Source organism: Oncorhynchus clarkii, chromosome 5, assembly GCF_045791955.1.
Source record: "Oncorhynchus clarkii lewisi isolate Uvic-CL-2024 chromosome 5, UVic_Ocla_1.0, whole genome shotgun sequence".
Taxonomy (NCBI): domain Eukaryota; kingdom Metazoa; phylum Chordata; class Actinopteri; order Salmoniformes; family Salmonidae; genus Oncorhynchus; species Oncorhynchus clarkii.
The window spans coordinates 69,826,533-70,114,890 of NC_092151.1; the positions used below are offsets into that span (position 1 = coordinate 69,826,533).

General features: G+C 42.0%; 14 protein-coding genes across 34 annotated transcripts in view; 6 read left to right on the forward strand and 8 right to left on the reverse strand.

The window, feature by feature from the left end:
* The first annotated feature begins 17,983 nt into the window (after positions 1-17,983).
* On the forward strand, positions 17,984-45,023 carry LOC139409296 (S100 calcium binding protein P). Of its 3 annotated transcripts, none has more exons than XM_071154223.1 (5): positions 17,984-18,118; positions 38,990-39,109; positions 39,751-39,921; positions 42,848-43,043; positions 43,595-45,023. In XM_071154223.1, exons 1-5 carry the CDS (start codon positions 18,075-18,077, stop codon positions 43,877-43,879), a joined length of 816 nt encoding a protein of 271 aa, XP_071010324.1. In that variant the 5' UTR covers positions 17,984-18,074; the 3' UTR covers positions 43,880-45,023. The 3 variants fall into 3 exon arrangements, with proteins under 3 accessions (XP_071010324.1, XP_071010325.1, XP_071010326.1); XM_071154224.1 differs by lacking the exon at positions 17,984-18,118 and adding an exon at positions 18,938-19,244; XM_071154225.1 differs by lacking the exon at positions 17,984-18,118 and adding an exon at positions 18,938-19,045.
* Positions 45,024-52,261: 7,238 nt separating this feature from the next.
* Positions 52,262-65,856, reverse strand: LOC139409297 (zinc finger matrin-type protein 3-like). 3 transcript variants are annotated; one of them, XM_071154228.1, is made up of 6 exons: positions 65,484-65,649; positions 61,526-62,064; positions 59,467-59,607; positions 58,990-59,159; positions 56,975-57,056; positions 52,262-55,096 (listed from the first exon to the last, which is right to left on the reverse strand). In XM_071154228.1, exons 1-6 carry the CDS (start codon positions 65,596-65,598, stop codon positions 55,037-55,039), a joined length of 1,107 nt encoding a protein of 368 aa, XP_071010329.1. In that variant the 5' UTR covers positions 65,599-65,649; the 3' UTR covers positions 52,262-55,036. The 3 variants fall into 3 exon arrangements, with proteins under 3 accessions (XP_071010329.1, XP_071010327.1, XP_071010328.1); XM_071154226.1 differs by having other exon boundaries at positions 56,956-57,056; positions 65,484-65,642; XM_071154227.1 differs by having other exon boundaries at positions 54,194-55,096; positions 56,956-57,056; positions 65,644-65,856.
* Positions 65,857-65,971: 115 nt separating this feature from the next.
* On the forward strand, positions 65,972-78,378 carry LOC139409298 (phosphatidylinositol 4,5-bisphosphate 3-kinase catalytic subunit alpha isoform). 6 transcript variants are annotated; one of them, XM_071154229.1, is made up of 21 exons: positions 66,464-66,867; positions 67,626-67,743; positions 68,715-69,114; positions 69,213-69,422; positions 69,653-69,903; positions 70,023-70,268; positions 70,472-70,557; positions 70,735-70,840; positions 71,376-71,528; positions 71,625-71,759; positions 71,892-72,016; positions 72,103-72,184; positions 72,320-72,484; positions 72,592-72,695; positions 72,806-72,977; positions 73,198-73,304; positions 73,703-73,824; positions 73,965-74,214; positions 74,305-74,422; positions 74,519-74,670; positions 75,042-78,378. In XM_071154229.1, the coding sequence occupies exons 3-21, from the start codon at positions 68,763-68,765 to the stop codon at positions 75,310-75,312; spliced, it is 3,207 nt and encodes a 1,068-aa protein (XP_071010330.1). In that variant the 5' UTR covers positions 66,464-66,867; positions 67,626-67,743; positions 68,715-68,762; the 3' UTR covers positions 75,313-78,378. The 6 variants fall into 6 exon arrangements, with proteins under 6 accessions (XP_071010335.1, XP_071010330.1, XP_071010331.1 ...); XM_071154233.1 differs by having other exon boundaries at positions 66,647-66,867; positions 69,748-69,903; XM_071154231.1 differs by having other exon boundaries at positions 66,647-66,867; positions 67,626-67,704.
* On the reverse strand, positions 78,367-97,038 carry LOC139409300 (kininogen-like). Its single transcript, XM_071154236.1, has 8 exons — positions 96,733-97,038; positions 80,931-81,255; positions 80,661-80,777; positions 80,487-80,565; positions 80,105-80,277; positions 79,407-79,517; positions 79,095-79,193; positions 78,367-78,945 (listed from the first exon to the last, which is right to left on the reverse strand). The coding sequence occupies exons 2-8, from the start codon at positions 81,138-81,140 to the stop codon at positions 78,613-78,615; spliced, it is 1,122 nt and encodes a 373-aa protein (XP_071010337.1). The 5' UTR covers positions 81,141-81,255; positions 96,733-97,038; the 3' UTR covers positions 78,367-78,612.
* On the forward strand, positions 81,974-85,607 carry LOC139409301 (lysosome-associated membrane glycoprotein 3-like). 2 transcript variants are annotated; one of them, XM_071154238.1, is made up of 8 exons: positions 81,974-82,087; positions 82,259-82,312; positions 82,408-82,583; positions 82,948-83,171; positions 83,449-83,574; positions 83,885-83,939; positions 84,060-84,233; positions 85,119-85,607. In XM_071154238.1, exons 3-8 carry the CDS (start codon positions 82,514-82,516, stop codon positions 85,259-85,261), a joined length of 792 nt encoding a protein of 263 aa, XP_071010339.1. In that variant the 5' UTR covers positions 81,974-82,087; positions 82,259-82,312; positions 82,408-82,513; the 3' UTR covers positions 85,262-85,607. The 2 variants fall into 2 exon arrangements, with proteins under 2 accessions (XP_071010339.1, XP_071010338.1); XM_071154237.1 differs by lacking the exon at positions 81,974-82,087 and having other exon boundaries at positions 82,259-82,583.
* On the forward strand, positions 96,105-104,725 carry LOC139409299 (methylcrotonoyl-CoA carboxylase subunit alpha, mitochondrial-like). The gene is made up of 19 exons (XM_071154235.1): positions 96,105-96,449; positions 97,094-97,137; positions 97,280-97,419; positions 97,512-97,607; positions 97,737-97,858; positions 98,294-98,441; positions 98,538-98,659; positions 98,751-98,862; positions 99,052-99,133; positions 99,343-99,470; positions 99,685-99,868; positions 101,352-101,461; positions 101,554-101,770; positions 101,892-101,978; positions 102,468-102,517; positions 102,615-102,752; positions 102,850-102,954; positions 103,327-103,398; positions 103,546-104,725. Exons 1-19 carry the CDS (start codon positions 96,397-96,399, stop codon positions 103,657-103,659), a joined length of 2,124 nt encoding a protein of 707 aa, XP_071010336.1. The 5' UTR covers positions 96,105-96,396; the 3' UTR covers positions 103,660-104,725.
* A 2,621-nt stretch (positions 104,726-107,346) lies between these two features.
* Positions 107,347-151,023, reverse strand: LOC139409302 (phospholipid-transporting ATPase IF-like). Of its 6 annotated transcripts, XR_011634389.1 has the most exons (32): positions 150,634-150,941; positions 144,981-145,097; positions 144,742-144,831; positions 144,291-144,371; positions 144,036-144,143; positions 143,109-143,237; positions 142,332-142,435; positions 142,071-142,118; positions 141,869-141,933; positions 141,656-141,737; positions 141,383-141,533; positions 140,833-141,030; positions 140,577-140,735; positions 140,169-140,347; positions 139,808-139,876; positions 139,628-139,701; positions 139,186-139,289; positions 138,489-138,670; positions 129,463-129,666; positions 128,563-128,716; positions 121,773-121,875; positions 120,728-120,873; positions 120,561-120,620; positions 120,080-120,207; positions 119,802-119,940; positions 118,151-118,216; positions 117,867-117,970; positions 117,408-117,573; positions 116,617-116,702; positions 113,211-113,347; positions 109,805-110,759; positions 107,347-108,768 (listed from the first exon to the last, which is right to left on the reverse strand). XR_011634389.1 is itself a non-coding variant. In XM_071154240.1 (30 exons), the coding sequence occupies exons 1-30, from the start codon at positions 150,658-150,660 to the stop codon at positions 110,678-110,680; spliced, it is 3,456 nt and encodes a 1,151-aa protein (XP_071010341.1). In that variant the 5' UTR covers positions 150,661-151,023; the 3' UTR covers positions 107,350-110,677. The 6 variants fall into 6 exon arrangements, 5 of the variants coding, with proteins under 5 accessions (XP_071010341.1, XP_071010340.1, XP_071010342.1 ...); XM_071154240.1 differs by lacking the exon at positions 116,617-116,702 and having other exon boundaries at positions 107,350-110,759; positions 150,634-151,023; XM_071154241.1 differs by lacking the exons at positions 107,347-108,768; positions 109,805-110,759 and having other exon boundaries at positions 113,025-113,347; positions 150,634-150,939.
* A 929-nt stretch (positions 151,024-151,952) lies between these two features.
* On the forward strand, positions 151,953-176,150 carry LOC139409333 (impact RWD domain protein). Its single transcript, XM_071154311.1, has 11 exons — positions 151,953-152,170; positions 152,383-152,511; positions 152,601-152,653; positions 152,785-152,847; positions 153,078-153,163; positions 157,660-157,788; positions 157,981-158,075; positions 158,880-158,953; positions 159,220-159,310; positions 168,779-168,913; positions 173,296-176,150. The coding sequence occupies exons 1-11, from the start codon at positions 152,126-152,128 to the stop codon at positions 173,353-173,355; spliced, it is 960 nt and encodes a 319-aa protein (XP_071010412.1). The 5' UTR covers positions 151,953-152,125; the 3' UTR covers positions 173,356-176,150.
* Positions 176,151-183,731: 7,581 nt separating this feature from the next.
* On the forward strand, positions 183,732-197,135 carry LOC139410191 (histamine H3 receptor). Its single transcript, XM_071155650.1, has 3 exons — positions 183,732-183,984; positions 186,706-186,872; positions 196,278-197,135. Exons 1-3 carry the CDS (start codon positions 183,732-183,734, stop codon positions 197,133-197,135), a joined length of 1,278 nt encoding a protein of 425 aa, XP_071011751.1.
* Positions 197,136-209,268: 12,133 nt separating this feature from the next.
* Positions 209,269-225,796, reverse strand: LOC139410192 (zinc finger protein 93-like). Of its 3 annotated transcripts, XM_071155653.1 has the most exons (8): positions 225,724-225,796; positions 225,071-225,129; positions 215,263-215,351; positions 214,922-215,125; positions 214,620-214,844; positions 214,254-214,368; positions 210,924-211,656; positions 209,269-210,735 (listed from the first exon to the last, which is right to left on the reverse strand). In XM_071155653.1, exons 3-7 carry the CDS (start codon positions 215,320-215,322, stop codon positions 210,938-210,940), a joined length of 1,323 nt encoding a protein of 440 aa, XP_071011754.1. In that variant the 5' UTR covers positions 215,323-215,351; positions 225,071-225,129; positions 225,724-225,796; the 3' UTR covers positions 209,269-210,735; positions 210,924-210,937. The 3 variants fall into 3 exon arrangements, with proteins under 3 accessions (XP_071011754.1, XP_071011755.1, XP_071011756.1); XM_071155654.1 differs by lacking the exon at positions 225,071-225,129 and having other exon boundaries at positions 209,510-210,735; XM_071155655.1 differs by lacking the exons at positions 225,071-225,129; positions 225,724-225,796 and having other exon boundaries at positions 209,607-210,735; positions 214,928-215,125; positions 215,263-215,347.
* A 16,234-nt stretch (positions 225,797-242,030) lies between these two features.
* Positions 242,031-246,718, reverse strand: LOC139409305 (oocyte zinc finger protein XlCOF6-like). The gene is made up of 6 exons (XM_071154246.1): positions 246,683-246,718; positions 245,245-245,324; positions 244,899-245,102; positions 244,566-244,802; positions 244,020-244,140; positions 242,031-243,869 (listed from the first exon to the last, which is right to left on the reverse strand). The coding sequence occupies exons 2-6, from the start codon at positions 245,293-245,295 to the stop codon at positions 242,605-242,607; spliced, it is 1,878 nt and encodes a 625-aa protein (XP_071010347.1). The 5' UTR covers positions 245,296-245,324; positions 246,683-246,718; the 3' UTR covers positions 242,031-242,604.
* On the reverse strand, positions 246,632-257,858 carry LOC139409306 (zinc finger protein 37 homolog). Of its 3 annotated transcripts, XM_071154250.1 has the most exons (7): positions 257,833-257,858; positions 257,273-257,363; positions 254,175-254,245; positions 253,841-254,038; positions 252,154-252,390; positions 247,778-247,898; positions 246,632-247,519 (listed from the first exon to the last, which is right to left on the reverse strand). In XM_071154250.1, the coding sequence occupies exons 3-7, from the start codon at positions 254,217-254,219 to the stop codon at positions 247,176-247,178; spliced, it is 945 nt and encodes a 314-aa protein (XP_071010351.1). In that variant the 5' UTR covers positions 254,220-254,245; positions 257,273-257,363; positions 257,833-257,858; the 3' UTR covers positions 246,632-247,175. The 3 variants fall into 3 exon arrangements, with proteins under 3 accessions (XP_071010351.1, XP_071010350.1, XP_071010348.1); XM_071154249.1 differs by lacking the exon at positions 257,833-257,858 and having other exon boundaries at positions 257,273-257,465; XM_071154247.1 differs by lacking the exon at positions 257,833-257,858 and having other exon boundaries at positions 257,161-257,445.
* A 3,629-nt stretch (positions 257,859-261,487) lies between these two features.
* Positions 261,488-266,318, reverse strand: LOC139409303 (piggyBac transposable element-derived protein 2-like). Of its 2 annotated transcripts, none has more exons than XM_071154244.1 (6): positions 266,206-266,318; positions 265,498-265,660; positions 264,551-264,630; positions 264,192-264,410; positions 263,881-264,093; positions 261,488-263,716 (listed from the first exon to the last, which is right to left on the reverse strand). In XM_071154244.1, exons 2-6 carry the CDS (start codon positions 265,649-265,651, stop codon positions 261,848-261,850), a joined length of 2,535 nt encoding a protein of 844 aa, XP_071010345.1. In that variant the 5' UTR covers positions 265,652-265,660; positions 266,206-266,318; the 3' UTR covers positions 261,488-261,847. The 2 variants fall into 2 exon arrangements, with proteins under 2 accessions (XP_071010345.1, XP_071010346.1); XM_071154245.1 differs by having other exon boundaries at positions 265,516-265,660; positions 266,206-266,289.
* An 8,283-nt stretch (positions 266,319-274,601) lies between these two features.
* Positions 274,602-288,358, reverse strand: part of LOC139410193 (protein-glutamine gamma-glutamyltransferase K-like) — a 19,878-nt gene continuing 6,121 nt past the window's right edge. Inside the window, exons 4-14 of the mRNA XM_071155656.1 lie at positions 279,633-279,884; positions 279,168-279,286; positions 278,929-279,036; positions 278,596-278,773; positions 278,128-278,266; positions 277,804-277,996; positions 277,424-277,577; positions 277,008-277,292; positions 276,718-276,878; positions 276,427-276,563; positions 274,602-276,264 (exon numbers count right to left, since the gene is read on the reverse strand). Of these exons, the coding sequence (XP_071011757.1) occupies positions 276,120-276,264; positions 276,427-276,563; positions 276,718-276,878; positions 277,008-277,292; positions 277,424-277,577; positions 277,804-277,996; positions 278,128-278,266; positions 278,596-278,773; positions 278,929-279,036; positions 279,168-279,286; positions 279,633-279,884 (1,871 nt within the window). The 3' untranslated portion in view covers positions 274,602-276,119. The remainder of the gene's footprint in view (positions 276,265-276,426; positions 276,564-276,717; positions 276,879-277,007; positions 277,293-277,423; positions 277,578-277,803; positions 277,997-278,127; positions 278,267-278,595; positions 278,774-278,928; positions 279,037-279,167; positions 279,287-279,632; positions 279,885-288,358) is intronic.

The window sequence follows — 288,358 nt, forward strand, 5'->3', positions numbered from 1 at the left end:
CTATGTCGACATAACCTGAAAGACCCCTCAGCAAGGAAGAAGCCACTACTCCACAACCGCCATAAAAAAAACAGACTACGGTTTGCAACTGCACATGGGGACAAAGATTGTACTTTTTCGAGAAATGGCCTCTGGTGTGATGAAACAAATATAGAACTGTTTGGCCATAATGTCCATCGTTACCTTTGGAGGAAAAAGGGGGATGCTTGCAAGCCGAAGAACACCATCCCAACCGTGAAGCACGGGGGTGGCAGCATCATGTTGTGGGGGTGCTTTGCTGCAGGAGGGACTGGTGCACTTCACAAAATAGATGGCATCATGAGGAGAGACAATTATGTGGATATATTGAAGCAGCATCTCAAGACTTCAGTCAGAAAGCTAAAGCTTGGTCGCAAATGGGTCTTCCAAATGGACAATGACTCCGAGCATACTTCCAAAGTTGTTGCAAAATGGCTTAAGGACAACAAAGTCAAGGTATTGGAGTGGCCATCACAAAGCCCTGATCTCAACAACAAAAAAAAAAGCGTGTGCGAGCAAGGAGGCCTACAAACCTGACAGTTACACCAGCTCTGTCAGGAGGAATGGGCCAAAATTCACCCAACTTGTTGTGGGAAGTTTGTGGAAGGCTACCCGAAAACATTTGACCCAGTTTAACAATTTAAAGGCAATGCTACTAAATACTAATTGAGTGTATGCAAACTTCTGACCCACTGGGAATGTGATGAAAGAAATAAAACTTGAAATAAATCATTCTCTCTACTATTATTCTGACATTTCACATTCTTAAAATAAAGTGGTGATCCTTACAGACCTAAAACAGGGATTTTTTACTAGGATTAAATGTCAGGAATTGTGAAAAACTGAGTTTAAATGTATTTGGCTCAGGTGTATGTAAACTTCCGACTTCAACTGTATATTAAGATCAATGCACTGTCTCTCTGGATAAGAGCTAATTTAAATGTAAATGTTTTGCATACATATTTCATTTTACTGTACTGATTCATTTAATATATATATATATTAAATAGGAAAGCAGAATTTAAAAAAAAAGTGAAATATCACATTTACATAAGTATTCAGACCCTTTATTTAGTACCTTGTTGAAGCACCTTTGGCAGCGATTACAGCATTGAGTCTTCTTGGGAATGACACTACAAGCTTGGCACACCTGTATTTGGGGAGTTCTTCTCCGCAGATCCTCTCAAGCTCTGTCAGGTTGGATGGGGAGTGTTGCTGCACAGCTATTTTCAGGTCTCTCCAGAGATGTTCGATCGGGCTCAAGTCCGGGCTCTGGCTGGGACACTCAAGGACATTCAGAGACTTGTCCCGAAGCCACTCCTGCGTTGTCTTGGCTGTGTGCTTAGGGTCGTTGTCCTGCTGGAAGGTGAACCTTCGTCCCAGTCTGAGGTCCTGAGTGCTCTGGAGCAGGTTTTCATCAAGGATCTCTCTGTACTTTGCTCTCTTCATCTTTGCCTCGATCCTGACTAGTCTCCCAGTCCTTGCCGCTGAAAAACATCCCCACAGCATGATGCTGCAACCACCATGCTTCACCGTAGGGATGGGGCCAGTTATCCTCCAGACGTGACACTTGGCATTCAGTCCTAAGAGTTTAATCATGGTTTCATCAGACCAGATAATCTTGTTTCTCATGGTCTGAGAGTCTTTAGGTGCCTTTTGGCAAACTCCAAGCGGGCTGTCATGTGCCTTTTACTGAGGAGTGGCTTCCGTCTGGCCACTCTACCATAAAGGCCTGATTGGTGGAGTGCTGCGGAGATGGTTGTCTTTCTGGAAGGTTCTCCCATCTCCACAGTGGAACTAGAGCTCTGTCAGAGTAACCATCGGGTTCTTGGTCACCTCCCTGACCAAGGCCTTTCTCCCTCGATTTCTCAGTTTGGCCTGGCGGTCAGCTCTAGGAAGAGTCTTGGTGGTTCCAAACTTCTTCCATTTAAAAATGATGGAGGTCACTGTGTTTTTGGGGACCTTCAAATGCTGCAGAAATGTTTTGGTACCCTTCCCCAGATCTGTGCCTCGACACAATCCTGTCTTGGAGCTCTACGGACAATTCCTTTGACCTCAGGGCTCTGACATGCACTGTCAACTGTGGGACCTTATATAGACAGGTGTGTGCCTTTCCAAATAATGTTCAATCAATTGAATTTACCACAAGTGGACTCCAATCAAGTTGTAGAAACATCTCAAGGATGATCAATGGAAACATGATGCACCTGAACTTAATTTCGAGTCGCATAGTAAATGGTCTGAACACTTATGCAAATAGGGTATTCATGTTTTTTTATATACATTTGAAAACATTAAAAAACAACTGTTTTTGCTTTTTCATTATGGGGTACTGTGTTTTTAGATTGAGGAGAAAAAAAATCATCATGTTTAGGATAAGGCTGTAACGTAAAAACAAATGTGGAAAAAGTCAAGGAATGCACTGTATATTGATGTCACAAATGTATCATTTGTACATTTCTTTACAAAAAATGTAGTTAGGCTATTTGTTATATTTGACTGTGTAAAACCTTGGAGTATTGCTTATCTTTCTGAGAATGAGGCAGATATATAGTGTTTTGCTTAAAAAAAAGTTTTCTTTCAAATGACAACATCAAGTGATAGATTTCAAACAAATACATGTCTGTCATTTAACAACCCCATTTATTTATTTAACCTTTATTTAACTAGGCAAGTCAGTTAAGATCAAATTGTTATTTACAATGACGGCCTACCCCAGCCAAACCCTAACCCGGACCACTTGTGTGCAGGCCATCGGACTCCCAATCATGGCCAGTTGTGATACAGCCTGGAATCTAACCAGGGTCTTAGAACCAAGGTCTATCACTGAGATGCAGTGCCTTAGGCCGCTGCGCCACTTGGGAGCCCATGCCATGATTAGATAGTGGAAAAACACACCAATCTCAGTCATAAGTTCTTTAAAACAATAAAAGCTAATTTACCAACATTTCTGAAAATGAATAGATAGCGTTTTGTGATTGTCCTGTCTTTCAAGAATCCCTGAGCTAAAGATGTCTCCAGTATCCTGGTCTTGAGCTGAGCTCAACAACAAGACTCTCATGTAGACCAATAAAAATATATATTAAAAAAATAAATAAATTGCACCTGTAGTCGACATTCAGTAAGCTCAACCTACCCAGCCATGATACCTGTGCTGTGGGCATAGAGAGCAGAGCGAGAGGAGAGGACTGCTACATGGTGCTCCAGTCTAGTTAATCCTCTGGAGCCTTTGGCCATGGGAGGTGTCACTGGTCCTTTGTAACAAGGACTCTGTATGGGGTGGTGTGGAGGTGGAGGGGAGTAACACGACACAGCACTCCCAACATGGTGACATCCCATTGTGGCATCTCTCCACGGCCAGGGTGTCCCTGAGGGTGATAGCTACCTCACATTACCACCCCTTTTTTCTCTTTCCCCATTTTCCCTCCTTCCCCCTTTTTACAACTTGTCCGGCTTGGCACAGTACAGCATCAAACTGCGGTGCCGACACATAGCCGGAGAACATTCTAGGTCATTAGGGCTTAAATGAAAGAGGTCTGAGACTAGCACCCACACTGGCACAGTACATTGTGTTCCAGCCAGAAAGGTTGGTTTTGGAACAAAGAGTCATGATGGCACATTCATCATTCTGCACACAGCCTCTACGTCAAGCGACCCCTAAGCTATGGCCTTGTTCCCAAAACATTTTATATTTATGCAGAGTGTACGTGCGTTGAGACTACTTAATCTCATCAGATCCAGAGTCAAAACAGAGGACAGTTTTGGCGTGTGCCCTGACAAAATAGGTTTATTTACAGCGTTTTCAAAATCGGTAACAGGTGTGTTACAAAAATGCATAATTATCTGACTATATTACAGAGATGGGAAAGAGCTCATTTACATTGCTCTATGTCTCTTGTGTTGGAAATATCAGACAACTTTATATCCTCATCACAATCAAACCTGATGATAGAACATCCTGCTATTAAACATGCCCCAACCCCATTTGTCACAACCAACGTTCATTATGTCCTTTACCAAATGGCCCTACCCAGTAGTACATGCATTCCCATACTGTTTATAGAGTGGGTTTGGAGGTTTTGGTTTGTTTTGTCAGATGTTCCTGGCATGGTGCAGAATCTGCAGATGTATTCCCACAGCACTGCGAGGCGAGGGTGTTGTTCCACCTGAGGTGACCACTCTGTATCTCGATACTAGCGCTACACCAGCCATCTACAGCAGACCCAGTGTGGTTGTGAGGAGCATTGTTAGCCTGTCCCTGATGCCAACAATGAGAAGGCTGAAGCCAACTGCTACTAGAGAACAGACTCCTTGTGTAGGTGCCAGATGCACAAATGGTTCTTGGGGAGTTACTATGCTACGTAAAACAAAACTGAATAACAGTGTTACTGTTAGTCTGCCAGGGAACGATCACTGTTTAGCCTCTTGGATTCAAACCTAACTTACAATGGAAATATATACTCTAACGCTACATAATTCACAATGGGCTTGTGAAATATTTTAACTTAGTAGGCATTAACATCAATGACTAGCCAATTTACTTTACATTTGGGGATGTAATGATTTCTTCTGAGCATTACATAAGTGCCTTCATTGTGTTCAAACGTTCTCCTGTTATTACACATGTATGCCTCTACGCTATTTTATGGCCTGTCGCTGTGGATAAGAGTATCAACTAAATCAGAGAATATTCCCCGGCAGGTTTTTCAGATTCAGGGAGGAGGCAATTTGATTTGCATCTTAGTTCCTATTTCCAGGTGTCCCACTTATAATTCATTGGACTTTCTCTCACCTCCAATATTCATAAAACAACACACCAAGATGGTCACATTTAACATTATACTGCTAACAACTGCTTATCAGACAAAGGTTCTCCAATTATATTTAATATGATAACTCTTCTGCTGTTGATTAAGAAGTAAATTGGGGTAGGCATTATTTGTGGTCGGCTTCTCAAAAGAACACATCTCTGTTAAGAATTTCTGAGTAATTTATAATAATATATAATAATTAGGTTTCTATTATTGCTGCTCTTTTCCTTTTCTGAACACAGAACAAGTTAGGCAATCATTCAGGGAAAATAGGTCATTCACAGCAGACCCAAATATGCAATGTACAAAAAAAATCCACCCTTTGGTTGGAGTAGCACAGAGCTCCAAGAGGAAAATGTCTGGGCCTCCAAAGCACTTCACTTTTCACAGAGATTTGAGGGAGAGGGGCACAGGGCAAGCAAACGTTTGAGAGGACTAACAGCACAATGACAACAGTGTGTGTTTATACAAAGAGAAAACAAAATCCTGTGTGGCTACCCCTTCAGGGAGTTATCCAGTCCTACTCTCCTTAGTCACTGATCACCCAAACAAAACATTTGAAGATTATTGTTTTTTTTGGAGCAAGTGACGGAAAAAGGGAGAAGTCTGGCATGAAATATAACCTCTTGTCTCAGGGGTGACTGTCATTCTGGACCCAAGATTGCAACAGAACAATCAATGACGGGTGAAGTGGGTTTCTATGCACCATTCCCATGGCAACCAGTCACATGGCTTCTGGGAAATGGCAGCATGGTCTCTTATTTCATTATGGTGAGACAGACGGCCCCTCCTCCACAGCTCCTCTCTACACTCTCCTTAGCTCTCATTCAATTCTCATATTGATTCACCAACACAAAAAGAGCTACACACGTAAAATGCTCCTTTAATGCAGGAGATCAATTGTAAAGCTCCGTTACTTGAATTCTCTGAAATATACATAAAGATTCTAGACACCTTCCATTCATTATTTACATGAGGTAACCCAGGGACATAGTGGTGAAAGAGACCACTATTGATCATACTAGTACGTTGTTAATGTAAAAGACCTGAAGAGTGGATTCAAAACAACATGCCTGGTTCACCTGTGGCCAGTCCAACAAAATAAACACTCAATTAATTAATCATTAACGTAATGTGCTCTACTGAAAACCACTGTCTCGGGGGGCCAGAGCTGGAGACCACTGGGGTGGGAGAGGAAATTGTATAATTGCCTCTGACCTAATAACACATGATATGATTGTTGGTGGAGATGATGGGTGTGTATGTGATGAATGGAAAAGATGATCTCCTCTATAAAGACTATGGTTTTCAGATGTCAAAGCACCCTCATCCCCCAACAACCAACCCCCCCCCTTCTGTGAAGCAATCCCCATTTCTCTGTATGGCATAACAACTGGTACTATGACAAAATATTGGAGTCCACAGCTGTGTACTACTTACTGTTCATTATACAACGCGTGGGTCTGATCCTGAATGCTGATTGGTTAAACTACATTCCAGCCAGTGTCTATTCTACAAGTTACCACCGGCTAAATCTATGAGGTTAAAATAGCTTTTTTTATCTGTTCCATCTGGCTATGCAATTCACTGTCTCACCAGCCCAGCGAGGCTACTTATAAACTTGATCTCCACTATAAAAAGCATCTAGACATTATCTCACATTTCTTTTAGACTAACATTTAGTTTTCAACAGTGGAGATTTGTGTTAACCTTGCTGTCTCTCCGAAATTTGCAACATTGTTTCAATTTTCAAATTCGATCTCCAGCTGTCCAATAGTAATAAGTCGGGACGAGACAGACAGGCAGGCAGCGTTTCTTAGCCAGTCGAAATCATGAATCAACTGACATCATTTTTATTGACATAAACAAAGAAATGTCAATTGAAAAAAGGTTAAACCAAACAAAGTGCAGCTAGTTTTCAGTCTTTCCAGCTTCAGTTTGAAGTGATTGTGTTAGCTGTGTTGTTGGTCAGCTCCTCTGAACAACAGTGTCCAGTGAGCACATTTTCTATGTCAGGTGAAATCACGCCTCATTACCTCATTGTTATGGATGCATCCAAATAAATGTCACGAGAAAACAACTTGAACAAATGCAAATGCACATACTTTGCTGTTATTTTGGCTGCACTTTTGACATGACTGTAAGTTAGCCGTAGTTGGCTAGCTAGCAAGCAAGAGATAAGAACGTTGCCAGCCAGTATGGCAATGGAACATTTAGAATGAACGACTGGGTCGCGTCCATAGATACTGGGCCGCGTCTCTGGCAACCGAACCAATAGAACGAATGACCAGCCGGCTTGGGTAGCAACACTAGATTTGTTTCGGAATATATCTTGTGGAAGGATGAAATAGTATTAATAAATTCATCAAAATGTTTTTTAATGAAAATATGTCAATCATTATCTCAATATGTTGGTAACCCGTTGTATAAAAGTGATAATGCCCCCAAAGCCGGTGTTTGGATGATAAACACAGGCTTCTCGGGCATTATCACTTAATTATAAAACTGTTTTTTTGGATCTTGGATGCTGATTGGACAAGCAGCGTTCCAAGCTGTGCTATACTCACAGGTACACTATGCCTGTTAATGACAGTTCACTGTGCCACCATAAGAATATCATGTTCATGTTGCTGTCCGAATCATCTCTTGTATTTATCTCAACTTGCATATTATTGCCCCTTGCTTCCAGAATAGCATTTAGTTTGGTACAGAGGGGGTTAATTTAAGCCTCGCTGTCTGCCTGTCCGACCTCAGAAACAATGTTTCACTTTTGAATGTCGATCTAGAGATTGAACGGTGACCAGATGAAACGAGACAACTTTTTCTGAACTAGGAAAAATCACCCAATAACGTCAATATCATGGACAAATCAAAATAAATGCCAATAGAAAAAAACTCAAATGAAAATACAGCTAATGTACTGTCTATCCAGGTTCAATGTTTGAAGTGACCGAGGTAGCTGAAGTTGGATAGCTAGCTAGCAAGTGACAAGCCTGTATAGCAACCATTTTGTTTAGAATGGACGAGCAGTCATTTTGCATAGAAACTATGCAAAGAGAATTAAAGACTTGTGTCTGTAGAAACATGACCAAAAGAACAAACAACCAGATTTTAGTCCAGATCAGTGGCGTGTATTCATGAATGCCGAGGGAAGCCAGGCTTCTCCAAACAATTGACCAAGAAAAAAAGAAAAAACATACATATGTTATCTTTCATCTCTCTGTGTTTTCATAATATTCCTTAAATTCGCAAGAGGCTGAATGTTTTCACTGGAGAAAGCATCCGAGCAAGCAAAATAGCTTTGTATGTGTAGGCCATCTATCTTTGTATGTGTAGGCCTCCCTTGATAATTAAAAAATATGTAATAATAGCCTATCAGTATTAAGCTAAACTGAGTGAGCTCAACTGTGAATGGTCCTGGTGCACCAAAAAAAAGTGTCAAGGGAAGTCAGTTTGGATTTGGCTTCACTCCTATCACAGAGAAATACGTCATGATAGAAACATCTTGAATTGTTGCGTCTAGTTGTGTTGTTGTCCTCCGGGGGTTAGCTAGCTAGCTAAAATTGTCTCTTTCCTAAATTAGCCATGGATGCAGATATGGATTTGGACTTGTGGTTTCCCTTAATTCTCCGTACTGGCCAATGATTATAACGGCAATTCTGATCCAACCATAAAATACATTGTGCCACTGGGCTGAGAGGAAGGAAAATCAATATGTTGCTAAATGTAGAGGGATAATGTTAACTAGCTAACATTGCCCATGAAAGGAAGTTAGGATAGGGAGCAAGTATTTCAGCCAGGTGGACTAGGACAACACAAAATAAAAGCATGCACTGTATGACGAGTCATAGACATTTTTGTCAACATGACGATGGCATTGGCGATTCTCCACGAGTAGGGTGAGTCAACATATTTTTTCTAGGCTACTTACACCAACTCACACATTCACACACACATAAATCAGAATGATGGACAGCCACATCATATTGAGCTTACTTTGATTGGACTAAATTGTTTTTGCTATTTTTTAGTTGTCATTGTATTAGACCAAGTATAGGTGATTGAAATGGTGCTGAATATTGGAGGCAGCTCCTGTTTTCTTAGCGAATTGCAGTAACTCTTTATGGTTCTAAATCAATAGTTGTTAAGTAGTCCAAAAATGTTGGAAACATTCTTTTATTTTTTTACCCCTTTTTCTCCCCAATTTCATGGTATCCGATTGGTAGTTACAGTATTGTCCCATTGCTGCAACTCCCATACAGACTTGGGAGATGGGAAGGTTGAGAGCCGTGCGTCCTCCGAAACACAACACAGCCAAGCTGCTTCTTGACACAAAGCCAACTTAACCTGGAAGCCAGCCGCACCAATGTGTCGGAGGAAACACTGTACACCTGGTGACCGTGTCAGCGCCCGGCCCGCCACAGGAGTCACTAGTGCTTGATGGGACAAGAACATCCCTGCCGGCCAAACCCTCCCCTAACACAGATGACGCGAGGTCAATTGTGCACCACCCCATGGGTCTCCTGGTCACGGCTGGCTGTGACAGAGCCTGGACTCTAACCAGGATCTCTAGTGGCACAGCTAGCACTGTGATGCAGTGCCTTAAACCAATGCGCCACTTGGGAGGCCAACATGAACATTCTTGACCATGCTGTAGGTCATGTAAGTGTTTGTCACTTGCAATATGCTTTGGGGCGGCAGGTAGCCTAGTGGTTAGAGCTTTGGGCCAGTAACCGAAAGGTTGCTGTATAGAATTCTAGAGCTGACAAGGTAAAAATCTGTCATCCTGCCCCTGAACAAGGCAGTTAACCCACTGTTCCCCGGTAAGCAGTCATTGTAAATAATAATTTGTTCTTAACTGTCTTGCCTAGTTAAATACAGGTTACTTTTTTTTTCATTGTGGGCTTCACCGGACAGAGGTTGCTCTCCGGTTTCTGTGATGAAACAAAGGTGTGGTTGAATTCATTCTGCCTCTGTGTCTTCTTATTGTCTCGGCCTTAGGCATATATCATGGTTGCGAGGCATGAACTAACAGATTATAGAGCAAACAAAGTAATTATCAGAACACATATGCTGTAATATGTTTGTTTTTTCTATCTTGGCTACCCCAATGATTTTTTTTACTCATGCACTGCTACTGGTCCGGACTATCTTCTGGTGGAAGAATTAAATCGTATGAATTTACTTATCAAAATAACGTTTAAATTAAAATTAAATAAAAAGCAATAAGGCACACAAGGTAGTGCTTTATCGTGAATACAGTCACGGGTAAATGGGTTGACTAGCCCTCAGCTATTGCGTCGGACTGAACAACGTCATGTACCTTACTTTCGTTTACACACACACACACACACACACACACACACACACACACACACACACACACACACACACACACACACACACACACACACACACACACACACACACACACACACATCTTTGATAATAGAGCAGGCTTGACTGTGTTGCCATGCCGACAGGGTAGAACAAAGACTGGAGACATAATGCCAGCATTCATGCGGGACGTAACAACTATCGCTGTAGCCACCAGAAATAGAAAAGCAATTCAACCTTTCAATTAGTCTCTTTGCTTCTTAATCTATATTATGTATTTGCTTTGCATAGCCTAGATTGATTTCTCTAATATGTGTATTCTGTATTCGACTGTGACTTGAATGAGACGTCTTCTAATTAGTGAGAAAACCATTAATATGGTGGAGCTGTGAAACACCAAGAGCACGCAAAGAGGAATCGCCAAAGGCCTCGTCTTCCCCCATGCTGTTTTGAACTGGCAAATCCTAACAGGTTTTCCTTTCTTGCCTGATTAGTATTTAGGTCACTCCATTTGGAAGGCGGGGGAAGTGGAAGGGAGCATCGCCCTGCCACCCTCGCTGACGATTCGTTTTTCAGATGCCATTCACATCTCCCTGTGGGATAAGCCTTGTGTCCTCTGTTCTGTTCTGACTGCAGCAGCATCTCATCAATTATCACACGATACCACAGTTAAAGACCAACCCCCATTCAACAGCAACTAACCACTACTTATATATCAAACAATGACGACATGCTCATTACTATCTGAGCATGGCAAGCATGACCATAAAAACATACAGTGGGACCCTTTTAATGCCATACGCTGCAATGAGCACATGCAATGAGCAAAGTCCTAGCTATTTTTATTTCTTAGTCTCAGCTAGTTTTTTCCGTCCGGGGGGGATTTGCTGTTGTGATTTTTTCTTTTACGCTAAGGCTGTCAGCTGGAAGCGCAGTGCCAATGCTAAACAGTTTGAAGTACAATGAAGTGGCATGTTTATATAGATGCGGATGCATGTTGTGTGTGTTTGTCATGGGTTAACAATGCAGCATATTATGTTTGGGTTTCATCGTCATCCATATCCAATCATATTATTTGATGTCCTGTAAATAATATAGTGTCATGAGATTTACTTCAAGCTGATGTGTAACAGTGGTACCAGTTATGCATTGGGCATACCCTCACCAGCTCTAACACAATGGGCCAAACCACACCATAGCAGAGCATGTTGAGTCAGCCACATGCAACCAAGGGAGGGAAGAGGAAGGGAGGGGCCTCTGAAGGGTGTCAGAGTATGCCACACCTCCCCATAGGCATCACTGCCACAGTTTCCCTCCCGCTAGACACTCCTTTACCTGAAAACAGACCCCGGGCCACATATGGTGTAGACAAAGCACTGCCAAGAAGAAAGTTTAAAACCCACATTGCAGCTCTCTGTACTCCCGCTCTCTTACACCCCCCCACCCCCGTCTCACACACACACTCTCTCCCTCCTCTGCCTCTCTTGCCCTCTTTCACTCCCTTTTCAGTCATGAGATTCCCCTTAGATGGTGGAGCCACTTGGTTGGTAGGTCGGCTTGCATTAATAAGCAATTGACTTTCCCTAGGCATGATCGTGGCTGGCCTATCTCTAGATTCCAGGCATTTTGGACAGAGGGCTGAGGGCAGGCATGTAAAAATCAGCCTTATGGGTGGCTGAGAGGGGCCTGGCACTCCCTGCTCTAAGACTCCAAGTCTGAGTCCCTGGCCACGTGGCTCTCCCTCCACACTGCTGCTCCACTCCAACAATCTGACCTACATTCTCTGTATAACAGTACCTCTCGCTCCCTCCAAACTGAGCTCTGTAATACAGTACCTCTCGCTCTCTCCAAACTGAGCTCTGTAATACAGTACCTCTCGCTACCTCCAAACTGAGCTCTGTAATACAGTACCTCTCCCTCCAAACTGAGCTCTGTAATACAGTACCTCTCCCTCCAAACTGAGCTCTGTAATACAGTACCTCTCCCTCCAAACTGAGCTCTGTAATACAGTACCTCTCCCACCAAACTGAGCTCTGTAATACAGTACCTCTCCCTCCAAACTGAGCTCTGTAATACAGTACCTCTCCCTCCCTCCAAACTGAGCTCTGTAATACAGTACCTCTCGCTCCCTCCAAACTGAGCTCTGCAATACAGTACCTCTCGCTCCCTCCAAACTGAGCTCTGTAATACAGTACCTCTCCCTCCAAACTGAGCTCTGTAATACAGTACCTCTCGTTCCCTCCAAACTGAGTCCCTCCAAACTGAGCTCTGTAATACAGTACCTCTCCCTCCAAACTGAGCTCTGTAATACAGTACCTCTCCCTCCAAACTGAGCTCTGTAATACAGTACCTCTCCTTCCAAACTGAGCTCTGTAATACAGTACCTCTCCCACCCTCCAAACTGAGCTCTGTAATACAGTACCTCTCCCTCCAAACTGAGCTTTGTAATACAGTACCTCTCCCTCCAAACTGATCTCTGTAATACAGTACCTCTCCCTCCAAACTGAGCTCAGCACAACATAACCCAAATGGATCCCCCACAACTACCTCTCATTACTGGTCATGGCATTTGTTTGCTTACACACGCATTACACTGGTTAGTGCTCTTAAAATGGTCTCCATAATGGGGAATGAATGGATATCTGTTGGGAGTTATCCATTACGGAGTCATTAAAACATGTGATTCCACTATTCTTATCCTTGTGTTCATTCCTCCAGTGCCAATGTTTGGAGACTTTTATGTGAGTATGACAGCAAAATAAGCCATTCTCATTTTGCGGTCCAGCTTTAGTGGCCTTGTTTTGATGAAAACAAAAAAACACCTTGAAATCAATGTTCATGGTGTTGTTTTTGAAAATAGAAGGACACAATCAAGGGAACATTATTCCAAAGAAAAGAAGAGAAAGAGCACTTGAAGAAAACATCAGGCCACTGCTGGAGTTTTTATGTAAAACATCAGGCCACTGCTGGAGTTTTTATGGAAAACATCAGGCCACTGCTGGAGTTGTTATGGAAAACATCAGGCCACTGCTGGAGTTTTTATGGGAAACATCAGGCCACTGCTGGAGTTTATATGGAAACATCAGGCCACTGCTGGAGTTTTTATGTAAAACATCAGGCCACTGCTGGAGTTTTTATGTCAAACATCAGGCCTCTGCTGGAGTTTTATGGGAAACATCAGGCCACTGCTGGAGTTTTTATGGAAATCATCAGGCCACTGCTGGAGTTTTTATGTAAAACATCAGCCCACTGCTGGAGTTTTTATGTAAATCATCAGGCCACTGCTGGAGTTTGTATGTAAAACATCAGGCCACTGCTGGAGTTTTTATGTAAAACATCAGGCCACTGCTGGAGTTTTTATGTAAAACATCAGGCCACTGCTGGAGTTTTTATGTAAAACATCAGGCCACTGCTGGAGTTTTTATGGAAACATCAGGCCACTGCTGGAGTTTTTATGTAAATCATCAGGCCACTGCTGGAGTTTTTATGTAAAACATCAGGCCACTGCTGGAGTTTTTATGTCAAACATCAGGACTCTGCTGGAGTTTTATGGGAAACATCAGGCCACTGCTGGAGTTTTTATGTAAATCATCAGGCCACTGCTGGAGTTTTTATGTAAAACATCAGGCCACTGCTGGAGTTTTTATGTAAAACATCAGGCCACTGCTGGAGTTTTTATGGAAACATCAGGCCACTGCTGGAGTTTTTATGTAAAACATCAGGCCACTGCTGGAGTTTTTATGTCAAACATCAGGCCTCTGCTGGAGTTTTATGGGAAACATCAGGCCACTGCTGGAGTTTTTATGGAAATCATCAGGCCACTGCTGGAGTTTTTATGGAAACATCAGGCCACTGCTGGAGTTTGTATGTAAAACATCAGGCCACTGCTGGAGTTTTTATGTAAAACATCAGGCCACTGCTGGAGTTTTTATGGAAACATCAGGCCACTGCTGGAGTTTTTATGTAAAGCATCAGGCCACTGCTGGAGTTTGTATGTAAAACATCAGGCCACTGCTGGAGTTTTTATGTAAATCATCAGGCCACTGCTGGAGTTTTTATGTAAAGCATCAGGCCACTGCTGGAGTTTGTATGTAAAACATCAGGCCACTGCTGGAGTTTTTATGTAAATCATCAGGCCTCTGCTGGAGTTTTATGGGAAACATCAGGCCACTGCTGGAGTTTTTATGGAAATCATCAGGCCACTGCTGGAGTTTTTATGTAAAACATCAGGCCACTGCTGGAGTTTTTATGTCAAACATCAGGCCTCTGCTGGAGTTTTATGGGAAACATCAGGCCACTGCTGGAGTTTTTATGGAAATCATCAGGCCACTGCTGGAGTTTTTATGGAAACATCAGGCCACTGCTGGAGTTTGTATGTAAAACATCAGGCCACTGCTGGAGTTTTTATGTAAAACATCAGGCCACTGCTGGAGTTTTTATGGAAACATCAGGCCACTGCTGGAGTTTTTATGTAAAGCATCAGGCCACTGCTGGAGTTTGTATGTAAAACATCAGGCCACTGCTGGAGTTTTTATGTAAATCATCAGGCCACTGCTGGAGTTTTTATGTAAAGCATCAGGCCACTGCTGGAGTTTGTATGTAAAACATCAGGCCACTGCTGGAGTTTTTATGTAAATCATCAGGCCACTGCTGGAGTTTTTATGTAAAGCATCAGGCCACTGCTGGAGTTTGTATGTAAAACATCAGGCCACTGCTGGAGTTTTTATGGAAACATCAGGCCACTGCTGGAGTTTTTATGGAAACATCAGGCCACTGCTGGAGTTTGTATGTAAAACATCAGGCCACTGCTGTAGTTTTTATGGAAATCATCAGGCCACTGCTGGAGTTTTTATGTAAATCATCAGGCCACTGCTGGAGTTTTTATGTAAATCATCAGGCCACTGCTGGAGTTTTTATGTACAACATCAGGCCACTGCTGTAGTTTTTATGTAAAACATCAGGCCACTGCTGGAGTTTTTATGTAAAACATCAGGCCACTGCTGGAGTTTTTATGTAAAACATCAGGCCACTGCTGTAGTTTTTATGGAAATCATCAGGCCACTGCTGGAGTTTTTATGTAAATCATCAGGCCACTGCTGGAGTTTTTATGTAAAACATCAGGCCACTGCTGGAGTTTTTATGTAAAACATCAGGCCACTGCTGTAGTTTTTATGGAAATCATCAGGCCACTGCTGGAGTTTTTATGTAAAACATCAGGCCACTGCTGGAGTTTTTATGTAAATCATCAGGCCACTGCTGGAGTTTTTATGTAAATCATCAGGCCACTGCTGGAGTTTTTATGTAAAACATCAGGCCACTGCTGTAGTTTTTATGTAAAACATCAGGCCACTGCTGGAGTTTTTATGTAAAACATCAGGCCACTGCTGTAGTTTTTATGGAAATCATCAGGCCACTGCTGGAGTTTTTATGTAAAACATCAGGCCACTGCTGGAGTTTTTATGGAAACATCAGGCCACTGCTGGAGTTTGTATGTAAAACATCAGGCCTCTGCTGTAGTTTTTATGGAAACATCAGGCCACTGCTGGAGTTTTTATGTAAAACATCAGGCCACTGCTGGAGTTTTTATGTAAAACATCAGGCCACTGCTGGAGTTTTCATGTAAACAGAGACACCAAATTAAGTCAGCTGAAGCATAAACTGTTCAGAAGGTAGGACAGTAGGTTGTGCTGGAAGAGACAACACTGTAAATAAAGAGAACATATATCAACATACACCGTGAAATGTGCCATGTCAATTGAAGATATAACTGTTATTATGGCAGTGGAAAGAATGCTTCTAATGTAGCTATGTATCATGTGATACAATACAGCAAATTGTATCTAAAAGCCTGACTTTGCCTTACTTATAAATGTATTAAACTTCAAATTGTATTTTGTTGTGTGCTACTTACTTGATTTTTCAAGATAAGTTGCTGGTGAAACAGTCACTGGAAGAACAGGTAACCCTCCTGACCTGTATGAATCCATACATCCCCCTAGTGGACAACAATAAAATAACTATACAAAACGTTTTCATTCCTTTCTTATCAGGTGTCTAACTGCTCCTCCTACTGATGAAAACAGGGCATTGAAGTGTGGTTCTTCGTTTCCTGTAGCTCTTACAGGATTTACAGCAGTGGAGGCTGCTGAGGGGTGGACACCTCATAATAATGGCTTTGAATGGAGTCAATGGAGTGGTATCAACCACATGGGAACCACATGATTGATGTGTTTGATACCATTCCATTGACTCCATTCCATCCATTATTATGAGCCGTCCTCCCCTCAGCAGCCTCCACTGAATCACAAATGTGTAAAACAATAGGCCACCACTATATACACTATATATACAAAAGAACGTGGACAACCCTTCAAATGACTGGATTTGGCTATTTCCGCCACACCCGTTGCTGACCGGGTATAAAATCAAACACAAGGCCATGCAATCTCCATAGACAAACATTGGCAGTAGAATGGCCTTACTGAAGAGGTCAGTGACTTTCAACGTGGCACCGTCATAGGATAACACCTTTCCAACAAGTCAGGTAGTCAAATTTCTGCCTTGCTAGAGCTGCCCCGGTCAACTGTAAGTGCTGTTATTGTGATGTGGAAATATCTAGGAGCATCAACAGCTTAGCCACTAAATGGTAGGCCACACAAGCTCACAGAACGAAGCTCACAGAATGGGACCACCCAGTACTGAAGTGCGTAAAAATCGTCTGTCCTCAGTTGCAACACTCACTACTACCAACTTCCAAACTGCCTCTGAAGCAATGTCAGCACATGAACCATTCGTTGGGAGCTTCATTAAATGGGTTTCCATGGCTGAGCAGCAGCACACAAGCCTAAGATCACCATGTGCAATGCCATGCGTTGGCTGGAGTGATGTAAAGCTCACCGTCATTGGACTCTGGAGCTGTGGAAACGCGTTCTCTGGTGTGATGAATCACGCTCCACCATCTGGCAGTCCGACGGACGAATCTGGGTTTGGCAGATGCCAGGAGAACACTACCTGCCCCATGGCATGGTGCCAACTGTAAAGTTTGGTGGGTGACGAATAATGGTCTGGGTCTGTTTTTCATGGTTCAGGTTAGGCCCCTTAGTTCCAGTAGAAGGGAAATCTTAACACTACAGCATACAATGACATTCTATACAATTCTGTGCTTCCAACTTTGTAATAACAGTTTAGGAAAAGCCCTTTCTTGTGTCAGCATGACAATGCCCCTGTGCACAAAGCGAGGTCCATACAGAAATTGTTTGTCGAGATCAGTGTGGAAGAACTTGACTGACTTGCACAGAGCCCTGACCTGAACCTCAATGAACACCTTTGGGATGAATTGGAACACCGACTGCGAGACAGGCCTAATTTCCCAACATCAGTGCCTGACCTTACTAATGCTCTTATGGGAATGGAAGCAAGACCCTGCAGCAATGTTCCAACATCTAGTGGAAAGCCTTTCCAGAAGAGTGGAGGCTGTTATAGCAGAAAAGGGGGGACAATACTAATGCCCATGATTTTGGAATTAGATGTTGTCAGGTGTCCACATACGTTTGGTCATGTAGTGTATTTATCGGTATGATCAGTGAATGATTCATGTCAATAAAACAGTCCCAAAGAAACATAATATACTCCGTTTTAACATGAAAACTGCATCGCTCACGCCTGAATGTAATCATTGAGTTGACATGGGAGGTAACAGACAGTAAAAAATACAGTAAAAGTTGATGCTGTACCAACAATGACAGACAATGGTCAAAGTCCACTGACAAATGCCCACTGGCAAATTTGGCTTGGAATAAAATGTGTTACCATGGCTCTTACTAGCGACCTTCCTGCATTAACGTAAGAACTTCCTCTATTTCTTCCCTCTTGGAAAAAACACTGGAGGCCCTGCCAGAGTACAACGCCATGAAACAAGACAGTTACGCCAGACGACATCAAGGGAGAGTGGGGTGAGCTTATGTCTTTCTTTCTCTATTTAGCCTTTCAGCTTTTGAAGAAATGACTACCCATAGACTTTATCTGTGATTGTGGCTCCTGTTCATTAACTTTTGTTCAGTCTAGCTGTCCTATGTTATTACTCTAGATCAGTGCTTAACAAGAGGGTACTAATAGATTAACAACGAGGACAAACATGATGAGGGATGTAGAAGTTACACTGTAACTTCCATTGTGTAATCACAATTTAATTTAGGATTTTTTTATATGTTTTATTTCACCTTTATTTTAGCAGATCATCAATAAGACTGATTTTAGGTGTGTAGACAAAAAACAAGTCGTTTTGAGACTCCAATCATATATACCTGACATATAGCCACTTATGAATCTGGGTTCATGTTTATGTTCAGTTCCAGAACAGTGTCCTTCCTGGAGCACAATTGTACTGTCTCCTGTAACGATTGCATTGGTGTACTTCTAACACTAGGTGGCAGTAGAGGAATGAGTGTCGGCATCCTCACATCATATACATGGCACTGTATTTATGCACCTCACAGTATACCCCGTTCAGTGAGTACAGTAGGAAGTTAGAATATTTGGGATTGCTTAAATACGCTTGTAATTAGATATATTTTCTAAGCTCTCTCTCTCTTTTATAATCTATGACTAAATCTAAATTTCTGCAGTGAAAAAGTGTTTATTAATATTAAACAGATTCCTGACATAAGATCCAAACTAGAAGTCCAAAATATAAACTTGAAGAGACAATATTCAGACGACATTCCTTCCGCCAGATATCCACTCTAAAGACACAGACTCTCTCTCTCTTTCTCACACACACATTATTATGAGGTGTCCACCCCTCAGCAGCCTCCACTGCTGTAAATCCTGTAAGAGCTAGGGGTAGTCCATTGTGCCCGTCACTCGTATGGCTCTGTAAGGTATGTCAAATATTTTGAGCACACAGGCTTACAACAGGGGTTAGCAGGGCTATGTCACTAATAGCCTACTCCAAAAACTGGCTTCACCAATAGGACATCTGCAGAAAAGTTAAAACAACTGCTGACAGTCTCTCCTGTCCTCAACTTGGTATGGGATTATCAATAAAAGAAATTTGCGGGAAAATCTGGACGCCTGAAGGTAGGACCTGAAAAAGTCTGAGCACCAAAACAAAACACTGTTTCAACTGCCGTCTCCAACTGCTTTGGGGGACTAGATAGATAGATGAAAATTCTCTTAAACTGTTAATTGAATCACTGATAGATATGTAACTGATTTTCCTTCCATCAGCCCAGTGTTGTATGATGTATTCTTGTTGTTGCTGCTTTTCAATGAATTGGCAATGCCATATTTCATTGTCATTCGAGTTTGTTTGATTGCTTGAAAGGAGGCAGAGAGAGAGCAAGTATTAATGCTGTTATGTGCATCCATGCAAAATGTTAACAGCCTGGAGATATGAAAGAGCGACTATTTTCCACTTTTTCCCCTCACATTTAGGATTCCTATTCACCGTTAATTAGACTTAAAGAATACTTTGAAGGTCCCTCCTCTCCTCTGGTCTGCCATTGTCAAACGCTGACTCGACCTCCTGACCCAGAGTGAAGTCACTCGCTGACCTTTAGAATGACAGCGATCCGCCAGGTGCAGCTGTGGCTCTATTTTCAGTCCTCTTATGGTGCTTTCAAGACAACTGGGAACTCGGGAAAAAACTAGATCTAATCATGACGTCAGTGATCTTCAGGTCGGAGAATTCTAGAAAGATGACTGAGTTTCCGACTTAGAATTCTAAGTTGGATGACCATTCAAAACAATTTTCCCAGTCGGCTCTCTTTTTTTCTGAGTTCACAGTTGTCTTGAATGCACTGAAGTTGGATATTTCTGAGTTCCCAGTTGTTTTAAACATGGTATTACTGCACAGTCTGCCCAGATATCCAAAGCGGCACAGCCCATTAGTTCTTAGTACGTGGGGGAGACGCCAGCACTCTCACCACAGACATCATTAACGCTCCATTCTGTCACTTCAGCCGGGGAAATGAATGCTTCAGGCAAATATAGCCTATAGAGGAGGTAATGCCTCCTGCCTGCCTGCCTCTTACTCTAAACTGATTCTGAATGGATTTGTTCGTCTGGGGTTGGTACTGTAGCTCAATTATATTCAGTCATGTGAAGAGTAAATTATATAAACATTTAATAAAAGCCTGCTGGTGAATAGATACAGTAATGGTCAAACTATGACCTCTTTTTTTCAAAGCCAAGTTATCCTTCTCTTAAGGGTTCTTGATAAAAATCCAAAGATGTTATCACTTTTAATGAATAATGATAAATAATACATGGAAGAAAAAACATGTGTATGCCTGTACGAGAGCAGTCCAAGGAGCGCAACTACACAGCCGGGCTGCTTCATATGTCCCCGATATGCAATACAGCTGTCTGTACTGTCTTCACAGTTACTATTAGGTACAGTTAACTTATCAAATAGCTTAAAAATGTATGTTATTTAACGTATAACATAAAGGAAAGAAGATTGTCTCAAGGCATTGCTGAGTAAACAGTCAGGTGCCTGTGCCTGTGCCTGTTCCTGTGCCTGTGCCTGTGCCTGTGCCTGTGCCTGTGCCTGTGCCTGTGCCTGTGCCTGTGCCTGTGCCTGTGCCTGTGCCATGTGCCATGTGCCAACTGCACAGCCAGCAGACAGAAATAGCACTCCAGAAACAGTCAATGACATCAATTGAAAATCAAATTTTATTTGTCACATGCGCCAAATACAACAGGTGTAGACTTCACCGTGAAATGCTTACTTAAGAGCCCTTTCCCAACAACGCAGAGTTAAAAAGTAAGAAAAATGTGCTAAATAACAAAAGGAAATAGTAACACAAAATAACAACAACGAGGCTATATACAAGGAGTACTGGTACCAAGTCATTGTGCAGGAGTACGAGGTAGTTGAGGTAATATGTACATGTAGGTAGGGGTAAAAGTGACAAGTCAATCAGGATAGACAATAAACAGAGTAGCGTATGTGAAAAGCAGAAAAGAGTGGGAAAGTTTGTCTGTGTGAGTGTGTGTATGTAGTGTGTGTGTGTGTCACTGTAGTATGTGTGAGTGTGTGGGTAGAGTCCAGTGAGTGTGCATAGAGTCAGTGCAAAAGAGTCAGTGCAAAAAAAAGGGGGTCAATGCAAAGAGTCTGGGTAGCCATCTTATTAACTGTACAGCAGTTTTATGGCTTGTGGGTAGAAGCTGTTCAGGAGCCTTTTGGTCCCAGACTTGGCCCTCCGGTACCGCTTGCAGTGCAGGAGCCGAGAAAACAGTCTGACTTGGGTGGCTGGAGTCTTTAACATTTTTTTGGGACTTCCTCTGACACCGTCTGGTATAGAGGTCCTGGATGGCAGGGAGCTCGGCCCAGTACTACCAAGCAGTTGCCATACCAAGCGGTGATGCAGCCAGTCAAGATGCTCTCAATGGTGCAGCTGTATAACTTTTTGAGGATCTGAGGGCCCATGCCAAATCTTTTCTGCCTCTTGAGGGAGGAACATCATGGGTTTTCTCTGATGGGCATAATGTGGGGGGGGGTGATGAACATGTCCACACACAGTTTTAGCATATGACAACACCTGTCTGTGCAGTGTGCATTCTGTGTGCCACCTGATGCTCAATGTCTTCTCGGAAAGCCCTGGGTTTTATATATCAAAGCGACAAGTGCTGGTGGGTTATTTGTTGTTCTTGTGTTACACAGAGGGGTGTCTTGGTCTCCTGACAGACCTTTTGGCAAAAAAACAAGTGCATTCTCCACAGTATACACCCTGCACTGTTAAGAGTCAGCTGCCGCCCGCCATGCTGTGGTTTGGCTCTGCTATGAGGGGAATTCCTGTCCAACATGCAGACCATTTGAGTATTTGCCCACAGAGTAGTGCCGCCATGGCCCAATGGTATTACAGAAAGGCACATGTTGCCAGTGACCTTTTTAAAAGAGGTGAACATCTATTTAAAATAACATCAATCACCAATGAAACCCGATAATATCACGCTATCTGATATAGCTTTTGTGAAAGGGTATACATAGTATTATTAGATACAATCATTCATTTATGCATTCGTTCACACACTCATTCCACAAACCATTCATTCATGCATTTATTCTGCATTTTTCCTGGAATCTACGGAAGATACTGTGGCATCTTTCCGTAATTCTGATTGCCACTATTTGAGGGATTGGGGTAGTGATTTGAGTGGAACTTTTCTTGGGTAATACAGGGGGAAAAAACGTATTTGTGTAAATAATGAACTATATCAAATAGACCTTGCGACAAAAGACAGAGTGGAGTAGATTACTGCAGTGGAGCTCAGACAGGTTATTAATTGGTGGATGGTGCTTTTAATGATAGAGATTCTGAGAATGGCTGAGTGGGAGGAGAAGTATCTAGGAACAGCAAACCGAAAAAGCAGTTACTTCAAAATAAAAAACTATATACATGGTCATAAAAGAAGAGATGGTGATTAGAAGGTGGAGAGAAGGTGATGGGATGGTTTGTTTGTGTTCTACCTGTGTTTAGTATTTACTATAAGTGTTGTATGACTAATGGGAAATAGAGGATGGTATAATTGGCTAATTCCTGAGAGAGACTCAGGCAAATGACTGTGAATCAGTCATTACGAACTACTGACAAGCAAAACAAAAGAGCTGCAGTTCAGAACTAAATCGACCAAACTTTTCCAAGAGACGTATTATTCATGTTGCTAATTTTCTTTAGGGCGCTATAAAGAATGTCAATCGTTCATTCAACCTTGGCCTCAATAGAAAACCAGTTGACAAGGACAGTTGAGACAGAGGCAATTGTGCTTCAGAATGTAGTGGAAATAGTGAGGGATATGAGGCTTTCAGGATGCATATTATTGTCCCAGTCGTGATATAAGGTAATTGTTGGAGTGTCATTACCTTGTTGCTGCAGCGGGGCCTCTGTAAATGGGCCTGAAATTAGTGTTATTAACAGCCTGCGGACTGAATTCCTGCCTTGAGGCAGTGCCTGAGGAATACCACAACGTTCACCAATTGACGGCTGCTGCCGGGCGCCACCTCTCTCCACTCACAATATTGACAAATACTCAGACTGCATTCACAAGAGTGGTGTGTAAATCTTGTTGCCAGTCGCTGTCAAATAATATCCTGGCAGACACTGCATGGGAAGTCCCAGTGGTAGTGTAGTACGCGGCCATGTTGGATAACTCAACTGACCCCTGACTCTGACTCCCTCTTCCCTCTTCAAATCAAATCAAATCCAATTTTATTTGTCACATACACATGGATAGCAGATGTTAATGCGAGTGTGGCGAAATGCTTGTGCTTCTAGTTCCGACAATGCAGTAATAACCAACGAGTAATCTAACCTAACAATTCCACAACTACTGCCTTATACACACAAGTGTAAAGGGATAAAGAATATGTACATAAAGATATATGAATGAGTGATGGTACGACATAGGCAAGATGCAGTAGATGGTATCGAGTACAGTATATACATATGAGATGAGTAATGTAGGGTATGTAAACATTATATTAAGTGGCATTGTTTAATGTGGCTAGTGATATATTTTGTCATCAATTTCCATTATTAAAGTGAGCTGGAGTTGAGTCAGTATGTTGGCAGCAGCCACTCAATGTTAGTGGTGGCTGTTTAACAGTCTGATGGCCTTGAGATAGAAGCTGTTTTTCAGTCTCTCAGTCCCTGCTTTGATGCACCTGTACTGACCTCGCCTTCTGGATGACAGCGGGGTGAACAGGCAGTGGCTCGGGTGGTTGTTGTCCTTGATGATCTTTTTGGCCTTTCTGTGACATCGGGTTGTGTAGGTGTCCTGGAGGGCAGGTAGTTTGCCCCCGGTGATGCGTTGTGCAGACCTCACTACCCTCTGGAGAGCCGTACGGTTGTGGGCGGAGCAGTTGCCGTACCAGGCGGTGATACAGCCCGACAGGATGCTCTCGATTGTGCATCTGTAGAAGTTTGTGAGTGCTTTTCCTGACACCACACTCCGAGGGCACTCACCTCCTCCCTGTAGGCCGCCTCGTCATTGTTGGTAATCAAGCCTACCACTGTAGTGTCGTCGGCAAACTTGATGATTGAGTTGGAGGCGTGCATGGCCACGCAGTCGTGAGTGAACAGGGAGTACAGGAGAGGGCTCAGAACGCACCCTTGTGGGGCCCCAGTGTTGAGGATCAGTGGGGTGGAGATGTTGTTACCTACCCTCACCACCTGGGGGCGGCCCGTCAGGAAGTCCAGTACCCAGTTGCACAGGGCGGGGTCGAGACCCAGGGTCAGTGGGCAGTGTGCAGTGTGGTTGCGATTGTGTCGTCTGTGGACCTATTGGGGCGGTAAGAAAATTGGAGTGGGTCTAGGGTGTCAGGTAGGGTGGAGGTGATATGGTCCTTGACTAGTCTCTCAAAGCACTTCATGATGACGGAAGTGAGTGCTACGGGGCAGTAGTCGTTTAGAACAGTTGCCTTAGCTTTCTTGGGAACAGGAACAATGGTGGCCCTCTTGAAGCATGTGGGAACAGCAGACTGGGATAAGGATTGATTGAATATGTCCGTAAACACACCAGCCAGCTGGTCTGCACAAGCTCTGAGGACGCGGCTGGGGATGCCGTCTGGGCCTGCAGCCTTGCGAAGGTTAACACGTTTAAATGTTTTACTCACGTCGGCTGCAGTGAAGGAGAGTCCGCAGGTTTTGGTAGCGTGCCGTGTCAGTGGCACTGTATTGTCCTCAAAGCGAGCAAAGAAGTTATTTAGTCTGTCTGGGAGCAAGACATCCTGGTCCGCGACGGGGCTGGTTTTCTTTTTGTAATCCGTGATTGACTGTAGACCCTGCCACATACCTCTTGTGTCTGAGCAGTTGAATTGCAACTCTACTTTGTCTCTATACTGACGCTTAGCTTGTTTGATTGCCTTGCGGAGGGAATAGCTACACTGTTTGTGTTCGGTCATGTTTCCCGTCACCTTGCCCTGGTTAAAAGCAGTGGTTCGGCTTTCAGTTTACGCAAATGCTGCCATCAATCCACGGTTTCTGGTTTGGGAACGTTTTAATAGCTGCTGTGGGTATGACATCACCGATGCACTTTCTAATGAACTTGCTCACCGAATCAGCGTATTCATTAATGTTGTTGTTGGACGCAATGCGGAACAAAGGTGAGGTTCAAGCTGTTTCTATACTCAGGGTAGGGTTAGGGCTACCCTCAGTCTGGCTACACTTCTACTGCATGGTTATAAAAGGCTGAAAGCTTGATGAAACAGAACAGACAGGGCTTTACCACGAAGAGCCCGGGTCACCTGAGTGCACTCACCCTCAGACAAATATTTACAATGACCTTGCTTACATTGACCACACTCATTCTTTCAGCAGGTGTGTCTTTCGTGATGCATTTATTATTGGAGTGATCGTGCTGTTGAACTGTTCAAAGGTTTATTTGTTCAATATTTACTCCAACATGTTGACTCCTGTTCCTATTATAGCCAGGTGCGTACAAATGGTCCCAAAAGACCAACCATGATCAATGGGAACCTACTTGTGTTTTAGTCTCATGATGTCACATGATTGTAAATTGGGAGTGATTGTGTACTTTATTCAACATTGAAACAAACAAGGATATGCACAAAAACAAAAAATTAAGTTAACATTATAGAATATAATCTCTGTGAAGAATCACCAAGCCTTGAGCATGGATGGTCCAGGGTATATGGAGAAGTTGCATGTGTTTGTTGTCTTCTACTTTAACAGTGTCCTGTTTGACCCAAATATTTTAGAAAACTGTCTGGGTTATGACATCCTACAGTATGTGATGCCCCAAAAATGAAATAAAAAATATATGAAGAGTTAATTTGAGCTTTATGTATTCTCCCATTTATGTATTCTCCCATAAAAAGCAGAGTCCTCATCGTCTTAAATTAACAACATCCCTTCTAGATATAAACAGATGCTATGTGATGTTATCTTTATTCACTCTATGTGCCTCATTACAAAAATAGTAGTGTATAAACTTCATTCCAAAAACAACTACATTTCTTACCATGATTTCTTACTATAATAAATGCAAGAAAGCATAAATATTGGCGCCGGAGGGGATGGCTACCGTTTTAAGAGCTCCTAACCAATTGTGTTATTTTGTTTTTTTTCCGCATAGTTTGTAACTTATTTTGTACATAATGTTATTGCTACCGCCTCTTATGACCGAAAAGAGCTTCTGGATATCAGAACAGCGATTACTCACCTGGAACTGGAAGAAGATTTTTTATTTAATGAGTCTGACGCGAAGGATATAATGTTGCTCCCAGACAAGGCCCAAATCCCTGTCATTCACATGAAGAAAATAAGGAAATACGGGGGGCAGAGATATTGGTGCCTTGTGAGAATTAGTTGGCGAGTGGGTAATCTGCTTCTACCATCTGTTCTATTAGCCAACGAACTGGATGAGCGCCATTTGAGACTATCCTACCAACGGGACAATAAAAACTGTAATATCTTACGTTTCACTGAGTCGTGGCATAATGACGACTCGGATAATATATAGTTGGCTGAGTTTTCCATGCATCGGCCGGTCAGAACAGCTACGTCTGGTAAGACGAGGGGTGGAGGTGTGTGTCTATTTGTCAATAACAGCTGGTGCATGATGGCTGGTGCGCAATATTTTCGTAGCCATCTATTTACCACCACAAACCGATTCTTGCACTAAGATCGCACTCAACGAGCTGTATAAGGCCATAAGCAAACAAGAAAATGCTCATCCAGAAGAGGCTTTCCTAGTGGTGGGGGACTTTAATGCAGGCAAACGTAAATCCCTTTACCTAATATCTACCAGCATGTCACATGTGCAGCCAGAGGGAAAACAACTCTTGACCACCTTTCCTCCACACAAAGAGACCGGTACAAAGCTCTCCCTCGCCCTCTATTTGGAAAATCTGACCATAATTCTATCCTCCTGATTCCTGCTTACAAACAAAAGCTAAAGCAGGAAGTACCAGTGACTCGCTCAATATGGAAGTGGTCAGATGGCGTAGATGCTACGCTACAGGAATATTTTTCTAGCACAGACTGGAATATGTTCCGGGATTTATCCGATGGCATTGAGGAGTACACCACCTCAGTCACCGGCTTCATCAATAAGTGCATCGACGACATCGTCCCCACAGTGACCATACGTACATATCCCAACCAGAAGCATGGATTACAGGCAACATTCGCACCGAACTAAAGGCTAGAGCTGCCGCTTTCAAGGAGCAGGCCACTAATTCGGACACTTGTAAGAAATCCCACTATGCCCTCAGACGAACCATCAAACAGGCAAAGCGTCAATACAAGACTAAGATTGAATCCTACTACCCCCCGGCTCTGAAGCTCGTCGGATGTGGTAGGTCTTGCAAACTATTACAGACTACAAAGGGAAACTCAGCTGCAAGCTGCCCAGTGACGCAAGCCTACCAGATGGGCTAAATGCCTTTTATACTCGCTTCAAGGCAAGCAACACTGAACCATGCATGACTCTCTTTTCTGTATACATCAATGATGTTGCTCTTGCTGTTGGTGATTCTCTGATCCACATCTACGCAGACGACACCATTCTGTATACTTCTAGCCCCTCCTTGGACACTGTGTTAACTAACCTCCAGACGAGCTTCAATGCCATACAACTCTCCTTCCGTGGCCTCCAACTGCTCTTAAACGCAAGTAAAACTAAGTGCATGCTATTCAATCGATCACTGCCCGCACCTGCTCGCCCATCCAGCATCACTACTCTGGACGGCTCTGAATACGTGGACAACTATAGATACCTGGGTGTCTGGTTAGACTGTAAACTCTTCTTCCAGACTTACATTAAGCATCTCCAATCCAAAATTAAATCTAGAATTGGCTTCCTATATCGCAACAAAGCATCCTTCACTCATGCTGCCATTATGGAGAGAGGGGAACCAGCCAGGCAGATACAGCAAGGACGGTTCGTCGCTCTAGTGCCTTTCCGTTCACCTTCACACCCCGGGGCCAGACAACACTCAATCATAGGACCTACTGAAGAGATGAATCTTCAATAAAGACTTAAAGGTCAAGACTGAGTCTGCGTCTCTCACATGGATAGGCAGACCATTCCATAAAAATGGAGCTCTATAGGAGAAAGCCCTGCCTCCAGCTGTTTGCTTACAAATTCTAGGGACAGTAAGGAGGCCTGCGTCTTGTGTGTAGGTATGTACAGCAGGACCAAATCAGAAAGAGAGGTAGGAGCAAGCCCATGTAATGCTTTGTAGGTTAGCAGTAAAACCTTGAAATCAACCCTAGCTATAACAGGAAACCAGTGTAGAGAGGTTAGCACTGGAGTAATATGATCACATTTTTTGGTTCTAATCAAGATTCTAGCAGCCGTGTTCAGCACTAACTAAAGTTGATTTAGTTCTTTATCCGGGTAGCCGGAAAGTAGAGCATTGCAGTAGTCTAATCTAGAAGTGACAAAAGCATGGATACATTTTTCTGCATCATTTTTGGACAGAACGTTTCTGATTTTTGCAATGTTACAAAGATGGAAAAAAGCTGTCCTTGAGATATTCTTGATACATTCATCAAAAGAGAGATCCTTCACAGTTGTTTTTTAGATGACTGTACAACCATCAAGATTACTTGTTAGATTTATTTACATTTTTTTTATTTAACTAGGCAAGTCAGTTAAGAACAAATTCTTATTTTTAATGACGGCCTAGGAAAAGTGGGTTAACTGCCTGTTCAGGGGCAGAACAACAGATTTGTACCATTGTCAGCTCGGGGATTTGAACTTGCAACCGTCTGGTTACTAGTCCAACACTCTAACCACTAGCCTACCCTGCCGCCCCATAAGATCTCTTTGTTTCTTGGGACCTAGAACTAGTATCTATTTTATGTCAGAGTTTAAAAATTAAAAAATTGCCGCCATCTACTTCCTTCTGTCTGAAACACAGGCTTCCAGAGAGGGCAATTTTGTGGCTTCACCATGTTTCATCAAAATGTACAGCTGTGTATCGTCCGCATAGCAGTGAAAGTTAACATTATGTTTCCGAATGACATCACCAAGAGGTAAAATATATAGTGAAAACAATAATGGTGATAAAACGGAACCTTGAGGAACCTGTGGATGGTCAGAAGACAAACCATCCACAGAGACAAACTGATATTTTTACGACAGATAAGATCTAAACCAGGCCAGAACTTGTCAGTGTAGACCAATCTGGATTTCCGATTTCTCCAAAAGAATGTGGTGATCGATGGTATCAAAAGCAGCACTAAGGTCTAGGAGCAAGAGGACAGATGCAGAGCCTCGGTCTGACGCCATTAAAAGGTAATCTACCACCTTCACAAGTGCAGTCTCTATGCTATGATGGGGTCTAAAACTAGACTGAATCATTTCGTATACATTGTTTGTCTTCAGGAAGGGCAACATCTTTTTAAAAAATTTTTGAGAGGAATGGGAGATTCGATATAGGCCGATAGATTTTTATATTTTCTGGGTCAAGGTTTGGCTTTTTCAAGAGAGGCTTTATTACTGCCACTTTTAGTGAGTTTGGTACACATCCAGTGGCTAGAGAGACGTTTATTATGTTCAACATAGGAGGGCCAAGCACAGGAAGTAGCTCTTTCAGTAGTTTAGTTGGAATAGGGTCCAGTATGCAGCTTGAAGGTTTAGAGACCAAGACTATTTTCATCAATGTGTCAAGAGATATAGTATTAAAAAACTTGCGTGTCCCCTTGATCCTAGGTCCTGGCAGTGTTGTGCAGACTCAAGACAACGGAGGTTTGGAGAAATACGCAGATTTAAAGAGGAGTCCTTCATTTGCTTTCTAATGATCATGATCTTTTTCGTCAAGAAGTTCATGAATTTATCACTGCTGAAGTGAAAGCCATCCTCTTTTGGGGAATGATGCTTTTTAGTTAGCTTTGCGACAGTATCAAAAATAAATGTTGGATTGTTCTTATTCTCCTCAATTAAGTTGGAAAAATAGGATGAACGCGCAGTAGTGAGGGCTCTTCGATACTGCATGGTACTGTCTTTCCAAACGAGTTGGAAGACTTCCAGTTTGGTGTAACGCCATTTCCGTTCCAATTCTCTGGAAGCTAGCTTCAGGGCTTGGGTATTTTCTGTATACCAGGGAGCTAGTTTCTCATGACAAATGATATTTGTTTTTTGTGGGTGCGACTGCATCTAGGGTATTACGAAAGGTTTGTCTGAGAATTTATGATGCTTTTGATGATCCTTGGTTGGGGTCTGAGCAGATTATTTGTTGTGATTGCAAACGTAATAAAATTGTGGCCCGATAGTTCAGGATTATGAGGAAAAACATTAAGATCCACAATATTTAATCCACAGGACAAAACTAGGTCCAGGGTATGACTGTGGCAGTGAGTAGATCCGGAGACATGTATGACAAAACCCACTGAGTCGATGATGGCTCCGAAAGCCTTTTGGAGTGGGTGTGTGGACTTTTCCATGTGAATATTAAAGTCACCAAAAATGTGAATATTATCTGCCATGACTACAAGATCCGATAGGAATTCAGGGAACTCAGTAAGGAACGCTGTATACGGCCCAGGAGGCCTGTAAACAGTAGCTATAAAAAGTTATTGAGTAGGCTGCATAGATTTCATGACTAGAGGCTCAAAAGACAAAATCGCAGCTATTTTTTTTGTAAATTGAAATTTGCCATCATAAATGTTAGCAATACCTCTGCCTTTGCGGGATGCGCGGGGGATACAGTCACTAGTGTAACCAGGAGAGGCTTCATTTAACACAGTAAATTCATCAGGCTTAAGCCATGTTTAAATCAGGCCAATCACATCAAGATTATGATCAGTGATTAGTTAATTGACTATAACTGTCTTGGAAGTGAGGGATCTAACATTAAGTAGCCCTATTTTGAGATGTGAGATATTAAAATCTCTTTCAATAATGACAGGAATGGAGGTCTTTATTCCAGTGAGATTGCTAAGGCTAACACCGCCATGTTTAGTTTTGCCCAACCTAGATTGAGGCACAGACACAGTCTCTATGGGGATAGCTGTCACGTTCTGACCATAGTTCTTTTGTGTTTTCCTTGTTTTAGTGTTGGTCAGGACGTGAGCTGGGTGGGCATTCCATGTTTTGTGTGTCTAGGTTGTTTTTCTGTGTTCGGCCTAGTATGGTTCTCAATCAGAGGCAGGTGTCGTTAGTTGTCTCTGATTGAGAATCATACTTAGGTAGGCTGGGTTTCACTGTGTTTTTGTGGGTGATTGTTTCCGTGTCTGTGTTTTACACCACACGGTACTGTTTTCGGTTTTCGTTATTCACGGTACGTTTATTGTTTTGTATGGAGTGTTCAGTTTATGTGTTTAAATAAATACCATGGACACTTACCACGCCGCATATTGGTCCTCCGATCCTTCTCGCCTCTCCTCTTCAGACGAAGAGGAGGAAAACCATTACAATAGCTGAGCTGATTACACTGACTATGCTAGTGGCAGACTCCACTAAGCTGGCAGGGTGGTCCAAACACACCAAGAAAGTCGTCAAGAGGGCACGACAACACCTTATCCCCCTCAGGGTCCCGAGATCCTCAAGAAATTCTACAGCTGCACATTAGAGAGCATCCTGATCGGTTGCATCACCGCCTGGTATGACAACTGCTTGGCATCCGACCGTAAGACGCTACAGAGGGTAGTGCTACTCGCTGTTTATGGTCTATGCATAGTCACTTTACCCCCCCTACACTGTACCCCCCACACATTGACTCGGTACCGGTACCCCCTATATATAGCCTCATTATTGTTATTTAATTGTGTTACTTTTGTACATTTTAGTTTTCATTTCTTACTTAAGTTAATTTAGTAAATATTTTCTTAACTCTATTTTCTTAAAACTGCATTGTTGGTTAAGGGCTTGTAAGTAAGCATTTCACGGTAAGGTCTACTAAACCTGTAGTATTCGACACGTGAGAAATAAAATTCCATTTGATTTGAATTACTTCTTGTCGCATAAGTAAGTCCTCATCTCATGCTATTAGGTTATGTTTAATTAATGTCTTACAGATTTGTCTCTAATGGAGAATGATTGATATCAAAATAACGGAAGGAATAGAAGGATCATTTGAAGATGCAAAAAACACACAATTACAATCATCACAAGAAGTAAAAATATGCCTCAATGTACAGACCACAGATAGTACAGAACCTGCCTCAAACACACCCCCTCACACAATACTTTGAACTTGACAAACTGGTTATCTGAGAGGGAAAATCCCATACTGGATTCAAGCCATTAGTGTAAGAAAAATGTCAACATTGAGAGAGTAATCTTTTAGTCCAAACTGGCCCCTCGTGTAATAACAGGCAAGCAGACCTACTGTAGTTTAGGTGGACCCAGGGTAATGCTTATTAATATTTAAGCATTGTGGATTTATTTTTATTCGTGTGCACATTAAAGTCTCTCTTTGGGGAAGTTAATGCTTAATTAGAGGCATTTTGCAGGTGCAATGCCTTGGCCAAGCTGGAAAGAACGGCAAGGTGACATGGGGCTTTTAGAAATGACAAAAAAAAATTCTAAATGCAGAAGGATGAGAGAGAGGGCATGGAGAAACCTCCCTCAATTTCCCAGAAAACAGCTTTATTGAAAGCCATAAAACATTCTCAGGGATCCCCATGTTCGGTTCTTTTGCTTAAATGGTACAAGTCTGGCCGTTGATACACTTTAAATTCACTGCATGACTCATGCACTTTGGAGGCACTTTGAGTTCTGCTGAGGACACTATGGGAGATATGTTTAAGTCTCCAATATTAGCTAAAGGAAAGTAAAGTCCAAAAGGGACATGTGTTGGTGTTGTACAGAAGACATGTCTGGGAGATCTTCTTTCTTGGTAACAATTTAGTACCATACTGTGATTGTTTTTAATTAAAATGGTCAAAAATAAACAAATATTGCTTCTTAGCAAGATAAACTTCTCAAGCAATAATTTTGCTAGGACTGTCTGGGAGTGGTTGAGTGGGAAGGGGGAAATTGAAAACTAGCTGTTATTGGCAGAAAAGTTTAGAACTCTGTTTCTTGTTGGTCTATTAACCGATGTCACTGGGCAGGCCAAAACTCCATCCCACCACAACAGGTATGAAAAAAATATACAGGTATGGAAATATATATAAAATGCAGAAACATCACATTTTTGACTGTACTGTGCCTTTAAGGTGTTAATTTAAGGACAAATCTGAAAGTCACTGTGTGAGGCATAATGGTGTCCAGGGAGTGTTGTTCAGAAAGCTCTGGAGGAGTTTCACCCAGCTGATCTTTCTGAATGAACAACATGGTTTTTCCACATGATCTTAAGGCTTAACAATGGCTAGTATGGCTAGTATGTGCCTGCATATCAGCACCATCCGCTGTCTTAAAGCACTGTCCTGTTTTAGTGTGACACCCCCCTGAGTCATTGATGGTGGGCTCTGGCTGATGCCTCCTGGTAGGCCTCTTAAATCAGGGTTGTAAAAAACACCTTGGTCATGTGTGTAGTGACACCTGTGTTTCCTATGTGTACCAGACAGCAGAGCTGTTGGGTGCTCTTGTTCACTCTGCAGCCATCAGCCTCCCCAGATGACCAGCGGTGGATAAAGTTTCCATAATTAAATTCTAATTAGGGTAATAGACCTGAAAAAATGCTCCCATTAAAATATAATTATAATTGCCTGATGATGACAGTAAATGAATACATGCAGACAGGACTAGGTTTGTTTCATTATTGTGTAAAACTAGTGAAGAGAGCATGACGCACCACAAGCATGTAAATTAAACGTAGTACTAGTGTCACAGCTTCTTTCAATTGATCATTCTCTGTAGAACACATTAAAAAAGCTGCTTCCCATATTGCATACGTGCACAGACATACTATAGTGAGACAGACAAGATAATGAGCAAGCACATTCCAGTGAATCCCCCTAGTGTAATTTATCTGTCATATTACCCAGACTCCTGAATTTTCTGTCACTATTTCATGACACGAGGCACAGACTCAAGATAAAGCAACAGTCTGTGATTTCTCACAATCATCTACAGTGTAATTGGTCTACTGTGAACAGAGATGGAGCTATTTCACAGTAGCCAGAAATACAGTCAGCATCTAAGAAGTGAAAGCACAAATAAATAATAGGTTACAATATCGCTTTATCTCTATGTTTTAATCTCATCAACAATGCTGTCCTATGTTTACCTTCCATGATGTCATTAGTTCTATAATTTCATGCAAGATTAGGCATGTAATTATGTGTTAAATATGAGAGGTGAGCAGATCACAGGGTTAATGAAGTCAGCTTTGCTAATGGGAAACTATGGACACAGCTAATCATGCTGCTGAAATACTAGGAGGCAACAGGTTGCCCCTTTAAAACAGGATGCATTGTTTTCTACATTTGCTCTGACTCAACAGCAGGTATATAACTTGCCTTGTGGGTACACATTGTCAATGTGTATGTTGGTCTCATGTAACTAACCCCTCTTAATGAACAATCCTCCTTTTATAAAGACAGAGGTCATATGCAGGACTGTCCCAAACGCACTGCTAGATCCTCCTATGTGCCACCTCTGTGGGCCTTGGTGACGTCCAGCACGTAGTTAGTTGATGATAGTGCAATAATCTGTTCTCATTTCAATGTGTCAGTGTTCCAGAAGGCAGTATTATCACGTTTCTTGGCTAAAAACACAGTGACACAAAGGTACGCCCCCTGAATCTGCTCCTAGGCATCCCCTGATGAGTGTGTGAAGCCATCTAAAGAAGTGTTATTTAGAGAGAACCCTATTGAATGTAGAGACTGTAAGGTGACATGTACTGCTTGGTTTGAAAGTTAACAAACCAAGGTTTGATAAACATGCAATGTCTCTCGATTTCATATTTATATTGAATTCTCATGAAATAAATTACCTCTATTTAAATTTGTTGAATCATAACAGTCAAAACAATTGATTGATATTGAACATTTGGTCTGGTACAACAAATATGTTTATAATCCACAGTAAAAACTGCACCAATAATCCAGATGTTGCTAGTACTTTGCAGATGGTTAGAATGCAGGGTGAGGCGTTGTATTTTCTACAAGGTGGACTGGAAGGCCAAAGTTCCAGCTTAGCAACCATGCTTTTGTGTAATTGGTATTTCCATTGAAAAGGACTCATGAGCACCAACATGTGAAGTTCATAGGAGCCTATCAAATTGGGTGTCAAATGAAAGCTGAGAATCTATGTGTTGGGGAAATGAATGCATAGATACATGTTTCAACCATTTTCCATCCAAAAAAATGTGACATGAGTAAAGACTTTGATTTGTGGATAAACAGATGGAAAAGAAGTATTATAAACACCTACCAGAAAGTCTTAAACGGTATCAGAAATACATCAAAACACAATAATGTTGACATAAAGACCTTTGCCAACTATTATCAATACTTCTATTTCGTTGTGGATATAAAATGTACCTTCTGTACATTTACGAAAGATTGCCTTGTGCCTTTATCTTTAAGATTGTTTAAAATGTCTCTCTCTCAGGAGGAGGGAGGATAATGAAAGTTCACAGACATAAGAAGCAATGGTAGACCTACCAATTAGTTATAGTGATTTTACTGATATCAAATTTGTTTATAAATTAAGTAATTAAAACTCGTAATTCCGTTACCAACAATTGGTAACGAAATAACCCCAAAATATGTAATGGAATTACTGCAACTGAATTGGCTACAAAACCACAGTTGGGTCGACCGCTAGTGTCCTCCCTTCTACTGGCATACTGTTATGTTTAGCTGATAACTGTTTTCTTTCTGTTTGTTGTCTGGTGGTCAAACCAAGAGTCTGGACAACCCCTCTCTCCCTCTCTCGCTCTGCCTTCCTCTTTCACTTTTCGTTTACTGTAACCAGCATCCTCACCCACTGAGCACTGACCGACACCGGACGTCTATGGACGTTGAAAAGTAGTTCAAATTTGGTCATTCCACCCTGGCCTTGATGTTAACATACCCAGACGGACCAGCCTGGCCCAAATCTGGACCTATCATAGATGCATATTTCACAAGTTTGGATAGCACAGTACAATAGAGTACAGTGAGTAGACGACAGTAGAGTACAATGCAGTATAATACAGCACAATACAGTACAGTGAGTAGAGCACAATAGAGTACAATCTAAGGCAATACAGTAGTAGAGTATAATACAGTACAATACAGCACAGAAAAGTAGAGAATAGTACAGTACTCTACTGTACTGAACTCTACTCTGATGTGCTGTATTGTACTGCACTGTTGTCTGTCATATTATAATAGATACAGTAGATCTAGCTGGTCTGTCATATTATAATAGAGATAATTTGTGAAACATGAAGAGAATAACATTCATATCTATAATTATTCATATCCATGGTGCGGCAGGTAGACTGGGGGTTAGAAGCATTGGGCCAGTAACCGAAAGGTTGCTGGAGCGAATCCCCTAGCCGACAAGCTAAAAATCTGTCATTCTGCCCTTGAGCAAGGCAATTAACCCGAATTGCTCCAGTTTTGTCGTAGATAATGGCTAATCCCATGGCTGTGACCCCACTCTCCGAGGGAGTCTTGAGGGGAGTGGAACATGCAAAAAATACATTTCAATTTCACACCATTTCAGTACAGGTTACCCACTTGTACATACAGTGAAACAAGACTATATAAACACCCCCTAATGATTTATTATGCATTTCTGTGTAGTACAGATCAGAGACCCATTATATAATTCTGCTACCATAATTCCGTTACCCTAATTCCATTACCGGATGTAAATCCACTTCACCTAATGTAATTCAATAACTTTTTTTTTTTTTTTACTCAAGGCGCCATGTCATAGCTGACACCCCATTCTTTCTTCCGACATCTCTGAATCTCACTCAATTCAGAGCAGATATTTAAACAGAGTTTTTGGAATAAGTGTTTGCATAAAAACCTGAGGGAGATTTTACTGTAATTCTGTTACTAAAGTTTGCTTCTGCATGGTTCTTCCATTAAATTCGTTTTTGTAAATTTTCTGTGGAAATTGTTAAGTATTTATTGTGCATAGAGTTCTATGGTTTGTTCAACTTTGAAATCAATAGTTTGTTTGGCATTCATTTTAAAGTGAAAAGTGAAAAAACTGAGTCAAACGTAATTCCTTTACTGTGGATTTGGCCTAATCTGTAATAAAAGCCCCAGCAGTTACAGCCTATATCCTTTTGAGTCCCCATTTGTTAAATGGTTTATCATCATGTATAAATATTGCAGATTGCTTTATAGTTTACACATTCTGTAAATGTAAGAGTTCTGAGCCAGACAGATGAAGGCGAGAGAGACGGTGAAAATCTAGCTGTAAGCTCTACAGGGACTTTAGCCCAACCAGCAGGAATCTACACTGTCAATCACCAGTAAAACCTGTCCACTCTTGACTTAGATCTACCACGTCTGTCTCTGCAGATGTCTGCTCTACTATTTTATAGACATTGGCGATTCCCCCGCAACGTGGCCAAAAAAGGTATCTCAGATTGTTCTGGCAATAGCTTACTTTTAAACATATGCTTTGGAACAATATACTCTTGAAACACGTAAATGTTTCACATTTCATGCACAAAGGGCCCGCATCCTTATCTGTGACATCCACCACATTCTCCAGCAGTCTCAGTCCACACTCATTTAATATGGCTTATTAAAACCCCCCTCTTCATTGTGAAAATTCACACAACATTGAATTCCCCTGACACGGTGTGGAAGCAGGGTCGTCGCACATGTCAACAAATAACCCAGCCACAGGAGCACACCTCTGGCAAATACAATTACACACATCTGAAAACAGAATGCATCACTTTGCACTGGCACATGAACTGTTATCTCTCCTAAAAATGCAGCCAGAGATCCCATGTGTGTGTACATGCGTGCTTTGACAGACCCAGAGGACTATGGAGGGGTTAATGAAATATTTACCACAGAGTCTTATCCCATGCCTTTAAGTTACAAGACACACACACACACACACACACACACACACACACACACACACACACACACACACACACACACACACACACACACACACACACACACACACACACACACACACAAGTATTTTTTAACCTTATCTACATAATGAGTGGATGTTTGTGTATTCTTTTAAATCTCCTAATCTAAGGCAACCAAAAGGGGCTGGGCAATCTTATTACTTTCCTTACTATGCCGAGCAGTTAGAAATTTTCCCTGAAAACACCAGTGCAACTACGTTGCTAGGGGGCTCTCCATCAAGGACAATCAACAGAGGGAAGTTGGGGAGGAGGCACAGGGTAGGGCGGCTTTGAATGCCTCTTGCCTCTTACTGCTGAATAGTCGGAAGGGATCAATGCTGTTGCAGGTCCTCTCTGCCTGGAAACCTCATCATTATTCCACCAGCCTGCCGCTGTAGCTCGGACTATGAATAGTCAATAACAAATGAACAGGCAGGAAATGAAGTGCCAGACGAGTGGGCTTGACGCACACAGGGAGGCGTGTGTGCCATGAACGCTATGCGTGTGCCTCAGGTGCATAAGTGCTGCTGCTGCTCCCGCTCCAACTCTCCACCTCTGTGAACTCCAGCTCTTCAAACAGTCCAAGGATTATTTCTACCTTCACTTATCCCAGTGGGACGGTGATTATCCCAGTGGATGGCGAGTGGCTCTGAACTCTGTGGGAAAGTGGCTTTTCCTTTCTGCAGAAGTTGAATGGAATTGATTTAGTCCTTCAGTGAGAAAACTCTTGTCACTTGGCTGTGGGGTGTCCTGACCAGGCTCTGTGGGGGTGGCACTGTCAGGACAGGCGTGTGGAGACTGAGGGGCATATGGGTCACTGAGTGTGTGTGTGTCTGTCCTTTGGAAGGTGGTCTCAGCAACCCTGTGTGACGCCCTCTGTGAGTGGTGGCGGGCACAGAGAGTCCTCAGGGAGGATGTTTCTCTGGACAGGAAGTAAAGGAGCTCAGGGATCAGGAGGTGAGAGAAGGTACGGTACCCTTAATATTTTACACAACACAAAGCATCATGGGAACAATGTATGATGCACAAGTGAAAAGTGTATATTTTTGGAAGTCAAATAACAGACAAAACTTAACTTGTGCACTCAGCTTTCAGCAACAATAATTGTGTATAAAAGGGAAAAGCTAGTCAGTTTGTATTTGTAAAAACAGAAAGTGTTTTCTCGTACAAAAGATCTAAGGGAAAATAACAACTATTACCATACTAGCCTCCAGACATCTCATTATCTATAGGTCTACCAGTCATCAGTATTATTAGCAATGACATTTAGACTATTCACATTTTTCATGAGGGAAAATGTATCACATGATCAAAGTGAAAAATGTGGAAGATAATTGATTGAAAGCGTTACATGTTCATGCCTAAGAGAAGAGTTAAATACATACCCATAAAGGGATATTGATTATGCATTGATATGGCTAATGCCATTTGATGAAGCCAGATGGCCGCATGACACATTCTCAGTAAATGTTAAAAGAGCTTTTAGGGGTGGAATTACTTGTCACTGTGTGTTTACAATTCTGTAATCACTAACTTGGTGTGGGTGTGTGTGTGTGTGCGTGTGTGTGTGTGTATGTGTGGGCCTGTGTGTGTGTTGTGTTGTGTCAGGACTATTTATCAGAAGGTTCGGGAGTATGACGTGCTAGACAAGAGGAAGACAGTGACAGCACTGAAGGCTGGGGAAGACAGAGCTATTCTCCTCGGACTCAGCATGATCCTTTTCTCTGTGATGATGTACTTTGTGCTGGGCATCACCATGGTGCGCTCCTACTCAGACAGGTAATGTGCGCTCACTCACCTAGTCACTCACAACGTCCTGATGTTTGTTTTTCCTTTTGTATCTTGTGTTAGATGCTCATCATGTGCCATTATGTGTATTATACTTTTGCTATAAGGATAATGGCTCATATGCCATCTGAACTGTTACTGAACCACACCACTTAGCCAAACTGTGTTAATGTCAGTGTTGTAAAGTGCATGGGAATCTTCATAATCCCCCTATATTAGCCCCTCCCCAGGAGCTAAAACTCGGGAGCTAAAACTGTGTATTCCAAATGTTGTTGATATGAGCCATGACCAGCCTTTCAAAGCATTTCATGGCTACAGATGTGAGTTATTTGGGGAGATAGTCATTTAGACAGGTTACCTTGACATTCTTGGGCACAGGGACTATGGTGGTCTGCTTGAAACACGTAGGTATTACAGACTGGGTCAGGGAGAGGTTGATAATGTCAGTGAAGCCACTTGCCAGCTGCTCAGCACATGCTCTGAGTATGCGTCCTGACAATCAATCTGGCCCTGCGGCCTTGTGAATGTTAACCACATCAGCTACGGAGAGCATGATCACACAGTCCTATGGAGCAGCTGGTGCTCTCATGCATGGTTCAGTGTTGCTAACCTTGAAGCGAGCATAGAAGGCATTTAGCTCATCTGGTAGGCTTGCGTCACTGGGCAGCTTGCGGCTGGGTTTCCCTTTGTAATCCGTAATAGTTTGCAAGCCCTGCCACATCCGACGAGCGGCAGATCTATTGTAGTAAAATTTGATCTCAGTCCTGTATTGACGTTTTGCTCCTTTGATGGTTCGTTGGAGGGCATAGCAAGATTTCGTATAAGTGTCCAGATTAGTGTCCCGCTCTCAAGTGAAAATTAAGTCATTCAAAATAGATTACATAGATATTCAAAAGGGACACCCGCTGGTGGATTACTAAGATCCATTTCCAAATATCCGTACATACACTATAAAGCATACTGGGCTATTCAAAAGGTTAAGAGACTTTGGAATTCAGCTAAAGATAATCACTATAATCTGATATCTGCTAGTGTGGTCAATAATTTCTCCCTTTTCTACTATTCAACTGATTCACAGTCTGCTTCACATCATGCAGTCCCAACTTCCTACAAAATTCCCCCCTTTTCATTAAATCCGATGTTATTCATTGTGTTGTTGGATACAGTTGTTGTTGATGTTGAACTAATCTTGTGTGGCATCCAAACACCAATATTTGGAAAGGCACCTGGGTAGAGCTACAGTTGAAGTCAGAAGTTTACATACACTTAGGTTGAGTCATTAAAACTCGTTTTTCAACCACTCCACAAATGTCTTGTTAACTAACTATAGTTTTGGTAAGTCGGTTAGGATTTGTGCATGACACAAGTAATTTCTCCAACAATTGTTTACAGACATATTATTTCACTTATAATTCACTGTATCACAATTCCAGTGGGTCAGAAGTTAACATACACTAAGTTGACTGTGCCTTTAAACAGCTTGGTAAATTATGTCATGGCTTTAGAAGTTTCTAATAGGCTAATTGACATAATTTGAGCCAATTGGAGGTGTACCTGTGGATGTATTTCAAGGCCTACCTTCAAACTCAGTGCCTCTTTGATTGACATCATGGGAAAATCAAAACCTAAGACAAAAAAGACATAACCTGAAAGGCCGCTCAGCAAGGAAGAAGCCACTGCTCCAAAACCGCCATAAAAAAGCCAGACTACGGTTTGCAACTGCACATGGGGACAAAGATTGTACCATTTAGAGAAATGTTATCTGGTCTGATGAAACAAAAATAGAACTGTTTGGCCATAATGACCATCGTTACGTTTGGAGGAAAAAAGGGGATGCTTGCAAGCTGAAGAACACCATCCCAACCATGAAGCACGGGGTGGCAGCATCATGTTGTGGGGATGCTTTGCTGCAGGAGGGACTGGTGCACTTCACAAAATAGATGGCATCATGAGGAGAGAAAATTATGTGGATATTTTGAAACAACATCTCAAGACATCCGTCAGGAAGTTAAAGCTTGGTCGCAAGTGGGTCTTCCAAATGGACAATGACCACTAGCATACTTCCAAAGTTGTGGCAAAATGGCTTAAGGACAACAAAGTCCTCAATCCTATAGAAAATGTGTGAGCAGAACTGAAAAAGCGTGGGCGAGCAAGGAGGCCGACAAACCTGTGTCACGACTTCTTCCGAAGTCGGTTCCTCTCCTTATTCAGGCGGTGTTCAGCGGTCGACGTCACCGGTCTTCTAGCCATCGCCAATCCATTTTTCATTTCCATTTGTTTTGTCTTGTTTTCCCACACACCTGGTTTTCATTCCCTCATTATGTGTTGTGTATTTAACCCTCTGTTCCCCCCATGTCTTTGTGCTGAATTGTTTGTTGTAAGTACACATTGTTGTCTGGTTAGCGATGGGTTTTGTACCCATACGTTGTTATTCTGGATGCCGGTGGTTTGGTATATTAAACTGCTTCGGTTTATTACCCAGTCCTGCTCTCCTGCGTCTGACTTCTCTGCCACCAGTTACGCACCCCTTACAATCTGACTCAATTACACCAGCTCTGTCAGGAGTAATAGGCCAAAATTCACCCAACTTATTGTGGGAAGCTTGTGGAAGGCTACCCAAAACGTTAGACCCAAGTTAAACAATTTAAAGACAATGTTACCAAATACTAATTGAGTGTATGTAAAGAAATAACATCTGAAATAAATCATTCTCTGTAGTATTATTCTGACATTTCACATTCTTAAAATAAAGTGGTGATCCTAACTGACCTAAGACAGAGAATTTTGACTAGGATTAAATGTCAGTAAATTTGAAAAACTGAGTTTAATTGTATTTGGCTAAGGTGTATGTAAACTTCCGACTGTATACGCAGGTCAGTAACTATTTAATTCTAACCCCTAACCCCATGTCATGTAGTGTGTGGACAGAGGAATCCAGCTGCGCTGTGCTCAACTCCACCATCGTGGCGGAGATTAACTGTACCTACAGCTGCGGCTCCGAGTGCTGGAAAAGCTCCAAGTACCCGTGTCTACAGGTGTTTGTCAGTCTCAACACATCTGGGAAGGTTGTCCGACTCTCCCACAACGAGGAGGCACAGGACACCAACCCAAAGGTGAGACAGAGGACATGCTTAAACGTAACATTTCTAACAGTAATACAGTAATATATGCCTGGTTTTACAAATTATGTGGTAGCAATGTGCAATCAAATGATTCAACACAAACATTAAGTACATAATCACTGCTATAAAATATGTATCTACCATGTAATTAGTGTAACAATGAGAAAACAATATGGTTTAATCCAACCTAATTCACTACAAATAAATAACTTTATCACAATGCACCACATGAAAATAATTATAATTAAGGTAAATTTTATTTATTTTTTATTTCACCTTTATTTAACCAGGTAGGCTAGTTGAGAACAAGTTCTCATTTGCAACTGTGACCTGGCAATGAATGATTCATTGATGATAAATGATTAGTCCTGTATTTAATTGTGAATCTGCACAACATTAACTTAAGATGACTCCCCCTCAACACATTACACGAGGAGAGGGGAAATGGAGGAAAAATCGTTGCAGCTGAATAACATTTCTAGAAGTAAAATTTCAAGTCAACTCATCCAAGACTTTTAATGAATCTGTCTTTGTTCTCTTAGTGCTTCTATGTGCCCAAATGTCGGAAGGACTACAACGCGATGCACACCGTAATCATGAACATCTCGGAGCGTCTGAAAACACAGCAGCAGGTGTTGTGTTACACGGACCCAGGTGAACAGCAGGAAAGTGCTCTACTGACACGCATCTATGGCCGAGTGGCAGTGTTCCATTCACTCTTCTGGCCCACCTGCACCCTCATTGGTGGAACCATCATCATTGCCATGGTGAAGCTCACCCAGTACCTGTCCATCATGTGTGAACAGGTGGGCAGGATCAAAAGGTGAGCGACAGGGCACATAGGACAGGGGCCAGACTACAGTAGCAGCACAGCACTGGTCTTCATTCGCTCCCTAGGAACTTTATGAAAACTCTTCATGTTCCATTTGCGCTAAAGAGAGCTGAGAGCTGAGTGATAGAGTGACAGGGGATCTGGGGGGTTATATTCCTCACATGATTCCTCTGGTTCTTCTGAGGAAAGCAATATGACTGATGTGTGCTCCCGGCATCTGTGGCAAGGCAAGTGAAACTCAATGACTTTGGGGCACACAGATTTGGTCCTTTTATGCACCTCTACAAGTGGTACAATCATACAAGTTGATTGCTTTAAAGAAGTGGCCAACAATGGACCTGATCTGCCCTTGAACCCAAGTCAGCTTTGGTGATCCATTCACACCGTGACGACAAGGCAGTGACGACAAGAGAGTTTGACCGAGACAACTGTGTCGAAGCCTTCCCCAAAATACATCCAAACTTGGCTCCTCACGGTACTGGTGTTGGGTAGAGGGTTACACAACCCCAGGCGGCTGGGACGAGTCTGGTCCTCTAAGCAAGCTGTTGACTATCTATGTTGTACTCCTGGGTCTGTAGAGACTTCATTCCAAGCTAACAGTTCAAGATCAACACTTTCTTGAAGTATGGTGTAGCAGTAATCACATATCACAATATGTGTTAGTCACTAGGACGCTTAAGTACAATGCAACTTCCCAGGGCAAGTGGTCAATACAAAATGCCTTAATTTCAGGTCCCAACACTGTGGTAGATTGCTCAGAGTTTCAGAAATTAATTCTACAGGACTTTCTCTGAATGGGGTAAACATACTGTGAGGCCAACTACGTTTTCAGGGCCTGGAGCACAAGCCCATAATGGATGTGAGTCATGGTGTGTTTTACCACAAATATTTACAGAATGATGATTGATTGAACACATTCAGAACAAACTAGCAAACTAATATTTCATTATTGGTTCCATAATCGCTATTATTAGTTTGTTATTATTTTGCTGTCACAATCATCTCATGTTGTCATCAGCAGTTTATCCATGTCTATAATGTGCTACGCTATTGACTGTTTGACTTGCTTTCTTATCAATTAATGCAAACCAATGTAAATGCAATTTTGTCTTGCATTAATAAATTAAAAGGCAAACTCAGCAATTATAGTACTTCACTGGTTTGGATTTAGTGATTGGGTTGGTCAGAGTAGTTAAAAGATTCAAGATAGGCATAATAAACTTAGCCTTAGTATAAGAGCAATGTTAATCACCTGTGAAACCAAGAAGAATGTACTTGTATAATGCCTTATTTTATGATTGATAGGTGAACAATTCATGTCTTTCCTCCCTTAACCCTACAGTCTACTTAATAATGCAGGTCAGCTGATGTTCTTTTGAAGCACAGGTCGGTCCTTGGGATTTACTCTCTCCTCAGCTCAGCAGTATTTCCAGACAGACCATTTGATTTGACCATCCCGGAGAGACGGATTTGCTGTGAATGGTCCTGGAAGTGTCTTCAAAGGGCACCTTATTTAAAGTGCAATCAGCTGACTATCTGTGATGAATCTGTAGTTTGGGAGTAATCAGTCACTGGGCCTGTACGTGTCTTCCACGGGGGGTTGGACCCAGCTCTGGTGACAGTAATTCCTCACAAATAGACCCTCTGAAATCTACCTAGATATGTTGGTCAGAGGGACAATTTTCAGTGTAGTGACTTTAATAGGAATGATTAAGAAAGCGAAATGCAGCCTAAGTCTGAGTGCTTGGTGGATTGAGAGGGAGAGAGAATGGTAGTGTGGTATAATGTCTTTGACAGGGGATAAATGCCCTGACTGATGCAGACGGTGATATGTTCCCGCTTCTTCTACGAGACAGAGAATGGTAGTAAGGTATAACGACCATGTCATTTCCTTTTCTTTTCTTGTCACGGGACAGACAGTCCTGCTGAGACCCAGACTGTGCTGTGGGGATTATAGAGTCTGTGAAATGAGACACTATTCAAACCAATTTAGACCACATTTCATACTTTCAATCAAAAAGACCCAAAAAATAACAAGAATACAATGCATTCAAAAAGTATTCAGACAATTTTACTTGTTCCACATATTGTCCACATATTGTTACGTTACAGCCTTATTCTAAAATGTATTAAATGAAACAAATTACTCATCAATCTATACACAATAAATAATGAAAAAGCAAAACATGTTTTTTAGACATTTTCGCAAATGTATATAAAAAAAAATTAAAAAACGTATTTATATAAGTATTCAGACCCTTTGCTAAGAGACTCGAAATTGAGCTCCGGTGCATCCTGTTTCCATGATCCTCCTTGAGATGTTTCTACAACACTTCAACCTGTGCTAAATTCAATTGATTGGACATGATTTGGAAAGGCACACACCTGTCTATATAAGGTCCCACAGTTGACAGTGCATGTCAGAGCAAAAACCAAGCAATGAGGTCGAAGGAATTGTCAGTAGAGCTCAGAGACAGGATTGTGTCGAGGCACAGATCTGGGGAAGGGTACCAAAAAATTTCACAGCATTGAAGGTCCCCAAGAACACTGTTGCCTCCATCATTGTTAAAGACTCTTCCTAGAGCTGCCCGCCCAGCCAAACTGAGCAATCAGGGGAGAAGGGCCTTGGTCAGAGAGGTGACCAAGAACCTGGTGGTCACTCTGACAGAGCTCCAGAGTTCCTCTGTGGAGATGGGAGAACCTTCCAGAAGGACAACCATCTCTGCAGCACTCCACCAATCAGGCCTTTATGGTAGAGTGGCCAGGCGGATGCCCCTCCTCAGTAAAAGGCACATGACAGTACGCTTGGAGTTTGCCAAAAAGCACCTAAAGGACTCTCAGACCATGAGAAACAAGATTTTCTGGTCTGATGAAACCAAGATTGAACTCTATGGCCAGAATGCCAAGCATCACATCTGGAGGAAACCTGGCACCATCCCTACGGTGATGCATGGTGGTGACAGCATCATGCTGTGGGGATGTTTTTCAGCGGCAGGGACTGGGAGACTAGTCAGGATCGAGGCAAAGATGAACAGAGCAATGTACAGAGAGATCATTGATGAGAACATGCTCCAGAGCGCTGACAGGGCTGATGGTTCACCCTCCAACAGGACAACAACCCTAAGCACACAGCCAAGACAATGCAGGAGTGGCTTAGGGATAAGTCTCTGAATGTCCTTGAGTGGTCCAGCCAGAGCCCAGACTGAAAATAGCTGTGCAGCGATGCTTCCCATCCAACCTGACAGAGGTTGAGAGGATCTGTAGAGAAGAATGGGAGAAACTCCCAAGAAGACTCAAGGCTGTAATTGCTCGCAAAGGTGCTTCAACAAAGTACTGAGTAAAGGGTCTGAATACTTAAGTAAATTAAATATTGAAGTTTTTTTTATTTTTAATACATCTGCAAAAATGTCTAAAAACCTGTTTTTGCTTTGTCATTATGGTGTATTGTGTGTAGATTGATGAGGGAAATCATTTGATATTTTTAGAATAAGGCTGTAACGTAACAAAATGTGGTAAAAAGTCAAGGGGGCTGAATATTTCCGAATGCACTGTTTATCTACTGTCCAAATTAGGCTCTTTCTATGTTAATGATCGTAACATGGCTCTGTCAATTACATATTATCTCAGAAGAGTGAGACTCAAAGGATGCGTTTTGATACATCTGGTATTTGGCTATATTGAACATTTCTTATACGTCACTGTGAATATGGAGTAACATAAAAGCCTTCTAGAAGAGGACCAAATGGCTCTTCAGCGCAGTTTGTTTTGTTGCATCGAAACAGATTAAATATCAATACAGATTTTTATGTTATTCCTGCTTGTACACCTATCTTTATTTTCTTACTGTAGCTGAAAACAGTGGTGGATAGAGGAGGCTGAAGGGATATGAGGACATGGTATTGAAATAATCCTCATCAGTGGCCATTGTGTCAACTGCCAAGGCCAATGCAAACAGCACAGCTCTAGGAAGCTGGAGGAAACTCAGCACTTCCTCTCCTCTCTCCCAATCAGCGGAAGAGAAGTTAAGCCAGTGCGAGACTTGCCTGCAAATGTCCACTTCCTCTGTATTGCCATGGGAACACTGTGTTTACTTGAGCTTTTTTCCTTATCTTTAAAGGAACCTGTTTAAAATCCAGAGTGTTAGGCACTTACCGGCCAGGGGGGAATTTAACAGAGGGTAGATAGAGGATAGTGGGGAGGGTTAGCATAACAACAACTCATTTCATATTTCTAATGGTACTTCAGCCTAGAGAACAGAATTATCATGAAAACAAGTCCTCGTCTCTCATCCTAAATTGAACATATGGCACTCTCCAAGCTCAGATACAAACCCCTCCACCCCCCTGCATGTCTCTTGGATACAGAGGCCTTGGAGCCTGTTGGTTCCGGCTCTTAATGACTTAGTGTTTGTTTTACAGGACCCACTTTGCCTCTGTGTCTTTCCCTTCACCTTGGTGATCAAAAGTGCCCACAGTTAAACAGAACTAGCCGAGAGGTCACACGTATCACCGGCAGCTGTTTGCAGGTCCGTGACTATGTATACAAATGCCTGCTGATGTATTGTCCGTTGACCAGTGTAGACTAGTGATGGCCCCCTCCTACAAAGGACTCATCAGGTGCATCATGAGGCCTCCATGGAGCTCAACGTGACCATCGGGCACCCTCTGCTGTCCAGACAAGAGTCAGCTATACTTCTTACATAACAATTCACATAGCTAGTTAGATTGCTTATCCATAACTAAGATAATACTGGAAGTAGTTTGGTTGTGAATCCTGCCCATGCATTTAGGACAGTAGTTCTAATATCTGATAAAGAAATTACATTGATGTATTTCCTTTTTATGTTGCACTCACAATATCTCAATAGGCATCCTTGCTCTTTCACCCTCATTCCCCCAACAATCGATATGGTCATTCCCAAACTGGCAACTTTCAGTTTGGGTAAAATCACAAGTATTTTATCCAGACAGTAGATATGAAACATCTCTTTGTCAGGTTCCTGAGGTCACCCTTTGCTTCAGTAGGAAAATATTCTAAACTCTATCAGGGCTTTAATCTGACCAGCTGGCACCAGGCCCAGTACCCTCATGCTCTGTCATTTACTTTCCCTTTAAGAAAAAGTTAAACTCTCAGGAGACTTCAAAGGCATTTTTCAACAAAAGAGAATCATATACATTACTAGGAGGTTGCCTGGAACATCTGGGTATCTGAAACTTAAGTTATCTATCGTTCAGGAGTGATTCATCAGTGGTTTTCCATTATGAGTAGGCTATTAGCCAAACTAAATCCACAAGCAGATGGTGAAATGATATACACAGCCCATGTAGATCATGACAAAAGCTTGTTCCAACCTGATTTCCTGGGACTGCAGGTCCTGTAGTTTGAGGGTTCTTTAGATGGTTGATGGATGACTCTCTATGTAGACAAACACTGGATGGAGAACGATTACACTTTTGCAGATTTTATGATGAACTGACCACAGCTAGAGCAGCAATGCATTAACACCACTACTTCCTTTTCTCTTTCAACAAGTAACAAATATCTTACCAATCAGAATAGAGCAAAGTAGTTGCTAGGTAAATAATCAATTAGCACTACAATCCCAAAAAAGTGATTCACCACATTATAGAACTAGACAACATTTAGAAAACAATGTATCCCATTTTAAATAGTAATTTCAAACATCCATTCAGAAAACAATATTTGCCATTCTTTATCTGATCAGTAGAGGGGGTAAAAAAACAAGATATTTGAGGCACATATTTTGGCTTCTAACCAAGTTCAACATTTCACCAGAGAGATGCTTTAGTTTTCTCACTGCTGGGCATTAGAACGGTTATCATGCCTGCAGGGCACACTCTTTAAACCACTATATTAACAGGGAACACAAGTTGGTCAGCTGACCCTGTCATACAATGTGCCCATACACACATTCTCTCACACACATGCACTCCCCAATGCAACTCCCAATCCCCCACCAAGTCTCTCAAGTAAATATATCCGGGCAAATAACAAGTATAACATTTTTTATTAAATAGTTAGCCAATATTGTACAGTGACTAAAATAAGTGTTCCAATAGTTTCTAAAACAACTGTTTTCATTCTGTTATTCTTTAAATATACATACATTCAATACGTTATACAATTATTTTCTCTAAAGGGAAGTCAATCCAAATGAATTGGTGCCTTAGGATCACATATTGTCCATATTGCACCAGCAGCGATATTTCTTCCTCCAATGGAAATTAAGTCGATTGTTCTGAAGAATCATGTTTGCGCCCAAGGCAGCCATGATATGAAATTGTGTGGCATTAGAAAGGCACTGCACCTAACACTTATTTTATTCCCTTATCCTTAGATATAGTTTACTATCTCTGACATTTATAAAACCATCTATGTTAGAGAGGTGATATTTCTGAGCAGCAGATAAAGAGCCAAACTCAGAGCCAGCCATACGTAGCTGAGGAGAGGAGGATATCCATAATGGCCTGAATACACAGAGCTCCATTTGGAGAGTGTTTGTTGTGCCTGTGTGGATCTCCCTGGGGTAAGTTCCCATGCCGGGTCACCACTTCCTGATAGAGTGGCAAACAGATGTGCTGCTGCAGCACTACACTACACCCAGCAAGGAATGGCTCCTGACTCACGCCACAGAGGACAGAGCAGAGCCTGCACAGCTACAGCAACTAGCACAGCCAACACAGCCTGCACAGCCTAGCATGGATGGATGTGTAGCAGCAGTCAAACACAACTCCACTTACTATAACAGAAATAGGGCATTGAATGAGATATGACTACTCACATTAGACTAATGAATTGCACTCAGACCCACAATATACACTCTGAGGAACTTCCTTGAAGTTTTAGGAGATACACACTCCCATTTTAAGTGGTATGTTACATCATTGTAAACTAGCATAATATTATGACTTCAAAGGTATCATTATGAAAGTGGTTCATTCAGCTGCTGTGCTAGTTCCAAATAGAAAAGGCTTCCATGCTCTGGGTGGTTAAATTGAGCGATGAACCAGATGAAGTAGATCACTTCATGTGTAACATGATCAATGCAGCCCATTTAATTACATTGGTTTGAACTCCCAAGAAAAACACAGCCCTGGCTGCAGTCCATCACAAAAGTCATGTTCAGAGACACTGAATATGTATTAAAGCAGCATTTGAAAAAAGTGGATTTAAGATGACTGGAAGATTACTCTGCATTGTTGGAAAAGGACCCATAAGTAAGCATTTCACTGTTGTTTACGACGCATGTGAAATTTGATTTGAAGAGTAAGAATAGTAGAATCAGGTGCAATTTAGAAATTTGATTGTGCATCAGATGTTTTTCTCTTGTTATGTCAGTCACTCAATTAGACATGTTAGCTGACAGTTTTTAGATTGGTAGTTAGTCTAGCCAGCTATCATGGCCTAATACCGACTGGGATGCAGGTCACGTGCCCAGGGGCCCTGAACTCCAAGGGGCCCCCATTGATTTTGTTAGTCATTATCACTCAGATATATTAACATGGCACAAGTCATGGCAAAATATGTAGAATTGCAGGAAATTAGCTTTAAAACAGCAAAACATTCTCTCCACCCCATGGCAAAATGAGTAGAATTGCAGTAAACTTGCTTTAAAACTGCAACATTATCTCTACACCCCATGGCAAAATATGTAGAATAGCAGGAAATGAACTTTAACACTTTTTTTCTCCACCCTCAAGAGGGGGGCCACTAAAATTTGTTGGCATGAGATAGGGGGGCCCCCAACCAAATCACGCTTAGGGCCCCTAGACCTGGCCCTGGATGGATCCAACATTAAATGTGATCGACTTCCCTTTAGACCACTCTCTGTAAACATTTGGTATGAATCAGATCGAGACGCATCAATAGAACTTCAACAAATAACATTAATCAAAGCAAATCAGTATACAACTCCACCATCTCCTCTATAACAACAAGTGCAATACTAATGTAACTCATTCCCATTCAGTACTTTGTGTCCAATATATTGGTCCCGTCTCTTTCTCTGGAAAATTGGCCTAGTTCCTACACTCCCACTAGTAGGATATTCTGAATAATTAAATATATTTATATTCTAATAATATCATGCACAAATGTAAATTTCATAATCATTTTTACAGCAAAATATTATAACATAATAATTTGTGTACAAATAAAGTGATGTTGCACATGAAGCTCAACTACATTAGATAACAGTATATTTTTTTATACAGCTAATTGTCTGTAAAAACAGACTCATAAATAGAAAACAATATAAATCATATAAACCATTTTAAAAAAAATTATAATAATAATAAAAATACACTTCTTAAATTAAAACAAAGAAACAAAGAAACTATGGTCAAGAGCAACAAGAGTAAATTATAGTTTCAACAATGTTTTGAGGCTAAAAAGTGTTTGTTAACATTTACATTGTTTACAAACATTGGAGTAAAACAAGTATATATGTTGGATTGTGATGGAGTACGAAAGCTAAATTAAGCTCATGAAGCTAAGTTATATTCTTCAAGAATCAATGGGTACATATAATTATTTGTAAGTCCAAAGATTAATGTAGCAACTGCTGATTGCCCCTTTAAGGGGCAGATATATAGGAATATTAACTCAAGCTTTGGTTGTGGTTCTCATCTGAACAAATTGGGCTTGTATAAAATCCTAAACTCCCTTTGCTCTAAATGAGACAGAATAGAGGCCTTGTGGAAATAACCCGAAGCCACCCAATTAAAAATAGTCCTGCTCTGTATTCTCCTGAGGTACTCTGCTTTTGGAGAGCAGACCTCCCATAGGGAAGTCAGGAGCTTACAGCAGCTGGCTTTTACAGCATCCAAGAATAATATGGGACCAGGACAAAAGTTTACTGGGATGTTCAGGATGCTTGAAATCGTACCAAACCCATGTAAACATGCATAAGGAAGGAGAACAGTCAGTCATATTTTGTAAATAAATAAAAAAGATACATTGTTTGTTTGTGCAAAGCCTGCTGGGGGAAATAATTGTCACCGCAATCACAGTGCATTCACCTGGACCCGGTTTCCCAAAAGCATCTTAAGGCCAAGTTCATCGTTTGAACCATAGGATCCTACTGTAGTCACATCCCTGTAGTTCTCTATAAACTATAGACAACAAGATGTTTTTGGGAAACTGCCTCCTGGTCTGGTAGAAGTCTGGAATATAACTTTTCTTTCCTCTACTACAAATGCACTACATGACCAAAAGTATGTGGACACCTGCTCGTCGAACATCTCATTCCAAAATCATGGGCATCAATATGTTGGACGATTAGGCCTGGCTCGCAGTTGGTGTTCCAATTCATCCCAAAGGTGTTCAATGGAATTGAGGTCAGGGCTCTGTGGAGGCCAGTCAAGTTCTTCCACATTGATCTCAACAAACCATTTCTGTATGGACCTTGCTTTGTGCACAGGGACATTGTCATGCTGAAACAGAAAAGGGCCTTCCCCAAACTATTGCCACAAAGTTGGAAGCACAGAATTGTCTCTAACATCATACTATGCTGTAGCGTTAAGATTTCCCTTCCCTAGAACTAAGGGGACTAGCCCGAAACATGATAAACAGCTCCAGACCATATTTCCTCCTCCCACCAAACTTCACAGTTGGCACTATGCATTGGCATCTGCCAAACCCAGATTTGTCCGTCCCAGATGGTGAAGCGTGATTAATCACTCCAGAGAAAGTGTTTTCACTGCTCCAAAGTCCAATGGAGGCGAGCTTTACGCCACTCCAGCCGACGCTTGGCATTGCGCATGATGATCTTAGGCTTGTGTGCAGGTGATCGGCCATTGAAACCAATTTCATGAAGCTCTCGACAAACAGTTATTGTTCTCGCATTGCAGTTTGAAACTTCATAGTGTGTTGCAACCAAGGACAGACGATTTTACGCACTACGCGCCTCAGCACTTTCCAGTGCCGTTCTGTGAGCTTGTGTGACCTACCACTTCACGGTTGAGTTTTTCTGGCTCCTAGACGTTTCCACTTCACAATAACAGCACTTGCAGATGACCGGGGCAGCTCAAGCAGGGCAGAAACTTGACGAACTGACTTGTTGGAAAGGTGGCATCCTATGAAGTCACTGAGTTCCTCAGTAAGGGCATTCTACTGTCAATGTTTTTCTATGGAGATTGCAGTGTGCTTGATTTTATACACCTGTCAGCAATGGGTGTGGCTGAAATAGCAGAATCCACTAATTTGAAGGGATGTCCATATACTGTAGTGTAGAGATGTCCAGCTACTGAAACTCAGGTAATAACTAGGGCTATGACAAACATGGCAAACATGAAAACATAAAGCAGACCAAACGCTTTGGTCATTTAAAAACCTGCCGTAAATAAAATATTATGTGCTATAGCTTGGAAATAAATAAATGTGACTCTGGTTGACAACATAATGATGTTTGTTTCCAACATTAGGGTTGTTTTCCTAAAGAAGTTTAACCCACTTCATTTTTTGTTTCCTTGCCAAGCTATTAACAAGTATCGCAATACTGGTATTGTCCCTGGCCCTAGTCATAACAAGGTTTAAACCGGGGGAAAGAAAACCGATTGAGAGATAAAATCTTCACCAATATACCCCACAGCATGGTGGGTTCTTCATGTAGGCCTACTATGGGTCAAAATCAGCGTGAAATATGGACAAATCCCTGGTTTCATCTGAGATGCAAAATGTATGGTAATCACACACAGGCTTGGGTCAGTACAGGCAAACAGAATCAAGCAAGAGTGAAACATCCACAAGTGTACCAGCAGGTGGACATTCTGTGCACACCTTAAAAGATTTCTAGAAATGTCATTCAAATATGTACACTACATTAACAAACTAAAACAGGAACAGAAGGTCAATAACTTATACACATTAAGGAAAAGAGTGGAAGAGAGCCTCTAGCGTACAGTGCATGATGAAGATAGTCGTTGTCTCCCCCTCCCTCACCCTCCATCCCCTCTCCACCCCTGTGCTGCGGCACTGCCCTCCTAAGTGTATCCCAGATTCTCCATTTCGCTGCGGTAGCGCTGCTCCGACACCTTGCTCTTGTGCTGTTTGCTCTCCAGGTGAAGGCGGAAGTCGACCTCCTCGCTGGCCCCAGAATTGCACATGGAGCAGTAGAACTGGCCACTGGGCGTCACACACATGGCCAGGTCCCTGGGGATCCTCTGCCTGGGCCGGGGGTTGTAGTAGGGGCCTGGGACACACACCAAGACATACACACCATCAGAGGAGTGAGCTCATTAAAAGAGTGAGCTCCTCATTAAAATGATGGAGAGTGAGTGAGCTGCTGCTCACCAGTGAACACAATTCCAGAAGATTGGAGTGTCAGAAGGATGCCAGGTGCTACAGGGGATGGAAGGCTGGCTGTGCATAAATAGGAGAAGCTTTCCACTGCCATGGTCATATGAATGTTACAAGAAGAAATACAAATGTGTCCCTCAGAGTACCACAGTATGAGTCATAATACCCATAAAATCTAGCGGTCAAACAAGGAAATGGTTCCAATCGTTTTCCACCATTCATTTTTCTCATTTTAGACACACTTATAATAAGGGCTGTGTTTTGTGTAGGCTTACCCTGGCGTGACATTTTGATAACCGTGTAAATCTCTCTAGGACAAGGTGACTTTTATCAATATTTGCCTGTATTTACCCCCCCAAAAAGGAAATTATAATTAGCTGCTAAGATGGCTATCATAAAGAACTACAAATGCCATGATGATGTGGACGAGAATGCCGAATCGAGGCAAAGGTAAGAATCTCTGGATTAACTATCTAAATGTTAGTTAAATGTAGTAATGAATAAATAGGCTACATTTCTTTAATGGACAATTCTGTGAACTGTCTTGTGCAAGTTTTAAATTGACACAATACCTGTTAGCAAAGTATTCAGCTGGAGATGACGTGCAGGAGCTTGCAGGGATTTGTAGTTTTGCATGTCTAATTTGATGCTAATTAGCCATTTCGAATCTGAGAGTAAACAGCCAAATATACTGATAAAAGTCACCTTGTCCGAGAGAGATTTACATGGTTATCAAAACATCATGCCAGGTTAAGCCTACAGAAAACACATTCCTTATTTGAAGTGTTTCTAAAATCCCCCATTGGAAAAATGAATGGTGGAAGAAAAAAAATTGAACTTATTCCCTGTTTGACCACTAGGTTTTTGGGGTATTATGACACCTCCACTGTGGTGCTCTCTTAGGAGAAGGGATGTATGTTGGATAGAGAATAAATGCTCTGCTGTATCTGCGTGTATGTCTGGAGGGAACCTTCACAGGCCTTTGCAGAGTAACTCCAATAGACAAACTACATTTTCTCTTTTAAACAACTATATTTCTGGAATTGTCCATAAAGGACATTTAAATCAGCAAAGTCTCTGAGCCCTGAGGGGAGGCAAGGGAAGGGAGGAGAGGGGGTGCAGTTGTGTCCTATGATTCATCCAGAGGGAGCAGGCCATGGTGGAAGGTATGTGGAGTGGGGGATCGGAAGAGGATACTGGGCTGGACAATAGACAGTGAGGGGTCTGTCTAATGGACTCTCGCCACCTGAGCAGGCTGTGTGACGTCTGTGGGGCAGCAGAGCTGACGTGGGTTGCTGTATCGGTTTACATATCCAAAGCCCTGGTGCCGGGCTTGTGCTTAGTGAGTTCACACTGACTGACCAGCCTCAGCCAACCCCTTAACTTTCTTACAGAGCATTTCGCCTTCAAAAGGTGGTGATGAGAGGCGGCTGTTCACTGCTGCTACGACCATGGAGAAGAAAACAATAGCCTCCACCAGCTGTCAAAAGCTTCATTGGAATCAATAATTAGGAAATGGGCAACCACCTCTGCTCTACAAACATACAGTAAAGTATACATTCTCAAGACTAGGAATATTCCTGAATCATCTGATCTTTATGAGCCGTTCTGGCTCGGTCAAGCCTTACTTACTTTACTTACATCTGATCTTTACAACAAAATTGTAGATTTACAACAAGTTTTCCCCTGTAAAGTAATTTGCTGTTTGGTCAAACTTTATTACCGATATGTCTTTGTTTCAGTGTGCTGTACCTGGCACGGCAATAGGCACCTGTGGGGTCCTACGGTTCTTGATAAACCTGTACTCGCTCCCCTCTTTCCTCGGACGCCTCTGGACACACTCAGTCGACTCTCTGAAAAATTGATGGATCACTGAGAGCAAAGTCTCCCATATTTAGTTTATAAATCAAACGGCCAACCTAACAATAATAGTTACTATGATGGACAAAATAATGGAATGCATCTATCACATGCTATGGCATTTTCTCTTTAAACGGAAACATTAAAACATACAGTTGAAGTCAGAAGTTTACATACACTTAGGTTGGAGTCATTAAAACTTGTTTTTCAACCACTCCACAAATGTCTTGTTAACAAAGTATAGTTTTGGCAAGTCAGTTAGGACATCTACTTTGTGCATGACACAAGTAATTTTTCAAAAAATTGTTTACAGACAGATTATTTCACTGTATCACAATTCCAGTGGGTCAGAAGTGTGCATACAATAAGTTGACTGTGCCTTTAAACAGCTTGGAAAATTCCAGAAAATTATGTCATGGGTTTAGAAGCTTCTGATAGGCTAATTGACATAATTTGAGCCAATTGGAGGTGTACCTATGGATGTATGTCAAAGCCTACCTTCAAACTCAGTGTCTCTTTGCTTGACATCATGGGAAAATCAAAAGAAATCAGCTAAGACCTCAGAAAAAAATTTGTAGACCTTCACAGGTCTGGTTCATCCTTGGGAGCAACTTCCAAACGCCTGAAGGTACCACGTTCATCTGTACAAACAATAGCACGCAAGTATAAACACCATGGGACCACGCAGTCTTCATACTGCTCAGGAAGGAGATGCGTTCTGTCTCCTAGAGATGAATGTGCTTCAATGCAAATCAATTCCAGAACAACAGCAAAGGACCTTGTGAAGATGCTGGAGGAAACAGGTACAAAAGTATCTATATCCACAATAAAACAAGTCCTATATCGACATAACCTGAAAGGCCGCTCAGCAAGGAAGAAGCCACTGCTCCAAAACCGACATAAAAAAGCCAGACTTCGGTTTGCAACTGCACATAGGGACAAAGATCGTACTTTTTGGAGAAATGTCCTCTTGTCTGATGAAGCAAAAATAGAACTGTTAGGCCATAATGACCATTGTTATGTTTGGAGGAAAAGGGGGAGGCTTGCAAGCCAAAGAACACCATCCCAATCGTGAAGCACAGGGGTGGGAGCATCATGTTGTGGGGGTGCTTTGCTGCAGGAGGGACTGGTGCACTTCACAAAATAGATGGCATCATGAGGGAGGAATGGATGGATGGAAAATTGTGGATATATTGAAGCAACATCTCAAGACATCAGTCAGGAAGTTAAAGCTTGGTCGCAAATGGGTCTTCCAAATGAACAATGACCCCAAGCATACTTCCAAAGTTGTGGCAAAATGGTTTAAGGACAACAAAGTCAAGGTATTGGAGTGGCCATCACAAAGCCCTGACCTCAATCTCATAGAAAATGTGTAGGCAGATCTGAAAAAGCGTGTGCGAGCAAGGAGGCCTACAAACCTGACTCAGTTACACCAGCTCTGTCAGGAGGAATGGGCCAACATTCACCCAACTTATTATGGGAAGCTGCTGGAACGCTACCCAAAACGTTTTTGACCCAAGTTAAACAATTAAAGGCAATGCTACCAAATACTAATTGAGTGTATGTAAACTTCTGACCCACTGGGAATGTGATGAAAGAAACAAAAGCTGAAATAAATCATTCTCTCTACTATTATTCTGACATTTCACATTCTGAAAATAAAGTGGTGATCCTAACTGACTTAAGACAGGGAATTTTTACAAGGATTAAACGTCAGGAATTGTGAAAAACTGAGTTTAAATGTAGTTGGCTAAGGTGTACGTAAACTTCCGACTTCAACTGTATCTTGATTAAATTTCATATAACAGGGCTGAAGGGGCAGGATTTCTATGTTTAAGTATGATTTTATTAGCCATGTGCATGTTGCATCTGTTGTTTGTCTTCCTGCTGTTGGGTGGGGAACCAGTAGTGACACCACAGACTCACAGGATGCTACTGCTTTGCTGGGCCTCAGCCAGCCGCAGTCTCTTGGCATGGTTCTTGCCCTGGTAGTGTGCCTGAGCCACGGCAGGGGAGCTGAACGAGGCATCACACAGCTTGCAGTAGTCGTTCTCCGTGGCTAAGATCACCCTGCTGGCACCCATGAATGACACCGGCTGAACAAAGAAAGAAAGAGTGAGTTTTTAAAAAAGGGCTCTTCTTTTCACCAGCCTAAATGATAATCCTGCCAGTTCAAAGCTACATACAGTATCAAAAGAGTTAAAACATACAGTGCTGACAGTTTTCTACAAACCATCATGTTGTTTCTTATGAGCCGATTCTATTTGATTGCAGTTCTCCAGATCAACAACAGAGATCCAAACCGTGAATGTGCTGAAAATTCACAGAACTTGGACTTGTTCATACAGTATTTTAGTTTCCTGAACAATAACACATTCATTGTGTGCCAACGCCAAGCTTTACCTGTTTGGGAGTTGCACTGTCAGTTGGTGGAGTCATGAGGAGCTGCTGGGAAAGTGGCTCTATTACCTCTGGAATCCTGATGGCAGGTGGCTGCTGGCTGCCTGCATAGAAATTTCTCAGCTTCTTACTGTGGTTTTTTCCCTGGAAAAGAGACAACGGATGATTCAATCCCACAGCTCAGTCCACTCATTGCACTGTCATCACCATAGCGTCATATTGCGAATTATGAGCATCATCACCATCATCAGTGAGCACAACTGTTAGGGTTTACATTTTCCACTTACATTCATGAGGGGATATCAGTTTTGGCTGATATGCCAAATAAACAAACATTGACATTTCACGTTTGACACAATGTAGTTGATGCATGATGAGAAGCATTTGCTGCCATCAAAACATACAGTTGAAGTCGGAAGTTTACATACACCTTAGCCAAATACATTTAAACTCAGTTTTTCACCATTCCTGACATTTAATCCTCGTAAAAATTCCCTGTCTTAGGTCAGTTAGGTTCACCACTTTATTTTAAGAATGTGAAATGTCAGAATAATAGTAGAGAGAATGATTTATTTCAGCTTTTGTTTCTTTCATCACATTCCCAGTGGGTCAGAAGTTTACATACACTCAATTAGTATTTAGTAGCATTGCCTTTATTTGTTAACTTGGGTCAAAAAAAATTGTAACTGAGTCAGGTTTGTAGGCCTCCTTGCTTGCACAAACTTTTTCAGATCTGCCTACACATTTTCTATGGAATTGAGGTCAGGGCTTTGTGATGGCCACTCCAATACCTTGACTTTGTTGTCCTTAAGCCATTTTGCAACAACTTTGGAAGTATGCTTGGGGTCATTGTCCATTTGAAAGATCCATTTGCAACCAAGCTTTAACTTCCTGACGGACGTCTTGAGATGCTGCTTCAATATATCCACATCATTTTCCTTCCTCATGACGCCATCCATTATGTGAAGTGCACCAGTCCCTCCTGCAGCAAAGCACCCCCACAACATGATTCTGACACCCCCGTGCTTCACAGTTGGGATGGTGTTCTTCGGCTTGCAAGCATCACCCTTTTTCCTCCAAACATAATGATGGTCATTATGGCAAAACAGTTATATTTTTGTTTCATCAGACCAGAGGACATTTCTCCAACAAGTACGATCTTTGTCCCCATGTGCAGTTGCAAACTGAAGTCTGGCTTTTTTTGGTGGTTTTGTAGCAGTGGCTTCTTCCTTGCTGAGTGACCTTTCAGGTTATATTGATTTTGGACTAGTTTTTACTGTGGATATAGACTTTTGCACCTGTTTCCTCCAGCATCTTCACAAGGTCCTTTGCTGTTGTTCTGGGATTGATTTGCACTTTGCTCACCGAAGTACATTCATCTCTAGGAGACAGAACGCGTCTCCTTCCTGAGCGGTATGACGGCTGCATGGGCCACTGGTGTTTATACTTGCGTACTATTGTTTGTACAGATGAACATGGTACCTTCAGGCTTTTGGAAATTGCTCCCAAGGATGAACCAGACTTGTGGAGGTCTACAATTTTTTTCTGAGGTCTTGGCTGATTTCTTTTGATTTTCCCATGATGTCAAGCAAAGAGGCACTGAGTTTGAAGGTAGGCCTTGAAATACATCCACAGGTACACCTCCAATTGACTCAAATGATGATCAGAAGCTTCTAAAGCCATAACATAATTTACGGTAATTTTCCAAGCTGTTTAAAGTTACAGTCAATTTAGTGTATGTATACTTCTGACCCACTGGAATTGTGGTATAGTGAATTATTAGTGAAATAATATGTCTGTAAACAATTGTTGGAAAAATTACTTGTGTCATGCACAAAGTAGATGTCCTAACCGACTTGCCAAAACGATTGTTTGTTAATAAGAAATTTGTGGAGTGGTTGAAAAACTAGTTTTAATGAATCCAACCTAAGTGTATGTAAACTTCTGACTTCAACTGTATGTGTTGGGGTAGGCCTACAAGTAAACTACCGCATATAGACAGAGACAGCCTGCTGGTGGATGAGATTACGGTACAAGCTACATGTCCAGTACACCAGCTCACCTGGTAGTGGGCCTGTGCCTGCTGAGCAGAGTTGAGGGTGACGTTGCACAGTTTGCAGTACAGAGGCTTACACAGCTCCTCCAAGGTAGCGTCCTGGTCTGTGGCCCCGATCTGAGCATCTTTCTCCTGGGGCATGCTGTTGAGGGTCGCCTGGGCAGTGGGAGGTGGGACAGTGCAGGGGGACCCCTGCACCAGCTGGAGGTGAGTGGGAGGTTTGGCAGACAGAGGACTGGAGAGGGGGAAATGGTGGGGATCCGGGGTCATTACTACTGGTGGAAGGGGTCCGAGGGTCTGTGGAGGGGGTCCAAGGGCCTGTGGAGGGGGCCCGAGGGTCTGTGGAGGGGGTCCAAGGGTCTGTGGAGGGGGTCCAAGGGTCTGTGGAGGGGGTCCGAGGGTCTGTGGAGGGGGTCCAAGGGTCTGTGGAGGGGGTCCGAGGGTCTGTGGAGGGGGTCCAAGGGTATGTGTAGGAGGCATTGGCTGGAACAGTGGCTGCTGCTGGCCAAATAGGCTCAGTGAAGGCTTCAGCATAGACTCTGGTCCTGAGGGCCAATGCAATGATTGCAAAGCATTAGAATCAATCATATACTTTAAAATTTAGGATAGGCATGTAATGGTTATATAACATTTGGAGGATGCAATAACTATAGTAATCAACTGTGTTCATTTCTCCCTGGGGAAACAGACACTAACAAATAAAACAATAGTGCGTTTCACAGCTCTGCTCCTTGCGACAATAAGTTCCTCAAGCATTTCTTGATATGCCGCTGATTCAAACAGACCATTGCCTACTTGACCGGGTACATTTCAGGCACTCATGTGTGGCCAAATTTTTTCTGCATATAAGGGTGGGGGTTGGGTCAGCAGCTGCGCTCATGTCTGATGTTTCCACTGTATCAACTCCGATTGGAGACCCAACAACAGTGATTCATAGACCTAAAATAACAGTGTAGGATGTTTTGGATTCCAGCAGCCATGCAGTGACACCAAGTGAATGGCATGCTTAAAATGGAACTTTCCGATAACAACAAACCAAAGGATGCTCCGGCAATTGTAGGTCTTCAACGTGTACATCAATGTTATTCTGATAAATGTCATAATGTAGCCTTAACACCGAATAATACTTCAATATGAGTGTGAATATAAGAATTCAAGAAAATTGCTCACTTTCTAAATATTTTTTCTGGGTATTGCAATGAAGAAGAAAAAACCCACTAATCTGCTTAGCCTTAAAACGCAGTATGCTGTATAACTGCTATTATTTCCCCTTGCGGAGTAACGAGGAGACAAACCTGAATCACATGTTCACTGGAGAATATAGCCTAATCCCAAAAATAGTCCCAGGAACCTACATTGTCATAGCCCAAGGTCAGAGTCGAAGTCCTCTTTTCTCATCTTGGGTACATAACACTCCTCCTGAGGCTTAACCCTGGGATTTCACATAAAATGTAAGTCCTGGGGATATTAATGAGTAGTCATTGGCCATGTATCAAGGGGGATGGGCTTGGATCTCTCAGTTGGAGAAAAGTATTTTAAGGAAAGGTCTTCTTGGGTCTTAAAGTGGAGGGTTCTAATTCTTTCATTTGGTATGTGTGCAGAAGAAAGAAAGAACCAAAAACCTTCAAAGGTTGAATAGCCCTTCACAAACGTATAGTTATTTCATGCCTTTTACACTGTGTTCCTCTGCCACATCAATTATGGAGCGAAGAGTATATGCCTCATGCACTGGAATGATGTGCATGACTAGTCTTTGAAGGGAGAAAGCTTGAAGGGAACTCATAAAGACTTCCTGTTTAATTCTTATGTTCAATGCCTTGCAGGGACACACGATGGAGACTTGGTTTTAGCATTGAAATCTGTTGAAAAACCCTGAGATTTATGGTATTTTACTAACACTCAGTCATGCAGATAAAACAGATGAATTGAGGCTTAAATATTTACCCATTAGTTAGCCTAGTTAGAAATGGCAACAACGCAGTTAGGCTATTGACAGCTAGCCATCTGAAAGGACTCATTATTGCCAGTTCAAGAAAGGGATGGTTGATAATTAGACTATACGCAGAGTTCCCCAATAGGAGGCCCACAGGCCAAATGTATTTTATTTGGCCTGCCAAGCTTTCTGGGAAAATATATATATACTGTACATACTTGTTCTTGGACATAAAATACTGTAAGATCACCAGGAAATGAGCTCAAAGTGATTTAATTTAGGGAATCTGTTCCCAAGTATTCATACACATAAATAGAGAGGCATATGGGCTGAATGCAATTGGGGACTCTGGTAACAGGCTAAAATTAGGGTGTATCAATAAACAACGCAAAATTATCAATCTATCAATATATATTTTTACCAATAAAGCTACAGCAAATCAGGGTAAAGCACACAATGAGGCTGCTTATCAAACATTTATAACATCACCAAGGATGTAAACCTATTTCAGTGGACAATGCCATTGTATCTCATTACAACAGACAGAGTATGCAATCTATAACTGGTTTAATTACTTAAGACAACATTGCTGGATAACAAGGTTAACTCAAGTCCAAACCCAAGCTGTTATTCATCATAATTATTATCAGCATCATCAACTCCATCATCAAGTTCGCTGACGACATGACAGTAGTAGGCCTGATTACCAACAATGATGAGACGGCCTACAGAGAGGAGGTAGGCCCTCTGACGGTGTGGTGCCAGGTAAACAACCTCTCCACCAATATAAGCAAAACAAAGTAGCTGATTGTGGACTTCAGGAGGAACCCGGCTGGGCACACCCCTATCCTCATCAACAGGGCGGTCATCCGCGTCAATTTTCTCGGTGTACACATCTCAGAGGAGCTGTAATGGTCAAACCACACAGACACTGTGGTAAAGAAGGCACAAAAGTGACTCTTCAACTTCAGGAGGCTGAAGAAATTTGGTCTGTCCCAGAGGGCCCACACAGTGTTCTGCAGGAGCACCATCGAGAGCATACGGTCAGGCTGCATCACAGCCTGGTATGGCAACTCCACCGCCGTTGACTGCAAGGCTCTACAGAGAATTGTACGCTCAGCCGAACGCACCATTGGGTGCACACTGCCTGCCCTCCAGGACACCTACAACACCAAGTGTCACAGGAAGGCCAAGAAGATCATCAAGGACCTCAGCCACCCGAGCCAGGGCCTGTTCTCCCCGCTTTCATCACTCCCCACTTCCCAAACAGACATTCACCCTGCCCCAACCCCCAATGGACATTTATCATTGTTACAGTTGTAAATATGTATACATTATTATATTATTGTTTCATTTATGACCTGCACTGTTGGAGCTCGGAGCTTAAGAATTCCACTGTACCCTGCAATTACATCTGTGACCCTGTGCATTTGATTAATAAACTAATCTAATCATCATCATCATCATCATCATGAGAATAATGTACACACAGCATGTTGTGTCAATGAGCTTGTGCTATGACAAGAGTTGACAGAATTCCATTTCAAGATTTGGGAACAGAGACAGTCAATAAAGACCATGCTCATCCCTCTAAACAAGCAGACCATAATGTACACCCACTGATCTGACCATTATCACTTTAGTTGATTTTTACATGAAACACATGTCCACCGCATCACACCTTCACTGGAAGAAGCACAGAGGGTGCTGTGGATATAACAAATCAACTAACTTAGGTTCGCATATCTTTGGAGTTGAATTGATCAGAAACCTAAAATACCTCTAGTTTCAGATGTCATTTCAACATGGCTGTTCTTGGTCGAATCTCTTCAAATCAACGAGTAGGCTCTACCTCAACTAAATGTATTTATATCTGTATAGCCTACTACAATCTATAATAACAAGATGCCGGTTGGATAAACCCCCTTCAATCAGCACTGGTTGTTGCACTGTAGCTGAGGCTGCAAATATGCATCCATCAATTCGCAGTGTCATGGTCGCTGACAGCAATGAATGAGACCCTTTTCTTACCTGGTAATCGGGAAAAATAATAGCTGGTATCCCCATAGTTCAAAGGCTGCGAATTTCTGTAATAATCGGCACTCTGATAATAAGCATCTCTATTGTTGACATGTAACGCCATCATTGCATACTGGACAACTTCGAACCAGCTGAGAATCCAGCAGCCTACCTTGCTTTCACCAGAGAAGAGGAGGGGTGAGTTTTCAGTGTCACGAGCAGAGAGGTGTGGGGGATATACACTATGCGAAAAAATAAATGGCTACATTTTAGTAGACTAAAGCCTATCATAATCAAACCCCCAGACAATAGTAACAACATATGTAAAACATTTAGGAAAAGGTGGGTCTTTGAAAAACATGTTTGTGAGTGTATTCTTCTCTTGTTGGTACAGTCCATGTACTGCATTCAAGCTATGCGACTCTCGGAAATCCACGGTCAAGCTATCCGCGCCCGAATTGGTATGCGCCACTACACTACATTTACCGATCTGATATCACACGGAACTCATTGGATCTGGAGGATATATTTGAATGACGTTTTGGTGTCATTGGAATGCCATTACTGACAATGCTTTATACTCAGTATAACGGAAGTATGGGCCTTGGTCTTCAATAATCTACAAAGATTGTCAACTCGACTAGTCTAGCCTATTTGATGTGTCCATTTCGCCATTCATGGAGTAGCAGGCGCACAGATTCAGTCGCGGCTAGCTTGATCATTCAATTCCGAGAGTCGGGTAGCTTGACCGCATGGTTTATTGCAATGGCTCATCTTCATAATATCTATACAGTTGAACACTTACAAGCTGCAAAATGCTATCGAAACCAAATGTTCATGCAATAAAACATATATTTTTAAATAACTAACATAGATCATTTTATTAGCTATTTTCTATATTATGGTTTGAGGTTGTAACCTACTCTCGTCAAACTCATCAAAACTCGCGGGACAGCTACTCCTCTAAAACCAATTTGCTACCAAAATCCCCCAGTGCATGATCGTTGCAGCTGGTAACAAATGGCCGTCATATAATTGAAGCTAATGCATTTGAACAAAACATGATTGGTAGGCTTCATGCCTGTGTATCTTATTTTTGATCATGCAATTTCATTGCAACTGATAGCTATGGTAAAATTGTAGACTGTTTAAAAATAAAACACACAATTCATCATGGTTGCTATAGCGAAATCTGCTGTCAAGTCGTAGGTAGCCTAAAGTCTGGCGCTGCATGATCGAATGTACACAGCTTGCGCCGCGGAACACCCGCTGGAACACCCTTGGATCCCCGCTGACACATCCGCTGGAACACCCGCTGGAACCAAGCATGAGAAGGTGTTGGAAGCTAGCTAGCGCGAGCTGTTAGCCAACGAGGTCATATCGTAGACATGTCTTGGTAAGCGTTCTCGCATTTAACTAATAATAGCTACATTCTTAGTAAAATAGCTAGATATATTTAGATTTAAATGATAAATGGCTGACCATAACCAGACCGACAGGAGCCTAGCTAATGTTAGCTAACGTAATGTTGTTGGCTAGTTAATATCAAAACAGATTATGATTTGGAACGTCAGCAAATGTCTTTCTTGTGAATGCCAACTAACGTTAGCTAGAAGCCAGCTATAACGTTACCTAACGAGTGTTTCTTTACATTTTTATATTAGCTATATCTATGACTAAAAATAATAGACGTTTTACAATCGGAGACAATATGGACACTGGACTTAAAATTTAACTAACGTTATTTCTATATGATCTTGCTAGCTATATGGTTAATAGTCATACTGTAATTACAGTCGTGATTATAACGACTATACCAATCACAGTATCTAACTAGCTAACAAAAATGAAATGATGGAAGCTAAACAACTATAGATTGCTACACAGCTTTAAGTAACGGTATGCTATAAATTGATTTGCTACAGAAGTATAACAGTCTCATCATGGACCTAACACCAGGGTAGACGTTAGTGAAATTTGCTACATGAATGATTGAAGCGTTATATATCTCCCCTTTGGCTACACACACCCACTCCTTGCTACATGGTTTTCTTGCTCGAGCTAGCTACATTTGTTGAGAGGTTGTATCACAGAATTTGGTTAACTGTTGGGCTTTTTGTGATAACGAGTCTCATGCTTCCTCTCTGTCTTCAGAGAATGGCACTGTGCTGATAGGTTACCTACCAATCAGCAGAAAACAACACTGGAGATCAGATGATCTGAAACATGAAGGGTGAGGGTTTTAACACAAGATAAGACCAGCTCTTTTAAGGTAGGAAGCAACATTGATTTGTCAATTTTTCAATCAAATATTCATATTTTTCCCCCTTTTGTTAACGAGTCCACATTAGGTAGATAAAGTGTGGTACTGAGTTTCTATATCTTCCGTCTATATCCTCAGCCATACATGTTTCTGTATTCAAATAAACTAGGTTTAGTGTTTCCTTTATCCACATCCTGTTTGAAGAAGCTTCCTCATTTGCCTTACATCCTGATGACAAGACTGGATGCCTTTCATATTGAACAGACCGTGGCTGTTTTCCTAGTTATTGTTAGCTGCATGTTTACTGACATTAATGATGTTAGACAGTGATAGCAGAAAAAGTTAAGTGCCTTGTATAGCATAGCACATGTTGTTGCACTCTCAGGGAAAGGGAAAACTCGGGTATTTGGTCACAAATGTCATTGGCTCTCGCTGTATGTGGAGGAGAAATAACTTGACTCCCGGAGACAGAAATGCTTCTGTCTGTCATGTGACTGACTGAGTAGGCTAGATCATCATGGACATCGATGGAAATAAACATGATTTATCATCACAGTTATCATAACATAGGCTAGTTTGTCATTAGGTGTAGTGTTTTGATGGGTCAGTTTCCACTGGTGAATTGTGGCTAGTTCCTATTCTGTCTAGTAGGGGTGAGGGCAAGAGGGTCTTAGGGTGGCAGGTAGACTAGTGGTTAGAGTGTTGGGCCAGTAAGCTAAAGGTCTCAAGTTCAAATCCCTGAGCTGACAGGGTGTCTTGAGGAGAGTGGGATATGCAAAAATAAATAATTACTATTCACATGTGTATTAATACACACTTGTACATGTGTGAAATAGGACAAATATAAGCGCCCACCAAATTATTATAAATTAAAATGAACTACAGTCACACGACAGCAAGAGGTGGGACTGCATATAGTCTACTGTATGATGTTTTTCTTCCATATAATTCTAATCCACTGTTACTCTTTTCCACTTCAGGAGATAAGGAACTATTTTCTATTAACTTTGTGTGTGAGGACTACAGAAATGCCTCCTAGACCTTCTTCTGGTGAATTATGGGGCATCCATTTGATGCCCCCCCGGATCTTTGTGGACTGCTTGTTGCCAAACGGGATGATCCTGACCCTCGAGTGCCTCCGTGAGGCTACGCTCATCACCATCAAACATGAAGTGTTCAAGGAGGCCAGGAAGTACCCCCTGCATCACCTACTACAGGAGGAGACCTCTTACATATTTGTCAGTGTTACGCAGGAGGCAGAGCGAGAGGAGTTCTATGATGAAACTAGGAGACTATGTGATCTCAGGCTCTTTCAGCCTTTTCTGAAGGTCATCGAACCGGTTGGTAACCGAGAGGAGAAAATTCTGAACAGAGAAATTGGTAAGACTTAATTACTACCCTCTTTTTAGAGAGTAACAACATGCTTACATTTTCCTCCAAAACATACAGTATCAGTAAGGGAGTTTCTTTTGTTTTAGGATTCGCAATTGGTATGCCTGTTTGCGAGTTTGACTTAGTAAAGGACCCTGAGGTGCAGGACTTCAGGAGGAATATTCTTAACGTCTGTAAGGATTCAGTAGAACTCAGAGATGCCAATGGACCCCATAGTCGGGCTTTATATGTCTACCCTCCCAATGTTGAATCAACACAAGAACTTCCAAAGCACATCCATGGCAAACTGGACAAAGGTAATTCAAATCAAGCAATGTAATGTCAAGATGCTGCAAGATGCCTAAGGCAGATTGAGTGGGTGTCAAACAACAACCTTTTCTACTTTGTCAACACATAGGCTGACACTTTAATAAGCAACAAACAAAATTATCCTTATTCCTTTTCATGATAATCTATTTCAAGGCTGTTCTCAGCCTGTGTGGAGTAATATTCTGATTTATTCTCTTTTCTGTGGCTTATTTTATAGGTCAAATCATTGTAGTGATCTGGGTGATTGTCTCACCCAACAATGACAAGCAGAAATACACCCTGAAGATCAACCATGATTGTGTGCCAGAACAGGTGATAGCTGAGGCCATCAGGAAGAAGACCAGGAGCATGCTGTTGTCCCCTGAACAACTCAAGATGTGTGTGCAGGAGTACCAGGGCAAGTACATCCTCAAGGTGTGCGGCTGTGACGAGTACCTCCTGGAGAAATGCCCCCTGAGTCAATATAAGGTTTGTTGGGCCCTAGTGTGCATGTAACCAATGCATACACATTGAAGCCTAACATTAGGTCTGACTCAGGTCTATATTGCTTAATCATGTATCTTAATCCTATTCCTTTTCCCTTTCAGTATGTGAGGAGTTGCATCATGCTTGGCAGGATGCCCAACCTCATGCTGATGGCGAAGGATAGCCTTTATTCTCAGTTACCCATGGACAACTTCACCATGCCCTCGTACGCCCGGCGCATCTCCACCGCCACCCCGTACATGAACGGAGAGTCCTCCACCAAGTCTCTGTGGACCATCAACGGAACCCTGCGGATACGAGTGCTCTGTGCCACCTACGTGAATGTGAACATTCGGGATATAGATAAGGTACTTGACAATGGTTATTGTTTTAGATCAACTTTTTCACATTGGTTTTCTGTTTCTGTGCTTGGCTAGCCCTCAACTCCTCTTATAGCCACTTTTCAGTAATTCATTTTCTGTAAGACTCCTTGGCGTGAATGTCTGTCATGCTGCTACTGCTGGTCGTTTTCAGGGGGTTTTGGTGTCTATACTTCCTGTTGTCCATGTAGATTTATGTGCGAACCGGCATCTACCATGGAGGGGAGCAGATGTGTGACAACGTGAACACGCAGCGTGTGCCATGCTCTAATCCCAGGTATTACAGACACACAACACACATGGTGTCACAAACAGTATCTCGCTCATCAAGAGACATCACCATATTGTGACTATTTATCCCATGGTAATGGGGGAGGAGGGTGTGTATTGATCTGTGATATTAACACTTGTAATGGGTTCAGGGTGATTCATTGTGGCTGTGCTTGTCTCCCAGGTGGAACGAGTGGCTGACCTACGACATGTACATTCCCGACATCCCCCGGGCGGCCCGCCTCTGTCTCTCCATCTGCTCTGTGAAAGGCAGGAAAGGGGCGAAGGAGGTAAGCACTCAATTTAATCAGACACCCCAGACCTTTAATGATATAAATGATACCCACTGGCTAGAACAGTGTTCAAAGGTCTTACCTGAATGGCCTGAGGTGTCCTCTGTGGATGTTGAATTACTTATCGACTTGTGGCATGGAGCGATCGTGGCTGTGTAACGTAGGTATGAAGACTGTAACTGACACCTGGGCTGAGTGATGTCACCTAAAGGTCAGGGAGATGGGTTTTCGTGCCCATGATGAATTAGAGATAAATGCCTCTAAAGCCCGTCCTTTGTGAGCAACCTACTGTACAGCTTGAAGCCAATTAACTGAACTAAAACAAAGTCTGTTTGCTTGCCTACTAATCTTTTCAATTCAATTCAGTACGACTGTTAATCCCCAAGCGGCAATTAGGATGTTTGTGTTAGTTACACAAGTACCCCATATAAAATTCCCTCAAGCCTGTATTCACAGTTGTCTGTGGAAGGATGGCCATTCACAATTTGTGTAAATAACCAATGTCACCCTTTGGCTCTGATCCTCTACTCAGGAGCACTGTCCACTGGCGTGGGGGAACGTCAACCTGTTTGACTACACGCACACCCTGGTCTCTGGTAAAATGGCTCTGAACCTGTGGCCTGTACCCCACGGCCTGGAGGACCTACTCAACCCCATCGGAGTCACAGGCTCCAACCCCAACAGGGTAAACATGTTAGTTAGCATGTTAACATGACCAGTCTGTGTTTCTGTGGTCCTTATCATCAGGGTTTACAGTATAATACCTCTCCTCCACACACAGGAAACTCCTTGTCTAGAGCTGGAGTTTGACTACTTCAGCAGTCCTGTCAAGTTCCCAGACATGACCACCGTGGAGGGACATGCTAACTGGACCATATCCAGGGAGCTAGGTTTCAGCTACTGCCAGTCAGGCCAGGTATTGGCATACATGGAGATAGATAGATATATATAGATATATAGGATATATATATATTAAGACGGTCTAAGGATTCCTTGCTAAATAATGACTCCATATATGGTTGTTGATGTGACGTCTGATCCCCTGCAGAGTAACAGAGTGGCACGAGACCACGCCTTAACGGACAGTGATAACGAGCAGCTGAGACAGGTGTGCAACCGAGACCCCCTGTCTGAGATCACAGAGCAGGAGAAGGACTTCCTCTGGAGGCACAGGTACAGTCATAACTAGCTCAGTCACCATCATACTTAAACTTCTAGAGGCCTTAACTAACATGTCTACTGTCTCTCTTACTCACCAGGCACTACTGTGTAAATATACCTGAGATCCTGCCCAAGATCCTGCTGGCTGTGAAGTGGAACTCCAGAGATGAAGTAGCACAGGTGACTTATTTGTTTTTTAATTACTGAGACATTTTTTTCAAGAGAGCATTTTCTGAAACTCTTGTGGGAATTGTATCATTTTCTGCTGCAGCACTGCTGCAGTGGTGACGTGACTGTTGTTTTTCTTGCTCTTAGATGTATTGCCTTCTGAAGGATTGGCCAGCAATAAAACCAGAGCAAGCCATGGAGCTGCTGGATTGTAACTATCCAGACCCAATGATCCGTGACTTTGCTGTTCGGTGCCTTGAGAAGTACTTGACCGATGATAAACTCTCTCAGTACCTCATTCAGTTGGTCCAGGTAGGATTTATTTTGCTTTGGTGTCCAGAAAGTGACTTCCTCTCACATTTCTTTGATTGTTTGGACTGTTGTCAAATATAAAATGTCATAATTTCCACTCTTGTCAGGTTCTGAAATATGAGCAGTACCTTGATAACCCACTGGTACGATTTCTACTGAAAAAGGCCTTGACTAACCAAAGGATAGGACACTTCTTTTTCTGGCACTTAAAGTGAGTGACTTAGAGTTACTTTGCAGAGTAAATTCTATTCTTTTCACAGAGTTGACTGACTGCAAATGCCTTTTAAGTCATCCACTTTCACTGTCCACTATGTGCCCTAGGTCTGAGATGCACAATAAGACGGTGAGTCAGCGGTTCGGCCTGCTGCTGGAGTCCTACTGCCGGGCGTGTGGCATGTACCTGAAGCACCTGAGCAGACAAGTGGAGGCCATGGAGAAACTCATCAACCTCACCGACATTCTCAAACAGGAGAAGAAGGATGAGACTCAGAAGGTAACCCAGCATTCCCTCTCTCTCCAATACACCCATGCTTATTGTGCAACATGATGATCTGTTAGAGAATCTCTGCTGTTTCAGCTTACTGTTCCACGTTTCTGTTTGACTTACGAAACTGACATCAGTGGCTTCGTTTACCTAATGTAGAGAGAACTAGGCATCACATTTCTATTGGAGGCTTTATCTTCATTACAGCCTGCTCTGTGTGGTCCTGCAGGTGCAGATGAAGTTTCTGGTGGAGCAGATGAGAAGGCCAGACTACATGGACGCCCTGCAGAATTTCACCTCCCCCCTCAACCCTGCACACCAGCTGGGAAACATACGGTGGGCACACCACATTGGAACTCCTATATCTTACTCACCCAATGCCTGAACATGGACACTATTGAAACTGTAGATGGGACACTCTGTTTCAATGGCTGCAAAGGCCAGCAATCGCTCTTTAGTGTCCCTAGTGGTAATTTTACATTCATTTGACCTAAGAGAGTGGAGGTAGAGAGAATGTAAGTATTCTATTTCCCCATCATAACATTCTGCTCATGCATGAACATATGAAATGTTATTGTAACCGATTGTCAACTACTGTGCCAGCCACTGGGCCCCTCAGTGCAGACCACTTGTATTCTAACACTGTTCATACAATTGATCAATGAAACTAATGTAGCTTGCCCCTTGTGATGACTCCCATTGTTGGCATGTTTTCCTCATGGTAAAATGCCCAGGCTTGAGGAGTGCAGAATCATGTCATCTGCCAAAAGACCACTGTGGCTCAACTGGGAAAACCCTGACATCATGTCCGAGCTCCTCTTCCAGAATAATGAGATCATATTCAAAAACGGAGACGGTGAGTCTGAGTCGAGTTATATAATCAAACTGCGTTCTAAACAATAGCTTTACAATGTAAAGTTCTACTTGATCAGTTTGGACAGATGGAATGTATTTAAATCCTGCCATGGACCACTGAATATGACTTGTTTGTTTCAGACCTGCGACAGGACATGCTAACACTTCAGATCATCAGAATCATGGAGAACATTTGGCAGAACCAGGGTCTAGACCTCAGGATGTTGCCGTACGGCTGCATGTCTTTAGGTGACTGTGTGGGGCTGATCGAGGTGGTGCGGAGCTCTCACACCATCATGCAGATCCAGTGTAAAGGTGGCTTGAAGGGGGCGCTACAGTTCAACAGCTCAACACTACACCAGTGGCTCAAAGACAAGAACAAGGGAGAGATGTGAGTAAACTGTATATGTTGTGTGGGTACTTTCCTGGTTTGAAAATTGTATTGTTTCACGGCTCAGATTTGACGTAACTCTGTCTATAGGTATGACCTTGCCGTTGACTTGTTTACGCGATCCTGTGCTGGGTATTGCGTGGCGACTTTCATCCTAGGCATCGGTGACAGACACAACAGTAACATAATGGTGAAGGATGATGGGCAGGTAGGACCTGAGTTATCAACAAGATATTGTCATGATGCATATTTTTTGCAAATGCTATGTGTTATCTTTTCTATGCTAATCTGGGATGTTTTGCAGCTTTTTCACATAGATTTTGGCCATTTCCTGGATCACAAGAAAAAGAAATTTGGCTACAAGCGAGAGCGAGTTCCGTTTGTCCTAACTCAAGACTTCTTGATTGTAATCAGCAAAGGGACCCAGGAGTGCACGAAGACCAGAGAGTTTGAGAGGTAGCCATCTGCCTTTTCCCTTGTGTGAAAGGACACATCTGTGGATGTCTGTCTAGTGTTGAATGTAAAGGTTGTGGAGTTGGCAGACAGCTAGTGTCTACACAGTAGGCAGCTATTATATAACAATGTGTGCTCTGTCTCCCTGGGTGTTTGATAGGCTACTGTCTGCCAATTTTCCAGACCCTCTCCCATACTTCTGCTTTAACAAATGTACTGCTAAATCGACCATGTCCAGCTGAACACTATATATTTCAATGTCCAAATGTATGCTTTCAAAGGCTTATTTTGAGGCTATAGAGAATTCAGAGGGAACAATGGGAATGGTATATACTGATTTTTATGCATTTTGTCCTTCTCCTATTCGGTCTCAGATTTCAGGAGATGTGCTATAAGGCCTACTTGGCCATTCGTCAGCATGCCAATCTCTTCATCAACCTGTTCTCCATGATGCTGGGCTCCGGGATGCCCGAGCTGCAGTCCTTCGATGACATCGCCTACATCCGTAAAACCCTGGCCCTGGACAAGACTGAGCAGGAGGCCCTGGACTACTTCATGAAGCAAATGAACGACGCCCACCATGGCGGCTGGACCACCAAGATGGACTGGATTTTCCACACCATCCGCCAGCACGCGCTTAACTAAGTCCAGGCAGGACATCCGCCAGCCCTGCCCGGCCAGACACACCAGCCAGCTGTGAGTGGAACATCCAAACCTCATGAACTAATGGGTGATGCTTGACTATCCTATCGAGCACTTAACAATCCAGAGTGATTTTCCTTTTTTTTTACTGTATTGGTTTTCCCTGCAGAAACTTACCAACTAACTTGCCTTGTCTAAAACGGTAGTTTTTTTGCCTGTAATATTTTTTTAACCTTTTGTGTGTGCTTTTTTTCTTCGAATATAAATCTTCCCTCGTTCCTTTCCTTTTTGTAAAAGAGAAGAGTTTGCCGTCCCGTTTACAGGGTCACGTGTATAGATGTCTTCCTGTAACGTAAATGCCTTTTGAATATGCACGGAACATCCCAGAAAAAAACGGTATGAATTCAGTCCTTTTTAGATGTGCAGCCTACTCCACCTGTTGTATAAAAAAAAGATACCCCCCTGAAAGGCAGCACCTTGAAGTGTTACATTGTGGCCCAATAGCTCTACTGGCTGGTCATTTCTGGCACCACAGTTTTTAAATCCATTGTCATACTCCTTCCTTTGGCATCATATTTAGCAGTAACAGCAGGTTATATATACAGTATATTTTTTGAAACCTATACATGTATACCTCTGCATGTGTATACACACACACTGTGGGCCCAGCCTGTGATACTATGATAAAGTACAGCAGTACAGGAAGTAATGAATGCACTGTCAAGAAAACCTTGCCGTTTAAAAATGAAGCCTTAATGTAGTTGACGTACAATGAGCAAGGGCTGGATTTCTCCCTCTTGTGTCTTGGAGGTCAATGGTAAAATACCTCTGTTGCTCAGTGAGACGTCATCATAATGAATGTTGAGAAGTGCATTAAGCTAGACAGACATAGTCACCTCGTGTAACTGATGCTTTCATCATGCATGTCAGTAGTGTAGTTGGATTGTGAACTATACGAATGTTACAGTGCTGTGTGTTGACATGGGGAGAATCAGCAGTACAGTATGTGAACATAAGACTATTTGTACATGTTGGAAAGTGGATGAAGGCTGTCCCAAGGCAGCTAGTCAGCGTTGTTTGTGTGGGCACCCCTCCCTCTCTCTGTGTGGAGTGGACCCCTCTGTTTATTCTTTATTATGATACGCCCCTTGTTTACTATTGTGTTCTTGGAGTAAACCTTTTGATAATTGTTGGACCTAGGCAACTCTGAATAGGAGCTGTGGGAAAGGTTTCCCTTCCATAATGGCTTCTCGAAGTCCAAACCCCTTTCAAATGAAGGACATTCATTTTGGGGTAAAAACCCTGTATTCTCATTCTCCAGCATAACTCTGTGATATATGCTGTTGAGAAATAAGGTGGCATTTTAAAGAAGTGTCTCCTTTATGGCAGATTTTCCCCAACCCAAGAAAAAATAAGCACTTTTGTTTTCCCTTTTCAAATATTTTTTGTTGATTCAATGAAAGCCAAAGTTAAGTCTCTAATGTTGTGTGAATCGCTCAATGGTTATCTGCATTACCATAGAAAGCCTAAGGACTAACGCATGCATATATTTGCCTCTATATGTATCAGTTATGTTATGAGGAAAGGGGCATGTAGTGAACAAGTGTTGTGACCAGAGGTTATAGGATTTTGGTGTTTAGATTGTAAACTGTCCTTTTAAACCACCAGAAAAAAATTAGGGACACTTGTGCCTGCTTAGTATTTCAGAATTCTAACTCTCAAATACAACATGTCACAATTAATATTTCTAATACCCTAGAGGTAATATACTTGACATGGCTTCAGACTGCATTATAAATGCCTATGTTTGCAAATGTTGTCTCAAAAGTAGACCTTTCCTCCTAAAGATATAGCCTGGGAATGAGGTTCTCTAAAGTATACTATTGTGGTGGTATTCCAGACTTCATATGCATTCATGATATGGGAGTAGTCTTGTTTTGAAAACATGTTGTTCCCTTATGCAGTAAACCAATCAACTGGTATAGAGATGGACAGTTGCTGATGCAGGTGGATGTTGCACTTTTTTAACGCCTTTGGTCCTACAGTAGTTTGAGTACAGGTCTTTTTTAAGCATAAGCAATAGTATCCCTTTCGATCTGAGATTTGTCAGATGCATTAGACGCTTATCGTAGTCACCAGCCTTTTGTTAGCTCTTCAAATGCCATTAATTGCATGGTTGTATTAACTTTGTGTGTGTGTGTGCATTAATATGGATCTGTACAGGTTATAGATTTTCTTGGGCTGGACCCATTTAAAAGCCCATTCATAATGTCAATGTAATACAGTGAGTGTGGTAAATGCTTTGTAAACCTTTTCCACTTGCTGAACAGCACCAGGGAAGATATTGTGATGCTGTACTTGAAACATCATTTGTTAGAAAAGATAACTTTTCATATTTCAGCTTCAAAAGTTTTACTTGAAATGGAATTGTTCTGAACCATGTTTGTATGTTGAAAACAAAGCTGTCATAGCCATGTGGTATATAGCACTGAGGGTTAGCACAGGCAAATCCATACCGATTGTGAATGTTAACATTTGGTCATCTTACAAGTCTCTCTACAGTTGGAGATTCTAAAATACGTGTTGACTTGGGCCATACGATGATGTAGAAGGAAATAACCAATTTAATGTGTAAATGATGTAAACAATTTGTTATTTAAGAAAAGGTTCAAGTGTCATTTTTTTGTTTTACTGAAACATCTGGAGTGGTTAAATCTCTTCATTTAATACTGGTTTATAGACGTATTGAATTGTATTTTTCATATATTTTGTCATTACTATCAACAAAGCTACTATGATTGTATTATTACACAGCCATCCTGCATGAGTTTGTTAAAATAATATACTTGTATTTATTCTGCTAAGCAGCTATAAAGAAAGTTTGGCACTAGGAACAACTAATAATAATCCAACCTCTAACCCATGACATACTGGACCTGCATTATCAAATACAGTATTCTTTGTTTCTGTTTGCTTCTGAGTTAAATACTTGCATTGTATCCAGACTGACTACAATTATTTGAGTGTTACGTGACAATGTACAAATAAACTTCTCAGTTACAGTAAGTACTTACTTTTGTGGATAGTATGTTGCTTTACAGAATAACACAACACCCAGCACAATTTCGTACATTTATTTATTTTTAGTATCAAATTGCCAAACAGTTAATATGTACTTTGACAAATTTGAGGAAATGCAAAAGTGAGATTTGAACTGCATTGTCAAAAAGAGAATAAAATGATTATTTTTTATTTCAAATCAGCAGGTGTGCTTATGATACAAATGCATTATACAGCATTCACTTATTTTTTCCCCAGCAAGTCTAAATCACTAAAGCACCCTTCTACCACTGTTGGGGGTGTTGTGCTTTTCTCCTGTGCAGGGCTGGGGATTGTTAGAGGGACAAACTGCGTCCAGGGCTTGGAGGGGCAGTGGAAAGGGCTCTCTGCAGTAGTGGTGGGGGGCATGGCTGGCTCTGGGTCTCTGCTAGCTGTGGTGACAGCAGTCAGGCTGAGCTCCTGAGACTCCTCTAAAGACTCCTCTTTGGCTGAAGCAGTTGAGGCTGGAGTTGCTTCGGCAAAATTGTTGAAGTTCCTCAAGGGAGACCATCCAGGAGGCCTTCTTCTAAAGACTTCCTGTGAATGGAAAAATGTTCCTGGTCAAAATCCTCCATTTTAGTACAAATTTCCAAAATATATAGCTACACATCACTACCCTATTAATGTATCATATTTTCTGAGCATCATTGATATGCTATAGTAGTATAGTTTGCAGAATGTCTCACAAAATTCTGAAGGGGACCTGGTGCACATTCCACATTTGCTTCTGCAGTCTCATGTCTCCAAGGTGCCACATCTACTGTAGAATTGCAGTGAGCAAGTTCCTAGAGAGACGGTACACAGGATGGCAGGGATAAGCATTCATGATACATAGCATTACAATGAAATGTTATGATACCACATTGAATGGTATGGGTTTAGTTCTCTCCAAAAAGTATAACTATTTCATTTCCTTTCAGAAGTATTACAACAGCAGAATCATATTATATATACTGTAGCCTATTCAAAAAAATACTATGAGCTCCATTGTGGTTTACCACATCTTCAGCATCTGGATGACATTCATCGTTCAGCTCTTTGTGGTCCGCTTTGGAGCAATTGCTTTTCCTCATATCGAACATCAGTCTATACCTGAAACCAGCAACCACCTAAGAGGAGCATGTGAAAGAAGTTACTCAAAGACATTAGTTTGAGCCGCCCACCCCCCAGTGGATTCTGGAATGACACTCCTAACGCAAACAAGTACAGTGCAGTCCAAGGGTCACACCCATAGAGGTAAATATAGCCACATCACACCCACTAATTCCAGAGCCAAGGAGATGATTTGGAATATTTCCATTGGAAGGGATGAGCAAAGACACTTAACTTAAATTATATTTTTTCAAAAGTAGATAACTTTAAAAGATTTGTGTTGTTGGTAACTGTTGTAGGGCCTAACACCCCTGATCCCAACTGGTCACTCGGTTACCTGATTCACACTTTAGGGCTAGAACTGTACCGTACTGGCTCTGATCTTCTCTTTTCACATGGTCCTTTCCAGTATGGTTCCAGCAGCTATCGTAGATGCGTAACCAGATCAGCCCTGGCCTAGTTCAGCTCAGTTTGGCGCTACAGTGTGAATCAGGTTTGAATTGAACAAGGTATTTAGAGTCTTGCTCAACTTTCCACCAGGTGGCGTAGTCAACTAGCCTTTGTAGCGTTCAATAACTCAGAGTGAGATTTGAAACTGATTTACCTGTCTCGTAGCAAAACCAACACTGTTCAGGACGAAGTGATGGCTGGAGTCCGAATCCGCATTGAACCTGGTGATGGAGTATGTCACAGGAGCCTTTAGGTCCTCACTGTCCACATCAATCTCCCTAGGACACCCCAGACATGTGGAGCGTTCAGCAACAACAAGGGCCTCCACTGGAGAACAGAGAGGGTTGTCAGTATAGAAATTCATTTTAACCACACATTTTTTGGTGATTCTAATCTAAATCAACAAATATAAATATTCCTCTACATGAGTCAATCTTTGGTTGACATTTATCTGGTTGTCTGGTAAAACTCTAAGTATAAATAGACTTGTATGTGGTCTTTGGCTTGTCCTACTTTGTGTGAAGTGAAAAACTAACCAACTGGGTCACAGAAAACTGCCAGGACCTCTTTATCTGTCTCTGACATGTGGACTGTTGCATTACAAGGGCTTGGCACCTGATAAATAAACAGAACAATATATATTTTTATTGTTATTTAAAAATCAGATTGCACAGAGATGTCATCTAATAACAATGTACCAGGTAAGTTACCTGGTTCCCAGTTGAGAGGTAGTCACAGTCTCTCCAGACTTTGTTTCCCCCTGCTGGACAGTCAGTGACCCTGCCATTGAATTCCACAAAGTACTGAGTGCCTGAGTCACTCTGAGCCTACAAGAGAGGAAAGCAATAAATACTGTGACTGTGTAGTACTGTGTAATGTTCGTATTTTCTCTTCATCAATACAATGAACTCAAGATGTATGCAAAAAGGACTGGATAAATAACTCAATATAAATAACAATGTTCTCAATATGTCATCTACCGTTGAGGCCTCCAGAATCTGGTAGAGTGCTAGTTGATTTCCATAAGGAAGCTTCTCATTGTACTTGACAAGGGCCAAGTCCACAGCTGCCTCCACGTCTTTGTCATCACAGAACACAAGGACCTGCTCTGGCTCAAGCTCCTGCCTCTGTCCCAGAGCCCAAAGCTGGAGAGAGATCACCAGCACACATAGCCTCACTCCCAGCTTCATAACAAAGACATGTATGTCCCAGGACCGGAGAGAAGGAAATGTGAGACCAGATCTCGTTCCTTACTGGACTCCTACCTCTGAAATGATTGACTGTAGTCTATTCGCCTACACAGACCTGTTCAAATAAAATGAGACAGTGCACAATCAGAAAGGCATCCAGGCAGTCCCAGTGACAACAGAGTAAATGTTTACTTATCTGCTGTCACCACCATGCCTGCATTCTTTGAAAAATCTATATCTGTCTCTGAGTTGTGGAGAGTTTATGGCATGCAAGAACAATGATGGACATGTTATAAATCATATTATCCTTCTACAGTCACTTGTTGTGACACCAGTTTGTTTTCTTTACCCATCTCAAAATATCTATCAAGGAGTCAAGTGCCTGGGGAGGGTTTATTGTCCTGTCTCCTCTATAATTTATGGAATAAAACCTTGAACGTCTCTGTGAATGTGCTGGTCAAATGAAACATCACAAATTCATTTCCTGTAATAAATAGCCACTTCATGACTTTATCAAAACCTTTTGGTCTAACGAAAACAAATGTTTTATCTCTAAAGTAAACATACATATTACTTTAGTATTAGTGTGTGTCAGAAGGTAATACAATAGTAGAAGTCCGTGTTATTAAGATGTAAATGGAAGGCAATAGGACAACCTCTCTCCCATTATAAAGTACTTGGATGGGTGAACATGACCCTTTCCAAAAATGCTGGTCAGTTTGTCAATCCAAAATGAATTCTGACTTGCATTGACACATTGCTGCAGTAGTGTGTATTTTAGGAGATACTTTGTCCCTCCTTACCTTTGACCCTAAATGCATCCAATGCCTGCTAACACACAGTTTGATTTCCCCAGCAGCGCAGCCATTCCCAGAATCCCACCAGAGCTCCGATGCAATAAACATGAACCAATCATAGAATCAATGTATAAAGGCATCATGGTCCAGGTATGATACAAATACCATCTTTGATAAACCAATAGAAAAAAAATGTTCCTCATATTTTTAATTTAGAGGCTAAAGCCTGTAACTCAGGATTAATTCAAACAAGTAATTGTCATAGAAACTGCTCAATCAACATGTCCTTTGAACCAACCTACTTTAACGCTATCTTTTTAGATAAAGAGTTGAGTAGACACAAATAACAAGATATCTGACCTGCAACAGCACACGGTAAAGTTAGTCACATCATATAGGGTATATCAGCCATTTAAAGATAGCTCATAAATCATTTAAAAAGAAAACCCTCTTTGCCCCTCCCCCTGAAGACACTCATCTCTTGAACAAGGCGTTTTGGTCGTCTGGAGATGAATTCACCATATCACACCTCATTCATTTGGTCACAACACAAAAATTCTCAACTGAACACAGAAGATGACAGACAAAGTCAGAAACAACATGCATCGTGAAACAATACTTTTTCTACTGGTTGCGATCATAATGGGTGAGTTGCATGCACCTCTATCTAATAATGTCTAATAATGTCTAATCTATTCGGTGGTAGTGGTAGTCTGATATAAGTTGATACTGCAGGCCATTTGAATCTGAATTTGATTCTGAGCTAATGTTAGAAAAGAGTGGAAGTGTACTCTTAAAAAGTCTAAATCATTGCAGGTAAAATTGCATGACATTTTACAGACATAATCATGGCTACTTCAACACGTTTTTACAATTATTTATTTAATTTTATTGTAAAAAATAAGATGAACCTAAGGGGGATCTGTAATTGTGCATGTGAATGTTGCCCTGGGTTTATGGTTTCTGTAAACTGTTTCACTTCACACTTCACACACTATACCGCTTCACAGGAAACAGCCTTATGACTGCTGCATTGGACCAGACCATCATCACCACAAATGAGTCTGGCCTAAACAACCCTGAGCCCACCGAGCAATCAAGCCTCCCAAAGAAGCCTGTTCTTCAGCCCAAAGAGACCGCTCCTGTCACCGGAAACTATGTGCTGAATGATACCGCAGGCAAGCCATGCATCAAGGTCTCCATGGGAGTGGAGTACATAGTTATTGAGAAGAAGGTAGGGACAATCACTCAGCACTTTTTGTTTGTGTTTCAGCACTTCTTTATCAGGGGTGAGACATCATGTGGTTTGTCACCTAAGTCGTGAAAAAAAAAAACGGCCATTCTCATACACATTACTATGTTTGGTCATGAGTTCGGCCATACACTCATTATGATACTATATTATTAAGTAGCTCTAAATCTATAACAATAATTACTTGTTCCTACATCATCACTTGTTTGCTATTGCTTTTGTCCTTTTCCAATCCAATGGTATGTTGATCCTTTTTCAGAAAGCTTCCTATTTCAACTTAGACCCTTCCACCACCCTCGCTACGGGTAGATGTGGTCAAAAAGAGGCTGTTCTTTCCCTGGCTATTGTAGGAGAGGGAGGCTATCTGGATCTCACCTTTGAAAAGGTACAAATTCAGAAACTTCCATCTTCTCATGCCACACATGATGTCTAATGCACATGACCACATCACCTTATAACTGGAAGAAAACAAAATCCTCTCCGACTCTGAGATGATAACTAAGAATAATCACAGGTTGACCACAACTGTTCCATATAACGATCATAAGCAGAGCAATACATTATATCTATATATGGCTCTGAGCAGAAGCAAACTCATTCAAATGCATTTGCATGATGATTTGCATGTTTGGCTTTTAATAAAAACAATGATTTATTTATGTATTGCACATCATTAACTATTTTTCCTCCCACAGGAAGGGAACATATCCTATGTGTCAAAGGTCAGAGCTAATTTGGCACCAAGCAAAGGTGAGTTGACCAACATGATCTCACAAGTAGACACATGATTTGAAAAAAAATGCATGGATATTTTTCAACTGATTTTTCATTGTTAGAAAAACAAGGCTGAGCATATTCTTTCCCCATTAGGAAATAAAAACTATCCTGGGGTGATAGAACATGAAAAGCTGTTCCCAACTGCCGCTGACCACAGCCTCAAGTGTAATTCTCAGACCGAGTTTCATCTGGCTGAAAACCTTAGAGTGAAGCTTGGGCCTCTTCAGTTCCAAGCCTTCAAACTCACCAATGGGAAGTTTGGAGAGGGTATGTCGATTTTTACATTTTGCGGACCTTTTCATTCATGATTTACGAAAGCCTTCTGTTTATTATTTTTCTGTAAGCATATTTATGGTATAATGCTCTTTTAAATGTAATAGTGTAAAGGTAATGTTTTACCGTTTTGGCCCCTCAAAAACAATTATCCAAGTGTTAAGATCCAGATTAAATAATATTGTAAAATGTAACAGAATCAGTCAAAACAAAATCAATACTGTGCTTCTATTTTTACATTACATTTACTTTACAAAGTTTTAAAAAACTTGCAAAAAAAGTTAACCACATCTTGGGGTCATTTTGAAGTTCTGGCTCTAAAACATTTTGCTGATATATATTTTTTAAATGATCTAGGAAGGGAAACTCCATAACATATGCAGTAAATCTCCTGTATTTATCTTACATCTAAGACATGTGTCAGTTATCTTATTATCAAGTAAATGCAGTCTATGTGGAGTAAAATATGTGTTGTTCAATATATTGAATTGCATCTGTCTATGTTTGGTTGCCATTAAGTAGCTCTGAAAGATTTCAAGCAAGTCATCCCAGTCTACTGGGTCATAGTTACAGCCTAGGTCTCTTTCTGTCTCATTTGCATGTTAGGTTATTATAAGTAGGTCAGTTATTATTCTGTGTATTATATGTCAGTGAGATCAGACGTCAAGTTGACCAATGTACTATGAATACGATTTTCGGGTAGTGATTCCTTTGGAGTATTAGGGAAATGGTATTTTGTCTTTTCTTTGAACCAGTATTTAAGAAGCTAGTTTCAGGAAGCTCATGCTGGTCTTTGAGTTGTTGAAATTGCAGGATTTTTTTTCCCTTTCAAGTTTCATAAACAATATTTTTTTTTTTGTCCCCCCTATGGCATTTCAGAGGTTGAGTGCTGGGCTGACTTCAACAAGAGGATCTTCCCCATCATTATTGGTGCCACGGTTGTGGGACTACTCCTGATTGCTGTCCTGACCTTCCTGATCATCTGGAACAACCGTAGACAAGCTGGCTATGACAGGATCTGAGAAGACTTCATGCAAACATAACATGAATGCTTTTTATAGACATGTTTTGTGTTTCCTAGATGCTTTTTAGTATTTTTATCCATGACTCAATATGAACCTTTTTATTGTTGTTTTTTAATATTTAATTCTGTTTGCAAAGAAAATATAAATAATATTATTACAGTAAAAAAATATGTGAATGTGGTTAATACTTCTAGGAAAACACTCTGTAAGTTTACAATCATAATCAGCCAATATGGTCAGCAAATTGAATCATGATACATGCTAATTATATTTTTTGGGGGAAATTATATTTTGTTTAAAGAGTGCTCATATTCCCTTATTAAAAGTGTGGCTTTATCCAGCACGATTGAAATTCATTATTTTCAAGTTCACATATCAGTATAGATTTCTTGCATGCTTTATTATAAAAACACACTGTCCAAAAAGAGCTAATTCTGTAACAGTAGCGTAGCCAAAAATTCATTGGAGGGTGGGCCTGCAAAAGAATCATAATTATTATTTAAAAAATAAGCAAACTTCCTGTAATTCTACACATTCTGCCATGGGGCAAAGAGAAAATATTGCAGTTCTAAAGCTGATTTACTGCAATTCTTCAAATTTTGCCATGGGGCAGACAGGAAAATGTGCAGTTGTATAGCTAATCTCTTGCTATTCTACACATTTTGCAATGAGGTCGAGATAAACATTTAGCATTTTTTAAGCTAATTAAAGCTCAAATATACTGACTGAGATAAAGGCACTGGGTTATGAGCTAAATTGTTTGCTAAATGAACAAATTAAGTAGGCAGTAGCATGGTGCATATGTAACCGATGTGAAATGGCTAGCTAGTTAGCGGTGGTGCGCGCTAATAGTGTTTCAATCGGGTGACTTCACTCGCTCTGAGACCTGAAGTAGTTGTTCCCCTTGCTCTGCAAGGGCCGTGGCTTTTGTGGCGTGATGGTTAACGATGCTTCGTGGGTGTCAGTTGTTGATGTGTACAGAGGGTCCCTGGTTCAAGCCCAGGTAGGGGAGAGGAACGGAAGCTATACTGTTAGCCATAGAAGTGTAACAGTTGTTGAAGTACTATGTGAATTTCACCAGGTTCATATATCAATATGTTGTGTTGATTTGTTATGCATGCCTGCATCCTGGGAGAAGGGGAGTGTGTACTTACGTTTTGCCCGGCGTGCTCGTGCTCAAATCATTTTGATGCACTGAGAGAGGTAGGCACGCTTTTTCTGTCTTCAGAAAAGTTTGATTATTTTAAGTACAAAGTCATACACACAATGTTTTGTTCATGAATAATGATGTATATTTAGAGGTTACTCATAAATGGATGGTATTGTTAAGATGCACTTGTAATTGTACTTTTTAGGACGATATCAATATTCTGAATTCAACATGTGGTTAATAGCTAGCTAAGGTATTAGCAGGCTATTGTATGTGTGAACGATGGCTAGCTCCTCGAATGATCCCAGTCCCTCCTATTGTGCATCTGTTGTAGAAAGAGGCGACGATTCTCAGAACAGATGTGCTCCACAAATGTTTTATTTCCTTTTGGATGCAGGTATGTGGTTTTATCAATGTAAAATATGTTATGTATAATAAGGAGAGAGTGTATTAATTTTTGTATTTCAAATCATTTTGATGCACTGAGAGAGAAAGAGGCGACGATTCTCAGAACAGATGTGCTCTACAAATGTTTTATTTCCTTTTGGATGCAGATGCAAGATGCAGAGAGTCAGTTCTGCTTGATTAAAACTACCTGATCTCCAAAGTCCACGTTTATGGTCTCTATCAACCACACACAACGCAGAGTTACAGCGGTGTAGTATAGCACCGGCTACATTGGTGCCTTCTAGACCCGGATTCATCGTTGATCGACGTCAGCTCAATCACCGCGGCGCTGCTGCTCTAGAGACTAAAAATATCATTGAGGTACTCTTGCCGCCTTGTGGCAGAAATCGGAACTACAGTTTTTTTTCTTTTCTTTTTTCTGACAACGATGTATTGAGAGCGCTGTTTATCGTTAACCAACATAGAAGTGTGTTCATCAACAGACATTTTAACGTAACTTTAGTGGCATGGCATCTTATAATGGTGATGAACCCAAATTCACTGCTGGGAGGGGGAGGTTTTTCTCATACTCTGATCAAACCCCGGTAAAGTGTGTAGGTGCAGGAGGTTCCCCCATGTTTTGCTCCACAAAAAAATTGGATGAAAGCCCTTCATCTAGTGTTAATCCAAATGCCCCTGTAGATGGTCTAGCTGAGCTGGTCACTCAGCTAGCCCGGGAAATAGGGAGCTCCATTAGGGAAGAACTACAGAGTGGCAGGTCCAGTACTTATGAGCCACCAGTAAGTACAGAAAAGATAAGTGATCATCATTCAGACTCAGTAGGATATGTAGATCTCAGTCAAATTAAGTTCATCATGCAATCAGACATAAAGGAACCTCCTACATATAGAGGAGATGGTACAGACAAATGCTCCATTCATGAATGGGAGGAGTTGATGAGAATATACTTGAGGAGAAAGGGTTGTCTTGTTGGGGAACAATCAGATGAGTTGATTAGTCGATTATCTGGCAAAGCAAGAGACATGGTAAAGATAAATTTACGCAATGAGACAACAGTTGATCCTACAGAGAAGCCAGAGATTGTATTTGACATTCTGAAACAGAATTTCAGTGAATTGGCCTATTCGTGCATGCCCTTGGCTGATTTTTACAATACTAAACCTGTACCCGGAGAGGCTGTTATGGAGTACTGGGTTCGATTGAACAAGGCTGTAGATGTCGCTGACGAGGGCCTTAAGAGACAAGGTAAGAAGATTGACAGCTCCAACTCTGATGTCGTTAGGATGTTTGTAACATACTGCCCTGACCCCAAACTGGCAGCAGTATTCCAATACAAGTCTGCTGAGAAATGGACTGCGAGTGAAGTACAGGAGAGAATCTATGAACATGAACGCCGCAGGAAGGCCACCATGTGTCAATCTACCGCTGTATCCTCAAAGCAAGTAACAGTACATCCCCAGATAACTCCATGTGAAGGCGGGGTCAATGCTGGTACGTGCAGTGACACTTCTCTCACATCAAGCGCCAAACAAGATGGGCAGAGTGCAAGTATCGAGAGACTCATTCACCTGCTTGAACGTACCTTAGAGAAGAGCATACCACCCGTTATGGTTTCACAGACACAGGCCAAGGCACCATCTTTCCCCACCCAGCCCTTCAGGCGTAGGGAATGCAGGGTTTGTGGCTCAACAGATCACTCCACTGTGATGCACTGTAGACATGAGAACCTGTGCCTCCTGTGCTTTTCCCCAGATCATTGGAAGTCAAATTGTCCTAAACCGGGGGAACGCTATGCCAATCCCGGTGGTGAAAGACGCCCACCACAACAGCAGAGAAACTCACCACCACAGCAGCAACCGTTAAACTGACACGCCCACAGGTGAAGGGGGGAAATGTGGGTGTTCAACTGTCTACCCCCAAGAAAGAATTTGATGATCTTGAGAAAACGTATGAGATTTTGTGCTCTGATGCGAAAGAAGGAGAGAAAATTGTTATGTTAGGTTCACAAGAAGTTGAGGCTTTTTCAGATTTGTTTTACACCTCTGTGTCTGTACATGGGAAAGTGCAGCTTAAGGGCATGCTTGACACTGGGTCTATGGCCTGTACATTAAGTGAACATGCGGAGCAGAGACTTTTGGAAGCAGGTGCCCTTCCTCAGCATTATCAGCCTCCCACAGAGTTAGTATTAGTGGGGTGTGGGGGGAAGAAGACCTCAACAAAGTGTTTCTATGATTTGGAGATGCAAATCTATGGGATTGATGTTAAAGTGCCCACTCTAGTTGTTCCTGGACAGCGTGATGATCTCATCCTGGGATCGAATGTCATTAAGCATCTATTGCATGAGATGAAAGGCACGGATGAATACTGGAAGCTCGTCAACAACATGGATGGCCAGACCCACTCACCAGAGGGTGAGCAGTTTCTGCAGATGATGACAAGTGTCACAAGATGGAAGGGACAGCAAGTCGATGGCAAGATTGGGACAGTGAAGCTCACTCAAGCTGTGACTCTTTCGCCCAAGACTGAACACTTAGTTTGGGGTAAACTTCCTAAAAATGTGGCATTGTCTCCAGGCAGCACTGTAATAGTCGAACCTACCAGGTCAAAGGTCATGCCCAGAAACATACTCGTGGGTAGAGTTATTACACCCATGTGGGGAGATGGCTGGGTGCCTTTAAAGGTAGTAAACTGTTCTGACAAACATCTCACCCTAAGACGTAACATGAAGTTGGCAGATGTGTCTACATGCTTGGCTGTTGAGGATGCAACAATATTTCAGGGCCTTCATGAGGTGAGGAAAACCCCAATGGAACAGAAGCAGGATGACAATGGCTGCCACAATCTGAAACAAAGACTGTCTGATCTAGGATTAGTAGACATTGACATTGATGGATGCCAGGTAGCTGACCAGTGGAAGGAAAAGCTTGTGAATACCATCACAAAATATGAAGACATCTTCTCAAGACATAATCTGGACTGCGGAGAAGCCAGGGGTTATGTTCACCGTATCCACCTGGTTGATGACAGACCCTTCCGGCTACCATACAGAAGAGTTCCGCCTGCTCATTACCTGAAGCTGAGGAAGGTATTGACAGATATGGAAGAAGTAGGTCTTATACGCAAGTCAGTTAGTGAGTATGCCTCCCCTTTAGTCATGGTATGGAAGAAAGACGGGAGTCTGAGGTTATGCACTGACTTCAGGTGGATGAATGCACGAACGGTGAAGGACGCTCATCCCCTTCCTCATCAAGCAGATTGCCTCGCAGCCCTTGGTGGCAGTGCATTTTTCAGCACCATGGACTTGACCTCAGGATTTTATAACATTCCAGTTCACGAAGAGGACAAGAAGTACACAGCCTTTACCACACCAATGGGACTTTATGAGTACAATCGCATGCCACAAGGTCTGTGTAACAGCCCGGCCTCTTTCATGAGAATGATGTTGAGTATATTTGGGGACCTAAACTTCTCAAATCTCCTTTGTTACTTAGATGACTTGTTGGTCTTTGCACCCACCGAGGAACAGGCTCTACAGCGACTTGAAGTTGTGTTTAGCCGTCTGAGAGCCAACAATCTCAAGCTAGCACCCAAAAAATGCCACTTTCTACGAAGAACAGTGAAATTCCTCGGACATATCATTAAAGAGGACGGTGTGTCAGTGGATCCTGAGAAGGTGGAGGCCATTGCCAAGATGAGCCAAGCTCAGCTGATGGAGGCAGATGGATGCACTCCCTCTGCTCGGAGGCTGAAATCCTTCTTGGGTATGGTATTATATTACCAGCACTTCATTCCTGACTGTTCTGCTATAGCCAGACCTTTGTTTGCACTCACTGGGGGTCAAAAGAGAAGAGGAAGAGATGGGAAGAAGGGCAACAGTGGGATTTTCCGGAAGCTGACGCTATCGGATTGGACTGAGGAGTGTGTCGTTGCATTCCAGAAGCTGAAGGATGCTCTTTTGAATTGTGTCATGCTAGCTCACCCTGATTTCGAGAGGCCGTTCATTCTCTTCACTGACGCTTCCTTGGATGGTCTTGGGGCTGTGCTTTGCCAAGTACCTGAAGGTGAAGATAAGGCAAGGCCCATAGCATTTGCGAGCAAGACACTGAGTAAGTCGCAGAGAAGGTACCCGGCACACAGACTTGAATTTCTAGCACTGAAATGGAGTGTGTGTGAGAAATTCAGTCACTGGCTTAAGGGGCACGAGTTCACTGTCTGGACAGATAGTAACCCGTTAACGTACATCATGACAAAACCCAAGCTGGACGCTTGCGAGCAAAGATGGGTTGCCAAGCTGGCACCGTACAACTTTGATTTGAAGCGTATCCCAGGCAGCAAGAACACAGTAGCAGATGCACTGAGCCGCGATCCCTTTGCAGTGACTGTCGCGCAGAGACTGATGAGGGAGTCCTACCTAGCACTTCTGTCTGAGGCTGTTGGGACACTGAATGATGATGTCCAAGATGCCTTCCGTTGGGCTTCTTATCCCCAGGAGATAACCTCTTTGACCACTGCTGAAGTGAAGGCCATATGTCAGCTCCATATTGACTGGGAATGTTCAATGGAGATGCAAGCAATCCAGCTTGGTTCCAACACCCAACGGCTGCTTTCTCCTGGTATTGACACTTTGCCTGAACTCTCGCACGAGGAACTTCGAGATTTCCAGCTGCAAGACTCTGTGACTTCCAAGGTCATCCCTTTCGTCTTCAATAAGAAACGGCCCACCAGACGAGATCGATACAGTGTTTCTTCTAAAGTGTTGTTGCTGATGAAACAGTGGGATCGCTTGATCCTAAGAGAGGGAGTTCTGTATCGTGTCATTAAGGAGAGTCACACAAACCGGAGAAGGTTCCAGTATGTCTTGCCAGAGGTGTTGAGACTCAAAGCGATGACTGGCATTCACGACCTTGCAGGACATCAAGGCCAAGCTAGAACTCTAGCTCTGGCCAGGCAGAGATTTTTCTGGCCGGCAATGGAGAGAGACATCAAGGAGTATGTGCGCTGCTGCCAGAGATGCGTTCTAGCAAAGACACCAGAGCCAGCGGCTAGAGCCCCGTTAGAGAGCATCAAAACTTGCTCTCCCATGGAGTTGGTGTGTTTGGATTTTTGGACAGCGGAAGACAGTAAGAAGAACTCAGTTGATGTTCTGGTGGTGACTGACCACTTCACTAAACTTGCCCATGCATGGCCATGCAGAAACCAGACAGCCAAGCAAGTAGCTCGTAAACTGTGGGATCATGTCTTCTGTGTCTACGGCTTTGCATCAAGGATCCATACTGATCAAGGCGCAAATTTTGAGAGTGAGCTAATAGCAGAACTGCTTAAGCTCTCCGGTGTCCAAAAGTCCAGAACCACAGCATATCACCCAATGGGGAATGGAGAAACTGAACGCTTCAACAGGACTTTAGGTAGCATGCTCAGGAGTCTGCCCTTGAAAACCAAAGAACATTGGCCTGAACAAATCCAGTCATTAACATTTGCCTACAATGCCACTGTTCACGAGACTACGGGCTATGCTCCATTCTTTCTCATGTTTGGTAGAGTCCCTCGGCTACCAGTGGATGTTATGTTCCGCAATGTTTTGGATGACTCCAGTGTTGTGGATTGCAACAAGTATGTCGAGACTCTGATCACTGGGCTGAAGGAAGCTATGAGTGTTGCCCAAAGGCACACTGACAAGCAACAGAGACGACAAGGTCGGGAGTATGACAAGCGGGTTAAAGGCATCGGTTTGTCCATGGGGGATCGTGTCCTCATCGCCAACAAGGGTGAAAGGGGCCGCCGCAAGTTGGCTGACAAGTGGAACCCCGAGATTTTCACAGTGACTTCAGTCAATCCACAAACTCACACGTACATAATCCAAGATCGTTATGGCAGAGAGAAAGTGGTTCACAGGAATCTACTGCTGCAGGTGAATTTCCTGCCATTTGAAATTGATGATTCAGTACACTTCAATGACAGTGATGCTGCAGGGCCTTCAATCAATGTAGATGCAGGAGAGGCCACCCACTCCGGCGATGGACTGGACAGGGAAGACATGGAGGACTCTGGGGAGGAAAGTGCATCCTGGCTGGCGGAGGATTCAAGCGATTACTCCGAACTCTGGACATCGGATGGAAAGTCAGACCCAGAAGAACCTTGTTTTCTTGAGGAAAATGACCGGGGAAGCACCTCTGAGATTCTGGAGCTGATTCCTTCAAACTCACCTCTGATCAATGATCTAAGGCCAGAGCCACCGTTAGTTACTATGGCCCCTAGCCCAGTGGCAGGTCGCACAAGGGCGGGGAGGGTAGTTAAACCAGTAAAGAGACTAATAGAGTCAACCCACCAGAAGGTGTAAGTTTAACATAGTACAGAGATGATTTAGTACAGGATTTTTTTTTAAGGCTAAGAATGTAGATATAGTGTAAGAGGCACTATGCATCTAGGGGCAGTTGAAGGCCTGACCAACTTTCGCTTGCCCTGAACCCTATGGGTAGCTTTGAGCTGAATTCAGAATTAAGCCTTGAGCTTGGTAGGTTATTTTGTTGTTTTACAAGGTTGGTGAAATTCAGGAGGGGTGAATGTAACAGTTGTTGAAGTACTATGTGAATTTCACCAGGTTCATATATCAATATGTTGTGTTGATTTGTTATGCATGCCTGCATCCTGGGAGAAGGGGAGTGTGTACTTACGTTTTGCCCGGCGTGCTCGTGCTCAAATCATTTTGATGCACTGAGAGAGGTAGGCACGCTTTTTCTGTCTTCAGAAAAGTTTGATTATTTTAAGTACAAAGTCATACACACAATGTTTTGTTCATGAATAATGATGTATATTTAGAGGTTACTCATAAATGGATGGTATTGTTAAGATGCACTTGTAATTGTACTTTTTAGGACGATATCAATATTCTGAATTCAACATGTGGTTAATAGCTAGCTAAGGTATTAGCAGGCTATTGTATGTGTGAACGATGGCTAGCTCCTCGAATGATCCCAGTCCCTCCTATTGTGCATCTGTTGTAGAAAGAGGCGACGATTCTCAGAACAGATGTGCTCTACAAATGTTTTATTTCCTTTTGGATGCAGGTATGTGGTTTTATCAATGTAAAATATGTTATGTATAATAAGGAGAGAGTGTATTAATTTTTGTATTTCAAATCATTTTGATGCACTGAGAGAGAAAGAGGCGACGATTCTCAGAACAGATGTGCTCTACAAATGTTTTATTTCCTTTTGGATGCAGATGCAAGATGCAGAGAGTCAGTTCTGCTTGATTAAAACTACCTGATCTCCAAAGTCCACGTTTATGGTCTCTATCAACCACACACAACGCAGAGTTACAGCGGTGTAGTATAGCACCGGCTACAGAAGCACAGTGACATATGCCTCAATGCGCATATGTCACTGATTGGGTGGGCCTGGCTCCCCTGTGGGTAGGCCTGGGCCAACCAAGCCCACCCCTACCTACGTGGCTGTTCTGCAAAATGGTGGAAATTATGTCTGGAACCTCTCAAAAAAATGTACTTCCAAAGTGTCAACACTGTGACCTCTCCTTATTGGATCACCACGCCCCAAGATTAGCTATTATATTGTAACTTTACAATATTCTTTACAATATTGAAAAGATAGCCGATTTACTGCTCTAACAATGGAAAAATACATGTCCTCAAAGATGGAAGTCAGGCGGGATGAGGCTAGATCAGGTGGGATAATTTTAGTCAATGAGAGGGCAGATATGCATGTGACCAACAGACCATAGAGATAGAAGACTCATCTTTGAATCTGTACCATTAAAGGTGTCTGTGACAGCACGGGTAGTGCCATTGAGGCTTTCTCCGTTTTAAATTAGGTCATTTCCTTCATCAACATTAGCTGATTGCCCCCAACTAATAGGAATCCCCACCCAGTTGACTACTTTAAAATGGTGCAAGCCCTAAACGGTAATGTCCATTTTAAAACGGGTTATATCCATGATGAGTTCTCTATCTATGTATAACAACAGGCGCAACTCTGATATAAAGTATAATTGATTAAATGCCCCGTGCGTCCACTTATCAGTATCAGTACATGAGTAACAACCTAACCATTACGAAACTTCTATTATATCAAATAAGCCTCACGTAGTAAATTAGCAATTACTTTTTTTAGTTGACCAAATTCTATCTGTGGCACTACAGTGGTAAACTTGATTACCAACAACGACGAGACGGCCTACAAGGAGGAGGTGAGGGCCCTCGGAGTTTGATGTCAGGAAAATAACCTCAAACTCAATGTCAACAAAATAAAGAAGATGATCGTGGACTTCAGGAAACAGCAGAGGGAGCACCCCACCATCCACGGGACAGTAGTGAAGAAGGTGGAAAGTTTTAAGTTCCTCGGCGTACACATCACGGACAAACTGAAATGGTCCACCCACCCAGACAGCATGGTGAAGAAGGCGCAGCAGCGCCTCTTCAACCTCAGGAGGCTGAAGAAATTCGGCTTGTCACCAAAAACACTAACAAACCTATTACAGATGCACAATCGAAAGCATCCTGTCGGGCTGTATCACCGCCTGGTACGGCAACTGCCCCGCCCATAACCGTAAGGCTCTCCAGAGGGTAGTGAGGTCTGCACAACGCATCACCAGGGGCAAACTACCTGCCCTCCAGGACACCTACACCACCCGATGTCACAGGAAGGCCAAAAAGAGCATCAAGGACAACAACCACCCGAGCCACTGCCTGTTCACTCCGCTATCATCCAGAAGGCGAGGTCAGTACAGGTGCATTAAAGTGGGGACCGAGACTGAAAAACAGCTTCTATCTCAAGGCCATCAAACTGTTAAACAGCCACCACTAACATTGAGTTGCTGCTGCCAACATACTGACTCAAATCTCTAGCCACTTTAATAATTAAAAATTGGATGTAATATATGCATCACTAGCCACTTTAAACAATGCCACTTTATATAATGGTTACATACCCTACATTACTCATCCCATATGTATAAACTGTACTCTATACCATCTACTGCATCTTGCCTATGACATTCGGCCATCGCTCATTCATATATTTTTATGTACTTATTCCTATTAATTCCTTTACACTTGTGTGTATAAGGTAATTGTTGTGAAATTGTTAGATTACTTGTTAAATATTACTGCATGGTCGGAACTAGAAGCACAAGCATTTCGCTACACTCGCATTAACTTCTGCTAATCATGTGCATGTGACCAATAAAATGTTGCTTTGATTTGGTAAAACGTCTTGCTTTGCCTCTTCCTCTCTGCCACGCCTCTGTCTCGGCATTTTCTATTGGTTGATCATCCTACGCGTCCACAAGAGAGAAGCACGCAGCAAATTGAATTTAGTCGTTTACGTCACATTGTAGCGATTTTCACCAAACTAAGCATGTTTCGGCCTTAGTTTCATATAATACCATTTCCACCGATCAACTTTAGTTGATAATACGTATTGTAAAGTGCAGTATCTTAACCAGCTACATATTAAATGGTAAATCGAAATAATATATTTGAAAGGCAAACGCTTATTTTCTTATTCAGCTAACGCGTTAGCCAGCTACTGACTGTTTAGACTGCAAACGTTAACTTCACATGGCTTCTGTCCTGAATGTTCAAACCCTACAGGGTTTAAGAATATTTCAACAGTAAGTCGATAATGCTTGTCATATGTTGTGTTATGTTTACGATAACTGCATGTTAGCTATTTTGAATAAATAAACTGCTAAGATTAGAAGATGTCGATAGTTTTCTGTCAAGACAGTTGGCTAGCTAGCTAGTCAGCAAACCCAACGCGCAAGATTGTAGCTTGTTTGCTTCTTGACGCTAGCTAACGTTAGTGTTAAAATGGTTAAACAACCCTAGCACATGTTAGCCAAAACGATTAAGCCATATGTTGTGTGTGTCAACATGGCTAACTAGACTACTTACCTTTCTTAAAAATTATCCACCGATTCTGGTTAAATAAAGGTAGCTGGCTGGCTAACTTAGCATACCAGCTAGGTAGTTAACCAGTTGAACGGTTAAATGTTTTGTTTCCAAAGCGATGGGCAGTTAATTTAATGCATTTAGCTCTATATCAACTAGTTATCATCTTTGAGCAATGATCATTATGAATACGAGTGTTAGCCAACTGTGGACAAACAAACTGCTCTTTAGTACATGGTACAGTTAGCATGCCCTTGAAAGCCATTCATTGATGTAAACAGCTGTAACAACGTGCTCTCTTTAAATGACCTTTTCAACCATCAAGGTCCGTTTCCTGCAATGTTCTTTTATTATCTCATCTTAGGAAATTGATATGGACCAAAGGATTTGTGCGGTTTGCCTCAATTGGTAAGTAACATGGAGCAATATTGAATATCTCTTTGTGAAGTTATTAATCGCCATGTAGATTGAACTGCAGAGGAAGCATTGGAGTTGTCTCAATTAGTATGCTTTACATCATCACTCTTACCTCAGGTCTCTTTCCCTCTAGGGCAAGGCAGGATAGAAAAAGTCCTCATTGCCAACAGAGGAGAAATCGCCTGCCGTGTGATGCGAACAGCAAAGAAGATGGGTGTGCGCTCTGTGGCAGTATACAGTGATGCAGATCGTCATTCCATGCATGTGGCCATGGTATGTCAAGGCTAAAGGTTGAAACTTTGACCCCTCTGTCAGTATATGTTTGTAGATGCAGCTGTATTTATGGGGCTTCTCATGTTTCTTAGGCAGATGAGGCCTATAACATTGGGCCAGCCGCATCCCAGCAGAGTTACTTGTCCATGGAGAAAGTCATGGAGGTTGCCAAGAGATCTGGATCGCATGTATGTTGTCAAGTGCAGTATTGTATTTACAGTACTCATTCATTATGGCAATCCCCAGTTTCTCAAAGTCGCAATTCAGACTATATCTGACGAATACGTTTATGTTTATGAATGGTGTTTTTGTTATAGGCTGTCCACCCAGGATATGGCTTCCTGTCAGAGAACACAGAGTTTGCTGAGGCATGCAAACAGGAGGGTATCATCTTTATTGGCCCTCCATCATCTGCTATCAGAGACATGGGTATCAAAAGGTATAGTTAAAGGTAGACTCAGGGATATGACATAGATGCAGAAAGTAAACGGCATAGGGGGTTAATTTCCTCAACAACTAAGAGTGTTGAAGCGCGAGGCACAACGTCTCTGCTGTGTTGGTGCCATGGCTACCATGCTGTAACAGTGTGAAGCAAACCTGTGAACATGCACAGATACTGTGTGACTGTGTTGCATCTCAATATCTGCGGGGCTGCTTGTGGGAACTTTATTTTGCTGTATCTACCTTTTAAATGACAGTGTGTCCCCTAGGATATTTTGTAGCAGCAGTTGTGAAGTTAGTGAGGGGGATGTGGTGGGCGTGGCCAATGAATGACTTCTCTTTAAAGTCACTCTTCAGTGTTGTATGTTGTAAGTCTGATTTGAATACTAGTTATTCAAAAGTTACATCTTAGAAATCTATTTATTTTTCCTAGTACATCAAAATACATAATGTCAGCTGCGGGTGTTCCTATCATCGAGGGTTACCACGGAGAGGACCAATCGGATGAGAAGCTCCAAGCTGAGGCTGTCAGGATAGGCTACCCAGTGATGATAAAGGCTGTGCGTGGCGGGGGTGGTAAAGTAAGTAAGATGCACACACAGAAAGGATTGTTTCATGGAATGATAGTGTTGTTGTTTGTGTCTTAAGGCTCCTACGGTTGTGATTGGTTTATATAGGGAATGCGCATTGCACACACCGCTGAAGACTTCCATGAGCAGCTTGAGTCTGCGAGACGAGAGGCTCGCAAGTCCTTCAATGATGATGTCATGCTAGTGGAGAAATTTGTAGAGGACCCCAGGTATGTAGAAGACACTCTGTATCTATTTATGTTTAAGGTTCAGACTACAGCCCTGTTTAGATGTTGTGACCGATCTTCCTTCACTCACCAGACATGTGGAGGTCCAGGTTTTTGGGGACCAGCATGGAAATGCTGTCTACCTGTTTGAGAGGGATTGCAGCGTGCAGAGAAGGCACCAGAAGATCATTGAGGAAGCACCAGGTGTAAGTGCTATGATAAAGCTACCGCCATAATGTTGCTCTCAGCACCACAACATGTCTTGGTTTCCTGTGTGAATGGCTGTCTGCTGGATATGAGGCTTGATGCACTGTGTTTTGCACTTCCTAGTCTGTGTGACTGTATGTGTGTGTTAATGATTTGTAGTGTTTTTGTGTTTGCACCTGTGCTTGCAGCCTGGAATTAGCAAGGACGTGAGGCGGAAACTGGGTGAGGCAGCTGTGAGAGCAGCCAAAGCCGTCAACTATGTGGGAGCAGGTGAACAGAGAATTGACCTCAAACCTTACACAAATAATTAATATTTGCATGCTGGGATGCAGAGTCCTCAATTTCCATTGTCTTTTTTTGGGGCATTGAACACTCACCCACTAGAGGGTGTGAAAAAAAGATTGTTGTAACACCTGTTTGCTTTGCACCATCCTGTGCACTGGTGTAACAACCACATGTATGTCCCTGTCTATATGCAGGCACTGTGGAGTTCATCATGGATGCACAGCACAACTTCTTCTTCATGGAGATGAACACGCGTCTGCAGGTGGAGCACCCTGTGTCTGAGATGATCACTGGTACTGACCTGGTGGAGTGGCAGCTCAGGGTAAGGCAGAAAGAGGGAGAGGAATGCCAACAGAACGGGGGTGTTGGGGACATTGTGTTGTAATATGTTGAGTGTATTTATTATCTCTTTTAGAGGGCCTCATAATCTCACATAATCCCAGAGATGGCAGGATTTCAATCTGAATATAGATTTGGTTAACAATTTGTAAACGCACCACCCTGATGTTTGTGTACTCTTCTCACTTGTCTCTCAGGTGGCTGCAGGCGAGAGGCTGCCCCTCCTGCAGGAGGAGATAGAACTGATGGGCCATTCGTTTGAGGCCAGGATATACGCTGAGGACCCCAACAACGACTTCCTCCCTGGGGCAGGACCCCTCCTTCATCTGTCTACACCCCTGGCAGACGAGTGCACACGCATTGAGACAGGCGTCAGGGAAGGTACAGTACACCCAGTTCACCTGGACCTACTTACACCTATTTAACACAGCTGTCAGACAGTACTGTTGATATTAGAGGTCGACCGATTATGATTTTTCAACACTGATACTGATACCGATTGGAGGACCAAAAAAAGCAGATACCGATTAATCAGACAATATTGTTATTTTTATATATATATTTGTAATAATGACAATTACAACAATACTTAATGGACACTTATTTTAACTTAATAAAATCTATTTAGTCTCAAATAAAAAATGAAACATGCTCAATTTGGTTTAAATAATGCAAAACATAGTGTTGGAGAAGGTAAAAGTGCAATGTGCTATGTAAAAAAGCTACCGTTTAAATTCCTTGCTCAGAACATGAGAACATATGAAAGCAAGTGGTTTAATATTCCCAGCTCTTCAATATTCACAGTTAAGAAGTTTTAGGTTGTAGTTATTATAGGAATTATGACGCGTCGACTATTTCTCTCTATACCATTTGTATTTCATATACCTTTGACTATTGGATGTTCTAATAGGCACTTTAATATTGCCAGCCTAATCTCAGGAGTTGATAGGCTTGAAGTCATAAACAGCGCTGTGAAGAGCTGCTGGCAAACGCTCAGTCAGACGGCTCTATTGAATCATAGACTTAATTATAATATAACAAACACGGAAATACGAGCCGTTGGCCATTTAATATGGTCAAATCCGGAAACTATAATTTCAAAAACAAAACGTTTATTCTTTCAGTGAAATACAGAACCGTCCCGTATTTTATCGAACGGGCGGCCACCCTAAGTCTAAATATTGCTGTTACATTGAACAACCTTCAATGTGATGTCATAATTATGTAAAATTCTGGCAAATTAGTTCGCAACTAGCCAGGCGGCCCAAACTGTTGCATATACCCTGAATCTGCGTGCAATGAACGCAAGAGAAGTGACACAATTTCCCTAGTTAATATTGCCTGCTAATGTTAATTTATTTTAACAAAATATGCAGGTTTTAAAAATATATACTTCTGTGTATTGATTTTAAGAAAGGCATTGATGTTTATGGTTAGGTACAACAATTGTGCTTTTTTCGAGAATGGGCTTAAATCATTCTTCGTTTGGCGAAGTAGGCAGTGATTCGATGATAAATTAACAGGCACCGCATTGATTATATACAACGCAGGACAAGCTAGTTAACCTAGTAATATCATCAACCATGTGTAGTTAACTAGTGATTATGTGAAGATTGATTGTTTTTTATAAGAGAAGTTTAATGCTAGCTAGCACCTTACCTTGGCTCCTTGCTGCACTCGCGTAACAGGTGGTCAGCCTGCCACGCAGTTTCCTCATGGAATGCAATGTAATCGGCGGCCAAAAATGCCAATTACCGATTGTTATGAAAACTTGAAATCAGCCCTAATTAATCGGCCATGCCGGTTAATCGGTCGACCTCTAGTTGATATATCCACATGATTATGTACCTGTCTGTGTTCTCAGGAGATGAAGTGTCAGCCCACTACGACCCCATGATCGCTAAACTGGTGGTGTGGGGAGAGGATCGCTCTGCTGCTCTGAGGAAGCTCAGATACTGCTTACGTCAGTACAACGTAAGAGTATTAATATTATACACATACTGGACACATCCCACTGCGTATTTCTGTTTTGTAACTGTTGATTGATTGACCACTGATCTCGGCAGATTGTAGGCCTCAACACCAATATTGACTTCCTGCTGAGTCTGTCTGGCCACCCAGAGTTTGAGGCGGGGAATGTGACCACCAGCTTCATCCCCCAGCACTATGAGCAGCTGTTCCCCAAGCCCAGCCCTCCCTCCAGGGCCACACTGTGTCAGGCTGCCCTGGGCCTGCTGCTCAGAGAGAGGGCCAGCACTCAAACCTTCAGAGACCAGTCCAACGGTGAGGAATAACAACACAGGCCTGTCTACAGATCGCTGAGAACTATACAACAACTGTCTGAAAAAGTGCTGTTGTCTGTTGGAGGATACCTTAAACTGTCTGTTCTTTTCTCCTGTCGCAGATCCCTTCTCTCCTTTTGCCTCCAGTAATGGCAGGAGGGTGAACATCCTATATAGTAGGAATATGACGCTCCAGCTGGGTGAAACTAGTGAGTCCAAACCTCCTTCAATAGCTCAGAGGAAGCAGCCAGTAGACCTTGGTTTGATTGAATTGCTCTTCATTCAGTCTTATGTTGATGAGGAGCCCAGCCAGGCCTCCTAGACCTCACTAATGACATTGATTAGTGTGTCTGATTCAGTCCAGACTATAAGTGAACCCATCTTAATACCATCTCCTCACTATAATTAAACATTCAGCAGTCCTTATGGCAAAGTTAGTCTCTCTCATCCTCATGTTTCACTGTTGCTGAAAATATTGATTGAATACAGAGAAAAAAAGTACTTTAAGTACTTTTAATCTGCTTTTTGTTTACTTGTGACATGGAATTTGTCGTAAAAGTTATTCATATTTTCTGTCATGCATAAAGTAATTTGAACAGGACCCATCATATGCATTTTTTATGAAGGCAAGTCTTCCATGAATCAAGTGGCAGAGAAAAAAGACTTAAAGTTCTGTGAAATGTTTTTTTTCTGTGCAGAAGTGGAATTAACGGTTACATATAATCCAGATGGGACCTACTCTATGGAGGTACATGTGCTGAGTGTTGTAAAAATGTCTAATGGAAAAGGTTGAACATACCCAAACATGATTTCCTGCGGCTGATGTGTTTTGTCTCCTTCCTCAGATTGAGGGGGAAGTGTTCCAGGTGTCAGGGGAGGTGGAGACAGAGGGACAGACATCATTCCTGCACTGCTCTGTGAACGGGGTGAAGTCCCGGCCCAAACTGGTCATCCTGGATAACACAGTACACCTCTTCTCTATGGTGAGTCCCCTCCTCTGGAACACATGTTCTCCATATCAGGGTACCTTAGGTCCTCTAAGCCACCCTCTCCTCCAACCCACCCTCTCCTCCCCATCAGGAGGGTAGTGCGGAGGTGAGCATTCCAGTGCCCAAGTTCCTGGCTGGTGTGAGCACAGGAGCACAGGGAGGAGCTGTGGCACCCATGACTGGGACCATTGAGAAGGTAATAAATTACAGATTCTCTTCTCATTGCTGTCTCTCTCACCGCCATAATGTATCTGTCTATAAAAGCTGACCCAGCCACTCTGACTGATCTTTAATATGTTGCTGTGGGATGTGATTTCCTGCCAGATGGTCAGGCATGCTGATTCATGGGATATCTCTCATTAGCTCACTTAGCGGCTAATGTCGGAAAATTATTTAATCTATACCTCCTGTTGATGGTATGGTGTGAATCGTTCAGAAGTGCCAATTGATAAATGTCAGTTGCAATGGAAAAACAGAATGTGGCCACACGGACTCTCTGTCCTAACATTAACAGGGCCATTTAGAATTGATAGGGAAGATCCTTAATATGATCTCATCTTTATTCCAGGTGCTGGTGAAGGCAGGAGACACAGTGCAGATGGGAGACTCCTTGATGGTGATGAATGCCATGAAAATGGAGGTGAGCTGACATTTCAGGCACTGGGAGGATTCCACTCCCAATACTACGCACACACATGGACTTATCTAACTCTGTAGCCACCCACTTATCACTCACATTGGGCTCTAAATGAACTATGGGTCCTCAGACTATTCTCTCTTTCTGCAGCACGTCATCCGAGCACCCAAAGCTGGAGTCATCAAGAAGGTGTTTTTCAAGGATGGCTCCCAGGCCAACCGGCACGCAGCCCTGGTAGAGTTTGAGGAGGCCGCTGAGGAATAATCTAAATCTAATCCTCATGTGTGAATATTTATTTGTGAACTTTGAGACTAAGTTACTGTAGAAATCAAATGAGGCATTTTAAAATTAAACCGGAAGGGTTGATGCATTTTCTACAGGAGTAGCAAACTGCTGTACAATCCTAAGGGAACACACTACAGGTCCATGTGGATCACACTGTACAGTTGCCAGAAAATTGCCTTCATGTTTTGTGGCAGAAATGTGTCTATTTAACAATACTGGTATATTTGCTTAGGTTTTTTTTCTAATCCAAATTTTCTGATGGCTGTGTAGAAGTCTGGCTTTTGTACTATTCTCCTCTTGCAGTTCTCTTTGCAGTCGTTTGTGGTGTCAAAATGAAGGGTAATGTAAAAAAAATAATAATAATCATCAGTAATTGGTTCTTCTCTAAGCAATCAGAATTTTCAAAATGCCACTTTATACCATCAGTTTCTGGGACCAATTAGATGGTCTAGAATGGATTTCTATTCGGGGGAGTTATTCAGATCGACTCATTGTGGGGAAGGGCATGGCTTCTCATTTGGCCAAAGCAAGGAATTTGGGTAGCCAGGGAATTTTCTTCTAGCTTCAGTTTTGTACATGCTGCCACATCTTCTATAGCCTGGTCCCAGATCTGTTTGTACTCCTTGTCATGATATCACACTCAGGCTACATTTTAGTCTTGGAAATCCCAGACCTAGGGCAACATTGTGGGAGTCTAGCTACATCTCATATGATTCAGATTAAATCCAGGATGTGAAATTACAGTAAGGGCTATTCACCGATAACTGCCTCCCCTTACAGTACCTTGTATTGGTTACTTTAGTCCATAAAACTAATACCATGGAAGAGATGACCTATCATTAAACAACCAATTTGAGAGAAGGTTGGTGCTGAAATCAGTCAGGGTTATAAAGTGTTGAATCCCGCCAAGCACACACTCCTGACAACTTGTTTGTGGTAAGTTATGTCTGCTAACCTATGTGCTGTCATCCATTCAATAGTGAGCCTAATTGTTATTGATGTGTTGCCAAATTACATTTTTCTAAAAGATCATTTCATAGAGAAACTCAATATCCTGTCTTTTTTTGTAGCTGTATAGAGGTATATTACTATTGTCATGATGTTGGCCTGGGGGATAGATTTATGACAGGGGGGAAGAGGTATTTGATTGTTTCCTCTCTACCCTACATTTAAAAAACCTTTGGTTAACAGAGATTCTGGCAACATCAGTAGGTGGGGCGAAATGAACTATATTCTGGTAATCCGAACAATTGAACATATGCGGTGGTACTTAATGAATATGTCAGTTCGGTTGTCAGCAGACATTCTCATCAATGATAAGATGACAAACGACAGTGGAGAGTCAACACAGAGTTATCAGATTCACATACAATTGTAATGGGATGAAATGTGATTTGGGATTTTCATAAGATAGGGCTGCTCAATCAGTGGCCCGCCTCTGAAGGGACATGGGCTATAAAACACGCCCTCTGCTCCCTTCCTACAGTGCCTTGCGAAAGTATTCGGCCCCCTTGAACTTTGCGACCTTTTGCCACATTTCAGGCTTCAAACATGAAGAATCAACAACAAGTGGGACACAATCATGAAGTGGAACGACATTTATTGGATATTTCAAACTTTTTTAACAAATCAAAAACTGAAAAATTGGGCGTGCAAAATTATTCAGCCCCCTTAACCCCTTAAGTTAATACTTTGTAGCGCCACCTTTTGCTGCGATTACAGCTGTAAGTCGCTTGGGGTATGTCTCTATCAGTTTTGCACATCGAGAGACTGAATTTTTTTCCCATTCCTCCTTGCAAAACAGCTCGAGCTCAGTGAGGTTGGATGGAGAGCATTTGTGAACAGCAGTTTTCAGTTCTTTCCACAGATTCTCGATTGGATTCAGGTCTGGACTTTGACTTGGCCATTCTAACACCTGGATATGTTTATTTTTGAACCATTCCATTGTAGATTTTGCTTTATGTTTTGGATCATTGTCTTGTTGGAAGACAAATCTCCGTCCCAGTCTCAGGTGTTTTGCAGACTCCATCAGGTTTTCTTCCAGAATGGTCCTGTATTTGGCTCCATCCATGTTCCCATCAATTTTAACCATCTTCCCTGTCCCTGCTGATGAAAAGCAGGCCCAAACCATGATGCTGCCACCACCATGTTTGACAGTGGGGATGGTGTGTTCAGCTGTGTTGCTTTTACGCCAAACATAACGTTTTGCATTGTTGGGAAATATTTTTGTATCCAAATCCGGCTTTAAACTTCTTCACAACAGTATCTCGGACCTGCCTGGTGTGTTCCTTGTTCTTCATGATGCTCTCTGCGCTTTTAACGGACCTCTGAGACTATCACAGTGCAGGTGCATTTATACGGAGACTTGATTACACACAGGTGGATTGTATTTATCATCATTAGTCATTTAGGTCAACATTGGATCATTCAGAGATCCTCACTGAACTTCTGGAGAGAGTTTGCTGCACTGAAAGTAAAGGGGCTGAATAATTTTGCACGCCCAATTTTTCAGTTTTTGATTTGTTAAATAAGTTTGAAATATCCAATAAATGTCGTTCCACTTCATGATTGTGTCCCACTTGTTGTTGATTCTTTACAAAAAAAGACAGTTTTATATCTTTATGTTTGAAGCCTGAAATGTGGCAAAAGGTCGCAAAGTTCAAGGGGGCCGAATACTTTCGCAAGGCACTGTATATAAAGCCTTGACGACAACATAACTTCCTGTTCCGAGGACGACAGTCCTATGTCAGAATGGTTCAGATAACTACAGAATGAAGCTAACATCAGCGTGAGCTTTGGTTGCGAATGGTATGAACTTTGAACTCTTATTCACTACAGAAGTGATACCTCCTAGCCGTTGAGTTAGCAAACGCAGGTTAGGAAAGAACAGACAGAGTATCCCGTCTACCACACAACGTTACTACAACATCCAATTGACAACCAGAGACATTCTTCAAAGGACAGAGGACTCGGTTTGGCAACACAGTCTTCCATCTACTACCAACCTACTGAAGCGCAGCTCAGAGTAAATATTTATTGCATTTTCCTTTTTCAAATGGGTGGTAATTTAGAATGCATAAGATACTGTATTTACGATAGCACAGCTTTTTCCCTTTGTTCCTCAGTCTCCCGCTCTTTCACTCAACCCATCCCCTTTTCGTTTGTATAACAAGTTGTCATATCTGTTCCGCCCGCTAGGGACGTTTTCCTTTGACGTAATCAAGTTATGATTAATTGTATGTGAATTGTGTGATTAGTTAGGTATTTAGTAAATAAAAACAATTTTGTATTGCTGATTCAACTTGTTAGCCATGGGTCATGCAGATAAAATAATTTACAACTTTCAGATGAGACTGAATTGAGTTGACGATTGATATCGACTGCTATGGATGTAAAATATTACTAGGTCTTTAAGAGTATTTGGAAGATAACAGCTAACAGCTCTATAAATATTATTTTGTGGTGCCCGACTCTAGCTAATTACATTTACATGATTAGCTCAATCAGGTAATATTAATTACGGAGAAATTATTTTATAGAATAGCAAGTCATATCACATAATCCGGCATAGCCAAAGACACGACACTATGCTAGTGCTATCGAATGGTCAAGTAGTGTGTGTGAACATTTGTTGCATACACATTCTGCTGGAAAGGACAAAAGTTACATGCTTTTTAAAAACATTTATTCCATAAATAGAATTTGCTTTAAACATCAACCATTTCACTGACAGGAGTACAATAACATACCTTTTTTCTTCAATGAACATGATCAAGAGAAACAAACAGCTGACTTTACATCAGTGTCCTTGTAGAGATGTATCCATATTGCCTTCATAAATTGATTGAGATGTGACAATCTGAACAAGATGCTGCATTTATATCAAAACTGAGTAGCAAACAAGTACAATCCATCAGATATGACCAATGCTGACCATGATCAATAGTAGTGCCAGATATAATTACGAATATTGGTACCATGCAAATAAATATCAAGCTCCACTGACTTCTTGGACAAGTGTCTCCCATTTCAAGCTACTGAGAGGTATGTAACGGCTAAAAATAGTAACCATATAAAATCCCATGATTATGTATCTCGGCAATATTCGGATAAATATGTATGCTGATGTGCATAATGTCACTGTCATTGATAGCAAGTTTAAAATGGTTGTCTCAATGACCCTCTTGACTCAGACATTTCCATTATTGTGGGCTAAAAGGCCCCAAAAGCTAAAGAGGATACAGAGCGCAAAAGCAGTTGCATTCAGTCCGTGAGGTTCTCTCGCCTGCCCTATTACCAGTAATATGATGGAAATATATACAAACATTAACAAGTGGTTAGTAAGAGGGGGGAAAAGACTAACAAATTAAATAAAAACATGATTCAAATGATAGGCAATGATTAGTGAAAGGCAAACAAAAACAATTTGTGGCTTTGAAAACAACTAGATGTGAAAGCTATTTCATGTCATCTTGGTAGCTATTTCATATCTGGGTTGTTCCACGAAAAGAGTACCTTTTGTGACCCTTTGATATTCTAAGTAGAAATTGTGCACCAATATTAAATTCTAAAGCCTATAATATTAAATGAAGTGCCCTTTAATATAGACCACATGTAAAATTCAATAAAATCAGATTTTAATAAAGACTTGCACCAAAATTAAGCATTTTGACATGTCCCTCTGCACCCTCTAAGATGATTTTAACCCACTTAACCTGAATATTTCCCCAAGTTTTACCATCATTGTAAAGCCCTACTTATTTAGTTGCTTTGCATTTCTAAAAAAATATTTATTTTACGTTATCAGTGATTCATTCAAATAAAAAATAAAAAAGTTTGAGTGGATTTTCCCTTTAATATGGTGAAACTGTTCCTTTATTTTGGGGGGGCCATTATCTTGTGTTTTGTGGTGAAAACTGAGTGTGTTGAGAATAACACTTCAACCCTGTTATCTGTAGAGGCTATAAATGTTTTTTTATTTTTTATGTATATACAGTGGGGCAAAAAAGTATTTAGTCAGCCACCAATTGTGCAAGTTCTCCCACTTAAAAAGATGAGGCCTGTAATTTTCAACATAGGTCCATTCAACTATGACAGACAAAATTAGAAGAAAAATCCAGAAAATGACATTGTAGGATTTTTAATGAATTTATTTGCAAATTATGGTGGAAAATAAGTATTTGGTCACCAACAAACAAGCAAGATTTCTGGCTCTCACAGACCTGTAACTTATTTAAGAGGCTCCTCTGTCCTCTACTCGTTACCTGTATAAATGGCACCTGTTTGAACTTGTTATCAGTATAAAAGACACCTGTCCACAACCTCAAACAGTCACACTCCAAACTCCACTATGGCCAAGACCAAAGAGCTGTCAAAGGACACCAGAAACAACATTGTAGACCTGTACCAGACTGGGAAGACTGAATCTGCAATAGGTAAGCAGCTTGGTTTGAAGAAATCAACTGTGGGAGCAATTATTAGGAAATGGAAGACATACAAGACCACTGATAATCTCCCTCGATCTGGGGCTCCACGCAAGATCTCACCCCGTGGGGTCAAAATTATCACAAGAACAGTGAGCAAAAATCCCAGAACCACATGGGGGGACCTAGTGAATGATCTGCATAGAGCTGGGACCAAAGTAACAAAGCCTACCATCAGCAAGGGCATTGAAGATGAAACGTGGCTGGGTCGTTCAGTATGACAATGATCCCAAACGCACCGCCCGGGCAATGAAGGAGTGGCTTCATAAGAAGCATTTCAAGGTCCTGGAGTGGCCTAGCCAGTCTCCAGATCTCAACCCCATAGAAAATCTTTGGAGGGAGTTGAAAGTCCATGTTGCCCAGCAACAGCCCCAAAACATCACTGCTCTAGAGGAGATCTGCATGGAGGAATGGGCCAAAATACCAGCAACAGTGTGTGAAAACCTTGTGAAGACTTACAGAAAACGTTTGACCTCTGTCATTGCCAACAAAGGGTATATAACAAAGTATTGAGATAAACTTTTGTTATTGACCAAATACTTATTTTCCACCATCATTTGCAAATAAATTCATAAAAAATCCTACAATGTGATTTTCTGGATTTTTTCTCTCTCATTTTGTCTGTCATAGTTGAATTTTACCTATGATGAAAATTATAGGCCTTATCTTTTTAAGTGGGAGAACTTGCACATACAGTGGGGCAAAAAAGTATTTAGTCAGCCTCCAATTGTGCGTGTGTGAAGCCTGCATTCAATTGCCCTCCCCCGATACTTTATTTGGCACTTACTATAGTAATTTCTTTATTTAACCTCTTGATGGGTAAAAGTGTTTTATTTTATTAAGTTGAACATGTGCTTTTTATAACAAAATGTTAAAATTAGGTGACAATTTTTGGGGGGACCAAGTTACACTTCTCAAAAGGCACTGTATTGGTGGAACAACACATCTCTCGTAGGAAGCTATTATAGGGACATTCTCCTGTCGACATTTCGGAACAAACACAACGCTAACAAATCTGAGCAGAAAAGGCCTTTCAGGGATTTTTTTTTTTTAATGTATTTATTTTTTTAAATACCAGAGACCTGACCAAACTGCTTTCACATTTTCATACCTTGAAAAACAGGTAGTAAAAATGGAAGGTATGGCTTTAAAAAGGTCCACCTAATTTCCTCAGGAAAGGCGGCAGACCTTTCAGATAGTCAGGTGGTGAAGCAGGAGCAGCACTAACCTACAGGCGCAAAGTTGTAGACCATGTTTTTTTTTTCACTTAAGTCTGACAAATCCTTCTTTGGTCTGATTCCCTTTTATTATTTACAGGAACAAAACAGAGGCAAATGCAGCATCTCTGAAAGTGGTGGTGCAGAGCCTCATGGCTTTCAACGTTCTTCTCTTGAGATATAGTCTGACTGTCCACTGAGGTGGTCAGCCCTGGGCCGTGCAGTGAGTAGTCCCTCTGTTTGGCCATGGGGCAGGGCGGGACGGGGCACCTGGCGGGACAACTGCTCTCTGCTACCTTAGCAATGAGTGGCCTCCATGGGGGAGAGCGTCAAGATGCTCCGGTCGTTGGAATAGAAGGGGTCCGAGTTGCTCCTCAATCTAAAAGCATCAACGACAGAGGAGTGAGGGCTGGCGGTGGGAGAGGACTAAGCTGAAAACCTACCTCTGGAGTGCTTGTCTGTCTGTCTCTGACCTGCCTAAAGATCCTTCATTTACTGTTGGATGGACAGCCATCGTGCCATTACATGGTACAGTAAGGGGATGTCATGGCACAGGAGTGGTTGAAGACCTTATCTGTATTGACATGAGGAGGCCCTGCCTTGGATCTGAAGCCCTGTCATCCTGCTCATCTTCCACTGCCTCACAACCCTGTCTCCTACACTACACTTCAACCTACAGAGGGAGCAGCACAAGCAAACAAAGTCAAACTAAAAAGGAGGAGAATAAGGTGCGTACAGTGAGGGTTAGTACAGGATGATTTAACATGGATGACTTGAACACAAACAGTCAACGTCTCCCTTCTCTATCTGCATAATGTCATTGTATGAATAATACATCCTATGCATAACCAGGTATACTAAAAGCTGTTTATTTTTATAATATGAAGCTCATTTCTTGGCTGTACTATATATATATATATATATATATACTCATTTAGACTGAGTATATACTGCTAATACAAAAATAGGCATAATATCTAAAGTAAAAAAAAACACATCATATTTATCTAATATCTAAGAGCCCTTGAAAAGAAAGCTCAACTCTTACCTTCAAGAAAGGCACAAGGCCTCCCCCCATCTTTCATAGCCTGTATAAGCCAACACCACCACCAGGGGACATAGTAGAGACTCACCACTTCTCAACAATATTCCTGTAGAATCTCATTCATCATTAAACTATACCCATTATTTTATCTTTGGATGAAAAGTATCAACAACACCCTATACGTGCTATGTGGATTACGTCTTTCAGACAAAGACAACCGTTTAAGCTCTTATATGTACATGGTGCGGTGTAATTTCAAAAATAAGTATTTCTTGATAAATGTGTATGTTGGTGTGAATTGTCTAGTCTAGTGGCACTCCCTCTTGATATCAAGCTATTAGTCCATTGTCTATGGCCATCTAACAGCACAGAGAACAAGGCAAGCAGCAGAATATTAGATTGAATAGTGACGTCAAGGTGATAACAGCAGCATATAAATAACTTTGATGGGGGAAGTTGAATATTATCTAGATTTTAGACACAGTGGCAATGACGAGAGGTTCAGACAAAGTGCAGCAAAGCAAGAGGAGGAGTGACATTATAGAAAAGATCATGGGACACACACAACAACGTCTGGTTACTCAGCATACAAAATACCAAAGGCAGTCCCATGCAACAAGAGAGTTTTCTTCCTCTCAAAAGCACTTATAAGGCTTCAAGTACTTAACTGTATAAAATATATAGCAAAAACACTCTCCTATTCTCCTTTTGAGACTACAGTTTTCCAGTATCTTTATGTCAGGGAGTGTGGTCCCAGTATTTCAGCTGTGGCACACAGACACCAAACACTGCAGCATGTCAAAAGCATCATCACTCGGTGATAGTACAGGGTACAGTAAAGTAGGGCTGATATATACCTCCCATGGCCCATGGTAGGGTCTCTATCTGCCCCTTTGCAGTGGCAGTATCTTAGCATTAAGGCCGGAACAAGTCTCAGTCTAACTTAGATCCTTTTCTTTCCCAGTGCTCAACTCACCTCACAGTGTTGGGACAGTGAGGGTGTAGAGTACATGTGTGGGCAGACAAGGGAGGGGCTGAGAAAGCGTCACACTGGCATCATGCAGTCATTCTCCATAGATAAACACATACACTATAAACAGACTTTGGCAAGTCCAAGACCAGGAGTACAGGTAAAATGCAGAACGAGAATGCTTTAATAATGATCCAATAAATATACCTCGAGTAGCATTCTCTTGAAAAGATCTTTCAACATAAATACATTGTTGTAGATCAATAGCGACTTGGACTCTGAACCTGGGCTTAGCCTACACTGTGCAACACACTGACTCAGCAGGCTTTGGAAAAGTTAAAAGAAGCACAAAACTTCAGAAGACGACAAGGTCGATCAGCCACAAAGATAGGTTACAAAAAGCCCACGAGTGAAAGAAGATTTAAAAAGAAATCCATAAGAGTACAGACTTGGAAGGACAGATCGGATTACATAGACACATGGCTACATTGGTGAGCACGTTGTCCCACTGAATATGGAAGAAGAATAGACCATAAGAACCCCATGAAGCTGATCATAGCATACAAGATAAACAAGTCTCCATTAAAGGTAATTTTAGATCTAGGATCCTGATACTACTCTCCCTCCATACAAAACCTTTGGCTATCACTGGGGTGCCTGTCCTACCAGTAAGAGCGTAGTCTAGTCTACCTCTCTCTCTACTAGGCTAGGACCTCTCTCTATTCGGCTACTCCTGGGGAGCAGTGGGCTCGTCCTGCTCCAGCTTGTAGGAGATGCGCCTGCAGCAGTAGAGGCTACAGAGCATGGGGTCACACCTGTTAGCGCAGGCAGGGTCGCAGCGGCCCATTACTTGCTCCACCATCTGGCCCAGCCGGGTGCACCCATTCTCCCCCTCCGAGTAGCAGCACATGGAGTCCACGCAGCCGATGCCCTGGTAGTTGGTCTCAATAAGCTGCAGAGAGAGGGAGGGGAGATGACAGGTGGCAGACCACAAGAGAATATTACAATCAGCACATAAAAAAAGGTCAAACCACTATCCAGAAGGAAACAGTCGAGGGAGCAAGGAGGGGGTGTTGGGGATTCTGAGCTCTTCACAACAATAAGGGGTGGGTGATGTACAAGGTGTCAGACACAAATGTACACAGTAAAGCTGGGGAGGTGAAAATCAATCAAATAAAGACTTGAATCAATACATTTAAAAGTGATAAACGATGCAGTATTTGCCAAGGCAAGCCTGTCCATGTAATCAAATCACACAGTAGTTACAGAGTTGTTATGTCAGTGTAACGTGTGCTTAAAAATAAGTCGGCTCAGTTACACATAATGATATATAATGGCGATTCACTCGCAAACAAAAGACAATCCTACGGATGCAAATGAATGGCAAAGGCAGAGAATTTTGCGAATTTAAAATGCATAGCCTTAAGTGTAAGAAAGTCGATTCATAGACGGCTCTGATCTCTTACAGCAAACTCTTCATTTTCCTGAGTAAGCACTCATTGCGCAGAGCAATGCTGCAGAGGCAAACCTGAACACATCCCAAGACTATCGACACTGGTTTGGGGTTACAACGCTCAATTCCCCCCTCTCCCCACCACTCAGAAACTACTGTATATTTGCAACAACAGCAGAAACAGTGGTAAGAAGACTAAACCAAATAGGTATTAGGCTACATTGTCATGAATGTATCATTCTACTGTATCTTACATTACACACTGTCCTCCGAATCATAACTGTTGGAAAAACTGGCAAGCAAGTTCAGGTGATATTGATATTCTTCTCATCAACACTGTACAAGGCCGATTACACAAAAATCCTTCATGTTTCCATCTTGACCTGTCGCTAGGGAATCCCTCTAACATGGTTGGAGGTGGTGATGATTGACAGTTAAAGTAGCTGTCCAGTGATTCCACATTTATGAAATATGACCTATAATTAAATTACAATATTAATCCTTCCAAAAATGGGAATTAAGTGTGTTAAAAAAAGCTGTTTTTCTATATTTGAATGTTGTGGGTGTAACCAACAACAGAATGGTGTGGGCGTATACTGGTCAATACAAATACTCATGACAAGTAAACGCTGATTGGCCAACTTAGCCAATGAGCCATCTTGGCCAAAAACATGACATCATCCACTATGAGGAAATAGCCATACCCTTTGAAACAGTCTGTTTGAGATACAAGTAAAGAGTGTTTTTTTTCTGAAATTCATGCTTTGGCCACAAATATGAGAACAGGACGAGTCAACAACATTATTTGGGTAGAAGATAACAGATGAGCTTTTAAAAGTTAAATTTTCACTTTACAGTTAGTTTAAATCAGCTGCCCCCCCAATCATTTCCTACGTGATTTACCGCCCCTGTAAATTAACACCTTGTGTTAGCACAAACAGGAATATCATACCAGTCACACAGAACTACACAATTGTCAGCTAGCTAGACCCATCAACAGCATAGAAGCCATCAATAACATGTAGAACCCACCAAAAACAGACCAAAAATACTAAAATCAAGAATACATAGGAGTTCGACTAAGGTGATATTGGTAACATTCATGCGAAATACAATGAGATACATTTGATCTATTGACAATCATAATCTTTGTTATTAATGAGGTGAAATAGTAACCTTGCCATTGATTTGATTAAATTAAGTCAGGGATGAGGTATATGAAAGTTAAATGACGGGGAACACCAAAAAAGAACAAACAAAAAAATAAATGTAATCTAAAGAACAAGCCAAAGAAAAAAAATGACAGAACAATCAATTTGCCATATGCTGGTAGGATTATTATATATTGAAATGAAAAATATGGTTTGTTTGAAACAATGAGCTTCAGTCTTTTGCTGCTTTAAAGGCATTTAGGCAAATAAAACATGCATAAACATTATTGCTTACATACACAGACAGAAAGGTGATCAATGACACAAATCATGATTAAATGAGGTTGGGTTTTGTTATCACACAGGGCAGAATGCTGTAGTATCCAGACAGACAGGAGAACAAACGGGGACGACATCGAGAGGACAGTTAAACAAACGTGCCAGCATTCTCCCACCACCCAGGGTGATCATGCCCTGATAGGATCCCAGCTAAAGTCTCTAGGAGGGATGGCTCTGGTCAATGTGGCGGAGGGGGGGGCTATATGGGGATGGGTGGACAATGGTAGTTCAGGGGAGGACCCACACACACAGACGCCTGGCTGGGCCAGGGAAGGAGTAGGACTACTACCTAGGGGAGCATAGGGCTGGGCCTTGGGCGGGGGGAGGAGAAGCAGCTAGCAGTTGCCAATTGTCCTCCCCTCGGCTCCAGCTTTCAGCAGAGTCATATTCTGAGCTGACTGAACTCTTATCCTCTTCCATCTGGAAGCACAAAACAACCCATTAAGTCTCCCGGACAGAAGGAAACAGGAGAGAACAAGATGAATGAGCACAAAAACTACTCCCACATCCATTGGAGGTACGAGGATAGCCACATAGCAGTTACTGATCAATGTGTGTCCAAAACAATGTGTACACAAATCTTTTAATTAGGAGACTGGGCACAAAGATGTTCCAAAGAACCAATGAGCCAGTTTATTCATTTCAGTGTACTTTCAATTATGTAAATTGATCAACTATCTGGATGACTGAGGAATTAATTTAGAATTTGGATGATCAATTATTCCATAAACAAGTCAATCCAATTAGGAAATTGATCACTTGCTTTTGGATGGAGTGGTCGTCATTTTCTCTGCTCATTGTGCATATCTTAAGAAACGAATGCTACTGTTTAAGAGCATGCTGTCCAGAATATGATCTTGAGATAGTGAATAAACTCCTATGGAAATAGCATTCACCAGCCAGAAGCTTTGAAGTTCTTGCTAACTATAATTTTGTGCCTCAGAGTTACTGTATTAGCAGCAGCACACAAACAGACTCAAGCTGTGCTCCACATGCCATTATGGCTGGAGCTTTATATTAGGGCTGCTGCACCATGCTGCAGTGAGGGGCTGCTCTGCCCAATGCAGAGAGCACTGGTCCTTCTATGCTAACCTGAAGTGGCGCGCACTTGATAGAGGCTTTCCTAGGGCCAACATGCAGGGGTGCATAACAAAGTGACTTAGACTTATCCTTTCCTCTTTTTTTAACCCCATTTCCCTTTCCCTAGAATGCTGGTTAGTTAGTTTGTCCTCTGCATGCAGACAAGACTTATTAGGCAGCACGGCCCTCCTACTCTACCTAATTTTGCCCAGCTGATTCTTGGCTCTGGAGAGAGGCTGCAGAGCGATGAAGTCGTCACTTATAGCGACTCGGTTGGAGTACATCTACAGAGCAGAGGGAAGGGCGGAACACACAGACAGTCAGTTAGGAGGGAAGAAGACATACATGGTAGACAGAGTAGTAAGACAGAAACATACACATGTGCACACACACACGAGTACATCAGTCAGAGAAAGGTGCCTTTATCACAGAGACAGGACATGAGACTCAAGCCTGAGAAAGAAAGAGCTTTTATCTTCTAAGAACCGCCGAGCAGCACTTTAGAGTGGGGATGCTAGAATTTCTGACTGAACAACTATTTGATGCAAAAAAGGCCAATACGTATAAACAAACAAAAAAACAGGGCATATCAATGTCAACCTTTTAAGCAAAGAGGAAATTGTGACCACAAAAACAGAACAGTTGAAAAGTCTGTTTGAGGAGGCTGTTTAAAAAAAACAAACAACTGTGTTCATGTTGAGTAACATGCTCCTACCATCTGGCATCTACAGTCTAGCTCTCCCACCTAGCAGACACACAGACACGCTACAGTAGGTTTAGAGCTGGAACAGAGAACCCGTTGTTTTGAGCGTGCCTTTGTCAGTTGCACAGTGAATTGTTGTTCTTGTGTTGTCTGTGAGGTGAAAAGCCATGCTGTGGTGCGAGTGTCATACGTTTCCTGTCAGTGTATAGTCTGTTACCACAAACGTTGCTGTGAGGGTGTCCTGTGGGTTAGCAACAAGCTGCCCACCCCTCCCCCTATGTCCTACCTGAGACTTCTGGGTGCTGGTGGGCTGGAGGTGCCTGTAGAACACCTTCTTGATGATGTCAGGGAAAAGGCAGGTGATGATGATGATGATGATTGCGAACCAGGCAGAGCCGCTGGACAGCAACTGGACGAAGACAAAGTACATGTCCTGGGTGTGGAGGAAAGGCCTGGAGGGGGGCAAAGGTCACAGAGAATCACACTGTTAGTCAGCCAACATTTTTTTTATGCTCAACTAACCCTGTGAGTAGAGCCTGGAATGGAACTTTAAGCTTTTTGACTGTCTGAGATGACAATGGAGATAGTGATGCTAGCCACTGTAAAACAGGTGAAAATCTGAGTAGACTGTATGCCACATGCAGTTCAATTACACTTGTTGGTCTTATCACATACTATATACTGGAGTGCCATGTGTACTAGACAAACACAGGTTGTGTGGGAAAGAGATGGCAGCTCAGCTCACCAGATGATTCCCCCATAAAAAATGGAGAAGATGAAGTAGAAAGCGATGGAGCCCCAGGTAACAAAGTGATTCATCCACGTCCAGAAGTGGGTCTCCAAGGCCAGCTGTTGACAGAGAGGAGAAACGACATGTAGTTTGGTCAGAACAGCATGTGAAACAACATAGGAGAGCAGAGAGGAGTGAGGTGCCAGTGACAACAATATCAAACATAGATAGACTTCATGTGGGATTGCTTTCAGATTTATGAATCAAACAATTGCAAAAACTCAAATAACATGATTTACCTTCAGTGTAACAGTGATGACCATTACTGTGAATACCAAAGTGCCAAATGTCCAGTTTCCAAACATCTACAAGACAAATAAAATAAAACATTTAAGAATTTTCACATAGAAAATACAATGGCATAACATTATCATAGGAATAATGCTTTAATAGGGATGTACACTGAGTATACCTAACACTAGGAGCACCTTCCTAATATTGAGTTGCCCCCCTCCCCCTTTTGCCCTCAGAACAGCCTCAATTAGTCTGGGAATTGACTCTACAAGGTGTCAAAAGCGTTCCACAGGGATGCTGGCCCATGTTGATGCCATTGCTTTCTACAGTTGTGTCAAGTTGGCTGGATGTCCTTGGAGTAGTGGACCTTTCTTGATACAAACTGTTGGGCGTGAAAAAAAACGGCAGCGTTGCAGTTCTTGACACAAACCGGTGCGCCTGGCACTTACGACCATACCTATTCAAAGACACTTAAAATCAAACTCTGAATGGCACACACACAATCCATGTCTTAATTGTCTTAAGGCTTACAAATAATTATTTAACCTGTCTTTTACCCTTCAAATACACTGATTGATGTGGATTTAACAAGTGAATCAATAACGGATCATAGTTTTCAGCTGGATTCACCTGGTCAGTCTAAGTCATGGAAATAGCAGGTGTTCTTAATGTTTTATTCACTCAATGGAGATCGAGTGATGTGTTATTAGACAGCTTTCCAGAAGACTAGGCCTAACCTGTGGAGACAAAGTTACTGACTCTCCGAAAGCTATGGAAGTGAGCGTCTCCAACTAGCCATCACCACTCACACTGAGAAACATAGCACATCATCAAACGCATAACCAAGCAGGATGCTGATATAGAATGGACCAATGATAGTAACAGATGATAGGGTAGTAACTATGACGGGCATGCATCCACGGTAATTCAGTCAACTCTTACCAGTTGTCTGTTAGCTCTCAAAATCTGACGACATGCAGAGCATGAAAAGAGGGAGAAAAGAGGAAAAATAAAGAAAACAAAAAGCAAAAAAGAGCAACATGGTGAGTTCTTTTTCAACAACACGCCACAATCTAGTACAGGTGCGTCAAACTCGTTTTGCCCCGGGGGCTGCAGTAGGTCTTCAACGAGGTCCGGAGGGCGGCACTGAAAATCGGATATATTTCCTCGCTGTCAAGATTGGCAAAAAAAAAATATAGTCCTCTATACATTATTTTGGGAATTGTCGATGCTCCCTGACTGTCTAGCTCCATATGCCGTTATGGCGATTATTAGTGAGCTGGACAAGAAACTGTATGAATGTAGGTCCTTTATCATTTCTTCACCATTTCAATTTGGTTTGAGTCATTTTAAAGTAAATTGAGTCCGTTCCCACCCCTGCTCTAGTAGAAAGACTGACACAGACAACCACAACAACACAGGCAGCCTCCTGGAACCGTCTAGAACTTACTGCCATCACACTGCCTAACAAACTGAAATATCAATATTTCATATTACTGTCTTGGTAAAACACCCAATCAATATTCCCAGAGATCTGCACAGAACATTCACAATCAGGTTCCCTGTCAGGCCAAGCCAGGTGGATCTCTGGCCCTCCCTCCTCCAAGCGGACCACTACCAGAGGTAGAGCAGATGGTACAGTACAGCCACCCTCACCTGTCCATTCCCCATGAGAGACGTGTCCTCCCCCATCAGGATGTAGGAACCGAAGAAGAAGACAAAGGCGTGGCAGAAGCCCAGCAGTGTCCAGTACAAAAAGGTCTTGAAGGAGAGGAGAGAGTTCTTGCTGATGTCTCTGTTGGTGTAGAGGGACAAAAACGGATGGTACTGTCCGTTATCAAATGCTTGTTGTGTTTTCAGGTAAATGCATCTAATGGAGGTACAGCCTCATTCTGTATGGGAAAAAATATGTCAAATAGAACACCATGTCCTACCTGTAGAGCACTGGCTTACTCTGCAGCACATGAGGATGGACCAGTTGCTCAAACAGGCTGTACACCAGTATGGGCAGGGAGGTGAAACAGATGTTGTAGAGTGTCAGGTAGACGCTGTCATACAGAGTCTGGGGAAACAGGGACACAAAAACGAGGTAGGACAAGGTTGCCACATAACCCCGGGCCATGTACAGCACAGCACAGCACATACACCTGCCAAAAAAAATCACTTCCGTTCTTTATCCAGCATCAACTGGTGACGATATTTGGCTAATTTATACTGTATGTTGATGATCCAAAGCTGGACAGTTTGAGTTGTTGATCCCTCAGTGGAGATAAAGCTACACGTGGTACCTTCAGAACAACAGGGATGTTTATCACACAGAACACACTACACTGATACAACACTTACAATGCAACAGTAATAAGGGACCACAAAAAATGAACAAATAGAACTAATGAGACATTGAAAGACACTTACTTGTTGTGAAAACAGACAGAAGAACTGGTATAAAAACTGGGGCGTAATAAAGCACACATTCTAAAAGAAGACAAAAAGGGATTTAGACCTGAGACAATAACATCTATCTCCTGTATTGGTTTTCATTGTATAGGGCACTGCAAAGCATCCTTAAACATCGAACTCACCTTGTAAAAAAAGTACTGTACAAGGGTTGCTATTCTAATGTAGTAGAAGTGGCCATGGACAAGCAGCAATTTGGAAAGGAATTTAAACCTCGCTATTGCATAGTCACTGTTTTGTACTGCTTGTCTTCCCTCCTTGCCCATGATTCCTGGAAAAATGAAAAGGTCTGTTATTAGCCACCTTGTATTGAAACTACAAACAAAATACAATATTGAGTAATTGACTATTGGGACGTTCCATGTCATTTCAGAAAGCCATGACACCCACCATATCAGATTGTTCTGAAATATGTTTCTAACTACAGAAACTAAGCATTCAGGAAACCTTTTGTTGAAATAAAATTTGATCTGAGAAATTAAGCTAATTGATTGCACCCAAATTGTCCATTTTAATTTATAGGATTCAGATAATATTCAATCATTATAGTATTTAAAATCCAATTTGGACCAAATATTTTTCTATTAATAAGTAAGACTTGAGGAATCCAAAGAAGTGGTCAAAAGCCATTAGTTCTCAATGTTTAACAAGTGGTATGAATCTGCGGCTCGGAGTATTGTTTCTTCATCCTATGTAATGTATTCTCAGTGAATTTGAATCCCCACTGAATACATTATATAATATGAAAAAAACAATGCTCTGACCCGCAGCGCCATACTACTTGTCAAACAGAGAACCGATACATTCTCTATACTCTTTGTTGGGGTGATATTTGTTGAGGGATGTAGGTAGGTCTGTGGGTGGCTTTCGACCATTTCTTTGGATTCCTCATGTCTAATTCATTGTAAGAATAAAGTTTGGTCCAAATCAGATTCTTGGTACTATATTTATTGAATATTATATGAATCCTATAAATTAAAATTGCCAATTTGGGTGCAGCTTAATTTGTCAGAGACCAAATTATATTTAAAACAAAATCATTTTGGGGGAATGCTAATCTTAACAGAAACGATTTTAGAACAATCTGAGATGGTGGGCATCGAAATCCTCTTTCTTGTGCTTTTTGAAGTGGAATGACCCTATTGTAATTTGATGGGGTGAAGAATTTACCTATGCCAACATGGGCTTCTTGAATCATGCTGACATCATTGGCTCCATCCCCAATGGCTAAAGTGATGGGTTTCTCTGGGGATGTTTTCAGCAATCTCACCACCTGCCAAGCAGCATAAAATACTCATTAATAAGCAGTCCAAATGAGACCAGGAGCAAGTCCACAGAAATTAACCTTTAATGTAACACTGCAGACAAAAATCACAGCACTGGTCAGATAATCTACCCTCCACAGCACTGATCACTAATACAAAAAGCAGAGAAAACAAAATATAAAACTGAAATAACTTCCTAAGATTAATAGCGAAGACAATTTGTGCATGTCATGCAAGAGCGCACACTGTTGTGAGCAGTGTTGGGGGTAATGCTTTACAAGGTAACGGGTTAGAGTACTCAGATTACTTTTTGTGGTAATGTTAGTTTTTCAATTTAAGTAATCAGTTACTTAGTTACTTTTTCTAATAAGTAAGTTGTAACTAACAATATTATTTAGCTTTTTCCATTGGCACTTTGAAGTGAATCCGGGTTGGCCTTGGTGGGCTAGTTCGAATTGAGTTTCCACCTCCTCCAGAAATTAGAAATGTCACGTTGTTAGGTAACGTAAACTCACCCCATTCCGTACAAATGTGCGCAACTGCAACATTCAAACGAGGCTACAAAGAAAACAAATGGGACTGTAGCGACTGTGTTGACGTCAAAATCTGGGGTGTGAACTAGGTTTCTATTCAAGCGTTGATCTAAATGGTAATGGCTCTATAGTATTGGAGAAAAGTTGAAAAAAACAGACCCTCCGTTACGTCGGGACGTACAGCACGCATAAAGCAACTATTTCTGTCTTACAAACTCATCCCCTACTCTCATCCTTTAAAAACAAGAAATGGACACCAACGATGTTAGGATGAAACAGTCAGAGATCACCAAGCGCAACATAGCTTCTGCGTGTAAATCAGCTAGAAAGATGTGTCGGCATCGAGTAATTGTCTCTGGCCCCCTCCCAGTTAGGGGGAGTGATGAGCTCTACAGCAGAGTCTCACAACTCAATCGCTGGTTGAAAACTGTTTTCTGCCCCTCCCAAAAGATGGGACTCACCCACAAACAGGACCAAGCCTGACCTGCTGAGGAGTGACGGACTCCATCCTAGCTGGAGGGGTGCTCTCCTTTTATCTACCAACATAGACAGGGCTCTAACTCCTCTAGCTCCACAATGAAATAGGGTGCAGGCCAGGCAGCAGGCTGTTAGCCAGCCTGCCAGCATAGTGGAGTCTGCCACTAGCACAGTCAGTGTAGTCAGCTCAGCTATCACCATTGAGACCGTGTCTGTGCCTCGACCTGGGTTGGGCAAAACTAAACATGGCGGTGTTCGCCTTAGCAATCTCACTAGGATAAAGACCACCTCCATTCCTGTCATTATTGAAAGAGATCATGATACCTCACATCTCAAAATAGGGATACTTAATGTTAGATCCCTTACTTCAAAGGCAATTATAGTCAATGAACTAATCACTGATCATAATCTTGATGTGATTGGCCTGACTGAAACATGGCTTAAGCCTGATGAATTTACTGTGTTAAATGAGGCCTCACCTCCTGGCTACACTAGTGACCATATCCCCCGTGCATCCCGCAAAGGCGGAGGTGTTGCTAACATTTACGATAGCAAATTTCAATTTACAAAAAAAAAAATGACGTTTTCGTCTTTTGAGCTTCTAGTCATGAAATCTATGCAGCCTACTCAATCACTTTTTATAGCTACTGTTTACAGGCCTCCTGGGCCATATACAGCGTTCCTCACTGAGTTCCCTGAATTCCTATCGGACCTTGTAGTCATAGCGGATAATATTCTAATCTTTGGTGACTTTAATATTTACATGGAAAAGTCCACAGACCCACTCCAAAAGGCTTTCGGAGCCATCATCGACTCAGTGGGTTTTGTCCAACATGTCTCTGGACCCACTCACTGTCACAGTCATACGCTGGACCTAGTTTTGTCCCATGGAATAAATGTTGTGGATCTTAATGTTTTTCCTCATAATCCTGGACTATCGGACCACCATTTTATTACGTTTGCAATTGCAACAAATAATCTGCTCAGACCCCAACCAAGGATCATCAAAAGTCGTGCTATAAATTCACAGACAACACAAAGATTCCTTGATGTCCTTCCAGATTCCCTCTGTCTACCCAAGGACGCCAGAGGACAAAAATCAGTTAACCACCTAACTGAGGAACTCAACTTAACCTTGCGCAATACCCTTGATGCAGTTGCACCCCTAAAAACTAAAAACATTTCTCATAAGAAACTAGCTCCTTGGTACACAGAAAATACCCGAGCTCTGAAGCAAGCTTCCAGAAAATTGGAACGGAAATGGCGCCACACCAAACTGGAAGTCTTCCGACTAGCTTGGAAAGACAGTACTGTGCAGTACCGAAGAGCCCTTACTGCTGCTCGATCATCCTATTTTTCTAACTTAATTGAGGAAAATAAGAACAATCCGAAATTCCTTTTTGATACTGTCGCAAAGCTAACTAAAAAGCAGCATTCCCCAAGAGAGGATGACTTTCACTTTAGCAGTGATAAATTCATGAACTTCTTTGAGGAAAAGATTTTGATTATTAGAAAGCAAATTACGGACTCCTCCTTAAATCTGCGTATTCCTTCAAAGCTCAGTTGTCCTGAGTCTGCACAACTCTGCCAGGACCTAGGATCAAGAGAGACGCTCAAGTGTTTTAGTACTATATCTCTTGACACAATGATGAAAATAATCATGGCCTCTAAACCTTCAAGCTGCATACTGGACCCTATTCCAACTAAACTACTGAAAGAGCTGCTTCCTGTGCTTGGCCCTCCTATGTTGAACATAATAAACGGCTCTCTATCCACCGGATGTGTACCAAACTCACTAAAAGTGGCAGTAATAAAGCCTCTCTTGAAGAAGCCAAACCTTGACCCAGAAAATATAAAAAACTATCGGCCTATATCGAATCTTCCATTCCTCTCAAAAATTTTAGAAAAGGCTGTTGCGCAACAACTCACTGCCTTCCTGAAGACAAACAATGTATACGAAATGCTTCAGTCTGGTTTTAGACCCCATCATAGCACTGAGACGGCACTTGTGAAGGTGGTAAATGACATTTTAATGGCATCGGACCGAGGCTCTGCATCTGTCCTCGTGCTCCTAGACCTTAGTGCTGCTTTTGATACCATCGATCACCACATTCTTTTGGAGAGATTGGAAACCCAAATTGGTCTACACGGACAAGTTCTGGCCTGGTTTAGATCTTATCTGTCGGAAAGATATCAGTTTGTCTCTGTGAATGGTTTGTCCTCTGACAAATCAACTGTAAATTTCGGTTTTCCTCAAGGTTCCGTTTTAGGACCACTATTGTTTTCACTATATATTTTACCTCTTGGGGATGTCATTCGAAAACATAATGTTAACTTTCACTGCTATGCGGATGACACACAGCTGTACATTTCAATTAAACATGGTGAAGCCCCAAAATTGCCCTTGCTAGAAGAATGTGTTTCAGACATAAGGAAGTGGATGGCTGGAAACATTCTACTTTTAAACTCGGACAAAACAGAGATGCTTGTTCTAGGTCCCAAGAAACAAAGAGATCTTCTGTTGAATCTGACAATTAATCTTAATGGTTGTACAGTCGTCTCAAATAAAACTGTGAAGGACCTCGGCGTTACTCTGGACCCTGATCTCTCTTTTGAAGAACATATCAAGACCATTTCAAGGACAGCTTTTTTCCATCTACGTAACATTGCAAAAATCAGAAACTTTCTGTCCAAAAATGATGCAGAAAAATTAATCCATGCTTTTGTCACTTCCAGGTTAGACTACTGCAATGCTCTACTTTCCGGCTACCCGGATAAAGCACTAAATAAAACTTCAGTTAGTGCTAAATACGGCTGCTAGAATCTTGACTAGAACCAAAAAATTTGATCATATTACTCCAGTGCTAGCCTCTCTACACTGGCTTCCTGTCAAAGCAAGGGCTGATTTCAAGGTTTTACTGCTAACCTACAAAGCATTACATGGGCTTGCTCCTACCTATCTCTCTGATTTGGTCCTGCCGTACATACCTACACGTACGCTACGGTCACAAGACGCAGGCCTCCTAATTGTCCCTAGAATTTTTAAGCAAACAGCTGGAGGCAGGGCTTTCTCCTATAGAGCTCCATTTTTATGGAACGGTCTGCCTACCCATGTCAGAGACGCAAACTCGGTCTCAACCTTTAAGTCTCTACTGAAGACTCATCTCTTCAGTGGGTCATATGATTGAGTGTAGTCTGGCCCAGGAGTGGGAGGGTGAACGGAAAGGCTCTGGAGCAACGAACCGCCCTTGCTGTCTCTGCCTGGCCGGTTCCCCTCTTTCCACTGGGATTCTCTGCCTCTAACCCTATTACAGGGGCTGAGTCACTGGCTTTACTGGGGCTCTCTCATGCCGTCCCTGGAGGGGGTGCGTCACCTGAGTGGGTTGAGTCACTGATGTGGTCATCCTGTCTGGGTTGGCGCCCCCCCCCCTTGGGTTGTGCCGTGGCGGAGGTCTTTGTGGGCTATACTCAGCCTTGTCTCAGGATGGTAAGTTGGTGGTTGAAGATATCCCTCTAGTGTTGTGGGGGCTGTGCTTTGGCAAAGTGGGTGGGGTTATATCCTTCCTGTTTGGCCCTGTCCGGGGGTGTCCTCGGATGGGGCCACAGTGTCTCCTGACCCCTCCTGTCTCAGCCTCCAGTATTTATGCTGCAGTAGTTTATGTGTCGGGGGGCTAGGGTCAGTTTGTTATATCTGGAGTACTTCTCCTGTCCTATTCGGTGTCCTGTGTGAATCTAAGTGTGCGTTCTCTAATTCTCTCCTTCTCTCTTTCTCTCTCTCGGAGGACCTGAGCCCTAGGACCATGCCCCAGGACTACCTGACATGATGACTCCTTGCTGTCCCCAGTCCACCTGGCTGTGCTGCTGCTCCAGTTTGAACTGACCTGAGCCATAGGACCATGCCCCAGGAATACCTGACATGATGACTCCTTGCTGTCCCCAGTCCACCTGACTGTGCTGCTGCTCCAGTTTCAACTATTCTGCCTTATTATAATTCGACCATGCTGGTCATTTATGAACATTTGAACATCTTGACCATGTTTTGTTATAATCTCCACCCGGCACAGCCAGAAGAGGACTGGCCACCCCACATAGCCTGGTTCCTCTCTAGGTTTCTTCCTAGGTTTTGGCCTTTCTAGGGAGTTTTTCCTAGCCACCGTGCTTCTACACCTGCATTGCTTGCTGTTTGGGGTTTTAGGCTGGGTTTCTGTACAGCACTTTGAGATATCAGCTGATGTACGAAGGGCTATATAAATACATTTGATTTGATTTGATTTGACAGTGACGGGGGTAAGGGGGGATACCTAGTAATTTTTTTGAGTCATCATTGCATGCCATCATCCTTCTCAAAGCCGCTGTTTATTTCTAAGATCACTTTAGCACCGCCCTAAAAACCCGATTCAAATTCGACACAAACCTTCAAATAGGTATATAATGACACATTATAAACTCATTATAGTGTTTTATTTACATTTTAGAGGTGATAAGGTGATAAGTTGAACAGATCGAGTGAAAAAAAAGCTATTTTCCCCACACATCTCTCCGTCTCACTATCACGCATTAGTTTCGCTTCCCCACCCGCCCCAACGGGGCTCATTGCCTTATTGAATTATGCAGCAACGGGCAGTGTTTAGGTCATGTAATTGATTATTTTGGAAAGGGGAGAAATTGTGCTTTACAATGGTATTGACATTACAGTTGATCTGGAAGTATTACGTTTTTGGGGGCGCTAAAATAAGGGCAATTGTACGGACCAAGACGAGGTACAAGTTTACACTAGCCAATATGTGACTGTGCAGCTGGCTTCGCTAATGTTGCTAGCTAGCTAGCTAGCAAGATGTTGAATATAATAATAGTGACCATGCTGTAACTGCTGTACACACCTGCCAGGGCAAGCCAGACTGCGATCCATGTATTTAGCTAGATAGCTAAACTGTTATCATCGTCGCTAGCATAACAGGCTAGCTTAATTCCTACCTTCCTTCCTTGCCATGGCATTGGCTATTAGCTAGATAACCAAGTAAACCAGACAACAGGCTTGATATGATGTAGCTAGCTAGCTTACGTTAAAAGGGCACTAAAAGTTCACAATGTAGTCGTACAGGCCTAGTTTTACATATAATTGACATATAACCCAGTTCGTATCAGAACTGATTGGTTGCCAGTTGTCCTTGTTAGCTATTTGAGCTCTCCTTTTACATATGTATTTAAGTATTGTAAAGGAGATATTGCGTCTGTCATTGTTACATGAGTTGGTATAGCACAGAGTGATACAGACGTAGTGTGCTAACGTTACCTCTACTGGGCATAAGAATGATCAACACGTCTTCAGAGGGTTTTCTTTTTGGTTACGCAAAAGAAATGTAACAACTAATTAGTTACTTTCCGTTGCAAGTTACTTTCAATGGTCGTGATGTTGTAAAGTAACAAGTTACTTTTAAAAAGTAACGTTCTCCAACACTGGTTGTGAGTGAGTTGTAAGAGTGCACTGTTTTAATCATACAGTATGTTAATTCTACTAGAATATAAGTTGTAGCCTGTTAGTAGACAATCATCTTTAGACATTTGTTCTTAATTCTTGATAGAGCATGAGAAAAATCTGAATAGCGCCGTTCTCTGGCTCCATTCATAAAGGAGACCCCTAATAGGTTGGTAGTGACATGAAGCAGTGACAGTAAGGGAACTTGCCTTGGCCTTCTGCAGGGGCGCCATCCGGCAGCACAGCACGGCAGAGCAGTTCTTGCACACCTCCATGAAGAGCTTCTCATGCCCCCGCAGTGCCAGAGACAGACTGGCTCCGTCCACCACCAGGCCATGTTGGATCACATGGTCCTCTTTGATCCTACACACACACACAGACAGGAGAGCAGGTATAAATAACTATACAGCCTTAGCATGGATGTCCTCACGACACAGGATGTGTACACACACACACACACATTACATCTCACAAATGGGCCATCACTGGGAGGGTTATGCATCATTTCCAAACATAATCAACCCATTTTAAATGGAATTTAATAAAAACATTAATGGTCTTGATTTCTCATAACCATATCCATCATTTGTCATCCAGCACGGGTGGTATGTGGGAGGATTCGGGTCGTGACTACCTCTACAAAAAATCAATATCTTTCAAATTCAGTTCGAGTGCTATGGCAACTCTTCTCCGCTTTCCAAACTGAGTCACCCGCAGCGCATCGTGTCTAATGATAATCTCCCCCCATGGGACCTGCACCGAGACTCCTCCTTCACCATTAATAAGCCAAGGACCAATGAAAAAGGGACTGTATCAGTGCTGATACAGAACAGAAAGTTCCAGAGCTGCTCTGACAACATTCTGGCATGTAGAGAATCACTGTGTAGTGTGAACATTGGAGCACTGTCCTTAACACTAAATATGACGTTAATCTCTGACTTCTATACTTATTTATTGCACCCAAACTTGTAGATTACCCTGAATACATCAACATGCTGATGAGGGCATGTGGACAAGTCAACCCAGGACACAACATGGATCACAGACATAGTGAGTGACATGAAGATCATGGGGAAACATGGTGGTAGATGTGAGTAAAAGTGTCCTACCTCCTTGCCAGTTGTCGGAGCTGCTCGGCACACTCGTTGTCAGACTTCTGCTGCACCAGCTCCAGGATGTTCATGGTGCGGTGGAAGTGGCCGCAGGAGAGGCTGACACTGACCGCTGTCTCGTGCTTGTCCCCGGTCAGCACCCACACCTTGATCCCAGCCAGGCGCAGCGCCTCAATGGTCTCCTGGACCTTCTCCTGCAGCCTGGGGACACAGACATAACACCAGTCACAGCACGTTAGCCTCTCTGCCATATTAAAGACCGAAAAAGGTAGAAGCAGAGGTGGTTCAATTACGTTAAACAGTTGGGAGGGTTTCTGTGAGTGTACGCGCACTGATTGCAGTACAAGAAACAGAGTTTCTTTTTCTTTCAACCTCAATTTTCATCCTTCCACCACAGGAGGCAAACAATTTACAGCTTATAACTTCTTGGTGACAGGGGGGCAGTATTGAGTAGCTTGGATGAATAAGGTGCCCAGAGTAAACTGCCTGTTACTGTCCCAGATGCTAATATATGCATATTATTAGTACTATTGGATAGAAAACTCTGACGTTTCTAAAACTGTTTGAATGATGTCTGCGAGTATAACAGAACTCATATGGCAGGCGAAAACCTGAGAAAAATCCAACCAGGAAGTGGGAAATCTGAGGTTTGTAGTTTTTCAACTCTTTGCCATTCCAATATAGTGTAAATGGGGTCATATTGCACTTCCTAAGGCTATCACTAGATGCCAACAGTCTTTAGAACCTTGTTTGAGGCTTCTACTGTGAAGTGGGGGCAAATGAGAGCTGATTGAGCCAGGTGTCTGGCAGAGTGCCACAGGCTCTGAGGCACGGTTACGAGAGAGTTAGCTCTCGTTCCATTGCTTTTCTACAGACATAGGAATTCTCCGGTTGGAACATTATTGAACATTTATGATAAAAACATCCTAAAGATTGATTCTATACTTAGTTAGACAAGTTTCTACGGGCTGCAATATCACTTTTTGAACTTTTCGTTCGACGTTCGGCTGGACCTGAACGCGCATTTGGATTGTTTACCAAACACGCTAACAAAAGAAAGAAGCTATTTGGACATAAATGGACATTATCGAACAAATTAAACATTTATCGTGGAACTGGGATTTCTGAGAGTGCATTCTGATGAAGATCAAAGGTAAGTGAATATTTATAATGCTATTTCTGACTAATGTTGACTACACAATATGGCGGATATCTTTTTGGCTGCTGTACTCAGATTATTGCTTGGTTTGCTTTTTCCGTAATTTAAAAAAAAAATCTGACAAAGCGGTTGCATTAAGGAGAAGTATAGCTCTAATTCAATGTATAACACTTGTATTTTCATCAACATTTATGATGAGTATTTCTGTGAATTGATGTGGCGCTCTGCACAATCACTGCATGTTTTAGAACTACTGAATGTAACGCGCCAATGTAAAATGACATTTTTTTATATAAATATGCACTTTATCGAACAAAACATACATGTATTGTGTAACATGAAGTCCTATGAGTGTCATCTGATGAAGATCAAAGATTAGGGATTCATTTTATCTCCATTTGTGCTTTTTGTGACTCCTCTCTTTGGCTGGAAAAATTGCTTTTTCCTGTGAGTTGGTGGTGACCTAACATAATCGTTTGTAGTGCTTTCGCTGTAAAGCATTTTTGAAATCATACACTGGCTGGATTAATGAGAATTGTATCTTTAAAATGGTGTAAAATACTTGTATGCTTGAGGAACTTAAATTATGAGATTATCAGTTTCTTGGCAATTTCTCGCATGGAATAAGCCTTCATTTCTCAGAACAAGAATAGACTGACGAGTTTCAGAAGAAAGTGATTTGTTTCTGGCCATTTCGAGCCTGTAATCAAATCCACAAATGCTGATGCTCCAGATACAACTAGACTAAAGAAGGACAGTTTTATTCCTTCTTTAATGACAACAACAGTTTTCAGCTGTGCTAACATACAGTGGGGCAAAAAAGTATTTAGTCAGCCACCAATTGTGCAAGTTCTCCCACTTAAAAAGATGATGCCTATAATTTATCATAGGAACACTTCAACTATGACAGACAAAATGAGAAAAAAAATCCAGAAAGTCACATTGTAGGATTTTTAATGAATTTATTTGCAAATTATGGTGGAAAATAAGTATTTGGTCACCTACAAACAAGCAAGATTTCTGGCTCTCACAGACCTGTAACTTCTTCTTTAAGAGGCTCCTCTGTCCTCCACTTGTCACCTGTATTAATGGCACCTGTTTGAACTTGTTATCAGTATAAAAGACACCTATCCACAACCTCAAACAGTCACACTCCAAACTCCACTATGGCAAAGACCAAAGAGCTGTCAAAGGACACCAGAAACAAAATTGTAGACCTGCACCAGGCTGGGAAGACTGAATCTGCAATAGGTAAGCAGCTTGGTTTGAAGAAATCAACTGTGGGTGCAATTATTAGGAAATGGAAGACATACAAGACCACTGATAATCTCCCTCAATCTGGGGCTCCACGCAAGATCTCACCCCGTGGGGTCAAAAGGATCACAAGAACGGTGAGCAAAAATCCCAGAACCACACTGGGGGACCTAGTGAATGACCTGCAGAGAGCTGGGACCAAAGTAACAAAGCCTACCATCAGTAACACACTACGCCGCCAGGGACTCAAATCCTGCAGTGCCAGACGTGTCCCCCTGCTTAAGCCAGTACATGTCCGGGCCCGTCTGAAGTTTGCTAGAGAGCATTTGGATGATCCAGAAGAAGATTGGGAGAATGTCATATGGTCAGATGAAACCAAAATATAACTTTTTGGTAAACACTCAACTCGTTGTGTTTGGAGGACAAAGAATGCTGAGTTGCATCCAAAGAACACCATACCTACTGTGAAGCATGGGGGTGGAAACATCATGCTTTGGGGCTGTTTTTCTGCAAAGGGACCAGGACGACTGATCCATGTAAAGGAAAGAATGGGGCCATGTATCGTGAGATTTGAGTGAAAACCTCCTTCCATCACCAAGGGCATTGAAGATGAAACGTGGCTGGGTCTTTCAGCATGACAATGATCCCAAACACACCGCCCGGGCAACGAAGGAGTGGTTTCGTAAGAAGCATTTCAAGGTCCTGGAGTGGCCTAGCCAGTCTCCGGATCTCAACCCCATAGAAAATCTTTGGAGGGAGTTGAAAGTCCGTGTTGTTCAGCAACAGCCCCAAAACATCACTGCTCTAGAGGAGATCTGCATGGAGGAATGGGCCAAAATACCAGCAACAGTGTGTGAAAACCTTGAAGACTTACAGAAAGTGTTTGACCACTGTCATTGCCAACAAAGGGTATATAACAAAGTATTGAGATAAACTTTTGTTATTGACCAAATACTTATTTTCCACCATTATTTGCAAATAAATTCACAAAAAATCCTACAATGTGATTTTCTGGAATTTCTTTTCTAATTGTCTGTCATAGTTGAAGTGTACCTATGATGAAAATTACAGGCCTCTCATCTTTTTAAGTGGGAGAACTTGCACAATTGGTGGCTGACTAAATACTTTTTTGCCCCCCAAACCCCCCAAAAGGGTTTTCTAATGATCAATTAGCCTTTTAAAATGATAAACTTGGATTAGCTAACAACGTGCCATTGGAACACAGGAGTGATGGTTGCTGATAATGGGCCTCTGTACGCCTATGTAGTTATTACATTTTCCAGCTACAATAGTCATTTACAACATAAAAAATGTCGACACTATATTTCTGATAAATTTGATGTCATTTTAAATGGAGAAAAAAAAAGTGTTTTTCTTTGAAAAATAAGGACATTTCTAAGTGACCCCAAACTTTTGAACAGTAGTGTAAACATTTTGCTACACCCGCGATAAGATCTGCAAAATGTGTATGCAACCAATAACATTTTATTTGATTATTCAGCCCTAATGTTGGAAACAAACATCATTATGTTTTCATCCAGTCACATTTATTTATTTATTTCCCAAGCTATAGCATACAATATTTTACATACGGCAGGTTTTTAAAGGACCAAAGAGTTTGCTTTGTATTTTCATTTTTTGCCATGGAAAAAATATTGCTATACTGGTATCGTCACAGCCCTAGCTGAGGCATTCCATGTAAGAAATGTAGTAATCAGCGTAGAGGTGGATAGTCGATACTATCCACGTCTACGATACTGGTGCCGTTACAGCCCTATTAAGCACGTTGTTCACAAGCGGCACTGCAGTATGAATACAGAGATGATGTTGCGATAGAAATGTTAAAGTTAGGTGGTAAAAGCCAGACTGATTAAGAGGCTAAGAGAGGGTGCTTAAGATTGATCATATCCTCAATAATGTAGAGGCTCGTTCCTTTTTTGGGGGTGAGCAGAGCAGCATCCACTGAGCGAGAAGTTCTATAAGCGAACTTTTGTTCGCCGGAGGGGGAATTAATTAGAGGAGAGAGAAAGAGAGAGGAGACTGGGCTGCGTCACAGGCAGATGGTGTGTGGTCTGTCTGGGTCTCACTACAGAGCAAGCACACACTCAAACGTCAACAGAGTCTCTCCTGGATTGCCACTGACCAAACCCAGACTGCATCTGCTTCACCAACAATGATGAGACAGCCTATAGGGAGGAGGTCAGAGACCTGGCAGTGTGGTGCCAGGACAACAACTTCTCCCTCAACGTAAGCAAGACAAAGGAGCTGATCGTGGACTACAGGAAAAGGAGGGCATGCCCCCATTCACATCGACGGGGCTGTAGTGGAGCAGGTCGAGAGTTTCAAGTTCCTTGGTGTCCTCACCACCAACAAACTATCATGGTACAAACACACCAAGTCGTAAAGAGGGACGGCCAACACCTTTCCCCCTCAGGAGACTTGGCATGGGTCCTCGGATCCTCAAAAAGTTCAACAGCTCTACCACCGAGAGCATGGTTGCATCAATTCCTGGTATGGCAACTGCTCGGCATCCGACCATAAGGCGCTACAGAGGGTAGTGTGTACTGCCCAGTACATCACCGGGGCCAAGCTTCCTGTCATCTAGGACCAATATACTAGGTGGTGTCAGAGGAAGGCCCCAAAAATTGTCCAAGACTCTAGTCACCCATGTCATACTGTTCTCTTTGCTACAACATGGCAAACGGTACTGGAGCGCCAAGTCTAGGTCCAAAAGGCTCCTTAACAATTTCTACCCCCAAGCCATAACATTGCTGAACAATTAATCAAATGGCTACTGGATTATTTACACTGCTGCTACTTGCTGTTTATTATCTATGCATAGTCACTTTACCCCTACCTACATTACCTTGATTAACCTGTACCCCCGTACATTAACTTGGTACCGGTACCCCCTGTATATAGCTTCGTTATTGTTATTTTATTGCGTTACTTATTATTTTATTACTTTAGTTTATTTAGTAAATAATTTCTTGAACTGCATTGATGGTTAAGGGTAAGTAAGCACTTCACAGTAAGGTCTATTTTTTTTATTTAACTAGGCAAGTCAGTTAAGAATTTGTTCTTATTTAGTAAATAATTTCTTATTTACAATGACTGCCTACACCGGCCAAACTCGGACGACGCTGGGCCAATTATGCGCCGCCCTATAGGACTCCCAATCACGGCCAGTTGTGATACAGTCTGGATTCTAACCAGGTTGTCTGTAGTGACACCTCTAGCACTGAGATGCAGTGTCTTAGACCACCGCGCCCCTTGGGAGCCCCAAGTCTACACCTGTTGTATTGGGCGCATGTGACAAATAAACTGATTTGATTTTCAGTGTCTCCATGGCCACTGTTCAGCATGTGTGACTGACAGGGAGCTACACCAGTCTGAGGGATTCTATGTAATAAATGTTGTAATCAGCTTAGACATGATTAGTCGCCTTAAGATGTACTCAAAACCAACCCAGATGCAGATGGCAGTTGAGCCTTTGTTACATTATTGTTTTATTGGAGCATGCGTACGCCCAATCACATTTTATTTTGACAGGCCCCTTAACAACACAATCACATAAAAACTAGCTTGAATGTTGGATCCTGATCCTTTCTAGAGATCTGCCTCTAACCAATCTTAACAGAGCCTAGATCCCAAAATTCAGAGCACCATCTCATTCCAGCAGCACGTGTGCAATGTCTTTATGCTAAGCAGCACACTAGGTGACTGACACGTTGCAAGGGCTGCATGCAGAAAGGCATGAGTCATGTTTGATTGGCTAAGTGAATTAGGTTCAGGAGGACTGAGCCCAGCCCCCGGCCCAGGGAGGCTCCTGCTGCACGGAGGTGATGAGTCACAATGATCTGTTAAGGTAAACAATCTGTGGAAAAGGAACAGAGGAGGAAGTGATGTGCCTCTAGTGCCATGTTAAATCATTTTTCGATTCCATTGTATTTCTATTGTGAATTCATGCAGCATATCATTTGACCTCATCAGTGCATTTGTTACAATAATAATCCATATAAAGTACAGTAATGAGTTAAATTAGAGGCACGTATGAAAGAAAAACCATTGTTGAAATACAGCTACTGTGAAATCGAATGAGAGGCTGATTTTGCTCTGTTGGAAGATTTGGCACACGCTGCATTTCGCAGAGAGCGCGTTTTTAGAGACAGATGGGACTTTTTTTGTAGAAAGTACAGATTGGCTCATGAGATATTGTTTCCCCAAACTAATCTTATAGGATCTTTGCGAGGATTTAAGACCTACTTTAAAATGGCAAACATGACATTCCTGTGCACATCCAAGCGCCATCCACCCTCGTGTTTTTGGCAACTAGCACTTTTCACGCGGTGCTGGCCGATTGGCATCTCACAGCCCTCAATGAGCTACTGTTTTGGATGCAATTATCAGCAAAACGAACTGTAACATACAATTTCCATACACCATCGCACAACAAGTTGAAGTCAAGAGGGGTTTCTTTGCCATCAATGGGTTCCCAAATACAAACGGTGCAATAGACAGCACCCACATTGCCATAAAAGCACCATCCCAAAACAAGTGCAACTATGTGAACAGAAACAGCTTCCACTCTTAATGTGCATGTGATAGGTTACAGTGCCTTGCGAAAGTATTCGGCCCCCTTGAACTTTGCGACCTTTTGCCACATTTCAGGCTTCAAACATAAAGATATAAAACTGTATTTTTTGTGAAGAATCAACAACAAGTGGGACACAATCATGAAGTGGAACGACATTTATTGGATATTTCAAACTGTTTTAACAAATCAAAAACTGAAAAATTGGGCGTGCAAAATTATTCAGCCCCCTTAAGTTAATACTTTGTAGCGCCACCTTTTGCTGCGATTACAGCTGTAAGTCGCTTGGGGTATGTCTCTATCAGTTTTGCACATCGAGAGACTGACATTTTTTCCCATTCCTCCTTGCAAAACAGCTCGAGCTCAGTGAGGTTGGATGGAGAGCATTTGTGAACAGCAGTTTTCAGTTCTTTCCACAGATTCTCGATTGGATTCAGGTCTGGACTTTGACTTGGCCATTCTAACACCTGGATATGTTTATTTTTGAACCATTCCATTGTAGATTTTGCTTTATGTTTGGATCATTGTCTTGTTGGAAGACAAATCTCCGTCCCAGTCTCAGGTCTTTTGCAGACTCCATCAGGTTTTCTTCCAGAATGGTCCTGTATTTGGCTCCATCCATCTTCCCATCAATTTTAACCATCTTCCCTGTCCCTGCTGAAGAAAAGCAGGCCCAAACCATGATGCTGCCACCACCATGTTTGACAGTGGGGATGGTGTGTTCAGCTGTGTTGCTTTTACGCCAAACATAACGTTTTGCATTGTTGCCAAAAAGTTCAATTTTGGTTTCATCTGACCAGAGCACCTTCTTCCACATGTTTGGTGTGTCTCCCAGGTGGCTTGTGGCAAACTTTAAACGACACTTTTTATGGATATCTTTAAGAAATGGCTTTCTTCTTGCCACTCTTCCATAAAGGCCAGATTTGTGCAATATACGACTGATTGTTGTCCTATGGACAGAGTCTCCCACCTCAGCTGTAGATCTCTGCAGTTCATCCAGAGTGATCATGGGCCTCTTGGCTGCATCTCTGATCAGTCTTCTCCTTGTATGAGCTGAAAGTTTAGAGGGACGGCCAGGTCTTGGTAGATTTGCAGTGGTCTGATACTCCTTCCATTTCAATAGTATCGCTTGCACAGTGCTCCTTGGGATGTTTAAAGCTTGGGAAATATTTTTGTATCCAAATCCGGCTTTAAACTTCTTCACAACAGTATCTCGGACCTGCCTGGTGTGTTCCTTGTTCTTCATGATGCTACTACTGATGCTATGATGCTACTTATTTGAAGTACACCGACACTAGCACTTCGATTTCAGTCTCGGAGAAGTTCATATTTTTTTTCTTAGCTTTTTTTGCTTGCAATGTATTTCATGGTACAGCGTTGTATATTACACACAGGCTTTAAAGGGATGATTCTAAACCTTATTGGTTAATTAGGGACGTTTAGAAATGCAAATAGCCAAAGACCTGCATGAGCACCGAGGTTAAGAACAATTGGTATTTATATCAAATGGTTCTCTCGTACTGGTGTGCGAATTACTTTTTCTACGCATACGAACATTCTAAATTAGTAAAGTAGTAGTATTTTAGAACAGTTTCTACGCAATATTGATAAATGATGCCTCAGGTGTGCAAAGCCCTTAGAGACTTAAACAGAAAGACTCACAGCTGTAATCACTGCCAAAGGTGATTCTAACATGTATTGACTCAGGGGTGTGAATACTTATGTTAAACAGATATTTCTGCATTTCAAAAATCTAAAAACATGTTTTCACTTTGTCATTATGGGGTATTGTGTGTAGATGGATCAGAAAAAAAATTGATTTAATCCATTTTGAATTCAGGCTGTAACAACAAAATAGGGAATCAGTCAAGGGGTGTGAATACTTTCTGAAGGCACTGTATATGGTAAACTCTACTGATCGATTGTTCAAATAGCCCAACCCTTTCAGATAACATTGCTTGGTTTCACAATTAACTAACCCATGACCAGACATACACCACAGTGTTGTTGACATACTTGTCTTCCACCCCAGTGGCTCCCAGCAGCTCCAGGTCCTTCTCTATGAAGCTAAAGACTTCGGCCAGCCTCTCTTCTCTCTGCTGCAGGGCCGTGCGGGCCTTGTGGAGCCGCTGGTCCACCTCCTCATACTCCTCCACACTGAAGTGTCTGCAGGCCACCACCAAGGTCCGCAGGCCCTTCTGGAGAGGGGGGAAGAAAGAGGGGAAATAGAAAGAAATGAGAAGCTGTCAGGGACGGGCTCTATATCAAATAACCACACACCTGCCAGTTACAAATCAAAAACAATCTCTCAGTAGATCCTGATGTCTGGATAAATTGACCGTTAAGATGCAGGATTTATTGATTTTGGTGGGGGAGTCTGGGGGGAAAGGACCAAAAGTAATCTTTACAGTGCAATATATACATCTTTTTTTTTTTTTTTTTTTTTAAATACGCCATCGAGAGTGACTTTTTTCAGACAAGTGTGAAATGTATCTCCAATCTTGTGGAATGAAAATGTGGTATGTGAGGGTGTCCATGTGTGCGTGAGCAACTAAGTACTCATGTGTTCATTTCAGACAGAAAGTGTCCCAGCTGCACTGGTGCGCTCTTCAGTACAGATATTAAAAGACAGCATTCAGCTTGGCAAAAATCTGCTGCACATAAGGGCTGGAAATAGTTCCTAGTCTAATATGATTTGATGTGGTATACTCACCAAGGCAAATTCATCTACATGTACTCTTGTTTTGTTGATTTCTCCACTTGTAGTAAAAGGAAGAATAGCGGACTCCGCTCCCTTTGTAAATAGTACTTTTTCTCCTACAGCAATAGACCAAATAGATTGCAAATGAGTTGTTATAATCAGGTCTTGGCCGATATGAAATACAGGGAAATTGACTGAAACCACATTACAGGACTAAACCAAAAGGTGGGTAACATCTATCTAATTACATGCCATTTTAGCAGATGCTTTATTCCAAAGCGATTTACAGTCAGTCATAAGTGCATACATTTTTTTTGAGTATGGGTAGTCCCGGGAATCAAATCCACTATCCTGACGTTGCAAGTGTCATGTTCTACCAACTGAGCTACAGAGGACCTCCTGTAATGAAATGCTAATACAACATTTATGAATGAGCCATTCAAGTCTAATATACCTGTGGGTGTCTGTAATATGACACTCATTCTCCTTCTGTTTGCATCAAACTCTAGTACATGGAGTAGTTTAAACCTGTGGGACAAGGAATTACAGGCATTACATCACTTGTTATGCACAGTACAGGTTCATCATCTACACAAATGCCATGGACTCTTCAGTCATACAAAATTATACTTACTTTTCTGGCTTTCCAAACGTTTTTATTTCCATAGTTTCTCCGTGGCTACCAATGAAGGTTACCCCCATCCTGCAATTAAATTTGATCATGTGATATTGCTGACCATAAATACTAACATGCAGACTGTTGCCCATACATGACCCTAACTGTAATGCATGGTCAGCTGGGTCTGGAATGTGGTCTGGAATGTGCTGAACCTTGAAAACAATTTGTCTCAATAAATGTTAATTTGTCTGAGTGCTTGTATGTCCAAAAAGACCTGGGAGACCAGCACTGGCCATATCTATAGATATTAATTTTATTCACCAACAACCTACAAATGGGTTGAACAGCGAAACATGACAGCTATACTCCTGAGTACCTTTTCGTGGCTTCCACCAGTGCTTTCTCATCCGGCGAGGAGGCATAGTACTCCATCTGGGAGGAGAAGCCATTAGCGTGGGAGAAGGGATCCCCCGGGCCGTCGCCTGGCTGCTCGTAGCTGATCTGCACTGTGTGACACAGCGACACTGCCTTTAGGAACAGCAACTCCTCCCGACTCTGAGAGGTGACAGACAGAGAGAGAGTCAAACAGACAGACATGAGTACAGTACCTAGAGTCATCAAACCACTGACGGGCCAAAGCCAGGAGGATAGTCAATGAACACAAGTATAACACATGGGTAGAAATGCAGACATAACGTGTATATTTCATGAATGGACAGACAGTGAATGGATAAATACTGTCACAAGTCACTTGGGCAATATGTTAGGTTTTAATGGTGTTTACCAGAGGAGACACAGATCGGTCAGGCGAGTCATCCGTCATTCCCTCAGGTACAAGCTTCCCATTGATTTCCTGATATTTGATACCGTTGATTGAACATTCACGGAACAGCATCTCGTTCTCCGTCAGGGTGCCGGTTTTATCCGTAAATACGTATTCTACCTAGAACAGAAATAAACAGAGGCTGATCATTACACGCTCACACAAACTCACTCAGCTATGACGTTGAGACCTACAGCGAAGTGCTTGGTGCCCGTACCTGTCCCAGCTCCTCGTTCAGATCGGATGTGTTGACCTGAGCCATCTGGTCACTCTCCTCGTGATAGAGGTCCAAGTCCCAGCCAATGAAAAACGAGCCCAAGAACTTCTGCATCTCCACAGTGACGTAGAGCGAGATGGGGATGATGAAGTTGTAGAGGACCAGAAATGCCAGGAAATCAGAGATGAACTTCAGGATCTGTCAACAAGGAAGTGGGTGGTAGATGAACACACGACAAATGGCTTGAGACCTCATTGGAAAGCAAACAGAGATTTTAGGAGAGCATCTTTCTTATTGACTGTCAGGGTGAGAGGCACTTTCGCTTATATCCTGTCACAATACATTGAGTCATACCCACTGCTACTGTATGGGAAGCCACACCAAGAGATGTTGAAAATGTAATACATCTTCCCACCTCCTTCAACACATTATCCCCCAAAACCACAAACTATTTGCAAATAACAAGTATCCAAAAATCCTATGAAATCTAAGATCCTCTGTTATAGACCATAACGTATCAGCGTGAATAAAGTCTCAGACAGTGACTGACCTGGCTGCTGTTTCTCTCCTGCTCCGTCTTCTGGTTGTAGAAGGGCTCGTCCCATTTGTTCTCAGCCTGCCAGGCGTACTTCAGGATGGTGCTGAGGATCGCCTCAAACAGCAGGATGCCCAGGTATATGAGCAGAAAGGTGTTCATGGACCTGAGGGAAAAACAGCACAGATACACAGTCTGGTGTACATTGAGATGAACCTGAAACCTGAGAAGAGGAAACTCAGAAGTGTTCAGAGTTGTTTTAGAGGTGCAAAATGTCCTAATGCGCACTTCTCCACTGCAGAGCGCTTCTGGGATTTGCACTTGTAGTTCAGGGCCATCTTGGACTCCATCCCAGTGTAAACTGCCACACCTGCAAATCAAGAGTGGAACTCTACTGAACCCTGCATAGACAACAACCAACTGGGCAACTGAGGTCAACAAATGATAACTGAGGACAGACAACAATATGGATGGCAACAATGAGAGCCAGAAGCCACTTACCAAAAATTTCTTTGGTATTTTTTAGTCTTGCTCCTCGAAGCAGTAGGTTTTCTGGTCCAAGGGGTCTAATGAGGCAGAGACGAATAGTGAATGATACAACAGAATAACTTGTTTTTTTTTCAACAGAAAATAGAAACAATTTGTGCCATTCCATCCATGCAACCCAGATAAAAACTAGAATTGGCGAATTTTGCAATCTCACCTTACAATCTCTTCTCCTTGTTGTGTTACTGTTATTCGCCCGACAAACCTGAAAGTAGAAGCATTTCTGCTGAGTGGGGAGAGTAACAGAGAAACTGTAACACCAACAGTCCTGTCATTCAACCCTAAAAAAAGACCTCCATTCCGGCCAGTAGAAATGTGAATGTGAGAAATAATAAATAGTCCTGTTCAGTTCCGGGGTCAGTGAAAGAAGAGCTCAGCGTTCTGACTGGCGATTGAGCGCAGGGTGACTGTACCTTACCTGTACAGATCTGCATCTGGCTGCTGACACTCCAGCACAGCATGTAGGGCCTCCAGCCTGGACACCGACTGAGACACCAACGTCTCTGGCACAGAGTAGTGAGTCTACAGGACCACAGAGAGCGTAGGGATACAATCCAGGAGAGGGACAAATATATCACTTTTTATAGAATAGAAGTATACTTTTTACAGTGAGACAGTAAGCCTTAAAAGCAAAGAAATAGCAGTGTACATTATAATGATTTAAAAAGGAATGCACCCTTACAGCGCCAGCCTTTGTCTACTGGTGAACAGGTTAAAGAGGCCACGAGGCTTGTTAGGTTTACATTTATAATTTAACTGAATCACTCTGACTGCTTGAGAGGCAAAATCCAATCTGGTGCTAAAACCCCCTCAGTGCGAAAGCGATTCCATCCCCCATTGCATTCTAATGTCATTATTGCAAACAGCCATAAAATACAAGTAGCTGGAACTGAAGGCTGATGACAGAGAGGCTGCACCCCTAAGATTGCACAAGAAAAAAAACTGGCAAAAAATAAATTTCACAAAATTAAAAAAAAAGATAAATAAACTTATATGGCAAAAGCATTTTGATTAGAAGCAGATAATTAGTTATATTGCCTCTGGCAAAAACATGAGATGTCTCAGACTGCACAAGTACTATCATGGAAATTAAATAAAAGTTCCCTCCCCTTGTGAAAGGGGGGGAAAGCTAATTAATTTAGGGCTCAGAGAGAGAAAGAAAGCAAGAGTGGGGACAGAAGATTAAAAGCCCAACCTTTAGATTAGTCTCTCCATCCAGGCTGGTGGTGGTGATGTGACATGTCCCCTCAGCTCGGTCTGATGATAAGAGGACCAGGTCCACTGGGAACGTCTCATCTTTGGCCACCCGGACTATGTCCCCCACCTGAGCAGACAGCACAGACAGACATGTCACAACAGATGAATGAGGAGCAAAACTCTCCCATGATATCCACGGCCTCAGAATCCAATATTTTCTGAAGACTAGACAGTCTGGTTCAATAGTGAATGCCACCATGCACTATTTTAAAAAGAGAAAACATTTCCCCATGTGAAAACTGCTACATTGCATCTGCAGAACTGTGAAAGAAAAACAAACTAAGAGCACTTGAAATCACGTATTCTTCTGGCAGTTTAAAGCTAGAATACTTAATGGTGAAACTGCCACGCCCGTTTGCGATATTACAACAAAGAAGTTACTGCAAACAAACAGTTTTTTCCCCTCGGACATCACTGCCCGTGCTATACAAGAGCACAATATGTACTGCAATCATTTTTACCATGGGGGGGGGTTCCCATACTGCGGATTCCATCTTTAATGTAGGATTTATTTTACCTTGTGAATTATTAGAGTACATGAATGAAGAGTGCTGATATTTAACATTGGCTAGCTATCTCTAACATTTGTTCATTGGGAACAAATCATCTTATTCAATAACTACCCGGTGAAGACATTTCACACAGAATAGTGAGTAACAACATTTAAACAAAGAATGTAACGCCTGAGACTGTGGGTGGTACATTGGTTTTACATTCCTGGCTTTCTGACAAATCTTTAACACAGTGGTACAAAGCACCAGGCCAAAAGTGGGAGTTACATGAAATGTAGCCGTTTGTCTGAAATGTGGGTGTAGGGTATGCTAAGTGTTAAGGCAGGACTCATTATGACACCACGGTGACTCACTCGGATGTTCTTTGAGCGGGTCTGCACGAGGCTGCCACTGCGCACCACAAACACAGGCGCCCCGTTCACCTCGTTGTCCGCCTTGTGCCTCAGCCAGTCCTCATAGCCCTGAGTGATGGAGGAAGGGATGAGATTTAACCATCTAGACATTCTGACATCCAGACAAAGTACAGTATGTTTGATAAGTAACCACATTCAATTTCTTGGATCTACTCTTGATAAGAAAAGAGGAATTAAACCTGTTACTGCTCTCACCTGTTTGATGGCAGTTACTGTGATGACAAAGAACAGAGGAAGTCCGCTGGTGACAGGGGAAGTGGGGGTGTCTATCATTAGCTGCAAAATAAAGAGATTATGTCAAAGGAGAAAACAGTTGGCAATAGTGTCATTTCCTAATTTAACATAAAAGCACACTGGCCATTCGTAAGCTGAAGCCATTCTTATTGCAGAAAATGCTTCATGAATATTGACTAAGTATAACGAAACAACAAATTTAGAATTGGACACAAGTGGGGGCCACAGAAAGCAAAGTGTGGCTTCTAAGAGTAGCCCGATGAATACCGAAGGTTAGCTGTTAGGGACCTCCGGGCACAGTATGCTCAAGAGCACACAGCAATATTTTTAGCACAATATTTAGTAATAGTATAGTATTTAGGCTAGTAACAGTTATAAATATGGTAGACTGGGTGCTGAGGCAAGCCCTTACCTGAACCAGGAATATGATGAGAAAATAAAAATTGGCTATTCTTCTGAACTGTTCAAACAGGTTTTTGGGAACAAAATTCCAAACGGTGTACTAAAGCGGGGATTGGGGGTCGGAAGTGGAGGAGAGAACAAGAACATCAACGTGTGAATTGTTTGGCACTGAAATAAAATGGTTGCGTAACTTGAACATTTGTTGTTGCTCTTGACACAAAACCTAGGTGTTCAACACCACTGCCTTACCTTGGATGATATGATTCTGTTGTCTGCAAACCGCTGAGGGACATAATGGCCATGTTGAGGAAAGCGGTTTGCGATGTAAACCGTTCTGGTGTCACTTTGATGGGGAGGGTCAAAGCCCTGGAGGAGAGAGAGAGGAGGGGGTAAGGAACAGGTCAAACTTCTACCACTCACTCAGAACCAATATGGGCAACTTTTATCTAGAGACTGGTCAGAAAAATTATACAATGTTTTTTAATAGTTAGGGTGTTCACACTTTGTCCCTTTCAGACAATCTTTGTGAACTTAGTGCGGTTTGCTTTATTTTTTGTGCAGTGTGAACACTAAAGGAACTCAGACCAGTCAAAAAAGAGCCTCCGAAGCTAACCAAACTGAGACCATCAAGTGGTGGTCTGAGTTTGGTTTGCTTGAATTACGTGGTCCGTTTCCCTTTTTTAGAGCAATGTGAACACAAAGCTCCCCAGGTTCCATTGTCATTCTTCCCATACCACACACTAGACTACTGCAACACTGTTCCCCTGCTTAAAACTCTCTCACATTGGTGCCACAAGACAGAGAAGATGTGCAGTTTCCTGGGGAAAAAGGGTGTGCTGTTTTGGGGTAGGCCTATTGATTAGCAATTGTCAAGGATGCACAGAAATCCTAAAATATGTTTTTAAATTTAGAATATTTGTTTGCAATATGTGATCTATAAGCTAAGAGAGCTTCATAAGCCGTTTTCAATTGTGTGGTTTGAATAGTGTGAGAAGACGCCAACATACTTGGTGAGAATCACAACATAGGGTACAAAATATATTCTAGGTGCAGTAGCCTACATTGGGTGTACAATTTTCAATTACAGTATTATTTCATCTGCAGTTTTCTTCTGCTATTTATTCTGTTAACAATATTTACATGTTAATAGTATCTTCTGATTACAATTATTATGGATCATCTTTTAAAGCTGCAATATATAACTTTTTTGGTGACCTGACCAAATTCACATATAAATGAAAGTTATAGATCTGTCATTCTCATTGAAAACAAGTCTACACGGCAGATATGTTCTATGCGATATTTCTATGCCTCCCAGGCTGAAAATACAATATTTTTGGTTATGGGAAAGATATTTCACAGGGGTTTAGATGGTACAATGATTATCTACACTATACATGCTTGGTCACAAACTGAAATTAGGCAAACTATTAGAATTTTAGCAACCAGGAAATGGCGGTGCGAAAGTTCATCTAACTAAATGCAATCTATTATCTTCCTAAATGTAAGTAGGTACATCTAGCTCTCCAATAACACATTCTGATGGAAAAACCCAGAGTGCATGGAGTGAATATTGGAAAAAGATCTAGAGTCCTTTCTAAACATAGCAATGTGAATGTAAAGAGGACTCGGACCACAAAATAGGTGAAGTGAACTGGCAAAAGAGTTGAGTCCTCATTCAAAGGCAAGGGCAGTGTGCATACAAAGAGAACATAGTTCTTCTGCTTTTTTTTTACCCCATAGTTCACTTTAAAGAAGACGATATGTGAAAACACCCTACTCTATATTTAAATAGCCTAACACATTGATTGCAAACACTATTTTGCACCCAGATTATCTGTCAGAAAAACACTTAGGCTAGATTATTATAGCCTGCAGCCAGAGACCAAGCACTGTACTGAACAGAATATGTTAAACCAAATTAGCCTATTTAAGTCAATGACACTTCTCTAGTGGGCTGGTCAATAACTTCAATAACCCCCTTTTCGTGGTATCAAATTGTTAGTAGTTACTATCTTGTCTCATCGCTACAACTCCCGTACGGGCTCGGGAGAGACGAAGGTCGAAAGCCATGCGTCCTCCGAAACACAACCCAACCAAGCCGCACTGCTTCTTAACACAGCGCGCATCCAACCCGGAAGCCAGCCGCACCAGTGTCGGAGGAAACACCGTGCACCCGGCGACCTGGTTAGCGTGCGCTGCGCCCGGCCCGCCACAGGAGTCGCTAGTGCGCGATGAGACAAGAATATCCCTACCGGCCAAACCCTCCCTAACCCGGACGACGCTAAGCCAATTGTGCATCGCCCCATGGACCTGTCGGTCGCGGCCGGCTGCGATAGAGCCTGGGTGGGAACCCAGAGTCTTTGGTGGCACAGCTAGCACTGCGATATAGTGCCCTAGACCACTGTGCCACCCGGGAGGCCCAAACTCTAGAATACTAATCCTAGAATGCTATAGGCTGGCCCTATCTTAAAATTACATTTCTGTACACAATGTTCAAGAGGGGCGGCAGGTAGCCTAGTGGTTAGAGCATTGGGCCAGTAACTGAAAGGTTGCTAGATCGAATCACCGAGCTAACAAGGTAAAAATCTGTCGTTCTGCCCCTGAACAGGGCAGTTAACCCACTGTTCCTAGGCCGTCATTGTAAATAAGAATTTGTTCTTAACTGACTTGCCTAGTTAAATAAAGGTTAAAAAGAGTAAATCTGGGGCACGATGGGTAATAACAATAAAGACCGTTTGTCTGTCCATTGCATCATATTCATAAGTAGTGGGCCTATAGGCTGGTGCTTACTGACTCCTTGCCTGCACTGTGTGAGAATGAGTTGGCCACGTCACTAAGGCCAGACAGCAACACATGTATTCAATTACTGTCACAGCCTGCCCTCCTCAATGGGTTTTTGTGTTTGCACAACACTCTTACACACACACCATCTTGGTCATGTTCACTGCACCCAGGCAAAAGCTCTCATCTCATGATCTGCCTCTGCTGTTAACCCCCAAGCACATTTAAAAGTACAGTCTTTGTCCTCCTTGGTGAGCAAACATCTGTTATCATAGGTGATGTATACAGTATGTGCTGCTGTCTAGAATTTAAGAGGGAGTGAGCTGACGATGTCACAGAGAGTTATATTTTTCACCAGGCAGGCATGTTGAGAGAGTTTCTGGAAATGATTGTGTGACCACTAAGCAGTATTCTGAGAGACAAGTGTCAATATGGCTGTCTGGGCCAGGGAATTACTAATTCATTGCATACAGTAGTAACTCCTTGTTCTGCGAAAAAATTAAAGTTTGGACACACCTACTCATTCAAGGGTTTTTCTATATTTTTACTATTTTCTACATCGTAGAATAATAGTGAAGACATCAAAACTATGAAATAACACATTTGGAATCATGTAGTAATCAAAACAGTTGTAAACAAAATGTATTTAGTATAGTTAGGTTTGCCTACTACCTGTGACAAGCTACAACTTCGATGAAATGTATTTTGTCACCTGGTCTGACATGACCCTCCTATGCCTAGAAAGAAATATCAAGTTAATTAATGCGCTAACAAAGCCTGAAACTACCAGCATGAAGGAAACCCAGAGCCCAGCTACATGGAGGGGATAATGAATGAGGAGCTGTAATAATTCTAAATAACAAACCACAACATGAAGAAGCTCATTAAAAACTAATGGCAACTTAATAGGATGCCAAATTGCACACTTTCTCTCCCTCTGCAATGCTCAAGGCTGCCTTGAGACGCATGTAAACCACAGGTTGTTTCACACAGTGTTGTAAGATATGGTTTCCTTTGCCCATTTCAGTATGCTCTGAGTTGAGCAGTCAGTAAACCGACACTCCTATGGTAGCATTATCATCATTACTGACTGTTTTACTTCTGTTGACACCAAAACAAAGCGGATAATTGGTTCCTGCATTTGAAAATCTTTCAAATCCGACATAGGTTACAATCTCAATGACATCAATATTTTCTCAAGTAAAAACAAATCCCTCACACAGTTGTACCCCCAGGTAGTCATCATATAATGTAGGTTTCTAGGTCCTGGAAAATATAAAACTTGAAATGGCTACTGTTGCTCTATGCACTACAATTACTCATCAATATACCCTAACTTGTAGGCTCTCATGATGAAAAACAGCCTTCTGATAAAATCAAATTTATTTCACATCCTGGGGCGCAGTCTGATGGCACAGCTGTGAGTGGCACCCCATCAGTGTGAAGCTAATGAAGTGAGGACTGGGATTGAGTATGGTGCAGGTAACAGCAGCTGGGATATGATTGGCCATCCCCCTCCCCATACTATCCAAATCTATAGCTCCAAAAGGTCAGCTCAGGCTGGGCATTCCCTGCCATGTTCCCATTTAGCAAGAATATTACCCCATGTCATATTATTCCGATTTACAGTGGATTAGGCTGGTTGGTGATAGTGACAGTTACTGTGTGTAGCCTGAGCATTCTATGATAACATTCAGCCCATTCTATGAAAAATAATGTTCCTTGGTGTATTAAATCAGCATTTCCAAACCCTGGTCCTCGAGTAAACCCAATAGTATACATTTTTACTGTAACCTTGGACAAGCACATTTGGTTCAACTAGTCATCAAGCCCTTGATGAGTTGAATGAGGAATGTTGTTCCAGGGCTACAAAAAAAGGTGTACTGTTGGATGTTCTAAAGGACTGAAGTTGGAAAACACTTATATCAATGAAATCACTCAGATATCTACTCCCTCAGCTGCTTGTTTTTCCTGAAAGCAAACATTCACATGAGATCAAGGTCACTGCGCAGTCACTTGCATTATAATCTTCTCAAATTCTGTATTCATTAAGAACTGTAAGCTAAGCAGTTGGCTGAATTCCACTTACTGCAGGTGGCAGACAGTATGTTAGTATATGTTAGTCCATAAGTAACTACTAGGGCTAGGTCATCAAGCGGGCTGTTTTTTTAGTTCTGCACCACAACTAAAAAAAGCATTCATTCATTATTCATGACAAAAAGGGGAGAGTTGGTTTTGATTGTTTCTGTACACTAGCTATGTATTTAACAATTGAGTTTAGGGTCAATCCAGGACGTTTAATTGAAATTCAATGAATTAACTGAAAAATGCTAAATGAAGACTCGGTTAGTGCCACATTAATACAAATTTCAATTAATCTCTAGAACTTATTTAAATTCATCTTGAATTGGATCTTCACCCTGATTCATTGAGAGAAAATAGTAGATGTTCTAGCTAGCCGTAGCCTTCTAGAATCTGATTTAGTTAGCTAATGCTGCTGTAGACAATTAGGTAGCTAGGCGTTGAGGCTAAGATTTAGGCAAACTACGTGATACAACGGCAATGCTGGGCTAGTTCTAAACATATACCTGCGTGTCTGGCTTTTCAATGCAGCGGCTAAAATGAATGTCTTCCTAGTTAGTTAGTTAGTTAGTTGGTAGCAACCATTGATAACGGCTCGTTACATATCTGTGGCTAAACTGTCCAATGCCAAATATATAGTGAACTACACTAGCTGGCTGGTTAGTTTTTAGCATAACTATTACTGTCAAAACAGCTTAACTACTACTAGCTAGATCATCAGGCACACCAGCGAACAAACTTGCCAGCCCAAATAAGTTTGAGTAGAATGTATAAGTGGGCCTGGCTGGCGTCATATACCTACTACTAGTTCGCTGCTAGCCACGCCAATGTTTGGTAAACAAACAAGCTAGCTAGCTTGCTAACTAACGTTATCTACTAAGCGAACTTAGGTACTAGCACCCAGTTCTGGTTGGATGTTTAACTCTTCAAAAACAACCACATCATATTGTTTTATGTGCATCAACGTCTTTCTCAATAGCAAAGTAACGTTACACTTACTAGCAAATATAGCAAGTTAGCAAAGAGGCTCACTTACCAGCTGTTGCCTTATCCACCGTAGCATCCTTGCAAAATGTCCTCCGACGAGCCAGCAAAGTTGCTAGCTAGCTACTCCCATAAAACCTTCCCAAACCATAAATAATTCCTTTTACAGGCACGTCTTCTTGTGTCCGTTACACAAAACATCCAGGCTGTGTGATTATTTGATCAAATATGATCTCTCCCATGACGTGAAGTAATATTTCTGATGTGACTGACACACTGAGCTATATTCTGACAGCTACGAAGTATGTCTAGTGAGTGTCCTGTACTGTGCGCTTCCTGCCCAGCTACATCCCTCTCTGCGAAGCACGAGCAATCGGTTTTCAACTCTGTGGCTCTCCTGTCGACGTAGCAGCACCGATTGGCACCACATCGTCCCAGTTGTAATGGGACAAACACACAATCTATATTATTTTCTACAGTCCAAATTTGCGCAATACAACATAAATACAGTTAGTCAATACATTTCCAAACTGCATCCTTCCAAATAGTGATTTCTATTTTTCTATTTTAAATATTTTAATGTTCATTACATTCATATACATAGACTCCAACCATTTCTCAATGTGCTCCAAATAATAATATTATTTATCTTATAAAAAGTAAGACCACTCTTAAGTTTATATTTTCCCCAGATGTAGTTATATGTTTGTATCACAATGCACTATGACTATAATGCACACATTATGGCTGACCCTGTAAAATAACACATTTCACTGCACCTATCCGGTGTATGTGACAATAAAAACTTAAAATCAAGCACGATACAAAATTGCAAACAAATATTGATTCGTATCATACGCATAGCGTTTTACTGCGGGCTTTTATTTTGAAAGCACAAAACTAAAGTCCTAATATTGCCAACTGTGGTGAGGTGTGTATATATAAATCATTGTGTGTGGCCCATATAATTAGGAATTAGAACAACCTATATTAATACTTTAATAGGATCTATATACTGTGACCACGGGTTGCAGACGTGGCGATAATTCCCCAAAGTTTTAAAACGTCTAGCTAGAGGACCTTTCGTAATTCATACCAAGCGTTCATGATTTAAACTACCATTTCCGGGTCAAAAGGTGAATACATTTCATTGTAAAAGTCCTTGTTCAAAAGATGAAACGGTAGGGGGAAAGTTATTGAAATGGAATTTTACATTGATTTACATTTCTTGAATTTAAAATGAGTGATGATTGCTATAATATTTGTTTAGCTAATTAATCCACTTATTGCACCATGTGTTTCAAACAATGATGTATATATCTGGTTTCAAATAAGGACTCTTATTTTGGTAGTACGTGAAAACCTTGACCCGGAGGTGGTTCGTTGTCCTGTCAGAGCAACAGCTGAGTTGGTGATACAGAATGTCAAGCAAGCCTCTTATCGAGCTAATTTTGTGTTGATACTGTACGAATAGACTGCTGTAACACTACTACTTCTAAGAATGAACTGAAGTGTTTGTCTGCTTACTTGCTCTGGATAAATTAATGGCAAACATAGATGTTGGGAATGCAGGGGATCTTCAATCTCAAGTAAGTACCCTACTGTTGAACAGAACTCAGGGCTGGGCATGACTGAAGTTCACATTAGTGGAGAGTATGACCCATTTTGTACTTTGATTCATATTTTTATATATTTGACTCAACTATAAAAACAGACATGAGAGAAAGCTTATAGATCATTTGCTTTTAGATGACTACATTATTATTATTATAACACAATATTACACTATTTTCTTCATCAGATCGAAGAGGTCGAGGCACTTTCCTCCATATACGGTGACGAATGGTGTGTTATTGATGAAGCAGCAAGAATATTTTGCATCAAAATAACGGATGATATAGACTATCCAAAACTGAAAGCATGTTTACAGGTAATTGTTTCATTACATTTTTGTGTGTTTAAAAAGTTTCCGAGCAGTGTATGATAGCAATAACTCAAGAGTTTAATTTCCATAATTAGATCATTCTCCCACATGATTACCCGAGTGCAGCACCACCTGTCTACCAAATAAAGTAAGTCTACATGTTGGGTTTTACAGTACAGTACACTTACACTACCTCGGATAAACATGTATCAGGCATAAAAAAAAGCTAATTATTAAGACTAACATTTGAGACATATTCTGCCTTCTCTCCTCATGCAGTGCAGCATGGCTGCGAGGCCCTGATAGAAAGACCCTGTCCAACAGCCTTGAGGAGCTCTATGTGTGAGTGGATTTCATAATCACTGACTACTGTACATGAAGCACAGAATAGTTATCCCTGAACATGGAGGGGATTCCATCATAATGCTAACCTAAAGATGGATTGCCTGATGGTGAAGCCAAATTTGCTTGCAGTATTGCTGATTACAGTCCATTGCCCTGTCTCACCCATGTCTCTGAGTAGATATGTCTCCACTGACATCAAAACTAACAAGTGGTGTCTTTCCTAACAGGGCGAACACTGGGGAAAGCATCCTCTACCTCTGGGTGGAGAAGGTCCGGGAGTTCCTTCTGGAGAAATCCCAAAGCACAGACACAGGTGAGAATCGCATGTCATGTCTGATTGATAGTATGCTTTATTTTTTCACTAGAGGGCAGTAAATAAATACTTTTTTCCAACTCCAGAAATCCAATTATGAAAGTGTGCACCCATTGCCTTCCTCATAAAGGTATATATTAATGCCAATGAGCTCAGACAGAAAAACTATTGAGAAAGCTTGATTTCAATCTCTTTCCTTTCTTGGAGATGACAGTCAGAATTCTTGGGGTCTTTCATTCAGGTCTTCGATGTGCTCCCATGCATCATTGTGATAAGATGAACACAAGACTTGGTGGGTGGTATATGAAAAGCCCTCTTTCCTGTTTCTGTAATTTAAGATCAGTATCTGAGTAATGGCTTTCAGTGCTGTGAGCCTGTGACGAAACCTTTGTAAAATATTTTTAAAAAGAGGCTGAGGAAAGAGAAGTACATTTGGTTGTTTGTTGTATTGTCTTTGAAAATTGTTTTCTATGAATGGATGAGTTTTAATGCCTTTTATTTCCCTTTTTGAACACTAAGGAAAACAGGATACCATATTATTCTAACTCTTCACTGTTTTCTAAAGCCGTTAAACTTGTTAGCTAATTAAGCACAGTGCTTTAATTTAGTACTATTTCAATTAATAACTATGGAATTCATCTATATGGATGCAGTCCTATCATTGTAATTATGCTATTTCTCTCTGTACAGTTGTTATGATCAACTGAAATGGGAGAAAGCAGAGAATGTGTATGCTGTGAAAATGAGATGCTGGGTATAGATCACAGAGCATTCTTGCTTTAGAGGAAATCATTCAGTTTGGAGCACATTCATAAAAGTATAAAAGGCAAGTTGAAAATTGTATTTTGTATTCAAATTGCAGCTTATGTCCTCTTCCATAACGAGCAACTGATTTGGGAAATGGTTGATGTTAATGCCCTCCGAACCTTCATTTAAATGTATTCTCATTGCAAAGTTTTCCCCCTTTTTAATGAACTCCTACTATTCTAAATGCAATCATTTTACTTGTGGAAGCATCCTTATCTAGATTAAAAACTGTCAGAGAAGTGATTTGGGATTATTTGATGAAAAGGCCTTTACAGTGGGATCTGAAATTATTGACACCCTTGATAAAGATGAGCAAAAATGACTGCTTAAAATAAATAATTCAAATACTGAGCTACATTGTGTCCACCAGCATATTTTACAGTAGGTATGGGGTTCATTTCTGTTCATGCATTCTCATTTCAATGCCAATCCCACCACTGGTGTGCGTGGCCAAAAACCTACATTATTATTTCATCTAACATATGTAAATGTCTGGAGTTTGCTAAACGGCATTGGCACAAGAATTGGAACTGGTACTTTGGTCAGATGACATGAAAGTTGAGCTCTTTGGCCACACACACCAGCGGTGGGTTTGGTGTTGAAATGACAATGCATAAGCAGAAAATAACCCCTTACTGTAAAATATGATGGAGGATCTTTGATGTTATGGCATTATTTTGCTTCCCCTGGTCTTTAGGCCCTTGTTAAGGTCAATGGCAACATGAACTTTACCTAGTATCTGGACATTTTAGCGATAAACCTGGTTGCCTCTGCCAGGGGCTGAAACTTGGCCGCAAGTGGATCTTCCAGTAAAACAATAACCACAAACACATTAATCCACAATGAAATGGGGACTAATCTGAAGGTAACCGGTACCGTTTTAAAACATGATTGTGCCTACCCAAAAAAAGGGGTTAAATATGTGTCAAGTAATATATACAGTATTAGTCAAAGGTTTGGACACACCTACCCATTCCAGGGATTTTCTTAATATTTCATATTTTCTACATGAATGATCCTCAAAAAGTTAGACAGCTGCACCATCGAGAGCATCTTGACTGGCTGCATCACTGTTTGGTATGGCAACTGCTTGGGATCTGACCGCACGCTCACACATACTTACACCCCAACACACACACACACTTTCACACTCACCACATACGCTGCTTCTACTGTCTATTATCTATCCTTATCTAGTCACTTTACCCCTACCTATATATATATAGTACATAGCTACCTCAATAAACTTGTACCCCTGCACATCGACTTGGCTATATACTGGAAGTACCAGTACCATGTTATTTTTACTCTGTTTTTTTTTCATTATTCACTGTGTATTTATTCCTTGTGTCACTATTTCTATTTTTTTATGTTTATCTTTAACTCTGCATTGTTGGAAACTGACCCGTAAGTAACCAGTCGTTAGTCTACATCTGTTGTCTAGAAAGCATGTGAAACCCATTGAAAACCTGTGGTTTGAATTGAAGAGGGCATTCCATAACCGCAGACGTGGAATATCAAGGATCTGGAAGGATTTTGTATGGATTGAATGGTCTAAGATCCCTCCCAATGTGTTATCCAACTCATTAAACATTTTAGAAAAAGGATCAGTGCCATTTTCCTCTCAATGTAAGGTATTAAAAACAAGGGTGTCAGTAATTTTGACCCCTACCTTTTTGAGAAAAAAATATATTAATTGTAAAACAAAATCTCTTTCTCTCAGCAATTGTATTGGTATAAAAAAATATAATTTCCCCAATTTGTTGAGCATACAGTATAGCTCAGTATTTGAATGATTGTTAGTCATATTTGCTCATCTTTATCAAGGGTGTCATTAATTTCAGACCCCACTGTAGATGTTCATGGACTCCATAATCATTATAGCATCATAAAGTTCAACGGCATAATTTGGTTATGCGTTGTATATTTAATATAGTAGTTGTACAGTGCCTTCAAGAAAGTATTAACACCACTGGACTTTTTCCACATTTTTGTTGTTAAAATCTGAATTTAAAATGGATTAAATTGAGATTTTGTGTCACTAGCCTACACACAATCTACACATAATGTCAAAGTGGATTATGTTTTTAGAAATGTTTACAAATTATTAAAAAATTAAAAGCTGAAATATCTTGACTAAATAAGTTCAGGAATAAATATTTGCTTAACAAGTCACATAAATTGCCTGAACTCTTTGTGCAATTTATTTTAAATGACTACCCAATCTCTGTATTCCACACGTAAAATTATCTGTAAGCTCCCTCAGTCGAGCAGTGAATTTCAAACACAGATTCAAAAACAAAGACCAGGGAGGTTTTCCACTAGTTCGCGAAGAAGGGCACGTATTGATAGATAGATAAAAATATATTTAATAATGTTGAATATCCATTTGAGCATGGTGCAGTTATTAATTACACCTTAGATGATGTATTAATACACCCGGTCACTACAAAAATACAGGCGCTCTTCCTAACTCAGTTGCCGGAGAGGAAGGAAACCATTCAGGGATTTCACCATGAGGCCAATGGCGATTTTTTAAAACTGTTACAGAGTTTAATGGCTGTGATAGGAGAAAACTGAGGATGGATCAACAACATTGTAGTTACACCACAATACTAACCTAAATGACAACGTGAGAAGAAGGAAGCTTTCAAAACATGCATCCTGCTTGCAGTAAGGCACTAAAATAATATTGCAAAAAAATTGTACTGAATACTAAGTGTTATGTTTGGGGCAAATACAATACATCACTGAGTACCACTTTTCATATTTTCAAGCATGGTGGTGGCTGCATCATGTTATGGGTATGCTTGTCATCGTTATGGGCTTGGTAGTTTCTTTCTGAAGGCACTGTATGTACTTTTTCATATAGTACACCTGTACCTTTCAGTATAATTTTTCCCAGAAATATCAGTATATTAACATTCAAAGTAACCCTTGTTCTACTTATCCCTCTTAATTGGCTTTATCTGTCTTGTTAGAATGTTTTTAAATATATATTTTTAAATTATTTACCCCTTTTTCTCCCCAATTTCGTGGTATCCAATTGTTTAGTAGCTACTATCATGTCTCATCGCTACAACTCCCGTACGGGCTCAGAAAGAAAGAAACTACCAAGCCCATAAAGATGACAAGTCATGCGTCCTCCGATACACAACCCAACCAAGCCGCACTGCTTCTTAACACAGCGCGCATCCAACCCGGAAGCCAGCCGCACCAATGTGTCGGAGGAAACACCGTGCACCTGGCAACCTTGGTTAGCGCACACTGCGCCAGAAGTCGCTGGTGCGCGATGAGACAAGGATATCCCTACCGGCCAAACCCTCCCTAACCCGAACAGCGCTAGGCCAATTGTGCGTCGCCCCACGGACCCCCCGGTCGCGGCCGGTTACGACAGAGCCTGGGCGTGAACCCAGGCTGGCACAGCTAGCACTGCAGTACAGCGCCCTTAACCACTGTGCCACCCGGGAGGCCCATTGTTAGAACATTTTGTTCATTTTACGGTCATGCAATGGTAATTATCTGAAGATGGGACCTGTGTGGTAGGTGTCCATGTAAATTAGGCATATGGTCAAGGCAGAAAGGACCTTCAAAGTCACTCAAACGCATCATGGGACACAAAGATACACAATCACAAATACACATTGAATTCATTTCACAGCCTGTCCATCTTTCTACTTCTCTCACAGTGGAGCAACCAGAGGTGAGAAATATGGCAACAGAGGAGGAGGAAGTGGCGGAGGATGTAGAAATGCCTGATTACCGCAATCTGAAGCTGAACAAAGAGAATGTACACCTCTTTGAAAATCACTCAAGTGGTATGGCACTGACTGCATATTCTTGAATAGAGAAAGAATAAAAAAACAAGTAATTTCTAAGCCTTAATTATAATCGCATCTGAAAGGAAAGAACAGTTTACATTTTGTATATAAACTGAATTGTGCTTTCTGCCCACGTGTTAATTGGTTCTTACTTGTGCCTTTTATTTTTGTGTTTATAAATCTTTGTAGATGAGGAACTACCTCCTATAAAACTGGGGGAGACGATAACAGAAAGACGCAGCACCTTCCAACCACACTTAGCCCCTGTGGTAACACCTAGACAGGTACTGTGTAGGCCCTCTCCTGTCTCCCTCCTCTTTCTGACTATAAAACATTCATATTCTCACACCCATCACAGAACAAGTTAGGGAAGTAAATCACAAGCCTTAAAATCTTCAAAATCATGCTAGACAATGCTACCCTGTTGGGAGAGAGAAGAAGCTGTGAGTTAAAGCTCATGTGGAGAGGATGTAGTTTCAATGCTAATGTGCTTCCAATATGGAAAACTAAATGTCCTCAGGCTGTGCTCCTGCTGCTAAACATCCTCAGGATGAAAACGGAAAGAGCTGCTTTAAACATATCTAACCTGCCATCAATTGCAATTTAGACAGTGATAATTATGTAATTTCATGGAGAGTACATGAACTGTGTAGATGTAATTACAGTGCACATTGTACCATAAGCATTAACAGTTAACTATTACACAACTGTATGGTTCTCTTTTTACATGCTGTACATTTTCAGTATTACGATTACCCACCCAATATACAAGTAGGCATTTTTTTTATAAGAAAACTGTTTATACAAACTTTTGAAATAAAGTTACCTAATATATTGTCAAGAGTAGGAGTCAACCGAACCTGTTTGGGGTTTTATCTTAGTCTTTCTGTTGGATATGCCATCTGTTTGAAGAGGAATCAATGATTACCCTCATCTACCACACAGGAGTTCTCAGATGAGTGGGCTACTGTTCTGTCTTTAATGCAGAAGTTGTACTTTAGGGATGGACGTACCCACCATACTTCTAATGTTAAGAGTATGATTAGAGGAAAGGAGGCAATTCAAACAGATTTGTTTTTGTGTTTCAGGTTAGAATGGTTCTTGACAAGCTGTTTGAAAACAAGAAGATTGCAAGCGCCACTCACAATATTTATGCATACAGGTAGAGCATCCAGTTTTGAATATACATAACAAGTTGTAATATTCACAGTGGGTTTATATCTCTCTAATCACAGTTAATCAATTGTTATTTGACAATGTGTGTACTGTAAGTATAAGATGCTTGATGCTTTCTGGGTGGTCATTAACCCAACAGGAGATGCTGACATTCAGAGAATTGAAAAGTTTCCTTCAAGGAGACATGCAGTTTAAGTACATTCTCATACTAAAAGTCTCAACCAACTACAACCTATATTCTCTGTATTGTAGGATATACTGTGAAGAAAAGCAGAGTTTCCTGCAGGACTGTGAGGATGATGGAGAGACCGCAGCGGGAGGACGACTGCTTCACTTACTACAGGTGCTTTGCTCTATGTCCACTTTGCTCCGTACCCTCTAGTGCTTCATTCAGTATTCACACGGTTGCCTTATGCCTCAAGGACCCATTTTACGTTTTCAAACCAACCCTCTGTGGTCTTGAGGTTCACTGACCCTCTCCTGTTTATAACTTGAATATAATCTTAAGTCCAAGGTAATGTACAATATATCCTATTTAAGATTCACTTTGATGAGTAGCCATGAACAAGCCTTGGCAGGAGCCTATGTCCTGTTTCTGTAGCGTGAGGCAGCTTGATGTACAAGTACACCCCCTGTACGCTAGTCATATGGAATTGTTTTAAGATGGTCATACTATGGTTAAATAAAGGTGAAATAAAAATAAATGGTCATACTATGACTTTTTGAATGAAAAAAAAGATTTGATCAAATATAGAATTTGGCCTTTACTACTAAAGCCCAGAGAAACGCATTGAATAACATTAATAATTGGCAAAAAAGACAGTCAAAAAATGAATCGTAAGAATCAAGGTTTTGCAGTGTTTGTCTTATATCTTGGAGATAAGAAAGCTGAGGAAACACAGTGCATTCGGAAAGTATTCAGACCCCTTGACTTTTTTCACATTTTGTTGCATTACAGCTTTTTCTAAAATGGATTATTGTTTTTTTGCCCAAATCCATCTACACACAATACCCCATAATGACAAAGCAAAAACAGTTTTTTAGAAGTTTAGGCAAATTTATAAAAAAAAAAAAATACAAAGCCACTCCTGCATTGTCTTGGCTGTGTGCTTAGGGTCGTTGTCCTGTTGGAAGGTGAACCTTCGCCCCAGTTTGAGGTCCTGAGCGCTCTGGATTTTATTTAATTTCATTTGGATCTCTTTTAGTCCCAATTTGGACTAATCTTCCAAGAGTCCTGATCTGGAGCAGGTTTTCATCAAGGATCACTCTGTACTTTGCTCCGTTCATCTTTCCCTTGATCCTGACTAGTTTCCCAGTCTCTGCCTCTGAAAAACATCCCTTAGGAGTGGCTTCTTTCTGGCCAGTCTACCATAAAGGCCTGCTTGGTGGAGTGCTGCAGAGATGGTTGTCCTTCTGGAAGGTTCTCCCATCTCCACAGAGAAACTCTGGAGCGCTGTCAGAGTGAACATCGGATTCTTGGTCACCTCCCTGGCCAAGGCCCTTCTCCCGCAATTGCTCAGTTTGGCCAGGCGGCCAGCTCTAGGAAGAGCCTTGGTGGTTCCAAACGTCTTACATTTAAGAATGATGGAGGCCACTGTTTTCTTGGGGACCTTCAATGCTGCAGAATTATTTTGGTACCTTTCCCCAGATCTCTGCCTCTACACAATCCTGCCTCGGAGCTCTACTGACAATTCCTTCGACCTTATGGCTTGGTTTTGCTCTGACATGCACTGTCAACTGTGGGACCTTTATATAGAGAGGTGTGTGCCTTTTCTAAATCATGTCCAATCAATAGAATTTACCACAGGTTCTCCAATCAAGTTGTAGAAGCATCTCAAGGATGATCAATGGAAACAGGATGCACCTGAGCTTAATTTAGAGTCTCATAGCAAAGGGTCTGAATAATTATGTAAATAAGGTATTTCTGTTTCATTTTTTATAAATTTGAAAAAATACTTACTGTTTTTCCTTTGTCATTAAGGGGTTTTGTGTGTAGATTGATGAGGGGGAGAAACATTATTTAATTCATTTTAGAATAAGGCTGTAACGTAATAAAATGTGTAAAAAGTTAAGGGGTCGAATGCACTGTGTGTGTGTGTATATATATATCTTCTCCTATTTATATATATATATATATACACAGTATCTTTTTTTAACGTACGGGTTACCTTCAGACAAGTTCCATGACACTTGTGGGGGTCATAGAGTTAAACCAGTGGCGTGCCGTGGGCCTGGGGCCTGGGCCTTCAGTGAAGTCCTACACAGTCCTAGCCAAATTAATCCACCTCTTATTACCATCATTATGATGCCATGGCTCTAGACACTATACATTTAGACAGAAACGCAGTATAACCAGGCGTTGCGTCACCTTGAAATTGACATTTTTATTCAGAGAATTGCAGGAGTACAATACCTTTTCATTGTGCAGCTTCGTTGCCCTGCGCGCTTGTTCGTTGAGCTGTAGATCCACTCGGGTGTTCCCAAAAGTTTTCAAAAGCACCATTGCTTGTAAGTGCCCAGCCGTACTTTGGTGTCTCGTTGCTGCCTTGGTTAGACAACTCAAGTTTGCAAAGCCAGTGTGGCTCCAAACACCAAATCGATCACTTGCAAATAATAGGCATTCCCAGCAGTACAGTTTGCAGTGCTTCTCGGAGCCTGTGAGCCATTGATAGCGCTCGTAGTTGGAACTTTGAAAGTGGCGAACAAACCCCTTTCCCGCCTGTGACAGGCTTTGTAGCGTCGGCGTCGACCTCTCCTGACAATGTCTAACTTTCCTTGAAAAGTTTGTCTTGAGAATGGAGTTATAATTATATCCTCGACCAAATCGATATCTTCTCCTTCCGCCATTGTGGGTTGAAAAAACAGCTTAGTAGTACGCAAATTAATTTGTTTATCAAATTCAGTTTCCTAGTTCTGAGGTTCTGCATAGACCTGCCCATATAGGACCTGCCTCTCAATATTGGTAATCCAATCAAAAGACGTGCACGCACTACGCCTGCTAGCTGGCTCCTGTGTAACACTGGAGCCAGCCAGCAGGCGTACAATAACCAACTCTAAAGCTGATTGGTTGACACTACATTTTAATTTCCATTCACTTTAAGCTACAAGCGCCCACACTGTTGATTCTGAAGGCCTGAGGGCAGATTTTAGACCCCTGGCAACACATGATGGCTGAATATGATTGGATAAAAGATCTAACATAAAGACCAGCCCTCCAAATCTCAACCTGGGGCTGGAAGCAGTGCAACCAAGAGGAAAGCTATGAAATGAAGAGTATAACTCTTACTCTGGGGAATCATTTAATACATATGTGGGAAAATATATTTTTAAAAATATATATATTCTGATGATGTTTAGGCCAGCAGAGAAGGCCTTGCTGGCCCTGATGGCCCACCACTGAGTAAAACAGAGAACACCATCGTGAGAGTCTCTTCTTTCCATTATGGTTTTTATGTCAAACCGTAAGGATGCTACAGACGTTTTCGTGAAAAGACCGATTTACTCGATGCTGAGTGGCAAGCGGGATGCTGAGTGGCAAGCAGAGACTCATTTTTACAGTCTTTAAAACAAATGTTTTATTTTTAACTTCTTATGGCTGGGGGCAGTATTGAGTAGCTTGGATGAATAAGGTGCCCAGAGTAAACTGCCTGCTACTCAGTCCCAGTTGCTAATATATGCATATTATATGGGTATTTGGATAGAAAAAACTCTGAAGTTTCTAAAACTGTTTGAATGATGTCTGTGAGTATAACAGAACTCCTATGGCAGGCAAAAACCTGAGAAAAAATCCAACCAGGAAGTGGGAAATCTGAGGTTGGTCATTTTTTAACTCATTCCTTATTGAAGATACAGTGGGATATTCGTCATGTTGCACTTCCTAAGGCTTCCACTAGATGTCAACAGTCTTTAGAACCTTGGTTGATGCTTCTAATGTGAAGTGGGGGCGAATTATAGGGGAATGAGTCAGAGGTCTGCCAGAATGCCTTGAGCTCGTGAAGCTCGTTCACGTAAGAGTGAGCTCTGTTCCATTGCTTTTCTACAAACAAAGGAATTCTCCGGTTGGAACATTATTGAAGATTTATGTTAAAACATCCTAAAGATTGATTCTATACTTCATTTGACATGTTTCTACGGACTGTAACGGAACTTTTTTACTTTTCGTTTGCGCCTAGTGAACGCGCTTCGTGAGTTTGGATTTGTTTACCAAAATGCGCTAACAAAAGGAGCTATTTGGACATAAACGATGGACATTGTCGAACAAAACAAACATTTATTGTGGAACTGGGATTCCTGGGAGTGCATTCTGATGAAGATCATCATAGGTAAGTGAATATTTATAATGTTATTTCTGACTTCTGTTGACTGCACAATATGGCAGACATCTTTTTGGCTTGTTTGGGCTCTGAGCGCCGTACTCAGATTATTGCATGGTTTGCTTTTTCCGTAAAAAAAAATGTAAATCTGACACAGCGGTTGCATTAAGGAGAAGTGTATCCAAAGTTCCATGTATAACGCTTGTATTTTCATCAACATTTATGATGAGTATTTCTGTAAATTGATATGGCTCTCTGCAAAATCACCGGATGTTTTTGGAACTACTGAACATAACGCGCTAATGTATACTGAGATTTTTTTATATAAAAATGAACTTTATCGAACAAAGCATACATGTATTGTGTAACATGAAGTCCTATGAGTGTCATCTGATGAAGATCATCAAAGGTTAGTGAATAATTTTCATCTCTATTTCTGATTTTTGTGGCTGAAAAAATAGCTGTGTTTTTCTGTGACTTGGCTCTGACCTAACATAATCGTTGTGGTGCTATTCCAAAACTGCAGCTTGTTGTGGAACATATTTTCCTACTTCCGTCAACCAGTCCATTTTGAATTTGTGATAAAACTTTTGTCATTTGGTAAGGAATGTAGCTTGTGTATGTCATCGGTAGGGTTGCCAACTTTCTCACTACCAAATAAGGGACAAAGGTGGCGTGCCAGTGCACGGTGCCACGGCTGTGTGGGTATGGTGTTGTGTGAATGAATGAATATACAGTGTATATTCGTATTCAATTGGAAAGACAAAACATTTGTATATTCCATTTAGTCTATAGCTTTACTTAAACTGTATCATTATGTAAACTTATGTGAGTAAACCTCAAAATGAATGATCAAAGAAATCACAATTTGGGCCTTTACAGCAAAAAAAACAACAACATTTAAAATGGAAAAGAGGGGTATGAGTCACACCAAGTCTACTTATTTTTTTGCTGCACTTGACTGATTCAAGCAGTCCTTTGTCCTTTTGCATAGCCAGAGAGAAGTCCTTACATGACAAGTCACAGTTCACAGATATTTGAAGTTCATTTTTGATCAGCTCTGTGCTGCATCTGTTTATTGAGTCTGACCATTTAATGGTCATCAGAGAGAAAATCCTCTACAAAAGCATTTGAGCCTAGCACACTGAGGACAAATGAGACAATCCTGAACATGTTGATCAAGTTGGCTTTCCCTAGGTTTTGGAAAACTGACATCCACTTCTCACTGGTGGATTTTGTGGTATCCTGTCTGGCTTTCTGTATTTCCTCCCGGCTAGCAAAACACTCATCATAGAGTTGGTCCATACTGACTGTCTCTGTCATTTTGAGGGCAACCACCACCTGCTCCAGGTCAGTGAAGGAGAGCTCTTCATAGAGTTGGTCCATACTGACTGTCTCTGTCGTTTTGAGGGCCACCACCACCTGCTCCAGGTCAGTGAAGGAGAGCTCCTCATAGAGTTGGTCCATACTGACTGTGTCATTTTGAGGGCCACCACCACCTGCTCCAGGTCAGTGGAGGAGAGCTCCTCATAGAGTTGGTCCATACTGACTCCAGGTCAGTGAAGGAGAGCTCCTCATAGAGGCCGATCGGTTTCAGTTTCACCATTACATTTTCCGGTGAGAAATCAAACCACTTATCAATGTATGTAATGACAGCGTCATAGAACTTCACAAAGTCCTGTTGCTGCTTGGACCTTTGATGACAATTGTTTGTCCATCAGCTGCTTGGTCTGGTATCCAAAAACGCTGTCCTGTTTCCGCTGAAGCATCTTCATTTTGAACTTTTGGACTTCCTCGTAAACATCTGTGATGCAGAGCGTTTACGAGTTGGTCATAAACACCCCCCACATTGTGGAAAAAGCACAGATACATCTCAGCTACTTCTGTTTTTTCTTCATACTCAAAAATACTCTTCAGTGCCACAGGACAGGTCTCCTCAAGGGACCTAAAGTATGAAGTAAGACCTGGCCAGCTTTGCAGGAGACGATCGAAAGCTGGATGAAGAGCGAGCCATCGTGTGCAAACATGTCGCAGAATTTCACGCCACTCAATGTGAACAAAGGTGAAAAATGCATGCAGTTCCTCACGCAGTTCCTCTCTTCGGGAAGCAGATACTGATACGTGGCTGTAGCTCATTAAAACAATTGTCTCAATATCCACTGACAGCTGAACGCAAGCGTGCTTGCAGGCATTATACGCTATGTAATTAGCTTTCAGAATGCAATTGTTGGCACTGCTCAATAACTGGTAAACGGAGTGGTGCTTTCCAATTCTGTTTCCGCAGTAGACATCAAGAAGAATGCACCGATATTGCTAGCACCTTTAGCTAGGGGGCCTTCTTGTGCATTTCTGTGGATGCATGCTGAGTTAGGTCATTCTCCCCTCCATGGCCAATTGATCATTCCCGACGACATGCAGTACAGAAAGCTTTCGTCGAGTCACCACTGACCGGCTTAACCCACGTCTTTTTTTACTTCCCATTGTTTGTTGTAGCTGCACAGTCTTTTCTTTTTAGCAGGTTTATCCATATTTCCTTGATATGCCAAACCGACCGAACAACAACAGAAATTACTTTGCAGGAATTGGCGCGTTTACACTATACTGTGATTGGATGAATATACAGGACAAGAGGGGTCCCGTATGGGACAAACCAATTTAGCGCAATATAAGGAACATCCCGGCTAATACGGGACAGTTGGCAACCCTAGGACTCATCAGTTACATACTTTTTTATAGCCATTTATTTGTGTAGGCCTACCCGGAGCTTGTGTGCGCAGGGAGTGGCTGGAATGCAATTGAGTGAACGAGACACGGAGGGGAAAGGGAATTTAGGGAGAAGAACGGTGTGATGCTTGGCTTGAAGTTGGTTTCGTTTTTGTTGTGACCCGCTAATGCACATGTACAAATGGAACACTAGAGTCAAAGCAAATTAACATTGACTTTAAGAAAAACATGTACTTGCCCGTTCGGACAGCCCCAAAACACATTCCACCAAATCGTTTTATAGTATTTTATTTTATTTATTTTTTATATCTTGTTAAAGATTGATCTTTGATGTCCATTCGAGTACTCATGACTATACATAATTCAAGCAAGCATTCATTCCTGTTTCAGTCAATATTAGTGGGTACAGACTGAGGCTTTAACAATCAAATCGTTTTCATGCATTCGTATTCATCCACAACATCAGCTTGCAAGAATGCCAAATGTCAGACTACGAGTGCACCACAGTGAAATGTCTCATTGGATTTCTCTGCTGGAGTCCAGAGTCTTGTTTACAAGTTTCTCAGATTAATCTGCCTTTGATGGTAGCCCCTTTTCAAAAACAATAGCAATGCCTGTCTGAGTGGGATAAGACATCTTGAGAGGAATTTGTACTGAGCTGAACGGTTCATCCTGAACCCCACAGGACGTTGTTCTATCTATGCTCTGGACAATCTGATTTTGGATTATAGGTTGCACTGAGTCTGTTCAATGGAGACCGATTTATGACCATAGCACATGTTCCAATCAGAGTGCCAATGCCGTTTATCAAACTCCAGACGGTGCTGGGTTCAGATGACATGAGCTCTTTGGCCACAAACACCAGTGGTGTCGAAAAATGGAAGTATACAGAAAGTACCTCATACCTACTGTAAAATATGGTGGCGGATCTTTGATGTTCTAGGGCTATTTTGCATACCCTGGTGCTTTGGCCCTTGTTAAGGTCAACGACATCATGGACTTTACCAAGTAGCAGGACATTCTAGCCAAGAGGCTGACACTTGGCTGCAAGTGGATCTTCCAGCAAGACAATAACCCCAAGCACAAATCAAAATCCACAAAGAAATGGTTAATTAAGCATTATAAACTGGGTGGTTCGATCCCTGAATGCTGATTGGCTGACAGCCGTGGTATATCAGACTATATATCACAGGTATGACAAAATATTAATTTGTATTGCTCTAATTACATTGGTAACCAGTTTATAATAGCAATAAGACACCTTGGGGGTTTGAGGTATATGACCAATATACCACGGCTAAGGGCTGTATCCAGGCACTCCTTGTTACGTTGTGCATAAGAACAGCCCTTAGCCGTGGTATATTGGCCATATAATATACCACACCTCCTTGTGCCTTATTGCTTAAATGGCATTTAAGGCTTGAACTACCCAATTTATAATTTACATTTTGCAATGGCCATCTCAGTCTTCGGACTTGAACCCCATTGAAAACCTGTGGTTTGAATTGAAGAGGACAGTCCATAACCGCAGACAAAGGATATCAAGGATCTGGAAAGATTCTGTATGGCGGAATGGTCTAGGATCCTTCCCAATATGTTCTCCAACTCATAAAACATTTTAGAAATGTATTAAAAGGTATTGATAAACGGGGTGTCAATCATTTTGGCCCCTACCTTGAGTAAAAAAATATTACTTGTTAAACAAAATCTCTTTCTTTGAGCAATTTTATTAGTATAAAAACAAAAATACCCAATTTATTGAGCATACAATATAACTCAGTATTTTAATTAGTCTTTTTCGCTCATCTTTCTCAAGGGTGCCAATAATTTTGGACCTGACTATGTCATCATTCTTCCATTGTCACTGAATCTGACCTAACAAGTGAAGAGAAGAGCCTTCAGTCTAATGCTCACCCCCACCACTACCACCCAGGTGCTTTTGGGTAAGATTCTGATTAATGTTCTACTTGAACCTCTCAACACTGACAGGCAATTTACTTTGAGGGCTGATTCTTAATCTGTTTTTCTCTCATATATTTTCCTCTCAGACCCCTTCTTCGTTTTGAATTTAGCATTTACTCATTTTGGCAGTACGAATGTGAAGTGCGGAGCAGAGAATAAAGGGAGACGTTTATTATTACAGTAAATAGAAAGATGGCATTGGCGTTGTCTCCCATAGCCAAATTCTCCCCTGCTGCGTAGAGGGCTGTTGATTGACAGCGGAGGGACCGAGGCAGATATTCTCCTGGATAAAGGCTTATTCTTTATGATGCATCCTGTGTCAGCTGCAAAGGTAAAATCAGGCTTCCAGGGGGTGTTCACTAGTCATCCCCTGTCACATGTGGTCTTTCAATCGTCTTGCTAATTGTCACATCCTCTTTGATATGACACATGAGGTGGTGCTTGGGTACATGGACCAGTGACCAGAATGTTGCTCATCCAAATCTCCAAGCACACTTGTTGACATAAATCTGTTAAGGGAAGATACCAGCTATTAAGTCTGTTATATATATATTTTGCCGTGGGAGCAATCCTTGCACAACAATTCTCTGTATGCTGATGTCTTTATCTTGGGAGAGGAAAACATGTCTGTATGCCTCTCTTTATTGCTTAACATCAGTTTTATAATCATTCCCAAACAGCCATTATTTGTGATTCATATCTGTCATGTGATTTGAGTCTATGTCAAACCGATCATCAACATCCACACATACAGTAGCTACCACATCCATCAAGTGCCTCTGTGTCAACACCACTCTGTTGTTCTACCTCAGATCCTGGATGTGCGGAATGTGCTGGTGGTTGTGTCTCGCTGGTATGGAGGGATCCTGCTGGGTCCAGACCGTTTCAAACATATCAACAACTCTGCCAGGAACATCCTGGTCCAGGAGGGATACGCATCCTCTGCGGTGAGACCCTTTCTCCCTATTAGTAATGTGTCCAAGTTTGGCATAAGTCCACTGTTACGAATCCCTTTTGGCCCGACAGTCTAGGGGGGGATGGTAATGAGACCCGTAACATAACTCATGCAAATTATAATAGTGACAAAGTAAAAGTGAGAACGAAATAACTACGACAACTGAAATCTACCGTCAAACTCAAGGTTTATTTGTAAACACACGATAATGGGGGGAGCAGGAAAAGGGGCTGAGCTGGACCCAAGGAAAGAAACAATAAGTATTCAAAACACCCCTAAGCTAGACTAGCCTATTTTAACAACAGCTAACTAACTAACCAAAAATACAGTGGGTGGTCCGCCCAGTTCTAACTAGTGTATTTAACAAAGTCTACCTACGGGTAGTGTATGCCCATGGGCGACTTGTCTTGTTTTCCCCTTTTCCCACCAGCAATCAAACAAACACCATAACCAAAAACAATACTCACAGGTGATGACAAAGTGCTATGGGGGTGCTCAAACAAAAGAGAGGTTAATACACAAAGAGAGCGTGAAACACAGAGATCTACAAACATTGGATTACAGAGAGATTGAGCTCTAGAGCAAACAACTGATGGGGTTTTTAAACCAAGGGAAAGGAACTGTGATTGGGTAGGAAACAGGAGGAGGTGTGTCTTCTGATTGATGATTGGATTGGTGACTGATTGGGGAGTGATGATTTTCACCTGTGAGGGGAGAAGGAGAGAAAAGAAACACACACACACATGATACACACACAGGATACTGGTATCTGTAACATCCACACTAAAGTATATACATTTAGTGACTTTAGTCTGAATGTTGAACAAGACCTTGGATGTAATTCAACATGAATACTGTGTGCAAAATGTATCTTCCATCTATATATAAGTTTAAATGTTTGTTTGTAATATCAAGCTTGATGGGGAATTGTTTTTACGTTCCTCGTTGTTGGACGCTTTTGACATAAGCAGGCATATACATAGAATCTAATCTGAAAGTCTAATGGAAACTTTCTCCTCTACTTATCTGAAACAAATGTTATTTATTTATGGAAAGTGGGACAAGGTCAGAGTGGATTCAGTTAAACTGAATGATGTTTAACTACAAAACACCAGTTTCAACGTCAACAGTGAAGAGGCGACTCCGGGATGCAGTTCCTCTGTCCAGTGTCTGTTCTTTTGCCCATCTTAATCTTTTCTTGTTATTTCTTTGCAACTCTGCCAAGAACGCCAGCATCCCAGAGTTGCCTCTTCACTGTTGATGTTGAGACTGGTGTTTTGCGGGTACTATTTAATGAAGCTGTCAGTTGAGGACTTGTGAGGCGTCTGTTTCTCAAACTAGACACTCTAATGTACTTGTCCTCTTGCTCAGTTGTGCACCGGGGCCTCCCACTCCTCTTTTTATTCTAGTTAGAGCCAGATTGCGCTGTTCTGTGAAGGGAGTAGTACACAGCGTTGTACGAGATTTTCAGTTTCTTGGCAATTTCTCGCATGGAATAGCCTTCATTTCTCAGAACAAGAATAGACTGATGAGTTTCAGAAAAAAGTACTTTGTTTCTTGCCATTTTGAGCCTGTAATCAAACCCACAAATGCTGATGCTCCAGATACTCGACTAGTCTAAAGAAGGCCAGTTTTATTGCTTCTTTAATCAGAACAACAGTTTTTAGCTGTGCTAACAAAATTGCAAAAGGGTTTTCTAATGATCAATTAGCCTATTAAAATTATAAACTTGGATTAGCTAACACAACGTGCCATTGGAACACAGGAGTGATGGTTGCTGATAATGGGCATCTGTACACCTATGTAGATATTCCATAACAAATCTGCCACTTCCAGCTACAATAGTCATTTACAACATTTACAATGTCTACACTGTATTTCTGATCAATTTGATGTTATTTTAATGGATGAAAAATGTGCTTTTCTTTCAAAAACAAGGAAATGTTTAAGTGACCCCAAACCTTTGAACGTGTGTGTGTGTGTGTGTGTGTGTGTGTGTGTGTGTGTGTGTGTGTGTGTGTGTGTGTGTGTGTGTGTGCGCGTGTGTGTGTGTGTGTGTGAGTGACTGAGTGAAAGTATTCAGACCCGTTGACTTTTTCCACATTTTTGATACGTTCCTAAAATTGATTCAATTGTTTTTTTTCCCTCAGTCATCTACACACAATACCCCATATTGACAAAGCAAAAACAGTTTTTTAGAAATGTTTGCTCATTTCTATTTAAAGAAAAAACTGAAATATCACATTTACATAAGTATTCAGACCCTTTACTCAGTACTTTGTTGAAGCACCTTTGGCAGCGATTACAGCCTCGAGTCTTCATGGGTATAACACTACAAGCTTGGCACACCTGATTTGGAAAGTTTCTCCCTTTCTTCTCTGCAGATCCTCTCAAGCTCTGTCAGGTTGGATGGGGAGTGTTGCTGCACAGCTATTTTCAGGTCTCTCTAGAGATGTTCGATTGCGTTCAGGTCTGGACATTCAGAGACTTGTCCCGAAGCCACTCCTGCTTTATCTTGGCTGTGTGCTTAGGGTCGTTGTCCTGTTGGAAGGTGAACCTTTGCCCCATTCTGAGGTCCTGAGCACACTGGAGCAGGTTTTCATCAAGGATCTCTCTGTACTTAGCTCCGTTCATCTTTGTCTCGATCCTGGCAAGTCTCCCAGTCCCTGCCTCTGAAAAACATCCCCACAGCATGATGCTGCTACAACAATGCTTCACCATAGGGATGGTTCCAGGTTTCCTCCAGGCGTGACGCTTGGCATTCAGACCAAAGAGTTTAATCTTGGTTTCATCAGACCAGATAATCTTGTTTCTCATGGTCTGAGAGTCCTTGAGGTGCCTTTTGGCAAACTTCAAGCGGGCTGTCATCCTTTTACTGAGGAGTGGCTTGCGTCTGGCCAGTCTACCATAAAGGCCTGATTGGCGGAGTGCTTCAGAGATGGTTGTCCTTCTGGAAGGTTCTCCCATCTCCACAGAGGAACTCTAGAGCTCTGTCAGAGTGACCATTGGGTTCTTGGTCACCTCCCTGACCAAGGCCCTTCTCCCCTGATTGCTTAGTTTGGCTGGGAGGCCAGTTCTAGGAAGAGTGTTGGTGGTTCCAAACTTATTATATTTAAGAATGATGGAGGCCACTGTGTTCTTGGGGATCTTAAATGCTGCAAAAATTGTTTGGTACCCTGCCCCAGATATGTGCCTCGACAACAATCCTGTCAAAGTGCTCTACGGACAATTCCTTCGACCTCGTTGCTTGGTTTTTGCTCTGACATGCACTGTCAGCTGTGGGAACTTATATAGACAGGTATGTGCCTTTCCAAATCATGTCCAATCAATAGAATTTACCACAGGTGGACTCCAATCAAGTTGTTGAAACATGTCAAGAATAATCAATGGAAACAGGATGAACCTGAGCTCAATTTCGAGTCTCATAGCAAAGGGTCTGAATAGTTATGTAAATAAGGTATTTCTGTGTAAATGTTTTATAAATTTGCAGAAATTTCAAAAAACCTGTTTTCGCGTTGTCATTATGGGGTATTGTGTGTAGATTGCTCATGATTTTATTTATTTAATCCATTTTAGAATAAGGCTGTATTGTAACATAATGTGGAAAAAGTCAAGGGGTCTGAATACTTTCCTAAGGCACTGTATATTTGAATACATTTTTTTACCCCTTTTTCTTCCCGATTTCGTGATATCCAATTGGTAGTTAGTCTTGTCCCATCGCTGCAACTCCCCTATGGACTAGGGAGAGGCAACGGTCAAAAGCCATGCGTCCTCCAAAGCACAACCCTGCCAAGCCGCACTGCTTCTTGACGCGCTCCTCGCTTAACCCGATAGCCAGCATAACCAATGTGTCAGAGTCCAACTAACGACCAAATTCAGTTAGCAGGCACCCGGCTCGCCACAAGGAGTCGCTAGAGCACGATGAGATAAGGAAATGCTGTCCGGACAAACCCTCCCCTAACCCGGACGACGCTGGTCCAATTGTACGCCGCCTCATGGGTCTCACGGTCATGGCCGGCTGTGACACTTTTTCAATAGAACACTTCTTCAGACTTTCAAAGCTTTCCAAAACAACAAACCAAGCTCTCCCTCGTTCAGCAAGTTGTCTGGCCAATGTGGTCTTGTGGAATAATGAATGCAACATGATGGTCACATCTCATTTCCTGATTCAGATCAGGGGAATATGCGTATTGAGGTGAAACATTGGTAGTCATTTGCTATGCAACTACACTGAAGGCGTATACATCTAATACGCTGATTATAAGGTAAACAACTCACTGGTTGAGGATAATTACTGTATGCTTTTCAGCTTTGTCATGAAGTGGTACTCTTCGTCTTTTCTCTTTTATTCAATGTTATTTTATTGTTTTGCAGGATGAGGCATCCAAAGCTGGAGGGAAGAATAAAAAGTCAAAAAGCAAGAAGACAAAGTAAAATGATATACTCTGAATGCTAGTCATTGGCAGTGCTCTCTGTAATATTGTTGAAAGGTTTACAGAAACGAACAGACATTTCTGACCTCTATGAGGACTTCAATCTCAAAAAGGTTTTGTTGTGCCTTAAACTGAAAATGGGAATTTGATGGCAACTATGTAATGTTAGTGTCGAACATTCAGGCTTAAGGGAAAGTAAGCCCATCTCCTCATAACCATAATGAAAACTGATTATGTGAGTCATTTATATTCATTAAAAAAGGGCTGCATACATGACTAGGAAAATGCATTCATTTGTTGTAAATCTGATTTTCCTTCTAAGAGCATAGCTGTAATTTTCAGGAATGTCTGAAATTATAACCAAAATGTCTTCATTTCGAAAAAGTCTCTTTCTCTCTCCCTTCTGTTACGCCTGTATTTAGATGCTTTGATATTTGAGTTCCGCTGTGGTTGAATCCCCACAACTTCTGTCATCCAAAGTACTGTTGAATCAGTCTGAGAGTTCAGTGGACACATCATCTGGGTTTCACAGACAATAAAATCTAATTTCCAAATTCCCTGTACATCATGCTGAAACAGAGACAGTTTCGCTTTCACAGCCTTGATGTCATTATTACCATGCCAACTACAGTGCCTTTGGAAAGTTTTCAGACCCATGGACTTTTTCCACATATTTACGTTACATACAGCCTTATTCTAAAATGGATTATCACACAATACCCCATAAAAACAAAGCAAACACAGGTTTTGAGAAATGTTTGCAAATGTATGTAAACAGAAATACCTTATTTACATAGGTATTCAGACCCTTTTCTATGAGACACACGGCTGTCTATATAAGGTCCCACAGTTGATAGTGCATGTAAGAATAAAAACCAAGCCGTGATGTCGAAGGAATTGTCAGTAGAGCGCCGAGACAGCATTGTGTCGACTCTTGTGTCAACTTTTCCTAGAGCTGGCCGCCCAGCCAAACTGAGCAATCGGAGGAGAAGGGCCTTGGTCAGGGAGGTGACCAAGAACCCTATGGTCACTCTGAAAGAGCTCTAGAGTTCCTCTGGAGATGGGGGAACCTTCCAGAAGGACAGCCGTCTCTGCAGGACTCCACCAATCTGGCCTTTATGGTAGACTGGCCAGATGGAAGCCACTCCTCAGTAAAAGGCACATGTCAGACTCTCAGACCATGTGAAACAAGATCCTTTGGTCTGATGAAACCAAGATTAAACTATTTGGTCTGAATGCCAAGCATCACTTCTGGAGGAAACCTGGCACCATCCCTAGGGTGAAGGATGATGGTGGCAGCATCATAGTGTGGGGGTGTTTTTCTGTGGCAAGGACTGGGAGACTAGTCAGGATCGAGACAAAGATGAACGGAGCTAAGTACAGAGAGATCCTTGATGAAAACATGCTCAGTACCTCAGACTAGGGCAAAGGTTCACCTCCCAACAGGACAACGACCCTAAGCACACAGCCAAATACAGGTGTGCCAAGCTTGTAGTGTCATACCCAAGAACACTTGAGGCTGTAATTGCTGCCAAAGGTGCTTCAACAAAGTACTTAGTAAAGGGTCTGAATACATATGTAAATGTGATTATAAATTAGCAAACATAAAAATAAAAAATAAAGTGTTTTAGCTTTGTCATTATGGGGTATTGTGTGGGGAAAATAATAATTTAAATTTAATCAATTTTAAAATAAGGCTGTAACCTAACAAAATGTGGAAAAAGTCAAATGGGTCTGTAGATGTTGAAAAGAAGTGCATCAGCGTCTTGTATGTGTGGAGGCCTGGAGATGCTAAACGTGTTTATGTTAATTAACGGTAAATTACCGTGGACTGGCAGTCTTTTGCATGACAATAACCGGCTGACAAAATTTCATGACCACCACAGCCCTACTTGTGACTGTGACCCATTCTTGCTGCCAAAAAGGTTTTGGATATAGATTGGTTTTAAGCCATCTCTTTCTCACACGCACGCACGCAAGCACGCACGCCTTTCTCCCTGCTTTTGTCATCCACCATCACACCTGTTGAATATCAATTCAACTTTTCACTGCCGCTTCTATTCTTTAAGATTTTTTCTCATCTCTCCTGTCAATATTGTTGCTCTTCTCTGACTTTTGGTGTGTCAATCAACCCTCGGGCTACAAGACATAGGGTGGCCTCCACACACATTACATGTAGGCCACCATAGGAGAAGTGTTGAAGGTAGTATGTACATCTAACAGATTTCATAGGTGTAGATTTTCATAGGTGCATAAAAGTTCCTGACCAAAGAACAATATTAATATAAAAACATTTTCAAACACTAAGAAACATGTATTTATCTCAGAGGCTCATTTTTGTAAATAATAATAGTTTCTTCCATTTCTCCATCAGGGTTATCACTTAATAACTGTCATTACATTATATTACTATGATACTTAAACTGATCGTCTCTTTTGGCTGAATCACTGACAGCGAAATGCACACTAGAGAGCATAATGGCTTTTTGCAAAAACCCAGTGATCCGAAAATGATTTTCAAATACAGTGTTTCATCCACACACACAACTGTGGTGTGTACTGTGTACATGCTAATGTGCTTCCTGTTTGACTAAGTGCCTTCTAGGAGAACAGAGATTATTCTTGTGGGTGATGGTGTTTGCCTGAGTGAAGCCTACTTCCAAGGCCTTCAGTAGCAAGAACATTATTATTCTCAGGGTATAGATCGTTTTCATTTCCTGACTCAAAAGTAAATTATTATAAGAGTGGACCTTTAAATTAACTGACAGTACACATTACTGTCAGTTTTGCAATACATACATATGTTTGAGTGTATTTCTTACTAATAGGATGTTTGAGTGTATGTCTCCCATAGCACACACACACGTAAACACACCACCTGGTTGATGGACTGCTGAATCATATAACATTGGATGGTCAATTGTAATAGTCAAGTCATATTGACAAAGTTGTTGTGAAGATGCGGAGGGGCATGTCTGTTATAAAAAAGATGTTCTGCGTATTTTACACAAATCAACTGTACTAGTTGTTAAGGCTCTGTTCTTGCCCTAATTTTGATTACTGTCTGGTAATATGGTACAGTGCAGCAAAGAAAGACCTAGCAAAGCTGCAGCTGGCTCAAACAGAGCAGCACACACAGATCTAACATCAACAACAAGCATGCCAGTCTTTCCTGGTTGAGGGTTGACAAGAGAGGAACTGCTTCTCTTCTAGTTTTTATGAGAAGTATTACTGTGAGGAAAAATCCAGATTGTCTGCATAATGAAATAACATTCAGCTCAGACACCCATACATATGCCACCAGGGATTTCTTCACAGTCCCCAAGTCCAAAACGAATTCACTGCAAAGCACAGTATTTTACAGAGCAATGATGCCATGGAACTCCCTTCTATCTACAATTACTCAGGCAAATAGCAAAATAACCTTTACTTTTTTTTAATTAAACAATATTTCATGGATTGACGGGGACTGTGAGGGGTTAAACACACGCATACACAGACACACTAACAAACATTTTTTTGTCGTTGTTGTATTGTTTGTACATTTATTATATATTTTTTCTTGGTGTATTGCTGGTATATTGTTGTATTTTAAGATAGTGTGACTGTCCTTGTATATCAGTGAGTCAGTGTTTTGTTCCATGTCCTGTTTTGTGTTTTTTGTGGACACCAAGAAGAATAGCTGCTACTTCGGCAAAAGCTAATAGGGATCTGAATAAACCAATAAACCAATAGTAGTAACACATTAGATATATTCAATTGGGAAGTGTCAATAGGATGGGAGGCATTTTGCATGAAAATGCTTGATTTGAATTTCATATCCAACATGCCTTTCATATGGTGATTCACAATGATGTAAAAACAATCTCCATAATTGGGGCGAGGAAATCAAATCAGTATTTTACTTTTGCATGAAGAAACCTGGAGTAAAAGAATAAAGGGATGGTAATGCATCAGTTATTTTTCATCTCTTTGAAGTGGACCAATGAGGCTCAAACATCATAAGGGTCTTTAGGAAGGAAGTGTTAGTAGAGAGCATAGAGAGAGTCTATAGTACTACACAGAGAGACCATAGAAGCACATACAGGGCCAGGGAAAGAAATATGCCTTTTAAGCCATAAATCGCAAATTTAGACTCATCAAACCAAAGGACAGATTTTCACCGGTCTAATGTCCATTGCTTGTGTTTCTTGGGCCAAGAAAGTCTCTTCTTATTATTGGTGTCCTTTAGTAGTGGTTTCATGGCAGCAATTCAACCATGAAGGCCTGATTCATGCAGTCTCCTCTGAACAGTTGATGCTGAGATGTGTCTGTTACTTGAACTCTGTGAAGCATTTATTTGGGCTGCAAACTGAGGTGCAGTTAACTCTAATGAACTTTTCCTCTGCATCAGAGGTAACTCCGGGTCTTACTTTCATGTGGCGGTCCTCATGAGAGACCGTTTTATTATAGCGCTTGATGGTTTTTGCGACTGCACTTGAAAAAACGTTCAGTTATTGAAATGTTCCGGATTGACTGACCTTCATGTCTTAAAGTAATGATGGATTGTCATTTCTCTTTGCTCATTTAAGCTGTTCTTGACATAATATGGACTTTTTTTTACCAAATAGGGCTATCCCCAAATACAGGTATGCCAAGCTTGTAGCGTCATACCCAAGAAGACTCGAGGCTGTAATTGCTGCTAAATGTGCTTCAACAAAGTACTGAGTAGAGGGTCTGAATACTTATGTAAATGTTATATTTAAGTTTTTATTTTTAATAGATTTGCAAAAATGTCTTAACCTGTTTTTTCTTTGTTATTATGGGGTATTGTGTGTAGATTGATGAGGGAGAATAAACAACTTAAAACAATTTTAGAATAAGTGTTTAACGTAACAAAATGTGGGAAAGGTAAAGGGGTCTGAATACTTTCCGAATGCACTGTAGGCTACAGTAGGATACTAAATAACATTTCCAGTGGCACACTGACTCAACTAATGATGAAGATAAAACCATACGCTACTTATTATGATGGCTGATGCACTCGTTGTGGCAATAGCCTATTTTAAGATCTACTTTTTTTTAAGATCTACTTTGAAAAACGGTGCTGTTGTTAGCTACAAATTGGGAGTTGTGGAGGCATTTTTCCTATTGGTTCTACAGACAGTTTAGTGTTCTCTTTTCAGCAGTAGGCATTTTCTTTCTGTACGTTTTTCACTCGATTGTATTTTGAAATCTGCAAAAGGCAAACCGACAGCCGAAACCAACCATAGAAATAAAATCCATAAATGGTAGTTCCCATTCAAGTCAGGATTAACACCCTTTGATAGCGTAACCATGAGTTTAACAGTCAAAGTATCAGGGTAAAGTCGTGCGTACACTACACGATTTCGAGATCTGAGACAAAATCCACGTCTTTGCCTACTCGGGGCGCGCGGCCGTCACCAACGTACGTTTAATGTAAAGCAGTTCAGAGACGCAATCTGAGGGCTACCGAGCTCATATTTGAGCAGTCCCAGAGGTCCCAATATTGTGTTTGATTTTATCCGCACAAAATCTACAATGCTCTTGTAGTTCAGAGAAGCAATCTGAGGGCTACCGAGCTCATATTTGAGCAGTCCCAGAGGTCCCAATATTATATGTTTGATTTTATCCGCACAAAATCTACAATGTTCTTGTAGTGTGAGATGTGCAACGACATGTTTTGAGAACAGTGATGAGCAATAGCCAATGAGAGCTCACCTGAGAAGAAGCCAGTGAGATGATTACGTTGTTTCACATCACCCAAAATGTGTGGACTCGAGATGGAGCGATGACTACTACTAGTATGCGTTTGTACATGCCTTTAATCAAAGCCAAAGTGTCAAATCGTTACAGCTCTGTATTTCACAATGTTATTCAATTCAACATTTTGGCTTGATGTTTCAACTCTATATGGCAAGCGTGAATATATGACTAAAACATCTGAGGCTGCTTTCAGCCACAGCTTGTTGTAGCTACGTTAAATTGAATCAGATCATAGTTTTCTTGAGACAGTATGGTATCTAGAATCCTCAAGACCAAGTGAAGAATCTTGTAATGTGTGACCCTTGTCTGTACCACATCGTTTAGTGTGCGCACCACTACGTTAGCAAGACAAAACAAATACAGGAAATAGTTTAGCAAAGTTCGGATTTTGAAAGTCGGTTTAAGAGGTACACACATGCTGTCCAAACGGCAGCCTTCCTGACTGTAGGCATACCAGATACCTGGCAAAATAAAGGAAACACTTGGGTAAACAAATTATACATTTTATGGTATGGGGTGCTTTTTCCTTGCATGGTTTAAGTCCACTTGTAGATTTTATGCTAAGGCGCATTGAAGCTGTTCAGCAACACCCTTTTAAGACCATTTATGTTGGTGTTTCCTTAATTTTGGCAGATACCACTATGTGCTTGTCATAACCACATTTTTTATATAAACTATTGATCCCCTGTGGCTAAATTATGCTCTCTGCTGAATTTTGAACATTGAGAGCGGGCTCCTGTGGTTGGATTTAAAATTTAAATAAAAACACGTAACTACGGGCTTGGGCCCAGCCCCTGACTAACACAACTGACAAGTCAGATTTATTTATTATGCAGTTTCTTTATTTTAATTGTATTAATCAGTCACCCAATCAACGCAGGGCCCCCCAGTTACCCACATGGACCCCCTACCTACTCCTCCTCCCATCTGATTAGCAGAGTGGAAGCAGCAGGCTGTCTACACTCACTGAAAGTGGACTCCTGAGTCTTCCTGTGGTTGTATATATGGGAAAGGGGGATACCTAGTCAGTTGTACAACTGAATGCCTTCAACTAAAATGTGTCTTTCACATTTAACCCAACCCCACTGAATCAGCGAGGTGTGGGGGGCTACCTTAATCGACATCCACGTCTTCGGAGCACAGGGAACAGTGGGTTAACTGCCTTGCTCAGGGGCAGAACTACAGATTTGTACCTTGTCAGCTCGTATATACTGTATGTATATGTGAGTGTGTATATACAGTTGAAGTCGGGAGTTTGCATACACTTAGATTGAAGTCATTAAAACTTGTTTTTCAACCACTCCACAAATTTCTTGTTAAAAAAATATAGTTTTGGCAAGTCGGTTAGGACATCTAATTTGTGCATGACACAAGTGATTTTTCCAACAATTCTTTACAGACAGATTATTTCCCATATAATTCACTGTATCACAATTCCAGTGGGTCAGAAGTTTACATACACTAAGTTGACTGTGCCTTTAAACAGCAAAATTCCAGAAAATTATGTCATGGCTTTAGAAACTTATGTTAGGCTAATTGACATAATTTGAGTAAATTGGAGGTGCACCTGTGGATGTATTTCAAGGCCTACCTTCAAACTCAGTGCCTGTTGCTTGACATCATGGGAAAATAAAAAGAAATCAGCCAAGACCCCAGAAAAGATTTTGTAGTTCTCCACAAGTCTGGTTCATCCTTGGGAGCAATTTTCAAACACCTGAAGGTCCCAAGTTCAAATGTACAAACAATAGTATGCAAGTATAACCACCATGGGACCACGCAGCCGTCACACCGCTCAGGAAGGAGATGCGTTCGGTGTCCTAGAGATTAGCGTACTTTGGTGCGAAAAGTGCAAATCAATCCCAGAACAACAGCAAAGGACCTTGTGAAGATGCTGGAGGAAACGGGTACAAAAGTATCTATATCCACAGTAAAATGAGCCCTATATTGACATAACCTGAAAGGCCGCTCAGCAAGGAAGAAGCCACTGCTCCAAAACTGCCATAAAAAAGCCAGACATGGTTTGCAACTGCCCATGTGGACAAAGATCGTACTTTTTAGAGAAATGTCCTCTGGTCTGATGAAACAAAAATATAACTATTTGGCCATAATGACCATTGTTATGTTTGGAGGAAAAAAGGGGAGGCTTGCAAGCCGAAGAACACCATCCCAACAGTGGACCACGGGGGTGGCAGCATCATGTTGTGGGGGTGCTTTGCTGCAGGAGGGACTGGAGCACTTCACAAAATAGATGGCATCATGAAATAATAATAAAATAAAGTGATGATCTTAACTGACATAAAACAGGGAATTTTTACTTGGATTATGTCAGGAATTGTGAAAAACTGAGCTTAAATGTATTTGGCTAAGGTGTATGTAAACTTCCAGTTGAAGTCGGAAGTTTACATACACCATAGCCAAATACATTTAAGATCAGTTTTTCACAATTCCTGACATTTAATCAAAGTCAAAATTCAATACCAGGCAGTGATGCACTTGATGGTGCAGCGGTAAAACCTTTTGAGGATCTGAGGACCCATTACAAATCTTTTCAGTCTCCTGAGGGGGAAGAGTTAGCGTGGGATGCCCTTTTCACAACTGTCTTGATGTGTTTGGACCATGACAGTTCGTTAGTGATGTGGACTCCAAGGAACTTGAATCTCTCAATCTACTCCACTACAGCCCCGTCAATGAGAATGGGGGTGTACTCGCCCTTCCTTTTCCTGTAGTCCACAATCATCTCCTTTGTCTTGATCACGCTGAGGGAGAGGTTGTTATCCTGGCACCACACTGCCAGGTCTCTGACCTCCTCCCTATAGGTTGTCTCATATTTGTCGGTGATCAGGCCTACTACTGTTGTGTCATTGGGAAACGTAATGATGGTGTTTGAGCCGTGCTTGGCCATGCAGTCATGGGTGAACAGGGAGTACAGGAGGGGACAGAGCACGCACCCCTGAGGGACCCCCGTGTTGAGGATCAGTGTGGCATATGTGTTGTTACCTACCCTTACCACCTGGGGGCGGCCCGTTAGGAAGTCCATTGATCCAGTTGCAAAGGGAGGTATTTAGTCCCAGGGTCCTTAGCTTAGTTATGAGCTTTGAGGGCTCTATGGTGTTGAACGCTGAACTGTAGTCAATGAATGGCATTCTCACGTTCCTTTTGTCCAGGTGGGAAAGGGCAATGTGTGGTGCAATAGAGATTGCATCATCTGTGGATCTCTTGGGATGGTATGCAAATTGGAGTGGGTCTAGAGTTTCTGGGATAATGATGTTGTGAGCCATGACCAACCTTTCCAATGGCTAATTTTAAAATGGCGTTTTACTGTCCCCAGCACAAGGTGCACCTGTGTAACGACCATGCTGTTTAATCACCTTCTTGATATGCCACACCTGTCAGGTGGCTCGATTATCATGGCAGGAGAAATTCTCACTAACAGGGATACAAACAAATTTGTGCACAAAATTTGAGAGAAATAAGCTTTTTTGCGCATAGAACATTTTTGGAATCTTTTATTTCAGCTCATGAAACATGGGACCAACACATGTTGCATTTATATTTTTGTTCAGTATATTATATATTTCCTTTCCTCTTGGGCCCCCCACGGGCCTGGGCCCAGGGGCTTCAGCCCCGGTAAGCCCCTGCATTAAACTGGCCCTGAGTACACAGAGAGACCATAGAGCAGAGTTTCCTAATAGGCAGTCTGCGGACCAAATTCGGCACTTTTTATTTTATTGAACAATGGTACATTTAAGCCACTCCACCTGGGAAACAGGTGCATTTCATTGCAGTATTGATGCACTAGTATTTAAACATAACTGTGGTCAAGCAAAATTGCAGAATGGTTTTGGCCACAGTTTAATTTACTTCCCTTGCAGAGTTAGCGTGGGATGCTTCCAGCTGTCCGGGGACATAGGCCTATACTCAGACAGGAACCATGTGTCAAGTGCACCTGTTTTTTGTGTGTTTTATTCTAGGATGAAAATATACACAAAAACAAAGCTACATGAAACCACCTTATTTTACACTCTCAATCCGTGGAAGATTTCTTTTCTCAGACTACCTCGATAAAAAAAAATCCGGCCATCATTATATTCAATGGTTTTATTCCAAGTAGAATACTTTTTCAATCAGAATATTCTGTTTCGTTTTCCATGCACATCCAGTCTACACTCTTCAGTGACAATTCTTGCTCCCGCGCAGGGCAGCGTACAGTAAATGCGCTACAAAGAACCTACTAGATATACGGTTGCGCGCTGTAGGTTAATTTAGTTTTCCATAATACCATAGACGCACCCTTCTCCATTGCACACTGAATTCAAAGCGCTCGCGTCGCTCACTAAAAAGTAGCACATAAAGCCGAACCTATGCTCCCGTAACCCGCCCGGTCACCTTTGAGGACAGGATACATCACGTCATCCTGCACGACAGCAGACACTGACACATTTAGTTTTAAATCTGTCGGAAGAAATTCCTTTCATTCAGAAGTCAGCTATCATTTTCAAGACGACTTTCGTATTCGCTTTTCTGCGTCTCTTTTAACATATCTATGGAAATCACATTGATTAGTAGTTTCATAACGAAAGCAAGTGTAATGGTTTTATTATAAGATTAACTATGGGTGCTAATATCCTGGAATCTAATATAAGCACCAACTTCACTCCCGGCGGCTACACGGGGACAGTCCACGAAACTGGAGCGGCTCACCCGGGCTATATGATGGTGATTCTGGCCGTGCTTATGATTATTCTGGTAGTCGTGGTTGTGGCTGGCAACGCACTTGTTATCCTGGCTTTCATTGTTGACAAGAGCCTACGAAATCAAAGCAACTACTTCTTCCTCAACCTTGCCATTTCTGATTTTCTTGTTGGTGAGTAGTCTATTTTATTTATCTATTTTATATATCCTGTCTGTGGGTCTGCTATCTAATCTATTTGTCTGTCTAGTATGGCTCTGGTGGGATAATTGTTACGGTGAGTGAATGAGGACCCAAAAGCGAATCAACTTAAACAGAGCTTCTTTAATTACCAAACATAGGTAGGCTCAGATGGACCGGCAGATTCCGACAGGACAGGACAAGGTTACAGCAAACATGACGACAGTCTGGTTCAGGCATGAATGACACAAACAAACAAGAATCCGACAAGGACAGGAGCAGAAACAGAGAGAGATATAGGGACCTAATCAGAGGGAAAAAAGGGAACAGGTGGGGAACGGGGTGAATGGGTAGTTAGAGGAGACAAGGGACAGCTGGGGGAAAGCGGGGGAGAAAAGGTAACCTAACACGACCAGCAGAGGGAGACAGGGTGAAGGGAAAGGACAGAGACAAGACAACATGACAGTACATGACAGTACCCCCCCACTCACCGAGCGCCTCCTGGCGCACTCGAGGAGGAAACCTGGCGGCAACGGAGGAAATCATCAATCAGCGCACGGTCCAGCACGTCCCGAGAGGGAACCCAACTCCTCTCCTCAGGACCGTACCCCTCCCAGTCAACTAGGTACTGATGACCACGGCCCCGAGGACGCATGTCCAAGATTTTACGGACCCTGTAGATAGGTGCGCCCTCGACAAGGATGGGGGGGGGGGGGGAAGACGAGCGGGGGCGCGAAGAACGGGCTTAACACAGGAGACATGGAAGACCGGGTGGACGCGACGAAGATATCGCGGAAGAAGAAGTCGCACTGCGACAGGATTAATGACCTGAGAGATACGGAATGGACCAATGAACCGCGGGGTCAACTTGCGAGAAGCCGTCTTAAGGGCCATTTTTTGGTTCAAGTGCCATCAAATGCTTAACTTGTGAGACCACGAATCGGCCTGAGACGGCCGGCAGGAGGAGAGTTCCCGGACAGTCTGCGCGCAGAAGGTTTTCCACAAGGACATTTATAACAGATGTATAGAGCTTGCTTTACCTGCCTCTCAATTCCCCAGACAGTCAACCCGACAACACGCCCCTCAGGGAGAATCCCCTCGGGGTCAGTGGAGGCTACTGAAGAACTGAAGAGACGAGACAAAGCATCAGGCTTGGTGTTCTTAGAGCCCGGACGATAAGAAATCACGAACTCGAAACGAGCGAAAAACAGCGCCCAACGCGCCTGACGCGCATTAAGTCGTTTGGCAGAACGGATGTACTCAAGGTTCCTATGGTCAGTCCAAACGACAAAAGGAACGGTCGCCCCCTCCAACCACTGTCGCCATTCGCCTAGGGCTAACCGGATGGCGAGCAGTTCGCGGTTACCCACATCATAGTTACGTTCCGACGGCGACAGGCGATGAGAAAAATACGCGCATGGGTGGACCTTGTCGTCAGAGAGGGAGCGCTGAGAAAGGATGGCTCCCACTCCCACCTCTGACGCGTCAACCTCGACAACGAACTGTCTAGAGACGTCAGGTGTAACAAGGATAGGAGCGGATGTAAAACGATTCTTGAGGAGATCAAAAGCTCCCTGGGCGGAAACGGACCACTTAAAGCACGTCTTGACAGAAGTAAGGGCTGTGAGAGGAGCTGCCACCTGACCGAAATTACGGATGAAACGACGATAGAAGTTCGCGAAGCCGAGAAAGCGCTGCAGCTCGACGCGTGACTTAGGGACGGGCCAATCAATGACAGCTTGGACCTTAGCGGGATCCATCTTAATGCCTTCAGCGGAAATAACAGAACCGAGAAATGTGACGGAGGAGGCATGAAAAGTGCACTTCTCAGCCTTCACAAAAAGACAATTCTCTAAAAGGCGCTGGAGGACACGTCGAACGTGCTGAACATGAATCTGGAGTGACGGTGAAAAAATCAGGATATCGTCAAGGTAAACGAAAACAAAGATGTTCAGCATGTCTCTCAGGACATCATTGACTAATGCCTGAAAGACAGCTGGAGCGTTAGCGAGGCCGAAAGGAAGAACCCGGTATTCAAAGTGCCCTAACGGAGTGTTAAACGCCGTCTTCCACTCGTCCCCCTCCCTGATGCGCACGAGATGGTAAGCGTTACGAAGGTCCAACTTAGTGAAAAACCTGGCTCCCTGCAGGATCTCGAAGGCTGAAGACATAAGAGGAAGCGGATAACGATTCTTCACTGTTATGTCATTCAGCCCTCGATAATCTATGCAGGGGCGCAGAGACCCGTCCTTCTTCTTGACAAAAAAAACCCCGCTCCGGCGGGAGAGGAGGAGGGGACTATGGTACCGGCGTCAAGAGCTACAGACAAATAATCTTCGAGAGCCTTACGTTCGGGAGCCGATAAGACACTGTCAAGTGCCATCATAATGGACAATAATTGTGGAAAGTAAAGAAATGTTTTTTTTGCATTAACTTTGAAAGAATCTTAGCAAAAGGTTTTCCACAAGGACATTTATAACAGATGTATAGAGCTCTTGAATAATTTATGGTTCATGAATGCAAATTAAAACCCAACACACCTTTGGTAATAATTTTTCACACACAGTGCTGCCAATACTTTTTCACACATAATGCTGCCACTTGCCAGCAGGCTTGTTTAGAAATGAATTTGCTGTGAAAATGAATTCTGGCATTGATTATAGAGCTATGGACACATTGTTCGGGGTTCAGTCTATACACAGTGTGTCCTTGCAGGTGCATTCTGCATCCCTGTATACATCCCCTACAACCTGACAGGCCGCTGGGTGCTGGGCAGAGGTCTCTGCAAGCTGTGGCTCCTCATGGACTACTTGCTCTGCACTGCCTCTGTCTTCAACATAGTCCTCATCAGCTATGACCGGTTCCTCTCCGTCACCAGAGCAGTGAGTATAGAGAGCTACCGTGCCGCATGCAGGCATGCATGCACAACGTGCACACATGCACCCACATGCACGGTAACATTTGAAATGCTGTTTCAAATGCAGGTACTGCATGTTTTACTGTTCATATGGCCCTCCTGCCACCACGCAACTGCTTTACAAGGCCCATTACCAATACAGAGGTACTGCAGAATGGTTTGACAGTCACTGCCAGTAGGACTAAAGGTTGACTCAGCGACGTGACATAGATGCAGAAAGTAAACGGCATGGGTCAATTTCCGCGAAAACTAAGAGCGTTGAACCACAAGGCTCAAATTCTCCACTGAAGCAAACCCATGCACATGTAAAGATACTGTGTGTGACCATGTGAGAGCGAAGTATTGCATGTCTCATCTCATCTGAGTCAACCTTTAATACGTGTCCTGATGGGATGCACCGTGTTGCGGTGGCACTGACTCTGAATGAGCTCTGTTGGAAGTCCAGACAAAGTGGCTCGGTCCTTGTCGACCAGCGTGCTACTCTTTGATCTTCATCTGCTTTTGGGATGCAATCCCTGGATACTCTGGTCTGAATACTAAACTGGACATTGCTTTATCAATCGTATTGAGGTCTCCCTTGTAAAATAACTCAACGTCCTGGATAAATAAAAAATATTATACCCCCTATGTTTTTGGGTGGGGTCAGTGAAGCTAAAACTTTTCATTTGTCTGTATACTCCAGCATTTTGGATTTGAGATCAAATGTTTTATATGATGCGACAGTACAGAGTGTCACATTTTATTTGAAGGTATTTTCATACACATCTGTTTTACTGTTTCGAAACCAATGCACTTGTATCTAGTCCCCCTATTTGAAAGTGTCAAGTATTTGGACAAATTCACTTGTAGTGTATACATTTAGTCAAAAGTTTAGTATTTGGTCCCATATTCCTAGCACACGATGACTACATCAAGCTTGTGACTCTACACATTTGTTGGATGTATTTGCAGTTTGTTTTGGTTGTGTTTCGGATTATGTTGTGCCCAGTAGAAATGAATGGTAAATATTGTATTGTCATTTTGGAGTCACTTTTATTGTATAGAATGTTTTTGAACATGCCAAAATGAATGTGGATGCTACCATAATTACGGATAATCATGAATTAATCGTGAATAATGATGATTGAGAAAGTTACAGATGCACAAAGATCATACCCCCAAAACATGCTAACCTCACACCATTACCAATAATGGGAGATTATCATTTTTTGGTGGGGGTATGATATTTATGCCTCTGCAACTTTCTCACTCATCATTATTCAGGATCTGTTATCATGGTAGCAGCCGCAGGAAGTAGGGGAGCTGCCACATCGCCTGGAAAATCAGAATAAACAATTAATAATAATAAATAAATAAATAATAATCACATGAGTGCCTAGGGCCTAGGGTTGCAAAGAGTCGGAAACTTTCCAGTAATTTTCTGGAAATTTTCCATGGGAAGTTATGTTCGGGAACTTTGGACATTTTGCTTAAATTCATCAAAAAGTTAGCTTATAAGAGTGAACCTTTCTTGTGGGATACACAAGGCAATTCTAGGTCTTCTGGCATATTTTGGTTAAACTGTCCCTAATTCAATGGAATTGCAACCCTCTGCAGGCACAGTGCACTCTTCCATCACATGTACAGCTGATTCTCAAGATCTTTCACACTAATGAGATGCTATTGAGCCCACACTACTACACTGTCTGAGCCAAGGACTACATGCTTTCTGATAAGTTTTGATTACAATACTGGGTGGGGTGAACATATTGTACATGACATACATTGTTTTTTTGTTATTTAGTAAATAGTAGCCTACAGCAAAGTGTGTTTAAATAATTTCTAACAATTTCTGTTACTTCGTTTTTGCTACCATGTGGGTTTTAGCTTGCTTACGCCTGCTAACTGAGGAGTGTTAACTCACCTGTTTCATTTTAAAACATTTATCTTACAAAGGAGTTGTTTAATCTAACTGCTTAACTATTTATCTGATCATGGAATTGTATTGGTTGTTTTTTTTACTATTATTTTCCTAATCTTTACAGGAGAATGCCACGGGCACTATCTGATGTGTGGAGACATTTCACTGCAGCTAATGTAGAAGGAAGAACTGTGTACATTTGCAAATACTGTGCCAAATCATATGTGAAGAATGCAACAAAGATGCAGACTCATCTGGCCAAGTGCATAACGTTCCTTCAGCTCTCACAACAAGCGACCTCTGACAAAAGTCCCTCTACTTCTATTCGAGGTGAAAATGATGAATCAGACACCTTATCGATAGCAACAGCTCATGGTCCTCCTGGAATCAGAAGTTTTTTGACTCAATGGAGGAACGTAGTCAGAGAAATGATGAATGTCTTGCTCAAGCTGTGTATGCAACTGGTTCCCCTCTGACGCTCACAGGCAATGTGTTGGAAGAGATTTCTGAATGTTCTTCGCCCAGCATACACCCCTCCAACCAGACATGCTTTATCTACTCATTTGCTGGATGCAGAGTTCAACAGAGGTCAAGTGAAGGTCAAGCAAATCAGAGAAAGCAACCTGTATTGCAATCATCTCTGATGGGTGGTCAAATGTTCGTGAGCAAGTAATAATTAACTACACCATCTCCACCCCTCAACCGGTATTCTACAAGAGCACAGACATAAGGAACAACAGGCACACAGGTCTCTACATTGCAGATTAGCTGAAGACAGTCATCAATGACCTTCGACCACAGAAGGTACAGTGCCTTGCGAAAGTATTCGGCCCCCTTGAACTTTGCGACCTTTTGCCACATTTCAGGCTTCAAACATAAAGATATAAAACTGTATTTTTTTGTGAAGAATCAACAACAAGTGGGACACAATCATGAAGTGGAACGACATTTATTGGATATTTCAAACTTTTTAACAAATCAAAAACTGAAAAATTGGGCGTGCAAAATTATTCAGCCCCCTTAAGTTAATACTTTGTAGCGCCACCTTTTGCTGCGATTACAGCTGTAAGTCGCTTGGGGTATGTCTCTATCAGTTTTGCACATCGAGAGACATTGAAATTTTTTCCCATTCCTCCTTGCAAAACAGCTCGAGCTCAGTGAGGTTGGATGGAGAGCATTTGTGAACAGCAGTTTTCAGTTCTTTCCACAGATTCTCGATTGGATTCAGGTCTGGACTTTGACTTGGCCATTCTAACACCTGGATATGTTTATTTTTGAACCATTCCATTGTAGATTTTGCTTTATGTTTTGGATCATTGTCTTGTTGGAAGACAAATCTCCGTCCCAGTCTCAGGTCTTTTGCAGACTCCATCAGGTTTTCTTCCAGAGTGGTCCTGTATTTGGCTCCATCCATCTTCCCATCAATTTTAACCATCTTCCCTGTCCCTGCTGAAGAAAAGCAGGCCCAAACCATGATGCTGCCACCACCATGTTTGACAGTGGGGATGGTGTGTTCAGCTGTGTTGCTTTTACGCCAAACATAACGTTTTGCATTGTTGCCAAAAAGTTCAATTTTGGTTTCATCTGACCAGAGCACCTTCTTCCACATGTTTGGTGTGTCTCCCAGGTGGCTTGTGGCAAACTTTAAACAACACTTTTTATGGATATCTTTAAGAAATGGCTTTCTTCTTGCCACTCTTCCATAAAGGCCAGATTTGTGCAATATACGACTGATTGTTGTCCTATGGACAGAGTCTCCCACCTCAGCTGTAGATCTCTGCAGTTCATCCAGAGTGATCATGGGCCTCTTGGCTGCATCTCTGATCAGTCTTCTCCTTGCATGAGCTGAAAGTTTAGAGGGACGGCCAGGTCTTGGTAGATTTGCAGTGGTCTGATACTCCTTCCATTTCAATATTATCGCTTGCACAGTGCTCCTTGGGATGTTTAAAGCTTGGGAAATCTTTTTGTATCCAAATCCGGCTTTAAACTTCTTCACAACAGTATCTCGGACCTGCCTGGTGTGTTCCTTGTTCTTCATGATGCTCTCTGCGCTTTTAACGGACCTCTGAGACTATCACAGTGCAGGTGCATTTATACGGAGACTTGATTAGACACAGGTGGATTGTATTTATCATCATTAGTCATTTAGGTCAACATTGGATCATTCAGAGATCCTCACTGAACTTCTGGATAGAGTTTGCTGCACTGAAAGTAAAGGGGCTGAATAATTTTGCACGCCCAATTTTTCAGTTTTTGATTTGTTAAAAAAGTTTGAAATATCCAATAAATGTCGTTCCACTTCATGATTGTGTCCCACTTGTTGTTGATTCTTCACAAAAAAATACAGTTTTATATCTTTATGTTTGAAGCCTGAAATGTGGCAAAAGGTCGCAAAGTTCAAGGGGGCCGAATACTTTCGCAAGGCACTGTATTTGCACTGGTGACAAACAATGCTGCGAACATGAAGGCTGCTTGGTCTAAAGTGGAGGAGTCCTACCCTCACATCACACACATTGGCTGTGCTGCTCATGCATTGAATCTGCTCCTCAAGGACATCATGGCACTAAAAACAATGGATACACTCTACAAGAGAGCCAAGGAAATAGTTAGGTATGTGAAGGGTCATCAAGTTATAGCAGCAATCTACCTCACCAAGCGAAGTGAGAAGAATAAGATCACCACATTGAAGCTGCCCAGCAACACCCGTTGGGGTGGTGTTGTCATGTTTGACAGTCTCCTGGAGGGGATGGAGTCTCTCCAGGAAATGGCCATATCACAGTCTGCCGATATGGACAGCCTCATCAAGAGGATCCTCCTGGATAATGTATTTTGGGAGAGAGTGGTAAGCAGCCTTAAACCTATAGCAGTAGCCATTGCACGGATTGAGGGAGACAATGCCATCCTGTCTGATGTTTAGACTCTGCTTGCAGATGCAAGAGAATAAATCCATACTGCCCTGCCCACTTCACTGTTGCTCCAAGCAGAGGAAACAACAGTTCTGAAATACATCAGAAAGCGTGAAGACTTCTGCCTGAAGCCCATACACGCTGCAGCATACATGTTGGACCCCAAGTATGCTGGCAAGAGTATCCGGACTGGTGCAGAGATCAACAAGGCCTATGGTGTCATCACTACCGTGCCTCGCCACCTCAGCCTGGATGAGGGCAAGGTTCTTGGCAGTCTGGCGAAGTACACTTCCAAGCAAGGGCTTTGGGATGGAGATGCAATACGGCAGTTGTGCCAATATATCTCATCAGCCACCTGGTGGAAGGGACTTTGTGGATCTGAGGCTCTTTCCCCTGTTGCCTCCATCATCCTCCAAATCACACCAACGTCAGCCACCTCAGAGCGCAACTGGTCCTTGTTTGGGAACACACACACCAAAGCACGCAACAGGCTGACCAATACAGGGGTTAAAATATTGGTGGCCATCCGGGCAAATTTGAGGCTTTTTGAGCCTGACAATGAGCCACCCTCAACAAGATTGGAAAGTGACATTGAAGATGAGGCCTCAGAGTCTGATGATCAAGAGGAGGATATTGAGAAGGTCCAGGGTGAAGACATTAAAGCCTGAGAGGAAGACAACCAAAGCTTTAGTTTCTAGACTATCATTTTACAGATGTATGTTGAAAATGTTTTTGGGAGATGCGATGGATCATTGGGGATCATTCAATATTCCCTTTCTTTTGTTGTTCAGTGAAATCATCCCATGTGGATAGTCAACTAATTTAATTAAGGTTAAATATGTAACTAAATAGTTTTTTTATTTCTATTGGAAGGATTTCATCATTTGCAATTGTCTACTTATGATAAGGTAAAATGTTTTTGTTTCTGTCTCCATATTATATGGTAAATATATAAAATGCAAAAAAACATCTACATTTAAATGGTATTAATATTAAATTGCACATATATCCGTTAATTCCCATATATTCCCACGGAAAGTTTCCACCGCTGAATATTCCCCAAAACCCTAATTGGTCCTTTACTAGTATTAGTGGACCGATATAGACATCTATAGTGTGGGCGCAAATATATATTTTTTCAGCATCTTCACTTTGCAATAAGCAATAAGGTCCGAGGTGTTGTGGAATATGGCCAATATAACCACAGTTAAAGGCTGTTCTTAGGCACGACGCAACGTGGTAAATTGGCCATATGCTACAAACCCCCGAGGTGCCTTATTGCTATTATGAACTGGTTAGCAATGTAATTAGACAGGTAAAAAATGCATGTTTTGTCATACCTGTGGTATACGGTATGACAAATCAGCCAATCAGCATTCAGGGCTCGAACCACCCAGTTTATAATTAAGAACAGTATCCTGCTAGATTCAATAGTTGGAATTGTAAGAGTTGTTGCCCTGTCTATTTCTCTGAGATTGCCATTCTAATGGGATCCAGAATGAACAAACCCTTTCCTCAAACATCCACATCAAACGGTGCAAAGCTATGGGCAAAGACACAAAACATCTACATCAAATTCAATATTTTTCTTCATCAAATAACAGTATTTGTGCAGTATTAATATACCATCCTTACAAACCACTTAATGGAAAATGGAAAAGGAATGAATAGACCATTTCAGTTTTCACATTGAAATTAGTTGCATTTCAATGTGTTTCATGAAACTGGAAAACAAATATCAAGCAAGTATTTCTATATTTCACAAGTAATATCAGATTAACTGTTTAGTACAGATAATTATCAGACTCAAGTTGCAAATGCTGGTAAACACTCAAATACTGTACATTTAGCTAAATATTTTAACAAAAGTTGTGCACTTGGCCTTTACTAGTCCTGTATTAGCATACCAGATATAGACATCTTCAGTGCAAGCATTGTTTTCTCAGTGAACCCCCCCCCCCCCCCCCCCCACCACTCCATCGTCAAAAAAAATGCAGCACCCCCACCCCAAACGACTTCCCGCGGCTATGGTAGCGTCCACATTAATGTAGAAGTGTTCAGAATGACACAATACATGATTTACCATTCATTTATAATGGGCACAACCATCATCTGAAACACAAACAAAACAAACTGCAAATGCATCCAACAAGTGCTTGGAGTCCCAAGCTTGACGTAGTCATTGCATGCTAGGAATACGGGACAAAAAACTAAAATTTGGACTAAATTTAATACACTATAAATTAATTTGTCCAAATACTTATGACACCTTCAAATTGGGGACTAGATACATAAAGTGCTTTAATTTCTAAACGATAAAACCGATATGTATGAAAATACCCTCAAATAAAAGGTGACATTCTGTACTGTTGCCTCATATAAAACATTTGGAGTCAAATCCAAAATGCTGGAGTACAGCTTTACTGTCCAAATATATACATAGGGGTGTGTACTTCATATATATTCCATGTGACTATGCAGAGCATTCAGAAATGTAATGTTAACTAAATAGTTTTGTTGCCCTATGAAGGGGCACTCTCTAAGCATGATATCATAGCCCAATCTCTCTCAACCATTCATCTTAAATGCTAGTTTTGGCCAATCAATATTTTTCATGACAATACAAATATTGATATTTTTTACACAGCACCAGCAAGACTGCCACCTTATTGTGACCCTAGAGGGGTTTTGTCACTTTGTAACTGCTGTAGTTCATTTCCTTGTGGAATTTAATATGAGCTATTATATACGCACTCACCCACCTAGACAGAAGACACTGATTAATGAACCCAAGGGTTCATGCAACAGGCAGTCTTTACAAACAGTTTACTGAAGGACATGGAAACAACATTACTTTTAATGGAAGTACGAGGAGAAACTTTGATGAACATGCTCAGGAAGGCAAGTCGACTAGTTATGTCCTAATGTAAATGCTGCTGTGTACTTTCACAAGTTAAACAAGGCACATTTGAATCAATGCTCTTTGTAGTTTTTACATTTACATAATTTAGCTGACACTTTTATCCAGAACAATTAGGGTAAAGTGCCTTGCTCAAAGGCACATCAACACATTTTTTTACCTAGTCAGCTCAGGGATTCGAACCAGTGACCTTTCGGTTACTGGCCCAATGCTCTCAATGGCTAGGTCACTTGAATTTGTTTGACTTTGTTTGATTTGAAGACTAATGCAAAATAGTCAATTGTTTTGGTGGAAAATTGATTGTTCGATGTACTTCCTTAGAATATGTCTCCAATCTATTTTCTGTTTCTGTCATTTGCTTATCAGCACAGTGGCTTCCTGAGGGAGGAATGAAATGCAGATAGTATTAAAGCTATGTTTATGTAGTATGTTGATGTAGATATTCAAAGTCTCTACATGTACAGTAAAGAACATGCAGAACATCTGTGACTGGTAGGTATCAGTAGGTTCTCGATTTTGGGTATGTAAAGGGTCACTATACTTTATCTGGAGCTGCATAAGTGAATGTGTCATACAATATTTTATCATCATAAAATATTGTTTTTTACATTCAAACATTCTACAAAGTTTATAAGGTTACTTTACAGTGGTTGTAAAGTTTTCTAGCGGAATATCTTTCTGGTTCCCTGATTAACAATAAATACATATTAATACATAATAAAACAAGTACAGTACAGTGCTGCATGTAGTGTTTGATAATGAGTTACAATGATGGAAAATAACCCCTGTCTGTAGAGTGTATGTTTGATCTTGTTATTGCTCCCAGTGCTCACAGTCTCCATGATTGACAGCAAAGTCAGTATACCTAGACGCAGCCATGACAAACAACAAAGTCAAGTTGTTCAGTTTGATGACATTGATTTTGATGACATCTCAGCAATTGTTGTTTATTTGATCGCCAGGAAAAAGACTGCGAGAGACAGAGGTAGGTGGGGAATCGGGGACAGAGAAAGGGAGGTGAAGATGAACAAAGCAAACAGAGAGATAAGGTGAAATGGAAATGGAAGGTGAAAAGCTCATTCCTGGGTGAAGAGAATGGTGAAGATGAGAGGGAGAGAGCAGACAGACAGATGTGCCTCCACACTCTCCTGTATTATTATTCAGTATCATACTCAGCCTAAAGCTCTCCTGCTCCTCTGGCTTCACTGACACACCATGGAGGAGGGGCTCTTGAACCCTATCACCCAAGGAAATAATACCTCCCCCATAAGTCCAAATAAGGCCTTAAAGTAATGGATCCAATACACCTCTACAAATGTTTATATTTATTTTACCTTTATTTAACTAGGCAAGTCAGTTAAGAACAAATTCTTATTTTCAATGACGGCCTAGGAACAGTGGGTTAACTGCCTTGTTCAGGGGCAGAACAACAGATTTTTATCTTGTCAGCTCGGGGATTCAATCTTGCAACCTTTCTGTTACAAGTCCAATGCTCTAACCACTAGGCTACCTGCATTGAGAGACATGGAATTGATTATGCAGTTTATTACATCTGTGTTTTAACAAAAATATGGTGATATTATTATTAAATGTTACTGTGAGGTATTGTATGCTATTTTTCTCATTTCACTTCTCTACTTCCAGGTGAAATATAGAGCTCAGCGGAGCATGACCCACCATGCTGTGGTGAAGATGGTGGCTGTGTGGGTGTTGGCCTTCCTTCTCTATGGCCCTGCCATTATCTTCTGGGAGCTGGTTGTGGGTAAAAGCATCGTCCCTGCCGACGAGTGTTTCGCTGAGTTCTACTGCACCTGGTACTTCCTACTCAGTGCGTCTACGTTTGAGTTCTTCACCCCCTTTATCTCTGTGACCTTCTTCAACCTGTGCATCTACCTGAACATCCAGAGGAGGAACAAGAGCAGGGCTATCCGTAAGGAGGACACCAAGGCACACAGGGACAGGGGCAGTCTCAGGGACGGGGGTGCTACCTTGTCTGTGTTTTTTGTCAAGACTCGCAAGGTATCATCGAGCGAGCCAACCGCTGTTTCAGAGGTGACAGAGGAGAACGAGGAGCTGTCGCCATCCTCCAGTGGGGAGCCCAGCAGCGGACACACCTTCATTCAGAGAAAGAAGGGCCCTTCCTGCAGGAAAACTTCCAGGCTCCTCCAATTCCAGGCCCCCATCGTGCCATCCAGCAGGAGCTCAGAGGGCTCCCGCCTCTCCCGCGACAAGAAGATTGCCAAGTCGCTGGCCATTATAGTGTGCATTTTCGGGATCTGCTGGGCACCTTACACCCTACTGATGATAATACGAGCGGCCTGTAGCGGGCGATGTGTGGAGCACTACTGGTACGAGGTGACGTTTTGGCTCTTGTGGCTGAACTCTGGTATTAACCCTTTCCTTTACCCTCTCTGCCACAGCAGCTTCCGAAGGGCTTTTGCTAAGATACTGTGCCCCAAGCGTCAGTCTGTCCAACCTCACATTGAGACCCAGTCTTGCTAGTGATGCAACGTATGGCTGGCTGGGAGTCACTGGAGTGAGAAGACTACTGCAAATGGATATGGATTTTTTTCCTCAGGAATTGTGGAATGTTGTGTACATAGCTCAGCCATGAATAGGAGTGTGAAACCCTTTTTTAGATACTCACTTTGGTCTTTGTTATTCAAATATGATAGAAAAAATGTTATTACTGATATCCCTGTTTTTTTGTTTCAGACACATCAAATCCTTCTATGTGCCAAGTTTGAAACTTGCACTTAGAGGGTAAAACCAAGTGTTTGTGTTTACATTTCAGAAGTGAATCTACATATACTGTAATATTGAAATACTACTTGTTGTAGATATATTTGTTGTGTTGTTGCTAATGCATTTGGGTGTGAATAGCGTAGGTGCAGATGCTCCTAGGACTGGGAGGAAATCTCAAATCTTATCAGTGCTTCGTGTCTCTGCCAGTTATAGATCTGAATGGTACTGGTATACTTGTAAATGTGCTATGTAGAAAAAGATTTTCACTGTTATTTTCAGTGAAATGTGAAAGAATAGTTCAGTGTAATACCAAATCAAGTGTTCCTTGGTGTGTGTGATTTCCATGTGTTTACCCCTACTTCTACATCACTTTGTTGCGAACATGGTGATGACACAGAGGTAATATACAGATGTAGGATCTTAATTTGAGCCAGTTTGCTAGAGCAGGAAAATAATAGTGCAGCAACAGGAAATGTGAATGATGATGCAAATTATAATCAATGGACATTTTGGTAGGGGTTCATACATTTTTCATAAGGGTAAATCAAGTCTTCAATTTCAATGTGGAAATTACAAACTTCAGAAGCCTTTTTAAACTTTTTTTAAATAGTGGGTTCTGTACTAATGTTAAAGAAAGGCTGAGGCAGTGATACTTTATGAATAAATATATTAACTAAATAATAAAAAGTCTAAGGATGGTGCTACACCATCTGGCATGAAAAGAAAAGGGGACAGTTTGATGCAAAATCTTTAAATAAAGTCTAATAACAATAAAGGTTTTAAAAAAAGAAGAGTTAGAAAATCTACACACAATACCCCATAATGACAAAGTGAAAACAGGTTTTTAGAAATTGTTGCAAATGTATTACAACTCAGAAATACCTTATTTACATAAGTATTCAGACCCTTTTCTATGAGACTCGAAATTGAGCTCAGGTGCATCCTGTTTCCATTGGTCATCCTTGAGATATTTATACAACTTGGAGTCCACCTGTGGTAAATTCAATTGATTGGACATGACTTGGAAAGGCACACACCTGTCTATGTAAGGTCCCACAGTTGACAGTGCATGTCAGAGCAAAAATCAAGCCATGAGGTCGAAGGAATTGTCCGTAGAGCTCCGAGACAGGATTGTGTCGAGGCACAGATCTGGGGAAGGGTACCAAAACATTTCTGCAGCACTGAAGGTCCCCAAGAACTCAGTGGCCTCCATCATTCTTAAATGGAAGAAACTTGGAACCACCAAGACTCTTCCTAGAGCTGGCCGCCCGGCCAAACTGGGCAATCAGAGGAGAAGGGCCGTGGTCACTCTGACAGATCTCCAGAGTTCCTCTGTGGAGATGGGAGAACCTTCCAGGACAACCATCTCCGCAGCACTCCACCAATCAGGCCTTTATGGTATAGTGACCAGACGGAAGCCACTCCTCAGTAAAAGGTGTATGACAACCCGCTTGGAGTGTGCCAAAAGGCAATGAGAAAAAAGATTATCTGATCTGATGAAATCAAGATTTAACTCTTTAGCCTGAATGCCAAGCGTCACATCTGGAGGAAACCTTGCATGGTGGTGGCAGCATCTTGCTGTGGGGATATTTTTCTGCGTCAGGGACTGGGAGACTAGCCAGGATTGAGGCAAAGATGAACAGAGCAAAGTACAGAGAGATCCTTGATGAAAACCTGCTCCAGAGCGCTCAGGACCTCAGACTGGGGTGAAGGTTCACCTTCCAACAGGACAACAACCCTAAGCACACAGCTAAGAGAACGCAGGAGTCTCTGAAAATCCTTGAGTGGCACAGCCAGAGCCCGGACTTGAACCTGATTGAACATCTCTGGAGTGACCTGAAAATAGCTGTGAAGCAACACTCCCCATCCAACCTGACAGAGCTTGAGAGGATCTGCAGAGAAGAATGGGGGAAACTTCCCAAATACATTTGTGCCAAGCTTGAAGAGTCATACTCAGGAAGACTCGAGGCTGTAATCGCTGCCAAAGGTGCTTCAACAAAGTACTGAGTAAAGGGTCTGAATACTTATGTAAATTTGATATCAGTTTTTTAATTTTAATACATTTTAAATAATTTCTAAAAACCTGTTTTTTCTTAGTGATAGTGTGTGTAGATTGATGAGGTGAAAAAAATATTTTATCCATTTTAGAATAAGGCCGTAATGTAACAAAATGTGGAAAAAGTCAAGGGGTCTGAATACTTTCCGAATGCAACGTATACAACAGTCTTTTTACTATAGGCAAGATCAACACTGATAGCAGCAAACATGTATGGCAGCAAGACTTTGGGGTGACCATCGCTAATTGTGAATAGGAAGCTAATTCTTGCCAATGCAAAGAAAATATGTTGTTCCTATACAACTCATCAGCTACAGTTTAAGATGTAAATATGACCCTGCATGTTTTGGGGTATGTCCCAAATGTAAGCAGCAGAAAGGTACTAATGCACATATCATCTGGTACTGTCCTATTGTTAAAGATTTCTGAAAAGAGGTGAAAAGGGCAATTTCAAATACTTTGGGCTCTCCAATTGGTTTACAGCCTCTCCAATACCTTCTGCGTCTACACTCAGCTAACCCTGCACTGAAATATCATAAAAACTATTTGATCTAATGTGCTACGCTGCTAGATTAACAATTATTCAATCATGAATAGATTACACTAAACCAAAACAATTCCTGGTGGCTCAGAAATCTGTTATGGTTGTTTCCCCTGGAAAGACTGACTTTTGTCCTGAAATGACGTTGAACCAAGGTGGAATAGATGTTGAATTGACGTCTGTGCCTATTGAGTTGATGAGATTTTTGCATATCTGGAGCCCTGTAGGTTCAATTTATAGGAGAACAGTGTGTGAATATATTGTTGAAGGGGATTGCCAACCCATAACCCACCAAGCCTCTGAGTGTTGCTGTTTTGGTACCATTGGAAATCAGTACTTTTAATAATTTGTTTGGGTGGGAAGTGGAATAGGGAGAGGTGTGGGAAATTATTAGGACATTGAAATAAGCTTTTTCTTTATCATGGAAGCACATTTGTCAAAAATAAAAACTGTAGATTACAGTGACATTGCTATTTTTTGTTATTTTCTTTGTCCCCCGCGATAAAATCGGGGAGGGGACCGTGCATCTTTCACCATCTTTTTTGAAAAATGTGTCTGTATTTTGTATATGTCGATTGCTCCGTGTTATTGTTGGTTTTGTCTGTATGGAAAACGTCAAATAAAATGATTGAAAGCCTTGTGTCCTAAACACAGGGCCCTACTCATGAGGTCCAGTGGTAGCCAGGTGCTAGGTGTGGATACACAAGGCTAGATAGAGAGGGTGGAATCTGTATAGATGGCTATTTTCTGCAACAATATTGTCATAAACAGAATTAGCAGCATTTTCCATAACATAAACAACCAGAAACAGCAGGGCTTTTCACATATACCCATCAAAACATGTTCTGTTCATTTGGAAATAATAATTGGAGTCTGCCAGTGTGAATGGCTTTTTGAAGGGATGAGAAAGTCAATAAGATTTTGGGGCACTTTTAAAAGGTTAGCAGATGTTGGGGGAAAATCGACGGAGGTTTTAGTAACCTGGACAGAGACGGCGGTGGACTTGCAAATGGAAAACAAATTGAGCAGTAGCACCATTGACATTTGTTTCTGTTCACAGCAGGAGACCTGGAAATCCAATACTGTCAGGCTCTCAAAAGAGTGTGAATTGAGAGTACATGGTCTAGCTACACCCGTGCATATTTTACATCCAACTTACTATTGTAACCAACTGAACTAGTGGGTCCTTTTTACCACAAGTGTTGGACCATAGCAGGTTTTTTGTTCATTTATGAGAATTTCACAGGAAATACACTATATATACAAAAGTATGTGGACACCTCTTCAAATTAGTGGATTTGGCTATTTCAGCCACCGACAATGTATAAAATCGAGCACACAGCCGTGCAATCTCCATAGACAAACATTGACAGTAGAATTGCCTTACTGAAGAGCTCAGTGACTTTCAACGTGGCACCGTTATAGGATGCCACCTTTCCAACAAGTCAGTTCGTCAAATTTCTAACCTGCTTGAGCTGCCCCGGTCAACTCTAAGTGCTGTTATTGTGAAGTGGAACGTCTAGGAGCAACAACAGCTCAGCCGCGAAGTGGTAGGCCACACAAACTCACATAACGGGACCGTCGAGTGCTGAAGCACGTAGCTACACTCACTACCGAGTTCCAAACTGCCTCTGGAAGCAACGTCAGCACAATAAATGTTCGTTGGGAGCTTCATGAAATGGGTTTCAATGGCTGAGCAGCCGCACACATAAGCCTAAATTCACCATGCAAAATGCCAAGCGTCAGTTGGAGTGGTGTAAAGCTCGCTGCCATTGGACTCTGGAGCAGTGGAAACTCGTTCTTTGGAGTGATGAATCACGTTTCACCATCTGGCAGTCCGATGAATGAATCATACTTTTGGTCATGTAGTGTAGTTAAGTGATGATAATGATAATGCTGTGTAATCACACTCACACATAATTTGTGAATCCTTCTTTGTGTGTGTGCATGGGTGTTGTGTTACCATGGCAATTATACTTCCATATCACAATAAGAGCTGTGATCTGAGGACGGACATTAGTACTTTGCTGGCAGAGAAGGTTTGTGTCTCCCACAACCTACATTCTAAAGGGTGAACAGTCAATTCTGAGTGAGTGACAATTGCTGGTAAAAAGTGGAGATCTTTATATTTTGTGTTCTTGATGACTCAGGTAAGTAATATAACAACACTTAGTCATAGTAATGATATTGTAATAAAATAGAAGTTATTGTAATGTCTGAAATTGTCTTTCAACAAAAAATGGGGGCCAAATGGACATTTGTCTTCCTGCTGATTGTCTACCACACCAAAGTGTTAGAATCTCAGGGAGAAGGTAGCACAATATATAATCATTTTCAATAGTGTTACTATATTTTGGTAATTTCTAATGTTACACTATCATTAAGTCTACCCTTTTTTCAGTCTGCCCACAGGGAGTGAAGGCTGATGTTGCTATACTTATGGAGGACTCTTTTAGCATACCACCAAAAGGCTTTATGATTATGTTGAAGTTTCTGGATACTGTGGTTCGTGCTTTTTCAGGCACCGACCATATCAGAATTGGCCTGATAAAGTGTAGTAACTCACCACATGTTGTGTTCAGGCTCAATGACCATATGACCAGAAGGGAAATCCTGAAGGGTATACGGTATACACCGTTCTACAACTGGGAGGTAACACATATACTGGAAAGGCCTTGCGGTCTATGGTGGCTCTGTTTCAGAAGGGTAAAGGCAGCAGGGCAAGTGAGGGTGTTCCCCAGATTGGGATGGTCATCACAGATGGACAAGCCACGGATCCCTATGACATGGAAAGGTCAGCAAAGCTGCTGAGGAAACATGGTGTTTCTCTCATGGCCATTGGTATTGAAATCACTTCAAAGCAAGATCTGTTCAAGATCACTGCCACCTGGCAGAGAAGGTGTCCAACACCCCAACAGGTACTTACAGTCACTAGTGAAAGTCTACAGACCCCTTGCACAGTCTTCACATTTTGCTGCCTTAAAATTATATCCAAAAAGGGAATAAATTAGACGTTTTTCCTACCGATCTACACAACCTACTCTACTTCAAATTTAAAAAATGTAACTAAAACTAAATTAATACAAAATAAAACAACAATGATGTCTTTCTTGCGCACACCCCAGGGTTAATACTTGGTGGAAGCACTTGACAGCCATTACAGCTGTGAATCATTTTGAATGAGAGTCTACTAACTTTGCACTAAACCTATGGCAACATTTATCCATTGTTTTTATCAAACTTACTCAAGCTCAGTACGTTTGGTTGGGAATTATTGACGGACAGCAATATTCAAACCTTGTCTCTGAATTTCTCATGAATGCGAAACAGCTCTTAGAAAGCCATGATGGTGTGTCTTTGGCATTTACTTTTGTCTACTATCCCAGGGTTTACAAAAGACTGAGGTGGGATTTCCTATAACTTTTTTACCTGGGCTTTGCTCCTTTCATATTTATTTTGATCCTGACAAACTCCCCAGTCCCTGCTACTGACAAGCATAACATGATGCTGCCTCCAAAATACTTGAAAATACATTGGATTTCACTCCGTGTTGTGTAGTATTGAATTTGACCCAAGTCTGTAGTAAAAGGACATTTCTTTACCATGTTGTCTTGCAGTATTACTTACGGCCTTGTTGCAAACAGAATGGATGATTTATTAACACACGCCTGTGTGCATATGTATGTGTGTGTGTGTGCCTGTGTGTGTCTCTTCACAGTCCGCGTTGTTCCATAAGTAGTGTAGTAGTGTAGTTTGTGTGAAGACATGCGGAATCAAGACATCTTCGTTAAATGTAAGAATATATATATATATATATATATATATATATATATATAATAATAAAATAAAATAAATATACTTTTAAAAAGCGGAGTAGGAAAAAAATATAATTTAATCAAAGTTTTGTTTGATTTATATGGCAACAAAATGTGAAGACTGTGCAAGGAGTGTGTTGACTTTCACTTGGTACTGTACACCAGCCTGGATTGTGAATGAGTAGGATTTTTACCCAGGTTTCCTTCCCCTAAAATTAATGTTGATGACAATTTGAATTTCCAGGTGAAAGCTATGGTCCCTTATTGATGTCACTTGTTAAATCCTGAAAACCCTATACATTATATTTTAAACAATTAGGTAGACTTGCAATTCATGTTTGTTCTGTTAGTCTGTTCCCAGGGAGCTGCCATCAATATCATGATTGTTCTGGAAGACAGATCCCAGAGCATCAGCTCTCAGGAGCTTGAGAGTATCAAGGACTTCCTCAGATCACTGCTCCTACCTGGGGCAGGACCAGGTTTGGGTGGGCCTGGTTCCATACAGTTGACATAGTGGTGTGGCTGCATTCAATGTCAGCACTTCCCTGAACAACAGGGAGATCCTACAGTACATCTGGGATCTGAAAGTCACACAAATGGTTCTGCCACAGAGACTTACCCACACCGGGAAATTATGAGTGGGACTGACGACGGTGTGAGAGGAGTGAGAGGAGAGGAGAACAAATGACTAAGGTTGGGTTGGTAATCATGGGCAGTGAGCGCCATGAGAAAAGTGTCTCTTTAGAGGAGCTGAAGAATCTTAGTGTCTCTGTATGCCATCGGGGGTTCCAATTTATCAGTGATGGGTCTGATTAAAATAACTGGTTGTCCCAAAAATGTGTTCTTCGTCCAGAACTTCTCAGGCCTGCAGGAGATCTCTGAACATATCAGCCAGGAGATCTGTAGCTCATCACAGGACAGTAGACAACATGTTGTCTACATGCCACCACTAGGTAACCTGCTTAGTCCTGCATGAACACTGCCCTTCTTATTATCTCATCTTTGTCCACAGCAATCCAAGTCTTTATCACAATTACTTCCATTGAAGAGCTGAATCTCATCATTATGTCTCCCATGAGTAACGTTAGTAACGTTAGTAAACCCATGTGGATTTTGATTGTCACCCTTCTGGTTCTTAATGAGTTTTCATAATCATAATGTGTTCATTACAGAAGACCACAGCCAGGTGCATGCCCAAAAAACCAGGCCAACAGCAACTTTCAGCAGAATATCCAGATATCTCTCCCAGTCCCAGCTAGAAAACATCAAAACATTTCCCCAAATTAGCCTCATTGTTACAGTATATCTACACTAATACAAAATAATGGTTTCATCTTCACCTTGGGTTATCATCATACGTTTCTCTCAGTCAAGACCAACGTTCATGTTTGGAGGAGATATTGTTGTAAAAGGAAAGGAAAAGTACTTCATTAGATTTCTACAGCAAGCACCACATGCTGGACACTTGTAAATGAAATACAAACAAGTAAGACTATTATTCTCTTCCTTCAATAGATTTCTCTTGAAAATTAAATATTTTAAAAGTACAATGGTTTTTCAACTGCATTATTTGTCATCTGAAGGGGACGACAAAGCCTGATATGTGATAGACCATCTCAGATTCACTATCAGCTGACACGCGTTGAATGCATTGAGGACTGAGGTGTACACCGGGACATGCTGGTCTCCTGCTATGCATCAGTACCAGTCTGTGTCGTTCATCTCCAGGTGTCTCATTGTCACAGTGAAGGTGCGATTCTCCCTATCGATAAGCAGGTTGACGCGGTCCTGAGACACTTGTTCTCCCTATGCAGTGAGGTAGGAGCTTCGGTCCGCAGCAGCTGTCCCGTTCTTACAGAACATCTTCTCACTCTCTTCCAGGATATTGCTATAGAGACACTTAGCTGTGATGCTGTCCCCATTCTTACCAGACACCATGTTGCTCCTTACTGACACACCTGGGAAGCCTGGAGTATGGAAACACAGAAACGATACACACAAAGCAAGCGTACTCTTGAGGATCACACAGAGGTGTTAATGAGATCTTATTCTGAAAGAGGAACTCAAATCTGTAGATTAACTAGACATATAGCTGCGAGAAGCAATGAACAGGGTTCACAGGATGACAGAAAGGACAAGATTTGTTGGACAACAAAGCAAGCACTCTATCATGTAGGAACCAAGATTTGCATATCAAATTTCATGGCCCCATGTCCATTGGTTCAGTTCTTATAGCCCTGGTGTGATATGGTGCCATCTAGTGGTGTAGTGTGTCGGTCTTTGAATAGCGCAGCTAATCATTCTCAAATTCATTAGAGACTAATTCATTGAGTCTATATACCAAATCTGGAGTCAATATGACTTATGGTTGATGAGAAGAAGAATTTTAAAGTATTTTTAGCATTAGCATATGTACTAATGTGCATCTATAGGTACAGTGCGGCTATATTTGAATGCAGCAACAATCCAAAATCTGGAGTGAATCTGATGTACGGTTCATGAGGAGAAGATGATTGTAGATGATCTTGAGGATTAGCGTTACATATGCAAAGACTTACTTAATCGTTTCCTTGTTTTTTTTACATATCAATACCAAATTCAGTGTGGTTCATATCTTAGGGACATCTGTGACAGAGATGAAAATGTTTAAGTTGATAAGCCACTGTGGAGTGGATTTACACTGGTTTAAATTGACACATAAAATCAGATTTTTGATTTGTCAATAACTCAGCCATGCAATCTCCATAGACAAACATTGACAGTAGAATGGCCTTACTGAAGAGCTCAGTGACTTTCAACGTGGCAACTCATAGGATGCCCCCTTTCCAACCAGTCAGTTTGTAAAATTTCTGCCCTGCTTTGGCTGCCCCAGTCAACTGTAAGTGCTGTTATTGTGAAGTGGAAACATCTAGGAGCAACAAAGGCTCAGCCGCGAAGTGGTAGGCCACACAAGCTCACAGAACGGCTGTGGAATCGGGGCACCACCAGTACAGAGCTTGCTCAGGAATGGCAGCAGGCAGGTGTGAGTGCATCTGCACACACAGTGAGGTGAAGCCTTTTCGAGGATGGCCTGGTGTCAAGAAGGGCAGCAAAGAAGCCACTTTTCTCCAGGAAAAACATCAGAGACAGACTGATATTCTGCAAGACACTGAAGCAGCAAACTTTGTGGAAATTAATATTTGTGTCATTCTCAAAACTTTTGGCCACGACTGTAGGTAAAAAGAGTTCATATTAATAAAGGAAATAAGAAATAACAGTACATGTATTATAAAAATAAAGCGAATTGGATTAAACATTTAGAAAAATTCATAGAAATGCTAGGAAAAAGTATTTACTTGTTACAAATGGAGTCATCCTTGATTCACCAAATGATATTTGAAAGAGGATGCAAAGTACTTTTAGCATACGTTCTCTTTTCAGTCTCCTCCAGTACCACTAACTGAATTGTAAGTATTCTTTGAATAAGAATAGTGTAAAATGAACAGCTGTACAGAAAAACGTCTTGATGCAATTAAATGCAATTAAAGCCTTTAGGCTATAGGGAAAATTCCAGGGCTGGATAGCATAACAGTTGAGGTATATTAAACCTTTTTTGATCTACTCAAATATCCACAATTAGCATGTTTTAACCACTCATATAAAAGTTGTAAACTATCAGGTACTCATCAAGAAGGTTTGATTTCACTATTACTGAATCTGGACCCAGGTGTGGTAAGTTTAAAGAGCCAGTCTATCTAAAAACTGGAGGCCCCTTACACTACAGTGTTGCGATCCAAATATCTTAGCAAAATTCACAGCACATAGAATTAAAAAGGCTTTGTTAAAAAGGCTCTGCTACAAATTGGTATAGGTATTGTGTCTCTGAATCAAACAGACAAGTTGTGACTGTCTCAGATATAAGGAGTGAAATGTTACAATATACCCCACTTAAGGGGTCAGTTGTAATAGGGTTTGGGGTGAAATGTAGCAGTTTGAAAAAGATTAATCAATCATGACATGCAATGAAATATTAAAAGCCTGTATTGAGAACATGAGAACAACATTGCCATGTTTAACATTTTGTGCAGCAGAAATAATAAAAATAATAAAAAATATATTCCATTAATTGGCACTTCTCAACTAAACAATAGAAAACTAAACAACATATGGACTAAACAATTGAATGTTTGTGGTGTCCATTCTGGAAAAAACTAATGCATTCCACATGTGAACAAGTGAGTTCTTGTGTGATCACATGTGAGGTTAATTTGATAACATATCCAACATGTGAAGCAATGTGATAATATGAAACTAAACATGATCTCATGTTAAATAAATGTGACATGGAGATGCAAAATTTCAACATGTGATACCATGAAACTACACATCGCATTTCACGTGTGAAAATGTGCTTTTGGAACACTTAACATTTGTACAATTTCACGTGAAGTCACGTGCAAGTGAAATTTCACATGTGAATTCATGTGCAAATGTGTTTTTGGAAGACTTCACATGAGATATTGAATGGATTTGATTATCTGACACAGGTTGCCCAAGCGGGAGGAGTTTCCCAGGGTAAAAAGGGATTGCATTCATTTTGGAAATGGGCTGCCTCCCGGGCGTGAGCTAGGGGAAAAAGTAACGTAGATTAGCACGTGGGTGCTAGACTGTTTTACCGGTCGTCAGGTGATGGTCCTAAACCATTATAAGTATAGTAATGGTATGATTGTGAGAGATGTGGACACTCGTTACTTTCCCGCTGCTTCAGTTGAAGGGTACTATTCTGTTGCGGTTAAACCACGCACGGTTATTATGAGGATGACAACATATAATGTTCCCTTCCACATGGCTTTCCATACAAATCCGTCCCTTAAAAAAGGAATCTGGTTTTGGTCACCTTTTCATTATATACTGAACAAAAATATAAACACAACAATTTCAAAGATTTTACTGAGTTACAGTTCATAGAAGGAAATCAGTCAATTGAAATAAATTCATTAGGCCCTAATCTATAGATTTCACATGACTGGAACAGTCATGGGTGGGCCTGGGAGGGCATAGGTCCACCCACTGGGGAGCCAGGCCCAGCAAATCAGAATGAGTTGTGAGTGGTCTGCGGTTGTGAGGCTGTTTGGATGTACTGCCAAATTCTCTAAAACGATGTTGGAGGCAGTTATAGTAGAGAAACAAACAAATTCTCTGGCAATAGCTCTGGTGGGCATTCCTACAGTCAGCATGCCAATTGCACGCTCCCTCAAAACTTGACACCTCTATGGTATTGTGTTGTGAGACAAAACTGCACACTTTAGAGTGGCCTTTTATTGTCCCCAGTACAAGGTGCACCGGTGTAATGATCATGCCGTTTAATCAGCTTCTTGATATGCCACACCTGTCAGGTGGATGGATTATTTTTGGCAAAGGAGAAACGCTTACAAACAGGGATGTAAAGAAATGTGTGCAAAAAAATTGAGAGAAATAATTTTATGATTGACAATTGTATGAATGATTTCTGGAATCTTTTATTTCAGCTCATGAAACATGGGACCAACTCTTTACATTTAACTTTTGTATTTTTGTTCAGTATAAAAAGAGCGATGGCGAGATTCAAATGGTGAGATTAATGCTACCGCTATTCATGGCATTATTATGTGTGCCTGGGTCGTTGGCCACAGAGGCTACAGAAAAATCAGGCATAATGGCCTTTTAAAATTATTTTTTTTAATTAACACTTTCTGCATTCTTTTTTTGGTGGGTGTCTATATTAGGCCCTATGTTTACAATTATACACTGCTCAAAAAAATAAAGGGAACACTAAAATAACACATCCTAGATCTGAATGAATGAAATATTCTTATTAAATACTTTTTTCTTTACATAGTTGAATGTGCTGACAACAAAATCACACAAAAATTATCAATGGAAATCAAATGTATCAACCCATGGAGGTCTGGATTTGGAGTCACACTCAAAATTAAAGTGGAAAACCACACTACAGGCTGATCCAACTTTGATGTAATGTCCTTAAAACAAGTCCAAATGAGGCTCAGTGGTGTGTGTGGCCTCCACGTGCCTGTATGACCTCCCTACAACGCCTGGGCATGCTCCTGATGAGGTGGCGGATGGTCTCCTGAGGGATCTCCTCCCAGACCTGGACTAAAGCATCCGCCAACTCCTGGACAGTCTGTGGTGCATGGAGCGAGACATGATGTCCCAGATGTGCTCAATTGGATTCAGGTCTGGGGAACGGGCAGGCCAGTCCATAGCATCAATGCCTTCCTCTTGCAGGAACTGCTGACACACTCCAGCCACATGAGGTCTAGCATTGTCTTGCATTAGGAGGAACCCAGGGACAACCGCACCAGCATATGGTCTCACAAGGGGTCTGAGGATCTCATCTCGGTACCTAATGGCTGTCAGGCTACCTCTGGCAAGCACATGGAGGGCTGTGCGGCCCCCCCAAAGAAATTCCACCCCACACCATGACTGACCCACTGCCAAACTGGTCATGCTGGAGGATGTTGCAGGCAGCAGAACGTTCTCCATGGCGTCTCCAGACTGTCACGTCTGTCACATGTGCTCAGTGTGAACCTGCTTTCATCTGTGAAGAGCACAGGGCACCAGTAGCGAATTTGCCAAACTTGGTGTTCTCTGGCAAATGCCAAACGTCCTGCACGGTGTTGGGCTGTAAGCACAACCCCCACCTGTGGACGTCGGGCCCTCATACCACCCTCATGGAGTCTGTTTCTGACCGTTTGAGCAGACACATGCACATTTGTGGCCTGCTGGAGGTCATTTTGCAGGGCTCTGGCAGTGCTCCTCCTGCTCCTCCTTGCACAAAGGCTGAGGTAGCGGTCCTGCTGCTGGGTTGTTGCCCTCCTACGGCCTCCTCCACGTCTCCTGATGTACTGGCCTGTCTCCTGGTAGCGCCTCCATGTTCTGGACACTACGCTGACAGACACAGCAAACCTGTTAATTTATAAATATTTGAAAACATAAATATTGAATATATATAATTTTCGATGTAGCACATTTTTCTATATATTGTTGAACTTTACATAACATATATACTACGGGAATATCAAAGTTCCAGAGTTAATATACTCTACAGGCATATCAAGTTATCAAATCTTCCAGCCAGTAGAATGACTTCTTACCCCGGAGGCAATCATTAGGTGTGGGTCATTTTATGTCTTTTTAGATGGGCTGGTCTTCGGTATCCTTTTGCACACTGAGAGCATTTATACGGTCTCTCTCCTGTGTGAATAAGCTCATGGCTAGTCAGTTGGGTTTGTTCGACAAATCCTTTGCCACACTCAAAACATGTATATGGTCTCTCACTAGTGTGAGTCCATCTGTGTCTCTTAAGGTCTCTGGAAAAGCCAAAACATTTGTCACACTGAGAGCACTGATAAGGCTTTTCTCCTGGGTGGGTTTTCTGGTGTGCTTTTAGACTGGCTGGTGTTCGGTATCCTTTTCCACACTGAGAGCATTTATATGGTCTCTCTCCTGTGGGGATCGTTTCATGGCTGGTCAGTTGGGTTTGTCTTCGGAATCCTTTCCCACATCTTTTTGTATGTTTTTTGAGTGAATCAGCAAAGACGTAGCTCTTCCCACAGTCTGCACAGTGATATGGCTTCTCTCCTGTGTGACTCCTCTGATGCTTTTCCATAACATATTTATTGGAGAAGCTCTTGCCACATTGCGGGCATGTGGCTGGGGGCAGCTGTGAACACTTTTTTTTTGTTGCTATTATTTCCCCAGACTTCAGCAGAGCGATGTACTCTTCAGGGTGGGCCCTCTTGAGATGCCCATGGAAAAAACGTTCTATGGTGAAACCAAGTGTACAATGGGGGCATGGGTAGAAGGAGGACCCCCCTTTAGATTCACCTAAAGGAAAGAGAAAAAAACATCAAAAATAGAACCATAGTTATTGAGCTATGAAATCTTATTTTTAGAAGAACCCCCCCCCCCCCCCCCCACAAAAGTAGTGCACTGGGCCTTTTACTAGTATTAGCGGACCAATAACATCTGTAGTGCAGGCAAAACAACTATTCAGCATCTCTGCTTTGGCAAAAAAAAGGTAGTTTAAATAATTAAGAACATTATCTTGCAGGATTCAATAGTTGAAACTGTAAGAGTTGTTGCCCGGTCACTGCGATCGTCATTCTAATCGATGATTGTCACCATCGATCACCACATTCTTTTGGAGAGATTGGAAACCCAAATTGTTCTACACGAACAAGTTCTGGCCTGGTTTAGATCTTTTCTGCGGAAAGATATCAGTTTGTCTCTGTGGATGGTTTGTCCTCTGACAAATCAATTGTACGTTTCGGTGTTCCTCAAGGTTCTGTTTTAGGTCCACTATTGTTGTCACTATATATTTTACCTCTTGGTGATGTCATTCGGAAACATAATGTTAACTTTCACTGCTATGTGGATGATACACAGCTGTACATTTCGATGAACCATGGTGAAGTCCCAAAACTGGCCTCACTGGAAGCTTGTTATTCAGACATTAGAAAGTGGATGGCGGCAAATCTTTTACGTTTAAACTCGGACAAAACAGAGATGCTAGTTCTCGGTCCCAAGAAACAAAGAGATGTTCTGTTGGATCTGACAACTAATCTTGATGGTTGTACAGTCATCTCAAATAAAACTGTGAAGGACCTCTGCGTTACTCTGGACCCTGATCTCTCTTTTGACGAACATATCAAGACTATTTCAAAAGACAGCTTTTTTCCCCATCTACGTAACATTACAAAATCTGACATTTTCTGTCCAAAAATGACGCAAGAAAAGTTAATCCATGCTTTTGTCACTTCTAGATTAGACTACTGTAATGCTCTATTTTCCGGGTACCAGGATAAAGCATTAAATACATTTCAGTTAGTGCTAAACACGGCTGCTAGAATCTTGACTTGAACCAAACAATGTGATCATATTACTCCAGTGCTAGCCTCTCTACACTGGATTCCTGTTAAGGCTAGGGCTGATTTCAAGGTTTTACTGATAACCTACAAAGGATTACATGGGCTTGCTCCTACCTATCTTTCCGATTTGGTCATGCTGGACATAAAGACACATACCGTACGGTCACAAGACACAGGACTCCTTATTGTCCCTAGAATTTGTAAGCAAACAGCTGGAGGCAGGGCTTTCTCCTATAGAGCTCCATTTTTATGGAATGGTCTGCCTATCTATGTGAGAGAAGCAGTCTCAGCCTCGACCTTTAGGTCTTTATTGAAGGCTCATCTCTTCAGTAGGTCCTATGATTGAGTGTAGTCTGACCCAGGGGTGTGAAGGTGAACGGAAAGGCACTGGAGTGACAAACCACCCTTGCTGTCTATGCCTGGCCGGTTCCCCTCTCTCCACTGGGATTCTCTGCCTCTAACCCTATTATGGGGGCTGAGTCACTGGCTTACTGGTGCTCTTCCATGCCGTCTCTAGGAGGGGTGCATCACTTGAGTGGGTTGAGTCACTGACATGATCTTCCTGTCCGGGTTGGCGCCCCCCCCGGGTTCGTACCATGGGGGAGATCTTCGTGGGCTATACTCAGCCTTGTCTCAGGGTAGTAAGTTGGTGATTTGAAGATATCACTCTAGAGGTGTGGGGGCTGTGCTTTGGCAATGTGGGTGGGGTTATATCCTGCCTGGTTGGCCGGGTCAAGGGGGTATCATCTGACGGGGCGGCAATAGTTTGTGTAGGGGTTCTAGGGTCAGACTGTTATATCTGGAGTATTTTTCCTGTCTTATCCTGTGTCCTTATCCTAAGTATGCTCTAATTCTCTCCCTCTCCTCCCGGTGGACCTGAGCCCTAGGACCATTCCTCAGGACTACCTGGCCTGATACCTCCTTGCTGTCCCCAGTCCACCTGGTCGTGCTGCTGCTCCAGTTTCAACTGTTCTGCCTGCGTCTATGGAACCCTGACCTGTTCACCGGACGTGCTACCTTGTCCAGGACCCTTCTCCTCTACCGCACCTGCTGTCTCTGAATGCTCGGCTATGAAAAACCAACTGACATTTACTCCTGAGGTGCTGACCTGTTGCACCCTCTACAACCACTGTGATTATTATTATTTGATCCTGCTGGCCATCTATGAACATTTGAACATCTTTGCCATGTACTGTTATAATCTCCCCCTGGCACACCCAGAAGAGGACTGACCACCCCTCAGAGCCTGGTTCCTCTCTAGGCATCTTCCTAGGTTCTTGCCTTTCTAGGGAGTTTTTCCTAGCCACCGTGCTTCTACATTTGCATTGCTTGATGTTTGGGGTTTTAGGCTGATGTAAAAGGATGTTCCCAATGCTGAAAGGGGGGCCTTGATTGAACATTTTTGGGAACCCCTGATATAGACGTCTTCAGCATTGGCCCCAAATAATAAATCCCCCCCCCCCTGCAAAACAATCACAGCACCCCCACCCCCAGACTACTTCCCGCAGCTATATCTACACCACAACTGCAACCCACCCCACCAATGGTACTCACTGAAATCGACAGCATTAGTTTTCACATCTGTATCTGGCGTCATCCCTGGATCAATCCTGCTACAATCTTCAATCATTAAACCTCGTGAAATGTCACTCTCATGGTTTTCACAGTCCTTTGAAACAGAGAAGCGGATTCAGTTCAGTCAGAAAGTCAGTTACCTTCAAGAATTGGGGAAATACTAACCTGGCCCAAGAGCTAGGTTTGTGGATTGGGGTACACAGCTTTTAATAGGTAGGGTGTCAAAACAGTCAAAACAACTTGTGGAATGAAGAAACTTTTAAATTGACCCTACAAGAAGCTAACCCTACAAAACATCTCAAAGTGTGTATTTCACTCAGTACGTTATTACATGCTTGAACTCACTTTCACATTATCACTTTCCATCTCACTGTCCTCTGTATCTGAGCATGATGATGTTTCCAACGGTTCCCAAGGCACTGACACTTTCACAACATCCTCATCTTCTGACTTCAACCAGTCTTCATTCTCTTCTTTCTTCACTGTAATTAAGGCAACTTCCTCTTCATCTACTGGCAGATGGGAGCATTCTTCAGACTCCTCTTTGACTGCGACTGGAGAAGGCGGCACCTGACACAAAAAAACATAATTCTAACAACAACTCTGGGCTTGTAAGTGGGCTTGCAAAATGTTGAGTAGACACAAACCTTTACTTTGAGATATGTCATGCCTTTATGTCCATGCTCTTGCTCTGTAGCTCCATAGATGTCTGAAACTGTGTCAAATGAGGGATCTTGTTCATCAGGGTCCTCCTTTGGACAAACCTGGGATGTTTCAACTCCTAACGAGACAGCTGAAATCGGACATTCTTCAGCCTCCTCTTTAACCTCACTCCAATGTAGTGAGTGATCCTAGAACAGACCATGGTTGGTGAATAAACTCAACTTGACCAATAAAACGTGTTAATGGATAGCCGATTGTTTAAGCTATTGTAAAATGTAATTGTTTCTCACTTTGAAGAATGCATAAAACATATGGTTTAACATACAAAAAGCTCTTCTGGTTGACCACTGCTTTCATATGTCCCATATTTATCCATTGGATCCATCTTCAGTAGATGATGAACAGACCAGTGACCTGTCAATAACAAAACAAACCACCCAAATGTTAAATAAGATCAAAAGGCTCAACAAAGCCCATATGAAAGTCAACAACGGCACCGATGTTGACATAAGCAAAGGGAAATTCCATAGTAACGGAACATACATTTCAAAGTGAAAAATGTCAAACAAAAACTATTAATTGCAAAGTTTAAAGATGTGCTCCAGCGATTTTTTTACTTTTAGTGTTGAAAAGCGATATCCCAAGTATACAGTGCATTCGGAAAGTATTCAGACCCCTTGACCTTTTCCACATTTTGTTACATTACAGCCTTATTCTAAAATGGATTATATTGTTTTCCCCCCTCAATCTACAAACAATACACCATAATGACAAAGCAAAACCAGGATTAGGCCAAAGAGTTCAATCTTGGTTTCATCAGACCAGAGAATATTGTTTCTCATGGTCTGAGAGTCCTTTAGTGCGTTTTGGCAAACTCCAAGCGGGCTGTCATGTGCCTTTTACTGGGGAGTGGCTTCCATCTGGACAACTCTACCATAAAGGCCTGATTGCTGGAGTGCTGCAGAGACGGTTGTCCTTCTGGAAGGTTCTCCCATCTCAACAGAGGAACTCTGGAGCCCTGTCAGAGTGACCATCGGTTTCTTGGTCACCTCCTTGATCAAGGCCTTTCTCCCCCAATTCCTCAGTTTGGCCGGGTGGACAGCTATAGGAAGAGACTTGGTGGTTCCAAACTTTTTCTATTTAAGAATGATGGAGGGCAATGCGTTCTTGGGGACCTTCAATGCTGAAGAAATGTTTTGGTACTTTTCCCAGATCTGTGCCTCAACACAATCCTGTCTCTGAGCTCTATGGACAATTCCTTCGACCTCATGGCTTGGTTTTTGCTCTGACATGCACTGTCAACTGTGTGACCTTATATTGTGTCAATTGAATTTACCACAGGTGGACGCCAATCAAGTTGTAGAAACATTTCAAGGATGATCAATGAAAACAGGATGCACCTGAGCCCAATTTTGAGGGTCTGAATACTTATGTAAATAGGGTATTTGTTTTTTATTTTTAATAAATTAAATAAAAAAACGTTTTTGCTTTGTCATTATGGGGTATTGTGTGTAGCTTGATGAGGAAATAGTTTTATGTATCCATTTTAAAATAAGGCTGTAAAATAACAAAATGTGGAAAAAGTCAAGGGGTCTGAAAACTTTCCTAAGGCACTGTAAATACAGCACTAAAGGGTAAAAAGTTTAGCAAAATAGTATTTTTAGACACAACCGCAAACTTCAAGGAGTAGGGCATTTAAGGAGTTGGTCTAATGGGAATCAGCGACGTCGTCGGCCTCCCCCCATGCTTGAGGAACAATAAAGAGAACAAAAAAGCAAAGGCCCCACTACGTAATGACATATCTGGACCACCTATTGAGATGTGCCTTTAGTCAAGTAAAGCAAAGGCCCCACTACGTAATGACATATCTGGACCACCTATTGAGATGTGCCTTTAGTCAAGTAAAGCAAAGGCCCCACTACGTAATGACATATCTGGACCACCTATTGAGATGTGCTTTTAGTCAAGTAAAGCAAAGGCCCCACTACGTAATGACATATCTGGACCACCTATTGAGATGTGCTTTTAGTCAAGTAAAGCAGGTGTTAAATGAGGTGAAAAGAAGTTTGGAGTGCCACTTTAAGTAGATGTGTTTTTGTAAAAAAGTAAGCCTTGTTCATAGAGTTGTACGGTTTGTTAAATAACTGAGCAGATGCACAGTTTGTCAACAGAATGACGTTATGAATATCCGTTTTTACGTGACCAAGTTTTCCAAAAACGGTTAAATATCTATTTAAGCCCATTTCCGCCACCAATTTTTCATTTAATGTCGATACTATCTAAACATATTGAGATACGCAAGTCGAAATTTCAAAATACATAAGTCAAAAATACATAGACATGATGTCACGTCTATTGACTGTTGAGTGAAATTGCCTCTCTGTCATTTTCAGCTATCTATATAACCTATTTGTAGTTTTCTGATCATATTGGAACTCCTTGCTATATGTTGCTCTGATTGTTAATGTCTAATAACATCTGGAAATATTTTAAATAGAATGATATTTATAGTCATTTTACTCCAATATTTTTCTGTTGTTCAAGGCTCAAACATCCCATTTGGCAAAACCTTCCCACCATCACAGTTGAAGTTGCAGCTCCGGCGACTATTGAGCACTTTACAAATAGCCAATATTTTTTGTAAACTTCATACGTTTTATTACATTGAAAAAAATAATAATCGCAACTTGGTCCCATGTTTCATGAGGTGAAATAAAAGAACCCAGAAATGTTCCATATGCACAAAAAGCATATTTCTCTCCAATGTTGTCCACAAATTAATTTATATCCCTGTTAGTGATAATTTCGCCATAGGCAAAGATAATCCATTTACCTGACAGGTGTGGCATATCAAGAAGCTGATTATACAGCAAGATCATTACACAGGCACAGCTTGTGCTGGGGACGAGAAAAGGCCACTCTAAAATGTGCAGTTTTGTCACACAACAAAATGCCACAGATGTCTCAAGTTTTGAGGGAGCTTGCAATTGGCATCCTGCAGGTACGTCAACATTGTGAACAGAGTGCCCCATGGTGGTAGTGCGGTTATGGTATGGGCAGGCATAAGCTACAGTCAATGAACACAATTGCATTTTATCAATGGTAATTTGAATGCACAGAGATATCGTGATGAGATCCTAAGGCCCATTGTTGTGCCATTCATCCAACGCCATCAGCTCATGTTTCAGCATGACAATGCTCGGCCCCATGTCACAAGGATCTGTACACAATTCCTGGAAGCTGAAAATGTCCCAATTCCATGGCCTCCAGACATGTCACCCATTGAGCATATTTGGGATGCTCTGGATCGACGTGTACGACAAGTGTGTTCCAGTTCCCGCCAATATCCAGCAACTTCGCACAGCGATTGAAGAGGAGTGGGACAACATTCCGCAGGCCACAAACAACAGCCTGATTAACTCTATGCGAAGGATATGTGTCACGCTGCATGAGGCAAATGGTGGTCACACCAGATACTGAATGGTTTTCTGATCCACGACCCTACTTTTTTTTTGAAAGTATCTCTGACCAACAGATGCATATCTGTATTCCCAGTCATATGAAATCAGAAGATTCTGGCTTAATCAATCCATTTCAATAGTTTTTTATATATATTTCGCATAATGGCCCTGGTGGGGATGGCTGTCGTTTTATAGGCTCTTAACCAACCGTGCTATTTTGTTTGTTTTTTTGCATTGTTTGTAACTTATTTCGTACATAATTTTGCTGCTACCGTCTCTTATGACCGAAAATATCTTCCGGACATCAGATTACTCACCTTGAATTGGACTAAGAATTTTCTTTAATGAGACTTCTTTAAAGGATTTTCTCCAGTCATCCGAACAGGCCCTCATCCCCGTCATTCGCAGGAGAAAGAGACAAAGGTTTCACGGAAGGAGAATGAGGTGCCTTGTGAGGATCCGGCAACGAGTGGCTAATCAGTCCGTGCCATCGGTACTATTGGCCAACGTACAATCGCTGGATAATAAAATGGACGAACTAAAAGCACGTATATCCTATTAACGCGACTTTAAAAACTGTAATATCTTATGTTTCACCGAGTCGTGGCTGAACAACAACATGAATAACATACAGCTGGCAGGTATTACACTGTACTGGCAGGATAGAACAGCAGCCTCTGGTAAAACAAGGGGTGGCGTTCTATGTATATTTGTAAACAACAGCTGGTGCACGATATCTAAGGAAGTCTCTAGGTTTTGCTCGCCTGAGGTAGAGTATCGTATAATAAGCTGTAGACCAAACTATCTACCTAGAGAGTTTTCATCTATATTCTTTGTAGCTGTCTATTTACCACCACAAACCGATGCTGGCACTAAGACGACACTCAAATAGCTGTATACGGCCATAAGCAAACAGGAAAACGCTCATCCAGAGGTGGCGCTCCAGGGAAACTTTAATCCGTTTTTACCTCATTTCTACCAGCATATTAAATGTGCAACCAGAGGGAAAAAAACTCTAGACCACCTTTACTCCACACACAGAGACGCATACAAAGCTCTCCCTCACCCTCCATTTGGCAAATCTGACCATAATTCAATCCTCCTGACTCCTGCTTACAAGCAAAAAATTTAAGCAGGAAGCACCAGTGACTACATAAATTTAAAAAAGTGGTCAGATGAATCAGATGCTAAACTACAGGACTGTTTTGGTAGCACAGACTGGAATATGTTCCCGGGGTTCTTCCGATGGCATTGAGGAGTACACCACATCAATCACTGGCTCCATCAATAAGTGCATCGATGACGTCATCCCCACAGTGACTGTATGTATATACCCCAACCATAAGCCATGGATTACAGGCAACATCCGCACTGAGCTAGAGGGTAGAGCCGCCGTTTTCAAGGATTGGGACTCTAACTGAGATGCTTATAAGAAATCCCGCTATGCCCGCCGACGTACCATCAAACAGGCAAAGCATCAATACAGGACTAAGATCGAATCGTACTACACCGGCTCTGACGCTCGTTGGATGTGGCAAGGCTTGAAAACCATTACAGACTACAAAGTTGAGGTCGACCGATTAATTAGGGCCGATTTCAAGTTTTCATAACAATTGGAAATCGGTATTTTTGTACGCCGATTTGTTCGATTTAATTATTTATTTAACTGGCCAAGTCAATTAAAAACACATTCTTATTTTCAATGACGGCCTAGGAACGGTGGGTTAACTGCCTTGTTCAGGGGCAGAACGACAGATTTTTACCTTGTCAGCTCAGGGATTCATTCTTGCAACCTTACGGTTAACTAGTCCAATACTCTAACCCCCTGCCTCGTGAGGAGGCCTGTTACGCGAATGCAGTAAGAAGCCAAGGTAAGTTGCTAGCTAGCATTAAACTTATCTTATAAAAAAACAATCAATCAATCAATCAATCATAATCACTAGTTAACTATACATGGTTGATGATATTACTAGTTTATCTAGCGTGTCCTGCGTTGCATATAAATCGATGCGGTGCGCATTGCTCCAACGTGTACCTAACCATGAACATCAATGCCTTTCTTAAAATCAATACACAGAAGTATATATTTTTAAACCTGCATATTTAGCTAAAAGAAATCCAGGTTAGCAGGCAATATTAACCAGGTGAAATTGTGTCACTTCTCTTGCGTTCATTGCACGCAGAGTCAGGGTATATGCAACAGTTTGGTCCGCCTGGCTCGTTGCGAACTAATTTCCAGAATTTTACGTAATTATGACATAATATTGAAGGTTGTGCAATGTAACAGGAATATTTAGACTTATGGATGCCACCCGTTAGATAAAATATGGAACGGTTCGGTATTTCACTGAAAGAATAAACGTTTTGTTTTCGAGATGATAGTTTCCGGATTCGACCATATTGACGTAAGGCTCGTATTTCTGTGTGTTATTATGTTATAATTAAGTCTGTAATTTGATAGAGCAGTCTGACTGTGCGGTGGTAGGCACCAGCAGGGTCGTAAGCATTCATTCAAACAGCACTATCGTGCGTTTTGCCAGCAGCTCTTTGCAATGCTTCAAGCATTGCGCTGTTTATGACTTCAAGCCTATCAACTCCCGAGATCAGGCTGGTGTAACCGATGTGAAATGGCTAGCTAGTTAGCGGGGTGCGCGCTAATAGCGTTTCAAACGTCACTCACTGAGACTTGGAGTAGTTGTTCCCCTTGCTCTGCATGGGTAACGCTGCTTAGAGGGTGGCTGTTGTTGATGTGTTCCTGGTTCGAGCCCAGGTAGGGGCGAGGAGAGGGACGGAAGCTATACTGTTACACTGGCAATACTAAAGTGCCTATAAGAACATCTAATAGTCAAAGGTATATGAAATACAAATGGTATAGAAAGAAATAGTCCTATAATTCCTATAATAACTAAACCTAAAACTTCTTACCTGGGAATATTGAAGACTCATGTTAAAAGGAACCACCAGCTTTCATATGTTCTGAGCAAGGAACTTAAACGTTAGCATTCTTACATGGCACATATTGCACTTTTACTTTCTTCTCCAACACTTTGTTTTTGCATTATTTAAACCAAATTGAACATGTTTCATTATTTATTTGAGGCTAAATTGATTGTATTGATGTATTATATTAAGTTAAAATAAGTGTTAATTCAGTATTGTTGTAATTGTCATTATTACAAATAAAAAATAAATAAATCGGCCGATTAATCGTTATCTGCTGTTTTTGGTCCTCCAATAATTGGTATCGGCGTTGAAAATTCATAATCGGTCGACCTCTACTACAAAGGGAAGCACAGCCGAGAGCTGCCAAGTGACACAAGCCTTCCAGACGAGCTAAACTACTTCTAAAGTAACTTTGTGGCAAATAACACTGAAACATGCATGAGAGCACCAGCTGCTCCGGAAGATTGTGTGATCACGCTCTCCACAGCCGATGTGCATAAGACCTTTAGACAGGTCAACATTCACAAGGCCACAGGGCCATATGGATTACCAGGACGTGTACTGCGAGCATGTGCTGACCAACTGGCAAGTGTCTTCACTGACATTTTCAACCTCTCCCTGTCCGAGTCTGTAATACCAACATGTTTTAAGCAGACCACCATAGTCCCTGTGCCCGAGAACACTAAGGTAACCTGCCTAAATGACTACCAACCCGTAGCACCCACCCTCTGTAGCCATGAAGTGCTTTGAAAGGCTGGTCATAGATCACATCAACACCATTATCCCAGAAAACCTAGACCCACTCCAATATGTATACCGCCCCAACAGATCCACCGAAGATGTCATCTCTATTACACTCCAGCACTGCCCTTTCCCACCTGGATAAAAGGAACACCTATGTGCGAATGCTATTCACTGACTACAGCTCAGCGGTCAACACCATAGTGCTCTCAAAGCTCATCAATAAGCTAAGGACTCTGGGACTTAGCAACTGGATACTGGACTTCCTGATGGGGCGCCCCATCACACTACTCTGATCCTCAACATGGGGGCCCCTCAGGGGTGCCTGCTCAGTCCCCTCTTGCTCAGTCCCCTCCTGACCTTCACGTCTTAAAAAGTAATGATGGACTGTCGTTTCTCTTTGCTTATTTGATCTGTTCTTGCCATCAAAACGACTTGGTATTTTACCAAATAGGGCTATCTTCTGTATACCGCCCCCCAACCTTGTCACAACACAACTGATTGGCTCAAACACATTAAGAAGGAATGAAATTCCACAAATGAACTTTTAAGAAGGCACACCTGTTAATGGAAATACATTCCAGGTGACTACCTTATGAAGCTGGTTGAGAGCATGCCAAGACTGTGCAAAGCTGTCATCAAGGCAAAGGGTGACTATTTGAAGAATCTCAAATATAAAATACATTTTGATATTTTAAACACTTTTTTGGTTACTAAATGATTCTATATGTTATTTCAGTTTTGATGTCTTCACAATTATTTTACAACGTAGAATATAGTAAAAATAAAGAAAAACACTTCAATGATTAGGTGTGGTGTACAGTTGAAGTAGGAAGTTTACATACACCTTAGCCAAACACATTTAAACTCAGTTTTCACAATTCCTTACATTTAATCCTAGTAAAAATTCCCTGTCTTAGGTCAGTTAGGATCACCACTTTATTTTAAGAAAGTGAAATGTCAGAATAATAGTAGAGAGAAATATATATTTCAGCTTTTATTTCTTTCATCACATTCCCAGTGAAGAAGCCACTGCTCTTCTTTTTTTAGGTTTCTTTCTTAAGACTGCATTGTTGGTTAAGGGCTTGTAAGTAAGCATTTCACTGTATGGCACATGTGACAAATACAATTTTATTTTATTTCTTTATATGAACTGTAACTCAGTAAAATCTTTGAAATTGTTGCGTGTTGCACTTATATTTTTTGTTCAATGTAGTTCCAATAGGCTTACAGTGTTGTTGGATGGTTGCTTGGACAGTCGCTTAGGCTGTATTTGGCTGTTATTGTTGAAAACACTATTTCAGATGCAGCAGCTGGGTTAGCTACTTAGCATTGCTAATATTAGCAACAATGATACAGGCTTCAATCATGAGAGAGTAGTGATTTTCCTCTACATTTTCTAATACATTATATGTTCTAAAATCCCTAAATGTTGTTAGGACTGTTGTTAAAGACAGTCGCTTAGATAAAATTGAGCTGTTATTGCTGCAAACACTTATTTAGGACGTAGCAGTCACTGCTAGCATGCTAGATATCCATCAGATGCATTAACTTATGGTTAGCATTCGTTAGCATCTAAATTTGAATTATTTCTTAGTGTAATGCAGTTGATTAGTGACAATGACATGAACATATATTCCGCGTCATATTCATGCAAGCATTAAAATATGATTACAACCCAAAAGCAATGTGAAATGTAAACCTGCATAAATCAAGCTCAGAGCCCTGTTAGTTGTAATGCCCAATCACAGTTATTGTGTGTGTGTGTGTATATATATATATATATATATTTTTTTTTTATCTGGTCCACCATAGCCCATTTAAAACCGTTTTACAGTGTATTTATTACTATGTCATACCAGACAACTAGGGTCCAGAGTTTTACCTTGTTAGGTTAGCCTACCATATCAGGAAAAACTCTGGGCCCCAGGAAAACAGCCCCCCCACCCACCACTCTGGGACCTGTGGGGACATCTGTGGAATTCCCACACAATGTTACAAATGAAGAAACATATCCTATAAGAATGGTCAACTATCTCAAACTCTTGAGTTAGATTTAGTATCTTAAAATGTTTGACATTATATCTCAACATTTTGAGATTTTTATTAATTTGAGGTGGCGGGAATGGGCTTCAATAAATATCTGCTCTGATTCAAAGATGTCTGCAGAAAGAATGGGCAGTCTGCTTTAAAGCCAACTTTATTTTGAAAAAAATGTTTGATTATCAAACTACATTAAGTGAAGTGGATTAACACTGGCAATGTTAATGTTATCAATGACATCCTGGGTACCTGATGATGGATACTTATGGATTTATTTATTTTTTACCCCGTTTTTTATGGTATCCAATTGTTAGTAGTTACTGTCTTATCTCATCGCTACAACTCCCGTACGGGCTCGGGAGCGAAGAAGGTCGAGAGCCATGCGTCCTCCGAAACACAACCCAACCAAGCCGCACTGCTTCTTAATTAACACAGCGCGCATCGAACCCGGATGCCAGCCTCACCAATGTGCCGGAGGAAACACCATACAACTAGCGACCTGGTCAGCGTGCACTGCGCCCGGCCCGCCACAGGAGTCGCTAGTGCGCGATGAGACAAGGATATCCCTTCCGGCCAAACCCTCCCTAACCCGGACGACGCTAGGCCAATTGTGCGTTGCCCCATGGACCTCCCGGTCGTGGCCGGCTGCGACAGAGCCTGGGCTCGAACCCAGAGTTTCTGGTGGCACAGTGCCTTAGACCACTGCGCCACCCGGGAGGCCCCTACGTATGGATTTTAATGTAATTCTATTCATGATGATGTAGCCTGAATAGGTACAAAGAGGAAGAAATAGGTCATTTATGCTCTCATCAAGGTAATAACTTAGCAATTTGTATGGACGTCTGAAAGGGTAATTAATAAAACTCAACACAATAAATCTATTTTCTTGGGCTTTTAGCCTGTGATTTTCTCAAACATATATTCATTTTTATGTTTCTACTTTACCTCCTCATAATACGCCTTCTCCTTTGCTTTTCATAATTTGTCAGTGGCATGGTGACAATCTGTGAATAATACATGAGTGGAATGAACGATGGAATTGTATTCCATACAATGGAATCCATTTTTATTACAGAACTACTAGTATCAAGATGATAACAATCAATTGATTCCACCATTCAAAACTGCATTTGAGAAAGGACACACAACTGTATGTCCCTCTCCTGCCAATCAGAGACCCTCTTCATAGTCAAAAGCCATCAAGTGGATGTGTTGTATTCGAAATGTCCTAAGAGGGATAGATCTACCAAGATATCCCAGCTACATTTTATTATGAAGGACCACACACAGAGACACTGTTTGCTTTCATTTGACACCCAATATGCTCTTATAAACTTCACATGTCGGTCCTTATGGGGTTTTATACCTACAGTTTTCAAACACGTAACGTTATAGCTACACTCTTTGTTATACGGTACTAGCACCATCTTTGGTTAAGCACTAGTAAATTGAATTGCCCTATGCTAACTAGCTAACTAACTAGATTAGTTATAGCTGGCAAACAGATGGCTTGAATAGTTAGCTACACACCCAACTTGTCATCAAATGACAATATTATAAAGCTCATATGTTTAGATAAATACATAAAACATATTTACCTTTCGGTAGTTGGTTACATGGATGCTTAACAGGAGTATCGGAGGGTCATGGAATATTATTGTGGTTGTATATACGGAAACTCAAAAAGACCAAACTACCACCGAGTTTGAAAACACTTTCCTATTTTACTACCACCTACTGGGCATACATGAAAGTGAATCATACTGCCCTACAGTTGTGTCAGATAATCATTCAAGCTAGGCCTTTTCGTTATGAAATAGAGACCAGTGCACCAATAATAACAGACCCTTAATGAGGTGGTATTGTACTACATTATTATATATTCATAATTTATTATTTATTCCCATCCTCCGACACCTACTCATTAAAGAGTGGTGGAGCGGTCTAGGCACTGCATCTCCGTGCTAGAGGCATCAATACAGACCCTGGTTCAATTCCAGGCTGTAATTTGGGGTTCCATAGGGCGGAGCACAATTGGCCCAGCGTTTTTAGGGATTGACCCGGGTAGGCCATCATTTAAAAAAATTTAAAAATAAATGTTCACCTTTATTTAACCAGGTAGGCCAGTTGAGAACAAGTTCTCATTTACAACTGCGACCTGGCCAAGATAAAGCAAAGCAGGGCAACAAAAAAACAACAGAGTTACACATGGGATAAACAGAAATACAGTCAATAACACAATAGAAAAATCTATATACAGTGTGTGCAAATAGAGTAAGGAGGTAAGGCAATAAATAGGCCATAGTAGCGAAGTAATTACAATTTAGCAAATTAACACTGGAGTGATAGATGTGCAGATGATGATGTGCAAGTAGAAATACTTGTGTGCAAAAGAGCAAAAAAGTTAATAATAACAATATGGGGATGAGGTTGGTAGTTGGATGGGCTATTTACAGATGGGCTATGTGTCCCGTTCTGACCATAGTTCTGTTATTTTATTATTTGTTTTAGTATGGTTAGGGCGTGAGTTGGGGTGGGCAGTCTATGTTGGTTTTTGTGTTCGGTCTAGTATGGTTCTCAGAGGCAGGTGTCGTTAGTTGTCTCTGATTGAGAATCATACTTAGGTTGCCTGGGTTTCACTTTTGGTTTGTGGGTGTTTGGGCCACACGGTACTGTTTTGGTTTTGTATATTTCACATTTATTATTTTGTTCCAGTGTTCAGTTGTGTTTTTGAATAAATCAATATGGACACTTACCACGCTGCATTTTGGTCCGATCTTTACTCCTCCTCAGACGAAGAGGAGGAAATCCGTTACACTATGTACAGCTGCAGCGATCGGTAAGCTGCTCAGATAGCTGATGTTTAAAGTTATTGAGGGAGATATAAGTCTCCAACTTCAGCGATTTTTATTTTTTATTTTTTTGCAATTCGTTCCAGTCATTGGCAGCAAAGAACTGTAAGGAAGGGCGGCCAAAGAAGGTTTTGGCTTTGGGGATGACCAGTGAGATATACCTACTAGAGCGCGTGCTAAGGGTGGGTGTTATGGTGACCAGTGAGCTGAGATACGGCGGAGCTTTACCTAGCAAATACTTATAGATGACCTGGAGCAAGTGGGTCTGGCGATGAATATGTAGCGAGGGCCAGCCGACGAGAGCATACAGGTCACAGTGGTGGGTGGTATATGGGGCTTTGGTGACAAAACGGATGGCACTGTTATAGCAAACTGGATGCAGTCTGAGTAGAGTGTTGGAGGCTATTTTGTAAATGACATCCCTGAAGTCGAGGATCAGTAGGATAATCAAATTTACGTGGGTATGTTTGGCAGCGTGAGTGAAGGAGGCTTTGTTGCGAAATAGGAAGCCGATTCTAGATTTAATTTTGGATTGGAGATGCTTAATGTGAGTCCGGAAGGAGAGTTTACAGTCTAGCCAGACACCTAGGTATTTGTAGTTGTCCACATATTCTAAGTCAGAACCGTCCAGAGTAGTGATGCTAGTCGGGAAGGCGGGTGCGGGCAGCGATTGGTTGCATTTAGTTTTACTAGCATTTAAGAGCAGTTGGAGGCCACGGAAGGAATGTTGTATGGCATTGAAGCTCGTTTGGAGGTTTGTTTGCACAGTGTCCAAAGAAGGGCCAGAAGTATACAGAATGGTGTCGTCTGCGTAGAGGTGGATCAAGGAATCACCAGCAGCAAGAGCGACATCATTGATATATACAGAGAAGAGTCGGCCCAAGAATTGAAACCTGTGGCAGCCCCATAGAGACTGCCAGAGGTCCGGACAACAGGCCCTCCGATTTGACACACTAAACTATCTGAGAAGTAGTTGGTGAACCAGGCGAGGCAGTCATTTAAGAAACCAAGGCTGTTGGGTCTGCTGATAAGAATACGATGATTGACAGAGTCGAAAGCCGTGGCCAGGTCGATGAAGACAGCTGCACAGTACAGTCTTTTATCGATGGTGGTTATGATATCGTTTAGTACCTTGAGCGTGGCTGAGGTGAACCCCTGACCAGCTCGGAAACCGGATTGCACAGCGGAGAAGGTACGGTGGGATTCGAAATGGTCAGTGATCTGTTTGTTAACTTGGCTTTAGAAGACTTTAGAAAGGCTGGATGGATTGTAAATAAAAATGTTCTAAACTGACTTGCCTAGTTAAATAAAGGTTCAATTTAAAAGATCATATCTATGATGCCACTTAAGTATTTTTGCAGAATCGTTGGTGAAGTTTTAAGTTCCCATCCTGATTGAACCCTTTCCCCACAGTTGTTTCCACTGTTTGTTCAGCTGTGAATGAGGAGATGGGTTATCTGGTGAGCCACACAAACTTGTCACACTGATTGCAGTGAAATGTCTTCTTCCCTGTGTGGCTCTGCTGGTGCCATTTAAAGTTCCCCCTTCGGCTAAAGCTTTGTACACACTCAGGAGCAATGGAAAGCACTCTCCCCACTGTGTCCAATGGGGTAGTCAATTCCCATGTCCTACCGAAAATGTTTTCACATTTGGGGCAACTGAACAATTTGTCCCCTGTATGTGTCAACTGATGTCTTCTAAGATCTCTGGAAAAGCCCAAACATGTTTCACACAGAGCACTGATAAGGCTTAGGCTTTTCTACTGTGTGTTTTCTGGTGTGCATTGAGAATTTCCAGCTGGCAGGAGGACTTCTTACACACCTGGAAAAAACGTTTAACTGGAGCTGAGCCCCCTCCATCTGTTTTGAATTGTTATTTTGGCATGAATACGTGTCACATATTTGTTTGCAAACAACGTAAAAAAAATAATTGAGTTAATAAAGCCTCATACAAACATAGTCTCTTCTTTGTTTTCTTGTGTAAGGCAGCTCAAAATGTAGGGGTTTCAGCCTAGCTCAGTGCTTTCTGTGATGGTGGGGCAGCCAGTGAAAAATACGGAGCGTAGGGGTTGGTAATGTTCTCTACTTGCGCCGTGATTGACTCACTGTTCTGTCACTCATGGGGACACTACAGCAGTACACAATCTACGGGGAGAGCTCAAATTCAGGCCCCTTGGGTGCTGCCATAAAGTTACATTAAAAGTGCCCATCCAAGAAGGCTCAAGTTAATTGGCCACAGATAAAATTACGTCAAATCACGTTATATCTACCATAGCGTTGATTGGACTGATCATGTCAACATCATACTTTCAAAATCTTAGCTAGCAAGCTAGCAGTCATCATGAATCAAGTCGACAATCTACTGGCAAATCATATTCAAGCCTTGTCTTACGAAGAGAAATTATAAAGAGAAACTATAGATAAAAATGTATCGGTGCTCATCGGCCATAAACATTACACAAGTTGGAAATCGCAAATTCAACAATGAGTGGTTTGGAAGGAATCAGTGTCTAACTGCAAGCATAGCAAAGCAATCACTAGCCTGCTATTCATTGGAGTGGTTGTGTGGTCCAAGTCTGGGTTTAAGAGTCTACTTTCCCATGCTTAATTTTGCACGCCCAATTTTTCAGTTTTTGATTTGTTAAAAAAGTTTGAAATATCCAATAAATGTCGTTCCACTTCATGATTGTGTCCCACTTGTTGTTGATTCTTCACAAAAAAAAATACAGTTTTATATCTTTATGTTTGAAGCCTGAAATGTGGCAAAAGGTCGCAAAGTTCAAGGGGGCCGAATACTTTCGCAAGGCACTGTATATACTGTACTCGATACCATCTACTGCATCTTGCCTATGCCATTCTGTACCATCACTCATTCATATATCTTTATGTACATATTCTTTATCCCTTTACACTTGTGTGTATAAGGTAGTAGTTTTGGAATTGTTAGGTTAGATTACTCGTTGGTTATTACTGCATTGTCGGAACTAGAAGCACAAGCATTTCGCTACACTCGCATTAACATCGGCTAACCATGTGTATGTGACAAATAAAATTTGATGGTCACCACCATACTTGTGTGGCTTTATTGAATTAGGAAACAGCATGTGAACAGTCCGTCAGCATCATACGTTTTCCTTCTTACAATGGCATGTAAACACACAGTCTTGATGTGGAGTCCTGGAGTGCGTCCAATCGCCCTGATTGGTTGGCATGGGCGGTTGATTGACAGACCTGAAGGCCAAACAGATTGAAATGGCCGGCCGTTTTTACACCCATGGACATCATAGGGCCTCTCTCTCTTAATTAAGGTCTCTGGAAAAGCCTAAACATTTGTCACACAGAGCACTGATAACGCTTTTCTCCTGTGTGGGTTTTCTGGTGTGCTTTAAGAGTTTCTGGCTGACCAAATGACTTCTTACACCTGAGGGAAAACCATACTTGACCTCTGTGATGGCGCCGACAGAGATGGCCGCCTTGCGTTCTTAGGAAACTATGCAGTATTTCTTTTTTTTAATGTATTATTTCTTACACTGTTACCCCAGGAAATCTTAAGTCTTATTACAAATAGCCGGGAGGAACTATATGATATTAAGAGCAATGTCAACTTTGACATTTGTCCTTATCTGGGATGCCACCCATATTAGATCCCAGTAAGTGAGGTTAACCTACTGATCTGTGTTTACCTGATCAACCAAGTTAAGCAGGTGTTGATAATGGGATATGTAGGAGGGTGAGCCGGTCAAGGATCGATTCAGACAAGGTGGTCTATTGTATGACAAGTGACAGTTTAATTATGAGTAAAGATATCTGGTACAACGTATACGGGCCCATTTCATTCAGTTCATAAGGAACCAGCAGAAAAGAAGCCCCGATAACAGAGTGCATGTATGTTATATACAGTACAGAAAGTAGGTTGAGTCTAGAAGTTCTGGTCTTCTGGTTGGTCCTGTTGGGCCGTCCGTCATCCCTCTGAGTCTTGTCGTGCCGTTCCTTGTCACACAATGTTCAGCTAAGAAGGAGATTAGGTGTGTGCGCTGGTTTCTGCAAGTCAAGGCTGTCTCTTCCTCCCAATGTGTGGGTGTATGTCTTATCTGTGTGTCCTCGGCAGTTAGTGTGTGTAATGTGTGTGTGTGTGGGTGTGGGTGTGGGAGCTATCCTGTATGGGACCTAACATGTTTTACTGTGAAAATACGTTGTCTCAGTTATAGCAATGTAATAGCAGTAGGCTGGTCACCTGCATAAGAAATAGCACTTCCTTACACAGGCTAGCTTCAAAGGCTTATCCTGATTATAGTGCGAGCACACGGTCTGCTGGCATGAGACCATTTTATTACACACATTGGGTTCAGTGATCTTCGCATGCACTTGCGCAGGGCAGTACCAAAAATATTGCAAGAGGCAATTAGCATTGTTACAGAGCTTGATCAGATAAGGCAGATAGAATTACTGGAAAGCAAAGAACATGTGTGGGACAAACGAGGTTACTCTGCCTCCAGTTGGAGACAATGTCAGAATTCCAAAAGAGATGTTCAAGTCGTGTGAGAAAGTTGCACAGCTGCTGACCGAGGTGCAGAATCTGGCAGCAGGCAGCCACGTCAGAGGGAGACATACCAATGCAGCAGAGCGTTTCCAGGATATTCTACAGCAGCAACGACAGACTCCACGGGAGGATACAGACCGGACCAGGGGAGAGGAAGATCTAGGTTCCCCAGTGCGACAGAGGACGAGCTATGTCTACTAATAGCATGGCCTGCTGGCTCTGTGGTTGCACATTGCACATGAAATAAAACTGACCTTACATGGAAAAGAACAGTGCAGCATCGGCTTCAACTACATGCACAGCTGACCAGTCCACAGCGGTACAGTATTGTGGGGAGTTTAGTTTACCTGGAGTGCAAAATTGTTGGCTTCAAGTGTGAGGTCATGGTGGAGTCGGAGGCCCAGGTTTCCATGGTACATTTACAGGTATGGAGAAATGCTACTGGAGGTAAGAGTGGTACAGCAACCACACCACAGCACAGTTAAAGTAGAAAATGGACCGTTTCTCTCAGTCCTGTGGAGCCGGTCCACAGTCATGAACATTCACGGTTTGAGTCTGACCTGGGATTTAGTAGTTGATAGTGATGCAGACCAGTGTGCACTCATAGGGACAGACTTCCTGGTAAAATATGGGGTTTACCTAGATTTGAAAAATAAAACATTTTGTGTTGTGGGGAAGCAGATTGCAGAGTGTGTAAAGTGGTGGTGATGAATGACACGATTATCCCCTCCAGAAGTGAAATGTTTATAACTGGTAAAGTTGATGGTACAGTAAACAATGACAAAACTGAGGGTCTTCTTGAGCCCTGTGTTAGTCACTGATACAAGCAATCTGTTGGTAGCATGTAGCGTTTGCAACTCAGTGAAGGGGAAACTGCCAGTGCATGTGATGAATGTAACCCTAGAATCACAGTTTATGAGGGAGGTCACTGAACTGGGGGATTTCTCTATCTGGGAGAAGGGTAGTGAAGACACTATTGTTGCTAGCCTACATCATCTCGGCTGAGGGAGTGTCCACTGACCCCATGAAAACAGAGACAGTCAGGTCATGGCCTAGCCCCAACTCACTGACAGAGGCAAGAAGCCTTTTAGGCTTGGGGTCATACTTCAGGAGGTTCATACCAGCTTTTGCAGCTATGGCTGAGCCTTTGTACAGATTGACAGATAAGGGGAAAATGTTTGAGTGGAACGCAGAGTGTGAAGCTTATCACATCCCCCATACTTGTGTTCCCGGACCCAAATCTACATTTCATAATGGATACTGACACATGACACAGGCATCGGGGCAGTCCTCCCCAGAAACACAAGGGTAGAGAGAGAGTAGTAGCATTTGCAGTCGGGCACTGTCAAAACAGGAGAGGAATTAATCAACTACCAAGAAGGAGCTTCTTGTTGTGGTAGTGTTTCTTAAACATTTCAGAGACTTTTTGCTGAGAACTGAGAACCTACTGAGAACGGATGTGGCTGAGTAACTTCAAACCTGAAGGACAACCTGAAGGACAATTTGGCTAGATTGTTAGAGACACTGGATCAGTTTGACTATCATATTGTCCACAGGCCCGGGAGACTGTACAGTAATGCAGAAGATGTCACGTAAACACTCACAGAAAGAGAGTAGACACAGCCGTCTCACAGGAAGCCACTGTCAATCTGAGAGCCATCGTAAACAAGCCTCAGGATGTCACTATTGAGCCGGTAGTTGGAGCTCAAACAAGACAGGCAGTCCCCACAAATGCAGCTTTCCTTTTGGAAACACAGGATAGATACCCAGTGGTCTCCCAGTTAAAGAAATAGAAAAAAAGAGGGTAGAGCAGAGCTCCCTGTGGAGTTGCAATCGGAGCCAAATTTCAGGCCTTTCAAACAAGTGTGGGGGGCATTATATGTAAAGAATGGGGTGTTATGCCTTGAGAGTCAAAACTATGAGACAGATGACACCATCTGGGTGGGATTGTACCAGATGAGCATGAGATACTTACCTTTATCCACAATGATAGAACAGGAGGCCATTTAGGAGTTGAAAAACACCAGTAAAATCAGAGCAAGCTTTTATTGGCCAGGCTGGCAGAGAGCCATTAAGCAGTTGTGTAAGGGCTGTGTGGTGTACGCTGCATACAATTTACAGGGTCTAGCTCCCAGAGCGCGCATGACAAGTTCTGTCACAGACCACCGTTTTGTGAGCATAGCTGTAGACTTAATGGGTCCGTTTACAGAGACGGGACGAGGTAACAAAAACATTAGTGTCACATGTTAGTGTCAGATTACTTTACTAGGTGGTCAGAGGCATATGCCATATCCATTCAGGAAGCAGTAACAGTGCCCAAGAAACTGGTAGAGGAATTTGTGTTGAAGCTAGGCGTTCCTAGCTCTATCCTTAGCCACCAGGGGTGACATTTTGAATCTACTCTATTTAGAGAGATGTGCAATCTTTTACAAATTAAGCTTGAATTGTTTACTGTGTGCGTTCGTTTCCTGGGTGAGTTTGAGACTTAGTGTTTGTTGTTTTTTCAAGTGTACTGTGATCCTGCGGCTACCGTATCTCAGTATGGCGAAGTCAGCCACTGGTCTGGCCCTTTGGCGGAGGTTTAACAGTTGGCTGGCTGCTTCTTGTCCGCAGACTGGATGGCCGAATACTCATGGCAGTGAAGGCTACTATGGGTCTGCAAGATGGTGGCTGCTGTTCCCACAAAGCCGTTGCCCACGCCAGGGCCTTGCCCGAGAGTAGAGGGATGATGTAGGTGATCATGGCCCGATTGGTGTGGAATGAGGACGACTGTAGCTCGAACACCAGAGGACACTGAGGGAGGAACCACTTGCATCCTCCCGCGTGGCCGTCTTACCACTCGGGGGCTAGGATCTTGGGTTACCGGTGCAGGTTACCTGGAGGAACCACGACGACATCTAGCACTGGGCGATGAGACCTGGGCATTGGCTCCTCCTGGGTTGGGGGCATGCTGTGGTTGGAGGGACTCGGCAAGTGCCCAAAGGGTACCAGAGTTTTGGAAGAGCTGTTCTTGCTGCCGTCCTAACACTGCTCCTTGGCGGGCTATCACATTCCGGATCTGGGTGATCTCTGCTGGGTCCATGTTGTGGCAGAAGCTTGCTGTGATGTGGTAAGGTTGTACCCAGGTGCAGAGAAGAGACCAGACGAGGAATCAGTGGTTAAGGATAAACATAATACTTTACTGAGATACGGTAGCCGCAGGATCACAGTACACTTGAAAAAACAACAAACACTAAGTCTCAAACTCACTCAGGAAACGAACGCACACGGTAAACAATTCAAGCTTCTGCCTTTGAACTACCACATTCGTCAGCCAGGGAGAAGGAAGCCAGAACAGGTGTATTATATTAACCTGTTAAAAAAGTTGGTAAGTCAAGAAGCATTTTGGGGGGGAACAAACATACAGACTTCAGTACTTTCAACCACTTCTTATTGTTCTTCAGAGAACCTGCTGGAAGAGATTACCCTCGGAGATGTATCGCCTTCCCAGGCCCAAGCTCCTCCTGGGTTGGGGGAATGCTGTGGTTGGAGGGACTCGGCAAGTGCCCAAAGGGTACCAAAGATTTGGAAGAGCTGTTCTTGCTGCCGTCCTAACACTGCTCCTTGGCGGGTTGGTTATGAAAAATCAAGAAGTATTTTCTTCCTTACCAGGACACACCCATCACATCCAACATGACATCATCACACCTCCAGGTTATAAGGGTCCATCAAAAACGTACCGAGTGCCAGAGGCGAAGAGAGCGGCAAAAAATGAAGAAGTGGGGAAGATGTTGGAGCTGGAAGTCATTAAAGAGTCACACAGTGCGTGGTCCAGCTTGATAGTCCTGGTGTCAAAACCAGATGGTACAGTACGATTATCTAATGACTTCCGTAAATTGAATGCCATTTTGAAATTTGATGCTTATCCCATGCCGAGAATAGATGAGATAATAGAAAGACTGGGAAATACCTGGTTCATTAGTACACTTGACCTAACCAAGGGATATTGGTAGGTTCCTCTGACCCCTGCAGCTCGTGAGAAGACGGTACTCTCCACGCCAGATGGCCTGTTCCAATATGTGCGACTGCCTTTTGGACTTCATGGAGCCCCCGCCACGTTTCAAAGGCTGATGGACCACATTCTACAATCCTATGCTGCAGCCTACCTGAACGTGATCATCCACAGCCACACGTGGGAGGAGCACCTAATCCGATTAACAGCGGTCATCGACGCGCTTCGGCAAGCAGGACTCATGGCCAACCCAAAGAAATGCACGCTGGGGGTAAGTGAAGCAAAGTATCTGGGCTAATCCATAGGGCGAGGGTTCATCAAACCACAAGAGAAGAAGGTTGCTGCAATCCAGAATTGGCCTCGACCAGTGAATAAGAAACAGGTACGGGCTTTCCTGGGAATAGCAGGTTATTACAGATGTTTCATCCAGGATTATGCAATAATTTCAGGACCCCTGTGTGACCTAACCCAGAAGGCCCAACCTGCCATGGTACAGTGGAACCATGCGACTGAAGAGTCATTTCAGAACAGTCGTATGCACCCGCGCCTGCGTTGTATTCGGCAGATTTCTCAAAGCCTCTGATTGTACAGACAGATGCATTGGAAACTGGAATTGGAGCTGTACTCTCACAGGAAGTTAATGTAGAGGAACATCCTGTGCTGTACATTAGCCGTAAATTGATTCCCTGTGAAACCAAATATGCAACAGTAGAAAAAAAGTGCCTTTGTCCTCTATTTTTGATGACCAATTTAGCCCTTTTACCAAAGAGCAGCTTCTATCTACCAAATATTGTATACCTTAGTAGCGCTTCCCTTCCTCCTCTTTCTATTAGTTAAGCATAGCACTTGGGTGGTGCTTAGAGGAAGCAGCTCCACAGTCATTTCTTTCTGTGTTTATTGAGAACATTTTACAACTCAAACTATGGATTTTACCCAAGAGGCTACAAGATTTTCCTATTCCCATGAAGAGGGCCAAAGGATTATTACCACTACCTCATTGCTAGATGAGATGACAGCCACAGAGAATACTGGAATGGACTTAAACAAGGCTTACAGAGACTTGCACCACCTTATGGAGAAAGACACCAAACTTGACCTCAATTCTATCACCTTGTCTGACTATTGGAGGAAAGGCCTAATCCCCAGAGGACTCTGTATTATGAAGTTTCCAGCTAACGGAGCACAAGGTAAAACTGAATTTAGAGATAAATGGGAGGCTATTCTCAACAAGTGTTCTTTTGACCTAATGCTACTTCTAATAGAATAATCTAAAAAGGACAGACAAGTAGTCCAAACAGAAATTGAAGAAGTAAAAAGGAAAATCACAGAACACAGTGACAATCCTAAAAAAAGCACAATGTGATGAGATCTTGAAAGTGAAAAGTAGACACATTCACTCTGATATTGAAACAAGACAAGCTAAGAAAACTTAGAAGAGATGAAGTAGACTATAGAGATGGCAAGGTCTTTGCCTGGAGAAAACCAACACGCAATAATTCAGAATCACATCTGCAGGGAAGGAAGCCTAGATCTGTTTCTTTCAATATTTTGTTACAAAATACAGCACTGAAGCAGAGAACTTTAAATGAATCATTAAAAATAATTGGGGAATCATCCAAAGTGATACGCTACTACGCCAAGTCTTTCCTGAGCCACCAGTCATAAGCTTTAAGAGATGTCCTACCCTAAACTGACAAATTAGTCCACAGTTATCTTCCGGGTGACTCTCAAAAAACTTGGCTTGACCACAAACCCAAGGGCTCCTTTAAATGTAACCATTGCAACCATTGCAGTAATATTGCTCAGAAGAAGTATTTTGTTGACACAGCTTCCAAAATGGAGTATTACGTCAAGCATTTCATTAACTGCAAAACCACTCATGTCATCTATAGATTGGAATGTCCACAGTGCAAGGTGTTCTACATTGGACGGACAAAGAGACGCCTTCAAGACCGCTTAGCGGAACACAAGTACGCCATACAGGTAGGCAATGAAGACTACCCCATGGCAAGGCACTACAAGTCCCTACACCATGGCAACCGTGCCACCATACAAGCTATGGGTATTGATCATATTCCGGCCTCTATTAGAAAAGGGGACCGTCTTAAACAGTTAAACCAAAAGGAAAGTTTTTGGATTTACAAACTACAGGCCACTAAATACCCTGGTTGAAATGAAGATATGGATTTCTCACCCTTCCTTTAGGGTTGTGATGGGTCCATTTGCTGTCATCCAGTGGACATTTTGCTTAATTTGCCCTCCGCTATGGTTAGACTGTTCTTGTTCATGTTTTGTTGTTCTAGTGTACTATGGGATATATTGCTTTCTTATTCTTGACACTTCTCCCAGTCATATTTAAGGTTAGAACTACCTTTTAGTCTTCTGATACTTCTAGCTTGGAGTTGTATTTTTATGATAACTTTGCTACATTATTTCACCTTTTAATGTGTATAGTATTGCTTACTAGGTGTGTCCAATCAATTTTGTAACCACTCCCGCTTCCAATTAGGACTAATTGGAAAAGCTGTTCAAAAGAGGACATTGTATTCCTTTTTTGTACTCCCTGACGAAGGCCATGCTGCCGAAACGCATCGGTTTAAAAAAAAACTTTGTTTCTATTGAACATGCCATACTAATAAAGGCATTTAAATTAATTATATGAAGAGTGCCTTGGTCCTCCTTTCTTTTTGGTGGAAAAAAGTGTTTGGCAATCAAATGGGCTCTGCAGTCCTTGAAATATTATGTTATTTGTCTTCTATTACCTAGAAGAAGGACACTAACACCCGGATCACCTGGTGGTTCCTCAACTTCCAGCTTTTCCACTATCGGATCGTCCACCGTTTGGGTTCTAAACATGGTAATGCTGATGCCATATCTCATGTCCATGCCATGTTTTCTTTGACCGCTCTGACCACAGGGTCAACGCTGAGGGGGAAGGTATGTAGCGGTTTCTGGGATTGTGTTGTGGATGGATGTTATGTGCCTGCAAGGTTTCTTTAAAAAAATGCCCAGAGGCAGAACCATGGACAGCTCAGGGGAAACTTCTAGAGTGTGGCAGAAAAGCCACATCTGTCTCCAGTTGTAATCAGAGCCAAACTGCAGACAGGTGAAACCAATCAGTTCCTTTACTTAACCGCGCCCTTTGATTTCTTACTTTGTAGCTTCTTTTTTTTTTTTTTTACCCCGGCAGGTGGAGGTTATTGGAGAGACAGAGCGTACAGTGGAAAAGGAGGTTTTAAAGAACAAAGGAAAATAGTATTTCAACACAGAATTAACTCCCAAAGACAAAGCTTGGCGGGCGTTCCACTGGTGGCGAAGTGTTTACTATGTTTGTTTTGGCTTGATAGTAATAAACCAGTTTAACCCTTCACTTGGACTGGTGTGTGTCTGTGTAAACCCTGCCTTTACAAGAACCCGGTGCCGAAAATGCTACAGTGGCCTTACATCTGGTTATTTAACAGCAACAGTTTTTGACAAAACTATGGGTAGAATTGAAAATGCAACAAAAACATTGAAGTAGAGTATATTGTGATAAATTGCAGGCCACACTACTTGCCTAGAGAGTTCTCAGCTATATTACCAGCACAAACCTATGCTGACACTAAGACCGCACTCAGTCGGCTGTATAAGCAAACAGGAAACCACTCACCCAGAGGTGGCATTCCTAGTGGCCGGAGACTTTAATGCAGGGAAACTTAAATCAGTTCTACCAAATCTCTATCAACATGTTAAATGTGCAACCAGAGGGGAAAAAATTATAGATCACCTGTACTCTACACACAGAGGTGTGTACAAAGCTCTCCCTCCATTTGGTAAATCTGACCACAACTCTATCCTCCTAATTCCTGCTTACAAGCGAAAATTAAAGCAGGAAGCACAAGTGACTCGGTCTATAAAAGAATGGTCAGATGCTAAACTACAGAACTGTTTTGCTATCACAGACTGGAACATGTTCTGGGATTCTTCCGATGACATTGAGGAATACACCACATCAGTCACTGGCTTTATCAATGTGCAATCAAGTGCATTGAGAACATCATCCCCACAGTGACTGTACGTACATACCCCAACCAGAAGCCATGGATTACAGGCAACATTCGCACTGAGCTAAAGGGTAGCGCTGCCGCTTTCAAGGTGAGGGACTCTAACCCGGAAGCTTACAAGAAATCCCGCTGTGCCCTGTGACGAACCATCAAACAGGCAAAGCGTCAATACAGGGCTAAGATTGAATCATACTACACCGGCTCCGACGCACGTCGGATGTGGCAGGGCTTACAAACTATTACAGACTACAAAGGGAAGCACAGCCGTGAGCTGCCCAGTGACACAAGCCTCCCAGATGTGCTAAATCACTTATATGCTCACTTCGAGGCAAGCAACACTGAGGCATGCATGAGAGCATCAGCTGTTCCAGATAACTGTGTGATCACGCTCTCCGTAGCCGACATAAGACCTTTAAACAGGTCAACATACTCAAGGCTGCGGGGCCAGACGGATTACCAGGACGTGTGCTCCGGGCATGTGCTGACCAACTGGCAGGTGTCTTCACTGACATTTTCAACATGTCCCTGATTGAGTCTGTAATACCAACATGTTTCAAGCAGACCAAAATAGTCCCTGTGCCTATAGGGAGGAGGTCAGAGACCTGGCCGGGTGGTGCCAGGATAACAACCTATCCCCCAACGTAACCAAGACTAAGGAGATGATTGTGGACTACAGGAAAAGGAGCACCGAGCACATCCCCATTCTCATCGACGGGGCTGTAGTGGAGCAGGTTGAGAGCTTCAAATTCCTTGGTGTCCACATCAACAACTAGAATGGTCCAAACACACCAAGACAGTTGTGAAGAGGGCACGACAAAGCCTATTCCCCCTCAGAAAACTAAAGATTTGGCATAGATCCTCAAAAGGTTCTACAGCTGCAACATCGAGAGCATCCTGACCGGTTGCATCACTGCCTGGTACGGCAATTGCTCGGCCTCAGACCACAAGGCACCTCAGAGGGTAGTGCGTACGGCCCAGTACATCACTGGGGTAAAGCTGCCTGCCATCCAGGACCTCTACAACAGGCGTTGTCAGAGGAAGGCCCTAAAAATGGTCAAAGACCCCAGTCATAGACTGTTCTCTCTACTACCGCATGGCAAGTGGTACCGGAGTGCCAAGTCTAGGACAAAAAGGCTTCTCAACAGTTTTTACCCCTAAGCCATAAGACTCCTGAACAGGTAACCAAATGGTTACCCGAAGTATTTGCATTGTGTGCCCCCCCAAACCCCTCTTTTACACTGCTGCTACTCCCTGTTTATCATATATGTAGTCACTTTAACTATACATTCATGTACATACTACCTCAATTGGCCCATTGTATCCCATCACCCGCCAACACCTCTTTTTACGCTGCTGCTACTCTCTGTTCATCATATATGCAGTCACTTTAACCATACCTACATGTACATACTACCTCAATAAGCCTGACTAACCGGTGTCTGTATATAGCCTTACTACTGTTATTTTCAAATGTCTTTTTACTGTTGTTTTATTTCTTTACTTACCCACACACACACACATTTTTTCTCTCGCATTATTGGTTAGAGCCTGTAAGTAAGCATTTCACTGTAACGTCTACCTACACCTGCTGTATTCGGCGCACGTGACAAATAAACTTTGATTTGACCTTACAATTTATTTATCTTAATTCGGTACATGAAGATGCCAGTAAAAGGACATTTTGTGTGCAAAAGTACATTTGGTGGAAACATGCTCATAAAGGTTCTACAACATTCGCATGAAAATCTATCACCAATTGGATGGAAACTGATATTAGCTAAAGGGCCATTCCATAGTAACAGGATTATGCTGAGACTCATATTGTTCACTTTGAAATGTGTTAAGTGTTTTTGTCATGTTTTCAGTGGACAGTGTTAAAAGTAGGCTACATAATCCTTGCTCAAAATGTTGTATGGCTTGTTACAGAACTGTGCAAATGCAAACTACATTAAGTGAAGTGGATTCATACCCGGTAAGAGAATCACATCCTGGGTCCCTGAATTGTACTACACAGAAATGCAAAATTATATATTTGAATGTCATTCTATTCATGATGATGCAGCCTAACTAGTTAGTGGTAGAAATGAGGTAATATATGCTCTCATCAAAGGTCATGTCATCTTATGGACCTTTGAAAGTGTAATAGATTTTTTTTTTTTTTACTCACAAAGCATAAACCTACATTTTCTTCTTAGTCTATTTTGCTTTTCAGAATTTGTCAGTGGCATGGGGACACCTGTGAATAATACATCTGAGTGAAAAGACGGACAATTGAATGAATCTTTATTACAACACTGCTATCAATATATTTACCATCAATTGATTCACCCCTTCAAGAATGTTTGTGTTCTTCCTTGCCAATCAATGACCTGAAGTCAAACGCTTTCAAGTGGAGGTGGATTAGAAATGTCCAAAGAGGGATAGATCCACAAAGATATCGCAGCTACATTTTATTATAACAGAACACACACAGACAAACAGACACTCTTAGCTTTTATTTGACACCCAACTTGATGATGAACTTCACATGTTGGTCCACATGGGTCTTTAAACAGTTTCAAACATACATAGCTAGCTACTATCTTTGTTATACCGTACTAGCACCCTATTTGAAACAACTAGTAACGCTATGTGGAATTGCCCTAATTTATTCTATCTGGCACAACATAAGGCTTGTATAGTCAGCTACACACCCAATTTGTCCTCAAATGGCTTTATAAGGCTCATATGTTTAAATATATATATATTATATATATATATTCAGAAATATCTTTACCTTTAGCTAGTTACATGGATGATTTTCAGGAGTATCGGAGGGTCAGCTAATATTATTGCGGTTGCACATACAGAATATTGAAAAGTAAAAAGTACCACTACATGTAAAAATACTTTCCTATTTTACTGCCACCTAATGGGCATACATGACAGCGAATCCTACTCCCCTACAGTCGTCAGAGAACAAAAAGGCCTGTCTCTTGAATGATTTTGAACTAGAGATAAATGTACCAAGAAGAACAGACTTATAATTAGATGGCATTGTACTACATTATTATATCATATCTGTACTTCTACAGATGGGGGTGCATTACAATTTTGCTCTGTCTTCATACAGAATCGTTGGTGACGTTTTAAGTTCCCGTCATGGTTGAACCCTTTCCCACAGTTAGAGCAGACCACTGTTTTGGTTCTATTGTGAATGAGGAGATGGGTTTTCAGGTGAGCCGCTCTGAAGAAACTCTTGTCACACTGAGTGCAGTGAAACGTCTTCTTCCCTGTGTGGCTCTGCTGGTGGCGTTTAAAGTTCCCCCTTAGGCTAAAGCTCTGTCCACACTCAGAGCAGTGATAAGGCCTCTCTCCGCTGTGTGTCCGTTGGTGGTACGTCAATTCCCATTTCCTACCGAAACATTTTTCACATTGGGGGCAACTAAACGGTTTCTCCCCTGTATGTGTCAACTGATGTCTTCTAAGATCTCTGGAAAAGCCAAAACATTTGTCACACTGAGAGCACTGATAAGGCTTAGGCTTTTCTACTTTGTGTGTTTTCTGGTGTGCATTGAGAATTTCCAGCTGGCCGGAGGACTTCTTACACTCGTGGACATCATAGGACCTCTGTCCAGTGTGGGTCTCCCTTGTATGTGTCAACTGATGTCTCTTAAGGTCTCTGGAAAAGCCAAAACATTTGTCACACAGAGAGCACCGATAAGGTTTTTCTCCTGTATGGGTTTTCTGGTGTGCTTTTAGAGTTTCCGGCCGGTAGAATGACTTCTTACACCTCAGGCAATCAAATGGCCTCTCTTCAGTGTGGGTCATTTGATGTCTTTTTAGATGGGCTGGTCTTCTGTATTCTTTTCCACACTGAGAGCATTTATATGGTCTCTCTCCTGTGTGGCTCTTTTCATGGCTAGTCAGTTGGGTTTGAAATCTGTATCCTTTTCCACACTGAACGCATGTATATGGTCTCTCTACTGTGGGGATCATTTCATAGCTGGTCAGATGGGTTTGTCTTCGTAATCCTTTCCCACATCTGTGTTTTTTTAGTGAATCAGCGAAGACGTAGTTATTCCCACAGTCTGCACAGTGATATGGTTTCTCTCCTGTGTGACTCTTCTGATGTGTTTTCATAACATATTTATTGGAGAAGCTCTTGCCACATTGTGGGCACGTGGCTTGGGTTGCTATGATCTTCCGAAACTTTAGCAGAGTGATGTACTCTTCAGGGTGGGCCCTCTTGAGGTGCCCGTGAAAAAAGCGTTCTATGGTGAAACCGAGCGTACAATGAGGGCATGGGTAGAAGGAGGAGGACCCCTTTTTAGAGTCACCTAAAGGACAGAGATAAAAACATCAAATGAACTACACTTATTTCATTATAGAGCCACAGTTATTGAGAAATGAAACGTTATGTACATGTATGTAACACATTATTATATCTCTACACCGTAACTGCAACCCAGCCCACCAATTGTACTCACTGAAATCAGCAGCATTAGCTTTCTCATCTGTATCTAGTGTCATCCCTGGATCCAATGATGTCTTGCTGCAATTTTCAATCTTCAATGCTCCTGAAACATCATGCTCATTGTTTTCACAGTCCTTTGAAGCAGAAATGAGGCGGGTATTCAGTCAGAAAGTCAGTTACAGTATTTTCAAAAATTGGCGGAATACTAACTAGGCCCAGCACTCAAGCTACTAGCTACTCAAGAAAGCTATGCTTTGTGTTTGTGAAATCTTAACTTCATTATGAAGCTATAGGCTTAAATTTAGACATTGTTGCCATACCTATACCTGGCCTACTTCTTGTATGTCAGTAGCCCACTCCATATGCAGTCACATAGTGGCAGAAAGAATGAAGGTTGAAAGCTAGGTTTGTGGTACACAGCTTTTAATAGGTAAGGTGCAGAACGGTCAAAACAACTAGGAATGAAGACACCTTTAGTTTGAACCTACAAGAAGCTAACCCTACAAAACATCTCAAAGTGTGTATTTCACTCAGTACGTTATTAAATGCTTGAACTCACCTGCACATGATCACTTTCCATCTCACTGTCCTCTGTATCCTCTGTATCTGAGCATGATGATGATGTTTCCAACGGTTCCCAAGGCACTGGCACTTTCACAACATCCTCATCTTCTGACTTCAACCAGTCTTCATTCTCTTCTTCCTTAACTGTAATTAAGGCAACTTTCTCTTCATCTACTGGCAGAAGGGAGCATTCTTCAGACTCCTCTTTGACTGGGACTGGAGAAGGCAGCACCTGACACAGAGAAAACATCATTAATTCAGCATCGTCATTCTAACAATAACTCTGGGCCTCGTAAATGGGCTTGCACAGTGTTAAGGAGGCACTTACCTTTACTTTGAGGTAAGTCATGCTTTTATGTCCACACTCTTGCTCTGTGACTCCATGGATGACTGAAAGTGGATCAAAGGAGGTATCTTGTTCATCCGGGTCCTCATTTTGACAAACCTGGGATGTTTCAACTCTTAATGGCACAGTTGAAATCTGGAGCTCATCAGCTTCCTCTTTGACCTGCCTCCAATGCAGTGAGGGATCCTAGAACAGACCATGGTTGATGTTAGAAGAATAACATCTATTTGACCAATAAAACTTGTTAATGAATACCCGCTCGTTTTAGATATTGTATAATGAAATTGATTCTCATTTTGAAGAATGCATGATGTGTGGGTTAACCTACAAAAGGTTCTTCTGGCTGCCCACTGCTTTCATATCTCCCATATTGATCCATCTTCAGCAGATGATGAACAGACTCGTGACCTGTCAATAACAAAACAACCCACCCAAATGTTTAGTTAGATCACAAGGATCAACAAAGCCCATATGAAAGTCAACAATGACACCAATGTTGATGGTAGCTAAAGGGCAATTCCACAATAACAGAATTATACTGAGTCAGACATTTCACTTTAAATGCATGTCAAACAAAAACAATTCAGTGCAAAGTTTAAGTACATTTTCAGAGGGCATTGTTAAAAGTAGTAATTGTGCATAGAGTGGTATGGTTTATTAAAGAACTGTGCAGATGCCAAGTTTGGTAACAGAATGACGGTATGAATATTTTTTTCTTTACGTGACAACATTTTCCAAAAACGTAAATATCTGCTCCAAATTATAATTCAAAGATGTCTGCAGAAAGAATAGGCAGTCAGCAATATCAACTTTAGTTTGAAAAACCTTTGGTTATCAAACTACATCAAGTGAAGTGGATTTACACACAGTAACAGAACTATGGTAATGGTATGACATCATTGGTCCCTGATTTGTACTCCACAGAAATCAATAATTATGGGTTTGAATGTCATTACATTCATGATGATGTAGCCTGAATAGTTAGAGGTAGAAATATGTAATATATGCTCTCAACAAGGTAATTTCTTCTTTTAGCAATGTGTTTCTAAATTTTAAAAGGTAAATTAAAAAACACAACATACATGTTCTGTATTTTAGCCTGCGATTTAAAACACATTCCGTTTTAAGTATTTTTCTTTGACCTCATAACTCCCCTTCTCCTTTAGTCTTTGCCTGTATCTTCTTTGCTTTTCAGCATTTGTCAGTGGCATGGTGACAATCTGTGAATAATGCATTTGAGTGAAATGACTGATGGACAATTGAATGAATCTTTATTACAACACTAACGTTAGTATCACGATGTTTACAATCAATTAATTCACCCCTTCAAGAACTGCATTCGACTAAGTACACACAACTGTAATTATTCATCGCTTGCTAATAAGAGAACCTCATTAAGTCAAATGCTTTCAAGTGGAGGTGGATTCGAAAAGTCCAAAGCGGGATAGCTAGCTAGCTCCACAATGATATCCCAGCTGCATTTGATAATGAAGTACGACAGAGACGCACTCTTAGCTTTCATTTGACATGTTCCTATGAACTACACACGTTGGTCCTAATGGGTCCTTCATAATACCTAGCCTTCAAACATGTATGGCTAGTCTTTGTTATACCGGTACTGTACTAGTACGTGGAATTGCCCTAAAGCATACTAGCTAACGTTAGCTAACTAAAGTTATCTGTTATAGCTGGCAAACAGATGGATAGTTAGCCCAACTTGTCATCAAATGGCAATAAAGCTTATTTAACAAGGAAAATATATTTACCTGCTTGCTAGTTACATAGACATATCTAAATCTCAGGGAATATTATTAAGGTTGCACATACGGAAACTCGAAAAGACCAATTTTTAAATATTTTATTTTCCTTTAAAATGTATTTTACTGCCATCTGCTGGGCATACATTTACATGAGTCCTACTACCATGAATCCTACGTCAGATAAGGAAAAGGCATGTCTTGAATGATTTACATTTTCAACTAGACCAATGTACCAATAACATACTTAATTAGGTGGCAGTGTATTACATCAGTTACATTATTATATATTTCTAATATGTTCTTTATTGCAATCCTCTGACACCTACTCACTTCTTCTGTTTACTCGGTCTTTACACAGAATCGTTGGTGACGTTTTAAGTTACGCCCTGATAGTCCTTTCCCCAAACAGAGCATTTAAATGGTCCCCCTCCTGTATGGATAATTTCATGGCTGGTCAGACTGGTTCGTCCGCTGAATCCTTTGCCACACTCGAGAGCATTTATATGCTCTCCCCAGCGTGAGTCCATCTGTGTCTTTTAAGTGCATCAGCGTAGACAAAGCTCTTCCCACAGTCTGCACAGTGATGAGATTTCTTCCCTGCATGAGTCCTCTGATGCGTTTGCATAACATATTTATTGGTGAAGCTCTTGCCACATTGCGGGCATGTGGCTGGGGTCACCCGTAAACTCCCTCTTTTATAGGCTTTGATTTTCCCAGTCTTCAGCATTTCAATGTAATCTTTAGGGTGGTCCCTCTTCAGGTGCCCAAGGAAAAAGCGTTCTATGGTGAAGCCGATTGCACAATGGGGGCAGGGGTAGAAGGAGGACCCCCCTTCAAAGCCACCTACAGGAAAGTGAGAAGAACATCAAATTAACTCAAGTTCTACTTCATTAGAGCCATTCCACTGGGCACACACTGGTTGAATCAATGTTGTTTCCACGTCATTTCAATGGAATGACGTTGAACCAACGTGGAATAGATGTTGAATTGATGTTTGTGCCCAGTGAGATAGTTAATGAGCAATGAAACATTTGTCATTTACATGGAACACATTATTATATCTAGACCATAACTGCAACCCACCCCACCAATGGTACTCACTGAAATCAACAGCATTAGCTTTCTCATCTCTATCTGGTACCGTCCCTGGATCCAATGATGTCCTGCTGCAATCTTTAATCTTCACTCCTCTTGAAACATCAAGCTCATGGTTTTCACAGTCCTTTGAAGCAGAGATGAGGGGGGATTCAGTTCAGTCAGAAAGTCAGAGTTTAACCTTTATTCACCCGCTCAAAAAGACAGCCAGAAGTGTGTTGAATTCACAATGTGTAATCACTATGCATTCAAACATCTAAAAGAACAATTGAATAACAATGTCAGATTTTTGGTTTAGTTGTCATCTACACTGAGTATACAAGGCATTATGAACACCTGCTCTTTCCATGACATGTGTGCCATTCAGAGGGTGAATGGGCAAGACAAAAAATGTAAGTGAACTGGGTATGGTAGTAGGTGCCAGGTGCACCGGTTTGTGTCAAGAACTTGGCCACGACTGCACGGCTCCAACACCATCATTAAGTATGCTGACGACATAACAGTGGTAGGCCTGATCACCGACAACAATGAAACGGCCTATAGGGAGGTTTTCGGAGAACTGACCGTGTGGTGCGAGGACAACAACCTCTCCCTCAATGTGAGCAAGACTAAGGAGCTGATCGTGGACTCCAGGAAAAGGCGGGCCGAACAGGCCCCCATTAACATCGACGGGGCTGTAGTGGAGCAGGTCGAGAGTTTCAAGTTCCTTGGTGTCCACATCACCAAAGAACTATCATGGTCCAAACATGCCAAGACAGTCGTGAAGAGGGCACGACAGAGCCTATTCCCCATCAGAAGACTGAAAAGATATGGCATGGGTCCCCAAATCCCCAAAAGGTTCTACAGCTGCACCATTGAAAGCATCCTGACCGGTTGCATCACCGTCTGGTATGGCAACTGTTCGGCATCTGACCGTAAGGCGCTACGGAGGGTAGTGCGAATGGTCCAGCACATCACTGGGGCCAAGCTTCCTGCCACCCAGGACCGAAATAATAGGCGATGTCAGAGGAAGTCCCATAAGATTGTCAGAGACTCCAGTCACCCAAAAATGTTAAATGTGTCACTCATAATACCCCATAATGTCAAAGTGGAATTATGTTTATAGACATTTTTTGAACTTAATTAATAATGAAAAGCAGAGATATCGTGAGTCAAGTATTCAACCCCTTTCTTGAGGCAAGCTTAAATAAGTTCAGCCGTAAAAATGTGCCAAACCAGTCACATAATACGTTGCATGGACTCATTCTGTGTGCAATAGTGTTTAACATGATTTTTGAATGACTACCTCATCTCTGTATCCCACACATATACTGAACAAAAATATAAATGCAACATGGAAGTGTTGGTCCCATGTTTAACGAGCTGAAATTAAAGCTAAAGGTTCCATATGCACAAAAAGCTTATTTCTCTAATATTTTGTGCACAAATTTGTTTACATCCCTTTTAGTGAGCATTTCCACTTTGCCAAGATAATCCACACACCTGACAGGTGTGGCATATCAAGAAGCTGATTAAACAGCATGATCATTACACAGGTGCACCTTGCGCTAGGGACAATACTGACCTACCAACCAAAAAGGCAGTAACAAACTAATTTTGGACCAATGAGCAATGTCATTTTTGCTACATTAAATACATGCTTAATCATGTGGACAAGTATCCTGCCTCTATTGTATTGTGTTTTGGTCATGTTAGCAATAACTGCAAAAAAGTTTGCGTGGTAGGGTAGAATAAAATACCACTAAAATATGCAGTTTTATCACACAACACGACAAGATTTTAGGGAGCGAGTGATTGGCATGCTGATTACAAAAATGTTGTGTTCATTTCTCTATCATAGGCCGCCTCCAATGTCATTTTAGAGAATTTGTAAGTACATCCAACCGGCGTCACAAAAGCAGACCACGTGTAACCACGCCAGCCCAGGACATTCACATCCAACTTTTTCACCTGCGGGATCGTGCGAGAAAAGCCAGCAGGACAGCTGATGAAACTGAGGAGCATTTCTGTCTATAATAAAGCCTTTTGGTGTGGGGAAAAACTCATTCTGATTGGCTGAGCCTGGCTCCCCAGTGGGTGGCCCTGGCTCCCAAGTGGGTGGGCCTCTGCCCAGTCATGTGAAATCCATAGATTAGGGGTTAATGAATGTATTTCAATTGACTGATTTCCTTATATGAACTGTAACTCAGTAAAATTGTTGCATGTTGTGTTTATATTTTTGTTCAAGGTCCCTCAGTTGAGCAGTGAATTTCAAACAGATTCAACCACAAAGGGAGGTTTTCCAATGCCTTACATTTTTTTACCCATCTGCCAATAGGTTCCATTTGTAAATAAAGCCGACATTGAATATCCCTTTGAGCATGGTGAAGTTCTTCTTTATACTTTGGCTGGTGTATCAATACACCCAGTCACTACAAAGATACAGGCGTCTTTCCCACTCAGTTGCCGGAGAGGAAGGAAACCACTCAGGGATTACACCATGAGCCCAATGCTGAGTTTAATGGCTGTGATAGGAGATAACTGTTGATGGATCAACAACATTGTCATTTAGCTTAGTATTGTGGAGTAACTACAGAGTGAAAGGAGGAAGCCTGCACAGAATACAAATATTCCAAAACATGCAATAATGCACAAAAGTAAAACTGCCAAAAATGTGTCAAAGAAATTAACTTCATGTCCTGAAAACAAAGTGTTATGCTTGGAGAAAATCCAACATCATCACTTCATGTCCTGAAAACAAAGTGTTATGCTTGGGGAAAATCCAACATCATCACGGAGTACCACTCTTCATATTTTCCAAGCATGGTGGTGGCTGCATTATTTTATGGGTATGATTGTCATCGGCAAGGACTAGGGAGATTTGTAGGATAAAAAGGAAACCGAATAGAGCCAAGCTCAGGCAACAACAAAATAAGTATGCTTTCCAACAGACACTGGGAAACAAACACACCTTTCAGCAGGACAATACCCTAAAATAACCTAAGGCCAAATCTACACTGGAGTTGCTTACCAAGACAACATTGAATGTTCCTGAGTGGCCTAGTTAGTTTTGACTTCAAATTGGCTTGAAAAATCGATGGCAAGACTTGAAAATGGCTGTCTAGCAAAGATCAACAACCAACTTGACAGAGCTTCAATAATAATTAAAAAAAAATAATGTGCAAATATTGTACAATCCAGGTGTTCAAAGCTCTTAGATTTTTATTTTTTATTTTTACCCCTTTTTCTCCCCAATTTCGTGGTATCCAATTGTTGTAGTAGCTACTATCTTGTCTCATTGCTACAACTCCCGTACGGGCTCGGGAGAGACGAAGGCTGAATGTCATGCGTCCTCCGATACACAACCCAACCAGCCGTACTGCTTCTTAACACAGCGCGCATCCAACCCGGAAGCCAGCCGCACCAATGTGTCGGAGGCTACACCGTGCACCTGGCAACCTTGACTAGCGCGCACTGCGCCCGGCCCGCCACAGGAGTCGCTGGTGCGCGATGAGACAAGGAGATCCCTACCGACCAATCCCTCCCTAACCCGGACGACACTAGGCCAATTGTGCGTCGCCCCACGGACCTCCCGGTCGCGGCCGGTTACGACAGAGCCTGGGCGCGAACCCAGGGACTCTGATGGCACAGCTGGCGCTGCAGTACAGCCCTTAACCACTGCGCCACCCGGGAGGCCAAAGCTCTTAGACTTACCCAGAAAGACTCACAACTGTATTCGCTGCACAGGTGATTCTAACATGGGTGTGAATACTTATGTAAATGAGACATTTCTGTATTTTATGTTCAATAAATTTGCTAAAATTTCTTAAAACATGTTTTCACTTTGTCATTATGGGGTATTGTGGGTCGAGGGGTGAGAGAAAAAAAATAATTTGAATAAATGTTGAATTCAGGAGGTAAAAACAAAATGTGGAATAAGTAAAGGGGAATTAATACTTTCTGAAGCCACGTCACAATACGTTGCCAAATTGCATTGATTCAACAAGTTTTTTGCCCAGTGGGTTACCTTTAAGAATTGGCTAAATACTAACTAGGCCCAGCACTCAAGCTAGTAGCTGCTCAAGAAAGCTATGCTTTGTGTTTATGAAATCTTAACTTTGTTATGAAGCTATAGGCTTAAATTTAGACATTGTCGCCACACCTATACCTGGCCTACTTCTTGTATATGTCAGTAGCCCACTCCATATGCAGTCACATAGTGGCAGAAAGAATGAAGACTGAAAGCTAGATTTGTGGTACACAGCGTATAATAGGTAGGGTGCAGAATGGTGAAAACAACGAGTGGAATTAATTAACTTTTAGTATGGCCCTTCAAGAAGCTAACCCTACAAAACATCTCAAAGTGTGTATTTCACTCTACGTTATTACACGCTTGAACTCACCTGCACATGATCACTTTCCATCTCACTGTCCTCTGTATCTTCTGTATCTGAGCATGATGATGATGTTTCCAACGGTTCCCAAGGTACTGACACTTTCACAACATCCTCATCTTCTGACTTCAACCCGTCTTCATCCTCTTCCTTCTTCACTGTAAATAGGGCAACTTTCTCTTCATCTACTGGCAGAAGGGAGCATTCTTCAGACTCCTCTTTGACTGGGACTGGAGAAGGCAGCACCTGACACAGAGAAAACACAGTACCAGTCACAAGTTTGGACACACCTACTCATTCAAGGGGTTCACTTATTTTGTACTATTTTCTACATTGTAGAATAGTAGTGAAGACATCAAAACTATGAAATAACACATATGGAATCAAGTAGTAACCATTTTTTTTGTTTTTTATATTTTATATTCTTTAAAGTAGCCACCCTTTGCCTTGATGACAGCTTTGCACACACTTGGCATTCTCTCAACCAGCTTCTTAATGCATTTCAATTAAAAAGGTGTGCCTTGTTAAAAGTTCATTTGTGGAATTTCTTTCCTTCGTAATGCGTCTGAGCCAATCAGTTGTGTTGTGACAAGGTAGGGGTGGTATACAGAAGACAGCCCTATTTGGTAAAAGACCAAGTCCAAATTATGGCAAGAACAGCTCAAATAAGCAAAGAGAAATGACAGTCCATCATTACTTTAAAACATGAAGATCAGTCAATCCAAAAAATGTCAAGAACGTTGAAAGTTTTTTCAAGTGCAGTTGCAAAAACCATCAAAAGCTGAAACTGTCTCTCATGGGATCGCATCCACAGGTAAGGAAGACCCAGAGTTACCTCTGCTGCAGAGGATAAGTTAATTAGAGCCTCAGAAATTGCAGCCCAAATTAATTGCTTCACAGAGTTCAATTAAGAGACATCTGAACAGTTGATATTGAGATTCATGGTCGAATTGCTGCAAAGAAACCACTACTAAAAGACCCCAATGAGAAGAAGAGTTGCTTGGGCCAAAAAACACGAGCAATGGACATTAGACCGGTGGAAATCTGTCCTTTGGTCTGATGAGTCCAAATTTGAGATTTTTGGTTCCAACCACTGTCTTCATGAGCTGCAGAGTAGATGAACGAATGATCTCTGCATGTGTGGTTCCCACCGTGAAGCATGGAGGAGGAGGTGTGATGGTGCTTTGCTGGTGACAATGTCAGTGATTTATTTAGAATTAAAGGCACACTTAAGCAGCATGGCTACCACAGCATTCTGCAGCGATACACCATCACATCTGGTTTGTGCTTAGTGGGACTATCATTTGTTTTTCAACAGGACAATAACCCAAAACACACCTCTAAGCTGTGTAAGAACTATTTGACCAAGAAGGAGAGTGATTGAGTGCTGCGTCAGATGACCTGGCCTCCACAATAATCCGATCTCAACCCAATTGAGATGGTTTGGGATGAGTTGGACCGCAGACTGAAGGAAAAGCAGCCAACAGGTGCTCAGCATACTCCTTCAAGACTGTTGGAAAAGCATTCCAGGTGAAACTGGTTGAGAGAATGCCAAGAGTTTGCAAAGCTGTTATCAAGGCAATGGGTGGCTACGTTGAAACCATTGAATGAGTAGGTGTCCAAACTTTGACTGGTACTGTAATTCTAACAACTCTGGGCCTTGTAAGTGGGTTTGCAGTGTAAAAGAGATACTTACCTTTAGATGTGTCATGCCTTTATGTCCACACTCCTGCTCTGTGACTCCATGTATGTCTGAAACTGTGTCAAAGGAAGGATCTTGTTCATCGGGGTCCTCCTTTTGACAAACCTGGGATGTTTCAACTCCTAATGACACAGCTGAAATCGGACATTCTTCAGCCTCCTCTTTAACCTCACTCCAATGCAGTGAGGGATCCTAGAACAGACCACCGTTGGTGTTAGAAGAATAAACTCAATTTGACCAATAAAACCTGTTAATGGATAGCCGATTAGTTTAGATGTAAAACTAAATATTTTATAATTTTGAAGAACGAATAAAAATGTGGGTTAACCTCTTCTGGCTGATCACTGCTTTCACATCTCCCATAGTGATCCATCTTCAGTAGATGAACAGACTCGTGACCTGTCAATAACAAAACAAACCACCCAAATGTTGAGTTAGATCAATTATGATTAAGTACCTTGTCAGCTCTGGGATTCAAACTAGCGATTTTTCGGTTTCTGGCCCGGCTAAGCTACCTTCCCCCCTGATGTTAGCTTAAGGGCAATTCCAAAGTTTCTCTTTGACCTTAACTTCCCTCTTTTTTGCTTTTCAGCATTTGTCAGTGGCATAGTGACAATCTGTGAAAAAAAAACATTTGAGTGGAATGACTGATGGACATGTGAATTTATCTTTATTACAACACTAACATTAGTATCAAGATGTTTACAATCAATTAATTCACCCCTTGAAAACAACTGCATTTGCTAAATCACAAACACACACGTGTGTTCCTCCCCCAGCCAATCAGTGACCTTCTTCAAAGTTTCCGTACAAAACACTTTCAAGTGGATAGGGATTCAAAAAGTCCAAAAGGGGATAGATTCACAATGATATCACAGCTGCATTTGCACAGATACATATACTGTTTGTGCCTCCAGTTGACAAACTACACTTCCTCCCCAGCTACGCTTACTCCAGGCTTTACCAAATTTATTTCATTTTTTGCCTTAGCACTACACAGCTGATTCAAATAATCAACTAATAATCAAGCATTAGGGTCTGGTCCGGGGATGAGCATCATCTCCACGTTAATGATCGATGTTCTGATGTTCAGAAGCTCTTTTCGGTCATAGGAAATGGAGGAAACGTTATGTACAAACAGTTAAAATCAGCATCCCCTCTGTCGTAACCGGCCGCGACAGGGAGGTCCGTGGGGCGACGCACAATTGGCCTAGCGTCGCCCGGGTTAGGGAGGGCTTGGTCGGTAGGGGTGTCCTTGTCTCATCGCGCACCAGCGACTCCTGTGGCGGGCTGGGCGCAGTGTACGCTAGCCAAGGTGGCCAGGTGCACGGTGTTTCCTCCGGCGCATTGGTGCAGCTGGCTTCCGGGTTGGATGTGCGCTGTGTTAAAGAAGCAGCGGCTTGGTTGGTTGTGTATCGGAGGACGCATGACTTTCAACCTTCGTCTCTCCCGAGCCCGTACGGGAGTTGTAGCGATGAGACAAGATAGTAGCTACTACAACAATTGGATACTACGAAATTGGGGAGAAAAAGGGGTAAAATTTTAAAAAAAAAATAAATAAAAAAAATTCAGCATCCCCCCCCCAACCAGTAAAATGGCTGCTATCCAATCCAGCGCCATTCTCTCAATGTTTGATAGAGAAGTTAAAATCCTGTGCGAGTTAAAAATCCTTTGCAAGTTTTCACCATTATGCTAGCCTAATTTTGCTCACTCAGAGCTATGGCTAATTTAGGTTCCAAATGTCCACCAACAGGTTGGAAAATGGACCCAAAAAGTATGTATACACAGAAAGCTTATTTCTCCCCAGTTTTGTACGCAAATGTGTTTACATGCCAGTTTGAGTATTTCTCCTTTGCCAAGATAATCCATCCACCTGACATTCGTGGCATATCAGGAAGCTGATTAATCCAGCCACCTGACATTCGTGGCATATCAGGATGCTGATTTAACAGCATGATCAGGGGACAATAAAAACCCACTAAAATGTGTAGTTTTGTCACAACACAATGCCACAGATGTCTCAAGTTCTGAGGGAGTATGCAATTCTCATGGTGAGTGCAGGAATGTGCACCAGAGCAGTTGCTAGAGAATTTAATGTTAATGTCGCTACCCCAAGCCACCTCCAAAGTAGTTTTCAAGAATATGGCAGTACATCCAAACGGCCTCACAAACGATCATCTGAGACCAGCCACCCAGACAGCTGATGAAACAGTGGGTTTGCACAAACAAAAAAATTCTGCACAAACTGTCAGAAACCGCATCAGGGAAGCTCATCTGCTTGCTCGTCGTCCTCACCTGGGTTTTGACCAAACTGCAGTTCGGAGTTGTAACTGACTTCAGTGGGCAAACGCTCACATTTGATGGCCACTGCCACGTTGGAGAAGTGCGCTCTTCACGGATGAATCACGGTTTCAACAATATTGGGCAGATGGCAAACATTGTGTATGGTGTCGTGTGGTGAACAGTTTGCTGATGTCAACGTTGTGAAAAGAGTGCTCAATGGTGGGGTTATGGTATGCGCAAGTATAAGCTATGGACAACGAACACAATTGCATTTTAATTTATGGCAATTTGAATGCACAGAGATACCGTGATAAGATCCTGAGGCCCATTGTCGTGCCATTCATCCGCCGCCATCACCTCATGTTTCAGCATAATAGGGCAAGGCTCTGTAGTCTGTACACAATTCATGGATGTTGAAAATGTCCCAGTTTTTCCATGGCCTGCATACTCACCATACATTTCACCAATTGAGCATGTTTGGGATGCTTTGGACGTGTGAGATAGCCTGTTTCAGTTCCCGACAATATTCAACCACTTAGCACAGCCATTGAAGAGGTGTGGGACAACATTCCACAAACAGGCTGATCAACTCTATGCGAATGAGATGTGTTGTGCTGCATGAGGCAAATGGTGGTCACACCAGACACTGACTGGTTCTGATCCACGCCCCTACCTTTTTTTATGTAGGTATTTGTGACCAACAAATGCATAGCTGTATTCCCAGGCATGTGAAATCCATTGATTAGGGCCTAATGTATTTATATTGACTGATTACCTTATTAACTGTAACTCAGTAAAATCTTTGAAATAGTTGCATGTTGCGTTTATTTATATAGCTGTATACTAGTTCGTGGAATTGCCCAAAAGCTAACGTTGGTTTGTAGCTAGATAGCTATCTATTATATTCTAGCTAGATAATCCGATTATATTTGGCAAAATGATGGCTTCTAAAGCTAGCTACACAACCAACTTGTCATCAAATAAAGTGCATATATGTTTAGATAAATATATACGCATAAAAATATATTTACCTGTAACATGGATGTTTTCAGAAGTATCCGAGACTCGGGGAATATTATTGCGGTTGCACATACGGAACCTCGAAAAGACCAAAATACCAGATTTTGAAAATACATTCCTTACCTTTAAAGGCTTTTTTTTGCTACCTCAGCTGGACATACATGAAAGTGAATCATACTTCCCTGCAATTGGTACGTCAAAAGAACGAAGCCTTCTTGGATAAAAATAACGTTCAATGAATTTGAACGAGACCAATGTACCAACAAGAACGGAACCCCCGTTAGACCCCTTTCTGTGTTTGCAAACATTGCGGCACGATGGCAATGCGCGAAAGTTAGTGGCAGAACATGGGGGAGTTCTTACAGAAAGCCAGCAAAAAAAACAACATATATTTAGATGTTGCTTAAGAGTGCTTGTCATACTACTTTAATATGTTTGTGTCATCATCGCAAATCAACAGTATTAGATTATTTTTTTTTTTTTACACTTTCACTCCAAGCAGTAAAATGTCTCTGGCTTTTTTTATTTTTATACAAAGATCACAATCAAATATAATATTATTGACTGTTCAATCAAGAATCAAAACATAATTGCATGATAACCCCAAAAAGTTTTGTTTAGAAGTAATAACAACGTAAATCTAGGCTATGTTGAATGAGCGCAGATAGCGATGGTTTTCTTACTGTAGCCAAGAGTCTCGCGCATCTGTGCTGGAAAGAGGTCTAATGGAGCTCGTTTATTCCCGATTTCCCATTTGACTGGAACTCACTTAAGTCAAGTTTTCGTAGTTCCGAGTTAAGTTGTTTTGAGCAAGGCCCAAACCATGCTTCATTCATTGCATGGCCAATGTTGAATGTTTATAATTTTTATTTGGGGAAAAGAGCCCCTTAATCCCAGATTTGGGACCATACAGCCACTCCCCTGATTAGCAGGAGAGTGATTGCTTTGCAATGCTTGCAGTTAGCCACTGTCACAGATTCCTTACAAACCACTCATTGTTGAATTTGCGATTTCCAACTTGTGTAATGTTTATGTCCAATGGCGGATGAGCACCAATACATTTTATCTATAATTTCTCTTCATTCTTTATCTTCATATGACAAGGATTAAAAATTATTTGCCAGTAGATTGGCGACTTGATTCATGATGATGACTTGATTCATGATGATGACTGCTAGCTAAGATTTTGAAAGTATGATGTTGACATGATCAGTCCAATCAAAGCTACTGTACATATAACGTGATTTGACGTCATTCTGTGGCCAATGACCTTGAACCTTCTTGGATGGGCACTTCTAATGTAACTCTATGGCAGCACCCAAGGGGATAGAGTTTTCTAGCTCTACCCTTAGACTTGGCGGTGATTTAGTGTCCCCATGAGTGACAGAATACTAAGCCAATCACGGCACAACGCTCTATTTTCTGCTGGCTTGCCCCAGCACCGCAGAAAGCACTGAGCTAAGCTGAAACACCTGCATGTTGGAGCTGCCTTACTCAAGAAAACAAAAGAGAGACCATGTTGTATGTGGCTTTATTAATAACCTCTTAGAGCTACCCCCTACTTTTTTCAATTTACGCCTGAAGACATACCCAAATCTAACAGCCTGTAGCTCAGGCACAGAACCAAGGATATGCATATTCTTGGTACCATTTGAAAGAAAACACTGAAGTTTGTGTAAATGTGAATTGAATGTAGGAGAATATAACACATATCTACCCAGGTTGTATGAGTGTTATTTGCCGGACAGTGCCTGTTTGGCGACACTTTTACTACGTCCGAAAGTATATCCGTAAGTGGTAGACGGTTCTGATTAGGAAGTCGTCATTTGCAGTGCCCATGGAGCCATTAAATCCAGTTGTTAGATGCTACCAACCTCCTCCAAATCAAAACCAAACATGGATAGCAATGTTTGCGCGCGCACTCTATTCCACTTTCTCTCTGCATCAACAAGGTGCCCATATTGCGAGGCTGATTAGCTGGGACAAACTGGTGTGCACGCAAAGTGTGAGGTTCAGTGTTATACACTTTAGCCCTTACCATATCATATGTGATGGAATAATATTTGCTGTTGGCTTGTGTGGGTATATGTGTTATGCAACATAGCTGACTTGAGACATTGTTAACAGTTTCAGGGCCATGGGCCTTTCTCGTGATGGAAAAATACAGAATAACATCAAAACAGACACATACAGAACGTAGTATAGGGAACAAACGGTATTTTGTTAGAGAACAGGAGCCAGGTGCTTTATAACTGTATCGAGCACGGGCGCATAGATATTCTACACAACTACAACGACTGACCGCTGAAGCGCCTAGGGGGCTGGGACCAGCCTGTGCGCCAACAGTCAACGATAGGCTGAGTGAGTCTAAACCACGCCCAGTCTCTACTCTGACAGGCCGGCTCGGAAGCAGGAACTACTTTTGTCAGAGTATATTATAATATCTTTGTCAGGAACAAGTCAGTACTCTGTTTGCCCTGCGAGGTGGGACGTATATACGAAAATTGCATTTACCACTTATTGCTTAGCTAATAAAAAATACATAGTATACAATAAGGTGACTCAGTGTCATATTTATCCTGATATCAGATTCGATTGACGCAACCCTTAACAAAAGCGAGAACATGAAATCCATGTTTGGGTTTGATTTGGAGTTGGTGGTAGAGTCTAACAATTGGATTTAATTATTTAATGGGCACTGCTCAGTGATGCCAAAAACAACTTTCTAAATCAGTACCATCCACTGATTTACTGCCCGACGTGGAAAAAGCATAGTCAAGCAGGTGCCATAGTTGGATGCAATGATGTACTGCTACGATCTTCAACCCTCTTGAAACGTCATGCTCCTTTGAAGCACTATCTAGGCCTGCATTTTGCACTGACTATGCACACTCACTGCACTCTACCCACACATACTTACGCTGACATGCCAACACACAATTTACAAGAGACTGCTGAGGGGAGTCATAATAATGCCCAGAACGATGTAAATGGAATGACATCATACACCTGGAAACCATGTTTGATGTATTTGATACCATTCCACTGATTCTGCTCCATTCATTATCACAAGCCCGTTCTGCCCAATTAAGGTGACACCAAACTCCTGTGTCACGCATGCATATTGACGCCACACAGTTTCATATATGCTGCTACTCTGTTTGCTATACTGAACAAAAATATAAATGCAACATGCAACAATTTCTAAGATTTTACTGAGTTACAGTTCATAGAAGGAAATCAGCCAGTTTTATTTAATTAATTAGGCCCTAATTTATGGATTTCACATGACTGGGCAATGGGTGCAGCCATGGGTGGGGCTGGGGGGGCATAGGCTCACCACTTGGGAGTACTGAACAAAAATATAAAATAAACATGTAAAGGGTTGGTCCCATGTTTCATGAGGTGAAATAAAAGATCCCAGAAATTGTCCATACGCACAAAAGGGTTATTTCTTTCCAATTTTGTGCACAAATTTGTTGACATCCCGGTTAGTGAGCATTTCTCCTTTGCCATCCACCTGACAGGTGTGTCATGTCAATAATCTGATTAAACAGCATGATCAGGGCGGCAGGTACCCTAGTGGTTAGAGCCAGTAACCGAAAGGTTGCTATATCGAATCCCCGAGCTGACAAGGTAAAAATCTGTCGTTCTGCCCCTGAACAAGGCACTTAACTCACTGTTCCCCGGTAGGCCATCATTGTAAGTAAGAATTTGTTCTTAACTGACTTGCCTAGTTCAATTAAGGTTACACATCATTACACAGGTGCGCGTTGTTCTGGGGACAATAAAAGGCCCGAAAATGTGCAGTTTTGTCACACAACACAATGCCACAGATGCCTCAAGGTTTGAAGGTGTGTGCAATTGGCATGGAATGCAAGAATGTTCAGGGCTGTTGCCAGATAATTGAATGTTAATTTCTCTACAATAAGCTGCCTCAAATGTCATTTTAGTGAATTTGGCAGTACTTCCAACTGGCCTCACAACTGCACACCACGTGTAACCACGCCAGTCCAGGACATCCACATCTGGCTGAATTGTGGAATTGTCTGAAACCAGCCACCTGGACAGCTGATGAAACTATTTCAGAGTATTTCTGTCTGTAATAAAGCACTTTTGTGGGGAAAACTAATTCTGATTTGCTGTGCCCCTACCCCGTAATGTAAAATCCATAGATTGGGGTCTAATTTATTTATTTCAACTGACTGATTTTGTTGTAGTAACTGTAACTCAGTAAAATTGTTGTATATTGTGTTTTATATTTTTGTTCAGTATAGGTAGGGTGCAAAATAGTTTAAAAAAAACTAGTGGAAAAAATGAACTTCTGAACAAAGAGGCAACAGTGAGAAACAAGTAGCGCATTTTTATTTGTGCAACACAAATTATAATAATTCAGTAAACCTTAGTAAATGTACATGTCATTATGAAACAATAATACAAAAACATGTTCAAGTGAAGTAAAACATAAGTAAAAAAGTAACCTTTACTTCATGGTAGTCCAAATTATAGGCATCACAGTAACAGCAAAAATGGCCACAATTAACAGTATCAATGTTGAAACACTGAGAACAATTAGATTGTCCATCAACTTCATGGAAACTTCCATATAATAGGAAAACAACAAAAACGAATGTTTTCGAATAAATATTTTTTTATGTAACAAAAAGCCAACATAATATTATTGTGCTCTGATAATGATCACTTCTGGTGATAACACACAAAGCACTGCTGCTTGTTGTTCAGACACAAAAACAACTTTCCATCACCACACTTGGAACACTTCCACCTCGAGACGCCCTTGACGCACAGGTTGCACCTTCCTCTCTGTTCCCCAAAGATAGGCCAGTGTCCAAGGCAGTCATAACGGACATCTGCTGTAGGCTGTAAGGCTCTGGGATTGTGCAGCCGCTTTGGAGTTGTGTGTGGATTTGGAGGAACTGATGGTTGGCCAACCCTGGTTGGGAGTTTGTTGACTACTTTTAGAGTCCCTGCCACAGACAAACGAAACCTTTTTAGGTGCACTGGTTTTTCCTTGAGAAGGTCACAGTCCCGCTTGTACATCAGCCAACCATTGGCAATGCACAGATCAAGGATGTATCCAAACAGAGGTAGGTACCACCGGCGTGCCTTCATAGGTGTCTTGTACAGACGCACCAGCATATCAGACAGATCGATGCCCTCCTTTGCTTGAATATAAGCCGACATGACTGATGGGCATGTGATATCAATCTTTTGATGGGTCTCCCGACAGAACCGCCTAACATACCCCAGAGGTTCAATTCCACATGCATTGCTTAGTATTGAGACACTCTTTTTGTCCAACCACCTGACAGCAATCACCCCCTCTTGAGAACAGTAGTCGTATGCTCCACGCCCTAGCTTTGCAAGATCCTTGTCATCCATTGCAGTTGCTCCACCTGTGCCGTTTGCTCTCACAGTGCCAATACACCTCACACCCAGTCTGGCCTGCAGGGACTTTACCAGGTCAAGACTGATGAGGTAGTTGTCACAGAAAACAACTGTAGCCTCTGGCTCTGCAATAGATGTACAGAGAGTGGTGACAACCTTGGTACTCAGCAGAGGATTCTGTTCATCTACATTTAGCCCACTGTTGAGAAATGTTGTATCCCCTTGGTACAGTAGCAGGTCATGGATAATACCTGAAGAACTGCCCCGACAGAATAACCTAAAACCAAATTTGTCATGCTGATTAGATTTGTAATGACGAAGATTTCCTACTTTGGTGCCTTTGTAAGCTACCATGACTTCAGCTATGCTTTGCCTGTTGGTTGGCTGTATGAGGAGACACTGTTGACGCAGCATGTTAAAAAGAGGTCGGATCTTGTAGAAGCGGTCAGTACTGTGATTATTTTGCATGTTGTCATTGAAGTGAAGAAACCTGCAGAGTGACTGGAACCTTCTCACAGACATGGTATCAGCCACAGGTGGGAAGCGAGAGTCAGAATGCCAGTAGTCCACAAAGGTTGGAAAGTCAAAAACACCCATGTAGAGAAGCATAGACAATAAATCCTCAATTTCTCCAGAGTTTGTGTTGATTGCGGATCCAGTCTGTTGAACAGAGTAAAGGTTGGTCTGCTCAGCAATGTGTGCAATCATCTGATCAGTGAAGAACATCTTGAAATATTGATAGGGGGATTGAACACACTGTGGTGCCACAAACACTGGATCTGGAACTTGGAAGGAATCTATGTCGGCCTTCTTCCAAAGCGGATGTCTTGGCTGTGTTTTGAAGGAACTAGAATTAAATGGGCTTACAACTGTGTCGAGATTGTGGTTATATGCGTCTGTAGGAACCAATATAATTACATTTCTGCTTTTTCTCTTCTTTCTCTTGGGAGACTCTGCGGTTTTAGGGTATGGGGAAGCATCTCCCTTTGTAAGCTTAGAAGGGGACTCATCCTCCAGATCTCCTGGTTTTGGAATATCCTCTAGGTCATCATCCTCTGAGTCACTTAGGTCTTCCATCTCTGAATCCAGGGGATCCTGTGGTAGAATGGCAACAGCAGCTCTTGGCCTCTTTCTACTGAGGGTTTTTGTGTCCATGTGCTATCAAAGAAAAAAACATGACATTTTCCATAACATCCATAAAATATTGTTAGGAGGCCCATTGACATGCACAGCTAAAGAGATAATGCACACAAACCTAACCTTACAAAACATCTCAAAGGGTGTCTATTTCACTCAGTCTATTATTAAATGGTTGAACTCACCCGCACATTATCACTGTCCTCTGTATCTGAACATGATGATGATGGTGATGTTTCCAACAGCTCCCAAGGCACTGACACTTTCACAAGATCCTCATCTTCTGACTTCAACCAGTCTTCATTCTCTTCGTCCTTCACTGTAATTGAGGCAATTTCATCTACTGGCACAAGGGAGCATTCTTCAGACTCTTTGACTGGGACTAGAGAAGGCAGCACCTGACACGGAGAAAACATAATTAATTAATGTATCATTTTATAACAATAACTCTGTGCCTTGTAACAAGCCTTGCACAGTTAAGGACATAGCCACTTACCTTTACTTTGAGATACTTCATGCGTTTATGTACACGCTCTTGTTCTGTGACTCCATGGATGTCTGAAACTGTATCAAAGGAGGGATCTTGTTCAATTGGGTCCTCCTTTAGACAAACCTGGGATATTTCAACTCCTAATGAAACTGCTGACCCTTGGCTCTGCTGAATCTCACATTCTTCAGCCTCCTCTTTGACCTGCCTCCAATGCAGTGAGTGATCCTAGAACAGACCATGGTTGGGGTTAGGGAAATAAACTATTTGACAAATAGAACTTGTTAATGAACAGCCAATTGTGTTAGATATGGTAGAATTAATTGCTTCTCATTTTGAAGAATGGATAAAAATGTGGGTTAACCTACAAAAAGCTCTCCTGGCTGACCACTGCTTTCATATCTCCCATATTGATCCATCTTCAGCAGATGATGATGAAACTCATGCCCTGTCAATAATAATAATACATGTTATTGCACCTTTCAAGATCCAAGGACACATACAGAGTAAGGAATAGAATAAAACAGCAAATATAAACAGGACATTACTAAGAGCAAAAGTAAATTCCCCAAAATGTGTGACCAAGTTTTCCAAAAACGTAAATATCTGCTCTGAAATAAGATTAAAAGATGTCTGCTGAAAGAATGGGGTGTCAGCTTTGTGATATGACAACTTAGTTATACAAAAAAAGTATCTGGTTATTAAGAAGTGGCCGTGCTGCTGCTCCAGTTTCAACTGACCTGAGCCCTAGGACCATGCCCCAGGAATACCTGACATGATGACTCCTTGCTGTCCCCAGTTCACCTGACTGTGCTGCTGCTCCAGTTTCAACTGTTCTGCCTTATTATTCGACCATGCTGGTAATTTATGAACATTTGAACATCTTGACCATGTTCTGTTATAATCTCCACCCGGCACAGCCAGAAGAGGACTGGCCACTCCACATAGCCTGGTTCCTCTCTAGGTTTCTTCCTAGGTTTTGGCCTTTCTAGGGAGTTTTTCCTAGCCACCGTGCTTCTACACCTGCATTGCTTGCTGTTTGGGGTTTTAGGCTGGGTTTCTGTACAGCACTTTGAGATATCAGCTGATGTACGAAGGGCTATATAAAATAAATTTGATTTGATTTGATTAACCCCCTGGTAACATATTTATGGTAACGGAATGAAATGATGGGTCCCTGCTTTGTTCTAGACACAGAAATTAATTATGGATTTGAATGTCATTCTCTTTGTGATGATGCAGCATAAATAGGTACACAAAGTTATAAATCATTTGTATGGAAATATACATTGAAAGGGTAATTGATCAAACTCACAAAACACTAGAAACATACATTTTCCTTGGCTTTTAGCCTTTGCTTTTCTCAAACTGTGCCTCTTCCTGTCTTTTTCTTTGACCTCCTCATAACTCCCCTTCTCCTTTAGTCTTTGCCTGTATCTTCTTTGCTTTTCAGCATTTGTCAGTGGCATGGTGACAATCTGTGAATAATACATTTGAGTGAAATGACTGACAAACAATTTAATGAATCGTTATTACAAGATTACTACTATCAATATGTTTACAATTCACTGATTTACTCCTTAGAGATCTGCATTTGAGAAAGTGTGTGTATCCCTCTTCCCCTAGAGTTTGTGTAGCAAAACGCTTTCAAGTGGATGTGGATTCGAAGTCTAAAGTCTGGATAGATCCACAAAGATATCCAGCTGCATTAGATTATGAAGGAACAGAGGCACACACACTCTTAGCTTTCATTTGACATCTACGTTGATGCTCTTATGAACTTCACACGTTCGTCTTCATGGCTCCTTATACCCAGAGTTTCCAAATGTACTCTTTATTAAAGCTACCGGTATGTGAAAATGCCCAAGCTAACTACAATAGCTAGCAAGTTGGCTGCCGCTAGCTTTTCTAGATAATTAGTTATAACTAGCATATTGCTTGAATAGCTAGCTACACACCAACTTGTCAGCAATATTATAACGATCATAGTTTATATAAATATATGTGTAGAAAATATCTTTACCAGTTACATGGATGCTTTCAGAAGTATCAAAACGGTATAGAAACCTTTCTCTGGAAGTATATGGGGATCGGGGAATATGTTTGTAGTTGCACATACGGAATCTTGAAAAGACCAAAATACTAGCTACAAAGTCTGAAAATATGTTTTATTTCCCTTTAAAATGTATTTTACTGCCTTCTGCTGGGCATATACGAAAGTGAATCCTACTGTCCTACAGTTTCGTCAGATAACGAAAAAGGTCTGTCTTGATAAATGCCACGTTCAAAACTGGGAACTCGGAAACCTTTATTATTCGTGTTTACGGTTGCCTCTTCTTTAAATTGTTTCATCATAGTTAGTGATACTCAGTCATGCGAGACAGAACATACTTACCAAGCTCTCGCAAGACTTATTGAAAAGGTCGTGTGGAGAGCTGTCCTTTTTCTTTCGCTTATTTCTGCATCATTCGTGGGGGACAACGTGTTTACTGTTGCCTTATTTTGAACTAGATCAATGTACCAAGATGAACAGACTTGGCCAAGTTTTGATTGCTAGCAATTAATAAAGGTGTAATCATTACATTAGTTATGAAAAATAGACAGATTTGGAGGGTGTCAGAGAAAAAATAATCTGGGAATTTAGCATGTCTTTTATATTTGAATACTGCTGTCTATAGCTAATCATTAGGTCATACACATGTAGTATGAAACAGCCCTACAGTTCAAGTAGCTTTAGAATAAGTCCGATTGGGGAGTTGTCTCCAGTCCTAGTTATTGAATGGTCTGCTCAGAAAATCATTATCAATAAGGCTAAAGAGATATTCCATTAAAATCACAACTCTTCAACAATTATTTTTATTTCAACAATCTCAAGAGGTTTGCAACAATCATACAAACAGTACAAAATAATTATTTGAGAAACTGACAGTTGAGTGACAGAAATTTGTAGAATATGTGGGTATTATCACAGTCATTATTGATCGGCCCATGCACTTACAGTTAGGGTAAATTAGGGAGGCAAAATCGTATTGTATGAATGTTGTCTTGAGGTGACAGGTGCATTTTGGTCAAGTCTGTTGTTAATCTGTGAAATGAAATAAACAAGAATCATGTCAGTAACATGCAGATTCATAACACTGGAAAACAATTACTGTGAAGATGTACTTTGTGCATACTGTTCACACCTGGTCGGAGGGTTCATAATTTGTTTCTCAACCAATAAAATTAATGACCACGAGGTGCAGGACAGTGTGGGCTAATAAGAAATCGGCAAAGGCCCTCTCCTGGGATATGGACAGGAAGTCTCCTTTGTTATCTGGATTGATCTGGATACGCAGGCAGACTGTAGGCAGGCCAGAAAAAAATGGGGTGAGTTGATCAGAAACCATTTCACAATAATGGTGGCTGCCATTGGTTGGCCTCACTGATGTGCAATACAGCTGAATATCACAAGATTATGCAAATACATTTACAGTTGAGTGTTTAAATTACCTCCCAGGATGAAGGCTCCAACACAAGATATGAACCCGGCCAGAAAGCTGTTGAATGGGAAGGTGCCAACCAGCAAGCAGTACAGAAACTGCAATGCACCAGTTAACAAGATGTAGAAAAGGTAGGCGTCGACCACTTTCAATTTATTCGATGTTTTGGTCCTGTATTCCTCCAAGAATCGAGAAATAACTGAAATTACCGAGTTAGACATGTTTTCTTATTAACAAAAGCCCCAAAACGTGCAAAGAGAATCAGGATGCAAGTCGCTTCCGTCAGATGCCGCACAAAAATGACGTGTCACTGAAACTGGGGTGTATTCATTACGCCGATTCTGCTGCCAAACGTTTCGTCTATTGCAAAACTGCGAACGGAAAAAGGTTAACGTTATCCGGAATCCTTGGGACGTCCATACCCTAAACCTATACCTCAGTGTCCTAAACCCTAACCAGAGAGATTACAGAAAGGATGAGATAGGAATTAAATTGGACAATGAATGGAAAAACAGGCTCATAAGCAAACATTTATTTCTACACCGGTTGTAATTCAGCACGTGACAAATACAATTTGATTTGACATATAAAACCCCACCCAGCAGACCGTCGACCAATCGCGTTCGTTGTCATGCCGCTTTATACCATGGGTGGGTCTAATCCTGAACGCTGATTAGTTAAAACTGCATTCCAGCCTGTGTCTATTTAAGCAACACGACCCGAGGTGGTGTGGTATATGGCCCATATATACCAAGGCTATGGGCTGTTCTTAGGCACAAAGCAACACGGAATGCCATGATATAACCGTAGCCTTGTAATATTGGCCATATACCACAAACTCCTGAGGTGCCTTATTGCTTTGCTTTATCTTGGCCAGGTCGCAATTGTAAATGAGAACTTGTTCTCAACTTGCCTACCTGGTTAAATAAAGGTGAAATAAATAAAATAAAAATTCGATCTCCAGCAGTCCCATAGTACTGAACATATTGGGAGTCTGGGTGAGACAGACCGGCAGTATTTCTCAGCCAGTCAAAATCATGAATCAACGGGCATAATTTTTATGGATATATACAAAGAGATGTCAAATAGCCATAGTTGACTAGCTAACAAGCAAGGGATAAGGACTATTCCGGATTCCAAATTGAGCAGCAGCTACTGAAAAAAATGAGCTCCTACAAATATTGAAATGTACATGGTTTTTAGAGTGAAGTACATTGGAAAAAGCAAAAGAAAATGGCAAGACTGAATTGGAGACTAAACAAGCAACAAACAAAGAAGATAGGCTTTGGAAAAAGTAACTTTTTAATGAAATTGTACAGTTACCTTAGCTAGCTAAATTGTTTACCAGTTGCTAAGCAGTTGCTAGGGACTCTCCTGGAAGAAGCTAGCTAGCTAACAAAGAAGATCTAGTTAACAGAATAAAAGACAAAATAAGGACAGAAGAAAAAGTACATCAAAGTGAAACAGTTCTCTAAAGACACGAGACAATAGTACAAGAAACAACTCTTCTATTGCGTTTATATTCTATTTCTATAGCTTCTTCAAGGTTTCCAAGATGGCGTAGCAGTCAGACGTCCTCGTCTTGTCTCGTTTTGTTTCTTTTTGTCTTTTTCTATATTTTTTCTAAAAACTGAACTTCAAAACACTCTCCTGCAACCCGCCTCACCAAATGTGGTGCGGATCTGTTTTTTCCCAAAACTATTATTCACCTCATATCCGAAATCCACAACAGAAGCTAGCCAGAAGTTAGCCAGCTCACTAGCTAACGTTAGTATTCAGCTAACCACGGCTATCCTTTAGATCGGAAAGCTATCGCCAGTTTTGTACAACGCGACTGATGACATTTCTCTGATACAGGCTATAGGTTAAATGTGCACCACCAAGTCAGAACAGTAGACTAAGTTATGAGGGGAAAAGGGACCACATTTTTAGGGTGAGGCACATGGGCAACTAACAGCTTACTACACAACATACATTAGTATTACTTTCTTAGCTACAGTATACATATCTCCCTGGCATATTACATAATTTATGCAGCAGCATACAATACATTTTTGGACTCACGTTGTTGTGCTGTGCTCACTTGAACAGGAAGGTGGCACGGCGGTCCTTTGTGGGCAAATTTTGTCATCTGCCTGGCATTCTCTGGATTTATGGTGCTTTCAAGACACCTGGGAACTCTGGGGGGTTGATCAGTGATCTTCAGGTTGATGCTCTAGAAGGAGCTACACCTGCACTGTGGTGAGATGGAGTGTAAAAACACACCAATCACTCATTGTGGAAGGAGAAAACATGTAAATAAGAAATCACTGCCAAACCCATATTGAAATCACAGAGTGAAATGGGAGGCAGTGTGCGGTTCAGCTTTCCATTTTCTTTCTTAGTCTCAGATGGTTGAAGGAGCAGCTCACAATGTCTATGCTGAGGAGTTCAACGAAGTTGTGCAGAGCATCTGCGACATTGTAGCCTAACAAAGTCTGTGTGTTTCACTGATTTAATGATGCTGCTTCATTTTATTTATTTTATACAGCCTACTGTGTGAGTTATGTGACTTTTTAAGTTTCTCTTTTCAAGAGGTTGTCATGACTGACAGTAAGATCACCATTATAGTATCTTGACTTTATTTCTAGCCACTCCAATTTGCTTACCGCCCCAATAGGTCCACAGACGACGCAATCACACTGCACACTGCCCTAACCCATCTGGACAAGAGGAATACCTATGTAAGAACGCTGTTCATCGACTACAGCTCAGCATTTAACACCATAGTACCCTCCAAACTTGTCATTAAGCTCGAGACCCTGGGTCTCGACACCGCCCTGTGCAGCTGTGTCCTGGACTTTCTGACGGGCCGCCCCCAGGTGGTGAGGGTAGGAAACAACATCTCCATTCCGCTCAGCCCTGTCCTGTGCTCCCTGTTCACCCATGACCGGGTGGCATGCACGCCTCCAAATCAATCATCAACTTTGCAGACACTACAGTGGTAGGCTTGATTACCAACAACGACGAGACGTCCTACAGGGAGGAGGTGAGGGCCCTCATAGTGTGGTGTCAGGAAAATAACCTCACACTCAATGTCAACAAAACAAAGGAGATGATCGTGGACTTCAGGAAACAGTAGAGGGAGCACCCCCAAATCCACATTGACGGGACAGTAGTGGAGAAGGTGGAAAGTTTTAAGTTCTTCGGCGTACACATCACGGACAAACTGAAATGGTCCACCCACACAGACAGTGTGATGAAGAAGGCGCAACAGCGCATCTTCAACCTCAGGAGAATGAAGAAATTTGGCTTGTCACCAAAAACACTCACACATTTTTACAGATGCACATTTGAGAGCATCCTGTCGGGCTGTATCACCGCCTGGTACAGCAACTGCTCCGCCCACAACCATAAGGCTCTCCAGACTGCTCCGCCCACAACGCATCACCGGGAGCAAACTACCTGCCCTCCAGGACACCTACAGCACCCGATGTCACAGGAAGGCCAAAAAGATCATCAAGGACAACAACCCCTTGAGTCAGTACAGGTGCATCAAACATGGGGCCGAGAGACTGAAAAACAGCTTCTATCTCAAGGCCATCAGACTGTTAAACAACCATCACTAACATTGAATGGCTGCTGACAACACACTGACTCAGATCTCTAGCCACTTTAATAATTAAATTGGATGTAATAAATGTATCACTAGTCACTTTAAACAATGCCACTTTATATAATGTTTACATACCCTACATTACTCATCCCATATATATCTACTGTACTCTATACCATCTACTGCATCTTGCCTATGTCGCACGGCCATCGCTCATCCATATATTTATATGTACATATTCTTATTCATTCCTTTACACTTGTATAATTGTTAGATTACTTGTTCGATAGATATTACTGTTCATTCAGAACTAGAAGCATTTCATTACACTCGCATTGACATCTGCTAACCATGTGTATGTGACCAATAACATTTTATTTGAAGAGGTTGTTTTATGACTGCCAATATTGTGTTGTAATGAACTACTCAATATGAACAAGGCTAAATAACTGTAGAGAGATGTGATTTGTACACATACAGTGCCTTGCGAAAGTATTCGGCCCCCTTGAACTTTGCGACCTTTTGCCACATTTCAGGCTTCAAACAAAGATATAAAACTGTATTTTTTTTGTGAAGAATCAACAACAAGTGGGACACAATCATGAAGTGGAACAACATTTATTGGATATTTCAAACTTTTTTAACAAATCAAAAACTGAAAAATTGGGCGTGCAAAATTATTCAGCCCCCTTAAGTTAATACTTTGTAGCGCCACCTTTTGCTGCGATTACAGCTGTAAGTCGCTTGGGGTATGTCTCTATCAGTTTTGCACATCGAGAGACTGACATTTTTTCCCATTCCTCCTTGCAAAACAGCTCGAGCTCAGTGAGGTTGGATGGAGAGCATTTGTGAACAGCAGTTTTCAGTTCTTTCCACAGATTCTCGATTGGATTCAGGTCTGGACTTTGACTTGGCCATTCTAACACCTGGATATGTTTATTTTTGAACCATTCTATTGTAGATTTTGCTTTATGTTTTGGATCATTGTCTTGTTGGAAGACAAATCTCCGTCTCAGTCTCAGGTCTTTTGCAGACTCCATCAGGTTTTCTTCCAGAATGGTCCTGTATTTGGCTCCATCCATCTTCCCATCAATTTTAACCATCTTCCCTGTCCCTGCTGAAGAAAAGCAGGCCCAAACCATGATGCTGCCACCACCATGTTTGACAGTGGGGATGGTGTGTTCAGCTGTGTTGCTTTTACGCCAAACATAACGTTTTGCATTGTTGCCAAAAAGTTCAATTTTGGTTTCATCTGACCAGAGCACCTTCTTCCACATGTTTGGTGTGTCTCCCAGGTGGCTTGTGGCAAACTTTAAACAACACTTTTTATGGATATCTTTAAGAAATGGCTTTCTTCTTGCCACTCTTCCATAAAGGCCAGATTTGTGCAATATACGACTGATTGTTGTCCTATGGACAGAGTCTCCCACCTCAGCTGTAGATCTCTGCAGTTCATCCAGAGTGATCATGGGCCTCTTGGCTGCATCTCTGATCAGTCTTCTCCTTGTATGAGCTGAAAGTTTAGAGGGACGGCCAGGTCTTGGTAGATTTGCAGTGGTCTGATACTCCTTCCATTTCAATATTATCGCTTGCACAGTGCTCCTTGGGATGTTTAAAGCTTGGGAAATCTTTTTGTATCCAAATCCGGCTTTAAACTTCTTCACAACAGTATCTCGGACCTGCCTGGTGTGTTCCTTGTTCTTCATGATGCTCTCTGCGCTTTTAACGGACCTCTGAGACTATCACAGTGCGGGTGCATTTATACGGAGACTTGATTACACACAGGTGGATTGTATTTATCATCATTAGTCATTTAGGTCAACATTGGATCATTCAGAGATCCTCACTGAACTTCTGGAGACAGTTTGCTGCACTGAAAGTAAAGGGGCTGAATAATTTTTCACGCCCAATTTTTCAGTTTTTGATTTGTTAAAAAAGTTTGAAATATCCAATAAATGTCGTTCCACTTCATGATTGTGTCCCACTTGTTGTTGATTCTTCACAAACAAATACAGTTTTATATCTTTATGTTTGAAGCCTGAAATGTGGCAAAAGGTCGCAAAGTTCAAGGGGGCCGAATACTTTCGCAAGGCACTGTACATACATAAACACTACCGGTCAAACATTTTAGAACACCTACTCATTCAATTGTTTTTTTGTGTTTTTAAACTATTTTCAACATTGTAGAATAACAGTGAAGACATCAAAACTATGAAATAACACGTGGAATCATGTCCTAACCAAAAAAAATGTTAAACAAATTGAAATATATTTGAGATTCTTCAAAAACCACCCATAGTCTAGATGACAGCTTTGCACACTCTTGGCATTCTCTCAACCAGCTTCATGATGTAGTCACCTGGAATTGTTTGGTGTCCTTCCCAAGATCTGTGCCTCGACACAATCCTGTCTCGGAGTTCTACGGACAATTCCTTCAACCTCATGGCTTGGTTTTTGCTCTGACATGCACTGTCAACTGTGGGACCTTATATTGACAGGTGTGTGCCCTTCCAAATCATCTCCAATCAATTGAATTTACCACAGGTGGACTCCTGTGTAGAAACATCTCAAGGACGATCAATGGAAACAGGATGTACCTGAGCTCAATTTCGGGTCTCATAGCAAAGGGTCTGAATGCGTATGTAAAAAAGCCGTTTCTGTTTTTTAATACATTTGCAAACATTTCTAAAAACCCGCTTTGGCTTTGTCATTATGGGGGTATTGTGTGTAGATTGAGGAGGAAATGTTTTTTTTTTTCCCTTTTTAGAATAATGCTGTAACGAAATGTGGAAAAAGTGAAGGGGTCTGAATACTTTTTGAATGCTCTGTATGTGTATGCAGGGCCGGCTACAGGCATAAGTGACAATCAGGAACTCAGTCGGGGTCTCAACTTATAAGTGTAAGAATAGTAGAATACACCAGGTGCAATTTTGAAATGTGGTTGTGCATCGTTCAGCAGTTTTTCTTGTTATGTCAGTCACTGACATTGCAAAATTAGTAGAATTGCATGAAATATGTTATAAAATGTTCACACCACCCAATGGCAAAATATGTAGAATTGCAGAAAACATGTATAAAAACTGCAAAATTTTCTCTGTGCCCCATAGCAAAATGTGTAGAAATTAACCATCCAAAGGAGGGTCACTAATAATTTATGTTTTGCAGAAAGGTGGAGGGGAGAGGTTGTCCAACCAAATATTGTACTTGTGTAGACCTGTTTCTGTCACTATACCACTTTCTCTCTCTCGCACTGTGTGCCTAAGATAATTTCCCCCTCAGGGACAAAGTTCATCCTATCCTCTCGCTCGCTCACTCTCTCACACACAGAATAAGGGCAAAATATTGAAGTGAAATCATTTACTTGCATGGTATAATACAGTATAAAAATGTAAATATCACATAAATACAATATATTTTCTGTTTTCAAACAGTTAAAGCAGTTGCAGACTACTGTTTGTGATGTAGCTGCCTTAACATCAGTTTGTGACACTTCAGGGTTGTTAATTTTGTTAAGTGCCAAAGCTGCCATTTTAGAAAAGCTAGCTGATATTACTACAAAACCTGGGCTGGAGCATCTTTAACTTGACTTCATAATACACTCATGTTCATCAATTTCACATAGAATTACTTTTAGACAGTTACACTGTCGTGCATAAATACAAGTGGATATACAGGTAACTGCCCAAATAAAGGAAACACCAACATAAAGTGTTTTAATAGGATGTTGGACCACCACGAGCTGTCAGAACAGCTTCAATGTGCGTTGGCATAGATTCTACAAGTGTCTGGAACTCTATCGATGGTGTCGCATCCCTATCTTTAACAAGGAATTCCATAATTTGGTGTTTTGTTGATGGTGGTGGAGAACGCTCTCAGGCACTGCTCCAGAATCTCCCATAAGTGTTGGGTTGAGATCTGGTCACTGAGACGGTGATAGCATATGGTTTACATAATTTTCATGCTCAACAAACCATTCAGTGCCCACTCGTGCCCTGTGGATGGGGGCATTGTCATCCTATGAGGGCATAACCATGGTAGCAAAATAATGGGCAACTTGGCCTGCCCAGAATTTTTACACATGGCCCTAAGCATAACGGGATGTCAATTGCTCAGGAACCATACCTGTGTGGATTCACCTGCTTTCAATATACAATGTATTCCTCATTTACCCAAGTGTGTCCTTTATTTTGGCAGTTACCTGTATGTTTAAAAGAACTGATCTCTTAAAATCAACAACGTTTTACGAGGTAATAACACCATAGCATTATTCAAATGTAGAGTGTAAGGTAACACATACCCCTTCTAATAAGTGTTAGAAAATAATATCTGAGAAAAAGCTGATTGTGTCATAGATATACAATGCTCTGGCAACATAACAAACCACTGTACACAGTATTTGTGCTTTACTGTACAGCATACTAAACAAACATTATTGTTCCCATGTGTCATGTACTGTAGTTGTGCTCTGTTCAGTAGGTAAGATACATTTTGAAATGTCATGCAATTGTACAAGTTCTAATACCAATCTTGTAAAGACTGCAATCATATGCTTAGGCACTTTCCAAGGCACATTATACAGGTCCAATCTGATATTGAGTGGAAGGGATGAAAAAACGTTACAATATAAGGGACAGGAATCCTCAAGTTGAAACATATGATGATTGAAAAGGTTTGTCTTGCATGGTGTTTGGTTTTCCTGTGTCTCAAACTTAGACTGTACTTTCAAACATCATAATGAACTCAACAGCAACATCAGTGCTCTGGTATGGAAGAGGAGAAGGTGGTGACATCTTCTGTCATCCACAGTGATTATGCCTCAATAGTAAAGCAGACCAAAAGGGGTCTATGGTGTCCAAAGGCTCATTTCTCCTTGACATCAATGTTGGCGACGCCGTGAACTTGTGTGAGCTGCTTACAGTCCAGAGAAGCCACCAGTTTCCTGGATCCAGGCAGAGTAGGAACAAAGTGTTCCGTCAGAGTCACAGAGGAGCGACTGGCCACGTCACTGAGAGAGGAGATGAGAGAGACACTCAGACCTGTGCTTGTTCAGAACATAAAAGAACAGTGACAACATGCGTCACACATTGTGCACCTTCAGAGTCATAAGGACTAAAGCCGTGCTTAGATGAAGCTGCAGATAATGAACAGAATTATAATTGTTTCTCACCCAACAGCGATCTGTCGAACACTCTGCAGGCCCAGCCCCTCCACACGGAACACCACTCCCTTCAGTGTGCGTGGCAGAGGGTTAGTGAAGAAAATCTCAGCCGCCATCTTTTTCCCCACCACAGCCTCCCCTACCGGCTAGGAGGGAAAAGTATAGGAAACTGTTACCACTACAGAACATCTCTGAATCATATTATCAGTAGACAATATCAGACACAGAGAAAGACAGATTATATACAGAAAGAAAAATGCTGTAGATAGGATTAATTCAGTCTGTGTAGTTTTGTCTCACCTTAATGATGAGGTCGGGGGTGCGGAGGCGGAAGCTGAACTGAGTGGCAAGGACCTGCTGTGTCTCAGTGACCCGGACTGAGAGGGTCAGCATCAGAGCAGCCTGGTCCACTAGCTGGTCCTGATAGTGCTGGTACTGAAGGATCCACTCCAAGGTCTTCACTGTTAGGAGAGGGGGACAGGAGAGGGGGACAGGACAGGACTAGGGATCAGAAACACCTGGGCATGCAATACATAACACTGTCTGACTGAACGTCACTGATGTGTAATACAATATATTCATTGGCTCACCTTCATTGGCTAGCAGCTCCACAGGTGTTTCGTCCTTCTTGACGGTGGCCTTGAGCACGCCAGTGTAGTACATGACTGCCACCTGGCTGTGGAGGTTGATAGTGCGTGGGAGAGAACTAGCATTTCGCATGACAATGTTCAGTTCTGCATCTCCCCCCATGCGTGGCCCCTCCCCATCCATGGTCACCTCTATTGATATATCCTCAGCGATTGGAGTGGAGTAGGTATCTGGTTTGGAACCATAGCGACTGGCAGTCTCCACAGCAATGCGTTCCTCTTCTGTGCCTGATAGAATGGCAATAAAGTGGGAATTAATGCATTTTACCTTCTGGATGCTTGCCTTGTACAGGAGTCTGCTTGTATACGTGTGTAATAAAACAATGCATGTCAGTGTTTGCACAGCTATGTGAAGCTACCTTCTGGGTGCTTGTAAAGGTGTGTGATATCGTTGCGTTCATCTGAGCCCACAGCCTTGGTGCTGATACAGTGGCCCACTGCATTCTTCTCACTGTGGATCTGGGTGAAGGTGCCATCCAGGTTCCTCTGCCAGTATATCTTATCACTGTTCACCTACAGGACAGGTACAGCAGGAAGAGAAAGGTAGAGATGGTCGAGATGGAGGACAGCTGAGACTGACAGGGGCATGTGAGGTCATCACTGTGCATCTGAGATAGACAGAAGATTATTTGTGAAACGTACCCTGCTAGCATGGAAAGCTGAGGTCAAGCAGAGTGAGGTGTGATAATTACATCTCAGGAAAGACAAAGGTAGAAAGAGGAAGACAGACTAGACTGACCTCGGCAAAGATGAAGGGTGAGTCATGTTTGAGGAACACTTGTCCGTTGCGGATGGCGGTGATGGAGGCAGGGCCGCAGCGGAAGGTGCCCTGGCTAGTCTCCTGGGGGGTGGAGTCTACCGCCTGCCAGCCACCATGACCTGGTGGCAAGTCTGGACGAGCCATCCAACAGTCGTTCCACACGTGGAAGTTCCTAAAGACAGAAATGATGGAGGGATGGGTTATAATTTAGATGGAATCTAGTAAATCCATATTGTAAGAGTGGTGTGTGATGACATGACTAAGATGATACACTGAATGAGATATTATGTGTATTCTACTAACCAGATGGAGTCAGTGTTGAGGTGATCTATAGACTCCAAATTCTCATTGAAGTACACGTCTGTTGTCAGGGAGACATCTGTGTCATGGGCAGAGTTGAAGTTGGACACACTACGGGAGGGAATGCCCAAACACCTCAATACTGAAAGAGATAGAATGGTGAGAGGATAGGGGTCAATGCATATCAACCTAGCACCCTCTCATAAAAGTAATTTGATTTGATCATGTACAAACACACACATACTTTTATTTTATTTTTTTTTATTTTACCTTTATTTAACCAGGCAAGTCAGTTAAGAACAAATTCTTATTTTCAATGACGGCCTGGGAACAGTGGGTTAACTGCCTGTTCAGGGGCAGAACGACAGATTTGTACCTTGTCAGCTCGGGGGTTTGAACTCGCAACCTTCCGGTTACTAGTCCAACGCTCTAACCACTAGGCTACCCTGCCGCCCCAGTACAGTAACTAACCTGTGGTAGTGACCCCAGAGAAGACCCAACACTGGCCATATCTGACTGGTATGCCTCCGTCCTTCTGGTACTTCTTCAGGATGTCCACACTGCCACTCCAGGCTGTAGGGGAAGTCCCTCCCACATACTTCCCTGACCAATTACCCTCCACGACCCCACAATCATCTGGGGAGTTGATCTGGGATGAAGGAGATTACAGGTTCACATTGGATTCAGTTTAGAGTTGGAATAAGGAGGTGCCAGTTTGGTTGGACATTGATTGGACTTAGAAGTGATGTTAGAGGTAATAGTGTGAGGTTTTTAAGACACCTTGTGTTTGCGAGGAGAACTCACCATGGCTGAAATGACTCGGACTACATTGACAGGGTCTCCCCAGCCTGAGGGGGGGGTTACACTCTTCTCCAAAACATACAGACAGGCATCCAGGATCCCCTCATCAAACTGAGAAATAGAGAGGTAGAGATGGAAGGAGAGAGAGAAGCATTGACAATGATAGAAATAAGTTAGTTGGGTCTGACTTACTCAGGCCACATTTTCCCATCACCTGACTGACAATCTTCATGTTCCTTCACCTGTCCATAGTTCCATGTTCTTGCACCAATCTGGTTCTCTGTGCCATAGTAAAGCCTGCCGACGTCATTCAGGACATACTCATTCTTCTCATCCTCATCGTCCATGTACACAGTGTCATCTGATGAAGAAAGAGAGAGCGGTCAGATTCAGTTATTCAAAAATAAAACAATTCCATCATGTCATGAGCCTGAAATAAGGGTGGATTGGACTATGGAGAGTCTCTGAGCTTACAGAAGGATGTAAGACTAGATCTTCTGAATGACACATATTTCCTTTATTACACAAATATATGGCTTACCTGACCGGTTAGATTATGTTTCATTATACCACCCAGAGATCTATTATGTTGGGTGTGAGTATTATTTTTAAGAGTCAGTGGGCTGAGAACAGGGATAAGCTCTCTTTGTATTAACTCATTTAATCTCTCTCTCTCTCTCTCTCACTCTCTCTCTCTCTCCTCTCACCTTCACACCAAGGGTTAAACAGCATGCGGATGTCATTCCCTGGGTCATGTGTAGATGTGGCCTTGCCCTTCGGGCTATGCGTTGCCACAGTGAGCTGGTATCGGCCAATCATGGCAGTGGGCTGGGAGTTAACAGACAGCTTGATCCTGTTGCCGTCCCGTTTCACGATCTTGGCCTCCCAACGGTCATCCTCCAGCTCCTCAACCAATGGGATGATGACATGGGTGCCCTTTGCCACTGTAGGTAGGGATCCTGTCCCATAAACACACAGACATATTACTCAGCGGGATAAGAACAAAATGTGGTGTAATTCTGTGGTGCAATATCTCTTACTCCTATTTTAACTGAATTGATCATTTGCAAAAAATGACATGAAGTTGCTGTCACTTGTCATGAAAAAATGTTGGCAAAGTTGCCAAAAACAAGAGTTGCATATCGTAATAAAACTTTTCACAGACACACGTTAGCTCATTTCCTGTACTTAGTTATAAACCCCATCAATGTATTCCCTCCCAAAGGAGTTCTACAGTGCCTTGCAAAAGTATTCATCCCCCTTGGCGTTTTTCCTATTTTGTTGCATTACAACCTGTAATTTAAATGGATTTTTATTTGGATTTCATATAATGGACATACACAAAATAGTCAAAATTGGTGAAGTGAAATTTAAAAAAAAAAAATAAGCAAACACGTTTGGTGGTCGCCAAAAGGCATGTGGGTGACTCCCCAAACATATGGAAGAAGGTACTCTGGTCAGATGAGACTAAAATGTATATTTTTGGCCATAAAAAAACCCACTATGTCTGGCGCAAACCCAACACCTCACATCACCCCGAGAACACCCTCCCCACAGTGAAGCATGGTGGTGGCAGCATCAATGCTTTGGGGATGTTTCTCATTGGCAGGGACTGGGAAACTGGTCAGAATTGAAGGACTGATGGATGCTGCTAAATACAGGCAAATTCTTGAGGGAAACTTGTTTCAGTCTTCTAGAGATTCGAGACTGGCACGGAGGTTCACCTTCCGGCAGGACAATGACGCTAAGCATACTGCTAAAGCAACACTCAAGTGGTTTAAGGGGAAACATTTACATGTATTGGAATGTCCTAGTCAAAGCCCAGACCTCAATCCAATTGAAAATCTGTGATATGACATAAACATTGCTGTACACCAGTGGAACCCATCCAACTTGAAGGAGCTGGAGCAGTTTTGCCTTGAATGGGCAAAACTTCCAGTGACTAGATGTGCCAAGGTTATATAGACATACCCAAAAGACTTGAAGCTGTAATTGCTGCAAAAGGTGGCTCTACAAAGTATTGTCTTTGGGGGGTGAATAGTTATGCACGCTCAAGTTATCTCTTGTTTGTTTCACAATAAAACATATTTTGCATCTTCAAAGTGGTAGGCATGTTGTGTAAATCAAATTATACGAACCCCCCCAAAAAATCCATGTTAATTCCAGGTTGTAAGGCAACAAAATAGGAAAAATGCCAAGGGGAGTGAATACTTACGCAAGCCACTGTATTCCAGATTGATGACCGCACCCTGCTCAGCTAGTACATAATGTTCTGAGACCATATGTTTCTTAGAGCTTGGTGAAAGCGTGGTTGTACTATGGTTATTTTGCATACAACCCTTCCCACAACTACTTTCTGGGAATGGTAAAGGACAGTTGCTTGGCTTTGGAACATTCTCAGCACATTTAAGGGACTTCACAAAAAAACTGAATATTCATGGTGTTTTATTACTTTAACAGAATGTTTTCTAAAAGTTCAAACATGGCTACATTTAAACAGTTCTCTGAAATCAAATAAATCAGAGAATGTTAAGAAACAATGTTCTTCTGTGGGCATTTCAGTACTTCAGCATAGCATTTCCTACAGGTTTCCTCATGGTTCTATTTAAAGCCATGTTCTCAAATTGTTCTGAGAGCGTTAAGAAAACTGTCCATAAAACCACAAGAAAACTTCTGTTATTTTAAAACAAACATTCTGTTCTCAGCATCAACAAAACTCTCTCTATCCTCTATCATGTTAAGTGTGTTCAGGTGTGTTGGCCACACCCACTAATTGGCCACACCTGATCTTAATGAGTGCATGTTTTCTTGAAATGGGGTCCCCCCACCTGGATGTCTAGGTCCTAATTGAAAGGAAAACCCAAAAACCAGCAGACACTAGGCCAGCGTTTCCCAAACTCGGCCCTGGGGACCCCAAGTTGTACACATTTTGGTTTTGGCCCTAGCATTACACAGCTGATAAAAAATAATCAAATCTTGATGACTAGTTGATTATTTGAGTCAGCTGTGTAGTGCTAGGGCCAAAACCAAAACGTGCACCTTTTGAGATCCTCAGGACCGAGTTTAGGAAACTAGGCACTCCACGGAATGATTAGGCACTAGGCACTCCACGGAATGATTTAGACACCCCAGGAGTAGACTGAAACGAACAGCTTTGTACAGTTTCATTTGGAAAGTATTCAGACCCCTTCCTTTTCCCACAATTTTTGTTACGTTACAGCCTTGTTATAAAATTGATTACATCGTTTTTTAGCCTCATCAATCTACACACAATACCCCATAATGACAAAGCGAAAATCGGTTTTTAGAAATGTTGGCAAATTTAGGAAAACATTTAAAATAATAATAATAAGTATTCAGACTCTTTGCTATGAGACTCGAAATTGAGCTCAGGTTCATCCTGTTTCCATTGATCAACCTAGAGATGTTTCTACAACTTGATTGGACTCCACCTGTGGTATATTCAATTGATTGGACATGATTTGGAAAGGCACACACCTGTCTATATAAGGTCCCACAGTTGGTAGTACGTGTCAGAGCAAAAACCAAGCACCCAATGGTCACTCTGACAGAGCCCGAGAGTTTCTCTGTGGAGATGGGAGAACCTTCCCAGCTTTGATTTGAACCCGATCGAACATCTCTGGAGAGACCTGAAAATAGCTGTACAGTGACACTTCCCATCCAACCTGACAGCTTGAGAGGATATGCAGAGAAGACTCCCCAAATATAGGTGTGCCAAGCTGGTAGTGTCATACCCAAGAAGACTCGACGCTGTAATCGCTGCCAAAGGTGCTTCAACAAAGTACTGAGTAAAGCGTCTGAATACTTATTTAAATGTAATATTTCAGTCTAAAAAACATTTTTTTCATTATGGGGTATTTCTATTTGTTACAGATCACCATTAGGCAGCAGCTACTCTTCATGGGGTGCGGCAAAACTAAGGCAGTTATACATTAACAATAGATTTCACAACATTAAGTGTGTGCCCTCAGGCCCCTACTCTACTACCACATATCTACAACACAAAATCCATGTGTACGTGTGTGTATTGTACATATGTTTGTATGCATGTGTCAGCAGAGGCATTCAGGGCAGTAAGTGGGACATAAATTAGGTTACTTATATTGTATCTTCCAATGCCCCTGGGATAATGTACATTTGCTGAAGCATTATGACAACTTAGCGACACAATGGTTTTGGGGTTTTCTTGGCTCCAAAAACACAACCCAGATATTGACTGGACTACGGTTTGCATTCTGGGTTGGAGTTAATTTTGCCATTCACACTGCTTAAAGGTGGCACAGCCATCTCTGAAACGTCTGTCTCCAGGATTAAGTACGGCCTCGGATCACTCTGCTGTGCCCGCAGAGTATCATGGCCTCCGTGCTACCTCCCTTCCTCCACATCGTCCTTACGATTGTGCTATTGACCTCCTTCTGGGCACCACACCGCCTCGAGGCCGGCTATATTCCCTGCCCGGTCCTGAGACCAAGGCCATGGAGGAGTACATTGAGGACTCACTGGCTGTTGGGAGCATTCGCCCTTCTGCCTTTTCTGCCGGCGCAACATTCTTCTTTGTGGGGAAGAAGGACAAGACCCTGCGTCCATGCATTGATTACCGGGGCCTCAATGATATTACGATTAAAAATCAATACCCTCTTCCACTCCTCTCCTCAGCTTTCAAACCTCTCCAGGGGGCTACTATCTTTTCCAAACCGGAACTTCGGAATGCCTACTACCTTGTGCGGATACGCGAAGGAGACGAGTGGAAGACAGCTTTCAACACTGCCAGTGAACACTGAGTACCTGGTTATGCCGTTTGGAATCACCAACGCGCCTGCTGTCTTCCAGGCTCTGGTCAACGACCAGGCTCGTTTTGTTTATGTCTACCTTGACAGCATCCTGGTTTTCTCTCGTGTTGTCCAGGAACACATTCTCCATGTTCGACAGGTCCTTCAGCGCCTCTTGGAGAATCAGTTGTTAGTAAAGGCTGAGAAGTGCGAGTTCCACCTCTCCACTATCTCCTTTCTGGGATACATTATTGTTGAGGGGAATGTACAGCTGGATACGGAGAAGGTGAGAGCAGTGCTGAATTGGCCCCAGCCCAGGTCCAGGGTGCAGCTCCAATGGTTTCTGGGTTTTGCACATTTCTACCGCCATTTCATTCGAGGCTACAGCAATCTGGTGGCTCCCCTATCTACACTCACCTCTCCCAAGGTACCGTTCACATGGTCTCCAGCAGCAGACAAGGCTTATGGGGATCTAAAGCAGTGATTTACTACTGCTCCCATCCTCATCCATCCGGACCCAACTCATCAGTTTGTGGTGGAGGTTGAGGCTCCCAACATGGGGAGTAGGGGCCGTTGTTTCCCAGCGATCCGTCCAGGACCAAAAGCTTCATCTCTGTGCCTTCATGTCTCAACTCTTCGGAGAGGAATTATGACGTTGGGAATCAGGAACTTCTAGCAGTTAAGATTGCTCTGGAGGGGTGGAGACACTGGCTGAAAGGGGTCGGAACATCCATTTCCGGTATGGACAGATCATAAGAATTTAGAATACCTCCGCACTGCCAAGCGCCTCAACCCAAGGCAAGCTCAATGGGCTCTGTTATTTACCAGGTTCAATTTCACCATCTTCTACCGCCCAGGGTCAAAAAATGTGAAGCCGGATGCTCTAACCTGTCTGTACAGTTCCACTGCCACTCCCTCTGAATCTGAGAGCATCCCGCCTTCCTCTTGTTTGGCAGCTTCTGTTTGGGGAATTGAGACTAGGTCCGCAAGGCAGACCCTGGGGGGAGGGGGGAGGTGGATAACCGGCTATTTGTTCCTGATTCGGTGTTTGGCCTCAGGTCCTGGAATGGGCTCACTCTTCCAGGCTTACTTGTCATCCTGGCACTCGTCGAACTCTGGCTTTCCTTCATCAATGCTTCTGGTGGCCCATCATGGTTCCTTATGTCTCAACCTTCATCACCGCATGCATGGTATATGCGCAAAGCAAGACTCTGTGGCAAGCTCCATCTGGCCTCCTACAGCCACTCCCTGTCCCTCATCGCCCCTGGTCCCATATTTCCCTGGATTTTGTCACTGGGCTTCCTCCGTCAGATGGGAACACCACCATCCTCACGGTGGTTGACAGATTCTCCAAGGCCGCCCATTTCATCCTTCTTCCCGAAGTTACCTTCAGCCAAGAAGACGGCCCAGCTTATGGTGCAGCACATCTTCCGAATCCATGGACTCCCGGGTGACATTGTCTCGGACCGGGGTCCTCAGGTCTCGTCCCAAATCTGGAAGGCGTTCTGCACTCTTATCGGGTCGTGAGCCAGCCTGTCATCTGGGTTTCATCCCCAATCTAATGGCCAGTCGGAGCGAGCCAATCAAGATATGGAGACAGCACTCTGGTGTCTTGTTGCCAGTAATCACATCACCTGGAGTCAGTAACTGATCCTGGTGGAATATGCCAGGAACACTCTCCCCTGCTTGGCTACTGGACTCTCCTCCTTCGCATTTGAATGCTCCATGGGGGTATCAGCCCAGAGCAAGAAGTTGATGTCAACATACCTTCAGTCCAGATGTTCGTCCGCCGCTGTCGGCTTACCTGGAAAAGAGCTCGGCGGGTCTTCTCAAGACCACCTCCAGGTATCGTTGACAAACGGACCGCCACCGGACTCTGGCTGCTCGCTATCGGGTTGGGCTGAGGGTATGGTTGTCCACTCGGGACCGAACCCTCCGGGTAGATTCACAAAAAACTAACCCGCCCGTTTCATTGGTCCTTTCCCCATTTCTAGAGTCATTAGTCCCACTGCTGTTGCCCCGTACCCTCTGTGTTCACCCTACTTTTCATGTGTCCAGGATTAAGCCCGTGTCTCACAGTCCTCTGTCTTCTGTTCTAGGCCCATCCCACCCCCCGTGTCATCGATGGCCAGCCAGCGAATACAGTGAGACCTCTCCTGAGGGTTCGACCAAGGGGCATCCTGGACCTGGCCCTCATTGCCGATTTTCACCGCCAACACCTCGGTCAGCCAGGTATGCACCCAGGTAGGACGCCAAGTGGCGTCCCTAGAGGGGAGGGGGGTGGTACTGTCACGCCCTGATCTGTTTCACCTGTCCTTGTGATTGTCTCCACCCCCTCCAGGTATTGCTTATTTTCCCCGGTGTATTTATCCCTGTGTTTCCTGTCTCTCTGTGTGTCACCACTTCTACCGAAGTCGTTGCCTCTCCTTGTTCGGGAGGTGCTTGGCGGTCGACGTCACCGGTCTTCTAGCCATCATTGATCCATTTTTCATTTTCCATTGGTTTTGTGTTGTCTTCCTACACACCTGGTTTCAATCCCATTCATTACCTGTTGTGTATTTAACCCTTTTTTCCCCCTCATGTCTTTGTCAGAGATTGTTTTATGTCAGTGTTGTTTATGTTGGTATAGGTGCGGGACGGGTCCTCGTACCCATGTTTATTATGTTTGTACATTTAGTGTTTGGAGCACGTTTAGTGGACGTATATTAAAAAGACTCCATTACACTCGTTTTACTCTCCTGTGCCTGACTTCCCAGCCACCTATACACACGACTCTGACAGAATCTCTAACCAAATATGAAGTCAGCAGGAGAAGGTACTTCGCTCATGGAGGTGGAGGAATACGTCATGGAACAAGCGGAGGAGATTGACAGTCTGAGCGTCGCCATGGATCACGTTGTCCAGAGTTTGGACCGCTGGGAGAGACAGGGAGTTTTTCCAGCGCCTCCACCACCACAAACGGGATCTTCCTTGAACGCTTTTCCCCCTCCTGAACTTAACAGGATCCATTTATCCCTACCCCAGGGATACAGCGGAGATAATGCCGGCTGCCAGGGTTTTCTCCTTAAACTAAATTTGTATCTGGCCACGGTCTCCCCAGTTCCATCGTACCGTGAGAAGAGTTGCGCCCTCGTCTCATGCCTCACCCGGAAAGCCCTGGAGTGGGCCAGCGCTGTGTGTGGAGAGAAGGATGCGGCGTTGGACCATTTTGAGGAGTTCACCCGCCATTTCAGGACAGTATTCGACCACCCACCCGAAGGCAGAGCGGCCGGTGAGCGCCTCTATCATCTGATGCAGGAGACGAGGAGTACAGAGGAGTTTGCTCTGGAGTTTAGGACCCTGGCTTCCGGCGCTGGATGGAGCGACAGGGCCCTGATCGACCATTACCGTTGTAGTCTACGTGAGGACGTCTGTCGGGAGCTGGCCTGTAGAGACACCACCCTCACCTTTGACCAGCTGGTGGACATGTCCATCAGGCTGGACAACATGCTGGCTACTCGTGAACGTCTAGATCGGGGTCTGGTTGTTCCATCCTCCTGCACCCTCTCTCCCAAACCTATGGAATTGGGAGGGATGGTGCGCAGGGAGACCGGAGGGGGTTTCAGCTCGAGCACCATATATGGTCGCAGAGGGCACACTGCTGGTCGGTGCCGCGTTGGTTCCTCTGGGAATAGAGACGGCAGGCAGGGCACTCTGGCATCACCCCAGGGGAGTAGGCACCATTCTCATCCAGAGCCCTCTGTTGCACTAATGCACTAATGTTTGTCTCTGTCACTTTTCCTGATTTTTCCCTGCATTCCCAGTATAAGGCACTAGTAGATTCAGGCACGGCTGGGAATGTCATTAATAAAAGTTTAGCTTATAGTTTAGGGATCCCTATTGTTTCTGTGGATATGCCTTTCCCTGTTCATGCCTTAGATAGTCGACCATTAGGGTCAGGGTTTATCAGGGAGGTCACCGCTCCTTTGTGTATGATAACACAGGAGGGTCACAAGGAGAAGATTAGTATTTTCCTTATTGATTCTCCTGCGTATTCTGTGGTGCTAGGCCTACCCTGGTTAGCTTGTCACAACCCCACTGTTTCTTGGCCACAGAGGGCTCTCACGGGGTGTTCGCGAGGGTGCTCAGGTAGGTGTTTAGGGGTTTCCGTTTGTGCTACTACGGTGGAAAGTCCAGACCAGGTCTCCACCGTGTGCATTCCCCCAGACGGATTGTGCGATAGATCTCCTGGTAGACGCTGCATATCCCAGGAGTCACGTGTATCCCCTGTCGCAAGCGGAGACGGTTGCTATGGAGACATATGTCTCTGAATCCCTGCGTCAGGGGTAAATTCAGCCTCGCGTTTCTTTTTTGTGAAGAAGAAGGATGGTGTTTTACGCCCGTGCATTGATTATCGAGGTCTCAATAAAATCCCGGTGAAATATAGTTACCTGCTACCTCTTATAACTACAGATATTAAGTCAATATCTCAGGAGTGCGTACAATCTGGTGCGTATTCGGAAGGGTGATGAGTGGAAGACAGCATTTAGCACCATCTCAGGTCATTATGAGTACCGTGTCATGCCATATGGGTTGATGAATGCTCCATCAGTCTTCCAATCATTTGTAGATGAGATCTTCAGAGACCTGCATGGGCAGGGTGT

Bases quoted from the DNA above. Each gene is read 5' to 3' on its own strand.
- LOC139409303 (XM_071154244.1), bottom strand. From the start codon at position 265,651: ATGCCACTGACAAATGCTGAAAAGCAAAGAAGATACAGGCAAAGACTA. The intron at 264,631-265,497 runs GTGAGTTTGATC...TATTATTGACAG, and splicing joins ATGTATGTTTCTAGTGTTTT to GGCATGAGTTTCATCATCAT. The intron at 264,411-264,550 runs GTAGGTTAACCC...GGTCTGTTCTAG, and splicing joins GTCAGCCAGGAGAGCTTTTT to GATCACTCACTGCATTGGAG.
- LOC139409296 (XM_071154223.1), top strand. From the start codon at position 18,075: ATGAAACAAGACAGTTACGCCAGACGACATCAAGGGAGAGTGGG. The intron at 39,110-39,750 runs GTACGGTACCCT...GTGTTGTGTCAG, and splicing joins GGATCAGGAGGTGAGAGAAG to GACTATTTATCAGAAGGTTC. The intron at 43,044-43,594 runs GTGAGACAGAGG...TTGTTCTCTTAG, and splicing joins CACAGGACACCAACCCAAAG to TGCTTCTATGTGCCCAAATG.
- LOC139409297 (XM_071154226.1), bottom strand. From the start codon at position 65,598: ATGATGGCGTTACATGTCAACAATAGAGATGCTTATTATCAGAGTGCC. The intron at 62,065-65,483 runs GTAAGAAAAGGG...ATTGGCCCTCAG, and splicing joins TTATTTTTCCCGATTACCAG to GACCAGAGTCTATGCTGAAG. The intron at 59,160-59,466 runs GTAAAGCTTGGC...TTCTTTGTTCAG, and splicing joins ACAGTGCAACTCCCAAACAG to CCGGTGTCATTCATGGGTGC.
- LOC139409299 (XM_071154235.1), top strand. From the start codon at position 96,397: ATGGCTTCTGTCCTGAATGTTCAAACCCTACAGGGTTTAAGAATATTT. The intron at 102,518-102,614 runs GTACATGTGCTG...CTCCTTCCTCAG, and splicing joins ATGGGACCTACTCTATGGAG to ATTGAGGGGGAAGTGTTCCA. The intron at 102,753-102,849 runs GTGAGTCCCCTC...CCTCCCCATCAG, and splicing joins CAGTACACCTCTTCTCTATG to GAGGGTAGTGCGGAGGTGAG.
- LOC139409305 (XM_071154246.1), bottom strand. From the start codon at position 245,295: ATGGATCAATATGGGAGATATGAAAGCAGTGGGCAGCCAGAAGAACCT. The intron at 244,803-244,898 runs GTAAGTGCCTCC...TCTCTGTGTCAG, and splicing joins TGACTTACCTCAAAGTAAAG to GTGCTGCCTTCTCCAGTCCC. The intron at 243,870-244,019 runs GTGAGTACAATT...TCTGTCCTTTAG, and splicing joins AGCTAATGCTGCTGATTTCA to GTGACTCTAAAAAGGGGTCC.
- LOC139410191 (XM_071155650.1), top strand. From the start codon at position 183,732: ATGGGTGCTAATATCCTGGAATCTAATATAAGCACCAACTTCACTCCC. The intron at 183,985-186,705 runs GTGAGTAGTCTA...GTGTCCTTGCAG, and splicing joins CATTTCTGATTTTCTTGTTG to GTGCATTCTGCATCCCTGTA. The intron at 186,873-196,277 runs GTGAGTATAGAG...CTCTACTTCCAG, and splicing joins TCCTCTCCGTCACCAGAGCA to GTGAAATATAGAGCTCAGCG.
- LOC139409333 (XM_071154311.1), top strand. From the start codon at position 152,126: ATGGCAAACATAGATGTTGGGAATGCAGGGGATCTTCAATCTCAA. The intron at 158,076-158,879 runs GTACTGTGTAGG...TTTGTGTTTCAG, and splicing joins CTGTGGTAACACCTAGACAG to GTTAGAATGGTTCTTGACAA. The intron at 159,311-168,778 runs GTGCTTTGCTCT...GTTCTACCTCAG, and splicing joins GACTGCTTCACTTACTACAG to ATCCTGGATGTGCGGAATGT.
- LOC139409298 (XM_071154229.1), top strand. From the start codon at position 68,763: ATGCCTCCTAGACCTTCTTCTGGTGAATTATGGGGCATCCATTTGATG. The intron at 69,904-70,022 runs GTTTGTTGGGCC...TTTCCCTTTCAG, and splicing joins GCCCCCTGAGTCAATATAAG to TATGTGAGGAGTTGCATCAT. The intron at 71,529-71,624 runs GTAAACATGTTA...CTCCACACACAG, and splicing joins CAGGCTCCAACCCCAACAGG to GAAACTCCTTGTCTAGAGCT.
- LOC139409306 (XM_071154247.1), bottom strand. From the start codon at position 257,221: ATGTGCAACCGCAATAATATTCCCCGAGTCTCGGATACTTCTGAAAAC. The intron at 254,039-254,174 runs GTTAACCCACAT...GGTCTGTTCTAG, and splicing joins GCAGTGATCAGCCAGAAGAG to GATCCCTCACTGCATTGGAG. The intron at 247,520-247,777 runs GTGAGTACCATT...ACTTTCCTGTAG, and splicing joins AGCTAATGCTGTTGATTTCA to GTGGCTTTGAAGGGGGGTCC.
- LOC139409302 (XM_071154239.1), bottom strand. From the start codon at position 150,660: ATGCTACGGTGGATAAGGCAACAGCTG. The intron at 141,031-141,382 runs GTCAGTCACTGT...CCTTGTTGACAG, and splicing joins AGGAGAGAAACAGCAGCCAG to ATCCTGAAGTTCATCTCTGA. The intron at 117,971-118,150 runs GTAAATCATGTT...CTCTGTCAACAG, and splicing joins TCATCACTGTTACACTGAAG to CTGGCCTTGGAGACCCACTT.
- LOC139409301 (XM_071154238.1), top strand. From the start codon at position 82,514: ATGACAGACAAAGTCAGAAACAACATGCATCGTGAAACAATACTTTTT. The intron at 82,584-82,947 runs GTGAGTTGCATG...ACCGCTTCACAG, and splicing joins ACTGGTTGCGATCATAATGG to GAAACAGCCTTATGACTGCT. The intron at 84,234-85,118 runs GTATGTCGATTT...ATGGCATTTCAG, and splicing joins CAATGGGAAGTTTGGAGAGG to AGGTTGAGTGCTGGGCTGAC.
- LOC139410192 (XM_071155653.1), bottom strand. From the start codon at position 215,322: ATGGATCCAATGGATAAATATGGGACATATGAAAGCAGTGGTCAACCA. The intron at 215,126-215,262 runs GTATGTTAAACC...GGTCTGTTCTAG, and splicing joins GTCAACCAGAAGAGCTTTTT to GATCACTCACTACATTGGAG. The intron at 214,369-214,619 runs GTGAGTTCAAGC...TCTGTTTCAAAG, and splicing joins TGGAAAGTGATAATGTGAAA to GACTGTGAAAACCATGAGAG.
- LOC139409300 (XM_071154236.1), bottom strand. From the start codon at position 81,140: ATGAAGCTGGGAGTGAGGCTATGTGTGCTGGTGATCTCTCTCCAGCTT. The intron at 80,778-80,930 runs GTAGATGACATA...CCTCTCTTGTAG, and splicing joins AGATTCTGGAGGCCTCAACG to GCTCAGAGTGACTCAGGCAC. The intron at 80,566-80,660 runs GTAACTTACCTG...TTTATTTATCAG, and splicing joins ACCTCTCAACTGGGAACCAG to GTGCCAAGCCCTTGTAATGC.